The following is a 288,358-nucleotide window of genomic DNA, read 5'->3' as shown; positions in this document are numbered from 1 at the left end:
ACGACAATTGACTGAAAGGGGATTAAGTTACGTTTGTCGGGCTGGGCTCTTTTTTTTTTTTTTTTTTTTCTTTTTCTTTCCAGGGTACCAGAATAGTACAGGTAAAGCTGTACAAACAGCCGGGAGCGAGGAATCGGGGGGTTATGGAGAGGACACGGCCCAGGGCAGAGCTTCGAAGATTATTATTAATTTTTTTTCTTTTTTTTCTTTTTTTTTTTTTTTTTTTTTGCCTGTGTACAGCAACTTGTCCTCTTTCCGAGGGACAGAGACCCGGGGTTGTGAGCCCGTTGCCACCTCCCCGGCTGGGGCAGCCCCTCCCTGGGCACAGAGCCTGCCAGTCCCGGGGACGGCCCCTCCGGGAGGGTGCTGGGCCCTGGTCAGGCTGCTGAGATAATCCCGGGTTAAACAAAGGCGCAGAGAAGAGGGAATATTTTGTTTTCCTCTTTTTTTTCTCCCTCCCTTCATGAATTAGGCAGGAATTACGATCCACTTCCCCAAGGCCACCCCCTCTTTATCATTGAAACGGTAAGCAGCACCCGTCCAACTAGGAACACTAAATTATTATTAATAATGATAATAAAAATAATAATAATAGTTAAAGAGACACTGGCATTTCTGCTTCTCCCCTTTTGCATCCCACATGACTCTCATGAGTCTTCCCTTCCACTTCGAAACCAGCCACATGGGTGGTTATTTTCTATTTTTTAATTTCTCTCGCTGTTTCTCCCTTTTTTTTTTTTTTTTTTTAATATACGTACATATTTCCGTTCTTTTCGAATAATTCAGTTATCTCCCCTTGGTGAAGACCGGGAGGAAACATAAACACGCACACAAAGAAGTGCCGAGCCATGCAAATTCAAAGAGAGAACAAATCATCGGCTGATTACACCGGGTCCAATTTTTTCTCCCTTCGTGCACCACCACCCACCACAGACGCGCACACTTTTTTTTTTTTTTTTTTTTTTTAGCGCAAATGATGCTATTTGATGGAGGGGTGGGAAGAGACGGGGGAAAACCCTGCTCTGCCGTAGAACAGAAATTCGAAGAATTAAAACTGGGAGGAGAGAAACTGGGACTTTTCTTTCCCTCCTCCCCCCCACCTTCTTTGAAGCTGAGAGAAGGGCGACTGCCCCGGGACACTGCAGGAGTTAAAAAAAAAAAAAAAAAAAAGGGTCTGAGAAAGATCAAAAACCGGCTCCGCAAGTCCCAGGGGCGACCTCTCCCCCCGACACATTCCCCAAACCGCGCGGCAGAGGCGCGGAGAGGAGCCGGGCAAAGGGGAGAAGGGGAGAAGGGGAGAAGGGGAGAAGGGAAGAAGGGGAGAAGGGGAGAAGGGGAGAAGGGAAGAACGGGAGAAGGGGAGAAGGGGAGAAGGGGAGAAGGGGAGAAGGGGACTCGTGTCAGCCCTGCTGCCCGTGCCCCGTCCTGCCCCGGCGGCAGCACCCGGCCAGGACCCAGCTCCCTTCCCTCCTTCCTCCCCCAGCTCCGCAGACAGCCCCGCTTCCAGCTCAACCCTGGGAGTCCCTTTTCTCCCTTCCCCCCACCTTTTCCTTTCTCTGACGGCAAAAGTTCGCTTTGGCGAGGGGTTCTCCTTCTCCCTTTTATTCCACCTCCCCATTTTACCCCTTTCTCCCCTTTTATCCTCTCTCCAGGTTGCGGGAGAGGTTCCCGATCCTGCAGCGGATCCCCGGGTGCCCGGCACCGGGCACTGCTATCGCTGCAGGGAGCTGGGCAGCGCTCCCGAAAGGCTTCGACCCCACAAATTAAAAAATAAGAGAAGAAAAAGCCAGCAAATCGCCTGAGCAGCCATTCCAAATTGCGGCGAGGTTAAAGAAGTGCTCAACAGGGGGAAAAAATTAATATATATATATGTATAAATGAGGGAGTCAGGGGAGCCGGTTTGTTTCGGATTTCTCGATTTTGCTTTATCTCTCAGGACCGTTTTGAGCGATAGATTGAAGCATCTCTCGGGCTTTATACCCGGCAAGAGCAGTTTTCCTCGCACCCCACGGAGAAGGTGAAGCTGCCGACGTTTTGAAGGATTATTTTTGTCTATTTTTAAAATTTTTTTCCTTCCCCCTTTTTTTTCTTTTTTTTTTTTCTTTTTTTCTTTTTTTTTTTTTTTCCCGAAAGCAGGAATTACCCCAGGACTTAGATAAAGAAAACAAAAAAAACAAAAAAATCCTGGCGGCTGGCGTGAGAGGAGGCGGCAGAATTATCACCAGCTCCTTGATGAGACGCAGGGACATATCCCCGGATTAAAACCGGAGAGATTTACTCCGGCAGGCGCCCGGCTGCTGTCAGTTTAAAGCCGTCCTTGCACCCCCTGCACCCCCCAAAACAAACCCCCCGTGCCCACAGACCCCAGCGGCTGTAACCCCGCACGACACGGCCGCCCCGCACGGTGACATCCCACTCCGGCAATGTGGGGCTCGCGTTTACCCTCACAGGCTCCAAAATTCAAATAGTACCGAGGGTGTCAGACTGCACACGATTTCTTTTCGCCCTAAAGAGAGGGCTACCGCACCCCAAATTCCTCTGAAGAGCACATACAGGCACGCCGAGATGCTGTCCCGCCCCCGTCCGAGCACAAGGCGATGCCCTCCGCATCCCGGGGCCGAGAGAAGCCCCCGGCAGGGTGCTCCCCCTCCTCCGCATCCCGCTCCCTACCTGCCCCTGCCGGAAAAAACCTCCTGGTCTTATTTTCCCCCTTGAAATGAAAACGCTTCCCTCGGCTCTGTAAAAAGAAATTCACATCCCCGGGAGAAGGAAGCGCTTCGCCCCAGCCGGGAGCAAAATGCCGCGGCGGGGTGGGGGTAGAGCTTCTCTCTCCCCTCCTTCCTTTCCGAGAGCCTGTTTGTCCTTTCCGAGAGCCTGTTTCTCCTTTCCGAGAGCCTGTTTCTCCTTTCCCAGTGCCCTCGGGTTGCCGGGACCCCCTCTGTCCCCCCTGTCTGTCCGGGGACTCATCCCGGTGCAGCCGGGGAGCTGGGAGCGGTGTCCGCCTCAGCAGCCCCTGCCCGCGGCACCGACAGGTCCCGGCTCCCCCGCTCCGCACCTGCGGCCCATAAATAATGGAGAAAACAAGCAGGGCCGGTGGTTATTAATTATCCGGTTTCATTAAAATCCGTCACCCGGAGCCCGGTGCCTGTGTACGGACACGTGAAGGTAAGAGGAGCTGGGATGGATGGATGGATGGATGGATGGATGGATGGATGGATGGATGGATGGATGGATGGATGGATGGATGGATGGATTAATTTTCTCCCCTTTCTGCTTTCAAAACGCTCGATGACAGATAATGTGGATTTTTTGACAGCACAAGTCATTCCCATTGCTCCCTCCGGAAACATCCTCCGCACGGCTTGGAGGGTGCAAAATTCTCCTACAAGGCGGGGAAGGAGGAGAGAGACTTAATGCAGGGATGCCGGGAGAGAGAGGAAACTCTCCTCTCGCCCTTCGGCCCCCAGTCCTGCCGGAGCCCGCGACGGCCCAGCCCGGCCCGGCCCGGCCCGGCCGCGGATCCCCTCAGCGGGACCGGGAGCCACGGGGAAGGTGCGTGTCCGGCCCCGGAGAGGAGCCGTCTCCCTCCTCATCCCCGCCTGCCTTAACCACACACCTCTAGGGTAGCTCTGCTTTGCGTTTCTAAGGTAAAAAAACCCGAGAAATATCTGCTTAAAATCGCCCTGAGTAGATTCTGTTAAAAGCATTAATGTTATGCATTATACACAGATATTTTTAATCTGAAGAGATCGAGTACTACATAGTGCTACATGTACAGGGTATATTTTATATTATACATCACATATCAACCTAAAAGAATCAAATCGAATCGGAATTATTCGTGGGAAGAGCACAAAACAGCAGCCATCGACACACGCCTGCCTGCATGAAAATCGCTGTACACAGAGTGATACACAGAGTATGGGTCCGGATATGCAATATAAATATACACAAATATATATATATATTCATATGCACATAGGTACAAAGCCAGGCACAGAAAGGCCCCGCATATCCCTCAGATATAAATCTATTCCCGTCCTGACATTAATATTTCTCATCCCAACTGTGTCAATGCCGTGTCCCATCTCCCAGCCCCGCCAGCCCAGCCTCACTCCTTCAGCCCCAAGACCCACAGGTACAACATCTTCTTCTTCCCAGCTTCCAAAAATCGTTCCCTTACGGAAGGGGGGCTTTCCCCAAGGTCACTGAGAAAACTCGACTCTCCCCTCCATCCACCCCAAGCAATAAAGGGGGGGGTCGGGCTGAGTTTCAAATCCTTGGAGCCGAGCTTCCCGTTCCAATGCCCTCCACGTGCAGAAAAGGAGGATATATTTTTTAAAAAAGAAAGAAGAAAAAAAAAAAAGGAATAAAAAAAAAAAAAAGGAGAAAAGGAGGAGGGTAGGATAGAGGGACACACAAATCGGTGTTCACTGACCTGGGCAGATGCGTTTGATTTTGTCCGGTTCCGCTGGAGCGCTCAGAGCAGGAGTGCGGGAGGAGCGGAGCCGCTGCTGGCATGTCGCAAGCTCTCACCGAGGGGGAAAACCTGGGGGAGCCGCATCCTCCGAACGCCCACCCTTGCCCTCCTCCTCCTCCTCCTCCGGGCTGGGCTGAAGATCAGAGCTCTTCCGGGTTGGGAAAGGGCAGAGCAGGAGTGAGAGGAATATGATGGGCCATTTCTTTACACACCCATCGATGGGGCGGGGAGGTGGAGGTGGGGGGGACAGGGGCAGGGCCAGGGGGACGCGCCAGGTACCGCGGTGTGAGCGTGATGTAACCCGTCCCGGGAGCAGCTGTCAGTGCCGGGAGCCGGGAACGCCGGGAAGAGAGGGGGAAAATGTAATTAAGCGTATGATCATACAAATAACGCCGGGGCTCGCTCCGCTGCGTCGAAAGCTTTCGAGGAAAAGTGGTGACATTAGCGACAAGGGGCTGGTTCTTCTCCTCCGTACCCCCTTTTCCTACCGGGGGGATTTTTAATGACCTTAATCTCTCTTTTTTTTTTTTTTTTTCTTTTTTTTTTTTTTTTTTTTAATTTTATTTTGCGTATGTGTCTGTGTAAGGCTCCACGATACAGACAGAAAAAAAAATAATGGACACGCATCCCCTGGCGCTTTGAGGACGAGGACTGTTCCTCCTCTCCCACTCCTCCTCGGGACGAGGAAGGCTCCCGGCCGAGGGCGGGAGCGCAGCACCTTTACAGGGAGATCGTAGGGGTCAGCCCCAGCCCTGGGAGTCCCGGGGGTCCCCCTCTCTGTCCCCTCCGACTCGCACGGGATTGAACCCCGGGGCCGATGCGGAGCGAAAGGGAAGGGCCGGGGGGATCTGCAGCCCCCTGCCCGCTTCTCAGCCTCCTTTCCCCGGGTGCACCTGGGGGTTTTCGAGGGCTGGGGGTGGAGGGAAGGTAAACATCCCCCTAAAGTGCTGTAGGGGCAGCAGAGGCCAGGGAGCCGGGCTGTGGCCACGCCGCAGACTCCAGGGGATGTCCCAGATCTTTCAGCGATGAGGAGATGGAGGGGGGAAGGGGCGAGGGGCTCTGATTTTCCACATTTAACCCCCCACTCATGTGACTCCCCCAAACCTAATGCTGCAGCCCCAGTGTTCTCCCCCGTTGGCCTCGATCCACGAGCAGATTCGCTTACAAGAAAACTTCCCCAGGTTTTGGTGATGATATTTTTATTCGCTAGGGCTGGGTGCTCATTTCGGAGTGGGTGGGTGGGTGTGTGTGCTGCCACCAAAACCAGACAAGACGTGGAGGACCAGCCTGGGGCAGCTCGGAGGGGGCTTCTCCACGGCAAACACGTCCGGGAATGGTCACTCTCACCTACCGGCATGGGCAGCCACCTCCGAGTGGGAGAAATGGGGGGTACTCCCCACGCTGCACATCTACCCTTGGTGTGAAGATGCTTCCTCGGGAATAAACCTGGAATAAAGCTTTATTTGCAGGGCTAAACCAGGTGCGTGCGGCAGATCCCAGGCCCCACGGGTGGGAGCCCCAGTGGTGCTGGGGGGATGCAGAGCCGCCCTCCCCGGCCCCGCTCCGTGGGACCCGGCGGAGCCCCCCAGGGCACATCCCGGCAGCGCTGAGCCCCGGCACTTCAGAAAGTGGGGCGAAAATTGGTCACCTAGGGGGAAAAAATAAATATATATGTATATACACACCCTCCTGGTCCTGGAGGGATATTGTTGGGTTTTTCTGCTGACGTTGGGAGTTCGCTATCGCTGCTTCTAGAGTGACTCTCTGTGAGGTGAAAGGTAACGCGATCGCCTCCCAATTCTATCTTTAGAAAACACATTCAATTAAGGTAATAACTTAAAGCTCATTAGAGGCACGAAGGGAACCTTCCCAGCGCCAAACACCGATGGAAACAGCTCGGGTACCCCAACGGCGGGGGGAGGAGGATTGAGCCCATCTACCATCGACAAGAAATGTGCCTTTTGCTAAGGAAAGGCTTCGAAAAAGAGGATTTTAAAGCCACGAGGTTTGTGTGGGTTGGACTGAGCCGTGTGGACGAGCCGGGGATAAATCCTTGCGGGGTATGGGATAAGAAAAAAATAAAGAAGAATACAGCTGAAATCATTCGGGGGGTGTTTTCCCCATCACAGGGCTGGGAAAATCCCTGCGGAATCGTCTGCTCCCCAAAACAGTGCTGCGGGAGGGAGACAAGATCAGCCTGGAAGATGATGCCGGATCCCTCCAAAATTGCCCAGAAAAAGGGGGGGAAAAAAAGAAAAAAAAAAAGAAAAAGAAAAAAAAAAAAGGAGGGAGGGAGCTGAATCCAGGCTGTCTGAGGTCTGAGCACATCGTGGAACTGGGGGGGCGAGGTGGGGAAACGAAAATCAAGGAACCTTCTACAAAACCCGCTTGGGAGGACCTCGGGGATGGAGTCCCCGCACTATTGTCTCTGTTCCTCCGGCTGGGGCTTGATGGGGGGCGGGAGGGGAGAGAAGGAATTTGGGCACAGGCGCAGGCGCGTCCACACTCATTCCCCCTCCCGCATCCACCCCGCACCGCGAAGTTCATTTCCAGCCACGGTGGCCGGTGATTCAAAGGTTAAACATAACTAATGAGGCTTTAAATGGCACCTGGGGTTTATCATAAATATCACAGACCCGCCTCGATGCCTGCAGTTGAGGTCCGAACATACATTCAAAGCAATAGTCAGACACCCGGAGGTCACTTAAATAAATACATACACACACACAAAAAAAAAATGCACATACATATTTTTCCGTGTGTGTGTGTGTATATATATATATATATATATATATATATATGGAATATTAATATGGTGTGCGTGTACATATAGATATATATATACATTCCATATATAAATATATGGAATATTTTTTCCTTGTGTTTTCCAACTTGCTAGGGAAGCCTGTGATTCTCCCACTGCATGTGCTTGACCTCAGCTCTTGCTCTCCTCCTGGCACACATTTGGACGGGTATACACCGAAATAAATACCTACACATACACAGACACACACACACAATCGATTTCGGCTCCGCCTGAACCGAGATTTGCAGTCGAACCCTCCCTAAATAAAATCCATACGTTATTGTTAGGGATAACCGCTCTGCCGGCTGCAGAGAGGAGGCTGGGGATGTTTTATTTGCTGTAATTAAACAGCCTCTCGTGTTCTGGAAAGAAAACCCACCCTCTTTGCCCCCACCGCAGGGAAAAGTTGCCAATAATCAATAATTCCCCCTTCGCCGGCTGTGAAAACACACTCTCGGAGAGGTTATTTTTTAATATCAGTGTTGCAATCTGCGTTTCCAAGGAGGGGAAGAAAGCACCTTCCGTCTTGATCTCCCCAAATCAGGCGCTTTGGCATTGATCCTGCGCTTTGTGTGCGCGGAGTATATTCGCTTTAAAACGATTTCCATTAAACGCGGCCGCCTACATTGGTAGGATCGACCTAATGACTTTGTGGGAGCGCTGGGGAGGGACAGGGGGGCCGGGGGGGACCCTCGGAAATTGAAATAATCGCGCCCCCACTCCCTCTTTCCTCCTTCGTCCACATCTTCCATTCACCCAAATCAGGGATTTAGGAATGAAGTCAAAGCCAGACCCCAACAAATAGCCGCAATTGTAAATTCCCATCCGTTACAACCAAGGTGCAAAATATATTTATAAAAATATATAAAACACGTGGAAGAGGAGAATTTTAATTAAATCTTACTGCGGCTCTAACAACATCGAAGTGATATTTCATTCGGAGCCCGCCTCTTGCTTGTGTTTTATAGCGTTTTCTTGCCTCTGACTTTTTTTTTTTAAATATTAGACGAGGTACAGAATTATAAATGACTCTTTCCTTATCTGTGCTGCTCACATATCCAGGATCAGAGGAGCTGATTAAGAAAGAAGTCAGAGGCAACGTTGGATTCATAATGATTCGGAATAATGAATCCTTATCTCTGCTTTCCAGATTATCACCCTTTCAGCTCCCAATGTTTTGTTACATGGGATAATTTATTGCATCTAATACATCACAATGAATCTGATGGCGGAAAGCGATGGGCAACGTTGGGGGAAAAAATTCGTGGGTCCTTATTTTAGTTTAGTTTCATCCTGGGGGCAGCGAAACTGATTTTTTTTTTCTTTTTTAATTGGGAAAATATAAGGTAAATCTGATAATAATAATAAAAAAGAAGTTGGAGGGGGATGATGAGGAGCTTTAATTAGTGTGTCACTTTCAGACTGAAATTAAGAAAATCGACCGGATCTTCTCCTCTCGGTGGCTTCGAGATCCTAATTTTACATTATTTATTTTTTATTTAAGGGGGAGATAATGCATCATAAACATTGAATAAAGCACGGAGCCGGGTTAAGATAAAATACAATTTGCATCTCTCTTCCCCCCCCCCTTTTTTTTTTTTTCCCTGAAAGGGAGGGCTGCCAATAATGTTCATTTTTATTTTTTTCTCCCCGCCCCGTTGCCAAATAAATACATGCATAGCAAAAAATCGATAAGATTTCTGCGAGGAGTCTCTCCCCTCTCTCTTCCTGTGTCTCTGCCTCCTTTTTTTTTTTTTTTTTTTTTTTTTTTTTTTAAGGCATTTCTCATAAACTGGAGAAACTCCGAGTGTTGCTTTGTATGCAAATGAACACTGAGCTGTGTTTCTGGCTGCTGAAATGAAATAGGGGATGGAGGGCGGGGTGGGGGGAAACATTCACCTGAAATTACTGATATTCGTGTGCCTGAGCAGGGGAAGATCTGCTGATATTTTGCTGGATTTGAATGTATTCGTTTGAATCCTTGAAGGGAAGCAGCAGCCGGGCTCTGCCTCCTCACCTGCGCAGGGAAAAGCTGCATTTCAAACATTTTCCGTGGCGAATAAACCCCCTTTGCTCCATTCCGAAGGATAAGGGGAGGAGGGAAGCATTCCCACAACAGTAACAACTCAGCCCAAAACTTGATCTCCACAAGAATCACCGCAAGGGTCAAACCCGATAAAGGGGTTTGGGATAACCCCCTCAAAACCCTGCGAGGGGCTGGGGGATGCTCCCGACCCGTGCTAGAGCATCCCCGCCTCTGAGAAAATGGTGCCTAAAATCCTCTTCGTGGTCAGTTTGCTGCGTCTCGATTGTTTTTTGGTTTAGGTGGGTTTTTCCTTCTTTTTCTTTTTTTCCCCCCTTTGTGTGCAGCCACTCCTGATGCTAAAATTTCTGGGGACAGGTGCTGGCAGCTCTGTTCTGCCTTGGTTTAAGTTTCCCTTGCTCCTTCTCATCCCTTCCTGGCTCTCATGGCACAGGGACGGTGTTTAATCATTAACCAGGTCTAGCACGGTCCTTTTTTCCAGGAAGTGAGAGCCGCTTCTAAAATGAGGTTGAAAAATAACTTGTTTTTCCCCTTTGCCTAAAGGGAAAAGCTCCTACCTGGGGTCTGGAGTGGGGGGAACCCCACGCCGCCCCCTCCCCGCTACAGAATTCATCGTTTCACATGCGGTGTTTCACAAATCCCATCCAAACGCTAATCTCGGCTTCCTTACTCTTCCTCCTCCGTATATTCTGTGCAATATTTGTCAAGGAATTTCAAGTATCAATTATAACCGCAATTTTTGATATGCCCCCTCCCCCCCAGTCTGAAGTGTAGATGATTTGATAGGAATATACATATATATAATACCGGTTCTCCCTCAGATGAATTTATTGGACCGCGTCCCACCCTTAGCTGAACATTCAATATTCCAGCATTATCTCCACACTTAAACTCGCTTTCTCCATTTCTGTGCCAAGATAAATTTGCATAATATTTGCAGTTGTAATTAGCTGATGAACATCTCCCAGCCTTCCCCTTTGTTTTCCGCGCGTTTGGTCTTCAATTGATGCCACTTTTGATCTTTAATATTACAGGATCCCGATAGAGCATTTTATATCTTATCTGCAGCGCATGAAAGTCGCGCAGAAAGGGAGTGAGAAGGGGGAAAAAATGGGGAGAAAGGAAAGGGAGGAAAAGGCACTGAACGAAGCTGAACTAATCAGAGTTTCGAAAGGTTGTTTCAGATGCCTGAATCCGCAGTTACGGGCCAAATGAGATAAATGGTGAAATTAGAGCCATTTAAAATAACACAGGGCTCGGTCAGGTGAGGTACCGCCAGCATCTCCAGCATCTCCGCATCACCCGAGAAGGGCGCCGGGGGCTCCGGCGGCGGAGCCGGGCTGGGGACACGGGGTGCCGGGGTGGGGGTGGCAGCGTGTGCGTGTCCCCCTCCAGGCTTGGGGACCGCGGGGGGAGGAGCCCTGACGACTTTTAGGGACGCGAGAACCAAAGTTGAGGTGTTTTTTTTTGTTTTGTTTTGTTTTGGTTTGGTTTTTTTTGTGGTTTTTTTTTTTTTTTTTTTTTTTTTTTTTTTTTTTTTTTTGGCGTGGAGGGGGGAAGGTGTGGGGAAGATGCTTTTCCTCACCCAACAGCTGGGTCGGGAGTAGCCGGTATCCCCCGACCCCCGCCCCCCGGAGCACCTTGAGTGAGCAGCCCACCCTCAGGGTCACCTCCGCTCGCAGAGCCGGGAGTAAAGGATGTTATCACATCGGGAGGGTTATTAAACCGCTAATGAATGAGTGTCTGTGAGACTCTGGACGGGCTGGAGAGACTGCGGGAGGGGGGTCGGGGAGAGAGGAGGCAGAAAGGCTCGATCTTCATGCCAATCTCTGGAACAAATAGCTAACATTTAACGTTTACACCCTGCTTGGCGACGAACTGGCGCTCCACGGACCCCTGATCCAGGCTAAAATGTCCAGAAAGCCTTTGGAGAGAACAAGTTCCTAGCTATCAGGTTCTTCTGATCTCTCTCCTCCTTTCATAGGGCTTTGGTTTCAGGCTGGACTTGTCCAATGTCTGCTTTACCGCTGCGCGCTCCTAAATGAGTGTCAAGGAGGCGAATATCAAATAGCAGAGAGGTCAAGGCGATTTGGTTAACCGTTGGCTGGGCTGATGGCTTTAAACTTGTGTGGGAGGCTGGGGACGTGGCAGGGGGGAGGGAAGGGAAGGGGGGAAGGAGTGGGAGAGGAGGGGAAATAAACCCGAGAGAAGTGAAAGCAAGGAGGGGGAAGGAAGAGCGTGGTGGCTTAGAGAGCCCCCAAAGAAGCCATGGTCAAGGGTTTCACCCTGGTGGAGGGCTGTGGAAACCTTGGGTAGAGAGTTTAGTGGTGGCCCTGGCTACTGTGGGGTGTCCCTGTCCATCAGAGGGGAGTGTGTGTGTTTGGGAGCATTTTGGGAGCATTTAGGTGATGGATGAGTGTTGATGGCTTTCACGTTCGGGCTTGTGCGGGCTGGATCCTGGGTGTTTTCTGTGGGAAGCTGCAGGGTGTGGGTGGGTGCACCCCAGATGAGTGGGTGCAGCCACAGGGGGTGGGAAACATGGGGGATTTTGTAGTGTGTGGTTGGGGGAGGTCACACTGAGTTTGTGCTGGGGGAAAACCCACAGGTGCCTCTGAGAAGGTGCCCTTGTGCAAAGGGTGCGGGAGGGAAGGGCTGAGCCTGGGTGGGGTTTGTGGTCCTGGGGGTGATGCTGGGCACGAGGGCTCTGTGGGCAGGTAGGACAATGCCCAGGTAGGACAACACCATCAGTGTGTTAGGAAAAAGAGGGATGTACAGAAGTATGTTCCTATCATGATGGAATGGCAGGACAAGGCAGGAGAAGAGTCCATGCACGGATGGAACATAAAGGGATGGCTGTAAAGTGACTGTGGCTCTCGCTGTGGAGTGTGGGATGAGCTGTGGGTGTGGGATGAGCAGTGCAGGGATGCAGGATCAATGTGAGGGGCCAGGTGTGAGAGGGACATGCTGGGTGATGGGCACAGGGTAAACCTGGGGCTCTCAAGAGCTGGGTGGCTCAGCAATGTTTTCAGGGGGCAAATCCCTTCCCTGAGTGCTCTTGCACTGCCCAGCACGAGGGCACAGCAAGCAGTGAAGAAACCAAAGCAAAATTCTACTTTGCCTGCAATAAGAATCTACTCAAAATTTAAAAAACAAAACAAAACAAAACAAAAAAAGAGAAATAATTTCCTGGAAGAAAAATTTTCTATTACCGAAGTGGCCAATGAACAGAAGAAATACCCAAGGCCTTTTCCAGCCACATTCCTCAGCTCTGAGGCCACACGAGTCCTCCCTTCCCAGCAACCACATTTTGCTCCTGACATTAGCAGAAAACTCACTCTGGTCCCAGGTAATGTAAAGCTCGTCAGCTGAACCAAGGCAAACAATTGCCATAGGAAATGTGTGCACAGCCACACACGGCTGAGCAGCAGCAGCCCTTGGAACCAGCCGAGAGTTTGCAGTAGCTAAAACCAAGAGGGCTTAGATCCCATGCCCTTGAGTGCACCCCTGGAGGAAGAAATAGAGGTGAAGCCACTGGGGCTCTCAGGATAAAGCTGGAGTCTTTATATTGCCCTGGGTTTTGCATTTTGAATGTGTTATAAGGGAAACTCTTTCCCTGTTGCTCTCCCTTTTGGAGGTAGAGGAGAGACTTCAGGGGGTTCAGTCCCCTACAAGAAAGGGGTGCTATGACAGGCATTTCAATGAAGCCTGGTAAGGGCAGGAGAGAGGATGAGAAAATTTCAGGATCAAATATGCATTTTGGATTATTTAAAAAAAAAAAAAAAAAAAAGAAGAAAAGAAATTTGTTATGGGTTTCATTGACTTGGCTGCTTGGGGCAGCGTGAAGCCCAGCAAGTGTGGGCATCACAAAAGTGTGTCCCAACAGAAAGGTGCCTCATGTGTGTGTTTGGACACAAATGTACAGGGAATGTGTGTGCAAGGGCGGGCTTGTGCACGTGCACACCAGTGATCTCAGATATACTGTGTTTTATAGATATATTTATGTATTCCATAGGAGGCTGAGAGCCCTAGGTCTCTCCACCGTGCCTGCATGCATCCACATACATACACCCACCGAGGCTGCGTTTCCGGAGACATTCTCAAATAGAGCAGTGTAATTTCTCCGCTGATTTTGATTGACATGCTGTCCCTGGGATCATGTGTTAATCCCTTCTTCACTCAAGCCTTTTCATAACTCATTTCTCTCTGCTAGATGGAGACTCTGATGGTTACCGAGGCAACGATGATAGCACTAAGCCATTTCCCTCTCTGCACGGAGACCATTATTCCGCATGCATAGGCCATTTGCAACAAAGGTCGCCACAAAGTCATCCACAACACAGCACACGTTTATTAAACTTTTATTCTTTTTTTTTTTTCCCTCCCCCTAACAGAGAAACTAGCCAGCATATGTACAATATCTCTCACTTTTTTTTTTTTTTTTTTTTTTGAGATCTTTGTAATATAGGTAATAATAACCGCAGCAGATATTATTGTACCCAAAGTCTGTATCACACAGATCAGGGGCTTAGAGTTCCTGGTCTAGAAAGATCATGCTTAGATGGTGAGGTTTTGAACCAATGATTCCTATTTGTCTTTTATTCTCCTATCAAATAGCAACTTTAATAGCAGTTGGAGAACAAAACAGCCGACAGCAATGATATGAGAGAGGTGTGAGGTGAATATTTGAATGTAAAACCCACACAGAGCTTTGCCCTGCACAACCAAGCACCTTCCAAAACCGAATAACCATCAGCAATGACAACCTCTTTTAATTTAATTTCTACCTGGCTCCTTACCTGGGCTTCCTGGCTCTGGGCAAAAGTTGAAGGGGGTCTGTCTTGTGGAGCTGGTCCAGGGTATTAAAAGCTAGCTCTGGCTCTATGAGAACAGAGTTTAAGTGCTGCTGGAAAGGCCCCCTGCTAACCTGAGGTGTCCCTCCCCACCAGTGAGGCTTTGCCCATATGGGGCCACGCTGCTGGATTTTATTTCAGCCCCATCCTTCTCCTCTGGAGACCGAACGCGATGCGACGCTTTGGGACGGCTTTTAGCGAGCAGCCCTTTCCCACCGGGAACACCACGGATGGAGGCACAAATGCCTCTAGGTGGATTCATGGATTTAGCATCGGAGTCAACCTCAGCAATGTTACAGATCCCTGGAGTCTGTGTTTCCCCAGCCCCACCCCCTGCTCTGGTGGGTCTTGCAGCCTGATGGCAGCGGGGCAGGCGAGGGCTGGGCGGCTGCTCGGACAGTCCTGCGGCACCAGGGCTGCTGCGGATGTGAAAGAGGAGGAGAAGATGGCCCACGGTGATAAGCTCCCAGGAAATTTCTATGGTGCCTCCTACTCTTCCCTGTCCAGACAGCTCCAGCTCCGCTCTGGGCTCTTATCTCTCTGTATTGCTGCACCTCTCTGGCCTCCCTCCTACAGAGTCCTGCTCAGCTTGGTGCAAACACACTCCTAATTGCACTGACCTGCCCCAAAGCCCTGATCCCATCTGCCCTCTCTGACTCCCATCACTGGCTTCACTGGTTTTAACACCTATTTCATTTAAATGCTCCATGCCGCCTCTTCAAAGCCCAGCCCTGGCTATTCCACTGCTCCTCCCTTTATCTTCAATTTGGAAATTAAAAAAAAAATATAAATTGACAACCTTTAAACGTTCAGTTTACTTTCCTGGATACATGGAGATGCTTAAATGACTGGGAAGTCCACAAGAGCCCAACCTCTGCAAGCGCACGAAGTAAGTCCTGTGTTTGGAGATGCATCTAAAGGAAAACACCTTCAGTGAGTAACCATCACTTGGAGGCAGCCACAGTGGTTTCCAAACCAGCCCCTGTGCTTGCTTACAAAGTGTCTGTTTTGCAAGACATTCAAGTAGTCAGAGACAAACAGGAGCTGGGGTTAAACCTCCCAATTTGCCATTTATCTGGAGAATCACTTTCCCACTGAGGTACAACCACCACAGAGGGGGGTGAAACACCACTGCTCCAGCTGGCACACGGGAGGCTGGCTTATGGTGGGAAGTGGCTCCTCTGCCGAGGGACTGATTTAGCACAGGTGTTTGAAGAAAGCAGCTGCCCTGGATCCACGGGGGTTGGTGTCCAAAGCCTGTCACTTCTACCTTTGTGAGCTGATGTGGAGCCAGAGTGAGAATTGTTCCACTAGTGGGGGAATCTGAGAGGGATTGATCCTGCAGACAAGGTCCTTCTTTCAGGAGGAGGCACTGTCTCATGGCACTTTTCACTGAATTCCCAAACCATATCCAGCCAATCTGAATAAAAGACTGTTACCTGTTAGACCCTTTTCCCCAGCCCCTGCACCATCCAGCACCTTGGCTGCTGTTGCATCACTTCTTTCATGGAAAGTCTCCAGCATATGTGCCTTGATACTTAAAAAATGAGAGAAAAAAAGTATTTCTCATTATTTCTGCTCATAATGAGCTCTCCTGTCTCATTCAGGGATGCTTGAGGCCAGGAATTGCACAAGGATATTCACTTGTGATGCAGCCCTGGGACGGTGCTGGGACTTTTGAGCGAAGCATGGCAGGTATTTCCAAGCCCCCTGCACTAATTGATGGGCTCTCTATATATCATGCCAGATAAAGGGCTCTTGCACAGTAAATGCTGATGTTTAGAACATCCTGATAGTGTTTTGTTAACAAGAAGATAACAGGAGAGCAAGATACGTTTGTTGAGCTGCCTATAGATAAACCAAATAGGGTCTTTGTTAAGTTTTCATGACTGATGGCAGGTACTAAGTGCGATAAATAATACCCCAGGTCCTGATTGGAGCTACTGTAGCACAAATTCCAACCCATGGCACTGACCTGTGAGGGGGAATGGAGGGGTTAAAGGCTACAGGAGTGAAAACCTGGGATTTTTTTTGGGTGTCAACCCTTTTTTTCTGAACTGACAGTGGTCTGCTATGGCTTTTGCAACATCCCAGCAAAGTGGTGCCCACCAGAAAAGCAGGAAATGAAAAAGCTGTTGGTAATAAGGTATTTATGGAAGTAGAAGGGCAGAGAGAATACAAAAATATACAAGGAGAGGGTGCTGCACTGGATGGCAGCAGTCTAAGATCAGTGGTGACCTGTTCTCTGGGGCTCTTCACCAGCTCATCTAGGATGGGTTGCCCCAAGAATCTTTGGAAATGGAGGGTGAGAAAGGCTGTGTTGCAAAATCCCATTGAGCAGATCCCAAGCATCCTTCTCCCCCCACCCCAGGAGGATGCTGAGTCAAGGCAGCACCCACCTCCCTCCCAGGTTTGCCTGCCCAGGGTGCTTATTAGCACTTCTTCCCAACCACCTGCTAATTGCAAGGTGGGTCACTGCCAGCCCTCTTACAAAAGACAGAATTGTTATTGAGAGGTGATGGGGAGGCCCTGAGTCATTGAGAAGAGGAGCCATGGGGTCTGCCCACGATGCTCCCCAGTGGTGTCCCAAAGGTGTCCCCTCAGATGCTCCAACCTGCCAAGGCCAGTGACAGATCCCCAGCAGGGGGAGAGCTGCTCAGCCAGGCTTCCAAAGCCTACAGCTGCAAAACCTGTCCAGGTTTGGAAGCCAGGCCATGAAACACCCCAATGCCTCTCAGGTGTTGAAAAGGATTATAATTACAGTATCTTCAGCACCATCTTCCCTGAGAAGTCAGTAATTTGCTCCCCTTTTGTTTGTTTTCTGCTGCTTGTCTCATGTCTTGTTTCCTTCTTCTCGTGACTTTTAGGAGAGGAGGCTGCAGGAGCTGCACTGGGCTGATGCTAAAAGCACCCATGACCCTTGGGTTGGTGCCTTCCTGGTGCCGCCTGCTAAGGAAGAGGAGGAGGAAGGCTTTAAACTTGACTCCATGGATTAACACCTCTGGGATGCTGTGATTCTCAGCTACTGTTCTGATGGAAGTGAAACAAAAAAGCAGCTGGGGCACCCCCAGGCTGGTGCTGGTTTTGCACAGGAGCTTTGATGCCCAGCTGGGTATCATGTTTTGGCTCCCTAGAAACTGGGAATGAGGAGCTCAGTGTCCTCCTTTTCACTTAAGAATGGGATGGGTCTGTGAGGAGTTTGTACAGTTTGGGTTTTGTTTTTCTATTTGTTTTTAAAACTCTTAAGGAGATGTGAAGGGCTGGAGAAGAAAGCACTGAACTGTGTTTGTGTGGTGTCCCAAATTATTTAAAAAAATACCTGGACTAGCCCTGCTCCTTGCCCAGGGAGAGACCAAGAGCTCCTAATTTCTAGTCCTGCTTCAGAACCAGGGCCATGCCAAACCCAGTCTAAATCCAGAAAAATCTACAGTTCTCCCCAAGCAGAAACACTGAAAGAGGATGGAAGCTTTGCACTCAAGGCTGGACTACACACATTTAAACACTCAAAACCTGGAAATTAATGGATGGGGTGGAAACTCTGCCCCATAACTCATGGGGAAGATCCTAAATTTGCATTTCACAACAACATGCAATGTGGGACTCTGTGCTTCCAAGCCAGTGCTGGGCTTCAGAGCCAGCCCAAAGCGATGGAGAGATGTAAATGAAAAGCTAGTGGATCTTCCTGAGACAACTTTGAACAGGCATCCAAAAAAATGAATGTGTTTTCTTCTAATTAGGAGTGTTCGTTATATCACATTGTGATCTACAAAACAAGCCACATGCCAGTTATTGCTGGTACAAGCACAACAGTTCTGACTGTGGGAAAAAAGTATTTCCAGGCATGTAGGACACAAAACGTACTAAAGGCATTTTAATGACACTTTAATTAATCTCTAGGCATAGGTTAAATAGAGAATATCTAAAAAGGTGTGTATGTGTGTGGGGGGTAATAACGAAAGTTAGGACTCAAATCAAAAGATGCTTTAGTACCTGCATATGTTATTAAATATAATTATATTCATTTAAAATATCCCCACACACAAAAAATGGTAAACTGGAATGAAGGTTGCAAGCAAATCTCAGTAAATCAAGGCTGACAAAAAAATGTATCAAAAGAATGCTATGATTATCATATGAACAAAAACAAACCTGAATAAATTTAGAGTTAAGGTGAGACTTAAGAAAAGAAATCCCAAGGTGCTAGGTATGGAAAATTACCCAGTGAAGGCAGCTAAACCACTTCAACTCAGAGATGGGTTACAACAGCCTAAAGAAAAAGCAAGTGTGGATTTAGAAACACATTATCCTCAACCAGGACCACAGAAATGGAAATGCCTTTCTCAGATATCTACTGACTGATAGAGTTTATTGCAATGATTTGGGAGACTCTCACTTCCAGGTTGCTCACCAGACCACAGTCCTGTCTGTGCAAACACTCGTGACAAATCAACTGGGCTGTCTGCAGAGGTGCATCTTTTGGTTCAGGAAGAAATAAACCTGATTTTACCCCAGATCACCACTTCCTGCCCAATTCTTGCAAGGGCTTTTCTGAGCTCTACTTGCAGCGTATCCCAGCTGTGGTTAGAGGTGCGTCAGGCAGCCTCGGGGGGAGCCCATGCACAGACATCTCCCCGTGCCTTTGGTTTGGAAGGACCTTGCAGAGGGATCCAGACTTTTGCATGTCTGTTACAGGGAGATCTTGGCTGCTGAGCTCTATTTTTGGGATAAAAACTCAACGTAAACTTGTGCACCCAGTGACATGTTCATATAAAGGTGCCTGGAAAAGGACCTGGACAGGTACCCAAGAATGAAAGAGCCTCAAAGGTGTATTCTGCAAGAAATGTCACTATTAAAGCAAGGATTAGCTGCTAGAGGGGACATCAGGCTTAGAAAGCAGAAGAAAATTTCCCTTCTCGTACCATCAGGTGACCCCTCTGCAGACACTGACCCTCTTGGCCTCAGACAGCTCCGGCACCAGTCGTCAGCTTGGCGTCGATGGGAGCTCAGAGGTGCCTGTTCCCATCCTGGCTGTGCCCCCGACGTGCTCTGTGACCTGGCACAAATCACGTCACCGCCCTGCTTTGGTTTCGCTGCTCGTAACGCCAGCAGAAAACAAATCAGTCCTTGTTCACGGAAAGTGAGGGATGCTCGCCCGGCCCCAGGATTTCTCCAGGCACATCTGATGGGAACTGCCACAGCTTTTGAGTCCCTAAGCCATTAAACAAATACCAACGCTGAATAGTTACCTGGTTTTATTGCCGTCTCCCAGCAATCACCGGGGACACCCAGCTGCCTTGCCCAAATGCATGTATGGGAATGGCAAGGTGGGATGTGCTGCACCAGGATGGGACATTTGACTGGATATGTCAGGTAACAGAAGCATAAAATGGTTTGGGTTGGAAGAGACTTTGAAGATCAACCTGTTCCAACCCTCCTGCCATGGGCAGGGATACCTTCCACTAAACCGGGTTGCTCCAAGCCCCATCCAACCTGGCCTTGGACACGTCCAGGGACGGGTCATCAACTGCTACTCTGGGCAACCTCCCAGTGCCTCATCAGCCTCACAGTCAAGAATAATATCCTCATATCCAACCTAAATCTACTCTCTTTCAGGATAGAAAGTTTGGAAGATCCACCTCCAGAAAAGGTTAACAGGCAGTTGTCTTGCACAGAGGGGAAATGTGGTGTCAGACAAGTGAAAGTGAGGGACCCATTGCAAGCAGCAGGACACTTCTGATTGAGAGAAGGATAACCCAAAATGGAAGTAAACAGCTAAATTACTATGTTGTTGCAGAAAATCAGTGTACCTTGGGGGAGGCAATGCCAAGAGCGTGTTCAGCTCTGAAACTATTTTGCAACGTGTGCATCCAAGGATGGATTCATATCAGAGGCCTGAGCAATGTGATTTGGCAAGTGTTAACTCCATGACCAGTGCATGCCATCCAGAAGCCAGAAGAAAAACAAAGATGTGATGCAGCTCTGCAGCCATTTAAGCATGGCTTTAGTAAACAGAGCGGGTTTAACACTCACCAGAGCCTCAGGCACGGGCTAAGGCACTGGCTCCTCCCTCCACCCACCTGCACACTCAGTGACTTGTACAAAACTTGGCCTAGTCAGAGTTCTGGAAATTAATCTGGTCCCCCCTGTGTCTCTGCACCACCCTCCTTCCCTGACACCAAACCAGCACGCTTGGTTCTGCTCATAAACACCACCAGACCACCAACCAAGACCAACTGAAAACAAGGAGCCAGGCGGGTATCCCAAGATCTGTACCCTGTTAAAATCCCGAGGAATGCTTTCCAGAGAGCTGGTACAGCACACCTTTGCCAACACGGGCACCTGGGTGTGGGAAGAATGCTGGCAGGGCGATGAACTCATTAAGGTGGAGCTCTGTCACCACCTCCTGCAGGAATCCGAGATGAGTCCATCGCTGCGCCGTATCCTTGTGCAAGTGGGTGTAGGAAGGATCAGTCACTGGAGCTCCGCGCTCTCCGTCTCTACGCGCCGGAGTCAACGCCACCAGGAGAAATAGGAGCCCTTTCCATGTAAGCGAACTGATCCGGCTGATATCAAGTGACTCATTAAGGGCTTACAAAACTTAAGTAGACCATAGTGTTGCTCTCTAGTAGTGGGAACTTCTTGGCTTGAGAGGAGGATTTGATACCAGCCAAAAGCTCACCTTGGGCCTTGCCGGCATTAGCAGCAGCGGATCTGCCCTGGGAGGTGCCTGCAGGAAGTTGCAAACTGCTCCTGTTTTTACTCTAAAGAATTAAGTTTTCCAAAGATGCTGGGCAGGAAGGTCTGGCCCTGCACTTGCAAATGATGAACACCAAAGCCTGAAATGGAGGTGAAGAGAAGTGAAGGTGGAATCCAGCTGGACAAATACATCTACTCTGTGTTTTCTCAGTAGCTTAAAACATTTCACCCTCTGCTCTCCCCTTCATCCTACTCCCATCCAAGCTCTCTGAAAGAATTAAAATATCCTATGTTGATTAGATTAATTAGAGACAAATGTACACACAGATAGTGATTGGACATGGCTTTAAACTAAGAGAGGAGAGACTTAGATTAGTTGTTAGGAAGAAAATTCTTGATTGTGAGTGTGCTGAGGCCCTGGCACAGGTTGCCTAGAGAAGCTGTGGCTGCCCCCTGGAAGAGTTCAAGGTCAGGTTGGATGGGGCTTGGAGCAACCTGGGATAGTGGAATGTGTCCCTGCCCATGGCAGGGGGGTTAGAACGAGTTGATTTTTAAGGCCCCTTCCAACCCAAACTATTCTATGATTCTGTGATTCTATGATTTTCCAAATAGCTAAATAGAAATCTTAAACACATCTGAATTGGAATCACTGTGACTTGGGTGCACAGGTCAAAACCAGCCCATCCTTATGGTTTCCACAGAAGTGTTTTTGTAGCCAAAATTTGCAGACAAGAGAAACCACAGACACAGACAATCAAATGGAGTAGGATCTGCTTCTAAAGAGGTTGGTAGGCAGATGTTTTTCCCAAGTCTAAGGGATACAAGGGTTTTGCAAAATAGATCCTTGTGATCTGATTAACGTAAGTAAGTGACGTCCAATAAAGGTTAAGTGGGTGCACAACAATGGCTGCTTGAGCTTTGCCATGTTTGCTACGAAACCTCCAGGCAGACTTAAAAATCACCCCAGACAGGATGGGCTTGTGGCACATGAATGTTTACATTCAGTGAATTTGGAAGACACTTCTCCATTGCAAGCTTCCCCAAATTCAAGCATTTTCATCTGACTCTCTCACTGGCTCAGCTCAAGTCATCACACAGGTCATGGTTATATTCCCTAAACATCATCTCATGTATTAGAGAGCTACAGCTCCTTCAGTGGAGTCCTCAGCATGAAATCGATGAACATCCTTGCTTTGGGAAACCTTTTTTTTTTGGTCAGCAATCCTGAAAACAAAAAATGCAGCATTTAGCCAGACAAGACTGTGAGGGCTGGAGGGATGTGGTTTCTCCTGAGCCGTGGCACTGCAAATCCAGCCTTTTAGAGAGTAGGTGGCACTGAGAGCCAATGGTTGGGTCAGGTTATTAGATATCAAGGCAAAGTCCTGGATTTTGGGCTTGACTGATCATCTGTCTTTGCAGAAAATACAGAGAACAACAGCATCACTTCATCTGCAGCACCTTAATACATGCCAGCTCCAAGCACCAACGCAGACATTTCACAGCCCACAAGGCTCAGAGAAGGCAGCTATTGTACGAATTATGAGAGGCGTTTTTTGACGTCCCCGAAGTAATTTTAAGCAAGAAGCTGCTTCTCAGATAAACTCCACCAGATATCCCTGGAAGCAAAGAAGAGCTAGTAGGAGAATAAGGTCTTAATGTGAGCTCAGCTCGGCTCCTTTCACAAAAAAGCTCGAAATCAGTGGACGAAAAGAGAGTTGGTTTCATGTTGGAAAAGTTATTGGAAGAGGGTCAGGTAAAGCCTGAAAAGCTAAAGGATCTCTTTGGTTCTGGAGGGTTGTAGATGGTTTCCAGCTCCCAACCTCAATAAAAACACATTTTCAGCCGAGGAGCAGGTTCAAGGACAGTTCTGTCACTGGGGAAGCTCCCAATGGCTCCATAGTTTTATCCAGCCCTTGTGAAGGGTGTTATTGTTATTTAACCCATGGGAATATCTGGGCTTCACAGAGCAGGAAACGTTATCCTCCTCCTGTGGATGGAAACTGGGACACGCTCTGATCCTGCACCTAAACACACCACGGCAGAACTGAGAACTGTGCCCAGCTTTCTTGGTAGCAAGACCAAGTTTGTCCCTTTGAATCTATGCAGTGGTGACCATGTAAACAAGAAAATCTTACAAGCAGATGTATATCCCTAAAAAGACAATTCTTACAGCATTTATGAAAAAGTGCTGTAAATTACAACTCAATTAAAAATAAGCAACTGCACACTATCTCCTGTCCATAATTCCTAATCAATTTATGTAAAAGGAAAATAAAAATTCTATTTTTTTTTCCAGATCTGGATGCCAAATAAAAAAAAAAAAATCCACTGCAAACAGTGCCCAGTCCCACACCTGGGGAGGGATCACCTTGAAGGAAGAAGCATGAAGGTCACCTGCACACAATTAAGTAGCAGTGGCATTGGAGGCCCCAGGTGACACCAGGGCTGGTGACATGCCATCAGACTTGTCATTAGTCCCACAGTAAGCAAATGACAGGCACAGTGAGATGCTGGCTTAGGGAGGAATTGACAGGAAAGACTTTGGAATTTGTAAACCAAATTCCTGCTCATGATAGCTGATGAAACCTAAATTTTTGTAAATGTGTTCCAAGTCTACTTCTCTGTCATCCCCTCGTTTAGGCAATAAAATAAATTATTTTCTGTTTGGTTTTGTAAAGCTGTTTTGTAGTCATTATGGGAGCATTCATATTGAAAACAGGGAGTTGTGTTCACATGAAATGATTTTCTCATTGTGTTTTACAAATATTGCACCAAACCTCAACTGTGAGCACGTTTGGTGTCACCATGCTGGAATGGAGTCCCCGCTTCCTCAAGGCACCCAGCAGCTGTCGATCTGTGTTGGCTTTGGCACGGGCCACCAGACACCTGAGTTAAGGGGCCGGGACTCTGGAGCAGACAAGAACTAGAAGGAAAATTTAAAGGGTGCTGCCAAGGGGGAACAGATGGTCTGGAAGCCCTCAGCTCTCCTCTCTCTCTGTGAGGAGTATCACAGGATTTAGAGTCCTGGTGCAAAAGGTCACCACATAAGCATCTTACAACCATAGAACCCTAGGATGGCTTAGGTTGGAAAGGACCTTAAAGATCATCTGATTCCATCCCCTCTGCCATGTGCAGGGACACCTTCCACTAGACCAGACTGCTCCAAGCCCTGTCCAACTTTGACATGGAAAGTTCCCAAGGATGGGGCATCTACCATCCCTCTGGGTAACCTGTTACAGTGTTTCACCACTGTCATCATAAAAACACTTTTCCTTGCACTCACTCTGAATGAACCCTCCTTTTGTTTTGTCTTACCACCACAGACCCTGTTAAATAAAAAGTCTGACCCCCTTCCTTCATCCACTGCAAACCTGGAAGAGGCTGAAGCAGCACCTTGGAGGGAAAGCACCCTTGGCTCAGCTGCCACAGCTCACGATTAAAGGTTTCTGCTCACAAGAGCCAGGTATGAGCTGTTTGCTGGCTGTAAATCTCCCGTTACAGCCTCTTCTGCCATACAGCACACATGGATTAATAGCAGCTTTCTACTTTTGAGGTTACAGCTGATCCAAAAGTCCCCAGAAGAAAGGGTGAGTTTCCTAAGCAGCATGACTGACAAGACGGCGAAGAGGGAGTTTATTCAGAGCATTATCTAATTCATTCCCCAGTGAAGGAAACTCATCTACTTTTGAGACTTAAAACTTCTAAAGAAAACTGCTATGATCTAAAGAGATTGGCCATAAAACTATTTGTATTGAAAACTTAGCCAGCATGCCTTTAGTGAACTTCATTCATTAACATTCTTCCTGGCAAGGTTTCCATATCTCAGCGTTCATTTTATACTTTAATTTGGTTAGTAGGTCTTTGTTTAATCGTCCTATTGAAAGGAGAACAAAGAAGGTTTAGGTGATACAGTGAAGTAATACACTATATTTTATCTCTGTAAAGCCCAGACAAAGTCAGCAGGCTCTGATACCCTCCGATTTGTTTTTTTTTTTTTTTTTTTTTTTAATTCCCTTTTCTTCCAGGACATTTGGAATCACAAATCAGTTGCAGAGCATAAAGATCCTCACTGTACTTAGCTGTGGACACCTTCAGAAGAGAAACACCTTGTCAAGCAGAGAAATGATGCTCTGAGCACAACATATAGCCCCAGAGGAAGATTATCTTGGGAAAAGGGCACTCCCATTACTTCAGGGATGGATGCTCTGCCTTTATATCTATGTCTTCCAATAAAAATCAGTAGCCAAGATAGTTTCTTCCATTTCTGACCACTGTGCTTACTGTCTCAATATCAACTCCATGTTTTTTTCTGGATGCAAAGCTCATTACCAAGCTGCAATTTTGCCTAATGACTAACCTGCTTCACAGCCAGCACCCAGCACAGCGACCCACAGGCACAGGCTACCCTGGATAAAAAGGATAAAAACGATTAAAAACTCTCCAAACGGAGCTGCTCCCCAGCCCCAACACCGGCCATGTGAGTGGGGAGCTCCTGGGCTGCTGTAAACTGACACAGCTCCAACTGACTCCCAGCTGACTCCAGATAAAAATCTGGCCCCAGAGTAATGGCAGGATTCAACAAGCTTTTCTCATGGAATAGTTTTTGTGCTCTTTTCTTGAATATTTACGACCCATCCTCACTGTCCTCCTTAAATCCACTACACACAGTGCATCCATAAAGGAGGAAAATTGTACCTGTCTACTCTTTATAGTGCAGCAGATGGTGAGTTGTCTCCTCACTGAAAAATCTTTAATTCTTTACTTTCTAAACTCTACACCAGTTCTACTCCAACCACCCAGCTGCAGTGCCCTATACTGACACTTCTCTTGATGAAGCTGCATTTCAAGGCAGGAAAACCATTCAGAGACTTGGTGGTGGCTCTCCCATGACATGCAGTGAGCAAACCAACCTCCAGCCCACCCACCGTGCCCCCTTCTCATGGATGGTGGTGTCCAAAACACAAATCATAAAAGGACTCATATCCCAACCCCAAAATCAAGCAGTGGCTCTAGGGAGCAGCCCCAACTGCTCCCTCACTTTCCATACACCAAGTTTATGGAGGAGACACCCAACCTGTGAAGTTGCCAGTGGCAAATACAAAGGTCTTGGGAAGGAGCTGGGCTTGCTCAGTGCTGGGTGGGGCCAGGGGCTGTAAAGAAGGCCCAAGCCACATTGCTGCTCAGGGATAACCATTTCTGGAATGATTATTCATTAAAACAACTGATTCCTGGCCCCCAGCAGCATAAGTGAAAGGGAGGCAGGCTCAGCACCAAGCGTGGCTTCAAACTGATGACCCAGAGGTGAAGGGCCCCTTCTCCCGTTACTAATCCCCTCAGCCACACAAGCCTCCTGAAAATGATGCTTTGGTTTTATTGCCACGGGGGTCATTTATAAAATCATAAAAGCCAGGTTAGGAAATCAACCCAGCAGCAGCAAGGCCAAGCATGCAGAGAAAGAGCTGAACAGCCATCGAACAGGGTAAGTTCAGCCCTCCCATGGCATCCTGAGTAATTCAGCTGATTAAATGTGAGAAGTTCTGACTCATGGAGAGGAGGAGGAAATGCATGAACAACTTATCAAAAGCTAACTTCTTTATTATTGCAACCAGAAATGACCAAAGATGGTGTATTTTGTATGTCTGCACATTACATGTGGAAAAAAACAAAAATCAGCATTGCAACATCCAACAATTCAAAATAAAATAGAATAAAAACTCAAACCCAAGAACTTTCTTGACTGGTAATTAACAGGGACGGAATATAAACGAGATGGCATTGAACAAAGCAGGTAACAGTGCACTTTTAATAAACCAATTTCATCCATATCTCCACTGATTTGCAATTTAACAGTTCTATCAGCAAAGCCTCATTTCCCTAACTAGACTGGTACTTTTAAAAACATGACTAATTCACTCTCATTAATATCAATTTGGAGGCATTTAAAAAATAACTCTTAATATCTGCACAACAGGCTAAAGGGTCATATTTCTCCAACATCAGACGTTCTCACTGCATTGGTTTAAAATACAAATATCCCCAAATTAACCAATGCAATCCAAAATTGATTAGAAAACAAAAGGCATAAATTGTTTTCAAGATTTATTCTTACTTAGCTCTGAGACCCATTGCACTACAATATCTAACACTGACTTTGAGTTTCTTTGCACCTTCCCCCCACATTTTCAACGGGGAATGTGACTGGGATCCAGTTTACTGGTCTTTCCAAGGGGATGCACAAAGCAGAGGAACACACCTGCATCTCCTCTACCTAAATACAATGCTTTTGGCAAACTCACTAACCACTTGTTTAAAAAAAAAAAAGGAGAAAAAGGAAAAAAAAAAAGTCCGTTCCAGCTACAGATTAAAATGCTGTAGCTGCCACCAGAAGTGCAGAGCCCCCCTGGCCTAAGCTCCCAATTCAGAAGGCATTTAAGCACATGTATAACCAAGTGTGGGAACAGGCTCCTTGAAGGCAATAGGATTACTCACTTCTTAAGAAGTTACCACATGTTTAAGTATCTGAATCAAGGCCTAATTACGGTGCTGGCCACCTCCTCGTGCACGCACAGCTGGGGCAGAGCTCACCAATCCCTCACAGCCATGAGGACAGGCGTTTGTCACACGGGCTTTTAGTAGCTGCTAGGTTTGTACTCTCGGGCAAACGACAACAAAAATCCTCAAGCCCTAAAAAATAATTAAAAAAAATTACTTTATAAATATCAGCTATTTACACGTGTGAAAATCTTTTAATGGGAAGTGTTTTTACACACTGATGAAATGTACAAGCAATGAAAAAGTTACGTTGACAAAGACTTTAAAAAAAAAAAATAAACAAACCAAAAATCAAAGTATAAAATATATTACAGGTCCACTAAAAGAAATTCACACGGAAGAAAAAAATTGACACAATAGAAACTTTTTTTTTAAAAAATAGAAGATATATCACAAAAGCTTGAACATGTTTATTTTATGTTAGTACTAAAAATCAAGGAAAAAAGCTTCATATATTCTCATCACAAAAATATTTACCAGCCACTTTTTATTTCCACATTATGATTATCTGGCTCAGCAAGAGTCGAGGCTGAACTGTATCCAGACTACAGAAATCATTCCAGAAGGTTGTCTCGGTTTACAACTTACTGCAATTTACATTTTCTCCTCCTCTCAGCACCTTACTGCAAAGGTTCAAGAGGGATTAATAACAAATCGAGAAGGAATAGGACAGATATCTGTATTTACAACATTCATCCGTGTTGCTGCCGAGCCACAGGAGCGGGAGCGGTCCCAGGAACCAGCGAAGCCTTCGCGGCGCTCTGTGCAAACTCCCCGTGCCAGAGGAAGGAAACAGCATCAGAATGGACCAAAATCCAACGCCCTGCGCTCGGACGGTCTGAGAAACCCAACAGCCCCCGACCAAGGGCATCCCCTCGGCCCTGGTTCCCTGCAGACACACAAACGGCCCTGGCAGCCGCGGGGGACGCGGGCAGGGTGGATCCCTCCCGCAGCCGAGTCGGGGCAGGAGGCGCCGCGGTGACCGCACGATTTCAGTCCCCTGCCAAGCCTTCAGTGTGCCCTGTGCTTCCTCTTCTTGTGTTTTTTATCCTTCCTTTTGTTGGCACACTTGGAGCAGAACCACTGCATCTCTTCTGGGGGTGCAGCCGTAAGCCCAACGCAAGGCCTGTGAAGGACAGGAAAATATCACATCATCTCAGTGGAGTAACAATGCTTTTGTTTCTTACTCCAAAAAATGCAACTTTCCAGTGGGAGACGGGATCTGGCCTTTGAATTAATACAGCAATTATCAGTATCTTAACAAATATAATGATCAAAACCTCAGATACCTAAAAAACAATGATTGAAACCTAAGAACTCTTGCTTTGAAACAAAAGAGAAATATCAAAAGGATACTCAAATAAAAAGTGTTACTTTAGTAGAAAATATGAGTGCACTTTCAGGTGTAATAGACTAGATTTAAAATAATTTCAAATGCTTCTTTAACACATCTGCAAAAACCCTTATGATTTTATGTAGCTTTAAAAAAATTGCCTAAAAAGTGATTAATTTCCCCTAACCTTTTTTGTAAGAGTTGACATTTATATTACTGTTCATACAATGCTTCATAATTTGAACTGTCTATCTGTATACACTGTGCTCATAATCCTGTAGTTCTCACAAAATTACCGGAATCAGCAATATTTCCCAGCAGTTTCAAAAACAACCGTTATCACCAATGCCCATTAATTAAAAAGTAACTCTCCTTCACAGCTTAAAATCTGCCTTTTCAAATTTCAGAGCAACAGAGATAAAAATATCTTCCAGATTATTAAATTGGACACAGTAAAGCTATTTAAATATTCCCAACGTCATGAACTATTAGAAAAAAAAAAAAAGGTTTTTTAATAATATAGCCCCAATCTGCCAGGCACTGGCAGAGCAGGATGGATGAGAGGAACTTACCAGTGATACCAATCATCGCAGTCATCACAACCTATCATTGGACTGCCATCATCTGGCTTGTTACAGCCAGGACAGATCCAGATCTGGTTACCCCACTCGTCTCGGATCTGGTGCAAAGAAAAGCAAAGTTAGCTGGTTTTCAGGGCTAAGCAGGCAGGAAAATTGACATTAAAAAAAAAAAAACAACAACAACAACAAAAAAGAGGTTTCTTGCTTATCTGGCTAAGCCATTCAGCAGCCCCTGTTGTTATGTGTGAATTCTCTGATCATGAGAGCTCAGTGTTACGTCTTAATTGATTTTCCTGCGCTGCTCATGATGACAAAATCATGTATTTTCCTGCACTGTCCTGTAAACCAGTAAAGCCAGTTACACCACCCAACCTAAGCACAGGCATTCACACACAGAGCCAGGGCTTAAGGACACAATTCCCTCTCTGTCTATACTTTTAAAATTGGACCCTGTTAATGGCAAGCAGGAGCCACGGCAGCCTCCCGCGTAAGATAACAGTTCTTATGTGCATGTAAAATATACAGCGCCGTGTGTATATATTGCTGCATTACTTATTAGCCAAAGTCTTCAACTCCAACGAGCTGATAAGATCAGGATATAAAAAAAGTTGTTACTGAGTAACTTTCCATTCCCCTTATGACATTTATGTCGCAGTACAATTTACTAAAGGGTAAATGAAACAAGAAAGGCAGATCATTTACAGTACTGGGCAGCTGCTCACCGGGTTCATCATATGCATTTTTTTAATGTTTATATCCTGCTTGACCCATTGTTTGTATTTTTAGATTTCCAGTGGTTCTTGAACAGCTCTTTGCTAAAAACATACACGCAAAATGTCACAGAATCCACCTAAAGGAGCGCAATTAACAATACAAAGTACAAAACGTCTGGGGCATTACCCTGACTCCATCACTGCTTTATGAAGATTTGCACATTATCGCTGAATCTCAAAAGCAGAAACTGTTCTGTTCTCAGCTTTTGTGCATTTACACATGTCTCAGACAATAACTTTTCGCTATCTGTACAGCTTACAAACACAATATTAGAAAGTAGCAGATGAAAAGCCCCAAATGTTCTTAGTAAAAAAAAAAAAAAAAACAACAAAAAAAAAAGCCACTACAACACGGTGGTCTGTACATCTTACACCACTTCCTGAAAAATCAATAGGAATGTACCAGAGCTGCAACCAACACATCACTCTTCCCTGATTCTTCCTAAAGCCTTGAATGTTTTTGTGGTTTAAAACTCAAAAATACAAGTCCCAGGAATATTTCCCTTCCCAACAGAAATACAGAGCAGGCACTATCATAAAATTAACTCAATTTCCAAGCTGATTGATTGCAATAATCATTCCTATCTACCATCTAATCTCACATCTGCAAAGTCACTTTAAGTTGCTAGACAAGCATCTGCTCCCCAGGTGAAATGTCTGGGCTCAGAGGGAAGAGGTGCAGAGGCATTTTGGTGGGATAACCCTGCTGGGGAGAGAGGGGATGCTGTGCAATGGTGCTGCGGAGAAGGGATGCTGTGGGATGTTGGGCTGAGGGCTATAAAACCTGCCTGAACACCTGGCTGCACCTTGATCATCCCCCAAGCACAGGCACCTCATTTCTGGTGCTGCCTGTTTTGGGCACTGGCCCTGCCAGGTGTAGGCAGCACTGCCAGATGTTGTCCCATCAGAAAATAGACACCATAACTTTTCCAAACTTAGTTTTTTAGGTATTTTTTTCCCCTGCAGAATGCCTGCCTCAGGCTCTCAGGGGCTGGAGAGGGGCAGGGTGGTCTATAATCAAAGCAACCTCTGCCTGTTTGTTAAACAAGAACTTGGGCTGCTGAATAAGGATATTAAAAGTATTGCATAACTTCTCATTCCTCAATGAGCCAAGGGTCATGCAAGGAGGGACAGAGTGGGATTGCTGATTGCTGTGTTAGTAGAAACCACTGAGAGCTAATGAGCAGAGTACATGGACTGAGATGCTATCCAACAGGGAGATGTGTATCCTTTCTTTTTTGAGCTATAAAATCACTCTCCTCTCCTCCCCTGCAAAAGGGAGTTGGGCACCTCTGTCACACTGGCTCCACTCTTATCTCTAGAACAGCTTTCCCATGTGATCTGAGGAAAATTATTTTGTTTCCTGGATTGCCTTCATACAAGAGGCTAATAGTTATTAATCATTTTCTTCTCCCCCAACCTCTCTCTGAGCATTTTGATTTATAAATCTGTCACATCAGGTGTCTCCCTGCATGGGCACATAGCTGGGTCCTAATGCAATAGAACCTTGGTTTCAACTATAATGTTGTAAAACATCATTTTCACAAGGGCCTGGAGTGATAGGACAAGAGGGAATGGTCTTAAGTTGAAGGGAGGTAGGTTTGGATTGCGTATTAGGAAAAAAATATTTACAATAAGGGTGGTGAGACACTGTACAGGTTGTCCAGGGAGGTGCTGTTCTTCCTGTCCTTGGAACTGTTCAATGCCAGATTGGATGGAGCTCTGAATAACCTGGATGAGTAGAAGGTCCCTGCCTGTGGCAGAGGGGCTGGATCAAGATGGTCTTTAAGGTTCCTTCCAACCCAAACTATTCTGTGATCATCTATGATTCTTTGAAAAGCAAAAATGACCTGGAGCCTCCATATCCTCTGAATTCTCCATAAAGGTGCTAAGTGTGTTACCACTGGAAGTATCTAGGCAAAGTGCTAGGTTTTTCTTTTTAAAACTAACATAACCTCTCAATTATTTATTTTCATAATTACAGAAAAAAAAAAAAGGATGTAGTAGACCATTTAGGAAATGATTCTCCCTTAAAGTAAACTTTGAAACCTTTGGGTACTACTGTAATAATAACAATGACAATAATGCTAGTGCCTGTAATAATAAGAGTGACTGTGGGTTTACACCTGTGATACCAAAGGTGAGGCTGTGTCCTGCACCCTAAAGATATGCAGAGCCTGTGTGACGTTGTCCAGTGCTGTAACTAACTCAGGAGTGAAATGTAGCAGCTGTTTAAATAGAGACCAGTAACACGATACAGCAGTTTAAGTCCAGCAGGGAAGCACCTTTTCATTAGAAATGCAGGGTGGATTTATATTAGAAATCAATACTAAAACAAGAATCATAAAAATGAAAAAAAAATCATGCATATGTTGCAATTCAAGCATGCCAAACTCAGTAATAAAAGTAAGCTTTAGGTGTTTTAAATGGTGCGATTTTTAAACTGCAGCTAAGCAAGGTGTCACCAATCAAGCTGGAATTTAGCCAGGACAGGGAGGATAACAACACTGCTACCCTTGTGTTGCTTTTCAAGCGTCAGGAATGCTCAGGACTTCATTTCACACAGCATTTAAAGCAGAACTTCTCAGCAGCACAGCAAGCCTTGTCCCACCCAGACATATATCCACATTCTTTTAGGGAATGCAGCTCCCACACCATGCTGCTCAAGAGACTTTTCTAAAAGAACGAAGAATGCTGCCAGACACAGGCCAAGTTCAGAGCACGTGTCAAACACACAAACGAAGTGTAGACTAATGAACAATCTACTGACTTCTGAGATGCACAAACATCTGCAATTTCTGTATGTCGAGGAAACCAGGAAAGAGATTAGTGGACTCTACACATTTCAAATGAGGGCTAAGTCAAGTTCTCAAATGAGGGCTAAGTCAAATTCTTGATGTTGTATGAGGGTTTTGTACTTTACCTGACTGACAGTAAAATCTATGGCGAGTCTGACATTTGAGGTTTCAATTCAGCACTTTTGAAAGCACCTATAAAAAACCTACACCTCCAAAAATAAGTGCTCTAGCTCAGTTAGCAGAAAATATCATATGGGATGTAATTGGACTTGTTAGAAGGAACTTAAATTTGGAACTGGAAACCAAACAAAAATTCAGTCCAAGTTGTAGTGTTTCAATTAAGTTATAAATCCCTGAAAACATGTGTATGGAAACAAGGGCTGGATAAACAGCAGTTTAACAGAGAGCAACATCAGGAATCCAGGAACCATCAGTTTGAGATGATGAGTCACCCAGGAGCTCACCAATTCCAGGGAGAAATGCCCTGGCACTGGGACAGAGCATGGCACGTGTTACTTACCACGTAAGTACTGACGGTCTCGGTCACCACGCTCCGAACCGGAGCTTTGGAGCCTCCAGCTGCTGACACGGCTGGGGAGGGTGGTGGGATCAGGACTGGTGAGATGGTGGCCTGTGGAGGAGGAGGAGCTGGAGCCGGAGGAGGGGTGATGTGAACGGGAGCTGGCACCGGTGACGGCACAGGCGGAGGTGTTTTGGGCCGCGCTGCTGGAGTGGAAGGTTTGGCCTCTGGAGCTGACACCACTTTGCTGATGACTCTGTAGGGCCAACATTGAGAATTGTTAGAGATGATGGGGGAGAAAGCAACAATTGATCACCCATTAGAGAGAAAGAAAATATAGAGCAGCTAATTCACGTCACCCTGGAGTCACCAAAGAGGTTGTTTCAACCCCACAGAAGCACTGTTGTCATTGCTGCACCCATCCATTTACAGGATAAAGCACAGAGCCATTAAAAAGTGAATGCCAGGACACCCTGAGCCAGTCTGTACCTCACTGTCGCATAAATATTCTCGGTGGCTTTACTAAACCTTGTTTCGTTAAGTTTTATTGCATTAGCTCAATTTGTGGGAAATATTAGAAAGGAAAGTTAATCAGCTGTGAACAGCACTGATTTTAATCTTCAAACTGAGAGATGATATCATCCTGTTAAGATCCTACATTAGGGGGTTCTGCAAATATTTGCTAGTTTGGTATTTCTTTCCCCAAATGTTTATGGAATCAGCAGTGGATCTAGTCAGGACAAATAAATGACGCACACTATACACTCAGCAGTTAAAATATTGCTACTTACTCGAGTAGCTGAAGTAGACAGGATGTAGCTCTAGTAAATACACTGTATAGAACAATCTTGCCCAGGAAGGGGGATACATAGAGGACCCAGCCTTTATTAATGACTGTTGATACACAGTGTTATTGATGTGCATGCAATTTCACAGACAAGCCAGAAAAAGCCCTTACTACAAGGCTCTAGGTCAGAAACATAAAGAGAAGGAAAAGGATGTTAAAAAAACAGAAAAACAACCCAAAAAACAACCAAAACCTCAAGCAAAACACAGAATAGGTTGATTTTGGTAAATAATTTAACTAATTTATTTATATTTGAATAGTAACTGTGGGAATGTGATTGAATTGTGATGTGTACAAAGAGGGTGACTGAAAGAAAGGTTAGACATTCCAGGGACAAGGATCATTTAAGAAAGTAAAAAATTGAGACATCAGTAGAGAAATCATGACAAAAATCAAATTGCAACAACTCCTGAGAACCAGGAGTGTGTGGCTCCAGCGTCAATGTGAATTCTAAGTTCAACTTTAGACTTTACTGCAACTCCAACGGCAGTATCACTACGATTGGAGACATTGTCTGAATTTCAAGTCAATAAAATTCCAAGTCATCATTTGAGAAAGGCTTGGAATAATACAGTATGTAATGCCTGGCTGAGATAATGGTGTTTTTTCTCACAAGAAATGCCACTTGCACTACAAAATCAGAACTATGGTGAGTTATAGTAAAAAACATACTTGGTAAAAGGAAACAAGAGCAACGAGTTTGGTAGTCCTGCCTAACCCCCAGCTGCAGCATCACACCTTCTATGAATGAACAGGAGAAGAAAATCAAAGAATGAAATCTAAAGGCTGACAGATGAGTCTTCCATCAGCAACACTGAAGACATTCACACTACATATATCCCAGTGATTGCTTCAGGTACCTAATGTGGGGCTCAGGCTCTGTATACGTGTCAGTAAAGTGCTAGACTGTGAGTCAAAGTGCAGGAGTCTCAATTTATGTTGTCTGTGACTTACAGAAGGAAGGAAGTTCTACTGTCAGGCCATCCTGGGAGCAACCTACGCATCAAAACCAGCCTCCTTCTCTTGTTAGTGGGAACATCCAAAACCCCACTGTTATCTCTCACCAAGGAAGTTTTCTCTTTGGCTCATGATGTGTTTCTGGTTCAGTGAAAGTCTCAGTGTGTGGCTCCTGGGGCTCCTGCCAGACTTGCCATACCCAACTCAGATGCTTCTGCTGTGTCTTCCCCATTCCACAGACAGCCCTGGCTCCAAATGCTGAATGCCTAAGACCTTGGTTGGTGCCAATACTCCCCTGGTTTGCAAAGTTATCCTCATGACTGGAGAGCCATCTCTCAATAAACAAACTCTTAGCTATAATAAAAGCAAGGACAGGGACTGACAGCAAAATATTGGTACAGCAGAAGTCATTTGTATGGTTTCAAACATCATTGCCCCTTGTTTCCATGCCTCCCTCCCTTACCTCCTGCAAGTAAACAAAGTCCTGCTAGGAGCTCTTCAGAGAGTCAACCATCCCCAAGTCTAGACTAGGAGATGTATTAGCTAATAGGGATTTAAACACAACTTTGCACACAGTGTAAACAGTTTGAAAGAGGTATTAGCTAATACAATTTGAATAAGAGTGACCATGCCCAGCTAACACATGAAATTAAATTACGGAGTTTCTTGGTCTAAAGCCAGGTTCTCCTCCTGCACAGGGTCTTCGAAGCCACTCTGCTAATAACTGCAGAAGCAGCAAGGAACACCACATGTGAAATCTTCCAAAACTACAAATATTCATTAGCGAGCGACACACGCTCATCGATTGGCTGGCGTGCCTGAAGTGTGCAATTAGGACATGTTCAGTATATAGGGCAGCTTGTTTATCTTGATTTTAGAGCTCAGTTATCAAAACAGGAGATCGGCATTTCGGAGCACGCATGGGCCTACCACTCCCTTGGGCTAATGGAGTTCAGAGACTTTAGACTCCAGAGTGGAGAAATGAATGGTTTTGTGCTGCACCATTAGAGGTGATGGAGTAATCTCAGCGAGGGTGGTTTAGCCTGTCCTGAAGAAGGGGCTGCACACATGGAATATGGAGGTGGGGAGAAATCAAAGGGAAATAGCAGTCCCACGACTAATAATTACTGTTACTTCAGACTTGGAGAGAAACCTGATATCAAAACAGTATGTAAATGATGGCAAGATTTATGAGCTCTGTTTTATAGACAGGAAAATTGAGGCACAGAGCTCACTGCAAGTAGGCGGCTCTCACTGCAGCAGAGCCTCGACCTGCCTGGTACCTGAGTCCTGCTGGGATTAAAATTCTTCCTTGGGACATCACCATACACCTATTTTTACCTTCTCTCCCAAATGTGTTTTCATGTGTCCAAAATCATCACTTAGTCTGCAAGTACAATACTATATAAAACAAACTTTCACCTCCTTCTCCACACCAATCCAAGAACTCTAAAACTGAGGCTAAAAGAGTATTTTTTGCAGAAATCAAACACAACTGAACATCAACCACCACCACCAACACAATCAGAGTCGTGAGACAAGAACTGAATTTCTCTGCAGGCTGCTTTCCTGGCAATGTACCACAAACAGATTCTACACTGAAAGATAAAAAGTCAATTAAAAGTTGTTTTTGAATCAAAACAGTTTCTCCAGAATAAAGGGGTGTGAGAAAACCTTTGGAATAGATGTGGCAATAAGAGCCTCCATAAATTGTGACTACAAGTTACCACTCCCTTTGAAAAAAACCCTGAATTAATGTAAACACTGTGTATTTCGTTGTGTCCAACCTAAATTCACTTTGGATTTCTTTCTAAATGCCAGCAGGAGCTGTCCTGCTCACAGAACCTCAGGGTATTTATCATTGAACACATGCACTGATTTGTCACCAAGTGCCTGGTAGCAACCAAGAAAAAATATCTAAATGTAATAAAAAGGAGAAATAGCTAAGGGACGTGACATTTCAAGTGGAAGGACAGAAGGACAGAGAAATCCTCAAATACCATGCTTACCAATTATATTTCCATATTGTTTTCTTATGACCCCTTTGCTGAAAGAGCAGAGCATAAAGCTTCCTGACAAAGGCATTTTTAAGTTATTTTTCTTTCTCACAATCTTTTCCAGTGCAAACACCATTTCAACCCAATAGGAGAACTTAATGAGATCTTCTCATTGCCATTTCTGCTCAACTACATCAAGGCTGTGTTGGGGCCAAGACAATAGTGTGTAATAGCTGAATATCAGCTGAGGAGCCAGATCTCATGAAATCGAAGGATGGATGGGGTTGGAAGGGACCTTAATGATCTTCCAGCCCCAACCCCTCTGCCATGGGCAGGGACACCTTCCTCTAGACCAGGTTTTTCAGAGCCCCATCCAACCTGATCTTGAACACTTCCAGGGATAGTGAGTCCACCACCTCCCTGGGTAACCTGTGCCAGTGTCTCTACACCCTTAGAGTAAAGATCCAATGCTCATCTACTGGTTCAAAACTGTGTCCAACACTGCTCCAAGGGGAAGGAGGAAAAGAAAACTTCAGTGAAGTTTTTCTGTTTCTCAGGAGGGCAGAGTGAATGAAAACCCTTTTTAACCATCACTCGGGAGCAATCACCCTGTTCACAGTTATAGTTTGAAACCCAAACAGGATGAACACCAAGTGTCAGCTTGCAGGCAAATGGCAAATTCCACCAATATTTGAAGTGTTGCAACAGGTCAGTTGGTTTCTAATTGGCTCTAAGTGGAAGGAGCTGTAACACGCTACATCTGGAGCAAAATGAAGCTCCAAGGTGTGAAATGGTTTTCTGTTTTTGAAAGTAATTGTTTGATTTCATTCTGATCCTTATGGCTGAAAGCCCCATTGACTGCTTCACCTAAACACAGGGGAAAGATGTGCACCAAAAGGAAATGGCTTTTCAAAAACAGGATATGGGCCACAGGGAGGAATGATTGCTATGGGCAATGAGCTCCAAAAAATGCTGTATCAGTACTTTGAAAGGTCTAGTAAAAAAAAAATCACAGTAATCTTTGTTTCTCAGAGGCAGAAGCTGTTTCTCTGCTCAGAGGAAAAAAGCAACATTTGAAAAGTCCTGATTCTTTTCTGAACCCATGACCCATTTCTAAGCAAGAAGGAGCTAAATGGGTCTCTGTGTCTAGGAAAATTCATGATCAACTGCACTGACATAACTGAAACTGGTGCAATTCACTTGGATTATCAATCATCATATTATCTATTAGCTTTGATATTCCCTTATTGATATAAATTCCTTGATGCTAGAAAGCAATGTAACTATTTTGTTTCTGAAAAATCTCACACCTGGAACTGAGATTGTTACACCAGAAAAAACCTAAACACTCTGAGACCTATGGGTAAGAGTGTCAAAAACACCTAAGGAAATCAGGAAATTTCCATATGGTTTAGATTCTTCAAAGATAAGAGGTGATTCTGAAATTTTATTCCAGCCCTGGAGGAGAATCAGTGTGATTTAAGCTCTGTAATGCAGGCTAATTCCCATATTACTTTTAGAAAAGGAAATTTATTTGCTGTTTCATGCCCTGCTGAATATTTTGTTTTGTGCAAACAAGTCATACTGGCAAACAGAAGCTCCACAAGAACACACTGCAACCAACTTGTGAGTTTGTGGAGTGCCAGAATGCACCAAACCTCCAACGAAGCCCCAAGCAATTTCTGCAAGTGAAAAGACCTCAGCGCTTTTAACATCACCTGCCATGTGGTATTCTTCTCTATCAAAGAAAATGAACTTTGAGCACTAATTCCAAGATAACACCCACTTTTTTGGGTGCCTGACTCTCCCAGGTAAAGCGTGTTGACCTTCAGTGGTGCACACGGAGATCAACAGCTCATTCTCCATTTCAACAGAGCAGGGGAAGGGTCTGGAGCAGAAGGAGCAGCTGAGGGAGCTGCAGGGGCTCAGCCTGGAGAGAAGGAGGCTCAGGGAGGACTTTATCACTTCCCAGAAGTCCCCACCAGGAGGTACAACCAGGTGGGGGTTGGTCTCTTTGGCCAAGTAACAAGTGAAAGGACAAGAGGAAATGGCCTCTAGTTGAGTCCGAGGAGGTTCAGATTGGATATTAGGGAAAATGATTTCATGAAAAGGGATGTGAAGCACTGGAACAAGCTGCCCATGACAGTGGTGGAGTCACCCATCCCTGAAGGTATTTAAAAGACATGTAGATGTGGCAATTGTGTACACAGTTCAGTGATGGACTTTGCAGTGCTGGTTTAATGGTTGGACTTGATGATCTAAGATGTCTTTTACAACCTATATTATTCTATGATTCTACTATTCTAACATTATGGTAAAGCCCCACAAACATCTGGACATTCAGCCCAGCTGACATTTCCAGCTAACTCCTTTGCTTTATGGACACAAGCACTGTTGAAACTGAATTACACGTTTTCTACTGTTTATTTTCCCATTACTTTAAGCGAAACAGAGTTCTGCCCTTGGCCTTCACCCTCTGTATCTGTTACACCCAGAGTATTTCTCCCAACAACCACAAGCACCTTTCAGTTGATGACTCCTAAATCTCCCTCCCATTTTCTCACCGTTCTGACTTACACCTCTGGATGGTTCATTGCCAGTCTGACAAAACAAAACTGAGCTGGTAGCGTGGCGTCTTGGTATCTTTCATCTTATTTTTTCCCTTATCATCAATAACAAACATCTTCAATGTTAAAACCACCTGGCACCAACCCCTTCTGCTGAGTTCTCAAGAGCAAAACCAGAACCTGGTATAACATGTTTATGTCAATGAGCTCTTTTGCAAACTTTCTCTTCTGTGTTCCCAGCAAACTGCCTTTTATTGTCATTTGTTTTGGGAAATGTTATGGGATGCATGATCTAGGAGCTTGCCCATAAACCAGTTCTATATCCACCCTTTTTGGTGGGAACTGGTATAGAACATGAATTGTATTAACTAGCAGAAAGTTGTACCAGTATGGGTTTAGAAAATATTTAAAGCTGTAATTTTCAGCTTGTTACCAAGCTTGTTTTTGAAAGAAACAAATAAGATAGATGGTCCTGGACTTGTAGATTCTGTACAGCTGAAGATCAATTGCTAACAGGACAATTTCACTAAATTCAGGTAGGACCATCTGTTCTTTTGTGGCTATTTCTTTATGGTCTTTTTGTCCACATCCAGCTCCCAGGAACCATCCCACAAATCCTTGGGTCTATGGAGTTTCCTCCCTTTTGTTTAAAAACCTCAGTAAAAGAGTGAGTAAAATAAGCACCTCTGTCAAAGACAAGAACAAATCAGTACCTTTCTCTTGCAGTCATCCTCTATGGAAAGTTTATTTTTGAAACAAATACCCATCTGCCTTTCTAATCTTTCACATATATTTGATCAGTTTCTGTTGTGCTTCATAAGGGCAGCTGCTCATGGACATTTACACAAGCAATTCCCTCATGTGTCTAAACCTGCCAGAGCTTTTTTTTTTTTTTAAATTGTGGTATACAGTATACAAGTTTAGGGGTTTTTTTTTTTTTTTACTCTTGAGCAATAAGCAGCAAAATCAAAGAATCTCACAGTAAGTTGTTTTGTTTTCTAATGACTCAAGCCTTTTTATGGATTCACTTTTGGAGTCATCACCCAATGTGGCCAACAGCAAAATGAAAATAATTTGCCACAGACTGCTGCCTACCATATACAGCATGAATAATTAGTTGGGGTGGCTTCAGTAATTAAATAAAATAGAAGGAAGTAAAAAACTAAGGATGACATCTGAAGTTGTAAATTTAATTCATGCTAAAGGAAGAAAAAGCTGTGCTAAATCACCTCTAGAAATAGAAACAAAAATGATCATTTACTTGGTTTGGTAAAAGGGATGTGGTGCTCTTCACTTTTTTTTTTCATGTAAAAGCTGCAATCCTGCAGCAAGGGAGAGGCTGGGGAACCTCCACCAAAGTGAAAGAGCTTTTTGGATGGATACAGGACCACACATGGGGATTTTACAGCAGGATTTGGGCCAATATGTTACACTAAAAAAGAACAATTGGGAAAGGGATATGAATCATAGCTGAGACAGTATCTTCATTAAAATACATTCAGCATTTCAAAAGACACCAAAAATCAGTCCTCCAGCTCTTATAATTTAAAAAGACCACAGAACAGAGAAATGTGGGTATGTCAGTAAATACACTCACAAAGATTGATGAAAGCTGTAAAGATCACTGGAATTCCTTCAGCACACCTCGGAGAGGAGCAAGATCATTTTTCATTACTCTGCCTCCTCACTTAGGTGGTCTATTGATCATATCAAAAATGATTTCACCATTACATGCTCTTTTACAGCACAAGTTGGATTGACACCCAGAGCAGTAGTTCTGTCAAGGCACAGTTAACATGGCCTTTCCCTGCTCAATTAATTGGGATGCCCATAAGCACTGCAATAAACACAGACTTTTACTGCTTGCGCTCTATTGTTTCATTTTCCCAAACAGTGGTCAGCCCTTCTCCATTTTTCTCCCTGAAGTATCACTTTTTCCCCGCCCCCCCCACCTCTTTAATTCCTCAATAAATTCTCCTCTGGAGCTTTCCCTTGAATAAGCAACGTCTCGCAGGGTAACCAACACCGCCCACAGCTGTGTCCCACAATGGCCCCATGCTGCTGCCACTCCGTCTGTCCAAGGGTTTGGTCACGGTGCCTTAACTGCTCCAAACACTGCCCTTATTCATCAAAACGTGCAGAAGGAGGGGCTTCCAGCAGGATTCCTTTACCTGTTTCCCCACCACAAAACAGTGCAATAAATGGAATGGGTCATGAGCTACTTGGCTGGTAATGCAAACCTAAGGCTTGACAAGTCAATAAAAAGCCAATCCTTCCCTCCCCAGCCACACGTAGGGAGCCAAAGCTGGAGGCAAACAATTTGGATATGCCTGTACAGGGAGCTTAATGAACCCCATCATTCAACATTTGTGGGCAAACACTATGAAGACAATAATGTAAATTATCAAAGTCTGACTAGTGCACCACTAAATAGCACCCAAAGTTCAAAAGTTTCTTCACACCCTCTGATTTATCTGTATGAGAACAACCCTATTAAAAACTGAACCTCCTGAATATACACTAAAGATGATTCTGTAACAATCAGGTGCATTCTTGGAAGCTGCAGAGGGCAGGATTCTAGTTTAACTCAAACTAGCAGCAACGTCTTGGATATCCAGCTTTTTTTTTTCCCACAACTCACATAGAGCTTGAACAGTTTTAAAAGAACATAAATTCATGTTACAGCAGCAACTCAGTGAACTTTGGGGAGCACCAACACAGTCCTTGCCTAATTTCTTTCTTCAGCCAGGTCAATAAGAAGCATATGGACGTATTTGTTAAAACCTTCTTCTTTCTTCTTTCCTTTCTTGGTGCCATGACCTTTTAAAGTCTGATTGTGCATGTGTGCGTGCAGTTTTCCCAAGAAAATTCAATCTCTGGAGAGTTTGCAACTCAACTCTTTTGTAAATTAAGCTTGTTGTAGATAGAAGATCCCTCATTAAGGCATCTCTTTTTGGTGAGCATACACTTGGTAGCACTCTGCATGCTACAGGTGAGATTGTATACTTCTGTGGGATTTCAAAAAGTATGAGTGAAGAACTGATTTACTGCAACTTTGTGTTGCACTTAAAATAACAAATTCTTGAGCAAATAGAACTGAAAGAGGGAAGGGTTAGATTGGATATTGGGAAAAAATTCTTCCCTGTGGGGGTTGTAGAAGTTCTTACATAGATAATCAAGAAACTTGGTGTAATAAACTAGGTTCTCCTGTCCTCCTAGTCCCAAAAATACTTCTTCTGGGTCACTGATGTTACAAAGAGAGGTCACATCTATGATCACAGGATAATTTCTCTATCTTAGCCTTTGGTTTTGAGATCCTCTACACAGGATGTCAGCTGGTTCTGCTCATGGCTTTTGTCATGAGGGTATCGTGCAGCTGAATGAGCCTCCACACAAAAATAAGTTGGCCTTGGACTGATAATATCCTACCAAGTAATAAAGATTTTTAGTGGGGCCAATTAAGTATCTGGGTAACAAATTTTTTTTTCATCCCTTAATCCTTTTAGGATCTTACAATTCACATGTTATTTAATATACATTTTTATAGGCACACACACATACATATCTGAGCATGTGTGTGATTTGTTTTTGGAGAAAATCACGTATCTACTCACTTAAAAAATACAGAACACAAGGGGCAATTTCATTAGAGCAGCAGGTCAGGTTTACCAGTTAAACACTGTTAAAATGCCTGTCTTTCCCCTTCTTCCTGTCTGCTTTCCAGGTTCCCTGCTGATGCCAGAGTTATGATGCAGGTCTGGAGTAGAAGTCTGAAATTAAAGGTAAATTTGGAGACCTGATTTCACAAAAAACATATATCCTGCTTCCAGGGCACAGAAACACTGAAACGGCACTCCATGAGTAGTACTGTGCTTTGTGGTCTGGCATTAGTGTCAGCAGCCATGTGTTTTTCCTTAAAAGCTGTATTTAAATGTAGAATAAATTTATCGGAAGTATCAAACATTACAGCATGTACTTTTGCTGAAGTTTATGTCAGCTGTAGTAGTAGCTGGAATGTCAACACCTTATCAATAGATATGATTTAAAAAAACTTATGTGTATGAAAAATGATAGTGCTTAGGAAAAAAAACAAGACAAAAAGAAGCCATGATGTAATTGAATAAAAGTATTAAACCCTACTCATCATTTGCAGTTCATTTAAAATTTAAAAGTCTGTGTTTTTTGTTTTGCTTGTTTTGTTTTGAAAAACGATAGCATCAGTGGTTCCTTCCTATACTAACTCAGTTAGCAATCTACCTTGATAACACTGGAATGGAAAAAAAAAAGTGAAAAACCCTTCCAACATATCATTCAAATCATATCTAAAAAAGTGGTCATAAATATTTTAGAACCCAAGCAAACCAATAAGAGCAAGGCCCATTAAGGATAAGATCTTTTACAACAAATTAAATAAAACAATTTATTGAAGCCTGGACTTGAGATAAACTAGATTTACTAGCTGACCTTTTATTCATTTAAAGAACAAAATTAGCTCTAATTGCATTAGAATGGAATCCACTAAATTTCTTCTAATGTGGCATCCATGCAAGTATTGCTGTAATTGTTTACAACTAAGATGGAAATGCTTTGATAATAATCTACTTTCTTCTTGTTTTACTGTGCAGTTAAAACACTTGCAAAAAAACTCTTAAGTAGGGCAGTTTTTCAATACTGGTTTGTCCATCCTTCAGCAATAATACATTTTCATGTCTATTAACCCAATGTTGTTAATAGCCAATTCTTTTGAGCTGATGCATGTTGTAAGAACATTTGCACTCCAGACAAGCCTGAATGCAAGTATTACTTTGAATCTGGGATAAAATATGTACTTTTATTCACAAACACAAGAGAAAAGACTTTCCTGCTGCTGCTGTCACTCCTTTGTACACTGGTCCAGGCAGAGGAGTCAAGAAGTAAAATTATAAAATCATAGAATTATTTGGGTTGAAAGGGACCTTAAAGATCATCTGATTCCAAGCCCCTGCCATGGGCAGGGACACCTTCCACTATCCCAGGGTGCTCCAAGCCCTGTCCGATCTGGCTTTGGACACTTCCAAAGGGATGAGGCAGCCACAGCTTCTCTGGGCAACCAGTGCTAGGGCCTCCCCACCCTCACAGGGAAGAATTTCCTCCTCATATCCCATCTAACCCTGCCCTCTGTCAGTTTGAAGCCATTCCCCCTATCCTGCACTCCATGCCTTTGTAGAAAGTCCCTCTTCAGCTTTTTTGGAGCCCCTTAGGCACTGGAAGGGGCTCTAAGGTCTCTCCACTGCCTTCACTTCTCCAGGCTGAAGAGCCCCAACTGCTCACTGCACTGCAAAGGCATTTTGCTCACTACTGCTGTGTCATTCAGCCAACTTGTGCTGAGTTTATGGTGTGATGTGAATCTCCATTCCATGCACCATCAATCTGACACTTTTGCTTCAGACCCCTAAAAGCCCTGTGGCCTCATGAAGATCTGTAAGTGCTTCTATTAAAGATGTTCTATATGAAGCCCCCCCAAACAAATTAACTTCCAACTGAACAGGTACTTGAGCACTTCCAAAAGCCTCCAAACAGCTCTTCTCTCTAACAGAGAAACTGAAATAACCAATTTCTCCATCTAGTTTCCACTCATATCAAATTCTAAGAATCCCTAAATTTTTCCTTGCACCTTTCCATGGAGAGTCACGGTATCCTCAAACAATCCCATGCCAGTTATTCCAGAGACAGACTAATTGAAACACAACATTTTTATATAACCATCGCCAGATATTTAGAACCTCATTACCAACACAGATGAAACACAAGTTTACCTTTCCCTTACTATAACACATTAAAAAGCATTTCTTTCTGCCTGTTACGAGATCCTCAGATGGGGGCCAAGGTGCCAGTAAAGATGCAAAAATTAATCTGGAATAAAAGTGAGTTTCCCAAAAGCCCATTAAACAAGATGTCAAACCCACTAAGGGCTGGCAGGGATAACAATGATGCACCCACATGATTTTTAGCAAACAGATGGAGTCTGAAGTCCCCTTTCAAAATGTGTGTGGGTATGAGAAACACTGAGGTGAGGTAAGGTTGGAAGATAACTGGTGCTAAAATATGGCTTGAGAACTTTAATTCTGAAGTTGGAAATATGAGTCAATTTCCTCCATATAAACACTCTACAGTCCTTGAAAAAGCAGAATTTAAAAGTACCCATGTCTCCTCAAGGAGGAAAATGGATCTGTGGGCTTTCAAGGGACAGCATGTCCAGCCATGCACATTCAAATCACGCTCAGCAGGACAGGCAATTATTCTGAAAGAGCTGGAAATTTGTACAGCAACCTGAGGCACAGAAATTTTAGATCTCACTCAAATACTGTGAAAGGAAGAAAGCAAAAATGGTTAATTGGGGTGCAGGTGTCCCTTAGAAACCAAGGAATGACGCAAGTCCCTTAGCAGCTTCAAACCAATAAAAGCTAGATTTACCTACTTGGGAGAAGTAGGACAGCAGAGAAAAAGAAAATAATCATCAAAATCCCATTTAACTTCTAGAGCAGAAATTTAGTGGTTAGGGGGTTTAGTTCATAATGGCTCTATAAAAGAAACAACTACATTAGCACTACTTAATGTGAGGAATGGAAATGAAAGATCTGTGTGATGCTGTTTTTTATGTGATGTTTACCATTGGACATGAAAGTGTGCTTTGTGCCATGAAATCAACACGAAAAACCTGATTAAAAGAAACCCTTCACATACAACACAGGACCAGCCTAAGAAGCCTGGTGAGGCATGGTTTCCCCGGCCTCTCCAGTCTCCTGTTTATGCTGGATGATCTCAGGATAGGGATCACCCTATTTATGCTCATCCAGTACAAAGTAACTATTATTTGTACAACAGCACCCAATAATTAGGGAGCTAATGAAGCAGCACTTGAAATGCGTTAGGTACACTCATGAATAATCATCAACAGTTATAATAAAACAGATGTGTATAAAGGAATTCCAACTGTTATGTTTTAAAGCATAAAACAACTGTTAGCTGGGGGAGTGTTGTGAAATTTAGCTGTAGGTTACACTCAGGATAAGCATCCATTACAGAAACCTCACTAAATGTCACTGGAGGCATCATACCAGCCTAGATGGAGTCCTGTAATCCATGCCCTAGAAAGACATGGAATGGGACACACATGAGGATGGATGGAAGGTGATGGGTCTCACTTGGAGAATACACTTTGCTGTATAAATGCAATTTGCCACCAATTTTTAAGCTTTTCCCACTGAAAAGAAGAGCTCCCACAAGTGCCAGAGGATGGACTGTGGTGAGCATACACCTCACAGATGGATTTATTTGTACTTACATCTTGTCTTGGCCTGCACCCACTCTTAAAGTCAGCCGAGGAATAACCGGTGACGGAGCTGGAACAACTGGTTCCACCTTTATCTGTACAGGGGAACACAATCATCAATCAAAGACTGCAAGCAGACTCCCAAAATATATTAATTACATGAAAGCACTGATGGAGTTAACCAGAGTATATCAACTTAATGAGACAAACTACGACAGACTAATCACTGTTCTCGCACACTTCGTCCCATGGCGTGGATGGGTCTCAGTCTGCAGGGAGTCCCAGCTGCAGCAATTCACAAAAACAAACTCTAAGCTAAAAAAATCAACTTGAAATTGTGCTGCATTTGTACCTCCTGATACAATTTATTAGCAAATCTTCCTGATTAAGTACTTTTCTAGACACGAAACTTCCCAGTTTGTTTCTAAACAATGACATGAAATGCTTTGATCTTAGTACTCAAACTTGTCAGGCACCCATTGGTGTTTGCACATTTTTCTGAGATTTAAATTAAATTATTTCCCAGGTTCATCACATAAATGTACCATGACTCTCTTGAATCAAAAGGAGAGACACAGGAAGCAAATAAACTCCAAGCTGAATTCACCAACACTGAATACTTTATGAAAGTTCTTATCCACACAGGCATAACAGCCATTGCATTTTACTGCAATTAGGCTGAGGTTTTTAATGACTATTTTTCAAGTGGCCTAGGATTCCAATCTTGGTATCTGGTGGAGTTTACACCACTTGAATATGCCCTTGAACTTATGGAACCAGTATATGCCAAAATTACCAACTCCCATTGAGCTACTGGTTTGCAAAACCTGTACAGAACGACCACAGATGCTACAGCTGACACTCTAATGATTCTCCAGGCATTCATTACTCAACTTATATCCATATATGACAAGTACATATACATTATATATAGAGAGAGAGATACATATAAAAAGAGAGATGGAGACTGATCTCATTTTGAGCATGTGTGTCACCATATTTAATAAAACAATCACTTGGCTGAATCTGCTCCAGGAACTTAAGAGACAAAACTAATATGCATACATGAAATGGAAACCCGATCAAATCTCCAGTTTCTTAAAGCTTTCACAGAAAATGGGAGGGCAAACAATCAATGCAAAGTACAGAATGCAGTGTGGGAGAGAGCAGGCCAGAGTGGGAAGGCTCAAGTGGGACTTATTTTGAGAAAGGTAATAACAAAATCTTGTGCCATGCATTTTGGCAAAAGAACTGGAGCTGCTCTCCAGGAGATGTCTAGGCCAGAGAGAGAAAGAGAGCACCCTGAGTGGTATTCCTGCTCTGACACAGTGAACTGTGCTTTGCAATACAGCTCTCCATGGATAAGGATTAGCTGATTTCACAGGCCTCTCTGCACTCTTTGTTTATGTAGAACCATTTTTTGTTACATCATTCCCCTGGAGTGCTGCAAGAGCTTTTTTCCTCTGAAGCTTCTAATGCCTGCAACAATTTCACTGCCATCTTCCATAGGTGAGTCTTCTCTGTTTTCCCAGCATCTTAACCTGTAACATCACCCACTGCTTAGAGACTGAAACTGAACCCTGGTACTGCAGGCTCAGGACTATGGCTTTGCACAGCCTATCTTGCCTCTTTTCTTGCAGGTTTCTCCTCCTTCTTTAGTGCCTGTTTTGAATACAAAACGTCTCAGGACCAGCACTGCTGCTGCAGCTTCCAGCACACAGCACAGAGAGATGCCCACGCCATTTATAAAGGTCCTTGGTCCCTTCTAAACAAGGGTGGTGTGGGCTCACGGGGCAGAAGAAAAGCACACTTCATTATGCTCAGATACCAACATCACAGTCTGCTAGGAGAGGAAAACAGGGCTCCGCCCGAATGCTAAATTTTATCCTTTGATACAAGAGGACAGGAAGCATCTTTCTACAACGTGGGTTTGTGTGTAGGGTTTGCATCATTAGACCAGGGATAAAACTAAGGAGCATACACAGTTACATTCTGCAGAGCTTCGTCTTCCTCTGCATTATGACAGGATTTTGATACAAGAGCAAGGGCAGCTTACTTTGGGACAGCTCTGGCAAGCCCTGCCCTGATGCAAGGATGGCTCCATTTCTCATGAAACAGTTCCTCAACTACTTTAGTTTCCAGCTCAGCTTATTAAGGTTAGCTGAAACTGGGTCAGCAGCTGCTCCCTGAGCTGCTCAGTCACTCCTACAGCATGCCTGGTAATCTCTGGAGTACAAATGGGGTGTAACTGCTCCAAGTGTTTGCTTTTCAGTTGATGGAGCTCGCAAGGCAGTGCCCCAGATCTGCGTTTCTGGCTCCGTGGGCAGCACCCAACACCACTGCAGGGCACGGAGCTGCAGGCAAGCCCTGAGACAAAGCTTCTCCTCCTCGGTGCCACCACCAAACACTCCCAGCACGAAGCCTTCAGCTTCTGTTTTCTGCCATTTATGCAGTGTTCTGTTTGCTGCCCTGTATCTTTCAGCAGCCTGGGGCAAAATTCCAGGAAAAACTTGATAAAAAGCCTCAATTACCCAACAGGATGGGATGTGCGCAAAGGTAATAACTACGAGGCTCAAAAATGGGAATATTACAGCTGAGTCAGTTTTTGTTTAACTACAGCAACATTAGAAATGGGACTCTGGTGTTTTCTCCTGGCCATCAGGAGCTGAAACTGCAGCGAGCCCACAAACTCATCTCCCAGGTTGTGCTCACACCTCCGAGGCGGACGCGCTGTGGCAGATTAAATATCTGAGCCGTAACTTGATCATTTGCTCTTGCAGCACAACTGCTGGCTAAATAAGTCATTGTGTGATCTAAAAGCTAAATTAAGGAAACATGTACTTTTAGGGGTTAAAACGAAAGAGCAGCATTCTGGAGTAATACTGGGAATTGGGGCCAGCAGAAGAGCATTTACAGTGGATTACTAAGCTTCCCAAATCACCAAAGAGGTAAAGTCCAGCAATATAAGACTCCTTTGTAGCTAACTAAAAATACATTGTCAGTGGATTTGTCCAGTTTTATGTATAAGCAATACTTCTTTCACCTGAACTAATACTAGTAGTCATATAAGCCCCTTATTGCCATGTGCTGCATTTTTTTTGCTAATCTTCAAGGATTTAGCTTCTTTGCCACATACCTCAGGGCACCAACTGATAAAGCTCTAACTCTCCATTTTTCCAGGACACCAGCAGTGCGGCCTTGCAAAAAATGAAAATCGCTCAAGAGATTTAAAGGGGAAATTTATTTTTAAAATCCTGACTTGCAGCAAAGAGGTGGATTTAAAAAAAGCTTATCTCTCAAGAATCAGTTTAAATTTTAATTCTATCTGGGGACTCTTTCATGCATTCTAGCTTTAAAGTTTATCTTTTGACAGGGACTTTTTGCCAAGGTAATGGGCAGCTTTGTCAATTTAATTTGTCCAAGTTTTTATTAGTGTTGAACTCCTTTTCCTAATATATACATATATATGTATATGTATATATATGGTGATTCTATACTGAAGCTTTACCAGTCTGCGTTTGTTTATGTGTCCATTTATCACTCTAAAAGCAAACCTGACACAGACAACTGCAGGAGAAATGCAAAACCAAAAATATGGAAAACAAGCCACTCATTGCCTCTATTTTACATACACCCATATTTAACTTCAAAAAGAAATCTCAGCAGAAATTCTCAACGAAATACTGCCAAAACTGCTCAGGCACAAGGGGCAGACAGATAAAATGGGGAATCTGTGTCTAAAATGCAGAATCTGTATCTAAAACCAGACACGAAATTATCATGGACAACTGGGCCACCACCCTGTTGATCACCAACTCATCCACAGCAGACAAATGTGAGTTCTCCACATCACCCAGATTCGGCGTGGAAAAACCATGTGTAAACTTAAAAAACACATCAAGTTTGAAATCAGCACTTTGTTGCAAGTCCAGCAGGTAACATAAGAGTGGCAACAAAAAGGAGAGTGAGGAATGTCCCAAATCTGAGCTTGTACAAACTGAGTATTACACTCAAAGCAGGATGTAAAGAGCATCTTGGTAAAACTGGAACTCACACAGTGCTTCCTAAGGCTAAGGATAGAGATTTAGGAACTCCTGAATCCAAGGTTATCGCACAGGAAGACAATCTTCCTTCTTTTCTTCTTTCTCTTCAATATTAACAATTTAATGCGTATTATAAGGTGAAGTGACAAAAAAAATTAGAGCAAATCCTGAATTAGGGGAGCTGCTTCTAATGGGATTTCAAATCTGATAACATGCAAATATGCTGGTTTCATTTCTTAAATATTAAATATATTCTCAAGATTAGGTGATATTGGAAAGAAGAAATTATCTTTGGCTGATGTAAATCAGTAAGAGTTACAGGAATGGAAGGAGCTCAAACCCCTTGAAAATTAGCTCTCCCCTTCTGTCTCTCAAGCATAAGACTCGAAACGAAAGGTGACATTTGAACACTGAGACCATAATTTGATAATAATTTTCTTACTTCAAACAAATTGGAGCAACAAGGGGGCAGATTTGCTAAGAGAAGACTCAGCAACTCTTTTGAGCATGCGAGATAACATTTATTTGAAGGCAGTCTGCTTCTCATTTCTGTCCACCTGGGAATTTCCAGGCTTCTACAAACTTTGAAACAGCGGACTTTTAGAAACAAAATTTAAAGTTTATATGGAAGGTACAGGGCTGCTGTTCTTCTAGTAGAAACCTACAGAACAAACTTTCTGCATCACAACACTGTTTCCTTTTGCTGTGTGTGTTGTTGTTGCATCTGAGCCTCAGCTTTTTCAAGTGAAAAGGTTGAGAAAAGCCAAGAAAATCCCACATTTCAAATTCACAGAACTAGAATTCCACTGTTTTGTTTTCCAAAGATGTGGGACAATCTCTGAAGCTCTTGGTGGACACCTTCCTTGGAGCTGTTATTATTAAGAAACACCAAACCTGTAACCACACTTCTCCTCAAAGCTATTAGACAATGCTCAGCAGCAAACACAGGAATCCATGTGGATTCTTCAAGCAAGTGTGCCATCTCATCTCATCCAACCAGCTTACCTTTTCATGTTTGTGTTTCTCCTTTTCTTTCTCTTTCTTTTCTCTTTCTTTCCTCTCCTTTTCCTTCTCCTTCTTTTCCTTTTCTTTGTCCTTCTCCCTTTCTTTCTTTTTCTTCTTCTCTTTTTTGTCCTTCTTCTTCTCTTTCGGTTTCTCTTTGTCCTCAAATAGTTTTTCAGGTAGCATGGGAGACAAGGAAGGTAACATACTGGGAAGCCTCATGGCAGATGGTGTGCTGAACAAGGGCATAGACATTTCTTTGGGAGGTAACACAAGAGGTGCTGATGGCACCTTTATCTTATCTTCCTTACCCTTATCTTTGAGTTTCTCTTTGTCTTTTTTATCCTTGTCCTTTTTGCCTTTCTCCTTCTCTTTCTTTTTATCTTTATGTTTTTCTCTCTCTTTTTTGGTATTGCCATCTTTCAACTTTACTTTTGTGTCAGCATCCTCAAAGTCCTTTAGTTTGAATTTATACGGATCAGGATCATCCTCTTTGAGTAGTTCCTTCCACTGAAACTTTGCTTCCTTGTTTCCTTCCTTGTCTTTATCTTTCTCCTTGTTCTTTTCCTTGTCCTTATTTTTCTCCTTGTTCTTCTCTTTATCTTTTTCTTTTTGTTTTTCTTTCTTCTTCATTTTAGTTTTCAGCTCTTTTTTCAATTTCTTTTTCACTTCTGTCGATGAAGCCAACTTGGTTTTCTCCTCATAGACTTTGAGAAGAGGCTCTGGAGTTGGAGGTGAAGCAGAAGGAGAGGAGAAATAAGTGAAGTTGGTAGGTGGATGAGAAGGTGTCCCCATGTTTGCCTTCCGAATGACCTCATCAATTGAGTCATCCATTGTCCATGAAATGTCTGAACTTGAAGTCCCACCTGAGGCAGGTATTGGAGTTGCTCCCGCCTTATTTGCATTATTGACAGGAACAGAAGGTTTAGGAGTTGTAGACTCTGAAATAGAAAGTCTTTTAGGACTGGTAAAAATTTCCCCTTCGGATTCAGACCCAGAGGAAAACTCGAAGGGATCCGGCTCTCGCTCTGCACACGCACGAGCTATCACAGCATCGATGGAATCATCAATGGTCTTGTCCATGACTGGGACTTTCTTCACCTGGTTGTCCATATTTGGCTTGGGGGCAGGCTCAGGTGGTGTCTGTCCCTGTTTCACTTGGATATTTTCCTTTCCTATCTTCTCACTCAATGCAGCCAGAGGGGTTCTACTCGGTGTTTCAGGCTTCACAGGTGGCTGCGGAACATGAGCAGGAACCTTTGGGCTTTTGGGACTTTTTGGGCTCTTGGCGCGTCCTGGTGACTTTTTTTCTTTGGATCCAGTTTTTGGTGAACGAATGGGACTCCCAGCTACCACTGGTGAAGGTGTAGTTTTCGGTGATTTTGCTTTTTGTCCTGGAGAACTTGTTTTTGACTTTGTTTTGGGTACGAACGGCTTTGCCTCTAAAGTTTTGGGGGTCGGCACTTGGGATTTTGCAATGGGAGCCAACATCGGTGGTTCTGGTGAAGGGGGGGCTAAGTCTGTACTGTCCTGAACATGAACTGGAGAAAGCATTGGTGGTACTTTTTGTGTATTTATTGAGCTAAGAGGCTCACGTGGTTCCACAGTTCCATCCAAGGTGTCGCCTTTGGAAACAGACAGTTTTGGCCTTTTCACAGGTGGGAATTCCTCAGCATCAGGACTTTCTAAGGGTCTCTTGCTCAAGTAGTTCTCATCATTAATTGCCTCATCCTCTTCCATATCTCCTTCTTCTTCCAGTGGGACCTGCATGGCCTCTGCAGATGTACCTCCATCGGTAGGAACCTGCTCCTCTTCCTCTTCTGCAACAGAGAACATTTAGAAAAGCATTAGGATAATTGAAATGTGTTTTACAGAAACAAACAAGCACCAGAGCAAATATTCACGTGCAGCTCAGCCCAGAAGAGACAACTGGCCACCTAAGGGCTTCTTACTGGTCTGCTTGAGGAACATGTGGCACCTCCTGTGTCACAGCAGCTACCACTGGAACTGGCAGGTGCCCTCACTGCAGTGTAACTCTGAACCCATGAGCAAAGGAGAGGAGGGTAGAGCTCACCAATGGTAGAGCAGGCCCAAAGCATCAGTTCTACCCAAAACCACCCTAATAACTTCTTCATTCATTTTTAAATTAAGGGAAAGAGGTTGAAGCATTTTTTTGCTGTAATACAGTGTCAAAGCAAAGTGCCAAAGTAAAATTAACCAGAAGTGTCTTTCTTGCCTATATATCACACAAGCTTGACTGCAGATTAACTACTGGGAAAACATCTTCCTAAACCTAGTTTATTCTTCCTGAAGCAGCACAGTCTGAAGGTTAAAGCAGAGGACTAAGCCCCATTCAACCTGCCAGGTTCTGTCTGTGATACCATCTTAAGAGCTGCTGCAGGTGGACATTATCTGTTATGACTTTATGGGAAAGCCCCAGCATCGTGTGTGTGTGTTGGTTCAGATCAGGAACATGCCTTTGAAATGCATTTTCCTATTATCTCCCTTACTGCTGTTTTGTTTGCATAGTGGGACAATCCTGGAGTGCATATGCCAGCTTCCTGCAGCAGTGAAACCAAAATGAAGGAGGAATTCACCTAGCACACTTCAGAGCAAGTGGGCACTTGGGCTTTGAGATCAAAAAACAGCTTTCAAAAACAAGATAAACCTGAAATCTACACAGTGTAGACATCAGACTTCAACTATTCCAAACCAGTGTGGGTATCACCTGTGTGACTGTTCTGTATTTCGTTTAATAACAATTATTTTTTTCCCTACATGCAACACCATCTTCAGACCCACATATGACATTATGGTGCAGAGAAAGGAGAAAATCCACTTGAGATCTCCCAACAAATCCACAGTAGATTTAAAAAGAGAACCTCTGATCTCCACAACCACAGCCAAGCACTTTATCCTCTTTGATACACTTCCTCACTTTCAAAATGGAATTATCCAAGCAGGAAAAAGGATTCTTAGTCCTGAATAAGAATGTCCAACAGGCATTAACCTGACACATTTGTATTTGGAGTAATTACATCATTACACCTCTGCTGGTTAACATTTCTACACAGACAACCTCATTTCACTTTACCCCAAGTTTCTGTTTACCCACCTGCAAAAACTCATGGCATTTTGTCTAGCAGGGTTTCTGAGGAAAGCTATCCAGTGCTCCAAGATTCTCATATGAAATATGCAGTAAAAAACATTTATGAGGACAGTGGCTAAAACCCAACTTCCTAATGAGCAGGTGGCTTTAACGAAGAAAGCACCAAGAAACTTGAAACTTTCCACTAAATGCTATTTAAAATTCAGTAAGACAGCATCTTTCTGAAATATCTCTTTTCAAGGAGTTTATTTTCAGGTCTTCTGCGCTGGTGTTTCTCTACTGTAATGTGTCAATGCTCTGATTTAGGAGAGTTGAGTCAAGAGCCCTGGGCTGCAGCACAAATCTTGCCAGCATCACAAATTAAGTAAAATGAGCTAGCAAGTCTGGCTTTTGCCAGGGCCCAGAGGATTTACAGCAGCCAGCCCAGAGAGAAGACTTTGCCTGAGGATAAAGTCTTAGCCTTCCGTGAAAAACAGAAATGTTAGGGAGTTAGGTTTTGCCTGGCTGGGCACTGACATTAAATTTTTTAAACTGCAAAGTTAGAGTATAACTGAGAAATCACTGTGGACTGAGCCTGCACCTGCTATGGGGGAAAAAAAAATCTGCTTCCCCATCATGGAAGCAATTTCAATCTCTGTTTAAGCTGCTGCAGAAATCAGCTGCTTTCACCCACTCAGAAGGTTTTGGGGATGAAGAATCAGCATTCATCAGATGTCACACAGCACTGGCTGCTACTGAGCAATTCCCTCCCAACTCCATTCCACCTACTTCAGCACTGAGAGTTTGTTTTCATTTAAAAGTAGGAGATAAAATTTAAAACAAACATCATAACTTAAAATTGAGATTTAAAGAAATCTTCTGCCTCAGCCACAAGATGAAAAGTTTAGCCAAATTAAAATATTAGGAAAGATAGGGTTTGATGATACAGACTTTAGAATAGAATAGGAACATTAGAAAAAAGATAGGAATATTAACCATTTTAATACAAGAAACATGGAGATAAAAAGGGTCAATAAAATGGAAAATAAACTACTGCACCAGTAAAAAATATACATTTACTAGAAAAATCAGAACATTTATTTGCTAAAGATTTCTGCCCAGTGTCCACTTAAAACAGCTCCTCTCTTACACTGTATCTCATAGAAGGGCACTGCAATGTTTCATATTTTTATAATTCCTTCCCATCCCAAGGTGCTTCTCATGTTTTACCTACTCAGGACTGCAGAATACCAGCAGCTGCTGGATCAAAGGCAAAAAAACAATTTCAGAGGAGCTTTGGAGAACAGGGACTGGAGTTCTGTACAATAAAAAAAGAGCAATGCTTATTTTTTTTTTAATAAGGCCAAGTAAAGTTTGCAGCGGGTCCATGAAGTTTCTGTGATCTTGTGTGGAGGTGCCAGGGAAGGGCAGAAAGGTTAAAGTGCAGTTTGTAGAGGTGAGACAAGAAATCGGGGTGTCTTGGCTCCAGCTTTCATGCACATTCCTGCAAGCCACAAAGACAACTTAGTAAGGAAGCAGAAGCATTACCATCCCTTTTATATGGACTTGGATTCCCCAAAACATCTGGAAAAAATTGCCTGGGTCAGTCCTGAACAATCCAGGGACTAAGGAAGTTCATGAGCACTTAACTACTGACACACATTCACCACTTTTCAGACATGCTCAGATGACAATCTGGAATCCTATCGTGGTCAAATGAAATCCAAATTTCTCTTGGAACAAGGCCACAGTCTGATCCTTAGCAAGGACTGGTTTTCAGCCAGGCAGCAGCTTTCAAACCTGAGCCACCACAGCTGTGGCAGAAAACAATGGAGCACTTTTTTTTTTTGGTTTTTTTTGGTGGTGGGGTGGGTTAGTTAATTAGAGAAAGTGAAATTTCTATCTTGAGTTCAAGACCTACGACTCTTTTTCCTTCCAAAGGATTCACACCAGAGCAGGAAGTAAATATGGAAAAACATCAGCTTTTAAGTGTTTGCTGCCTGACTTGGTGATGAGCATTTACAACCACGTGGCCACTTCCTCACCTCTGTCCATCTCATTTGCCACCCGGCACTTCTGGACGCGCCATCCTTTGTGCACAAGATTGCTTTTTAACTCTCTTTACTGCCATTTCTCCCCATCTCCAGCCACCTTATTAATGATCCAGCCCGAGTTAGCATCTATAGGTCAAATGGATATCACCTCAACCATCTGCCCTCATAACTCTCCCCTGTAATGAAAGGAGACTGGAGCTGTTTGGGAGGTTTCTCAAGATAACAGATACATTTTTTTTTTGGTCGTTAGAGAAGCTGGATCAATATTAATGCTCACATTACTAAAGCTATAGAAAGCAATTGTTTATTATGTCAGTGGGCCCCCTGTGCAGAGCCTGGGTTACAGGAGGGATGAGTTCTGCCACTGCAGCACTGAATTTGTCCATCACTGAAATAAAACAAGCTGAGAGCTGTCAGCATGCTGCCTATGAGAAATCTAGTTAGAAAGGCAGCATTTCTTTCTTGAGAATATTAGGCTGTGCCGGGGAAGTGGTGGAATCACCGTCCCTGGAATTGTTCAAAAAACATGTGGATGTGTCACTTGGGGACATGGATTTGGTGGTGACTTGGCAGTGTTGGGTAAATGGGCTTGATGATCTCAGAGGGCTTTTCCAACCTAAATGATTCAATGGGTAACAACATCACCTGGGTCTGTATCAGAAGGCAAATTCACTTTTATGAAAGGATGATTTCGAAGTTGGGGGGGAAAGGAAATCACTCCTCTCTTGACACAGGTGTGCAGGGTGATCTGGGGCAGGTCACTCCACATCCTGCTACCTTCCCATCTGACAAATGATCTTAATTCCATCTCAAGAAGTGCTGTAAAAGCTGAACTTGATAAATATGCAGCATCTGAACAGAAAGCATCAGAATCCCAAATGCAAACCATGGGGATCTGTCACCACTTCAAATGCTGGAAAACTTCTTAAGCTGAACAGTTCAGGCAAGAAACTGAAACTCCTGTACCTTTTTTAAGGAAAAACCACTAAAGAAGCTCAAACTCTATTTCTTGGTACATCATGTCCCTGTAACACAGCAGGGAACCCAGACCAAAGGGTTATTGAATATATACCTTCTTAATTTAGCCACAGCTCAGTTTCAGGACAGCAATCCTCAACACTTCAGTAATGAATTTCCAGGTTTATGAAAACTGAGGGACTATTTGTCCCTAAAACTGACATGAGGGTACAAGGGAACAGAAATTCTGCCTTTCTGCAGAAAAAGAAGAGCAATCACATGTACCACATTATCATGCTCACCTGGCTGCCTTGTCAGAGGATGCAGCACAACTGCATAAAAGTGAAGGCAGGAAAAACAGATGCGAAACTCATCTGATTGAGTAGAAATGCACCTATGTATGGGGATTCTTCAAGCAAGAAAACCTATCATATATAAACATGTCTATAAAATGAAAATGGTCATCATCTTGGTCGTTACCAGACTTTTTATTTGGTAGCTTCAGTGAGAAAACACAAGCACTGACAGCTAGATGGGTGTCCTAGAGAACATGGCACAGACTGGGACAGACAAAATCTCTGATCAGCTCCTGACCCTGCCAAAAACTTGCCCTGTCTGTTGGCTGGCATTTAATTTAAGTAAAGTTCCAGTCTCTCTTCTGAAAACTGGGTTAACATTTCACTCTGTCACAGGGTGGTGACAGGATAAAACCATCTGGGTAAGACATGCAGATTTACAAATAAACAAATATTTCTTATGTACAAGATGAAGCAGAGTCAGACATGCTGGCCTAAAGCTGGACACCACTTGCTGAAGAAAGAGTAACTTGATTTTAGTAGCAGCAGCTCTTACCTCCAATGCTCCATCTAATGTATTAATTGCACAAAGCTCTGGGAGGTAACAGTTCCTGTGGAAGCCAACTCTTGTTATTATAATAAAGTAAGATTTAGGCATTTGGCATTTGATATTAACTGCAGTATGGCAGATAAACAGGATCAGCTATCAGAGCAAACCCATAAAGGATACAATTCTCAAAAGCAGATGTTTCCATCTAACTCACACACGCCTATTTTCAACTATTAAATTTCTTCCATAATCCTTTTCTTTTTAAACAGAACTTGAACATTTTCTTTTCTAAGAGAATGCAAAATGACCAAGTAAGATCAGCAGATCACAGAATTATTTCACACATAGTTCTGTTCAGATCAGCCTCTCTGCTCCTCTGCACTGCATGGTACCAAGTACCTGAGATTGGGAGTTGGAAGCATCAGGGTTTTTAAGGAAAATTAGGATTTGGGAAAGGAAGTGACCTGGCAGTGCCTGCACTGAAATCTTCAATCCATCTTCATTTCCAAGCATATCCTCCTTAGGACCACATGGATATCAAGGCTGATGGCTTTATACACAGCCAGCTCAGCCTCTCAAATGTAAGGAAGGAAGGGATTGTTCCCACCCAACATATGAAACGTTTTAGTGAGAAAAAAATAGGAAAAAACTTCCTGCAGCCTTCCAGAATAATTTTCCTATTGTCTAGTAAAAGCATGAGATGAAGCCAAAGATAAGTTTTTGGAAATTTTAAGTCATTAAGTCAAGAGCTTACATCCCTATCATATCCTAATAAGCATGAGCTTTTGATTTCTCTTAAAATTGAAATCTTTTTCTTGTGCCATGATATGTTTTATCTCTTTAACTTGTAATAACAATGGCCTTCTCCCAAAACAAACAGAAAGTGTGCTTGTAGTCCATAAAGGAAATTAATGGAAGAGGGACAAAATTCAATCCTGATATCCTACAGGCCAATATCCTGATACCTTAATGCAAAATGAACACACTGAGATACGTGTGACACATGTGGGGCTTAGAATACTGGATTTTATATAGATACTCGTGTATATATTACACATATATATTCATAATTGCATATATAATTTCTCTGCTGTATGAGCACAACTGATCACTGATGCGACCTGTTTACCAAACAGACAATTAAACAACAGATTTCTCCTTTATTTTATAAAGACCATCCAATCTATTACCAAACCCTGACATTTTCCAGCTGATACTTTCTATGGGAAGAGAGCTGGAAGAGAGCACCACCAAGGAGCTCATCTTCCATGTGTCTCAGATTTTTCCCCTGACATTGTCAGCAAGTTCATTGCAGTGCCTTCTCAGCATGTTACCAAATGCAAAAACCACCAATACATTAAAAAAAAAAAAAAGAAAAGAAAGAAAAAGAGCTTTCAGGTATGGCAAGTGATTTTGCATGAATAACTAAAATACTGTAAGGAAGAAGTGAAAGGTGCTTGAAGTTAAACATCTCAACTTGTTAATCACACTGGAAAATCCTGCCCTAAATGGCTGGGTGGTGCCTTCAGTCCTTAGCATTAGCCAGCATTGAGCTTTGAGGTGTTCAGCAGGACTGAGACTTGGTGTATACATTTATCAATCACTCCAGAAGCCCTTATTAACCTGTCCAAGAAGGTACAAGAGGTCAACAAAACACCCCTCCATCTCTGATGATATAATACACCCAACCATCTGGAAATATGCATGATAGTAATAATCAGGTTCTGGACTCAAAAGTTTCCAGATTGATTCAGTTACTTCTCCATCCTCCCCATATTGGTATGAAATCATTGGAGATGAACTACTGAGGACCAGTATGAGAAGAGAGTATTGACAGTTTTCCAGAAACAAACCGTAACTCCTAAACCTGTAGTTCTACATTTAAATGGAAACTGTCTCCTCCTTTCTTTTGTCCTGGTTCAAGCATTTGTGCAGGAGAATGAGGAAATAATCGAGGCTAAAATAAGGAAGATTATCTGCTAGTTTGGGCTAGAAGTGAACTAATGGGATAACTCAAATGGAAATATATCTGAGGGTGGAAAGAAAAAAAGCAAAGATAAAGTATTTTTATGTCCAGCTGGCAAAGTAAAAAACCCACCTCAGGATCACACAGGCATAAGGAAGTGAAAAAAAAAGGGGGGAGTTGTGAGGAGCATCACTCTGGGCATCAGATCTTGGTTTAGGATATAATGTGAGATTTTGGCTTCCAATGCTGCTTTAGGATACCAAATGTAATGAGAATAACACTTCTAAGTAGTTACTAGTGGCTGCCCTCATTCAGATTTTTAAAAATATGGAATTTTTTGAAGCCAAATTACACAGGATTCTTAAAATGACACAGCTAGTTCCCTGCTGAAGACAGAAAAACAGAGTTGGCAGATTGTTATCTGCTACACCCGCAATCTCTGTCTGACCTGACAAAATATTAGTCCAGAATTTGTGCTGCTACAGCAAGCAAAAACATGTTTCTGTCTAAATACAACAAGGGAGACTTTATTTTTGCTTTGACTTTTAAGCAGCAGCTCAACATTTTTTGTAGCTCATGCACAAATACATGAACACACAGCAGTGCTGGGCTAATGGTCTGGAGAGTAGAAACAACCCCAGAAGCATCTTTAGGAAGTGTTGGAATGAGAAATGTGTGGGATCCAGCCAGCTCCCTGTCAGCAGGGCAGCCTTGGCTCAGTCACTTTGGTGTTGCTCTGAATTACTTGGGATTGAGTCTCTCCCCTGAACTCTGCAGAGTGTAATGTGAAAACCGCTGCAGTTAGATCAAAACATAGAGCCAGGGACAGAAAACCTCTACAACAAAATTTGGCTTTGTCTCCATGCTTTTTATTTCACTTTTTACTCCCTCTGGGATGTATGATCCTTAACACAACCAAGAACTTGTCCCAGAGTATGTGTGCAGGCGCAGAGGTTTTCTCTTTAAAGGAACATTTTGACTTCTAAAAAAATAAAATTATTAGCAAAGACAAGGTAATTAGGCAATGACAATTCATAGAGTACAACCAATCAATAACACAGTACATTAGCAAGACTGACAGAGGTGTGAAGCTGATACATTATAAATGGCTCTATACTGACCTGTAAAAATGCAGCGTTTCCCTAACATTTGGCACAATAAAAAAACTAAAATGCTATATAAGCAAGCCAACCTGAAATGACACCTAGTATTATAAATGGCCTAATCTATATGTTAATACTGTTGTATCACATAACTGCAGCAAGACTAAGATAACAATATGACTTTGGGGTTTCTATGGCTACATCCTGGGCTAACGTGCCTGAAAGGGCTTGCTGCTGACACCACACAAGCTTTCTGAGTGCTTCCCTTTGGTTATTTATGATATGATTTATGATAACGACAACATCTCCTATTTTCTCCCCTCGTCAGATACAATAAATTGCCATCGTTAATCACCGTTCTTGCTTTAGCTATGATTACAATAGTATAATAGGGCCCAGCTATGGTAATACTGTGTATTAAGGTGTTTTTTCCACCCCTTTAAAGAAATATGCACAAGTAGATCTTTGTAGCCAATGTCAGTACCTGTAGTATTTTAATAATCTTCCCAGGAGTATTCCTGGATGAGAATTTCTGTTAGAACTGAGATTCAGCACCACTCCTCTTGCAAAGATCAAATTTACCATCTAAAGACTCAAAATCCGCATTGTATTATCTGTATGTAATAATTCTCAGATATAATAAGAGGGGTTTATATTATTTTTTCTTAAGAAAAAGAAAGCAGACCATCAGTCTTTTCACTTTGCACCTCAGTATCTAATCTTTCTGGCTGAGCTTTCCGAACCAGCTTTTCAAGTATCACAAATCTTACTAAAAACAAAACCACTGAACCTATATAAACATCTGGAAGGATTTTTTACACTTCTTTCCCTTTTTTATACTATGGTCTTGTATAAGAAAACATACTGTTCTACCTTCAATAAAATCCTAGGTTGAAAATCCCTAGGCTTTTACAAATATTTTAGGAAGCAACTATTTGTACCTTCTGGCAAAGGAACAGACTAGGTATTTATTGCACTGGGGTACCTGCATTTTTTCCATATTAATAATTTTTACCTGGCATTGCAGAATTTTAGTCCTTCACAGATTTGCAACCTACATGTATATTTGGGTACTTGGATTCTGCAGTGGGAAAATACTGTGATTATTTAATGTCTTATTTTGCAAGTGAGTTAAAGAAATCCAGAAACAAGAAGGTGTAACCGTCCCATACACATCACATATTTCTTTCACTATATTACTTCAGATCCCACTCTTTCTCCCCAGAAGTTCAAAATTTTACCCCAAAGAGTTTAGGGTTTTTTGTGTAATGCACCTGTGGAGCAGAAATGTGGTTTAAGGCCCTTAGAACTGAAGAGTCACATTTCTCATCCTGAGGAGTTTCAGTGACAACAAGTAAGAGGCAGACATGATGCCATGATGGGCTATTTTAGATTGTACTAACAAGCAAATTTGTGCTTATATTGCTGCCAAAAATAGCTAAGGTGTCCTTCAGCCCAGAGTGACTCGTTAGTGGTTTTGTGGCCATGGTAAAGGAGATGGGAGGGGAGATCATAGCAATTCTGATCAGCACAGGGAAGATGTCTGGCATGGAAGAAATGGCAACATGAAGACAGTGGTCTCCTATTAAATCATGAGCTCATCTCCAAATTAACAGGATAAATACAGACACTGCCAGGTGGGGCACAAAATCCACATGGAGAAAGAATTCCTCTGGCAGACAAGGTGTGTGATCAGCTGCAATTACCTGTGTCTGCCTTCGACTCCTTTACTCCCTCAAAAGTAGACCTGGGCTATTTTGGGTCTTAATCTCCCATATTCTTATTCACATGAGGGAGCTTCTGCAAAAATGCATTCCCAGAAGGAAGTCCTGGCTCAACTCAGCTTAAAGACCATCATCACTCTGGCTATGCAGGACAAAGATGCAATTCTGCTGTCATAAAAAAGGCTCTGAGCATTTAAATCACCTTCAAGTAACTTTTTAGTTCAACAACTCATTTGGCCATTAATTGCCTTTCCTCTCCTCCTCCTCTTGTGCATCACTTGCAATTGCAAGGGCATGTTTGAATCCCAGTGATAAGCTGCTCAGGGCAAGAACTGTATCTGTGTTTTCCAAAGTGCTTTGCTTACTTCTGGCACTATAAGAAAAACAAACACAGCACGTATTTAAGAGACTCCTCCATCCACCCTTTTTCTTCATTGGGTAAGAAAGGGAAATTCAGTATTTTCTCAACAATTCAAAAATATTTTCTAAAAAAGAGAAAGATTGGGATAGAGAGAAGTTTATTTTCAACAGATTAATTGAGAGGTATAGAAAAAGCTAACCAGGGCCTGTGCTCTAGAATAAATTGGAAAAGCTCTGTCTATTCTGTTAGGTGAAATCCTGATCTGTGGTATTGATCCACAGTGTCACAGATTAAAAGAAGTCACAGAAATTTAATTAAAAATAAATAAAAAAGCTCTGCAATCGACTGGAAAACTCTCACTAATGTAAACGGAATTACTTAAGAGTAAAAAAAAAGGCACGTGTTCACCCTCTCCCTTAATAAACGTATACACACCATGCCCCAAAGTGTTTACCAAACATTCCAGCTATTGGCAATGGGTTGGGAATATTTCAGATGTTGGGATCCCATTTCTTTAATGATACCAGCAGCAATCATGAATGCTTTTGCCCTGCAGAGCAATGAGTTTATATTCACAACCACTAACTCAGAAACACAACTGCAGTTACAGCTTCCAACTCTGTCTAAACAGCACCCAAAGCCTTCAGGAAGATGCACTGACCACACTTATCCCGGGACTTCAGTGCTCTCAGCTGGCACTGGTGTGTCCTGGTACATCTGTGAACCCCCCATTCCTTTGCTGGGATGAATTCTGAGCCACAATACGAATCCCAGAACAAATACAATCTTCTTGATCTAGCAGAGAAGGAAATCACTGATGATAAGGTTTTAATAAAGCCTGACAAGCCTCAAAATTAAATTTGCTGGGAAGGGTTCACCCCCGAAACAGATACTTTCAAGCGGTCTTCACGAAAGAAGCCATGGAGACTTAAAGAGAGGAAAATGTTTACTTTAAGAGTTTTTTTTCTTACAGCTACAAATCCAATTAGTGACTTTCTTTGTCTTCCAGCCTCTCTGCTTTATTCCGTATGGGAGCACATGTGTGTCCAGGCTCTCCCTGTTACCCTGCCCTGCAAAAGGTGCCCATAGGCAGAGAGAAAACTAATCAGGGCAGTGTGATCACCTACCCAGCAGCACTCCCCCGGCGACACTCCACAGCCATCTGAAACCAGATCGGGCGGCCCGACGCCACCGAGGGTTCAAAATGCTGCTGTCAGCACCGCTGGAGAAAAAGTGCTCTGAGAGCACGGGGTGACTGTGCTGAGCAATAATTCTGTGGGCAGCTTCCCACTCCGCCAAGGAGCCCGATTCAGGAGGCCGCAGGAAAATTTAAACCACATCCAATTTAAAACCTCTGCTTTTTTTTTTTTTCTGGTGACCTTATAATTTTTCAGGGGACAGCTGCTAAAATCTATTGCTTCTTTCCGCAGGACCTCATGGATCACAGCAACATCTTCAAATAAATCTCACTTTCAAGGGAGCTCAGAGGCTGAAAACACAGCACAGGGGTCAGTTAGATGCTCTCACTACACAAGAGCTTTTTGGGGAGACAACTGGAAAGACCTCATGGGCTTTTACAAGGCAACAGCCACTAAACAATCCTGTGCTTCTGAGGTTGCTGCAAGACTCTGTAGGACAATTAAGCTAAGCAAAAAGCAGTGAAAAATATCAGAGCAAAAAATAAAAGGGAGATTCAGAGATATCAGAGTCCTGCATTTGCAGAAGTAGAGCTGAGCACGGATGTGAAATGATTGTGATACATTTCTCATGGTGTCACTTGCCAAGGACACAGTAAGAGAGGATACCCTTTTACAAGAGTGTGTAGTGACAGAACAAGGGGGAAAGACTTCAAACTGACAGAGAGGAGGTTTGGATTGGATATTGGGTAGAAAATGTTTACTGTGAGGATGGGGTGGCTCTGGCACAGGGTGCTCAGAGAAGCTGGAGCTGCCCCATCCCTGGAAGTGTCCAAGGCCAGGCTGGATGGGTCTTGGAGTAACCTCAGATAGTGGAAGGTGCCCCTGTCCATAACAGCAGAGTGGCACAAGACGAGCTTCAGGATGCCTTCCAACCCAAATAATTCTCTGAGTCTATGACTTTTGTGGAAGCATTAAGCAAGTTTTATAATATTGCCTCTGTTTCGAAACATTCCAACTCATTTTTAAAATAAAAACTCACGGCTCTGACAAGGACCTCAAGGCCCACATTGTGTGATGCTGCACTTTAGATTCAACTCCCTCTTTATGCTGCAGCCTTCATTTGGATGCAAGGGCTGCCCCTATGCTACCAATGACCTTGGCAAAACTCTTAAAAACAAAACAAAAACAAAACAGAAAAAAACCACACTAAAAAACCTTCAGGACCTCAGGCTCTAAAGCTATTTTAGAATTAGCTTTGAATAATTGTCCCACAATAGGAGTTTTCTTGATTAATTGCTTAAGATAAGGCCTCCTTTTCCTTGCTGGCCTCCAGTGACTCCCTCCACTTCCCATAATCACTTTTGTCTCAGTCTCCTGTTTACTGGGAACTGCTAAGAGAAAAATCAGAGATACACCAACTCCATTACCTGAGGATTAGCCAGAAGATAACCCTATGTATTCCATTACTGACCATTATTTGAGTAATTATTCAATCAAGTTTAGACCATGTGAAAGATGCACTAATTGTTTTGCAGAGCTTGCCCAAGCTGTTTATCTAAGGGATGCAACTTGTGTCCTTTAACAAAACAAAAATGATGTGCCGATTACAAAGGGAAATGACAAGTGGCTTTGTATTAAACTCTGTATCCTAATTAGGCTTAACCAGGAGTTAAGGATCTATTTTGATCAAGTTTCCACATGAGCTGGATTGGGTAATACTCGATTACAGAAATTCTGCAGGATATTGCTTTTCCATCTAAATTATTTAAAAAATGGTACATTTTTCTATTATTTCTATTCCATTATTTTTCTAGTTTATGAGATAAGCATCCTGAATATAGGGAAAGCAGGGATAGTGGAGAATCAAACAAGCCAGTAACCAGCAGGCCTAATTTAAACAAGAAACTTGTGCACACATCAGTACTAGAGTCAGAAAGCTTGATACTCTGATTTAAACTGAATTAATGCCTTTTTAGCTAAGTAATATTTTTCTTGGACACATGGAAGGAATGAAAAAAATCCAACGAAAACAAATTTAGTGAAGGAATTGGCTTCAGTAGGCAGTTTTACGTAACACTAACTTTCCACTCAGACATAAAAAAATATAACACCCCTTCATTTCAGAGTTGTCGGATTCCCCTGTAACCTGCCCCGCTTCATGGACCTCAGGCTGGTTCACTACCAGGTGACTCCCTGCTGAGAAGGAACTGCAATTCCCCGGGACATCAGCTGATGATCCACAAAGACCCCAAAGAAGGCACCGACTGAAGACAACTTCTTCATCTCGAGATACAAAACTTCCCTTACTCGTGAAACCTTGCAAAAGCATTTGCAGCCGATGCAGCTCATCCGTAACTTTATTTGCTCTGCTGCTTGTTGCCACTCTTTCTAACCCCCTCTTCCTTAAACTCAGGCCTTTACCACCTCTGCCTTCATGAGTTTTGGAGGGTGGAGGGGAGATTTATCTTCAGGAGTGAGCATAAACTGTTGGTATTCTTGGGATTGAGGCAGAACGAAGTGCGCTCAGCCGCGGCAATGGAGCTCCTTCCAAGCAAGGATTAAAGCCAGTGGTGGGGAAGCTCGAGTTTTAATGGATAAATTGTTGCAGAATACGCTCAGCCAAACATCTCTGCTGATGAAGGGGACTCGGAATTGGGTGGGGAGGGGATTATCGTCTTGCTGTGCCATGTCATTTTTGAGAACACCCTCCTCTTAATTTAGTTCCGTGCCAAACAGGGAGCAGCAGTTTGACCCAAATCCTATTAGCAACAACAATCTGTCGTTCCCTCCTCTCCCCAAAATGGAATATGCTCTAGGATGCGTTCCAGAGAAATAAATTGAAATGAGGGAGGTTTTCCCCATTAATTTCTCCCACTTCCCAATTCAAGTTGTAAGTTCATGGGACAGGGACCTGAATTAGATTTGTAAAGCAAGGACTTTATGCACACTGCTGCCTGGATAAATTGGGAACAGAAAAATACTGAAGATTTTCCTTCACTTTTTTTTTTTCCTTTTTGTTCTGATTTTCTGTTTTCTTTCACTGTTGTATTTTTCTTTTTTCCACCTCTTCACTGCAGGTGTCCCTGCCTGTGGCAGAGGTTTGGAACTAGACAATCTTTAAAATCCCTTCCAAACCATTCCAGGATTCTGTGATTTTACAATTCCTTAACTGCTCCTTTCACAACCCAGAAAATCACAGATTTTCTGCATTACAGAATTTTTCTGCTTTTTCCTCTCTCTTAGTCTGAATTTTCCTGGGCTTTCTCTTTGTATAGCATTTAGCATGAAGATAAAAACTAGAAGAGGAAAGAACACATTTGCTTTTCGTGTCACTCAGGATATTTTCTTGGAGGACCCTGGTGGCCAAAGGCCAGACTGAAGCAAAAGGTAAAGGACAAAACACTCAAAAAGCCCATGAAATATGGAACTATAAGAAGTAGTAAGAAGAGGAAGAGGAGGTAAAGAGGAATACACTAAATAAATATTTCCAGACCGAAACAAGGAAGATGGGACAAGTACGTATGCTGTGGACACATGCTCAAAGTGGCTGTGGGACAAGCCAGAATGGAAATGGGCAGCAATTGTTTGCTGGTTTGCTTTTTCCCATCACATGATGCTAAATGCTGCAAGTTTTGGTCCTCAGGGTCTTGTTTAGGCAGAGTCTCTTCAGTCCTGAGTTCTTCCATCTCACACCTGTCACTGTAGTTACTGGGGCTTCATTTCTTGTGCACATCCAGAAAAATAAAATAAATGCCTGTGGATACTTCTAGATAAAAAGTTGCTCAGATGTGACATAGCTCAGCAATTATTAAGAAGTAGATTTATTTACATCTCTGAATACTAACTTTGCAATGTGGCAGAGGATTCTTTTTCCAGTTGGGGTAGGATATATGTTTATTTCTCTTATGTGGCATCTCTGACTCAGCAGAGATCGTTCCTCAATTCACCTTCTAAATTTTTTCTTGTCTTCTCTTCAGGAGTTGGACTTTGATGCTCATTATGGGTCCCTTCCAACTCAGAATATCTTATGACACAATGATTATTTTTACACCATATTATTCCCTAATAAAGTGGGAAATGGCAAACCTTTCCTCTCTATCCCCCCACCACAAACTGTCACTGCTCCCAGTGGCAAGAAAGACAGCAGAGCTTCAGATAATGCCTAGAAATCTCTCTCAAATATGAAATATCACTGAAATGTACAAAAAAAAGATCTGCCATCACTTCTTCTGCAAGGAGCTAAAGAGCCTTTTATAAGGAATTTCAAATCCAGAAACAGATCTGAATTTGTTTCAAGCTCTAAATAAGACTCTGGCAGACATCAGATTCTTGTATTTTGGAGCTGCTCCCCCTTCTCCACCATTTCTGGGCTAGAGAAATACAGCCAAAAGGTTGGTATGCTCTGGGTACACCCGGGAACGCATTAAGTTCAACTAAAATGACATCCAGAACCGTGGGATGAAGTAACAAGAAAAATTAAGCAGGAGGAATTTTAACATGGTAACAAGTTGTTTCCTTTTGCCACAATCAGCAACCTCAGGATAAGTATCTTGTACCCTGGCTAAAAAAGGTTTCCTACAAAAATTTAAGATTTACTAAGATTTCCTACTCAAATCTAAGATTTTACTTATCTCCACAGAAAGCTGTTTAAAAAACCTAGATGCCTTACAAGGAGAAAGAAATAGAACCATAACAAGCATAAACATGGACACTGTCTTAATCTTCTAAGTAAGAAGGGTATGTTGTCAGGACTTGCATCTCTGCCTTCTGCAAATTAAAAAGGAAAAAAAAAAAGTCTGTGATAGTCAAAAGCACAAGGATCTGGGAGGAGAAAAGACAAGTTACAATTTTAGTCAGGATACCTGAGAAACTGTAAAGATATTATTTCCATTTTCAATATGCTACAGCACCACAAGAGAATATTACCTTTGACATACACCAGACATGCTGAATGACTGACTGGCCAAAAATATCATTTATCATAAGCAATATGATTAACAAGCTCTCAAGAATAGCAGGTATTTAGGGACGCAAGATATCCAATTCAGAATAAAAGTTTAAATTCATTCATACTCAGGAGTAAATTGTTCGCCAAATCACTGTCTGGGGAATTTTCTATTACTGAGACCAGGGATTTCAGGACAACTTGCTCAGGGCATGGCCACATATTTTTACAGACTCTTCATCCACAGATGGGAAAGAATTTGCACAGACAACCAAAATCATTGAATCATAGATTGGTTTGGGTTGGAAGGGACCTTGAAGATCTACAGAGGAAAAAACAAGCAGGGCTCAGAAATGATAAGCTATTGATGCATGGTCGTTGTCACACAAAATACTGATGGCAAGGATGAAAATTCAAAGTCTAGGATGTTTGGAAATCAAATTCTAAAACTACCAGCTCGCCTTTTACTTTAGAAAAGGTGTAATCTGGCTAATCAGGTATTTTCAATACGGTCGGAAGAGGAAAGAGTCCATGTCTCTTGCTGCCTGGATTAGGGGAGACACCTTGTTCATCTGCATTACAATCCTGCATCTCTCCTGAAGAGAGGGATGCTTCTCCTGTCACTGAAACTGTTGGTTTCTCCTGGCAGAAAGAGTAGTTTAATTCCATATAATGCACTTATGGCTGATTTGGGAATGACCATCACTTTATGGCTGATGCCCATCCAGAAAAGGTGTAATTTTTAATTTCAAAATAAATCACAAAAGGACTGTGAGATTTTAACCTTTGGTTTTTGCACCACATCCTTCTCCTTGCCTCCATCCCCGCTCAGTGCGGATTAGGATGGGGAGAGGGATGAATTATCTCTGGAGAACTATAAAAGATAGAATTGATTTTTGGTAAGAACTCCAAGGAAGTTCTTAATACCTGCTTATCTTTGTGAGTAATACAGCAATGTTCCTTCGCTGAGTGAGCGCCTATCTTCGGAGCTATCCTTGCCAATGTTATCTCTACAGAAAAGCAGCTTTGAAGGACAGAAAATAATATGTGTTCCCCATTGGTTGCAAAGGAGTTGTGTCAAAACTTGTAATACACAGTTTAGGTTCTACACCAGGTATATCCATAACTTAAGGGAATTCAACAAGTTTGCTGCTGTGATGCCAGCATGAGGCAGAGATAAGATTTGCCCATCTCGCATTGTGAAATTTAATAACTGGGAAGCACTTCAGAGCACCTGCACAAACCTAACAAAGTGGCACTGCCCAAATTCACTGTCTTGCATGTTAATATTTCTATTACAGTGTGATTTTGTGAAACTTCTTTAAATAAATTTTAAAAATCCATCGTATTAAGTGTGTCTTGAAGAAAGGCAGAAAATTCTAGGTTTATAAGGGGAAGCAATTTCCTCTTAAGACTCGAAAGGAGGGATGGAAAAATCAGACATTGTTTTGGATGCACAAACTATTTGCCAGGACAGGGGCTCATGTACTGCTGCTTTTTTCCTGACCAGAATAACTTGTTTAAGAGGAGATCCTACCTCCTCTTACAAACTATCTGATCCTGGCTGCAACATTAACAACACAAATATTGGACTGTTCCACCCCTGATAATTTTGGGTAGTCCCCTACAACTTCTGAGCTTTTAGGTCAAATGGTTGATTTTCTGAGAAAGTGAAGCCTTTGATTCAAAAGTTCCTGTTTCTAAGAGAGATTAATTTAAATGTGGATGGATCTCTGCACGTCACCCCTTCGTCAGTCCAGGGTTATACCTATGTATAATAATTTCCTTTTTATTTTCAGCCCTTGACAACTAGCAAGGAGAACACATACAGAAAGTGTCTTGCAGCTCCTCTAAAAACAATCCTCTACTGCAGCTGAACAGCCTCTCCTGAGAAAAAGAACTTTTTGGTCATCTACCGAAGCCAGTAATTCTGTTCTTCGGACTCCCAGGACTTCTGCTATCTGATGGAATATTTAAGCGGAGACTTCATTCCCCCGGCGGAGTGCTGACGGCTCAGCCACTCCACTCCGGTGTTCAATGAGCTCTTGTGTTCTATTACAGAATAAATGTGATTTTCTGCCCAGCTGGAAAATGATACTTCTTCCTAGTGCAGAGATTTGTACCCCACTCTAACCCGTCTAAATAGGTCACAGCCACATTTTCACAATACTACCAATATATCCCTTGACAAAATGCAAAAGCTTGGTGCACCCAGGGCAAAGACTATCTAATGTTGTGTACTGCAGACTCTCTCCTTAGCAAAGAAAAATAAATCAAACTAAGGAATGCATTAGATCTCTCTACAAACCCTCTCCTTGACTTGGAGGGTTGGAGGAGCCCTCCCATATCTCTGTGTCTCATCAACTTTCCTATTTCAAGCAGATTTGAAGGTCCTGTTCTGCCAATGACCAGCTTGGCAGTGCTTGACAAGACAGAGCTCCGTGCCTCACTCCCACCCTCTATCAAATGGGGATTACTGATATTTTCTCCAAGTGCCTAGAGCTCTCCGAGTGTACCAAGAAATCTTATTTATTCATTTGCCTGCTCCAAATAAAACAGGCTCTGTCAATCCTACCACTACTCTACATGGTGCAAGTTTCCCAAAATATGGAGTCTGAGGTCTAGTGAGATGATTTGAGAAAGCAGGACATGTGATTTGTTGCTTAGTTTCTTCTTCAGCTGCCTCCTCTGCATGCTTTGCTTAGGCTGTTTTACCAGTCAAATGACAGTGGGATGTGATGATCTTAAAGGTTTTTTCCAACCTTAGCAACTATATGGTTCTATAAAGTAATTAAGCACTATGAATGTGCCCTTCAAAATCCCATGTTGTTTTCAGCCACTGTGGTATAACCCTGGAGTAAGCTCAAAAAAAGCCAGGAGAGTTAAAACCCCTGCATGTGGGCAGACTGAAACTTCAGTGTCAAAATACATTTGAGGTAAAATGAATCAAAATGTGGAGAAAGGAGATGCTCAGAATTGATTTTTCCAACAAGGCATTTACAGGCACTCCAAACACGATCTCCACTTCAAACATAAAATAGTCATTGTGCTGATTTGTTACAGTATGACTTGCTAACGTATTTGATTCCACATTATCTGAAACTCTGAGTTATCCAAGGTCTCATCTTCTTAATGGAAGGGAATGTACAAAAGCAGAGCACTCACTTGAACACACAATATATTATCCATACAAATTGGGACTCATTCAACAGACAAACTTAAAAACCAAATTATGTTTGACTATCAATTTGATACTCTGCAGGAGAAAGCACCACTTAGAGCCTGATGGTTTATAAAGCCTTTTAGCTACACATCTTGGCATTACAAAACATCAGATCTTGACCATGTCCTAGAACTCACTAGAAAGCTCCCATAAGAAGAAAATTTTTGTTAGTTGATTGTTGCGGCTGAGACCTTACCAAATATTAAACAAATGCAGTGCTGTGGGCTAAGATATCAATATTCAAAAAATGTCTCTTGGCAGAATACCCCACTGCTGTGTCAAAAGCAGATTCCTGCTGAAGCAACAGGCTGGGTATCCCAAAAGAAATTTTGGAAGCAAAAAACTCAGGAATCCTGCCTGAGACACTGATCCAGGAGACAGTGAATTTCAGCTTTTATCTTTGCTTCACTACAGCTGCCTCTAAACTAAGTCATCGACAAAATAAATTCAGATCCTTGCCGCAATTTCCCCACTTTTAGTGGCTGGAGAAGCTGCTTAAGAATGGTGAATTCAAAGTCAAACACAGAAACATAATTTGCCAAATACACATGCAGAAATTCAAACTGCTTTTCCATTCAAAGTCAAATGCTAGAGATGTCACTTTTTATTGAGATGCTTCTTTGTTGCAATAAATAATACTTTCTAAAGCACAGGGAATTTTTGCCATCAGCACAGATATTTTTGAACTCATACTTTCATTGGCACTTCATAGGATCTTTAAAGTGACCTTAAAGATCATCCAGTTGCAATCCTCCTGCCATGGCCAGGGACACCTCCCATTAGATCAGACTGCCCAAAGCCCCATCCAGCCTGGCCTTGACCACTTCCAGGGATGATATCCAAAGCCTTCTTGGGCAAGCTGTGCCAGGGCCTGACCACCCTCACAGTAAAGAATTTCTTCCTCATATCCAATCTAATCCTACCCTCCTGGAGGCATTCCCCATGTCCTATCATTCCATGCCCCTGTGAAAAGTCCCCCTCCAGCCTTCTTGTAAACCCCCTTTATGTACATTTTGTGATATTTTAGAAAAAAGCCCAACAAACATCAGTAAATTAAGACTATGTATCCCAACATTTTTCAGCAGAAATATTATTTTTTACTCAGAAAAAACCTTAATTTGTCAACTCCTTTAATTAAAAATTATTAAAAGCTCTAAGTTGCAATCAGAATTCTGTAACAAAAATAGTAACCCCCACATCTCATTCTGCAGGTTTTCATCAGGGTACGAGCCAGACTTCAGCTGTATAGCAGCAGACACGCTATGAACAACAGCACAGTACAGTTCACCAAATAAAAATTCAGTCCACAGTGCAGTGACAGATACTTGGATGCTACTGGGCAGTTCATGTTATAAACAGAGGCATTTCTCTTGAAAGTTCAATAAGGTTGAAAGCCAAAACAGTGATACGGCATCAGGGATTTATCATCTAATAATAAAAGAGTGTTTGTTCCTCCGGATCTGCTTCGAACAAGTGGAGTCTCATGCTGAAAGAGCAGGTTCAGTAAGCATGCAGCTCTTCAGTTGCACTCCTTATTGTATGCTTTATATTAAAGAAAGCAATTTAACTTTTGAGGACAAGAAAATTATCTTGAAACTGAAGTCCTGCCTAAGCTCAAGGCCAAGCTAGTAAAGAACATATAAATTTATTAAAAGGTCTTCAATTATTAAGATAGCTGGAACACTTGCAACAGCTGTAATTCAGGGTGCCTACACATTTTAATTATATCCCCCAGTGTCAGCAGGTTATAGCTTTCCCTCTCTATCATGCTAAAATTTATCAGGCCTGGCCTGTCATAACCTTTAGGGAAAAAAAAGTTTAGGCCACATTGCTCACTCCTGCTCAAATTATGGGAAAGCAGAACAAAAGTGGAAGTAGCTGCAGTTTTGCTGCCCCACTGGTGATGAAGCAGAGATAAAAAACACTTGAGCACCTTCTCTTAATTGTGCTTTGTAGACTTTTGGTGAAAACCAGGTATGGTGTCACTGAATCCACTCATGTTATTTGATAAAATATAAAATAATGTGAGAATTTACATGACTGTCAAAGCAATGTGAAACAGAGAGGCACCATTGTCCAAGAATCCTGGAAAGGTTTGGGATGGAAGGGACATTAAAGATCATCTCATTCCGGCCCCTGGCATGGGCAGGGACGCCTTCCACTGGACCAGGCTGCTCGGAGCCCCATCCAGCCTGGCCCTGCCTGAAGTTGTGCTGTACCAGGTATAGATGTAAATTAATTGGCCCCACTTCCATAAACAAACAAGGTTTCCCACTTCAAAAAGTCAATGCTTTGGGATCTGTGCCTTGCTCCTTATCAAGCACAAGTGAACACAACATGACTCTGCAGAAATGATCTGGGGCAGCATTTTCTGGACCTCAAATTCCCACTCGTGGTCTTTGCTACAGTAGTAAATGGCTTCCCCGCCCATGCAAGCTTTGATGCAAGACACAACTCTGGCCAGGTACAGAAGACAATCTGCTGGTGTGCAGCTAAAATTAATTCTCTCTATATATATTTCTTTTAAACTTTCAACAAATTCAAAGCTAAAGCATCCCAAGACAGTGACAGGGATGTCTGCTAACTCTTGAAAGACTGGCGGAGCTTTGACAGTGGACTGTAAAGTAAAATGTAAATGTACATGTAAAGTACAATATCAGAAGTGAGTAAAATTCAAGGAGACAAAAATCTCTTATATGCACAAGTACCCACAAAACTACGCCACGGACTAAAGTAGATATTAGGATGTAAATACCAAGCAAAACTAATACACTGTAGTTTTGTAGATCCAGATTTGCCAAAGCAAGCTCCAGCAAATCACTGCTCTGAATGCAGAACTTCATTCACCATCATTTCCTGTTTGCAGAGTTAGGATAAATCAAATATTAATGACACAGTGCACTAGAAAAAATAAATTGTGATGGCAACACCATCATGCAATGACATTTTAGGATTCTATGTCCAGCCTCACCTGAACATTTTGGAGTTCAACAAGTGCAACTTCATATGTGTCAATGTTCAGAAGATGGATGTAACATAGTAGTATGACTGAATTTATGATGGCTTTTATTAAAGAGGCATCTTGGAAACCACAGCTAACAACAGAACTCCGTTGTGGTAGATGCTGTCCAGACTTGAACTGAAAAGCCCTCAGTTAGAACAGTTTACAAATCAAATATGGAAGACATACCTAAGCTGAAGGACAGGAAATATTACTGTAATAATACTGATTTATGGAGGAACTGACCTAGCTAAGGTCACAAAGCAAGTGTGACCCCATGTCCCAAATCTCAGTCCATTAACTGCAAACTGTTCTTTGTCTTCCTCCTGAGGTGAGGAGTTGGCACAGCAAGGAAAACACAGCTCCAACAGTCTGTGCAGGACCTCAAAGGACTTTTTAAATGAGGTACATTTTCCTTCATGGTGGATTAAAAAGGTTTATTCTCACACAATACTTAAGAACACAACTGTACTGTCCCTTCTACACCGTGTTCAAAAAATTTAGCATATACCATTGTTCTACCACCCAACAGCAAATTCTCTCTACATAATATTCTATTAATTTGCAGGATATACTGGTGTACTAAGAACATTTTTAAAGTATTACATCACATTGGCTGCTAAAACACCCATTTCACAGGTGAACAAACTGAGATTAAATGATACAAGAAGCATGTTTGCTGGATCAGCCGAAGGCTTGACACAAATTCAAGGAGCTCTTGAAGTAAGATTCTATTCACAATAATAAACTTGCAAGATGCGCAGAGAAACCTGTTTAAAATTCATTTAACAGATTCTGCACAACAGAAAACAGTCACTGCAAAGCTAACTGTTCCAAGACCTTCAACTTACACTGGCTGAAGCTGCAAAGAAGCTGCAATGAAGAACAGCAAAACAGATAATTTCTAGGCTAGTGCAAAAGCAGCTACCCCTTCAGTGGCTCTAAACTCTCCTGGATGCTGAGTAGAGTTTTCTAATGTTTTAAATACAACATTTGTATTTAAAATACACAATTCCAAGATACTCTAGGTCAGTCCCAGGAATTTAGGTAGAAGTTTAGTTATGGTTTTACTGGGAATTAAGCTGCTAGTGTAAATCATCATTATGGATGGTTAAACCATAAGCATCACAACACCACTTCACCAGACAGAGTTGGAAAACACCCAGAGCCTGGAAGATGACAGGTGTCCTTGTTCACTTATTTTTGTCTCAATCTCCCTGAAAGAAAGCAAAAACCCATTTTGGGTTAGCACAGGACCAATTAAGAACCTCTATTAATTGGGTGGAAGTCAAGCTTTCCTCCAGGGCTATGAGCCTTGTATTCACTGACCAGAGGGATTTCTCCCTTGTGTGACTCTTCAGGAAAGTTTCCTTGTGTGCACACAGGACCTGGAGAGGCTCAGATGTCAAACTTTAATTGCTGGGCCACGTTGTTCTTTAAGATGATTTTAGGTACCTTTAAACTTCTAATTTAAAGCACTAAAACCAAATAAAAGGTCAACTCTTCAAACACGGCCCATGTTAAACAAGAGCATTTATAGGGTTACAACTAAGGAAACAAGTGCATTTATAAGGCTGCAAGAGAAAAGCAACTTGAGCTTCTGCTAGAGGTGAAAGGGGTGGGAGGGAAGGGAACATAAAGAAAGTTTCTGGCAGTTTTTGCCTGACCTGTGTGTTTTGATTTCTGATTTTTCTGCCTATCAAACAGTCACACATACAGACTCAACAAGTCTCAACAGGGATTGAAATCTCTGCAGGAAAAAAAGTCGTCAAAGTGCAGGCTTGTCATCTTGTGTCAGAGCAGCTCGACTAGAAGATGCTGATGGTGAGGGAGAAGGACAGACCAGCAGGGTTAGGAAGCCACAACAGGTAATGCCTCAACCTCCACTTCAGCTGCAGCTGCTCTGCAAGCCCCGCACTTCCCTAAACCAGGAAAGCACCAGGATATCCTTCGTGTTACCTGGAATAAACCCCATTTCATCCAGGCCTATTACGGAACAAAACAAGGTAAAATCTACAAAAGCAGATGCATTGTTCCTGTAAAATCCACGAGGAGGAGTTTTTTTTTTCTCTCCTGTGCCTGCAGCCTGGCGCCAGGGAACAAAACCCAGGTCCCAAGGACGGATGCTGTCAGAGACGATCCCATTGACGACACACAGCCATGAATGCCTTCTCCTCTTACTGTAAGGAATGAGGGGCGGGTGGGTGGTGTTATTGTTTTCCCCCAACTCCATCCTCGAGCCTGTCATCGGGTACAGAAGCAGCCTTTATGCTGCAGTTGTACCGTCCCGTTTCCTGGCTTCTGTCAAGCTTAACAAAACCCAAGCACTAAACACTTTTTATGCCTTGGAGTATCAAATGTTCTTTGCTATCAGTCGAAATGGAGCTCTGTTAATTTTTATTATTACTTCATATGAAAATGTTAGCTCTATTCATATTCCATATTCAAGATGTTTAACCTGGGTTCACTGTATGAAAAGTCAATCATGTGTGCATAAATTCAATATATTTTCCCCATTTACTGCAGTACAATGAATATCTTACAAAGAGTGATGTTTGTGTCCTGATTCAAAAATATTATCTCTTTCTTTTGCCCAATTTATTTTGTATTTATTTGAGGTGAGACAGGTATACTTGGGTTAAATAAGCTTTATCATAGCTCAGGGTTTATTATGTTTAGCACAAGAAAGAAACGCGGTGTAAGAGAAGGAAATAAAAAATCCATCTTCGAAGTCATGCCAGCAAGTGAGAAGAAACACTTTTGCTGATAAACAGGAAATCTTTTATTTCTAAAGTTAACATTCCTAAGTAAAAAAAACAAACACTTCAGCTAAATTTGTGGGTTTTAAAACAAACTGTGGCAAACATTAAGGGAACTAAATAGAAACCATCTTTCAAGATGATAAAACTAGGACAACTGCAAACAGGAGGTATTAAACAAGCCACGACAACCAACACACACAGCAGCCAATTTTAACACCAGTTAAACATATCTGTGATCAAAACCTGGAAAAAACAAACTTAGAGAAATGCCAACCAAATAATTATGTAATAATATAAAGTCTGTATTATTATTTATATTCCAGGAAGTCACACATGCTCCAACCAGTGTCCAGTACCCTACAATCTCCTCAATGTACCCTACAACCTCCAAGAAAGATAAATGAAGAGAGTCCTTGCTCCAGAAAATGTGGGACACAGTCCATGAGTACAGAAAGTGAGGGTAGAAGGGTGAAAGAACAAATATTTGATGCAGCTCATCCTGGAAAACCAGCCAATATCGGCAACGTTTTGGCAGGGTTCTACTCTACCTCTGCAAAAGCACCAGTTTTGTCCTGCTCATGGGAATTTTTACATGCTTCCCTAAATTAAAATAAAAAAAGTAAAAGCTTTAAAATCAGTGTTTGACTTTCTCCCTCTTCCCCTTTCCTTTCTGCAAGTTTTCTCAATAATTTAAATGAGAGATCTAAAGGGAGTTTTGCATCTCTGTGCTCTGTGCTGAAAGTGAAAGCTGGATTTCAGATGCTTTAATAACAGAACTGTAAAGTTTCCTTCCAAAACAAAAAGGCAACTTTGATGTATTTTTTTGGAACAAAAAAAAGAATCAACTACACACAGAGTTTCCTTTCATCAGTCTGTCTACTCTCTCAAGTTTTTTACCTGTTGGGAAAGCAGACTGAGCCCAATTAGTAGATTAAAACACAACATGCGGTGACAGCAAGGACTGCCCATATCAGGCACAGGTTTCTTATGGGCAAACATGCTTTTTTCTGCAGGTAAAAATAAGATTTTTATAGTTAGTGAAATATAACACGTGCTAGGGGATAATTAGCACTGCTGACTAATGTCCACCAGGCTGCTACCCACCTGTGCACCCACCCTGGGCACGCTGTACAGCAGTGAGTACTGGGCAGACTGGGACACTGGGGAGATCAGTTAATGTGTGGAAAGTGCTTTGAAGCTGAAAAGCAAGAAGTGCTAAGTATTATATCTTACTTCAGCAGCTGATCAAGCTTATGATAAATGCAATGTATCTTAAAAAAAAAAAAAAAGCACACAGGTAAGGAAAATGTAGAAATTCAGCTGCAATATTTCTACCTGTAAAATACTCCACATGGTGACACATGTAAACAACTCCTACTGTACAGAAGGAATGCAAGCACCCAAAGAAGAATAAAACTTTCCTTCAAAATGCCAGGGTTGACACAGCAGCCGTGTGTTTCCCTTAAGCATGGAGCATTTAAAGGAACTTAATATTCCTGCAAAGAGGCGATCTGGAGGAAGCCCTGCTCTAATTTCTCTCTTCTATTCAGATTCATAAACCAACGCCAATATTGGGCTATCAAATTATTTACCTTTGGTGGGGGGAGATAAAGAGTTTTAACGGAGTGAAAGCAAGGAAGAAAAACTCGACTTCAAAGCAAAAACTAATTATGTGTTTTACTAATTACATTTTACAAAGATACACAGGGCATTACCAACGAACCCTGCAAAACTGAAAACACAACTGTGTCTCAGGCTGCCTTGGCCTGGAAAAGAGCTCCTGAGAATTACCAAGGGATTCCTGCTTCCCGCAAACACAGCGCCACTAATATTCTCCAGATTTGCTGGCCCTGCTACGAACCATCTCAAGAAAATGTTTACATTAAAGTCGGGTTCAGCGAGGAGGTCAGCTAACTTTAAGGCTTTAAGAAATCAGCAGCCGTCTTGTCTCCTGAGCAGTGCAAGGGGGATGGGGAAACTATTTTTTTAAAAAGAAAATCATTAACTTGCTACATGGACAAAACCTCAGTTTTTCAGTCTCTTTCATTTGCTGTCAGTGATGTGAAAGTTTTGGGGATTTGCTTGGTTTTTTTCCCCTCCATCTTTAGGTGTCCATCAATAAACTGTCAGACACATGGTGTGATTGTTGGGGCTGTCCTGTGCAGGGCCAGGAGTTGAACTCTTATGTTTCTTGTGGGTCCCTTCCAACTCAGGACTATGATTCTATGATTTCCAAAGTTTCTGTGTGCTCTGAAGCTGCTTTTAGCCCAAGCCACACCTCACATTTTAGACCCCTAATGAAAATAATCGGTACTATCTCACGCAATTAGGCACAATTTTTATCAGGCTTCTGACTTCCAAACTGCACATGTACATCACATAAAGAAGATAAGGAGTTTACACTGTATGTATTCAGCTTTTATTCTTTAAAAATTGCTTTGGTGAGCACCGATTTGCTGTCAGATGGTTTTCCATTTCATTCTGTACCACACAAGAATCAATACAATCCGGTTTTATTTGAGCCAGGCTCCTACGCTTACGTCTTATTTGCATCTCGCTACTGATAAATGATAGCAATAAAAGTGTGGCATTCCATAGGAAGAAAGTGAGATTACACTTCATCTAATTGTTTAAAGTAGGAGAAACAGTATTCCCACTCAGAAAGAAATGCCTTAAAGACTTCCACTGGTGTAATTATACTGCAAAGGTCTAACAGCTCTACGCTGAGCGAGAATGGCTACAAATACAACAATAAAAAGTCAGCTTTTCCTGTTCTTTATTGTTTTATAGCTATGTATACATGTAAACACATCAGAAATACACTGTCTTGGTTAGAGGTTCTTATAAATAATCAAAACCCCTTGATGGTGGTTCTGCATAGGAGACTTTGTGTGTGCTGTTAAATGAAATCAGCTGCGCCTCGGCCAAGAGCACAAAGGCAACTGGTGATATTTGCTTCTCCCACAAAACATGTTTAGCAGATCAGGGTTATACAGAGAGTACAAAAATCCCAGAACCAGTTCCTAACAGCACACAAACACAGGGAAGGTAAATACCTGTGCCGTGTTCCGGTTCTGTCTCATTAACTTTAATTTATCGGTGTACTAAATGCAACTACTTTACCAAGTTAAAAAGCACAAGCATGCATGTGAGAGCTACACAGGGAAAAAGTGAGGTAGAAACAGATAAGTAAAACCCAAATCAGAAATAACTGGTTACAGAAATTATTTGATTAAGTTAAAAGTTTGAGTTAGCACTGGGAATGGATGCAGAAAACTTTCAGAAGGGAATTGCTGCTGTCCATTTTTAACTTGGGAAGCCAGCCTTTCTGCAGGGTCTGCCTCTTTCAAGCAACTCCTTTTCCTGCTCAGTGAATCCCAAAATGATTTCCAAAGCCTTCACTCATTCTGACACAAAGGATACAGGAGACTGTTTAGACTCCTAATAAGCCCGGAGCCGTTAAAGTTGCACAGTCCTGTTAAACACGGGATGGCGGCAGCCAAGAAAACAATTCCTTGGAGAGGAAAACAGCCAGCATGTGCCCTCATGTAAAAATCACATTCCAGAGGAAAAGAACTTACTTTGGGCTGGCGTGTGACGTGACTTTAAGATGCTTATTGTGCACGAAGGGGCTCCATTTCCCTGGAAAAGGGACATTTAGTTCACCCACCCAACCTGGTCATCGTCACCTGCTGAAGAGCTCAGCGCTTGGCAAGCGCTGGTATTGCTGTCATCTGGCAACTGGTAATAGATGTTAGGGATATATTAACATGGAATCTTCTGTGGTAATAGATGTTAGGGATATATTAACATGGAATCTTCTGAAAGTTAGGCAGGAAGTTTTTGAAATTCTAGAAGAAATGTTCCTTTTCTGGTTTTTTCTCTTCTACCAGAAAATGCTGGATACCCCTTACGAGCTCCTCAGAGGTAAATACAAAAATGTAAAATTACACTCATGTGAAGTCCAGTAATCTCAAACTATGCCATAACAAGGGAAAGAGCACAACTCAGTAATTAACACATCACCACATATTTCTTCCAATTCAGCAAATTTACAGCTGAAAACAATTCCGCAGAACCCAATTTAATTACATTAAAAATTATGCAACTTATTTTATTAAAAGGGGATTGATTGCTCTACAAAGAATTTAGATCCAACAATGACCTTCTGTGCTACTGTAAAAGGTGTTCAGAACCCAATGAACATACAATAAGGCTCTAAAGCAGAAACTAATTAGCTCACACACAAAGTATTAAATCTGTTTCACAAATTATGTAAATCATATAAAAAATGAGGTATAATACCAATGGCAAACTTTATAGTGCCAAAATGGAATAAGCTGTATGTATACCTGCCTTCAAATTAACTAAAGCAATTATACTGTAAAATCATTAGCCCAAGACATAGTTTAAAGTCAAGCTTTAATAACTTAATGCTACATGTATTTTCTAACCACAGAAAAAGCATTACATACATTTACACTTCCCACTAAATTTAGAGGAGGTTATGCTGCATTAAACCAAGCAGGAAAAACAAAGTATTTAAAAAAAGACAAAAGAAAAAAAAAAAAAAGGAATACCAGAAATGTTTACTGCAGAAAATATGCACAAAATCAAACTATCATTTCCTCTGGAGCTTTGTTTCCACATATAAACAATATATTATTATGTTTTTTGTAACACTAGCACATTTATTCTAAATGTTACCACCAAAAAAAATATTTAAATTTATAACTCTTCTGAACGATGAGAAAATAAAGCACCATTTTATATGATCCTGGCAATACTTTCAAATGCCAGTTATCTGGTCTCATGGTTCTGCATTTCCTATGGCCAAAAAAATCTCTTACTACTTCACTTCAGAGTAGGTGGGAGAGCCGCTCACGGTCCAAGCATCTCTCTCAATCCCAAGGGTTGAGTTGAAATGTTTAATTTTTTTTTGCTGCTGAGGAGTGCTTAGAGACCCTCATGTGGAATCCTAACGGGATTTCCAACCTGCTTTTCACCCTCAAGATAACTGCCCTAGGGCTTGATGCATCTATGTAGGAGTGAAGGAACTGCAAATAAGGCATAAACAAACAAGTTTTCTCATTCTGCTCAAAATATTGCCATTTTCACAGCACTGGGGTGTGTAAGAGAAAGCTCTTCGTGCCATTGTGCAGGAGGACAGAGTTTAGCAAAGGGCTGTGAATCATCTACCTGTTCTTTTCATGCTGGTGGCTCTGCTGTTTCTACATGTAACCTCCTCAGGTGAGACTTTCCAGGTGCTTTGGGATTCCCTCAGCATAAAACCAAGGTACTCTGTGCACGACTTATGTCTGCAAATGTGCACATAAAAACCACCTGTGTAACAGTTCTCCTGGCCTGGTGTGAGATGAATGCATTTTTTTGGGGGTGAAATTAAAAGCTGAAGCACAACTGAGATGCCGTGTGTGTGTTTAGAAGTAAAGATTATATTTCAGCTTTAACAAATAAAGATTCAGACCATTTCAAATCATTCACAGCCAAATGTCACTGTCAAACTTTTGACAGAAACACTTTTTGCATTGCTACAATTTATTTTTTTAAATTATAATTTAAAGGACAACAGGGTTTTTTTGTGTATCAGTGTTGCTTGATACATCATGAACTACACAAGCTCAAACGTGGCGCTTCATACTCCTTCCAAATAATGTCCTGTCAGAATACACACAAAGCCTAAACACTGCTATAGGAATGAACATGATTTTGTTGTATCAGAGAGGAGGAACTGCAGAAGATCTTTCAAAAATCAAGTGAGAAAGGTAAGAAATTTTCCTGTTTCCTGAATAACGAGCAATTAAAACTCAACTTTCTGAATTTGTACAGAACTTTTAAATACTGCAAATCCAATGGGAGACTGATCAGCAGCGAGGTCGAGTGGCCAGAGATGTACAACAACTATTTTTATGTTTCTGCATAACTGCTATCACTAATCCCATGTAACCAATACACACAGACTCCACATTTACTAGGGGCTGCTACAATATTGTTTTAATATCACTTTCCTACACACAGTACAGGTGTATCCAGGGAAGAATTACTTGGGATGAAGGAGGGAATGGAAAGAATCACAGAGGGTAGAAACTGGGAAAATCTGGGCCATATCTGTGCTAACCTGTGGTGAAAACCAGTAACATCAAAGCAGCCAAGTGAGAAAGGAGGACTGCAAGGCAGGATCGAGGACTGAATCTTCTAATAAAATGCATTTGACTGGAAAAAGAATTTTCTTGCTTCAGAGTCATATTCCCACGGTGATCACGCTATGATAGAAATTGTCTCCTAAACATCAGCTGCCTCTTGATGTTTGCTGCATGACCACCTCCCTCCCCTCTCCCAGACAGAATGTAACCACTGTGGTAATTACAGTGACTGATGACATGTAAATATTTAATACAGTTTAGGTTTTGTCTTTAAAATGCCTTTTCGAAAGCAAAGTCCATCAGTCCTCAGATCTGACTCCGGAACTTATTTGTGGAAAATAAGCATTGAAAAGGAGACAGTCGAGGAAAGTCAATCTGTCTGCCTGAGACTCTAAATTTAATGGGAAAAAATTTTGCTGCATTTCTAGTTCGTAAAAATAATTCAAAATTAGATCTTCATCATGAAAACAGATGCAACAAAGCCAGATCCCTGACAGTATTTAATCTGTGCCTTTCTGACTTACTGCTCGAGTCCCCACATGCGCCAAGCCACAGCACTTGTGAATCACTTAATCTGCTGCCTTTGAAACCCATCATCAAATGCCCATTTCTGCACAGTTAAAGGCAGGGCCTTTGTAACCTTCATTCTTTTTTAAATGTAAATCCTGTGTCTTGGGAAGGTTGGGTTTTTTTGGTTCAATTTGATTGTTTGGTTTTTTTTTTAACACAAACCTATGAAGTCTTGTTCCATGCTTTTAAGCAGCAATGCTAAGTATAACACGTTAAATGGAAAAGATGTAATGGATTTGAAAATTCCTTAGTGTCATATTACCTCTTTTACACACCTGTAATATGTTTTTAATTATTTTAAAATATTTTTAAAAGAACAAAATTCTATTTCTGATATTTCTACCTGTTGTTTCAGCCGCACTAAACTCCTTTTTATTGTCAGCTTTGCGAAATTCATATTTTTAAGGAAAAACAGAGACAGAGAATGAACGAATGAATAGCTCATGAAATATCCTAAAAACAAACAGCAAGAAAAACATAATTTCAACTGCATTACAGCTCCAATTACTACTTACACCCCACTTTCCTGGGTTAGACTGTATCTCGATCAATGATATTCCAGCTGGTTTTAGTTGAAAAAGTTTCCATTTCTATCTCTACTAATGGTGCCGCTGATAAAGAAGGAGAAATCCATCGCGTCTGCCGCAGAACTGAAACTCCATCGAGGGATATATATTCATTAACACATGCAGGAACTGAAACCGTCAGGGAACATATATATTTATGAACCCTTGTCCGTCCACATAACACTTCAGCAGTATAGAAATCCAAACGGGGAAGTGGAGAGCAAGAAGCATACCGGTATTAAAAAATACGCCAGGGAAAGGACAGCAGATCTGCCATCTCTAAACGCTGAATAAAAGATCAGAGGGAAGCGAAGTTGCAAGAGAAACTCTCAGCTTTGCCCTATCACCCTGTACTACCATATTTAATTCCCACTTTTAATTTTATTAAGAGCACGCTGGCTGCAGCTACAGATACACCAGTTAGACCAAAAGAAAATAAAATTTGCAAGGTTAAGCACCCTCAGAAGTTGCTGCTGTAGCTCAGCTGAACCTTGCACTGCTCCTTCCCCTTGTTTTATTGCTTTTCCGATTTACGCTGACACGCAGGTTTAAAAACGCCCTCGGAAAGGTGGCAGGAGGATATTCTCACTCCCTGCTTCTGGAAAACTTCGGCAGAGAACGAAGGCACAGCATGAAATGAAAACAATGAAAATCATGGCAGCCTCTTTTAAACAACCAGCTCCCTCTTCTACACAAGCTGAGAGCACAACTGAGCCGATTTCTGCTGTGCCTGGGGGACTGAAAGCCCAGCCAGGGACCTGCAGGCCAACGCTGTGAGTCCCAGCATCCCATCCCCATCCCCATTCCCATCCCCATCCCCATCCCCATCCCCATCCCCATCCCCATCCCCATCCGTGAGCCCACAGGGAGCTCAGCACAATTCCCCGCAGGCTGATCCAGCTGGAAATTAGCTACAAGATTGTCATGTGAAAAAAGAAAAAAAAAAAAACTTTAATGAAAACTCATCCCAATTTTGCTCATTTTGCTTCCCCCTCTGCTTGTATGGGAGGGTTTTGTTCCCTTGTTTTGGGGAGGGGGCACAGGGGAAGGCTTGAAAATGGTACATAAACCACAAAACATATCCCATCACATGCACTAAGGCTGCAAACCTTTTGTTTTCTTACATGTTGCTCCTTCATGCTTAAAAGACAAAACAGAGGAGCATGAAGCAAAGCTTTGGCTAAAAGGAGTAACTGTAAAGTCCAATTCCTTTGACAGGGTCCTTTACAAATTCCCATTCATCTTCCAAGGAAAGCCAGTCTGGCATCAAGGATTCAACAAGTTATATTGTAACAGAGTCCTTGTGTGTTCTTAAAATAAACATTTCATCTCTTTGCGTGGAAATGGCATCTCTTTCAATTTACATCTTTGGAAACAAAAGGGCCTGAAAAAGTATACAGAAAAAGCTGGAAAAACCCCATCCTAGTTTGCAAAACCGAAGTAAGATATACAAAGGAAATGAACCTGTGATACTATTGCTGTAACACAAACACTCGCTGGCCACCACCACCATTTAATTCACATTACGTGCTTTTTTTTAATCCTGGGTTCTTCAATTCAGCAATGATGAACCACATTAAAAACAAAAACTGAAATAATTGCATTTCTGTAGATTGGGCAGTGTTTAATGCCAAAACCATCTGCAAAACTAAGTAGGAAAAAGCCCTTTTTTTAAACTAATGGATTAGTATAAATGTCTGTTGGAAGAACAGGGTGGAGAAGTAATGAGGGGAGAATCCAAGGTATTTATATAATTTTCTTTAGGCATCCAGTTTAGATATCCAGCATTTTGAATCATTTTCACTGAGGTGTCTGTTCAATGGATTTATAGGGATCTTTGATTCCTATTTGTAATGACTTGCCAAACAACTTCAGTATCTGTGTTAGCCAGTGTAAACATTCCCATACATGCTTGAAGTGGCTCCTGAACCAAACCCCTCCATTTTGATTCAATTTTTTTAATATTTAGTCATAAAAGTCAGAGCTTAAGTCTGCCTCCATGTTTAATTTTAAAAGTTAATGAGATTATAGCCAAGAAACCATACCAAGGCCTGAAAATACACTTTGTAGCAGAAATTTCTTTGTACTGGGTTAGTTTTTGAGTACAATTGCAACATGAACTCTCCTGTACTGACAGCACAGCCCCATCTATCCATTCCCAATATTTTGTGCTCTGTGCCTGGCTCTTCCACAAACAAAACCAGATTTCCAGAGTTTGGTGTACCAAAATCCATATTCATGCTACAACCAAAGCACACAATTTAACTTGTGGGCATTTTATGAACTATGGAGCCAAATGAAAAGAGCTACCAAAAACCCAAGCCTGATTTCCTGCCTTTTCTGTCCCTGTATTTCTACTGCACCATGTTAATAACCAATTTTCCCATTGGATTTCCTCCTGTCTAAGTAAGGGACTGACCTCCTACTGATCAGCTCTTCAGACATAATTTATTTGAATGGGCAACATGAAATTGGCATGGAGGCACAGGCTCTGTCTGAATGTCTTCACACAGTGCAATAAACACAGATGGGGAAAATTTTGGTGTGCTGAGCACTCCAAAACCACGCTCCCATTACACTGGAGGGGAAGATCTGGAAGGCTACATGAAAAGCTATTGCTTAGTGAGGAGGGAAATAGGCACAATGAGCAGCCTGTATACACACGGTTTAGAATTAGTGAAAAACTGGCTAAAAATTGGGAAAAGCCACTTTTTAGAGCCAGAAAGAATAAACCATGCCATCAAAATGCTCACGGAGAGGAGACTTTGAGGTTAATAATAAGGAAGTGCATTCCAAGTGTTCTCCTTCCGCCCTACAAATAAAGTCTTGTTGTCTTAAAAATACATTGCAAAACAGGGCTCCTCCACCACAGTGACAGAGCTACATTGCTTTGGCACAAGCCAAACAAACACAGGGATAATGTAATAAAAAAATACCTCACTTGGAATTATCCCCAACTCCAAACTTCTGGGAATTGATGGACACCTTGTACTGCTACTGAAAAAAACCCCAAACACACAGACATATACCTCTCACCATTTAAAGTACCATGAAAATGCAATTTTATGGTGGGTGTGTAGCTAAGATATTTTTCCCATCTCCATTCCCAGGCAGGATGCAGCTCCAAACTGGCTGATGTGGAGAGCAGGCACACACCAGAGCCACTGGAGGGGAATCTGTGGCAGCCCCTTGCTATAGCAGCTGCCAATATCACGGAACACCACCAAAGCTGGTTCATCTATTTTAACATGGATTTTGCTTGTTTGGGCTAGAAGGTCTGACCAGATGACTGCCAAAATGAAAAAATACACAATTTAGATATTCTTTTTTATTAAAACCCCCAAGAAAACACCAATTATTGTGCTCTTTAAGGTCAGGTGAGAGGAAAGGAATGAAGTCCATGCAGAGAACCCAGGTGGGGAAGAGAAGGCACAGGAGCTGACCCAGTAATATCACAGCAGCATTTCCAAATGGAAACTGGTTTCTCCTGTGAAAAGCTTTTGTTGTATCAATGTTTGGCAAAACTCACAATTTCCTGGAAAAAGCCGATATAATTTCCTCCCGCTTCCCCTCCTCTCACCCCACATGTTTTTAAACGTTTTAGGTTGCTGCTGCAAGTGGGAGCAACAAGCACAGCTTCAGAGAGGAGGAAGGAAAGCACTGAAGCAGCTAAAGCTCTCACTAGCAACCCTGGAGGCAAAAATACCCTGGTATATATATTTTATTTCGTTTTCTTCCTCTTCTGGGGTATGGAGAGAGGATAAAACAGCAAGGACCTTTTCTAGCTTTCAATAAACCTCACATAATGGTGATAGTTTAGCATTTCGTTTCCTTAGGAGTGATGAGAAAAAACCTCTAAGTGGTCTTTGCTATCTCTGCATTTTAAAGTCCAGAAAAGGTCAGAAAATGGTTTTATGCAAAACCTCTTCCCTATAAGGAGAAAAAAAAAGTTTTCTGGTCTACCACAAAAAGGCAGTTTTCTACAGACAGGAAAAGCTGTTTCAAGGAAAGTATTAGTGCAATTGAGAACTTCATTTTCTGTTCAAGAACAGACTAAAACTTTTTAACCAGCTGTTACAGTTAAAACTGTTCAGAATTGGCCATTGTTTACTGCATTATCAAATCCAACATCTGATGCCCCAAGACTGAGGCTTTCAGGGCAAAACCTGCCCTTTTCTGTGCACAAAGCACCCAGCAAACACTGCTGGAGCATTAAGTTAGGGAACTAATGAAGTTATGGAAATATGAAGATAATGAATTCTTTCAAGTGCTATTTTAATTTTTTTCTTCCATACAAAACATCTATTTATGTTCTAAAACTCTACCACCTATAACTCTAAGCCAAAATATTCAAGTGTTAACACTTTGTCTATAATAGAAGTCAGTTGCCTGTAATGAAAAATACACAGAATAGTCACATTTACAGTAAGAGTCTTCAAATCCTCACTGAAAGCTTCACCCTCTGAAGAAACACCTTCTGAAATGCCAGTACAGAACATTAGTTTCTATTTTACTGACATGCCATGAAAAATACCCACAGAGTGTAATCTGATGCATTATCACCTCAGAAGCTAAATGTGGTGTCAAGTTTACTGGGCCAATTTCAATCTGCAGGAAACTGGAACTCCATCATCATCATTATTATTACTTCATTTTGGTGCAAGTTTTGAGCTCTGTGGTGTATTTAAGGTCCCTTCATACAGATCAACAGCAAATCCTTTAGAAAGGAGTCAATGACAGAGAGAAGGTAGCATTGATTCCCAGGATATGCAAAGAGAAATGGTTTAAACTCAATGGAGTGCTGATTTCTTTGCTGAAACACCTTTGCTTCCCTCTTCCCACACCTCCTCTGAGACACATGGCTCCATTTGGCTACCACTGCTGTTGTCTGGGAAAATCAAGGGACATGCCAGCATGGAGAGAAACATGATTTCATTAGTGGCAGCATTAACTTTACACCTGGATCTTCAGACATGGATAAAGGAGGTGCATCGATTTACTGTCTAACCTTTTCTCCCCCTGGGAAATCTTCCCTGTGCCTTTGAAGGGAGCAGAGCAGAGGACCCCATGTCCATGCTTAGGTCGCTCCTTCAAAAAGCTTCTTCTGTAAAATAAACAGTTATCAAATGCAACTCCAACACATCTCAAGCTGAGAAAATAATTAGTTCATGCTACAATTGCTACAAAAATGAAGAGGGAATAAATGACCGAACACAGCTCTGCACATGCACTGCTCCAACAACTGCAATCATGAAAAATATTCCTCACACTCCTTAGTCCAGCATTAACCAGCAGCAGAAGAGGTAAAATGACAAATACTTCAAGAAAATATATACACTGAGGAAACAGGCTTCACTTACAGTGCTGAGGTGTTCTTATATGAATTTGATTATGTCTCTTTTTATTTGGAGTATGGGACTCTGGTCCCACTGCCAGAGGATCATTTAAATGTCAAATGGAAACAAAACAGCCATGAGATGGTCTCATCTTGGTAACATAGGGATGTTACATGTGGTTATATATATACACGTGTGTGTGTATTTCTGTAACCACATGTTTTATTTTTCCATGAAAGACTGGTTACACTGTCAGCCCATCTGGGGAAAGATCTAGTTCAAGTCACTCAAACTTCACATTTGGTATCTCAGCTCCCCTGCAAACACAGCAGGGCACGGTACGGCCTCGGTGCTGCCTGCAGCCCTGGCCACTGCTCTGCTGTTGTTTTTTAGGAAAGTAAAACAACTGGAAAGTTGTTAATTCTCTTCCAATTCATTTTTAAACACCCATGAGGCCAAAGGCCTCTAAACACTAATGCAAAACACAAAACATATCAAAGCAAAACCAAGGGGAGTTTGACTCAGACTCTTCTGCAGACTTTTACTCAAGTAAACATCCAATGAGCAGTTTAGTCCTTGAGGTGAGACTTCTGTGACACCACAGCAGAGTGGTTTTAGCAGCTCAGGATCAGAGGCTGCTTGGAAACTTAGCTGGGAAATGAGATAGAGAGCGGAATCCCGACTGCAGGTCCGAACAGCGGAGCTGCGGCAGAGCAGGGAGCAGCTCCCACCTGCACAGCTCCATTTCACCCAGCTGAGGAGAGAACACGGTGCTGCACTATATGGACCAGCTTTTTGGAGCTAAAAGGCCAAATCTTGATCCAAAATATAATTATCAAAGAGCAGGGGAATGAAGAATGCTGTGTATGGGTAAGAGGGGGGTGCAGGAGTTGGTGTATTTGAGCAAACTCATGGACCCAAGGAATGGTGCTGGCGAGCTCCCTGCTCCCTGAAGCAGCCTGGTGTCGCTTTCAGGCTTGGAGCAGGGACACAACACAAAGGTGGAAAGGACCAGGAGGGGGCGAGGAGCCTTGAAGTCAGAAGAAATGAGCAAAAAATGAGAAAAAGCCAAAACGCGTGAGGAGTCAACGACGGAGTCACTGAAGTGGCTTCAGTGGAAGGTGGCTTCACCTTCTCCCAGCAGCACCTTTAATCATCCTTGATGCAATTTCACTAAAGCAAATTCTATTTAATTTCATTGTGCCTGACCAAGCAGTGCAATTCCTACTAGCTGGACACTTTCTAGCCTTCATCAGGCTTTTGCAATAGCACTCATTCCCTTGAATTTATCAGTGCATTTATCACAGCAGTTCCAAAAGCGCCAGCTCCATGAGGCAGAACCTGGTGCTCAATACTTTATTTGTATTCAGCAGATCGACCTTTGCATTCTGTCCTAGTACGCTGATAATTTCCCCTGTTTCCAAGAGAACTCCTACTGCCCTGCCACACAATCACTCCCTCGTTTGACGAGCAGAGCACTTTCCCTCACATCAGCTTTGGCCCCCGCATATTTATACATCATTTAGCAGCTCAACCAACTAAGTTTAACCCACAGATATTTAATTTTGTTCTGCTACAAGAACAACAAAACTCAGCTATTTAGTTGAATTACAAATTTCACAATGTTAGTGATCCTTTTGAGAAAAAAATAATTTTACGTACAGAAAATAAAGATCAATTTGAGAATCTTTACATATCGGATGCACTTGAAAAAAATTAATATGCAAATTTACCTTGTAGCAGCTTGATTTTTATTGCTCATCTAAAGAACATCACACACACAATAAAAATCCCAGAGAATCTTTTCCTTCCAATTGTTTCAGTACATAATCACTTGCTAGTAAAGCAGCAGGAGATTAATGATGAAATGGGATTATAAATTATATCAATGTACACAGAAATAGGTAAAAGTTCTACAAAAACACAGTTATTCAAGTTCTTCTCATGCATTATTCTTAAAATATATTCGTCATCATGTCAGCCCTTCCTTCAGAAGTCAACATTTCTTAAAGTTTGGGGTTTACACTTGTACTGTTGGATATTTTAACAGAAGAAAATGTGATCTATGTGGCATAATTCATCTTTGGCTTGGACTGGATCCAGGTCAAAGAGCTCCATATTTTCAGCCCATTAGTCATGGGAATTACAAGTATTATACAGTTGCTTTTAATTGGTAGTTCATGCTCAACCACTGCGAACCAGTCTATGATTGCAAAACTAGCTAAATTATATTCTCAATAAAACATCATCCAGCCTGCAAAAAAAAAAAAAAAAAAAAAAAAAAAAAAAACAAAAAAAACCAAACCAAAACCAACCCTGTCCCAAAGCAAATTACATCTCATATGCATAAGTAAATTATAACTAGCTCCACACTCAGTGATCATGGGAAAAATGTTGATGACCAGCCCCGACTGGCCAGCGGAGCAGAGCTCCAGCCCAATGCCACGTTCCACCCCAGCTCCCTCTCAAAGGAAAGTCGTTCTCAATGCTCGAGTGGTCAAACACAACATTAAGTAGCAAGCACTAAAAAGTTAATTGAATGTTTGCCAGGAGACGTATGTCCCATTTTTATACTGGATAATTAATTTCTTTGTTTTTATAAGAATTTTAAAGAGTGACCAACATGCACCCTGAGGGTAATGATCTTCATTCAAGGGAGACTTCTGACTCTTTGTGGCACAGGACCTATTTGTAACTGGAAACACTCCAAGATTGTTCTCCTGTAGGTGCCCACTTTTAACATTACACAAACTCTTGCATCTGTTTTATCTTAAGCAACTGGTATCTTTGCACACCTCTCCTAAGAGATGATAATTTTAATTCAAGGATCCCAAAAATAAATTTGTTCTTAACATTTTTTAGAAGCAAGGTGAGAGAGGCACAAGTGAAGCACCTTGGGCTGGAGGGTCAGTGGAAGGGACTATCTGTACTTCTAGTCATGTATTTTCAAATTCCAAGACCTGTCCTTTCTCATCATGATAGTCTCTAAACCCTATTACACACAGTAACAGGGCTTTGCTGTTGACAGTGTGAGCTACTCATTAAGATAAACTGCAGTTTTGGGGTTTAAAAATGTTTTTCTTAAGTTACTATCAACCCTGTCAGGATTAATCACTTTACAGTATACTTAAACTGTCAAAACAGTTCCATATTTAGAGCCAGAAAGGAAATATTGACTATTAGCATCTCACAACACAAGCCAAAGCTTCAACTTACCTACAGACTTCTGGTCTACTACTGTTTTGGAATAAAATTCCAGAATTATTTTTACCACAATTATACTTTTGCTCTTTACAATGAATGTTGCTGTAAGTTAAAACTTTAATCGTTCCCATGCTGTTGCCATCTGTGAGCAACTTTTATTGCTGTTGTAAACAAGGTCTTTAAACAGTCAGCCCCCTATACTAAAGAAAATACTGACAAGTAAACAAGCAATATTGTGCCTCTCTCTTCAAACCCTGCCTGTGACAACTGCAGGAACTACTGCTGATTATAGCTGTCAGAAAATGTACTGCCTACATATGTGGCATTTAAGTTCCTTGGGCCTTGCCATTAAACATGACCAACTATAAGAATGACCACAGAAACACCAAACTCCTGAAAAAGTGAGCTCTAAAATTTCTTAAAGCTTTCATCTGTTTGTATGGTTTTCGGACTGTGATTTTTGACTGTCATTCCAACTGCTGTGTCATCTAAAATTATCTGAGTTAACATAAAGAGATGTTTTTTATTACCAATAAAAACAGGAGTGTGAAAGAGTGACAGGGCGATTACATGGTTTAGCTGCTCACCTGGCTGGCTCCTGCAGGTCTGAGCACGTTTCCACTCCAAAGGAATCAACAGGCATTCACTCTGCACAGCCACCTCCAAGCTCCTCACTGCTATCACTACTATAAGATCTTTAAAGAAGCTTTTTCACTGCCTAAATATCCGTATAAGAGCAAATTTTTAAGTTATCTGCATCATAAAAGACAACCTGGTGTAAAGGTGAAGCATCTTTCTACTGCCACCTGGACCTTCTTCGAACTCTCATCTGAACTGTTGGCAACAGTAGAGTGCCAGGAAAACACGCTCTGCCATCCACCTCCCTTCAGTCTGCTCACTGTGCAGGTTACCCACGTGCTGGCGTGGGGTACAAAAACTCACACTGTCAGCTCACCTTTCAGTTTGACTCCTGGATTGCAGTTTTCATCCACTTCAAACCCTGTTCCATGGGTAGGGACACCTTCCACTAGACCAGGTTGTTTAGAGCCCCATCCAACCTGGCCTTGGACACTTCCAGGAATGGGGCAGCCACAGTTTCTCTGGGCAACCTGTGCCAGGGCCTTGCCACTGTCACAGTAAAAAATTTCTTCCTTGTATCTAATTACCCTCAACCTGGACACTGCAGCTCCAAGTAAGCTCCACTGGTAAGACTCAGGTGAAGAGCACAAAGGCTGGTGTGGCTATTCCAATAAGGAAAACTTATCTTTGTGACCTCCTTTGCATCTGGAAATGTACTCCACAGTTTTATGTGTTGAGAGTTTAGGGCTTCTGCCCAGTCAGCAAACTCAGCTGAGGGGAACTTGTCTGTCCTCCAGGGAGAGCAGTGGGGAGACACTGGAGCATCACCAGCACATGGACTGATGCCTGCAGCTCATGGACATGTCCACACTTCCCAGCTGGAGTGAAGGCAGCACCTGCCCCTATGCAGAGCAGCCTAGTCCAGGGTAAAAGCACCAACAGATCAGACCTGCAGGTCTTCTGCAGGTGGATGGCAGCAGATTTCACCTCTGACCCAAGTAATGCAAACGAGAAGGAATATCTCCTCTCTTCACACTACCAAAATAACAGAGAAGATGTAAAGTGAGTGCTCTTTTTGCAGAGCAAGAAAAACCTGTACTCTGCACTCTCCCAGATCTTTGTTGACATGATGACAAATAAAAAAGAAAACCTATTCTTTCTTGTGTAAGTGAAAATATGTTTAACAGCATGTGCACACACAAATATTTAGGAGGAGACAAAGCTGCAGTGATGATGAGGGGCTTGCCATGCCCCAGCAGCAGGCCGCAGCAATAATTCACTTCACTGTAACAGATCAACTGGAAAGGCTGGAGAAGCTCTTAGGACCTGAGAGGATGGCATGGAGATGTGTCAGGGGAGATTCAGGTTGGATACTATGAGAAAGATTCTTTCCCCTGAGGGTGGTTGGGCACTCGAAGAGGCTCCCCAGGGAAGCGGTCAGAGAACCAAGCCTGACAGAGCTCAAGAAGCTTTTGGACAATGCTCTCAGGCACAGAGTGGAATTCCTGGGGCTGTCCTGTCCAGGACCAGCAATTGGACACAATGATCCATGGACTCCATGATCCCACCCAACTCAGGATATTCTATGATTTTAAGCTAGTGGGCTGGTGCTGTCTTCTGCCTGAGGTTGTAATAAGCTAAGTTTATACCTCTCTTCTGTTCTAAAATAAAGCACACACATTTATTGATCAAATATTAATTAAATGCAAATGATTTCACAGCTGTAGCCTTCCCAGACCATGTACCGCCATGTTACAACAGTGCCATAGTTGAGTTAAAGCCAATATTCCACTCACACTGGCAATTTTCCACTAACAACAAACCCAAGTCTAGTAGATGCAACATTTCAAAACGCATGTAAACTATTTAGATGAATTCTTTTTATTGACAATCCCAGGGGAATGGAGAGAAAATGATTTGTTTTACCCTCAGAGCTCAAAGCTCTCTTGGGAGGTAATTCAATTGAAATTTCACATTCAGTCTAGCCAGGCAGTGATAAACAGATGCTTAAATTAGCTGCATTACACCATAATCAAATATCTTAAGACAGGGGAAAAGTTTCCAATAAACAACGGGGGTGGAGGGAGCTTCCCAGTATTTTTAGAAGGAATGTTTTTCATACCTCTCTGAAGCTCCTGCAGCAGCCCCACTCCTACAGCCGCAGAGGCATCTGACAATGCAGGGAATAAATACAAAAACACAAACCAAAACACAACTGGCATTGCTCCGACATCTCTGGCAGATTAGGTGACCTGCACCCCCAGCACTTCCTTTACCTACTACACTTAGAAATTTCTGGTCTGATGTCCTGCTACACAGCACTACCCCTTCTCCAGCTTTACAAAATGCTGCTCTTGTTTTCATTTAAACAAACTGTTGCATAAACCACGCTCGCACAAGAGAGGCAGAAGTAACCAGACCGGTGCTGCCGTTGAGCATTTGCAGCTCAGATCCAAACCCTCCCCGGAACCACACTGAGTATCTCCAGCCCCTGTTCCCAACACCTGAGCTGCTTCCCCTCCCTCTCCTTCTTGGTCCCTCCCTACACTGCTGAGCAAAAAGGCAGCAAGAGGCAGAGGATCTGTGTTTTTTTCCTGCTCCAGTAGTTGGAAAGGAGAAATTTCTCCAAAAATAACTAAATGCCTTGTCCACCCAGGACAGCTGGGTTGCCCACCCAGGAGGGTGGTTATTCCTGAGAAATCCCTGGAAGGGTGTGAATGGTGGTGGAATGGTCCTTGGAGGTGTTTAAGGAAAGACTGGACGTGGCAGTCAGTACTGGGGTCAGTTTGATCAATCATATGTTGGACTTGATGCTCTCAGAGGTCTTTTCCAACCTAATTCATTCTCTGATTCTGTTAGAATATTACAAATACAAGTCACATATATAGTTGTCCCAACCAAATTTCCTAATTCCAGAAGTTAAGGGAAATAACAGATGGAAAAAAAACAACAAAAAAACACAGAAGGCATTTTCTCACTTTCTTTTTCTAAAAAGGGGTATTTTGCATTTCTCTCTAGACTTTCTGTGCAGGTCTGTGACACTGAATGAGTGATGCTGGCTGTCAATGCACTTCCCAGTTCTCATAGTTATCAATGTAATGTACTTTAAGCACATCAAGAAGTTTCAAAAAGCAAGACAAACAAAATAATCAAGACATTCCCCAATAATCAAGACTTAATCCCTGAGAAGTTTTCAGTTATGGGGTTTGGTGCTCGCTCAGTGTTGCTGCAGACCTACAGCCACCCCTTGGCATCCCAAACAAAATGTCCTGAAACAGAGGGTCAGGTTAGCAGAGGTCAGGCTTCCAAACATTGTGTGTTTTAGGGGTTGATGTTTGGTTTCTTTTGAAGTTCACTGCCACTTTCCTCATCAGTAAGTGCTCCTCAGCCTGCCCTGCCAGGGAAAGCATTTGCCTGCTGCAAGAGGTTCACACAGGCAATACTAGAGGGGAAAATAAGATTTAAAATTCCAGACATCCTGGACTCCATAAAAAGCAAGCTTATGAAAAAACTACAGCCTGTAATACTGAAAGCTGAAACAAATGTCATAATGATTCCTCTGGTTCAAAAAAACAACCCCATGGTACCAATTGCAGGATAAGTCTGATTGAACCACCCTGTGCATTATCACAACTGTAAAATCCGAAGTGTAAATGCCTCCTTGGGTTTGTAATGCTCAAAATCCAAAGCTCATATTTCACAAAAAATTTATTTTTTTATTGGTCTTCTTTTCTAATTTAAGTTTTAAGTAAACCCAAATAGCAACACTGGGAGAAATTTTTAAAAAGACAATTTGTCTGTCCTCCAGGCCAGCTACCACCCAAGTTTTTCAAGTAACTTTTTGAACCAAGGATGTGCTTACTAAATGGATGCTGTAAAATAGCTGCTCCTGCAAAGACTAGATTGTATTTTAAAGCAGTATGGAGCACCACAATCAGAACAATGAGGCTAAGAGCAGACAGTTACTTAGAGAAAGCTGATTTGAACACTAAGTGAGCATCAAAAATGTGTTTGCTGGATCAAATAAAATGTGAAATGTTGCATCTAGTTATTTAGTCTGTGATAAAAACAGGCTATGACATTAGACACCAGCAACTCCTATTGTAACATATACCTGGCATGTCTAAACATCTCTGCCTTTAAATGGCATTACTTCCATCACAACAGCTCAGGAAAAGTTGTCAGCAGTGTGAAACAAGAAGGTAAAAGCTCCTTCTGCCCAGAGAAGGCAAATCCAGCGGGTGATGAGTTTCCCTCTTCTCTTCTGTGCCAAACACACCAGGAAGGAGCTGTTTGGAAAACTCAGCAGCAGCAGCACAGGAGCCCCAGGCAGCAGCTTGGGGAGCACCAGCTCACAGGAAAAGCTTGATGGGCTTCACAACAGCCCTAATGCTGCAGTTCCAGTTTGCCTGACCCCCAGGTTACCACCACACTGCAGGTGATGCTGGAGGCTCTCTCGCTGAAACCCAAGGCATCAAAGTTGCTGGATTTTTTTTTTTTTTTCTTTTTAGGGGATAGTTGAGTTTCCAACTTGTTTTTACTTACAGGGTTAAGAATGTACAGTAAGTGCAGCAGATTAAAAAGCAGTTAGGAAAGGATCTTGAATCTGTCTTTCATGACTTACATCTTTGCTTTCATAAACTAGACAGACTTATCTCCTAAAAAACCCAGTAGTAAAATACCCTAAACCCACAGCTTTCAGGCACCCAATGCTTTCTAGTGCTAATATTTCCAAAGAGAATTCATGGCTTTAAAGGCTCCGTGAATTAGAATAATGCCATGAAATCAGTAATTTAAACAAAGTAATATTTTAATTGATTCTGACGTTCAGAGACATTTCTTAGCATTTCCACCTCTTTCCGACCTTTCACCCCAAGTGGGTTTCACTCCAATGATGGGGACCAGAGGTTTATTGTTGCCTTTGAAGTTATAAATGCACAGTAGCAAGATCTGCCCCCAAAGAAATAAGGGGGACATTTCCTACTGATCTTACAGAAAACAAGATTTGACCATGAGAAGTGTCATAAAAATTACTCAAAAATACTAAAGTAATATATCAAACACACCCAGGGAAAGGGCTGCAGAATCACAGGACACTTCAATTATTGTAGTTTCTCTTTAAAGGAGGGTCAGGAAAAAAAAATAATAGGTGACTGTTACACAACAGTAGAAAACAGAGCAAATAAAACAGGTTCTCTTACATGCTCACTTAAAAAAAAAAAAGGACAAAAAAGGAGCTGTATAGGTACAGAGAAGATAAAGCAAAATTAGGCATTTAATTTCCAAAGACAAAAATATAAAAATGCATCTTTAATTCCCCCCATCCCAAAAGCATACTACTAAATGCAGGAAATGCATTGCCAAAAACCTCTAAAGTTCATTGACAACTTGAACACAATTTCAGATATTTAGTAAGATCAGCCAAAGCTCTAAAAAAAGAAAATTTCTAGGTCCTTATGATCTAGCAAGCCTTACAGAGGAAACACTAGTACTTTGGGGGGTAGACTCCTCTACAGTTGCCTTCCAAAGGACATTTCATAGTGTTCTGTGATAAATCTGGAATTTACCCATCACACAGAAAGTAACACAACAAATCCTCTATGAGGATACAGACCCAACATTACAACACCTGGATTTCTGCATTCTTAAAAGCAGTTAGAGATTTCTGTCATTCCAGCTCCTGATGACTCCTATTTTCACTTATGCTAATTACCAAATTCTGAAGAACTTTGTTGGCTTCTGACTCATCCTTCACATCCTACCCCCCCTCCTCCTCCATCCTTCATGCAACACACCTTCTTTAGCTTTGTCTAATGATTTATCATTTTTCTGATCAGCTCTCTGGAAAGCACAGAACTATCTATAATCACACACAGCAGTATGAACATTTTCATTTAATAGCCTGTATGTACAAGATTTCCAATGGTTCGGGTCATAACACAGTACCACCTTCAGCAGATTATTCCTAGAGCAAAATAACCTAACAGACAAATAATGTTCCCATTTTTTCCCAGAGTGAATGCACAAATATTTCCTGAGTGCAGTGCATTATTGGGAAATCGGACAACAGGGGCAAAAATTCAAGCAACATGTATGAGAGTGTGAAGAATATGAAGGTCTGTCTGACAAAACCATGAAAGCACAAGAATATGTGAAATGTGAGAAGCTCCATGCAAAGCTTCACAATCCTCCTTTGCTCTCACTTAAAAATACCAATTATTTTGAAAACTTTGGGTTTTTGTACTATCTGTTGTTTGTATGATCGGTTGTTTATTTAAGCAACAGCAAATTATAATCCTAAATCATAAAACTTATGATTTATTAACTTATTATTATTTACAGTCCTACTTGGTTTTCTTAAACTTCATTTTCCAAAGCTTTGCAACATACATTTTAAATCAAGCACACTTAGTGTGATGTCGATTAAATATAAGCAGTCCTGAAATGAATAGCTGAGCACAGAAACCCTTTTACTCCTACCACACTATGACTGATGTAACCACTGCTGAATGAAGAAGAAAGTTGCTCACCCCATCATATTTCTACCCTGTTTCTCCATGTTTTTTAAGAGTATCACAAGTTGTCCTGTCTATTCAAGCAATATCAACACATTCATTTCCACAAATTTGTGACCCAAACAAGCACTTGAACAATTCTACTTTATATTTCTTTTACCCAAAACTGCTACCAGCACACTTTTGAAACACAGGATTAAAAACAACCGTAAAAGAGAAAAAAAATACAATAAAATTTATTTGTATATCCCATCCGCATGACAACGTACCTCCTTTGTCTAATTGACTCCCGGGGAAAAAAACAGGAGGTCAGGAGGTGAGATCTGAAGAGAGGATGGAGCTCAGTGGGACAGAGGAGAGCAGAAAGCTCCCCAGACCCAGGCAACACAAGTGAGATTCTGTGGAACCACAGGAAGGGGAAAAGGAGAGAGTAGAGGTCAGATCCTGGTGGTTTTGCACATCAAACTCAGCCAAGGCTGGTATTTTGTGCTACCAGTGTCAGGCTGCAATCCCAGGACACCGGAGTCGAGGCTGGGATTTGAACAAGGCACTGGGCTGTGTTAGGGGAGCCGAGTATCTCGGGGGCTGCCCGAGCCTGGCCTGAAAAGGGTCGGCAGCCAGGACACAAAAAATCGACAAGAAATCAAACAAGGACGAGAATGGAGAAAACGAAACACAAGAGCAGTTTGGCTCTTGCTTTCTGGCCTCATAAATCCTTAGTTGCAGAAGAGAAGCCAGATGGAACAAAGCATAAATAAAGTAGGAGGTGAGTTTTAACCATTTTTCAGGGCAGGGAGAAGGAAAACTAAATAGACTGCACCTCTACGCTCTCATTGAGATGCAAACCACACAAAGGCAAAAAACTCATCTTGATGCACTGGTAGTTACGCATGTAAATTCCAGCGCAGGGAGCAAGATAAGCCCAAAGAATGCAGTTTCTCTCACCAGAAAGATTCAGCTTTGTGTATAATGCTGTAGTCTAACTACTGTAACCACCAGGATAACTCTGTTTAATATCAATAAAGTGAGCAATGTGTTCGCCTCATGCTAAACGAGCTGAAAACCTGGAGCAACCAATTCCCACAACCTAGAAACACCCATACGTGAAACAGCATCCAACTTTGCTTTGATACAAAAAAACCCTTCTTTCCACTTCAGGCTCTTCTTTCTTAACCGGAGCAGAGTGGCAGAGAGGAGTCTGAAATGAGAGCCCACCTGTGCAGCGCAATGTGAACCTCAGTCTCCTCTCCTAGTGGAAAATAAAGTTTTATTTTAATAAGACAGGTCTGTGACATGCCCTCGTAGGAGCCCTGTATGGCAACACTGACAAAACGACTTGGCAACCTCTTTTTCTTTCCTCTCCTTCATCTCTAGCTAATTTTTTTTAAAATTTCAGTTATTTTTGCAGCTGCAGAACACACAAATCTGCACACTGCAGAACACTAGTTTAGTTATCTAGATGCATAATTTTTTTTTTATTTTAATCATTAATAGCAATTATGAAGCGTTGCTTTTGAAAGGCCATAATTAGGGATGACAGACGAACAGTGGATGTGGCAGGAAAAGATAGTACCAGTTCTTTGATAGTACAAAGCAAACCACCAAGGCAGCGTGATAGTACTAGTTTCATTCCTTTTGGAGTTCATCAGTTGCGAGCGATTGAATTCTGCCTTGTGACTGATAAATGCATATTTTGATTTGTTTCCCCTTGAAAGCCAAGTACTCTTTTATTGGCAGGCTGATTAAAGTGGAATTAAAATGTTCTCTGAGGAAAGAGGTGAAAACTTGTCACCTTTTCTGCAGTGCTCTTTTTTCCCCCCTTAGTAGATAAGGGTTTTTCAGAGTCACAGACACCGGATACGTGGGGGTAAATTAACCAAACTAGTCATGTTTTAAAAGGACAATTGTTCTATTTTTAAAGCTGTCATTTTCTGAATATTTGATTAGGGCTGCGTTACAAAAGATAACTTTTGCAAACAGTCTGCTCTCCCCAACCCCCCCTTATTAATTTTACATTAGAGTTCCACTCTGTTCCAGCAAAGCCCGTGGTGACTCCCTGCTCCGTTGAGGCTTCCTTCCTACAGTGATCTCTGCAGGATTTTGGCATGGCAGAGTTCAGCTACATCAGCAAACAGGCAGCCAGGAACCTCAGGCCCTGAGCTGAAGTGCAGCTAAGCTTGAAAGAAATACAAATATTTAAAGACAGTGCAGAGAACCAATAAAAAGAAGAAAAGAAATATTCTGCAAAGCATTTACACGACATAAAGCTACTAGACCAAAATAAATGTGACCCCAGTGAATTTGCTATACCAGAAGTTTATGCTTCCCTCAATTTAAAATTTTCAAATAAAGAGACTAAATACAAAGCCCTGGAGAGAAAAATAGTAGAAAGTAATACAGTTATGAGAGCAACAGCAGCCATTGCAAGTGATATTGTTATTCTCTATCAAGGAAGCAATAACTTTGATGAATAATCCCCTTAATGAACACCAAGATGGGGTTCTGCCTTCCTAATTAAATTAAATTAAAAGTGTCAGGTATCAAACCTCCGCGGTAAAGACGAAGAGAAGCTACACAGCAGCTTCCCAACATGGTATTATCAATCCTGATTTTGAATCTCAAAGTACTAACAATAAAAATAAGAAGTAGTCTCTGGTGCTCTGGAGACAGGAGGGGTTGAAAACAGACCTATGAAAGATGACAGATTAATAAAAGACCCAAAAGTAGGTGGCTGTTATAAAGGTGGAAACTTTCTCCTTAACTTAGCCCTTACCATGGTTGTGTCGTGTGGCTTAAAAGATCAACTACAGAAAGCAGAGAAAGCAAAATGAGTTCAAGCAAGCCATGAAGTCTTATCAACAAATTATCTTTACCAGATAGAAGGCAGATCTTCATTATTACTTTAGCAGGATTTTTTGTGGGTTAATTTTCTTACTCTCTATCTGATGCAACAGAAAAATACAAAGCCTGAAGGAAAATAATCCCTATAATTTGCATTTTTAAATGCCCCTACATAAAATACATATTTAAGCAGATGCATCATAATGGCTAGAATTATTAAGTTACATAAGTATTTAGAGAGATTATGAAATACTTATTGATTTAACTGCATAAACATGTGCCTAGGGAAATTTATATCACAAATGAAACTGGCCAAAGCCACTCTGTCAAAGCCAAAACAGAGACAATTATCTTGTCAATAAAAAATTGACGGCAAAATTAAAAAAAAAACCTATTAGTGTGCTAAAAATAGAGCAATTCTATAATCAAAATAAGTAAGTAGAGGACAAGCCTCATAAATCCCTATAAAGACACCCAAGTGAATGGAAAGTAAATACTTATTTTGATGGTGTTCTAAGAATCTGTTAGGATTTAAGTGAGGAGGAGCATAAAGCTTTACCTTGTCAAAAAACATGAAGTTGTACAATTTTTTATTTTCAGAAAGCATTTAATTATATAGGTCCTGTTATAAACAAACATTTAGGGCATCCTGACTCCACTGACAGTCTTCCAAGCTTTAAAAATTCATTAGGATCTTGGCAATAAATATTGCCAATGTATTTTACTGTAACTGTATTGATCCTAATGCACTTGACTTATCTATAGAGATAAAACTTATCTTGACCTTGTTGAATACAAACAGTCTGGACTAAAAACCTGCGATAGCCTCTCGTGGGGAAAACACACAGCAGATAACAGCTACAGGGATGATACAGGAGCAGAACATCAGTATTAATGTTTCAGACAAAACAGAAATTTGCCTGAATATTACCCTCCCAAGCTCATGCAAGGAGACACTAATAGGAAACGATATGAAACAAGGTTGTAAAAAACAAATATGTAGATTTAATTAGAGTATTCTTGGGCACTGTATTATTCCCCTAAGAAAATACACGACAGAGGTGGCTACAAACCGCCGCATGGCAATATTACTAAGTGTGCTTTTTTTTTTTTTTGAGGCAACCACCTCTCTTTTTGAAAGTTAAAACCAGCTGTCTTGTGCTGCACTAAGAAGTAACCCAACCAACTTTTGCCTTTGTTATTTAAAGTTGCTGTTTCCAGCTGCAATCCCAGCGGTGACTGCAGACAGCGGCATTGGCCTTGAGACATGAATCCCACTGCAGGCAGGGACAGACCCTGCACTGCCATCCCTATGGATCCTACCAGCAAGGCACAGAGCCCGCAGCAGGATCAGGATCAGGATCAGGATCAGGATCAGGATCAGGACGGGGCTGCAGCCCTGGGATTTCCCCTGGAAGCCAAGAGCCGTACGGACCCACACCGAACGCTTTCATTTCAAACTCTTTGGTGCTCCTTCCCTTGCAATCTGCCTGCCTTCAGCTGCCGATAACTTAATTAACATTTTCAAGAAGGGGAAAAAAAAATCTCTGCTATTTCTAAGGCAACAGCATTTTTTGGAGAAGATGTCTTCTGTGGTTGATTTTGAAATTAATGCAAGAGTGTCCTGCCAGTCAGCAGCAGAGCGTATCCCTCGATCCTTAACGCAAACTTCTCCAGGTTGTTCGTGTAACTCAACCAGTTACGGACAAAGAGGCACTTTCTGAAAGAAACCTACAATGTGTTTTTTGCAATTAATGCTCTGTCTATTTGCCAATTTAAGAGCCAAACACATCAGACTTCCATCTTCCAAATATCTCTCCTTTACAAGCAGTAAGAGAAGTCTAATGTAATGTCAGTGTTAAGTACTCTAACACCTCAGAAAATTATTTCTTTTTGACACAATGTTTTGTAGCTGGTCCTCATAAACTATAAAAAAATTAGGACGTTTACAGGAATTTGGACAAGAAAACTATTTCTAGGTCACAGCAATTACTTTGCATCTGCAATTAATGAAAAAATATTTATGCCTGATCACTCTAATTAATATTTCAATACGCTGAACAGCACCAATACAAGACAAGTTCTTGCCAAGATCCAGAGGAAAACAAACTAAAGAAGAAAAAAAACCTGCCAAATAAAATCAATAGGTTTCACACAGAGTTAAATATTACATGTTTCATATAAATATTCATGTTTTATATATTTTTGACAAACTGCAAGTAGTGACAATTCAAAAATACTATAATACACAGTCGGATACAAATGTAAAATTATTGTGGCGCATTAACTCTGCCCCTTCCCAGACAATGAACAAGAATTTTAAAGGTTTCCTATTTACTCTGAGCAACTAAATGAAAGCAACTCCATAGTTTTCTATTTCTACCTTTAAATATTGTTTAGCTTTGGGAGACAGCAATAAAACTTTCTACCTTTTCATAGGCAACAGTATTTTGCATTGACTGAGGGCAAATAGAGACAAAAATAATACCATCCACAGCAGTGGCACAAAGAATAAGGCTCCATTGCTAATTATACAGGGAACTGAATTTAATTACATGGAGAACATTAAACACTTTCCAAACAGGAAAAAAAAAATCAAGACAAGCTGGAGATGAGCCTTTCGAGTGCCTTTAATGCTCCAACAGTGCCCTCTGCTGAGGCTCCCAAATTGTGCTGGATTAGTGCTCCAGCACCAAACACACACACAAGCAGGCATCGCTAGTTTGGGATCGTTTCTGCCTAAAATTCAGCACCTCACAAAACCCAATTCAGCCAGCTTCCTGCAGGATGAATATGTCCCAGGGGCAGTGCAGCACGGCACTCAGGGTGCATTTTGCAGTGAGATGGCAACTAATAATTTCAAAGCCTGCTGTAGTTGTTTAAACATATCCAAAACGCAGCATCTGAGGTCTGAAACGCTTTGGTCTCACTCACAAGATCCATCTAACGAGGATATATTCCCAAAGATTAATCTGTTTAGGATTCAATAATAAAGCACTGCTATTCTTACAATCCAACTCAGTTTGCTTTTGCATTGTGACAGATACGACTGGGTGATACCAGAAACACCTCTGAAAGTAAACAGGCTCTGAAATAATCTAAAGCAAATAACAAAAAATCTGTTTTGTTACTCAATACATTTTAGTATGAATTTTTTCAGATGGTAACTATATCCCAAAATATTGCTGTCTGGCTCCTGAAAACAAAGCAGTGAATTAAATGCCGTCCTAGGCACCGAGGAAAGACTGGACGACGTGTTTCAAAACTCCAGTTTCAGGTGGCCAAGTGAAAAAGGGAAAGGGGAAAGAAAACAGGAGGCAAAGGATCTTAGCACAACTGAAAAGCATAGCATAGAAATTCCTGACAGCTCCCTCACCCTTCTTTTTTTCTAAAGAAAACACAGTTGTTTTTTTCTTAAGTCACCCCTTGGCTTTCCTACCTTAACCTGGGAGAATAAAAATAGCAAAGAGTTATTTATTTCCACTTTAATATGTTTTCTTTTTTTTCTTTGACCAAATTTTTAGAATTTCCACTAATACAAATGAACCACACTTTTGAAAGTCTGAGCTTTGCCTTTTCCCCAAATTCACAAGTTATTCTATAGCTCTAATGATTAACTGGCAAATAGTTCATCACCCGAACAAAACTGCAGCCACAAGCGCCTAGATATTTCAGATTAGATTGCAGCCGTAGAATTTGGATCATTTTCTGGCTGCAGGAAGAAGACGATGCCAAAACGGCCATGAATTGTATAAGCCTGCTTCACACCAGCAGCTCCCTAAAACTCGGCTCCTCGGAGCAGCACTCTGCACTCACCAGGTGCTCAGAGAAGCAAGGGGCAAAGAGACTCTGTTAAAACTCACATCTTTCTACCTCAGTGACACCTTTTAGAAATCTGGAGGGTATCTTCCTTTCATTTTAAAATTAGAAATTCAGAGAACTCCCCTATTCTTGAGGAATCTTAAATTGATGTGGTTTAAAATAACAGGGAGTGCTCAGTGTAAAAACCAAACGCAGGCGGGCAGTCCTGAGGTGAGGTTTTTTAGCACATCCTGAAGGGTACAGCAACTTTTTCCACCACCTCACAAGTCCCCTGGGAAGTGGCAAACTATCAGAGACTCATCCCGCTGGTGATGCTGGAGAATGGGAGCGGGAGGCTCGCTCAGCTGTTCACACAGACACCGATTTCCCCAACATTTATTGAGCACAGCGGCTCGAAATCAGGCTGCTAAAACTAGGTGCAGACATCCAGGGCTGAGAGTACCTAAAGGTGCTGCTAATTTTAAAGAAATAAGGGACTTAGCAATCCAAACAGCCTTTTTATTTACTACACACTGTGACAAACCCTGGGCTTCCTCCATCCAGCTCTGCCTCTGTTTGGCCTCTGTTTTATTTCAGCAAATCTGGAATATTTTGTTTAACTGTGTTGAAAAATCAGCTGTTTAAACACAGTAGTATAGAAAAGGCTGAGATGAAAAGAAAGTCTTTTTCAGGAGCCTGGCACCTCTCCTCACACACCACTTCAATTTCAAATCTGTGTTATGAACCTAATTTTTATAAATCTCTCCACCCTCCTCAAGAGAGATGACTGCACAGATGTTGCAGGTGAGTCTCCACTCACTTCATATATTTAAGTATATATAAGAATACATATATTTTTATATATATATACATATATATATACACTCACATGTATCAGTATATATACTTAAGAGTAATACACACCAAAGGTTACATGGAGGTGATAAAATTACTTCAAGCCACATCAGTGCAGTAACAACAATAAAAAAGCACATATTAATAAAGCAATATCAAAGATATGTAATATTACCCTAAGTTCAAGCTAGACAAAAACATTTAACAACTTGCTTACTCAAAATACAATGCAAATTATGGCAGATTTACTGCTGCTGTTGGATCCTAAAGGTCCATTTTCTGCCTGTTTAAATCTGTAGCCTTAAAGAAATATCCTGCTTGTAGGGGGCTTGGTTTTGGCTTTCTAAAAGGAATGTTAATTTTGCAGGACAGTTGTACAATCTAAAATCTCAATCCATTGCCTTCCAGATGTTTTAGACAGGTAACGCCAGGAGTGATTAACTGCATTAAGTTATTCATTTTCATTCCCCAAAGGGAGACTTTTAAATTCAGTATGTATTTCTAAGAAAACCCAACACATTGTGATTCACAGAAGTTCTCTGGCATAAACTCATCTCCTTGTCAACAAATCTTCAGAGATGACTGTTTAATCTTCTGAATAATCACAATAATGAAGACAGCTCAAGATGCAAAATACAGAGATGCAGCAGGCAATAAAGGCAAAATCCATTGTCTTCCACTTGGGGTTAAATTAGGAATTTTTTAAGCAACACGGTAGCTAAAAGTGGGAAGATCTGTCCACCCTTTGTTCCCATGGAGAGTTTAAGCAGGTTAGTGTAATCAAAACAGTGAACAAATAATCAATTTACTACACATCTATCCATTCACTAATCTGAAAATCCAGATTTTCAGGAATTTTCAATTCAGATGCCACAGAAGGACATTCCCTGAACTTTTGAGATCCATCTCGGGAGACACCAGGCTCTCTCCCTTCCTCAATACAATGAGGAGGAAAGGAATTCTGGAGGCAGCAGAGGGGAGGAAAGGGGAAGGAGAATGAGGCAGGAGTGCCTGGCATCCCCCAAATGATCAGTGCTACCCAAAAAAACCTGCAGTTATCTGCAAATTTAAGTCATTTCTAGAACACAGGAGCCCATTTCAGGAACTCTTTTTTTTCTTTTTCCCCTAACGAACACAACTTTTTTTTTTTTTTTTTTAATATCAGGGGAAAAATGAAACCGCATTTTACTCAGAAGCAATCTGTCCACAGACTCCTGTGAAAAGGCAGAGAGGATGTACAGATGTCAAAGCCAGCTAAAATTGGGGAGTACAAATCCACCTTTCCCTGAGAGCCCCACACTGCTGCACCTACAGCACACAAAAGGCACTTTGCAAAGTAGTTTTCTCCCATCTCAAAAATCCTGGCCTCTGCCCTAGAAGCGTTTTTTTTTAGCGTTTAGTCAAGATATTTAGCTCTCTGATCAATGAAAATGAGAAAATGCCTTAATTTCTGTGTGTAAGCTATCCCAATAAACAACAAGTTGCCAACAGCTGGGATGTACATGGTAGTTTTTTGTGATAAATATTTACTGGGATGAAAAAATCAGGCTTAAAAATGAAAAGCAGGATTTTTTCCACAAGTAAATTTAGGTTTTTACCAGAGATTCATGCATTGCCTCAAACTGATTTTTTAGTTGCATTTTCTACAACATGAAAATCAGTATTAGATCTGATCTTCCAGAAACGATTTTGCACATTCAGTAAAGGAATATAGTAAACTTCTCCCAAAACAGTGCATCTATCACTAACAAGCACTAAAAGGAGAACTTTTTTACCCACAGACTGTGCCTGTAAAAGGTAATGGAGTCAGCACATTTAAACTTTGGTCATTAAAGGAAACAAAGTTTTCTCTATGTATGTAATATTTTAGCCCAAAAAAGATGCTCTAATTTGGGTGATTTAAAAAGTATTGAAATGCACTGAAATTTCACCTCTCATCCCTCCAAAAAAACTCAGCCTAAACCAGGACACCTAATAAAAAGGAACTAGAACAGCTTATTATTTTCAAATTAAATTCTTAGCCAAACTCAGAAAATAATGTAACTCCAAAAAATGCTCATTTCAGAGTATAAATAACTTGCATATATAGGTAGAAGACTCTTGCCAAATAGTGACAGCTATCAAACTGATCTAAACTGCATCAGTATTCTGTGAAAGATTTCTGCAAGATTCAGAAAAAAATCCAAAAGCTGATAAAACAGTGAAGAATCATCACAAATATAAAAAAAGTAACCGGAAGAGGAAAAACTAATTGTGACTGTGAGAACTTTAAGAGGCACTTACTGGGAACATTTTGCCTTTTTGGTACCTTAGTATTATATCTGTCCTTTTAGATTTACACACAGCAGTAACAAATGCTGTTAACAACAGTCTGCTCATCAGAGCAAACCACTCTCAGCACTGCAGATGCAGAGAGAAGAGCAAGAAAAGATGCTCAGGGAAGATCATGAGCATCAGGGTGAAATCAATCTTTGCAGGACACATCCAGCTTTTTGCATTCTTAGTATCCAAGTATCAGAAAGCTCATCTAGGACCTGATCGAGGTGATTAAATAGGCTGCTGCACTGGCAAAGTCATCACATTTTTCTTCCCTTCTACCCATCTGCACGGAAGTTGTTAATAAAAATTAAGCCAATGTTCATTTAAAATAACCAAACCAAAACAACAAGGAAACAACAAAACCATCTGCTGCTGTAGCATTTTATTTCCAGCAAAAATGACATTTCAGCATTTTCAGCTATTCTTCCTTGTTAGTTTTGTTCCTTGTGTCCTCAAAATCTCACATCAGGCTTTACTAAGGAAACTGATGAATCTTACTGAAAGGATAAGGGATATGTAAGCCAAGATAAGTGCATTTAATAGGGGAAAATAATAGGATATAATAATAAATCTGTTATTTGATTTTTAAAAAATGCAGTTAGCACCGATGCAAGTGTCAACATCCATGTCAAAACTTTATTCATGTTAAGGAAACATAAACATTCAAACTTCTCAGACCTGGGCCACAGCAGCCATCAAGTCTGGGTATAAAACCAGACAGAAAAATTAACAGCCAAAGACTCCTGCTCTGTCCAGCTCTGCAAGAAAACCCTTTTTGCTCAGACAAACACAAACTAGGGAAATAAAATGAAATGCTAATGAAAATAGACTGAAAATTATTTTCTTTTTATTCTTTAGCAAAAACTTTAGAGAAAAATATTTCCATGTAAGGGCAGCCATGGGTTACAGCCACACACAGCTGGTCCCAAGTACAAAGCCAGGGTAAGCTTCCCCAACAGCAAACAGGGATAGAAATACAAACTGCAAACACTTGAAGCCTCCTTCTTTCTCTCTTATGCTGACTTTTCGGAACTTCAACAGTTTCCCTTTTCGGGACAAAACTGCTTCTGTTCATTTATTAATACCTTTACCTTTCTGTAACAAAACTTGTAGAGAAGAGAAGCTTTTTTAGTGATAGAAAACCAACATATCTTATTTTTGTTTCACCTTTTATTCACTCTCAGTAGCTGTAGATTTTAACCATTGCTACCAAATTTTAGAATGATGAACAGTTGGTATCACATGTGTGTATCCCAAACCCAAGAAATATGCACATAGCATGAAACATTCCTTTAATACTGAAACAAAGAGCATCTGAATCATTTTGTCTTTCTGTTTGAGACAATTCATGTCTCAAACTATTGTGCTGTCTCTACCAGGGGTTCACTAATTACTAAAGCTACTTGTTATTACATGTATCTAATTACTACTATCAGTAAGTCCAGAATATAGTCACACTTCAAAAGAATGACCCTAACAACTACCACTTCTACCCACAACAGATTAGGATGTATTAAGGAAAAAAACCCACTACAAGATTAGACAAGAAAAAAAAAAGACAGCTTGATCAATTTTCAGATTGTTCTGAAAGAACTACAAAAAATAATAGATAACTGGAAACCATAATAGAAGCTTTAAAGTTCGACATCTGACAGTATCACAAAATCTTACTTGAAAAGTCTTGGACAAAAAATTAAATATGCTGAAAGAAAGCAGGCAAGTGGTAATGAACAAGTGGGGAGAGCTAGGAAGGAACTGAAAGAATATCATTTAGTCATGGTTTTATTGTGGCATATTCCAAAAATAAGGGTGATCCCACTTAATGGAAGTTCAAATGTGGCACAAATGTTCACAGAAAATGACAGCTCTGAGAAACAGATGCATAAATAAACTACCATGCTTAGAACAATGTAAGCTGATCTTGGCATGCAGGAAAAAGATATTTAGTGTATTTCAAGAAACTTGTTTATTAGGAATAGAATCATGGAATACTTAGGAGTGAAAACTACTGGTACAAGGCTCTGGCAGAGAAAAGGCAGAGCACATTTGACCATATCATTTAGGTCAGTCCTAGTATTAGAAGATTCACAACAGAGCACAGAAACAGCATGGAACTGTTTGTTAAAACCAGGCTCCAACTGGGAAAATGGCATACAAACTGGAAGGGGCTCAGGAAAATTAAAAATTCCAGAATGATGGAAAGACTGAACTCTAAGGGAGAAAAAAAAAAAGCCCCTAAACATGCCAGCTGCACAAAGTAATCCATGAGATGGGGGAAAGAACACATGAGGTTTGCAAAAACATAGGTTAATAAAGAAACCAAAACTCACTGAGCACCAACAGCATTTAGTCTCTTTAGTCCATGGCATTAATATCACAGGCACATATATAGTGCTCTCTCTGCACTAGGAGTAAAGCACATTTCAACAGAAAGGCTGTGAGATCCTATCTGATAGCTCCACTGAATCTATTTCATCTCCTTGAATGGTTTAACTCTACCAAATTATACAGTGACACAACAGTGAAGGCTCAGATGCTATTTCCATTTTAAGTCATGCTTTAAACATTTGTATTTCCCAGAGGAAAAACCCAAGCACAACTGTATCTATTAGAAATACAACATCTTAGGGCTGGATTCCACCTAGAAGCTGAATTTCTGCGAGAAAGTCACCATAAAGATTTAAGCTATTCGAGCTCACAAAATATTTCCTCGACATTCTTTTTTTTAAATTATCAGAATGCAGCTAAAATATAAAAAATGTCTTAAATCAAAGTTTATTGAATATGTCATTGTGCATAATAACCAGGCCTTTTGTTGCACGTGAAGAAGGGTTTAAAAATAGCAGAACTTGCAGCTGTCTGAAAATTCCATGTCCAATAGCCTTAAGTCATTAACTTCTCTCAACTTGAGGCTTGGAACGATGCTGTAAAATTTTTGCACGTGTGGTATCTGAAGGGAGAAGAGTGATAGAAACCTTTTGGGCTTTTACACCTTGGGATTTTCTAGCTCATAAAAAGCTCACCGCACTTTCAACTTGGAAAGTCCTCTGAAAATAGAGTGCAACCTTACACCTTTCTGCAGTGATTTGTAAAATACTACTGTTAAAACACTGATGTTAAAACTCAGTGTATAAGAATGAACAAATATGATTGCTGAATTTGCATTAAGCGGCAAATCAGATATAATAACTAGGGTGAAAAAACCACAGCTGTGTTTTTGGAAAACACCTAATCTCATCTGATTGAGTTTTAAGAGGGAAGAGGAAAACATCTAATTTTCCAGGATTTCTAAAAGATCGATGAAGAGAAAAAATAGTGGAACATATATTTTCTGTACAACAGGCTCATGAACAGACTCCTAACACTGACCAAATCCCTTGTTTTGCAGGGAGAAAGGACATCTGCAAACCCATTTAAACTGAGTGGTGTCCCAGTATCCTGAATTCTTGTTCCGCTAGCAGCCCTTTAACATGACACTCCACCTGGACTGATGTGTTCTGCTTCTCAGTAGAGATTCCTGCTCTTCCTCAGGGGATCCAGATAGGAAAACTGAGCAATAAATGTGGATGTAGCCTCTGAATAACGAGGTCCAAGCAGACATCCTTACATGCACTACTGTAACAAGTTTGTGGGAAGAGCTTGGCTCTCTCCAAGGCTCTCTCATCTCTTGTCACCCAGCATCACTGCGTCCTTGGCACCCTAAATTTATTAGGGTGCAGATGGGGACAGATCGTGGTGCTGTGCTCTTCCCAGAGCTGCAAGAGGAAGGGCACTGACACTGTCCTGATGGCTCTGGTTCAACTCCACAGTGTGCATTAGTGCTCTAGTTACTTTCCTTTTCCCCAAACTCTAGCTCCTGCTGAAGCCCCTTTGTGGCTCCACTCTTGTGTCTCTGGTTTTTTTGTCTCCCAAGGACTGCCAGGAGCAAACCCCTGGACCTCGTGCTCCAAACTGTGCCACGTACATCACACACTTGTTCTTCAGTAGTGATCACTGCAGAGGAACTACTAATTCCACCTCCAAGAAGAGACATCACGACTGTAGTTATCTGATCTCCACTGCTCAGACTGTCCTGAAACATTTAATTTTCCTTTCATGTGCTCATCTGGCTCCTCTCAGCTTCCCTCCTGAAGTTTCCATTCTGAGAGCAAGTAATCCCTCCCTCTGGATATACGCTCCTTTGTTTTCTTTTTGAGTGCTAGTAAGCAATTTTAAATAAACTTAGAAACGAACATATTTAATTAATTTTAATTATAATTAATTAAACATTACTAATCTTTTAGTGCTTCTAAGTATTAAAAAAAGGCTAATAATTTATTAATTGTATATATATATAGTAATTTAAAATATTCCACTTGTGCAGTGCAATTTATAGCCACATAACATATAGCAATATAAGATGCCACATGGACTCAGACTAGGGAAAGCCTAGATTTTTCATTTGCATTATTTCCTTTGCCATATGTAACCAGATTATGCTGTTGTTATCTAAAGAACACATATTTTGCTGTAAATGAGACATGAACGTAAAAGGCAAAATAAAAACTGGAGAGGAATTACTTGGGTTTTGCAGAATAAAAGTTGCAGCTTTGATACAGCACAGTGAAGGTAGGTAGGTGGCTCAATACCAAGAGCTAACATTAAAGAAATATAAATTCTCGAGAAGTATAGCAATAATATGCTCTCCAATAGAAGTGTGAGGGGAAAAAAAATCTTGAAAATCTCCACTTATATCTCTAACTTCCCTTATAATACATGAGAAGTTGTGATGGCAGGACAGCTCAGGTGCCTTACTCTGCAGCAGGAGGCAATGAGGCTGAATATTGCTCTGGATTTTTGCTAAATGTCATTCTTTGTCAGCTCCGTGGTAATTAGGAATCTGTCTCTTTGCAAGAGGAAGCAAGTCTCCTCACAGACTTTCTTACAGACACTGAACTGCCTTAGATATGTTCATGTACCTTGTACCTCTGACCAGGAAGGATTCCAGGTTTAACAAAGCTTTGGCTCATTAAAATGACAAGGTTACAGTTCGTTCCTAATGCCACAAAAAGGAATGACCTACCCTTCACAGAGAGAATGGCACTAATGCAGCTCTTCAAAAAGCAACCCTGACTTCTGCAGAATGATGGGACAACAAATGCAGGGAAGGAAACAAAGTCATCTAATTCTGGAGAATAGTGTTTAGGTGTTACCTGATCACTGTCCTGTTCTCTCCCTGTTAAACTGATACTAAGTGGACACAACTTATTGCTGGGATCTCTCCCTCTGGAGCTCGCTTGCTCCCTCATCTCACTTGTCCTTTCAGAAAAGATTATCTGGGAAAGCCAAACTTACACCAATTAAGGCAGAAAAGAAATTGCAAAACTGGACATGCAGAGGCTGCAGTAACTTCGAGGAGTGTGAGCTACAGTTAGCTTGAGACAAGCAAAAAAGCAAGCAGGTTTTTAATCCACATCTAAGCTTTTCCTCAGAAAACCAGTATCTAGAGTCTTCCCCTTGAGACACTACCAGTACATTTAATTTCTTCCAAATGTTATTAAAAGGTAATAACAACTTAATGCAAAAATGTGCTGCACTGAGAAACAGATCTAAGACAATGAGACTGTAGCAGAAAGCTCCTCCGCCACTTAACAATAGAGAGTGAGAATACTTTCATTTATTTTCACTTAAAAAGGAAGTCAGAATCCTGTGACTGCATTGATAGGAATGATGTACACATACTTCTTTGCCTTGAACTAAGGAAAAAGGAGCTGGTTCTTTCAGATGGAGTGGCAGTGCACAGAAGTCTTCAGCTCTGCCTCCCTTTGCTCCCGATAAAAGCTTGGAGGAATGAACTCTCAGGAGATTAGCGCACACACACGCCACTCCAAAAACTTTAGGCAGCATACATGTTCCTTTGAGTCTTGTACATGTGTTGTGTATAATGTGCTCTTTTTGATATTAAAAAGTGGCTAAGTTGTTCTCAAGCTGGAAAGGGTTTTCCATTCAGATAAGGCCAAAGCTACTGCACAGCACAAGCACATGGGTAACACTGGAGTCTGAAAGCAGCAACACAAGCGTTGGCCGCTCCACCAGGGGCTGATAAGAATGATTCCATTTTACACAAATCCTGCTGGAAGTTATATAACCCCAACATGAATTCTTCTGCTGGCACTCAGCATCACCTTCTCAGATCCCACACCTTTCTTTCACAGCAGATTGTAACCAGTTGTCCTGTCCCTCTGCTTGGCTCTTTGCAATTAATGAGTCCACACCTTTTCTATACATTGGCTGCTAAAAATACCACACGGACATTACTCTCTGTATTATGCACAGAATCAGCCCTTATATATATGAGAAAGAAAGAAGAAAAATTATTGAGATTAAAAAAATAAACATTTTTATTTGCCTCAGTTTCTTCACTGTCATGGCAGCAACTTTGGATCAAACGTGGTTCTCTCCTCTGCAAACACAGATTTGACACCAGGATGGGCTCTACTCCCTGTTGTTAAAGAACATAACAACCTTGCACTTATTTATCTTCATTCACACATACAGGTCTAACACCAAGTTAGAAAACACATATGCAGTGCTGGATTTACCCTGAAAGAAATAAACAGAGGCTTGCTGGATGCTTTCAGTGAATGGGACTGCCTTTAGCACAACATCCCTTCAATTGCTGCTGAAACACAGGAATTGTGGTGGGAGGATGTGGCGGCTACTTGGCGGCACAGAACAGCACTGAGCTGTTTCTCCTCCACGAATTTGAAACTGCTTGGGGCATTTAGGTTGGCAGAACTCTATAACCCAACTGGAACCATGCCAGCAGGGTTCACATGCTGCTCTTGAAAAGTGAGCCACCGAGGCTTTAATCACCACAAGTGCAAGGACTTAATTTTTCATCTCATTTGAAATATGCCAGGCTTGACAGCAGACCGAGCCTCTTATAGACTACCATCTATTAATCAACAGTTTCCTGCTTCTCAGGATTGCTTTGGGTGTCTCCTGTTAGGAGTCCTGCAGTAGCCCCGCTCAGCTTAGCCTGTGACCTAGGAAAATCTTAGCCCACAACAGCAGGGCACAGGAGATATCCCACACACAGGTCGTATGGATCATCGATACTGCAAAATTCAACCTCCAGTTTCATCTGACATTCTCCACTTTCCACAGCAGGGGGAATGTTTTGCCTTTGGCCAGGCAGCAGGGCTAGATTTTAGGACCACAGCTGTACCCAGGCATCCCATCTGTGTGATATTCCACCAGGGGATCTAGGAGATGTGACGGGAGCTTTGTCTCAACAGAGATGGTCCAAACATACCTGCAAGGAGCTCAGCTGGGTGAGCTCACGTCAGAAGAATATCTGTGTGAAGGAAAAACTCCCTAAATAGATGTGCTCCTTGTAAAACTGAGGTTTTGAGGAAATTCAGTGTTTCAGCCTGAATAACTGGAAATTTTAAACAGATACTAAGCATAAACTGCACTCTGTGAAAATCAGCTCATCTAAGGGAAGTTTGTTGTTTGCAATATCAGCATTAAGATACTTATCACTTTTTAATTCACGCAAAGGTTACTTTCCCAAGAGTCCTAAAAAAAAACCTGAATTGTGTCAATAAATGCAATACTGTGACAAACTCTTTACATGCTGGAGTTTTTAAGTTTAACTGAACTACACAGCAACACCATGACAATAAAATTCCACCTTGTTTTTTCAGCTCATCACAACCAGTTTGATTTAACATAATGATTTTAAGGACTTTGGAAGGAAAAGCTAAGGCCTAATGCTACAGGAGGATAAACAGATGGCTAAATCTCACCAAAATCCAAAAAAATTTTCACTTGTAATTCTAAAGCTTCTTAAAATCCCCCCCCAAAATACCCCAACTCAAGATCCCTGCCCAAGGATATTCGATTTAACTGTACCTTTTATATTAAAAGACCCCAAAGAACAAATGCACACGTTTTGATCATGCCAAAAATATTTGTAGAATATTTCATACACACCCCAATAAAAAGTAATTGAATGTTAACTTTGCTTTTCTGAACATGGTAAAGCCTGTAATACAGAAAAGTAAAATGCTATGGTAATAAATCATCGTTTTTCTCTAAAACAGCAAAAGAAACAAGTTATTTCTGAAAGACTAGAGATGAGCTATCACCTCCAGCAGTACTGTGATTTAAAATACTCGGAGCGGAGAGAAAGCCTTGTGAGTGATTGTGTTAAAAAGTTTCCCATGCAAAACCCAACGCATCCTTGTTTCATATTTAATTTGCAATAGGATCCCCAGCAGCTGAGCTGTGAGAGCTCTCCTGGCTGGTGCCCTGCTGCCTGCTGAGACGGGCTCCACACGAAGGGAGCGCGCGATTGAAGCCTAAATCCTGAGAGCTGCACCTCAGCTCCCTTTAAAGTTAATCTGCACACACTGGACTCCAAAGGAAATGAGAAGTGAGTTTCTCTCCCTTCCTATGGCACCAGGACTTCCTGTGTTTTAGCGATTGGTCAAGAACTATTATTTCCTCCATGCTATTCCCAGTTGTGACTGTCAGACGTAATTAGCGTTGTCCGCACGCCACTGCAAAATATTTGTTTAAATAAGCCTGGAACCCTAGTCCCACATGCACAGAAACCCAGAGAAATGTGGAGAAACTCAGAGAATATTAAGATTCAAATATGCTGTGCCTGAACGAACATGCTGCTCTAAATATTTAGAAATGCAAAGTTCATTTGCTGAGATGAATATCCATAAAAATCTATGCAAGATAAGGGGTATTAAAATTATTCACTCTCCAGTTCAGGATGGATTATTTGGCCAATCTGTTAAGCTGCACTGCTCAGACACCCAGAATCTGTACCATCCTCCTCCCCTCAGGGAAAAGAGCTCATAACGTTTGAAGAAAAGTATGCTCCATCCCAACTGTAGGAATACACATGAAACACAGAGTCTTCCTTTAACACAGCCTTTTGGAATGGGAAAGCAGCAGACATCAACAGTGAGAATGCAGAGGGCAAACAAGTTCACCAAAGAAAATAAATTAAGCTGAATGCTGCAGATTGAAAAGTGGCCAGAAGAAAGGCCATTTAAGTTGTTATCGACCTCTTTCAAACACACACACGCAGAGCTGAACTTCAGTTTATCTCTTCATATAAAATACCACCCCTGGCAGCGTGGCGTCATCGCTTATAACCATCACCAAAAAATTAATCTCAAACCAAGTCAGAGAAATTTGTGACTTACTGTGTTACCACCTGAAGACCCACTGTTTTCCAGCCTTGGGCTAAGTACAAGCCAGATCCAGCCCTGCTCAAGTTTAACACTGCTCCTCAAAAACACAGGTATGCTATGGTAGGCTTTGCTTAACCGACCCAAACAATGCACACTTATACACAACATGCACACAGGGTTACATTTTACCCAGTCACGCTGTTCAAAGAAACAGAATCCAAACTAGAGAAATACAGAAAAATACTGTCTTGTCAAGTCATCAGAAAACCATTAATGTTTCTAATGAGTGCAATTACAAAAATGAAAGATTCCAAAAAAACAGAGCTAAAGATGAACTTTAATTATCCAAGCATCTGGCTGCATGAACCAGGGTCATGTCTCCAAATGCCTTCGCATTTGAACTCTCCGTTACCCATTCAACTTTGCATTTCTCCAAGCCCCACAGAATTTACTGGAATTGCCTACACACAAAAAATGACTTATCCCTTCCTAATGACTTACCCAGTCACTAGCATTCTCTTTAGCTGACAGCTGGAGGAAACAGGAGCATGTACCAAAGGTGAAGACTGGAAGAAGATGATCTCTAAGGTCCCTTCCAACCCTAATTCTAAGAAGACACTGAAGTCAAGAGCTGTATGGTAAAGTTAAAGTGCTTATCTGTGTGTGGCAAAAGACAAATAATTCAAATGAGCTTTCTTAGTCATAATTTTAAAAATTAGAAGGCAGAATTCCTTAGACTTAACCTGGACTGTACCACATGCAGAAGTTTATAATGAGTCATTCCCCTGATTAATGCAAGAGAGATAGAGGGTCCTGTAATCCACTCGTGATCTTTGTCTAGACAATGTTTTTTTCTGATGCTGAGATCAAGGTTAGGCTCAGCTATACTTGAAAATGTGCACAAAACACCAAGCAGTATCTGTTCCCAAGCTCCAAGCATGGACATTTTTTGCAGGAGGTCAGAAACATTTCAGATACTTGAGGTGTTAAACCGAGAAAAGTGACTCTGCAAGTAACAGTTTTCTGAGCAGTTGTGTTATTCAGAACGACTACCTGGAGGGCCGGCTCCTGAATTCCAGGTGTGAACCATTCCCTGTGTCCATGTAAATGCCACTGTTGCTAATAAGCAGCAGGAGGATGCTGGCATTGCTTAAGGCCACATCTCAAAATCAGACACACGTAGGTCTCAATCAACATATTCTACTTCTACATCCTAGTACAAAATTAAGGCTTGCATGGACTGAGACGATTCTCCAGAAGTTTGGCACAAATTCCCATGCAGGGAGGTAAAAATCAAATATGTGGCTTTGCTCCCAGTAGCTAAAATGATTCTTATTTGTTTTTTAAGTGCCAGGAATTGTTAGCAATCACTAACATGTTCATTAAGTTAAAGCATCCTTGGTGGCAGAAGACAGAGAAAGAAAGAAAAACATTTGATTTAAGAAAAATAGGAAACATTCCTGCATGAAGTGAAAACACTGAAAAATAATAAAGTTACACGGTCAGCCCTTAAAATAGGCCAGTTGTGCTTCTCTTTTATCCTGCTTAAAGAATCAGGCAGACTTTCCATTTCCCACTCTCTTCCCTCAAGTTCCCAGAAATACTCAGAGCAGTTAGGGGAAGTCTGAAAGGCCCAAGAACAGTAACACCCAGCTATCAGACGATAACCTAATTTGAAACTTATGCTTCCAAAGGCACAAAGGTGTCTGAGGATCCAGCTGAAATAAAATCCTCAAGCATAGCTGCAGTAGACAGTGCAGGAAGCAACACAGGCACTAAACAAAGTCACACATTGTCAGAAGAGGGAAAAAACTGATCTGACGTGACGAGTCAAGACAAGTGACAAAAGTTTTGCTGAAAAAGGATCAGTAGGAAATTAAAATCATGACAGCATTTCTGTTCAAAATACACAAGACAATAGAATCCTTTTATCACAAAGTCCCATTTTCTCCTCCAGTTTTATTCGAACCAAAATTGCAATTTGCACATCACAATGCAGTGAAAGGATCCATGACTTTCATTCCCATTCCATGTAAATAATTTACTGCAAAAGGCTGGCTTTTATCAGGCAACTTCTGTGTTTTGTAGTTTTTATTTTTGAATCCTTAAGAATCACTAACTTGCAAGTTATCTAAACAGGTCTGAAAAACAGAAAAATCTTTGTGAGAAGGTTTTAAAAGGATGATATCCCCTTGAAGTCACATTAGCTTCATTTCAATTGCTATATGCAGCAAAGAAAACTAGATAGCTTAAGAAACTAAACAAATAAATTTTCACAAAGCTGAATTTTTGTGGTTAGTTTTACTAACTCCTTGCTATTACTTGTAAAAAAATGGAGACAGCATCTTTACAAAATTTATTTTCTGATTTGCTTCTTCATGTATAGTCATGTTCCACCTGGTTTATTTATTTTCAAGGATAAAACACTTAAAAGACCCCAACAAACAAAAACATGAAAATTCATCACAAGCCTCTTCTACAATTAAAAAAAAACCATTTTTAATCCGTGTCCTCCATTCCCCACTTCTAGCTGCCATTATGTTTCTTAAAAAATAGCAAGAGTTTTGGGCCTTTTTTCCAAAGACATGAATTATTAGAAGTTAGGTACTAGTCTCCTAGACAATATAAAATAGTGCATGTGTCTGTCTCCACAGTCTACAGATCCCAGCTATGTGAGTTAGTTCCTGCCACAGAAAAAGTTTCACTATGGCACTTATTACATTGAGGTATTTTTTCCTTTAAGTGCTGCAAAGTAAAGAAGCTCTCCTGTAAAAATTTAACTCCACATTAAAAAAAAAAAAAACAAACTTCATTAAATCCTTTTTTACAGGATTTCACTGGGAATTATGCTTTCAATTATGATACAACTTCTTAAGAATAGGCAGAGATACAGTTGTCCTCCCAACTACAGCTCTATCAGCACACCTTGCAGAAAAATTATATTTCTGTTAAATGGCAAGATTTAAACCAGGCATGTCTTCCGTACACTTTTTTTTTTTTTTGCTCCTGACTTGTATTTTCCTTTTTTCCTTTGAAACCTGCCTCTCCTATTGGCTCCTTCTCAGTGCCTTTCTTCTGGCTGCATCTCCAGCTCGACTGCTTTTCTCATTTTGTCTTTTTCTCCTGTTGCTCCTTCCTTGTTGGGCTGCTGCAGACATGAGGATCCCTCCTCACAAAAGCAATCAGAGTCTGACTCTCAGGGCATTGCACACATAGGTAAAGGATGCCTGTGACTATCAGCAACCAGACACAGGGAGCAGCCAGGAGCAAAATCTTCACATTCTGGTATGGCTTTAACTCTTCAGACTGCTTGAATACACAGGATCTGTTTGTCGAAGACTGGTGGTTTCCTAACCAACTGTACTGGAAAAGATCTGTTGAAAAGATCACTGCTGCTTTAGAATCATTGGTGCAGCTGCTAGAATAAGGGAGAGTTAGTCTGTGGGGTTAAACTAGAGCTGGGGAAAGGCAGAAAGGTGAAAAAATGACAACAGCGAGACCTGTGCTACCAAAGTGGCAAAGTGGATACCCCAGGATCCCTTTAAAAGCCCGTCATATTCTGATTTACAAAGAGGGATTGTCTTTGTTTAACCCTTGGAGAAACCAGAGATTGAAACCACCCCGGTGTGAGATCCACGATTTGCTACATTCCCTTCTGGACCATGGCCACAGAAAGCACTGCCAGCCTGAAGGGCTGTTTTTAAGTGACACTTTTTAAGTTCAGATCAATTTCCCACTGGAGCTCGACATTAATGCTTTTTGTCACCCTGATGCTTAATGCTTTATACAATTCTAGCACTGGCAGAACCTAAACACAAAAATGTGTTCTTTTGATTAGCACCTTGCTTCACCAGCACCCCCAATTCTCATCAATTCAAACGAGATTTGCAGCAGCTAACACGGCATGAAAAAAACCTACAGATGTGCTGAGATGAGCTGCAGTTTGACAGCTGGGTTTCCACACTTCCAGGTGGCTGGAAGCATCAGGTTTTGGTAGGTAACAGGTCCTAGTATCACATCAGCAGCAAAAAGGGGAAAAGAAGATCAGCAATTTTAGGCTTTGATCTGACAGGGAAATAAAATGCTCTGACAGAAAAGGCTACAAATAAATCTGAATTTGTAAACTGTGCCAAGAACTTGTTCTGACTCAATGATCAGAAATACAATGCCACTCTTGAGCACACATTACCAGGAATGGAAGACAAAATTTAATGCCTGGTAAAAATTACATTTGTTCCCAGATAGTTTTCAAGGGAAAGGAGCTGAACCTCGAAGAGTGGGAGTGAAGGGGTATGAAGCAGAGGACAGAAAAAAATGCAGCTGGAACTGCAGAGAAAATCTGACTCTCTAAAAGCTACCCTTCTCTCCACAAAATATCTAAACTAGTGGGAAGAGACTCTTGTGTCTTCTCCCTCATATCCTGCTTACATGCACCAGCACAACCAGTGTAAGAGAGGAACAGGGGTCTAATGCAAATACCACAGACTATGAACAGCACTGCACACACAAAAACAATGTGTTTTCTTCAATTTTCCAGACAGAGAAGCAGGCATGGAAGCCTGGGACTTCAAAAAGTCACAAAAAGAGAGCAGTTGACATAAAGTGGTTATTTAAAAAAAAAAAAAAATTTAAATGAAGTGATAAAGAGGCAGCAAGCGCAGGTAAAGATTAATTCCAGGAAGCTTAAAAATAAGGATCCCGTGGCACGTGCAGGATTCACATCTCACTTTCCTTTGTTTTAATCATGGAGAATGGTGCATGTTCTTACAACACCAGGACTCAGGCCTCGCAACATTATCATAAAATGTAACAGTGATTATTATTAGCTGTGGAGAAGTATCTGGGCTTTCTCAGCTGGCCTAGTTTCAGCACATACTGTTTTGCTTCAAATGCAATCAACAATTTCTATGAACTTGATTTATTATTGCAAAATGTATGTTCTCTTGCATTAAAGCACAAGAAATAAAGCATGACCATCATGTTTTGTAACTAATTTATTTCTTTCTCCTTTTTTAATCTGTCTTACAAGTTTACCATGACATTTTAGTGACAACAGTGCTAAACTAACTCAAAAACAAAAAGGAGACTAATTAAAAATAGGCAGACAGTGAACATCATGATACATTGGCATAAAATTATCCCTTCAGTGTCCTTTGTAAAAATACTGCTAAAAATCCAACATTTTCCATGGCAATACTGAGTCAGATTGTTTTATAATATATAGAATTATATATGCAGATCCTCACAGCTCAAGCATTTGGTTAGAGCTTGCACTCCATATTTAAGGCAAGAAAACATCTTCTGCTTTCTTGGAACAAAACTTGTATCACTGAACTGAACTTCTGACTGACACAACTTACAGATCTCGAAAACTTATTTGCCTTCCTCCCTTTCCCCCACAGCTTCAGGAATCACTCAGAGTTCTTTCAGAATTTCTTACTGCTGAGCACAATGAAGGAGATGGCTCCTCTCAGGTTGGAAGGGCTTTCTGCTCTTATGGACTTCTCTGGCAATGATAACTAAGACATCTCTTGAGCTGCTGGGCAACCTCTGCACAGCCTGAACCACCACCAATTCTGGAGTAAGTGGAAATAAGAATTTGGTTACATGTGCAGAACTAAAGGACTTTTGGGAAGGAGGGCAGCAACACCTACTGGTCGTGATGCAGACTGAACACTGCCTTGGTTTTTAAATTAACAGTACTGAAAAAAGAGTTTTTTCTTACTAAAAGGCATGGCTACATTATTGCTAAAATATACCAGCACTTGTAATTTCTGACCCCAACAGTAAATAAATATTCACACCTGAGTTGAGCTCTGGGCTTTGATATAAACGGGACATAAGGAGTCCTGCTGATGATTCCTTAAAGTCACTGTAAGATTTACATCACACATTCTAATGTGCACAAAGCCTTTCTCCATTTCTAATCATTGTCTATTCAAAGCAACTCAAATATTTTGGACTGAACAATCTGAGCAGCCTCATTTTTTTTTCTATACTATAAAATATTGCAAAGTATTTAAATGGCTTCTGCAATTCTTCAGTATTTTTACCATGCATTCCTTTAATCTCCAAAAGTAAGTTTTTCTTCCAAATTTTACTTGGAATAATATACAACAAAACATATACAGAAGTTTTATGATCCACCTCATCCTTTTCAAAAATAAACCACAGAGTACAAACACCATTTTCAGAAAACACTTAATTCAAATTAAAATGTTCTCAACTGTAAATATTTTAAATCAACTATAACAAAGCTGCATTCAGCAACTGTATTTAATGCTTCCTTTAAATTTCCATTAAAAAATATTTTATTCATTTTTTCAAGTTGTGTGTGTCTATAGGTCCTCTGATACACTACCCTTAGGCATCAGAAGTTTTCCTGGTTCTCATCCAACTTTGGAAATAATATCTTCTTGCTTCAGGTGTTAAAAGGATTCATACATTATTTATAAGGCCTGCTAAAATCTAACTCCTGGATCTAACTTGCAAGAGAAAGAGTATAAAAAGTTACATATAGAAAAAAAAGAAAAAGCACAACTGTCCCCATTTCAATTTTTAGCCTCTCTGTTAGTCGTGTATTGCCAGGCTGAGTCTGTAACTCTCCTCTCTCCCTCCCCACACTCAGATATTTGTCTGCAGCTGCTTTGAGCCTCGCTGGATTTGACTTTTCTTGCATATTTTAAAACATGATTTTCCCAGGGAAAAAAACCCAGAGCAACTGCAACACTGCTGGGCAACCTATTACACTTCAAAGACGCCAGATTTCTCTGACAGAATGGTGTTTGTTTACCTCCTGAAGAATCAGGCTAAAGCAAGCAGCCAGAACAGGGGAGCTAAAATCCCCATTCACTTCCCAAAGTCTTCTTCCTCAGCACTCTTCTTTTATATATGCTGTCTACACATATGATATTTACATTTTGTTTGCCTCTTCCTGGTTTGAGAGAGTTCATTGTTAGATTTTTTAACAAACTTCACAAGGGTGAGACTTCAGGATCTCCTTAGCAATTTAAGAAAGTATTTCTGTTTTGAACAGCAGTTTCATTTCCTGGCTTGTATTAAAGCAAGAAACACTGAAATGCTATTGATCTATAAAACACAACTAAAGGAAACAGAAAATTAAAAGTCTACAGAGCCTCAAAAATACTCACCAGGATGAGTAAGTCCTTACCTTATTACTGGAATGAGCATATTTGTGTTCAGAACACACCAAACCCAGTACCTGCTCCTCAGATACCTGTTCCTGACCACAATTTCACTTGCTGTAACTGGAGTACACAGCAACTGCACCTTTAGCTGAACATGATGTAGGAAAGCCTGGACATACACTTCCTACAGCTTGCTAAATCACTGGAATACTGCCCCATGCCATGCTTGTAGCAGCAATGGATTTCTTTGCCCAACAAGGTGATGTTGCTTATGTTCATCCTCACATAGGCAGAGTTTTTACACCTATTTCAACACGCAGACTTCGAGCCCTTACTTCTTAAAAAAGGAGCATGATAACCCTTCTGTCCCCACAAAATTCTAAATTAAGTTATCTTGTGCAGATTGCACCTGTTCATTACACTCTTTTGGAAAATTAAGTTCTTCTGTCTGGAATTTTTATACCCACAACCTTACATATATTTATTTCCACACAAAGTACAGCTGTGTGCTGTTCGCTATTCAAAGGGCAAGTCAGATTAGGTCATGTTTCTTAAAGGTTTATCTTATAAGCAATCATGTCTCACATAGCTGAAAAATAGAGAAAACAAGTATGCTTTTTCCACTGCCACAGTTAAAATTCTCAGGTCACTTGCATCTCATAGCACTTGTATAGCTGGTTTCACTGTTTCCTCAACCCTTGACTCTGTGGGACAAGAAAGGGAAGGAGCAGCTGGAACAGTGATGATGAAACCCTAATCAATGTTAGCAAAGAGACTTAAAAGCTAGTACAATGCCTCTAAAATAATCTTACTTCCTATATCTTAAAGCAGAATTCATTTTAATTGGAAAATTAGGTTTTTCTGTTTGGTTGGGTCTAGGTTTTTTGGTGAAATTTGCCACAAGTAAGGAGAAACAGCTATCAGGAGCAGGAAATGCTGTGCCAGTCTCACCAGTCTTCCTTCTTCTACCTTTACCAAATTACAGAAGCTCTTGCAGGATGCATAAGGGGTAGGCTAACACATAAAAGGTAATGCTAAGCACTTATTCCTATTGTCATCTGAAAACTTAAAATTTAGAATGCATTACCGAAATATTGCGTAACATGGTGAATTTTTGGCACGAGTTAATCTGGAAGGAAAGCAAAAACAGTGGAGAACAAACCTGCCACAGCACTGCTACCTGTTTTGCAACCCTGCTTGGGTAAGACCCACAGTCCCTTCCCGAGCCATTGCCACAGGGCAGCAGAGCTTGAGCTGCTGGGGGATGCCCACAAATACCCAAATACACCAAAAGTGAAAGCAAAGGATTGATTTCGCACCTTCTTGAGAGGAGACAATAGGTGGCAGGTAATCAGGGATGTACTCCTTCCTCTCTTCTGCATCCTTACTTCCCAGCTGGGGGAACTGGAGGACATTGTTCTTGCTGACAGGGAACGAAGGGATTTGATGTGCAAAAGTGACAGGTTCAATATTGTGTATGTAATCTTCCAGCTCGTGCAGGTTAACCCCCATAAGCTTGAAGGCATCGCCTACGTCATCCAAAATTGGATCTGTGCGGCCATCTGGAACAAAAAAAAACAACAGAAGAACAATATTTTCACAGAAATCCAGGTCAAAAGCCTGAAGATGCTTTGAGATTACAGCCCCCCAGCTCACCACCAGTAAGAGAGGTGGATTTACTGCCCCACAGTTCTACCAGGTTTACTTTCAGAAGGGTTTTGTTTTGAGCCATCACTTTGTTTCAAATCCTACCACTGAAGAACTGCACTCCAGGAAGCAAATCAAGCCCAAACGAGGGAGCAACAGGCAGCTTTACCTGGCAACAGTCAATTAACACCACACGACCCCATATGCAGAAAGTGCTCTTTATCAGTTGGAACAGATGAAACATTATTTCTCAACCTAGAAAAGGAACAATTTCATTTTTTTGAACTGACTGTTGTTTACAGAGAGAAAAGAAAAAAAAGTCTCTTGATATAAAAAACCTTCACAAACTATCTTTCCACCAGATGAAATCTACAGGCTTCATAAACTATGAGCCACTTCATCTACTGGTTAGCTACACCTCCTGGATAAAAGAGAGGAATATTAAGTAGTGGTCTGATGAGGAGAGACTATTTTATACTATACTTCAGGGGCTGATTTCCTGGGGGGCAACTTAAGTTTGATTCTACAGCAAAAATATTACTTTCTTCACAAAAAAGCACAGTGAAACATCACTGGCCAGGCAGTTGGGATCTTTATTTAATAGTATTTCCAAGAAAATAGTCCAACAGAGGATGCAGTTTGTGCTATACAATTAATTTGGCTCAAAGCTTTAAATTACACTTGCAGAAGTCCAAGTACCTCAGTTTCCCTGACTTGACAGAGGAAAATCCCTCGAAAGGCCTCCGGAGGGAGAACTGGGCACCTGGCTTTGGCAGCCAAGGCAACACTTCGAATCTCTTCCTGACTTTTCATAACAATAATATCCCAAAACCAATGCTGTAAACTCCAAACATGATTTTTAATTCAATAAAATGATACACAAATCATTACAATTCTGTAGAATTGGCTTATGAAGATATTACATCCCTATACGATGATAAGCTGTGATTTACTTTAAAAAGTCATTATGGAAAAGCAGCCTGTGCTTATTGAAGGAACACAATGACTATTGTGGAGGCCTGGCTCCAGAGAATGGGGGGATGCTCTTTTGTTTGTCCTTTAACCTAATCTCTTCTTGGTTTATCTTGAAGCCACGGCAGCTGAGCGGGCTGGTTCTCACATCACTGCATGAATTCCAACCCCCAGCCAACTCCCGCCTGCAGGTAAGCTTAGAAAATGAGAATTTTGTTCTAGAATTTCCCTTCTTAAGTCTTGTGGTGAAGATAAGGATAATACTCAGATTATGGGGTTGATTCTCAGCTCTCCAACACTGGCCTCTTGTGTGACTCTGGGCAAGACTCGCTTGTGTTTTAATTCTTTCCACAGCTAAAAGGGAGATCAGACCAAGTTACTGCCAGTTTTACCCTCCTGTATTTGGAATGTGAACTCTGCAGGGTGAGAAGCAGCTCGCAGTTTGTGTTTGTGTAATACCTGTGTTTGTATAAGTGCAATACCAGTCTGCTTTGCAAAATCCAGGCTTGCATGCACATAATTACATGAGGATATCACCACTTCAAAGTAGTTATGAAAGCTTTATACTTAGGGGGGAAAAAGTGCGCTTTATGCTTAAAAAATTAAATTCAGGTAATTGACACCACTAAAATTTTGTGTTGCTGCTTTTAGTTGCTCTGCAGGCTATGAAGGTACCTGTGAGCTCACTGAAGCATTTTCTAAGCTGTCAAGATTTAACAGGTACAAGTTTGACAGCTGAAAAGAAAAACTTGGGGAAAACTTTTCAAAAGTCTTTTCCTAGATCTCCACATGATCTTTTTAATCTCCAGGAAAGTGTGCTGACATGATTAGCAAGTGATAAATGCTAAAATGGAATTATTTCTACACGCGCTTTTTAAGAACACGTGGCAGAGAAGCAGCTACTAAGTGTAACTGAAGCATGGAAATATTTAACAACTGTATCATAAAACAATTATGTGTATTAGAAAGTGGGCTGAACAGGTAACTAAAACAACCCCAAAGAAGATTCAATTTTCCCAGAGCTTTGACATTTGCCTCCAAAGAGACAATGCCAAGTTTAAAGTTTGATTGAAAGCTAAAAATAATGTTTAAACCTGCAACTGTCAGAGGGATGAAAGGACAGAGCCATTAACCCTTCTTTTCAAGAGAGTGTCCTCAGTGATAAAAGTGTTTGAAAAAACTTTCAGGTCTGTATTCATATCTGTATTTAAAATCAAACCAGTTATCAACTGGAAATTATCACAGCATAAAAATACATTAAATGTATTTCCAGGTTATTCATCAAATAAAGACTTTACATTTTTATTTCAACAGTTTAGCATTTCTCTTCCTTCTCTGGCTTAATTAAAAAAATCAGTAAAATAGCAGAAGCCAGACACATGAAAGTGAATGCTGACAAACATGTAACACACTCTCTCCTGGTGTTTCATGTAGTCTTTTTTCTGTGAGCAAATGATGCCAAGAAAAGAAGTTTAATCTGTGCATACTGAACTTATCTCAATATTCTTCACATATCTGTGCTATCCTCAGTTTAAAAATTCAGATGTTGAAGCCTCCCAGTGAAATAATTAATCTAATGTCACATGGCAAGTCAGTGCCAGATACAGACACTTCAGAGCTTTGGTTTCCAGTCTCTTGCTGTTCTTTATACCACAACATTTTAAATACTATCATTGTTCAGGGAATGAGAGGGAAGGAGGTGGAAATAGTTTATCCAGCAAGTTACAACTCTCCTCCTTATGCCCCATGAACAGTGAACTAGGAAAATACCTTTCTCACAAGGTTTTAAGCTTCACTATCTCCCTGAATGGGAACTGTGCTCCAAAAGGGGTAAAGCTGTGCCAGCAGCAGAGCTAAATTAAGACCATTTGGTCTCAAAACAGCTCACCAGAAACCTGTGGGAATGCCCGTGCAGCTAAAATACTCTCAGCTTCCCTGGGCATGAGAATGAGCACCAGGTAAGGAGGAATCTGCACATTGAATTGCATCCCTAAAAAGTACTGGACAGAAGTGATGGGCAAGGAGAATCCAGGCAGAGCAGAGTATTTGTGTGGAAAGTTATCCAGCCCTCAGTCCCACTGCTCAGCATCACCAACCCATCCACAAGGAAAACCTAATCAAACAGAGTAAGGATGGAGCACTGAACTCCCCTACAAACAAGGGTTTGGGCTGTGGGGAAAAGGAATTTTTAGAAGCTCCTAAAGCTGAGTTATTTTTGCAAAAGTCACAAGAATTCCTCCAGCAAACAAGCCAGCAAGTGCTCATGTCATCCAAAGGCACTGTGAGGGGCTCTGTGGGAGTTAGGGAACTGTCTTGCCTTAAATTCTGTCTCAGGAATAGCTGATTTCCTTTTGTCAAACTCACCCCCTCCATCTCCTCCTTCCTGGCCCAAAGTTTGTATGAATGAGTGAAAATTTAACAGGCAAGTAAGTACAGAACAGAAGAGCTTTTAGTTTCATGCCAGGTTTCTTAAAGGAAGCAACTACAGTTCTGTAATAATTTCTGAGAAAAATTAATGAGTCACCACCCATGCAACATGCACACGTGTTATAAATAGCTCAGCATTCTCCCTCATGGCTGCTGTAAAAGAGGTTTTTTTTAGATTTTATTTTAACCAGCAAATTATTAGGTATAGCTCCTTGGTATTTTAATTACAGGCTCTATCACAGTCTCCTTGTGCTCCAGCACGTCACACAAAGTTACTTCTGGATAACTGTTTCACGGAGACAACACAGCTTCTATCCAGCAAAGTCATAAGCATGCACAATAGGTTATTTAATAAGTTTAGATGCCTTACTTAAATGCACTTAAGTGGGGGGAAAAGGGTCCAATAAATGTAGTTACCAGTCAGGCAAAAGCATCTTTATGCTATTGGTGCTCAGTCTGCTCCTTCTCCCAGTAACTTCAGAAACATCAAGCAAAAAACCCACATTGTCATTCTTTATATTAGTAGCCAGTAAGAAGTTAATTAGCATCAATAAAAGCATCAATACTTAAGGTCATCAGGACATAAAATGCACACTTATAATGAATGTTACAGGCCCAGGATAGATCCTTGTTACAAAATCCTTCAAGGACCAACAGAGAGAATCATCTCATTTAAACTGATCACCAACAATCTAATCCTTTGATAGAGATTATTACTGTATAGTGTTAAGAATGAAGTAACTAAAAAAAAGAACAAAACCAAAGAAAACATACGAGGTAAATTTGACATTATATAAAGAAATAAAAAATTGGCTTATGCCAGGTGAATTCTCTCCTCTGTGGTAATTACCAACAAAAATATTGGTCTGCTGTTTGCATGCTGCCTTTGTCATAATGAAGTTTACAGGAGACGGTGCAGACCTTGGAGCAATTTTGGAGCCAGTTCTGCCTTGCAAAACATTTTGCAATATCAGCAATTTTTCCTTCTGGTTATAATACTGTGCTCCCCAGATGAGAACCTGCCTTTCAACAAAAATGCAGCTGCATTAATAATACCAATTTCAATATAGTTATTAATATTTTTATATGTATATATAATTAGTATGTAGTCCTGCAAGGAATAGGGACTTGGACTCAACGATCCATGTGGGTCCCTTCCAACTTGAGATATTCTACAATTCTGTATTTGCATAAAAATAATCTTCAAAAAAGTAGTCAAACAATATGAAACTAAATACCAACTTTTAAACTTTATTTCCTGTTAGCAAATTTCGGGAGGAAAAAAAATCACAGTATATAAGCTCAACACTGAAAATTGAAGGAAAGCAAAGGAAAATCCGCCTCTAAATTCAAAAAGTTAATTATCCAGCTTGCTACACTTCTAGTTGTAGCAGCACATAATCTGAATTTGCCCTGTCGAAATATGCCCAGATACCCTCAGTGACAGAAGTTAAGTAGCTTCTATCTGACTGGTTTTTAGAGCAATGTACCACAAAAAAGAGACTTTAGGAGCTGTGAGGAACAGCTCTCCTCCTCATCCCTCCCATGAACTGCACCACTCACATAAACAGACTGGAAACTGAACTCTCTCACTGGATGTGTTAAGAGGTAAAACATGACATATTCTGCATGTCTATAACCCACTGCTCAAGCTACATTGGCTAAATTCATGGCAAACAAAGCAGATTCCCATCTGTCCTCCTGGACAGCTCATCAGTATAAAAAAACCCAACCTATACAATCCAGAGCAGATAAGTCAAAGCACCAGCTCTGCCACCCCTCTATCAAACCACGTGAAACAGGAGTGTAAAACAAAGTGGCAAATATCTTCCAGGAAGCCTTTCCCTTTTCACCTCTGCTTAAAACCAACAACAACGCAGAACTCTGCTCTCAGAAACCACTCCACATCAGTTTGTTTTGTAGCCTGATACCTTAATTACATACTCCAACACTGGTTTTCAAATATTTAATTTAAATTTTAGGATAAAATAGCTCATAGCACATTGAATGGTGTTCCTTTGACAAGCTTTCCACAAATTTGAGCAGCGTAATATGGTGTACTTTAAGAGGAAAACCCTGATTTTCTCCCTGTAAGTTCAGCCTCTCCTCCACCCCCCAACACAGCATTCAGAAGCATTTCACGGCATCAAACACATCTCAAACCCGCTTTGCAAATCCTTTTGCGTTCTCTTTGCAGCCACAGAAGCTCCCATCAACTACAGCTACTGCAAATGCAAAGAAACAACAGCAGAAAAGTAATGAAAATCTTGAATGTAGCTCTCGTAATGGGATGTAACAACTGGAACAAAGATCTAACCCAGCTGGGAGAGCCATCATTTTCTTCTGCAAGTGAGAGGACACGTGAGCAGCGATGACAGGCTTTTCACAGCGATAGCACGGCGTCTCAACTACGTCAGAGTAAATCCATTCAGTTTGGAACACAAAGATTATGTCCCTCAGCTGACAGCCCTGCTAACTCAAACCCCACTGGTCTGACTCCGAGATAACGCCCTGACAATGAAGATGCTACAATTGGAATTTAATTAATGCTACTTATGCAAAACCATGGCAGAATTAAGCTCATTCATCCAGAACTGGGTTTATACAGTAACTTATTTCAGGAGCAGAAGGAAACAATTCTGAAATTGCAGGGAGATGTCAGCTCAGTATTAAGATGTCCTTTTACAAAACTTTATAAAGAAAGAAATACAGGGATCATTTTAAGAAGCATTATACAAAAAATAGCACATCACTGGCACAAACACAGCACATTCCCCTTCTCCTCAAAGAAAAAAAAAAAACAATAAAAACCGAACAAAAAGACTGTGATGCTTGTGGTGCTTCCTTCCCCATTCATAGAGGGGACAAATGCCTTTTGCCACTTTCAGTAAGCAAACCCAAAGCAAGAGAGGTATGGCTGAGCTCTACAAACTCCAATCCTCAGCACAAAAAAAAAAATTTATTTGCATCATCTCTGTGTCTTTTCCTCCCAGTCTTAGAAACACTGCAGCACAAGCATCTTCCCCAGAATTTGTAACAACCCTATGAAAGGACAGCACAGGCCAAACATAGGTGAGCTTCTTTTTCACCTCATAACTCCATCTTCCTAAACCCTCTCTGCTGTCTCCTTTAATCACTTTAAAGATAATTTCTGTGTGGATAGGGATACAAACTTCAGAGCTGCACTTGTGCTGCTGGGATGTAGGGGTCAATATTGCACAGTCCCATTTCTAGACTAACTTGCTCTCAAACTTGGGGAAAGTTGTACAAGTAAACCTATTCAACCTTAGAAATCCATTTTGCAGCACGCAGCTGTTCCTAAGCTTGGTTACACTGGCACTGTCAGACTTGATCTCAATTATTCCATAATGATGAAGCAGAGCCAGGACCAGGTACACTCAGCTCATCACTTTACTTCATGGGGGATCCCTGCAGCAATGAGAACTTCTCTTTCCTTCTTCAGAGAAGGAGCACAACCTCCAGCAGCAGCACTTCCAGGTTGTCGTTGCTCCTCTCCTGACCAAGCCACTCACAGCGTGCTTCCCAGCTCTGCACACTCTCCAAATTCACCCCTGCAGAGGAACCCAACACACCCAGCCCTCACAGTTCCTTGGATATTAATGCTGCATCCAATCCAGCACCAGCTGACAGCAACATGCCTCTGAAGTTCCTCTCACCTGTGGCTGACACCTCATTAGCACAGTTCCCACAGCATGGACACAAGTACTGGCAAACATTCCCAGTGGTGCATTTCAGGGCTCCCACCCCTGTTACCTCTCCAGCAGCCTCCTGCAGGTCCCAGCATATTCTCTGAACTGGTGGTGGCTACAGTAGCCCTCAAATACACCATCAGTCACCTTCTCCCTACCCTGGACTTCAGGCAATCAATTATCCATCCCAGCTCCAACCCCTGCCAGACCCAACTGCTCTGACCCCTGCCCCAGGGGCCCTCCAGGACTTCCCCATCACACATGGAGCAGCAGCTGCCTACAATGCCACAGCTCTCCAGCATGCCAGAGGAAGGGGGAACATGTCCCTCCCGGCACAGGAGGCACAAGCAGCCCTGTTTTCCCAGGCATACAGCCTACATCCACCTCTCCAGAGTACCCCTGCTCCCCAAAGTCCCTCCACTATGGAGATCCCCCTTCATTTCCTTCCTATTACTCACAGATGCAGCAGGAGCACTGACAGCCCCATCTCTGCACACAAATCTCTGCCACATGACACCCTCCCTGCCCCACATGTAGGGCAGCAAAGGCCTCCACACACAGACCCATGACCCTCTAACCACACCCACAGCCTGAGCCTTGCTCCTCATTCCCCACATTTCCTGTGTTCAGAGCTGGCAGTGACCCTGACAGCCTCCCTCTCCCTGCAGATTGTCACCTCCCCACCCCTTCCTGACCCACCAGCACCCTTTCCTGACATTCCCAGATCCAGCACACGCCTACCACCCTCTCAGCCCCACTGGCAGCATTACTGACCAAGCAAGCAACTGGACATCCCACCCTCCAACCCCCCACGCCCTGCAGGTACCAGCAGGACATCCAACCCCTCAGCAGCTCCACTGCAGGCTCTGCAGGGACACTCACAATCCCAAGGGACACACAACTGCATCCTCTACCACACACCCAGACCCAGCAGTGGTGCTCCCTTCCCAATCCCATCAACACCCACATTCCACACTCCTGTGTGACCCAGCCAGCAGTCCTTGGCACTGATTCCCAGGCCTCTCCTCTTTCTCTTCTCCCACTTGCTGTAAACTCACCCCTTCCATGCTTCCACCCCAACACCACCTCACCTCAAATCCAGTGAGGCCCTGGGCACCCTGCTCCCCCACCATCACTTCCAGCTCCTTCTGTACAACCTGAATGGCAGCATTGGCTACATCCAGTCCCCCCACATCCAGCCAAATCTCTTCCTCTGCCTCCACATGAGGACACTCATACCTCATGCCATGTGCACTAAATTATCCCCAGCCCCAATCCACCCCTTCTGCACTCCACAATTCCCATGTGCAGCCCTGCCACACTCCCTGTGCACTACAGCTCCCCTCCCCCAAAACACGTGAGGGCATCCCTGCCTTCCCACATTCCCCATACACATGTTCCCAGTCCCACAGTACCACTGCTTCCCCCCTCTACACAAACACTCCCAGAGCACCCCAGCAACAGGACTTCCAGGCACACAGCTCCCTCCTCATGCAGGAAGGAGTCCAAGCCTTGCACCCTCCATCCTCAGCACTTCCCCTTGGCCCGGAATAGGAAACCCCACACACATCTCCACCTGCAGTGGGCCCCTACAGTCCCCTCGGCACTGGCCCCAGGCACAAAAGATGACCCAAAGATGAGCCATGAGAACACAGCACCAAATCCTCCCATGTACACATCCCACCAGGAAAAGAGGCTGGCTGCCCCTTCTCCCCCTCCCCAGCACCTTGGATGCTGTAGCCAGAGAGAGTGGGACAGCACCCCCATGTCCCCACATTCCAGACCCACTGCCACAGAGTCTCCTTTTCTTCAACTCCAGTCCCACAGTCCCAACTCCTCACCCATACCCAGACCCACTGCCCCACAGTCCTCCCTGGCACCAGAACCCCCCTGCCCCAGCGCTGCCCCACAGCTTCCCTCCCCATCCTCCCAGTCCTGTGCACTGCCCCAGGACCCAGCTCCCCTTCCCCAGAGCCCCCAGCCCATGGGCTGATCTTCCCAAACCCACACCTCGCACTCACTGACCCAAGAGCCCAGCACTGCCCAAATCCCACCTCCCCGCACTCTTCTGCCCTGCCCAAATGACCCTGCCCTGCCCATGACCCTCCTCTGCCAAGCATCCCCAGCTCCTGGCACTGCCTGACAAGCAGCAGCTTCCAGCTGCCCTCCCCGCACCTCCACAATGCTGCCCCACAGCCTTGCCACACACCCAGGGCCCCCAGTGCTGCCCAAACCCACCCCCTGTGCCATCCTGCCTTATCCCCAGACCCTGCCCAAACCCACCCCCTGTGCCCTCCTGCCCTGTTCCCCAGACCCTGCCCAAACCCACCCCCTGTGCCCTCCTGCCCTGTTCCCCAGACCCTGCCCAAACCCACCCCCTGTGCCCTCCTGCCCTGCCCAAACCCACCCCCTGTGCCCTCCTGCCCTGCCCAAACCCACCACCCTGTGCCCTCCTGCCCTGTCCCCAGACCCTGCCCAAACCCACCCCCTGCGCCATCCTGCCCTGTCCCCAGACCCTGCCCAAACCCACCCAGACCCTGCCCAAACCCACCCCCTGTGCCCTCCTGCCCTGTCCCCAGACCCTGCCCAAACCCACCCCCTGCGCCATCCTGCCCTGTCCCCAGACCCCTCCGCAAATCACACCCGTGTCCTCCTGCCCTCCCCAAATCACACCTCCCCATACTCTCCTGCACTGCCACCCAGACCCTAGCACTACCCAAATCCCACCTCTCCGTGCCCTCCTGCCCTGCCCAGATCCCACCTCTCCGTGCCCTCCTGCCCTGCCCAGATCCCACCTCTCCGTGCCCTCCTGCCCTGCCCAAATCCCACCTCTCCGTGCCCTCCTGCCCTGCCCAGATCCCACCTCTCCGTGCCCTCCTGCCCTGCCCAAATCCCACCTCTCTGTGCCCTCCTGCCCTGCCCAAATCCCACCTCTCCGTGCCCTCCTGCCCTGCCCAGATCCCACCTCTCCGTGCCCTCCTGCCCTGCCCCAGCAGTGCCCAGCGCTCTTTCCTTGGCGGGATGGCCGGGACTGGCAGGGCTCACGGAGCTCACTCAGCCCGGACCCTGCTCAAGCAGGGCCACTCACAGTGGCCTCCGAGCACCGTGTCCAGCCGCATTCCCCCCGGCCCAGCCCCGGCCCGCACTCACAGAGCTCGCAGTAGCGGTGGCAGCCCCGGCCCAGCCCCTGCAGGTACCGCTGCAGCACGTCGGTGAGCAGGTCGCAGGCCGAGACCTGCACGGAGTCCCAGCCGAGGGCCTGGCAGATCTGCGCCACCGACACCCGCAGCAGCCAGCGGGAGTAGGTCTCGCACATCCCGCCGGGGCCGGGGGGCCGCGGGAGCTCTCACGCACCGCCCGCCACCGCCGCCATCGCCGCCGCCATCTTGGCGCCGCCCCGCCCCCGGCAGGCAGCGCCGCTCCAGCGCCGAGCGCATCGAGCGGGGCGGGGCGCGGGAACGCCGCCCACAGAGCCCGAGGGCCGCGGGCCGCGGCGGGGACGGGAGGAAAACGTGTCAGCGTCGGCACCGCTAAATGCCCCCACCGCCCGAAGGGTGCGACAAGGCTCTTTACAAGGACAGGTAGTGACAGGACGAGGCGGAACGCCTTCAAACTGAGGGGAGTTTTTGATGGGATACGGGGAAGAAATTCTGCACGGTGGGAGCGATGAAAGGCTGACACAGGGTGCCCAGCGTGCACGCCCCGCTCGTGGTGGTGTGCAAAGTCAGGTGGGACGGGGCTCTGAGCAGCCTGGGACAATGAAAAGTGTCCTGCCCATCGTAGTAAGTGCAACAAGGTGATCTTTAAGGTCCCCTGTAACCCAAACCATCCTCTGATTCTGTGATCTCTATAAATCATCTCAGTATCTCTAAATAAATATAAAAATCTCCATGTATCTCAGAGACAGCTGTCAAGAGGATGGTGCCAGACTCTTCTAAGTGATGTCCAGTGACAGGATAAGGAGCAATGGCTATAAACAAAACCAAATCACAAGGAATTTCACCTCATCAAGTTGAAGAACTTCCTTACGCACAGGGTGGCAGAGCACTGGAACAGGCTGCCCAGGAAGATTATTTTCATCTTTTTATTTTCCTTTCCAGCTGGATGGAACACCAAATTGGCAGCAATGAGGAAAAAGTTTCTGGGTGAGTTGTTTAATTGGGAAAAAAAAAAAATAAACCAAGTAGGAAAAGGGTGGAACTCCAGTGGCAAAAAGGATCCAGAAACAAAATTTACAGTAACTGAGTGGTGTAGGAGGTGCAGGGAGGAGCAGCACAGCTCTTACTCAGTGGTGGCTGTGGAGATACACAAGAGCTAAACTGTACCTCAGAAACTGCATGAAACTAATCAGAGCATGGAAGACAGAACTGTAAATAACAGAACTCTATTATATTATTACTCTAGTATAAAAACCTAATTATTTCACAAATTAGCACTTTGGTTTCTGAGTACTCTGTTGTATCAGTCACACACCTCTCACATCTGCAGCCTGAAGAGCAGGGCCTGGACCCTGAACATAGTCCTGAAGCTCCTGCTTTGGTTAACAGCTCAAGGTCCTGAGGGTGGTGCCCCTCAGGGCTCCATACTGGGATGAGTATGAGCTTCTCTGGGCAACCTGTGCCAGGATCTCACCCCTTCACAGTACAGAATTTCTTCCCAGTATCCAATCTATCCCTGCCTTCCATCAGTTTAAAGCCACTGCCCCTTGTCCTGCTGCTCCATGTCCTTATCCAAAGTCGCCTTCCAGCTCCCCTGGAGCCCCTTCAGATGCTGAAAGGTCTCCCTGGGACCTTCTCTTCTCCAGGCTGAACAAAACTCTCAGGGTCTGAGAACAAACTCTCCACAGCAGAGGTGCCCCAGCCCTCTGACATTTACAGTTCTATACACACACTGGCAATGCTATAAACTGGGCATTCTAAATAACCTCTGTAGTGACTCACCCAGTCACATCAGTTAATTTAAAAAATTCAACATCTGCAAACAGCAGCAATACAAAATTCAAATAAGAGAGATCAGTACTCTAGCTGTGTGATACAGAGGTTATTCCAGTCTCCTCCTTCAGCCCACAATACAATGTACCTCTCAAAGTACATCACTTCATTTTCAAAGACAGGGTGAAGTCAGAAAATCTCTTCCACTCTTCAAAAGAAACATCCACTTACATGTTTCACACGGCAAATAAATTAGAAGTGTAGAGCACAGACTTTTAAAAAATAAAGTTTCAAAGCACACCCAAGCCCAACCCAGATATTTGGACCCCAAGAGCATTTGCTCCACAGACAAGCAAAAGGATCTGTTTCATGGAGGAGGTTTATTGTAAGAATTTACAGATTTCTGGGGCTTTTCCACTTCTTCACAAGATAACAGAGCAGTCTTGTTAACACAGACACAGGCAGGCTAAACCACATATGCTCAGAAGAGCTCCTCTTCACCTGTAAATAAAATTGAAACAAATTAAAACCCTTTCATCTATTTATGTATTTATTTTAAACTGCTATCTTCTCCAATTTGAATACTTCATTAATATTCCTCACCACCCCCCAACTATTCATCAAATCTATTTTTTCTCACATTTTAAATTTTGAAATTTCCCTACATTTTAGATTTTGAATATGTTCATGTTAATACAGAAACCTATTTAGGTATGTCTTACACACAGACACCTTTAAGCAATTGCATAAAGTCAGGCCACTATGCAAAAATTCAAACAGCAATTGCAAATGAATCCCACAATACAGAAAAAAAAAAAACCATAGAAAATTATAACTCATCTGGGATTATGCTACCATGAACATATTTTCCTTAAAATTACTGAAAATTAGGAACTCTCTGAACAAATTCAAACTAAAAATGCCCAATTTCACAGCTCTTTAGGAAGAAAAGCTTCTGTCTGACCAAGACCACTCAATTCTGACTTCCTCATCTGACTTTGTATTTTCTGTGTTAATTCATTTTAAAACACAATCCAGTTTCCATGACATAACTTTACCTCTTGGATTTGGCTGAACCGCTTTTTCCGATTAATCCCTGGTTATGGTATTATGAGAAAAAACAAAACAAGCAGGTTAGGAAGCAACTCATGCAAATTCAGGCAAAACTCTGCACGGATTTATGACCACAAATGTATTGTGAGGAGCACAATACAGCACCAAAATGATATAAAGTACATATTCCAGGCATTCTGTAAATACACAGCATATGAACACATGTATTTCCATACAGAGAACAAATTTTTAACTGTTACAGTAATACATATGAGCTACATGCAGTTACAAATTGTGGTCTAAAGCCACACCTTTGTAACCTGCAGCACACACCTGCACAAAGCCTCATCCTCAGGCAAACAAGCAAAATACTGAACTTCAGGTTAAATACATATTCCATACGAAAAGATTCTGGAAATTCCCTCCTTGCAAACCCAGCCCCAAACTCTCATCTTCTGAACACTTGATTTTATCCAAAAGCATTTCAGTCACGCCATTTGCTCTCCCCCACTCAACACTACTGGGCTATTTGACCAGGCAAAGTAGGAAATGTCCAGGTAAAAAGGGAGGAGAGGGGAAATCCACCAAAGGGCACGAGGAAAACCCTCACCTCTCCAGGCAAGGATGCCTGGTGAGGCTGAAGATCTATTTTACCAGCTTTTAAACTGTATTTGAGAAGAAAAAAACTGCCAAACTTCGCTCTGGTTAGTAGAACTGCGCAAGCTGAAAAGCTTGGGAGCCGTGCCAGGGACTGCCTTCCCTCTGGTTTTAGGGCCTACAATCCCAAAGTTTGCCTGTTACCCTGGCACACAAGCAGCACATGACTGCAGCAGCTCTGACGGCACGTTCATACAAATACTCACAGAGCAGCAGCACCAGAGATGATCTCAATGAGCTCCTTGGTGATGACGGCTTGACGGGTGCGGTTGAACGTCAAGGTCAGCTTGTCAATCATCTCGGCTGGAATAAGGCAAGGTTGGAGTTTAAACACAAAATGAGTGTATAAATGCAGATACAGAGAAGCTGTACGAGCACCATATCCAAGTGTCTTGTAAACCACTGCAAATACCAAGAGGCTTAGTGCACCTGACATTTTTTTCCCCACAGGTAATATTACCAGTAAACAATCTAGAAACCTGAGAATTCAGCTTGTCAGTTAAACATCTGCAGCACAGCTGGCAGACTGTAAATACCAGGCACGACATAGCTTATTGTAACATAACACAAGCAGGCACCATTAGTTTTGAAAGTAGATTTCACTGTCAATTAACTGCATTGTTATTTCCTTCAAGTTGTGGCAAAAGGAGACAGATTCTTCTCAATTATTTTTTTCTCAATTATTTCCAAACACAGCAGGTATCACCTCTTTCTCTCGCGCTGGTCATCAGAGCCATGCCTACCATTGCAGGCAGCCCAATTGCACATCACATCAGCTTCACACAATCACCAGTATCCTTCCAAGGAATACTCATATATTCTCTACTTGCTCCATGACAGGTGGCATTTAACTACTGTTTAAGTTTCCCCACCTTTAAGTTGCACTGCACTAATTATATTTGGTGAACAAGTACAGATTTATAAAAATTCAGGAAATCCTCAGAGCAGCCACATGAGAGGAGCATAGAGAATACTGAGCCATTACAAGATTAGTTTAGTATTTCATATGCCTTTTAAATAATCTGTTATTTCACTTCCAGTCCTAGGCTTGTTTCTTGACAGCAATCCCTCTTTCCAGGGACTACCTACAGTTCATGTTTGAAACAGAATCTCAATTGAACTGGCTCAAAAAAACCACTCCAAGTGGAATTAAGATAGGAAATAGCTGGGATAGGATTTTTGAAGCAAAGGATTACACAAAGGGAGGTCAACACTTTCTTGCTGAACAACTGAAGTCCTGGAGAACCCAGGGAGTAGCTTACAAGCATTCTTGCTAGCGTTGTCCATGGCAGTCATCCTGGCGCTCTGCTCGCTGGTGGTGGATTCTTTCAGGGAGTAGTACAGAATGTTTGCTAGCGTGAACTCCTGGTAGTTCCTCAGCACGTCAGCATCAATATCATCATAGATACTTAGGCTTTCTGCAAAACATGAAGGAGCAAACTTAGACACATCCAAGATTTACTACTTCCAGCAAAATACAATGACACAGAGAAGATTACTTGTCTGGGCTGTTTCAGTCCTTAAGGCAGCACAGAGGAATTTCCTGAACAAATTATGTGTACCTTCAGAATCTCTATGCTAGTTATAATTCTGTTAACTGTTTTATGTGTTTTAATTCAATTTAATATCAGGAAAGTCAGACCAAAGCAAAATACATTATTGCCATATTATGTTTAACCTTCCCATAAAATGCTGCAGAAACATTCTGGGGTATTTTTACTCACTACTCAGGCTGTTCAGTGCTGAAAATTTTGGAACTGACAGAATTTACATATGCACAAATCTTGTTTCAGACAGAATCTCAAACCAGAATTAGCATTACCTTTCCTTGCCCCAGAGCACCTTTGTGAGCCAGCCTCGGACTGATCTTGGCCAAGACAAAACCATCTGTTAAACTATGATACAAGCACCATAATAAGATGTTTTAATTTCCCATTCCCATTTTCAGAGTACTTTTCTTGTGATTTATCACTGCATGTAACGGGTGGTTTCTAGCTCCCTACTTACCAGAGCCAGCCACAGTTTCAAAGGAGAAGATTGGTTTTTCATCAGTCTTGTAAGAGATGACAGACCTGTACAAAAAGAGCAAAACAGGCTCTTCAGTTCAACTGAACTGACTCTAAACAAAATGGTTCAAATCAGATTAGAATAGACAACTTCTGGCTTTGCAATGCCACAAAGTTTTGTGATAACCCTAATGAAAAGATCTTGGGCACCACATGGATATAATGATATAATAACTGTAAATAGAACAGTGTTCACTACACACAAGTCAAAAGGCAGTTCCAACCACAGCTACTAGAAAAAATAGCCCAGTTCTTGACACACAACAAAATCTAGAAGTGAATATGCCATATTCACTTTCAGTTTTCAGTTATATTCAGTTTTCATACAACTTCAATAGGCCAATATACTCCTTGAAGCATTCTGCCAAGTATTTTTCCAGTGAAGTTTCAGTTCAACCTTACCTGAACCGATTGTAGATGACAGATCCTTCATCAAATTCGTACCCGGAGTTTAACAGCTCTAAAGCAATGGCTGAAGCATCTCCAAAGCTCGGAGGCCTCCGTCCCACCTCTTTGAATGTCAGCAGGAAATAGTTGCCATGTGTCCTGCAGCAACAACAAACCTGTGTTAGAACCAAGTGGATGCTCTAAAATACAATGAGCAGCAAGACTTACTAGAAGTAACTGATTGTAACTGAGGAGTGTTCAGAATGAAACATTTTACTGAATTAGAGTCTGAAAGAAATTTGCCTTTAGTTAAATTACAATAGCTTCACAATACACACATGTGTAACAGCACCAGTTGACAGCTTTCAGACTTTTATTTCAAGAATATAATAGTGCTGTGCAGCAGTCTCTCAAATTGTGAGATTATCAAAACCAGTTTTAAGAAGGCATTTGCAGATTTTTTTTTACAGGAACTTGAATTTAACACAGTTCCATTAAATGTAATTTCCTGCCAATGGCACACAATCTTACAGTCTTGAAATTTCTAACAGAGAAAACAAAACTCCAAACTCAACTTTTGGGCCCCATCCTTCTTACCTTTGAAGCAGGCCTCTGATCTTGTCACCTACTCCAACCACCATAACCTCCTTCCCTGCATTTGAGAGGTTGGTAATCTCGTTCTTCAAGGTTTTAGCAATAGATGTATGGATAGCACCACACAGGCCTCGGTCAGAGGACACACCAATAAGGAGGTGCTTCTTCTTGTCCTCAGGTGCCTTTATTTCTGCTTTCTCATAAAGAGCTGAAAAAAAAAAGATCATTATGTTTTTCAAGGGTGCCAAAACTGCAAGTAAGTAATAAGAAATGCTCTGAATTATTCTAACTAAAACCAATACCAAAGGGGCTCCAGATCTCAGCCAGATTAATTTTATCTCCTTTGCAATTGTTCCAAGTTTGCACACGGTCAGACCAGATGTGAGCAAGAAACAATTCAAAGCCAGTCACAGCTCTGATCAGATGACACTCAGGGAAGTTCACTGTGCAAATTCTTTTGGAAACAGACTACTGGAAGGTTAAAAAGCCTTGGCATTTTATCACCACTATGAAAACCTCCTCTTCTGCTCCCCCATCACTAAGTGCAAGATCTTTCTCTCACACAGAGCTCCCGTTCCATAGACCCTCGCAGGCTTCAGCTCCCTCTCAGCTCTTGCGTATTTGGCTGCAGAAACCATCTTCATGGACTTGGTGATCTTCTGGATGTTCTTGATGGACTTCAAACGCCTGGTGACTGCAAGGTTAACAGTTGAAGGTCATGGGCTGTACTGGGCATAATGACTCAAACCCAGACAACAAAATGCCAGCAAGAGCCATCCATAAATGTTTTGCTATGTTCCTCAAAGAAGAAGAAATAAATAAACAAACAGCACACAAATAAACCTCATACAAACCTCAGTATTTGCAGTAAGAGCAAGAACGTAGCTAACACAAATTCATCTTTACAATAGGGATGTTATTTCCTTCAGACATAACATTCATTTAATATTTATCCCAACATGAAGTCTATTTACTATTCTCTTTGCTTCCACATCTACCTGTTTCACAAATATATTATTTGAGATATAATGTCATTTTCACAGGTGACAAGCAGAGGAAACAAACAAACAAAAAAGTCCCCATAGTGTGAAGACAGAATCAATTTCCTCCTCTGTTTAGACTGTGGTAAAATGAGATCTATAAAAACACTAATAGAAAAAGTAACCAAAACAGGTATCCCACTGACAAGCACAATTCCAGGGCAATATCCCTATATAAGAACTACGAGGGATGGCTTAAGGAAGCATTATCACACTAAAACAAATCAGTCAGTCCTTTTTCCCCCCAAATGCTGTATAAAAGCACAAGGAAATAAACATAAGAGAAACTAAGTTAACTCTTATAGGTGAGCAGAAATCTGGTTTAGCACATACAATAAAAATATTTTCAAAATCTATTTGAGTAAAACTATAAAAAGACATCTAAATTACTGCCAAAGCCACTTCTAGCAACTCCTTTTCTGAAGGACACTTGTTTAATGTAATTAGCACTGCTGGCCTATATATCATTGTTATATATCACAATCATTTTACCCAACAGAGGCTAAATAGAATTATGTTTATCATATGGTTTTCCTGCAACATTTTTCCTCTCTCAAGTGCAGACAAAACCTTTACTTACTGTCTTTTAGCGTTGCCATATTCCTGACTTGGCCCCTGAAAAGGAATGCAGGAGAAATTAGGATAATTCACTAACTCTCCAGCAAACCAACACCTGCCAAGGGCAAATCCCTTTCAGAGTGATGAAGATTTGCTGTTTCTTAAAAAACATCTGTGGCAGAGACAAGCCACTCTGACCTGTGGCTTGTATGCACACCTTCATCCTTCCCTACCTTATATCATTTCACAGAATCAATTAGGTTGGAAAAGACCTCTGAGATCATCAAGTCCAACCTATGACTGAACACCACCTTATCAACTAAACCACGGGCACTGAGTGCCACATCCAGTCTTTCTTCAGATACCTCCAGGGACAGTGACTCCACAAGGTCCCTGGGCAGCTCACTCCAATGCCTAATCACGCTTTCTATGAAGAAATGGCTCCTAATAAACCTGTGTTCTCATGTCGCTGGGTGCCTGGCAGAAGAGGCCAACTCCCACCTGACTGCACTGTGCTGTCAGGGAGCTGTAGAGTGATAAGGTCACCCCGAGCCTCTTTTTCTCCCAGCTGCTCTTCAGAGGACTTGGGCTCCAGACCCTTCCCCAGTTCCAGCGCCCTTCTCCGGCCTCGCTCCAGCACCTCAAAGTCCTTCCTGAGCCGAGGGGCCCGAACCGGCCCCAGGACCCGAGGCGGCGCCTCAGCAGTGCCGAGTACGGAGAAAGGTTTAACGCGTTACCCACCGCCTTGGGTAATGGCACGGGGCAAACGAGGGCATTAGAAGGGCAAATTAGAAATAAAAAAAAAATAAAAATTAAACGAAGCTCCATACACTGCGATTTGTTTCTAAAGGCTATTAAAACGAAGCAGAGGTGGCCGCACCATTTCCTGGCGAGAGCGGGGTCTCCTGCCATGTACAAACGTGTCCTTTAACCCTTGCCTGTCCCATTCACCCACCGAGGACGGACCCTCCATCCCCGCGGGTCCCCGCTGCCGTCATCTCCCGGTACCCGCTCCGCCGCCACCCCTCAGAGCCCACACCCCTCACGGGCCGCCCGCGGCCGCGACCCCCGCCGCCCCCAGGCGCCGCACGGCCAAGGGAAGCCATCCCCCCCTCACCCCGCAGAGCCGCCCCGGCCACCGGGACGCGTTCCCCCGTCCCCAGAGCGCCCGTCCCAGCCCGTGCCGGTACCATTGCGGCTGGACCAGCGCGACCGCGGCGCCCCGGGCGAACATGGCGGCGCCTCCACCACAGCCCCGCTGAAGGTCAGCACGCCCGCACCGCGCCTGCGCCGCCCCGCCGGGATCCGCTTCCAGGGCGCCGCCGCCATTTCCGGAGGGGGCGGGATCCGGAGCGGGATCGGACCGGCGTCGGCGGCGGGGTCGGACCAGCGTCATGGGGAAGTCGGATTTCCTCAGCCCCAAGGCCATCGCCAACCGCATCAAGTCCAAGGGGCTGCAGAAGCTGCGCTGGTACTGCCAGATGTGCCAGAAGCAGTGCCGCGATGAGGTAACTGGGGGCGCTGGGGGGGTCCCCGCGCCTTCGGGCGGCTCCGATCTCCGTAAGGAGTCCCGGTTCTCCTGGGGCCAGGTCCCCTTGGCTGGGATCAGCTCTTGTGGCAGCTCCGATCTCATGGAATCACAGGATGGTTTGGTTTGGCTTGGTTTGGTTTGCTTTGGTTTGCTTTGGTTTGGGAGGACCTTAAAGATCATCCACTTCCACCCCTCTGCCATGTGCAGGGACAGGTTCCACCATCCCAGGATGCTCCAAGCCCCGTCCAGCCTGGCCTGGAACACTTCCAGAGATGGGGCAGGCACAGCTGCTCGGGGCACCCTGTGCCAGGGCCTTGCCACCCTCACAGGGAAGAATTTCTTCCCAATATCCCATCTAACCCTGCCCTCTATCAGTTTAAAGCCATTGTCCCTCGTTCTATCAATTTCCCTTGTAAATGTCCCCAGTGCTATCGAGGGACATTGTGGGAGCTGCGATCACACCTGTAGGATTTTAGTACTCTCTTCATCTGTGAGTGTTGCAAATTGAGACAAAGACAAGCCAAGTATTTATTTCTGCTTTATAGAATGGCTTCAAGTGTCACTGCATGTCTGAGTCCCACCAGAGGCAGTTGCTGCTGGCTTCTGAAAATCCTCAGCAATTCATGGATTACTTCTCTGAGTAAGTTTTCTGTATATTCTTACCCAGATCTTCATGCCTGTATCAGGTCTGCACAGCCATACCCCTAAGGCCCAATAATGTCCCATTGAAGACACTTTATTGTGATACATGTTAGTGTCAGCTCTTCTTGTAATTGAAAATTACAATGCCACCTTTAAACTTTAGGTAAGAGATTTTATGATTTTATTCAGTTCTGTCTCGTGTTTTAATCCTGTTTAAAGTTGCTCTGTGTTAAAAATGCATCACTTTTCTGTCCCTGCTGTGTGACTGCCACACACACACGAGCTAAAAAAGCCATAACAAGTCAGGGGAGGGACTGACATCCCTCAGCTTCTCGCAGGCCTTTGTCCAGCTGACCGGCATGACAGCTGGGATGACTGGAGCTGTCCTCAGCACGAGTTTGAAGCGAGGCTTTATGCTGCAGCCCTGGAATTAGCAGGGAGATGAGTGATCCGTCTGCTCCATCCACTCCTCTGCCCTTTGTCCTGCCCTGCTCTGTGTCAGTCAGCCTGGGAAGACACCTGGTAACCAAATGCCAGCAATTAGTGGGAAGTGTTGAGATTCCTTTGCTCCATTTTATCCCTTTGAGAGGCTGTTACTGTCTTGGACATTTAAGGTGTGTGCATGTATCATATTGTGTTTCATCCTGTGTTTAATCCTGGTCTGCTGGAAAAGGGAAATGTGTCTGAATATCATCACGCTCAGCTCAAAAGAATAATCAGATGTTTAATTGTTAATGACAACAGAAACTTGCTTCTTAGTTGTTAAAGTTTGCTAAAATACTTTTTTTTTTATTTCCTAAGGGAATTCCGAAATGATTTCCTAGAATTGCTCAGGAGGCGATTCGGTAAATATTTTGCTGTTTGTTTGTTTGGTTTTTGTGTCTTTTGTTGGTTCAGTGCAAGCCACATAATAGTAATAATAATTCTTTATTTTAGGAACAAAGAGAGTCCACAATAATATTGTGTACAATGAATACATCAGCCATCGAGAGCACATCCACATGAATGCCACACAATGGGAGACACTGACTGATTTTACAAAATGGCTGGGGAGAGAAGGTGAGTGTACCTGCTCAGGGTTGGGAAGTCTTAAAATTATTGGGTAATTGAATTCTTGGTAGTTGATCAGTAAATATTTATGTTAGTTCTCTTTCTTTCTTCCCCTCTCCTCCTGTATATACATGAAAAGATTTCCAAACATATTTCTGTGCTATCCGTTAGGAGTTTGCTTATGGAAAATGTGAGGAGTCTGGGATGAGTACATCAGTTGTGAGCCTTTCCTTGTTTCATCTGCTGGTCTGTATTTACTGGATACATTACTAAATTCTAAATCAACTTCTAACAGTTGCCATTTAAAAATTACAGATTCTTTCCACGTCTGAGGTGACAAGCAAGCAGTCACTTTCATTCCTGGCCTAGTGGAAGGGTTAGAGCTGGAGATCTGCAGTTCTGTGTTTAATGGGAGGAAGAGAGATTAAATGGCACTGTGGTGTGACAGAAAGTTTACTTTGGCTCTGGATGCCCTTGTTCTGCAGGATACATCCAGCAGTTACAAAGTGTTTGGAAAGGCACTCTAGCCAGTCAGTAACAATAGCACAGTGCTGCAATATTTCCTTTAGTATGATACTGTGAGTGTGTATCATTTATACATGTTAGATTTCTGTCTCCTTCCTTGTTAAAACAGTGGGAAGGAAACATTTTCTTCAATAAGGAAAGTATTGTAAAACACTTCATGCACTTTGTGGTGTACACTGGCCTGGGTCCAAACATGTCTGGGTAGCTGAGGGCAGAAACACATAGTACAGATAATTCAAAGTCAGTTTTACCAGCCCACTTGTCTCTGGTGAAGTATCTGCATTGCTGCAGTGAACATGGACTAAAAATGGTCTTGATATTGTTAATATTAATTTTATTTTGTTTTGCCTTGACTTCTTAGGTCTTTGCAAAGTTGATGAGACTCCTAAAGGGTGGTACATTCAGTACATCGACAGGGACCCGGAGACCATTCGCAGGCAGCAAGAGCAAGAGAGGAAGAAGAAACAGGACCTTGATGATGAGGAAAAAACTGCTAAATTCATTGAGCAACAAGTTAGAAGAGGTTTGGAGGGGAAAGAACTGGTGAGAAAAATTGCACTGTGTGTGAACCTTCAGCTCAAAGCTCCTTGTAGTTAAGTCAGTGGGGAATTTGATGCTGCTGGAAGCCTTGCACTGGTATTTCCTTTGCTTCCTAACTTGGAGTTCCATTGTACCCAGCTTGCAGTAGTACTAAGGAAGTAATAATTGGTGCTCTTCTAGTGATTAGTGATTTAAAAATCCCTCTTGAATTTATGAAGGGGGAGCAAACAATCCATTAAGCTGCATGATGTCTTCATTTATGGTATTTCAGAGCTATATAGGGCTGCAGATAACAAGTACCTGGTGCACTGAGGAGGCTAAGATAAATAACCAGGGGGGTCTGGCATAATCAAGTTCACATAATGGAAAGTTCTACTTTGGTGGTGCTGGTGAGGTTATTTGGGATCTGTTTACTTGGCATCATGCCATGACCCCCATACACGTTGCTAGGGCTGAAAGCTCCCATTTGATCCTGGGTATTGATGGGTACATTTAAATGATGTTGTAAACAATTACCTGCTTCTTAATTTAAAACTAATTGAAACTTAAATGATCTGAGCCTTTGGTGCTGAAAATTGGAAAGATACCAGAATTTCCTTCGTTGAGTTATCATTCTGTCCAGAAACCAATCAGATCATGCTGGTTCAGATAGAGGAAACTGATGCAGCAAGGCCACTTGCCTTTTATGCTGGAATTGAGCGAGTTTAGGCAGCATCTCTATTAACTGGAGAGTTTTGCACAGGAGCCTGTAATGAGATGATATTTTCAGTTTTAGTCTTTTACGAATCAAGCCAGGTTGAGTATTACAGTTGCTGTCTGTAAAACTGAGCTAATCAATGATTATGATCCCTTGACTCAGTTTTCTGTTTGATTCTTTAAATGTGCTTTGTGTTTTTTGGCAGGAAATGCCAGTCTATACTGAACTGAATAGAGAAAATGAAGAAGAAAAAGGTAACTAGATGTAATTTTCTAGAACCTAGTGGAGCTGATTTTGTGATTCAGATGAAATGAGCATTGAAGCCTGCTTGGTGCTTCATAAAGTGCTTTGAGATCAGTTATAAAGAGCATTGGAATGTGGAAATGCAGAGTATTCTGTATTACAAAGTTTAATTTACTTTGAAAGCTAAACCAAAGTATAGATCAGTAAATATTTTCAAATTTATGATTCTTTTCTATTTGCAGATTTAAAAAAATGTTAACATCCTTCAATGCAGTTATTTTTAAAGATAGAAATAGAGTAATGTCTCTTTATTTTTTAGTTACATTTAATTTAAACAAAGGAGCAAGTACTTCAGTCGCAGCATCTTCTAAAACAAGGTGAGAAAAGAATTTAAGGCCAACCTTTACTGCTACAAAGCACTTCTGTGACAATGGTATTTGTATGATCAGGAAGGTTTGTCTTGTCCCTATATATTTGGAGTCTAATCTCTCATCCTCTCTTGGTATTCAGAAGGGTGACTAGGTGACTTCATGTTTGGTTTTGTAATTAAAATGGGTGAGTGGGTGTATCTTAACTGTGAGCTGTGAGGAGCCTTCTTGAATACTCTGTGCTTCATGGCAGATGCCCATAAAGTAATAGGCAGTCACAGGTTCCTCCATGGAGGGTGGGAAACGGATCCAGCCAAAGCATCTGCAGTGATGCCATCTAGTCCCATCTGCCTTCTATGAATGGATATTCCTGACTTGTTAATTTTGGTTCCTGAAAGGTTTGATTGCCTTGTCTAATTGGAGACAATGCGTTCTTTGGTCATCGTTTAAGCAGCTAAATCTACCTGAAATAAATCTTCCCAGAGCTCTGGAATTTAATTGTCATCGTGTAACCACAAGCAATGCAGGACAAAAGGGATCAATAATGCAAATAATACTGACTTACAGCAGTCTGGGGAACTGTTTGATGAGCAGTACATCTTCTCATGTGAGGCAATATTGTAATTAAATGTATTCCAGGTAAAAAGAAAGCTTTTCCCTCATCTCACTCAGCTCTTAGATAAGGTATCTGATGGGATATATGCCAGGCAGAAAATGAGACAGTAAAGCAGTTCTTTGCAATAATAGAGACAGATTGCAGGCTTTAAGGAAAACTTGTAAATTATCCCTAAGCATTGAGTTGTGCTTAAGATGATTCTGAAACTTAATTCAGGCTCTCACTTGAATAGTTTCAGTGAGGAATAGGTCAGGTCCTTGCTAAAATTTGGCCAAATGTGAAATCATATATCAAGTAGTCTAATTTCTTCACAGCATATACTAAATACTTATCTGTAAACTTTGAAATGGTAGTGCAGTAAGTTCACAGCTAGATATGTTTGTCTTCTTAAATATGGACACTGCAGTTGTTAAGTTTCAATTGTATGTTGCCCTTTATGAGATTTTTTTTAAGTACTTGCTATTTGATTTGTGATTTAATGTACAGTTTTTTCTCAAACTCTATGATTATTCAGATTTCCTCTGAAATATAGTTCTTCTCTTAAAGTTGCTTCTACTGCAATTCCTGTATCTTCATTCCTGTGGGGTATCTTCCCTGTGGGAGTGTATCCAACATCCTCACCCCAGGCAGAACATGCAATTTGTCCTAAGGCCATATTAATTATTGCATCACTGTTCACCTCAGAACAGCTGCCTTCATCTCTTGGGTTGAAACAATACCTAAATTTTTTTACTGTGTTCAAATGTCTGTTATAAAAGTGGCTGAACTGAAGCTGCCCGTGGGTAGTTCTCACTTCACCTAGATATTCCCTCATCTGAGATGAAACTTTTTCTGCTAATTGCTCTTTATGTTTCACAATTCTTAGGCTGTTTTCCTATTTTGAATATGGTTGTGAAGGTGACATTTGTTTGCTGAGCGTGGAGCTTTTCTCTACAGGTTCCAGGGTGTTTTCTCCCATTGCCAGACAGGCTCAATATCTCTGTGTGGAAGGAATTCTAAGATATCTGCCATGTCTGAGAGTTCCTCTGTCCATGTGGCTTCTCTAAAGTTTGTCCTTTCAATTTTGAAAACCGTATTTGCAGACCAGCTTTTGTCTTCTTTTGAACTGGTCATTGGGCTGTGTCCATTCTGCTGGACTGCCAGCAGTGATCCTCAGTGGACATGGAGTTTGCACCCCAAGGAGACCAGTTCTAGAGGAGGAGCTGTGTAGGGTCTGCAAGGGGACTGAGACAACTGAAATCAAGTGGACCAGCACAGCCAGTTCTTCAAATGCATCTTGGTAGTGGAAAAAAATGTAAGATCTGCTGTGAAAACACCATCTTAACTTTTGCAGCAGTGTGCTTGGACAGAATGCGCTGAAGATGGTGGAGGGGGCAGTTAAAAGAAAAGAAGCAGCTCATAGCTCTGGTCAGTCCAAAGAGAAAAAGAAGAAATCTGCACTGGATGAGATCATGGAGGTAATAATCATACAGGATCTGTTTCTGTGTGCCCTTGTACCTGGGACAATGTCCACTTCACCAGGGCATCCGTTTGAAGTGACTTCAGACCTTCAGTTCATATGGAATTTCAACTTTCACATCTTAGCAGGCAAAATAATTTCATTTCCCCATAAAACTGGTTTCATTTCTTCATAAAACTGGCTGCTCAACTCTGCCTATTCCCCAGATGACTGAGGTGTTGAGAAGTAAAGGAGTACAGATTTTGCAAGAGAAGAAAATATCTAGAAACACTTCCCAAAAAAAAAATACAAATCACCATCATTTTATCATAAGTTCCTGGATTCATCAAATCGATTTATGAGGCAAGACCATACTGACTTACCCTTATTTAGGGTTTGGGGATTGTTTTTGTTCCCCACATGACATGGGGCTGGTGAATTGGTTCAAAGCTGTTCAAAGGCGTGGGAAAGCTGCAGTGGAAGGAGTAAGTAAATGGTGATTATTTGTTCTTGTTCTTTAGCTTGAAGAGGAGAAGAAAAGAACATCTCGAAGAGACTACTGGTTACAGCCTGTAAGTGATTTAAAAATTATTATTATACCAAGTACAGCCAATTCTGCATTTCTGAAGCCATTGTTGATTAATGTAAAGATCCAAAAGCAGATCGCAAACTTAATTCACAGTTATTTTCCCTTTCCTGCTCTTGACCCATTGTGGGCTGTCACATTAGATCGTGAATTCAAGTGTAACTGTATTTGTCAAAGAAACCCAAAAAAGTCTTGAGAGATGCCACTTTGAGCCAGTAATTTGACAATATACACAAATTCCTGAAAGCCACATCTTTACTATTGTTGCTTCCTGCACTGTGCTGTACTGTTAATTTAGATTGTAGAGTTGTTTGCATGTTTTGGCACTTTATTTTATTTTTTCTCTCCTTTCAAATCTCCCAGGAAATTATTGTAAAAATTGTAACAAAAAAGCTTGGAGAGAAATACCACAAGAAGAAGGCAGTTGTTAAGGTAAGGTGGACCATGGGGAACATTGGTTTGGCTTTTCTGGAATTAGGTGACTTAGGAAGATTTGTTTCATTGCACAGGTTGTTCAGCCTTAAGACAATACTGTTGGGGACTGAAATGTCACCTTACCTGTATTGGGAGTTATTCTGGACAGGCAGTGAATTGGTTTCATGTCATTTATGAAACCTCTGAATTGGGTGCATGTCATTTATTCAGTGATGCTTTCTTAAGCACGGTTTTGTCCTGTGTAATTTGTCCCTATTAATACATCCATTTTGAGGAATAATCCCTGTGTCCATGGGATGTGATCAACACCAATGCAGTTGGATTTTAACCCAAGACTGGTCAGTTCTACACTGATATTTTAAACTGCAGGATCTCATTTGCACACAAAATCTCCAGGCTGAAGCCCTTGCATTTTGCTGGTTTTGAAAATGCAGAATTGCAGAGTCACAATGCCAAAGTTGTTAACTTGGAAATGTAAATTTAGAGAAAAGTGTTTGGTATTTCTGATTGACCTCTGCCTTTCAAAACAGGAAGTGATTGACAAATACACAGCAGTTGTGAAGGTGATTGACTCTGGGGACAAGCTGAAGCTTGATCAGACACATCTAGAAACTGTAATACCAGCACCAGGTACAGCCGTTTCCTTCTCTTTTCAGCTTCTGCCACTGCAAAACTTATATTTAAGTTCTTTTAAACTATAATTCATCCACTTGAAAGTACCATAACCTCTCCTGAGAAGACAGGCTGAGAGAGTTGGGGTTGTTCAGCCTAGAAAAGGGAAGGTGCTGTGAAGACATTAGAGCACCTTCAAATACTTAAAGGGGGTTTATAAGAAAGATGGGGAAAAACTTCTCAGCAGAAGTTTGGAACCCTGTTGTGTAACTCTTCTCCTATTTTTATTTCAGGCAAGAAAGTGATGGTATTAAATGGTGGGTACAGGGGAAATGAAGGCATTTTGGAATCCATCAATGAGAAGAGGTTTTCAGTGACAATAACCATTGACTCAGTAAGTATCAAACATTGCAAGCTCTTGTTTGCAGAGAGCTTTCCATCTGTACATGAAGAGCTTTCACAAAGAACTGTGTTATGCTTAATGCTGCCTTACAGGTGGGATTTGTGGTGTGCAGAGTTCTGTGGACACCCCCCACCTATCAACAGCCACATATTCCCCCCTATCACAGGTTTAGTCTTTGCCATTTGCAGAGACTCTTCAAAAATATGCTAGGGTGAGGAATTTAGCAGGTTTTGAAATTGAAGGAGATTTTGTGTGTTTGTGAACTTGAAAATACTTTGTGTGTTTGAGCATGGCTGTTGTGGTACTGTTTTGTGGGAAGGTAAAAATGCAAAATATGCAAAGATGTGAATTTTCTCCTGCCTTTTCCAGATGGAATGTGGGGCTTTACATGCTCATTTGTTGTCTTGTTTATGGTTAACAGTTATGGTTAACAATCAGTCCATGCCATGTGTCTGTGTGGCTCTTTCTTTGTTCTGCTTTGCAAAACCAGTCTTTAAACTGATGGATAAAACACAGAGGATATTGACTGAAAGTCAAACTTCTTAAACACAGCTTGCAATCCAAAGAAGGGCTGCACATACTCACCCCAGGTTGGATTCTGGAGTATTTGGGAAGAGACTGTGCAGATGCCCTGATGAGAGGAGGAGCTTTGGTACTAAAAGCAAACTGAAAGTGAAAGGATTTCTGGGATGGTGTGGAGGCCCTGTCACATTCTCTGGTCAGGCTGAAAATTGTGAATCAAGGAACATTGTATCATTAACAAATCCCCCTTACCTCTCCTACTGTAATCTCCCCGTTGGGAATTCAAGAAACAAACAATTTTATGTTGTGGTGTTGGTTTTTTTTCTGTCATTCTTCAGGGACCTTTAAAAGGGCGCAGAGTCGAAGATATCCAGTATGAAGATGTTTCCAAACTTGCCTGAGGTGCTAAATTGTGCATCAGAGAAGATTTTGGTTCTCAAAACCTTTCTGACATCTTTCAGGCAGACACAAGACTCTACCATGTCAGAGTTTTAATTGTGTGTATATGTGTTTATAATGTATATAGACATTAAAAACAACAAACTTGATTTATTTAAAGATAGCCATCAATTTGTTACATAAAATATTTATGGAAATACTATCAGTGAAATTTTTTCATCTGATTTTATATCAAAGTTACAATATTTGCTTTAATTTCCTTTCGTAAAATGTAGCAGAGAGCTCCAAATTGGAGTATGCGGGCAGGTCCTGAAGAGAGAATTACCTACAGGGAGGCAGTGTGTGTTGGAGCCAGTGGAGTTTAAACAACACACTTCTCAATCCAGAGCCAAAATGGACTTCTGGGTGCATGAACAAGGCAAGGGATGAATGGGATAGCAGGGAGATACCAGTGCTGCATATCTCCTGGATGCTGTAAGCATGGTCTGGTTTATTATGTGCAGTCACCAGTTTATTTTTGATCAGCACATCAGTGATGGTAGAATACAAGTCGTTACTCCTCCAGCAGTTTTGTCAGGGCTCCTGATAATACTGATAGGGAATTTATCTTCATATGGACTCCATATGGATGTTAATTGTGAAGTGTCTTGGAATGCCAGCTGAAGTTTTTGCAGCTATGAACTGGGGGTTGCTCCTTTGGTTTTCCAAAGCCTTTTCCTTTCTTCCATTGTTGCTCTGCTACATGTGTAATATTACTTGTGCTAAATTTTGTAGCATTACTTGCTTTATTTTTTTTTAAGTGTCACATTTTGTACAATGTTTAATTTCTACAGCACTTCAGGAATAAACAGAAACCTTTCTTAGGCCAATGTGTTTTTTACCAACCTTTCCAATTTGTGAGGCAGGTGCTGATTTAAGTCCACCAAAGAGCACAGTGAAGTGCTGGGTTCGTGCACCACATTAGTTGGGTAAAAAAAATCCAAACATTTGGGTGATCCTGGGCAAAATAAAACCCATCACCTGAAGGTTGTGTGTCTCTGGAACCTTCTCCCTTCCCTCAAAAGGTCTTGTTGATTTGTGATTTCCAGGGGAAGCCTGCACAAAACTGGAAGTCTCCAGAGGTTTAATGAAACAGCTGCTGTCTGAGGTAGTCTGGAATAACCTCACAGAGGATGTCAGCTGTCTTCTCAAGCATAAATAGAGGAGACTTATGAGAACTGGCAGCAAAGAACACTTGTCTGTAAATCCAGGCTCTTTGTGCAACCTGGGCTGTGTTAACAGCACTGCCCTCTCCCAGAGAACAGGTAGTGAGAGAGGAGGTTTATGGGAGGGTAATGAGGGCAAGTGACAGAATAGATCAGCCTCTGTATCACTGAAAATAATTACACTTGACATTCTGCAACCTGATGAATTAGAGTAAATATAGCAGACAAGTTATAAGTTGTGTAGGGAAGACCAGAGAATGGCATCTACCTGAAGTGCCTGCTGCAGAATGTTGTGGAGTCCAGAACTGAGGGGTGAATTGAAAGAAGCAAGAAATAATCTGTAGGAAGTCGCTGGCACTTCTAAGAGGAACTTTGAAGGGACATTTCAAAACCACATTGATCTGACACAGCTGTAAGAAAGATGCTGTACCAGCTTTTAGTGCCTAAGTGAAGGAGACCAAAGTTGGGAAGGGCAAGGGGACTGCTTGAGTTCCTTTCCTAAATTAGGGCTGCTGAAAAGGGTCAGGCCAATGCGTTTTAATAAAGTGTTCAAAAAGCAGAGCTTTAAATCCAGCTTTTGGTACACACACAGGTATGTTTATTTCACTACTGCTCTCATTCATTGCTGAATGCTTCTGAAAAGTAAGTGATCTTTTGGGAGCTAAGCCCCCTGGAAGGGAAACTTTTAGTACTGATGATTATTTCTATACAGTGTGAATGTTTCCTGCTTTCAAAGATTTGTGTGTGAAGCCCCATTCTGATGTTGAATTTTCACAAAAAGGCTGGAGGCTGTCTGAGACTCATCAAATTAATTTCTTGCCAATATCGTAGCAACAATTATTTCAAGGACCCTCCTCACAACTGGTTAATCCATCTGTAAGGGAGACTGCTCATGACACTCATTCCAGACCCATGTTCCTTTTCTCTTATATTTTCTTAATGCACATCCTTCTTTTTGCCCAGTCCAACATTGTATGAACTTATATTTTCCCAGCAGTCTGGAAACATAAAGGTGTAAGTATTAAATACATATTAAATCTGGTCATGTGTGTTACCCACACTGCAGGAGCCACAACAATCTTAACACCTCTGCTGTGAAATGGATATGAAAAAATAGTAGAAATTTTTAATGGAGTTTACAGCCCATTAAATCAAGCAAGAGGAAGACACCTCCTCCAACCCAGCATGTCACTTTATTACAGATTTATTTTCTCAGCAGAAAAGGGAGTTTACATGTCTTTGAAACACTGATAAAATAAACAGTGATGGGTTAGCCTGGTGTGACAGCTGCTGCTCACAGGAGTTGTTTGGGCATGAAAGAGCAGATGGGAATTTCTTGTACTAAACTGGAGCATTCAGGGTTTTTTCATGAAGCTGTAGAGGTGGGGGACCAGGTAATCCCTGTAGTGGCCATCTATGAAGCCTTTGCCGCTGTTGTGCACAAACCAGCACAGCACGTCAGTCCCCAGCACACGGTCTGTCCTGTAGTCCTTCTGCACGCCCCTGCAGGGAGAGGACACCCAAAGGAGGGTCACAACGTGGCAAACAGACACAGAGACATCCTGCTCAATATTGCTGCTGTTCTTCCAAGGTGGGGAGATGTGTCTTCCACCAGCAGGAAGTGGCAATAACCACAAAATGCAATTAATTTTACAGTTCTGTGACCTCGTGGGCCTATTCTGGGGGGTTCCAGGCAGCTCCAAGGAGAGAACTGATTTAGAAAGAGAGCAATAAAGCACATGATTCCTACCTGGTAACAGTGAACTTGTTGCCCTTAACTTCCATGATGGCTTGTGGTTTCTCTGGAGCTTGCCCAGGTGTTAGGTGGTGGATTGACACTTCTGGTTCAGACGCAAACTGACCTGGTCAGGGAGAGTTTAAAGCTGTTTGTGTGGCCTGACCTTTGAAGCTCCATGTCAGCTGCTGCCAGGCACTTTTGGAAAATCAAACTAGCTCCAGCAGACAAACCAATCCTGCATGGACCACAGGGTCTCTCACAAATCAGGAAAACAACCTCTGCTCCTCAAAAGGAGTTCTGCATGGGTCCTGGACTCAGAAGGTTGATTTACCTTATGAACTGAGGCCTTGCTTTTGTTTTATACCACTGCCAGAAAGGACTGTCATTTAGGGAAGAGATGATTACAGATGTTTGCACAGAAATCTCCCCAGAAAGTTTTGAGGGGTTTGTTTTGAGGAGCTTGTTTCTGTCTTTTTATTTTCCACATGCAGCAGTTTAGCCAAGCAGGGAAAGTCCTGTCTCAGTGTCACCAAGTCTACTCAGGTCTGTTTTGAAAACACCCAGCTGGAATAAGGAATAATCTCCTGGTCCCTGATATTCCACTATGTCCTTGGGGCTTCCAGGACATTACAGAAATTTCTGTGTTCTCTTTTTGAATAATTTCCACAGCTTTTCCATCAGGACACAATCACCAACAAATTGAGAGCATGAAGATGTGCCAGGAGATGTTTAGGCTGGATATTAGGAAAAGGTTCTTCGCTCAGGGGGTGGTCGGACACTGGAAGAGGCTCCCCAGGAAGTGGTCACAGCACTAAACAAGAGTTAAGGAGCATTTGCAAAATGCTGTCAGGCACTTGGTGGGATTCTTGGGTGTGTCCTGTGCAAGAGCTGGACTCCTTGTGGGTCCCTTCCACCTCAGGATATTTTAAGTCTATGATTCTGTAAAATTCCCTCCAAGATCTAGCAAAATCCCTTCCTAGTGTCCCACCATTCCCACTGCCCGGCCCCCAGCCCTTACCTATCAGCCCATGGGCTGCAGGAGAGAACTGGTTTTCTGGGGGAATGTAGATTCCCAGGAAGTCAACGTTCACTGGGTGTTTCTTCCACACGCGGTGCAGCAAAACCATGAAGGACATCTCCTCCCCCACAGTGATGGTAACGTTGCTTTCTTTCTTCACAGATATAAGGAGCCTGTCAGAGAGGGACCAAAAGGGCAGGGTCAGTTCATCTGCCCACACCACAGCTCTCAGCCCCTTGAGATTCACTCAGGCATCCAGAACAATCCCACAGGGATGGCAGGTATGTCGGAGGATCCATTAAAAACCCTGAGCTTGGGAGTGGTACCCAGAGTTCTGGCAGGACAGTGCCTAATAAACAGACACTTCACCCCCTTGTTGAGGCAACCTAATTTCCCCTACAAATTCAAGCTCTTTCTACAGTGAATACAGATTTTGGATGTGACCCTGTTGCCTAAACAGTGCTGTAGGGTGTCCAGCATGGCTGACAGCTGTTAACCTGCAGGGGAAGCTCTCCTGGATGATGTGAGTCAAGGCATGGCAGGAACCCTGAGGGTATCTCAAATAGAATTAGGTGGGAGCAGGTGAAAAATGATCAACTCACTGTTTGCGAATGATGTGCCCTGTGTCAGCCCAGGTCAGTGTGATGGCATACGAGCCATCTTTCAGCGTGATCGTTTCCGTGGTTATCTCCACTTTCAGGCCTTTCTTTTTGAAATAAAACCCAATTTTGCCAAAGTATGTGTTGAGTTTCTTATTCTCTGCTTTCTTGGCCCCGACGAGCTGCCCATTGACCACAACTCCTGTGAAGAGCAGAGAAGGAAATATTGCCTCACTCTTGGAGCACTGCCTGGAGACTTGGAGTTCTGATCTCAACAGGGAGCACCATGGGATCAACAGAAACAGGAACCCTTCTGTTTTTCTCATTTTTCCAGCCAAGAGAAAAGAATAATTTATTAAATTGCCTCCTTATGCTACTGTTCACCCCTTAGCACAATAATCTGGTGGGAATTGCTGTTAGATCTTGCTGGGCGTAGGAGCAAAACCCCTTCAGGTGTAGTGTAAGGGATGCACAGGACAAGAGGAAGTGGCCTCAGGTTGTGCCATGAGAGGTTTAGATTGGATATTAGGGAAAGGTTCTTCACTGAAAAGGTGGTCATTGGAACAGGCTGCCCAGGGAAATGGTGGAGTCACCAACCCTGAAAATGTTCAAAAAACCTGTGGATGTGATACTTGGGGACATGATTTCGTGGTGGGGTTGGCAGTGCTGGGTTAAAATTTGGACTTGATAATCTTTATGGTCTTTGCCAACTTCAACTGTCCTGTTATTCCATATCTTGGCTCCTTTCCCTGTGTTTGGCCATCCTCCCAGTGAAAGTAGTAGCAGTTCACTTCTACTCTGAGTTTCACCTCATTTCTGTAACCTCTTGTCCCTTAGCTGTGCACCTTGGAGATGTGCAAGGCTTCACCTTCACCTTCTGATCACGTAGTTGAGAACAGCTACAAGATCCACCATGGATCCACCACCTCTTTTCTAAAGCTTGACCAAAGCCAGCTGTCTCAGCCCCTCCCTCTGTGTCCTCTGCTCCAGCCTCAAAATCATCTTGATGGCCACCACTGAATTCAGTCCAGTTTGTCAACATCTCTCTTGTACTGGCAAGGCCCAAACTGGACAGGATACTCCAGATGTGGAGGGAAACAACCATTTTCCTCAGCTTGCTGCTTACACTTCTGCCAGCACACAGTCCCTCCTGTAGGCAATTCCCCTGGTCCTTCCAAACACCTTTCAGATCCAAGAGGAAAAATTTGTGCTGTAAAATTAGCCATGATTTACTCGCTTACCAGTGCCAGGATCAGAAACCAAGTTTAGGATCTTCCCAGGCTCCGAGTTGATATTAAAGCAGATGTTCCTTTGGCTCTTGGGCAGGTGTATGATGAAATGTGGGTCATTGTCCACTGAAACACGGAAACAAACAAGTGAGAGAAGCAGGTCAGCACCTGTCCTAGAGGGGAGAGACACGAAAGCTTTTCAAAAAGATTTTTAAGCACTTTTTGGGATTCCTCATAGTAAAATGAGGGCCCTTTCCACCCTAAAGTAGTTAAAAAAGTTCTCAGCTGTTTCTCACAAAAGCCCCTCAGATGCTTCCTCCTCATACAATTCCCTGGTTTAAGGGGAGGAAGTGACATTCCTGGTTTGAGAGCTGCCAAATGCAGTGAACCATACTGATGCCAGGTAAAGACACACCCTGCCTACTAATCCTGCTGAGGAATACAATCCAGGACTGGTTCTCATAGTATATTTAACAACCTGACAAGATTGGGCCTCTCAGAAATTCATATATCCTTTAAAATTTGCCTCAGATGCCTGAGACAAATAACTGCACCCAACACTGAAGGCAGCTGCTTCCAGTCTTGTCTTGCAGTGCAGAGCTCTGCTCAGCTCCTGCTGGGCTGGTGGTGTCTGGCATTTCCTTGTGCTGAGAAGGAGTTTGAGAGCTCTTTGTGTAATCACTACATAAATACACACATCTCACAGAGAGTTTTTGTAGTAACACCCTGTTTATGGGCAGTGGTTCTCACAGCTGGCTTGCTCAAATAAACTGCCACTAAATTGTGGCAAAGGCCCAAGAGTTAACAGGATCCATCAGTCACCAGTGCACTCAGAGATTTTTATCTACCACAGAACATTTATCTGCCATTTACAACAGCAGTAACTCTACAATAGCTTTCATCTGTCATTTACAATGAAGGTAACTTCGCTACTGCAGAGAAGCTAAAGTTAAGCTCAGCAAACAGCCCCAGCCTCAGGGAAGCACACAGCAGCTTATGAGGTCACTTAGCTACTTTAGATCCTATTAGGATCCAAACTAGTTTCATCCTTGCAGCTTACAGCATATTTTTACAGGTTCATCCATTCAAAATCTAAATTACTCCATGATTTATAAAGAAAAAGCTTGGGTTGGAAGGGACCTTAAAGAGGATCTTGTTCCAAGCCCCCTGCCAGGGGTAGGGACACCTTCCCCTAGACCAGGTTGCTCAAATGCCCATCCAGCCTGGCCTTGAACACTTCTAGAGATGGTGGTGAGTCATTAGGTGATGAGTGTTGGTGTGTCTGGTGTTCTTGGCAGAGAAATGCTGTAGGTTTTACCTCTGTTGATGCTCAGGGAGGACACGGGTGGGCTCCTTTGCTCAGGCATGAAGCTGACTGGCACAGCTGTGACATTGGCCCAGGCTGGGATCCCTTTGTTGTTATTGGGTGCATTTGGGGTTAATCCCAGAGTACCTGTTAGGACATATTTTACAGTGTAATTTTTAGAGGTCTTCAGTAGATCAAAGCCTGATGTTGCTATACCAATATAAAGCAGGTGCAACACCATTTACAATTGATTTGTATAATGGCATAAGGTTGGATTTGCTCCAGTGTCTTCACCAATGAAATATGAGGGTGGATAGCTCACCACAAGTTATTAGTGAAAAAATGGAGCCTGGCTTTTTATCTCTCATTCATGAGAGCAGCTCCCACTTTAGCAAAACCTCCAATGTAAGGGCTGAAGTATTTTGGCAAGAAAAAAGCTAACTTTTAAAAACTCAGCATATGGTAAAAGCCTTGCTGACTTGGATCCTGAGTTTGGAGTGCCTTAGAAAAGGCAGGACTCTTTCTGCATGCTCTGGGATCACCCATGTGAATAAAGGTTTCAGAGAAGTGCAATAATTTAGTATCTGTGATCATGTTCCTCTGGACTAGAGCTCTCTCTGCCTTTTGCCATGTTGGAGACAGGACAAAGTAACTTGTCCTGTCTCTTTCCCATTCAGTTCATAAAACAACATGATCTTAAGCAATCCGTGAAACTTGGATTGTTTAATGTGCTGGGCTGACATTCACATCTGCTGACCCTGCTCTGAAGAGGAGTAAGGGGCAACAGGAGCTGGGGAGAACAGCATGGCTGAAGATTGCACAGGTCACATCTCTGTCAGTATCTTCATCCTTGTGTCTCTAATTCAGACCAGAGGCTGTTTTCACGCAAGACACAGTAATTGGCAGAGTGAGACACTGACCTGGGCAGCAGCCCTTCCTGGGGTCTTTGGGCTGGTCTGCCAGCATTATCTCATCCTTTTCAGCATTCTCTATCAGCATGGCCGTGAAGGGGGTGACGATGTGATGGTCCAGAGACATCTGCAGGATGGATTTGGTGATGTTCCTCTTCAAAGCTGCGGTAGGGGCTGCGTTTCTGGGTGGAATCAGAAGCAGAACTCCTGGTTAACAGCTCTACAGGGCAGCTGCCATGGCAATTCTGTCATGGAGGGGTCACAGAGCCAAGTGGTGTTGCAAGAGGAAAGGCTGAGGGAATTAATCCTGAGCTGTTCCATGGCTCTCACTCAGGCTCCATAAGGTAAATCTCCATCATTTCATTCCCTCAGCCCCACAGCCAGGCCTGTTTGAGCACATTTCTCCTCACCTCTCTGCCATCATCTGGTTCACAGTCAGATAGGCCCACAGCTTCCTGGTGAAGTCAGGATCTGCATATTTGTCCTTCTTCATGAATCCATCCAGCTCTTCAACATCTCTCAGGGTTTCCATGACAAGCTCTGCATTTGCCTGTGCAGTCAGAGAGAGAAAAAGATGAGGGATGGGAGCCAGGAGAATGAGGTGCCTTGAATTCCCCTCTCAGTTGGTGTTAAGGACCCACTCTGGCTCTGTCCTTGGTCACTTCTAGATCAGAAAGTCCCAGCACCGTTGGCCTGACTGCAATGGAGAGGGAAGATGTAGCAGGAGGTCCTTCTGTTAAAGACACTTCTGTGGCAGTGGATTAAAGTAGTTCAAGGAGCTGTTACCAGTAGCCCAAGAAGTGCTACCTCATGCCAAAAGAAGAGGCTCTTGACAGAGCTCTGTAATCCTTCCCTCAGGCTTATTCACATCCAATTCCACTGAAGAGCACAGACCAAATTCTACTTTCTCACACAGACCCTTGGACTGCACTGTGCTTTGGCAGGAAAAAAATACTGAAGATGTTTGGTTTTTTCCAACAACTGACAAATGATAACTCCTAAGCCCTGTAAGAGTACAGATAATTCTGTTCCTCCTCAGAAAGAAGGGTCTTGATGTATTCTTCCCATCCCACCACACTCCACCTGGAAGAACAACCCTGGAAAACATGGGAAAGGCTCATCACACATAAAAGGGCAGTGCTAGGACTTGATATGCTCTAGATCTACCAGCTGGAACTCCCTGATGGTGGGAAGTTCAGTCATGAAAGGAATTACCTTAGGGGATCACTCCTGCATCTCCACAAAGCATGAAGGAAAATCTGTACTTTTGTCCAGATTTTAACTTTTTGGTACATTTATTAGCAGGAAGTTCCTCTGGCAGGCTTCAGGGTGCAAGGAGTGCTTATTCCTGGCTGTACTTGAAGCTGTTGTGAAACACTCTTGGAGAAATATCCCCATGAGCATCCCCATGTTCCCACCCAGAACCCACAAGGACAAAACCCTCCACTGGCATTAACCTTCAGCAGGGAGACTGTACACAGGAGGGAATGGACCAGCTGAAATCCCCCGAGCAGGTGTCCCAGGGACACCTTCACTCACCGCAGTCGCTGTGACGACGCTCTCCAAGTGCTGCAGGTTTTCTGTGTCCACCTTCCCCGCCACTACTATCTCTGAGCCACCAAAGTAGTTGTGGAAGCTGCTCTGGGTGACGTCTGACACTGACTCCTGGGGGTAGTTGAACTGAATCTTCTTCAGGAGCGGGGTGGAGACCTGGTTGTAGAAATTCTGAGAGGGAAGGAGGCAGAGAAGTGAGTTTGTTGTGCATGAAGTGACTCTCTTGCACAGGCCACTCTTACTGAAAGGACAGTGAGTCACAAAACCTGAAGCCCTAATGAGCAAGAGGGAATTTCCTCATCTCATCAAATGCAGACTTCTTCATACTTGGCACACTTTTAAGGGGGTACAGCAAGAATATGTGGTCCAATTCTTGTCAAAGGATGGTCAGAAATCCATGGGCTATGGACTTCATCCAGGCCTTTGTTCCCAGACCTAAAAGTCTTGAGCACAGATGTATGTGGGCCTCAATCCCTCCTCAGGATGGTCAGCTCTGGGCTACTGTGTAAGACACACAGCTACTCCCCAATTAAATTCTTGTATAGATGATGAAATCAGGGAGCAGTAACAGTATAAGGATGTCAGAGTTTATCAGCAACAATTCCTGCTCACTGATTTGGAGCCAGAGCTAGACCTGCACTTTTTCTTACATTGGCTACATCTGGATTATCCTTTATCACTTATATCTAGAGATTTTGTTAGTGATGAAATGGCCTAAAGTAACATCCAGACCTTAATTCAGACTTTAATTCCGAAAATCTTTTTTATAGTCAAGGCTGTTTTATTGAATATTAATCCTACACAGAAAAGTAAAGTGTGGGTTATAGATATTATTAAAATTGTAACTAGGACCACTTAAACTGAAATTATTGATATTTTGCAGGACTCTCCAGAAGAAATGATGGGTTTTGAGAATTTCTTGCTAGTGGAGTTACAGCTGTGAACAGAACAGGAGAGTTTCAGAGGCAATGAGGCAGAAACTCACCTTCATTTGGAGAGAAGTCTCCTGGTTTCCAAAAATCCTCTGGGCCATGCCACGGTTGTCGGTTGCGATCCTCTGCAGGAAATCGTAATCTACATCAAACCCAATCCCGAGGCAGAAGAGAGAGAATTCATCCTTTATGCTCTGCTTCACGTTCTTCTGGATTGTTGTCAGCTTCAGCTCACCTTGGAGACACAGAAAGGGTGACATTCACCTGAGCAACAGGAAAGTCTCCATCGAGGTGAGCACATTCCTGCTCTCCCCGTGTCTCTGGTTGTCTCTGGATATTAGGGAAATCCAGACAGCAAGCTCAATGCCAGATTTCCATTGCCTACAGCAACGTTTGAGCTTCTCCTGGATAGAGATTAACAAAGTACACTGAAGAAGATCCTTTTGGACACCTTTTTTGGTATCTGATGTGTTTTCATTGTATATCCAGGGCTCTTAGTAACTTCCTAGGGGGATTAGAAATTCTAGCACATCTAGAGTTCTCCCAGAATTAGTGATTCAAGCTCTTTGCAGATTAAGTCATCTCCATGAAGACTTTACTTTGTTTCTCATACTTAAGATGTTCTCTGTCATCACTGGGACTGTTGTTTTTTTTTTTCAGGCTTATTTTTAATGGCAGAACTTTTGGACCTGACATCTTCAAGTCAGCAATTGCTTTGACCTGTACCAAATTCAATCCAAATTAATTTGCTTTCCACTCTATTTTCCTGCTTTTGGTGTTATGCTTGTGACTGCATATCTGTGTGGGCTAAGTTCATAGGAAGAGGAAATTTTTGTACAATCATAGGATCATAGAATGGTTTGTGTTGAAAGGAACTTCAAAGATCATCCAGTTCCAGCCCCCCTGCTGTGGGCAGGGACACTTTCCACTAGACAAAGTTGCTCAAAAGCCCAATTTCTCTAAGGTTGTTTTGATTACCTGTCATACAGGACTCGTGCACTTCTGTAAATTGAAAAAAAAATCATAACCTGCATAACAAGCTGCTCATATTTCAAAAGTTTCTGTGCAAAGCCCCGTGGCACTTCTAGCACTTGGCAAAAGGGCAGCAGAAGGGATTGGAAGAAAGATGATTGGAATTTTTTAAACTTATTGCCAAATTGTCTGCTTGTTGCTTTTTTCAGGCTTAACCCACCAGCCTTTCTTCTCACCCAAAGCAGGATCCTTACCTACTGTTGGGTCTCCATCAGATACCAATACAATCATGGAAACTGAGTTTGGGTCCAACATGCCTAAACTTTTGGCTTCGTTCAGGATGAAAGTGGCTCGGAGAAGAGCTTCATTGATATTTGTGCCTGTCAAAGACACAATGAAAAAAACACGTTTTTTATTCTCGTTGACTCCAGATCAGTTCTAAGATTCTAGTGGAATTAAGAGGGACAAGAGCTGAGATCAAGGCAGCAAAACCTCTCCTCTCTGATGTTTAGGTACACCTTTCTGCATTCTGGTTCCCTTTTTCATCCCAGGCTGTCATCTTCATGAGGCTCCTCCACTCCCCCTCACTAATTCCAGTGTGACCATTTGTGGTGTTGGGAACTACTTGGTATGGGAAGAATTACTGGGTTTGCAGGCAGGTGATTGAATGAGAGCGTGAAAAAACTTCCTGTTCTGGCTATCAGCCCATTCCTTGGAAAAGAAGAGGTATATGTTTGCTGAGCTTATCTAAGGTTTGATTTGTGACACAGAAGGAGCAGAGTAAGAAATCAGGATAAGAGGAACAGAAACCTGAAGGCTGAGCAGTCAGAAAATAGGTTTTTTTTTTTTTTTTTTGGTCAAGAAAAAAAAATCAGCAGCTCCAGAGACAAGATAATAAAATGCTGCATTTAAACTGGCTTTGCTGGATGGGATCTCTAAGTTTATCTGTCAGTTCTTTTGAGGTAACAAAGTCAGTCACTCATATATCCAGCTTGGTTTCCTATTTCCAACACACTGATGATTTTGGTCAAGTCTGTAACTTCATGTTCATTGTAGTAAAATCTTCTGAAGATGAAGGTGCCACAGCAACAGAAGGCTCTGATGTTAGGGAGAGTCTCTCTACACTATTGATGCAGAAATAACTGAATAACAAATCCAGAACTGCACTTCAGAGAGTGGCAGATTAAAATCATCGTAAGCCCCTTCCAAAGACCTGTGCAGCTGAAAAAGGCATCTGTCCTTGTTTATCAGACAGGGAATGAAGGCACAAAAAGGATAAACATTTTGCCCACATGGCATTTAGTAGCTCATAGAATCATTGAATCATTAATGTTCAAAACGACCTCTAAGATTGAGTCCAACCATTAACCCCAGTCCAACACTAAACCATGTCCTTAAATTCCTGCAGCTGTTTTTTGTAGGACTTGTGGTCCAGCCCTTTCCCCAGCTCTGTTGACCCTCTCTGGACATGCTCCAGCCTTTCAATGTCTTTCCTGTTGAGAGGGCACCAAAACTGAACATGGGACTGGAGGTGTGGCCTCACCAGTGCCCAGCACAGGGGATGGTCACTGGCCTGGTCCTGCTGGCCACACAAGTGCTGATCCAAGCCAGGACACCATTGGCTTTCCTGGCCTCCTGGGCACACTGCTGGCTCGTGTTTAGCTGGCTGCCAGCCCAGGGCAAATGATTGTGATTCTCTGCTTAGGGAATATTTCATCTGCCTGTTCATCCAGGCCTATGAGATGGACCTCAGAGATCTCATATTTGGGATCTCTGAGGTAGGAGGTAAAATGGATTAAAGGCAGCTCTTCTGTGGTCTGTGTTCTATCTGTCACAGAAGGAAATGTTATCCCACCCCCTAATACAATAAACTGCAATTCTTGCTCCTCTTTTAGGCATGCTTTTTCTATTTTGGGAATCAGACTCTTTTTTTAGGAATACTCTGACAGTCTGAAGGCTGTCTGAGGCACCCGTTCCTGTGAGAAGCAACTTCTGTGAGCACCCTGCAATCAAAACCTCATACCCCCGTTGGGATGGATTGTCTGGATGTACTTCTTAGCATCTTCCACCTGCGATGGGGTGGCTGAGACCAGATTATCTCTCCAGCACCGGACGTTGTGGTTGAAGTCGATCAGGGAGAACTGGTCAGCAGCACGGAGCTCACTCAATATTGCCTTCATGGCCTCGATGGTCTGAGGAGAAGTTTAAGAGAAGACCGGTTTATGCTTCATGCTTATAAAAGCCTCTTCTTAACTTGTGACCACAGGAAAATATTAGCCTTTGAGGAATAAGCATATGAGCACTGAAATCCAAATGAGAATCTCCCGTCCAAATCTCTCTCTTGTTTGGTTTTTTCCTTTTTTTTTTTTAGCACTTCTTGCATAATGTTGACATTTTCACCAAAAAAACAGAAAAATTGCAATTAGGAAGGATAAATTCATGTGGCTCAACTTGCTTAACTCCTGCTAACACAGAGTGAAGTGAAAGGGAGAAACATTTGTGGTTTAGGAGAGAGCAACTGCTCGGATCAGCTCAGGAGATTAATTCTGTCTGCAACGCAGTCATTTCAGGCTGGGTAACATCTCTTTGAAGATGTGTGATTTAAACAAGTGACAATTAACCTGTATCCCAGTTTTGCAGCACTGATTTCCCCAAGGAAGCAATCTGCCAAGCCTTACTATTGTGCTCTGAAGGAAATTCAAATACACCTGGATGATCCTCAGCAAATGTTTGTCTAGTCAGTTCTGAAAACCCTTCAGTGACACATGATATACAATCTCCCAAGCTCCTCATTCAGACCTACAGGGTTTCCCTAATATATAACTTAAATCTCTCCTGTTGCAAATCCATCTGATTCCATCTTATTCTACCCTGTCTGGGCATGAAAGTCAGTTGATGAGTTTCCCTTTCAGAAAAATTGTTTGCATATTTGGAGGCTGATTATCTTTCTTGAAGCATTTTCTCTTGCAGACTAAAATATCTTATTTTAACATTTTTTCCCCTTTATGGGTTATGTTGTCTAAACAATCCTTAGTGGTTTTCAGAGTGCTGTCAACAATTCCTCCATGTTTGGAAAGCAGGGATGTAGTATCCCCATTGAGACTTTCCCAGGATTCAGTATAGAGCATTAGAGAAAAAGGGGGTCAGAACCTTTGCAAAATATTTTGTGATCTGTCCATTAAAATTTAAATTTAGAGTTAAAATCTGGCACCACCTCTTCCTTAAAGCATGGAAGAAGCATTATAAATAATGGGGTGAAATCATTAAGTCTTTGGTTCCAAATATTCTCCAAATTAAGCTGCTAATTTTACATGCCAGTGTGCTACAGAACTGCATGGTAAAGCACATGGGGAAAGTTGGCAGTACGTTCATTTTACAGCAGAGGTCAAACACTTACTTGTTTCATTTTTAGTCCCCACATCGAGCCACTGACATCTATAACAAATAAAATGTTTTTGGGCAGTGGATCAAGATTTTCCGGAGCAAAGAAGTGAATAAAATAGCCATTAAAAATCTGTAAAATAAAGTAAAAAAGTCCCAGTGAAATGAGCTATAGCAAAGATTACAGAAAATTCAAGACAGCAACAGAGCAGAAAATTCTTATTTTCTTAATGAGCTAATTATTTTTCCCTATTGTCTTTTTCTTTTCTTTATTGGCCAGTTCTAACTTTCAGCTTTGCATGTCTCTGTAGCCTTACACCATTTTTACTCAATAAAAGCAGAGCCTGGTTCTCAGACAACTTCCATGATGTAGCATAGGGAGAAATGAAAAATGCTTTGAAAAAGACTGTTCTGCCTGTAATAATTCAACCTCATAACTCAGCTTCATGTTAACATAAAAATAGTGATGTTCTGGTTGTCTCCTTGTGATGTATTGGTGCTACATCCAATGACTCTATCCTCTGATTCTACATTAAATCACCAGAGTGCTGCCAGGTATAAAGACATTGGCTTTTGGACATGACAGGAATCTTCTCCTACTATATGTAAGCCCATGTCTTAGTCATAAATTAAATAAATCCATTCTGCCCACTTAAAATCCCTCTGTTCTTTCAATTGGATACAGAGCTTGTCCTCATGCTTATTTCCCTGAAGGATGAAGTTTAGTACAGTTTGCTGAAGGACAGCAATTCCTTTATTCGGAGCTCTCTGGTCCCAGCTGAGCAGCCACACTTACTTCCAGTTCTCCCCCCGTGGTTTCTCTGTTCACATCGTACTGCACCACAAAATTTCCATCCACGGCCGTGGACGAGCACTTGGGGCATTTTCGTTGTTGATCCATTGTTGGCTTGAAAGAAACGTGAGCCTTGAAATGAGGAGAGATCATCAGTCAGCCAGCTGTTGTGTGAGAGGGGGTGATTGACACAAAGAGACTCCACACCTTCATGGAATGTCTGATTTCACTGAACACTTTCCTGCTTTCATTATTTGTGGAAAATGGACTTTGTAACTTCAGAAGAAGAACAGCACCAAGGTTTGCCTGGATATGTTGATTCAGTAGTAGCGACTGTGACACAAATCACATGAGCCATCTACAGCACCAAATATTTCAACTAGAGCTGTGCAAACCATTTCTATTAAGCAACACATTGGGTTTTATTAACATTTTCCTAGTTGAAGCTATCCATAATTTTATCAACATTTTTAATAGGTTTCTAATTGACTTTCCCCCCCCCCAAAAAGAGCATTGCCATTTGTCTGTGAATTGTGTAGTAGGAAACATTTTCATTGGTCATGTGATGATTGATTATGCAGACTTTATGGCATTTTTTTCTGTTTTAACTGGATAACTTGAAATTGCCTGAGAAGATAAGACTTAATATAGACACATAGTACCTCTGAAATAATTTGCTAAACTAGGAATGAGGGTGAATTTGAATATCAGGAAACAATACTGCCTCTCATATTACTGTGGAATTATAGACAGATTTTGCTGCATTTTTGCATGCTTCCAGCAGGTACAAAAAATTTCCAGGACTGTGTAGAGTAAGCATGAAAGCAGAAGATTTTGTGCTATTTCCAGTCTGTGACTGGTTACCTTTTTCTCTCCCTTGGAGATGGTGGTGATTCCATTGAAATGATCTCCGAGGGAATTAGGAACGTGCACGTAGCGCAGTCCCTGCGGCTCAATGATGCGGACATCCACCTAAAGGCAGGAAGGGAGGACATTTATTGTGGAGAGCTGCCCCATCCCTGGAAGTGCTCAAGGCCGGGTTGGACCGGGTTTGGAGCAACCTGGTCTAGAGAGGAACAAATGTGTCCTGCCCCCACTCGTAAACACAGATGAGAATCTCCTGAATTGTGACTGACTCACGTCAGAACCACTCGGCCGAACAAGCTATGACATTTTTATACTCTTGCGTAAACTTGACTGAAGGAAAACAAACAGTACTTGCTATTTGGAGCAGTGCTTTTCACAAAAACCCCAACTTCATGAGGTAGTCTCCTGTGAGAGCTGATGATCTCTGGTTGTTCCTCCAGAACCATGATTTGTCTTAGAATCACAGAGTGGTTTGGGATGGAAAGGATCCTAAAGTTCAACCAGTTCCAAGCCCCCTGCCATGGGAAGGAACACCTCCCTGAAAACCATGGGTACTTTCTCAGCAAGGATTCACCTGTGGAGTTCTTTCTACCCACCCCAGCTCTGCTTTACCTCCATGTGCTTGGCCAGGCGTCCTGGCTTCACAGAGATGACGTGCTCGTAGGAGCTCAGCTTCCTTCGGATCATTTCATGGTAGTGGAGCTGGAACTGGATCCTCATTCCTGGGGGCACATTCACTTCGGTTTGGAAGTTTTCCATGTCCAAGGCATTGCTCCTGAAAAATCACCTATGGGGTTATTTTGAGAAAATACAAGGAGAAGGAAAAGCTTCTTTGAACTTTGGTTTAGATTGAGGCTTTTGATTCCAACTGTGGCCTCTGTCAGGGAGCTGCAGTTGTCTGCTAGCACAGGGTGTTTTAGCAAGCTGAAAGCTGAAACACAGTTTAAGTCCACGACAGTTAAATAGCAGAGCTGCTGTAAATAAGCATTTTTCTTTCCAGGATTCCCCCTCATCTATCTCCTCCTGGGATGGGTCATCTCAGTTGTCCTGTGAGTGAGTTCAGGACAAACCCCATATGCCAGAGTGTTTATACCTGACTATTCCAGCAGCTTTGCCTTTGGCTTTTGCTTGAGCGTACATTTTTCTGGCTTCAGATTTTTCCCGAATATGGCTGGTAAATGTGATACCATTGATATCCCTAGGAAAGAGAAACACAGTCAGCTTGCAAAAGAAACAACTTTACAATCGAGGACTGTTTCTTCAGTTTACATCAGTGAAATCTAAGCCGGTGGGAAATGAAATAACAAGGTTCTTGTTTAACCCCAAAGTAATGAATTCTGATTTTCACTAGAGCTCTATCTTTTTCCCTACCTAATTTTTATTTCAAGTAGACAGCACCACTGTGCTCTGAGGAGGATCTGCTCTCCTCCAGCTCCTTCCCACTTTCCCCATGCTTTGGGCAGGGAAGGTAGTTCCTGATGTCATGGCTGGTTTGGAACATGGATCAGGACATTTCCTGACCAGCAACCTGGCTGCTGCCTCTCAGAACCAGGCCAGTTTCTGTTCAGTGAGGGCTCTGATTTGAGTCTCTCTCCTTTGATCTGGCAATGTAGGGGCTTAGTCTGTTTGAGACTTTTGTCCATTTTTGTTGATATTGACCAACAGCTCAATAATTACTGGAGAGGAGGACCTGGATGGACAGACAGACAGACTGATGACATGAACCTCTTTAGAAAGCCTGCAAAAATTACACTGAACCTGGAAAATAATAAGAGCTTTTTGTGTTTAAAAATACTTCCTTCCCAGCCCATTGAATGCTTCCCAAAGACAAGGCTGATACCGTGTCGATTTTAGTTGGGCCTTGGGTCTTCAAAGAGACACAAGTAGTTGTTAGTTGTTATAAAGTTGTTTATTGTATAAATATATTAGTTTCAAAGGTAAAGAGTTCAAGGTATTAAAGTCTGTGTTAAAAAATTTCTGGTATAGAGTTCTAAGGTTCCATGTAGGAATAGTGGCAGTAGTAGTGATAGCTGTTCTCTGATACAGTCTGGTATTTTTAGTAGTAGTAGGAAATATAGTTTTTTTCTTTTTGTTTCTTCTCTTTTTCTTCTTATTGTTCTTTTTTCTAATACAGGGGGATTTTTATACATAAAATCACTAATTAGCTAAAAGCACGATGCTAAAAACATTCTTTCTAAACTAATCTAATCTTAATTTTAATGCGTGAAAGTAGTGCTAGTTTTTACTTTAAAACCTATGTATATAATATTATTTATTTATGCAATTACATCATTTGTTTTCTTACTTAAAATTTACGTATATACGTTTATTTATTTATGTGAATAGTTCTATTTATTTATGCATATAGTTCTATCTATTTTAGAGATGCAAGTAAAGTTCTGTTATGCTTTTGTTATGTTTGGAGTTAGGTTATTGAACTTTTAAACTTAGCCTTAGGGCCTTTACTAGTTAACACAGTTTTTAAAGGTACTTAAAATGTACTTCTACTTATTTAAAATCATAATTTATACTTCTATTTACTTTAAATGTGAACTTTTACTTCATATTTATGTGGTTTAATATCTCTTAATTTTTTTAATGGCTTTAATTTTACTTTTGTATTCATCTGGGGAACTCAGAGAGGCTTGTATTCTGACATCACCTGACCACTACTTACATGGTAAAGTTGTCAATGAAAGCTCCTTTGGGGACTTGCACGTCAAACACGATGGGCTGGGGCCGCCTGGCGTTGTTCACCATCTTGGCTTGGATCATTGTGTTGGCCAGCCGAGATGTGATGGTGGATTGCACCTTGTAGCTGTAAAGACCTATCTTGTCATCATCCTCCACCTGCATTTGACAAAACCGCTCTATAAATTTAGGGCGCCGCTGGAAAACAATGCCCTAGAGGACATTATCAATCCTTTTTGTAGTCTCAGTGCTACTTTTTAATTGCTGCTCCTTACAATATGGCAGCTAGAGGGGGCATGAGCTAAAGTTCAGGACATCTCCATATTTTACCTGGAAATTGTGGCAGGGTAGTCACATGAATATAGTTCATTATAACATTTCAGCTGAAAGAGGGCATTTTTTAAGCTGGAAGGTTTTCCTTGCTTTTCACTATGTAACCAGTCCTTGGAATGACTCAATGAGTGCAATCCAGCATGGAAAGCTACACAGTAATCCTGAATGTCATATAATGAGGAGAGAGCTAACATTTTCATTTTCCCAAAATTTAGGACTTTCAATAGAAGTCCTAAATAGAGGAGACCTGAAGCGCTGGTTACTCACCTGGTGTTGTATGTGGTTAAACCACAGCAGGGGGATAACAGCATTTAAGTGTTTTATTAAGACATTGTCTTTTTCTAATCACTTTTGATGCTTATTTCTTCATATTTACCATACCTTTCTCCCTCCAAAAGCAGATGTATCAATAGTATTGTGCAAACAGCACTCTGTTTAAAGAAAATAGGTTAATACCCAACCGGCAGTAAAAACAAGGAACTAAGCAAACAGAGGGATTGATTTCCAAAAAATGGTTAACTAGAAAATCACTTTGTTCAGTATTACTTACCACAGAGGAAGAAAAATACTCACCAGATCTCCAGCGTACCCCCAGTCAGATGTGCTCCGCTGGAAAACAAAAATATGGAGGGGATATTTCAGCAAAGCTAAGAGCACTGACTGGCTGTTTCAAGGCAGGGATCAGTGTCTAAAAGTAGTTTTCAAAGATTATGAATCATATAATCATAGGGAATCACAGAACCATTAAGTTTGGAAAAGACATCTAAGATCAAGTCCAACCATTAAGCCAACACTGCCAGGGTCACTAAACATTTACATGTTTTTTTGAATACTTCCATCAGTAGTGACTCCAACACTTCCATGGGAAACCTGTTTCAATTCTTGACAATCCTTTCATTGAAGAACTGTTCCCTAATATCCAACCTAAAGCTCTCCTGGCACAACTTGAGGCCATTTCTTCTTGTTCTGTCCCTTGTACCCCGGGAGCAGAGCCTAACCCCCACCTGATTGCCCCCTCCTGTCAGGAGTTGTGCAGAGCCACGAGGTCCCTCCTGAGCCTCCTTTTCTCCAGGTTGAGTCCCTTTCCCAGCTCCCTCAGCTGCTCCTCCTCAGACTTGTGCTCCAGACCCTTACCCAGCTCCATTGCCCTTCTCTGGACATGAATGAGAATTAATTTGAGCTCCCAAAGTGTAAATATTCCTTTTGTCTTATTTTGTGTATTTCTACATGAGATATTAGAGCATGTGATCTCCCAGCTGTGCCTCAGAACCTGTCATAAACAGGACAGCTTTCTTCCTCTGTCTTTTATTTTATTTTTAAAGAAAACATTCTCTTCTAGAAAAACATTCTTCCTGAAAGCAAATAACGCTGCCAGAAAGTCATCCTCAGACACCCTTGTTTTTAACAGAAAAGTTCTCTTTGTTTTTCCATGAAAAGTGAAGTATCCTATACCCCAGACTCCTTTAGCTCACTTTGTTGCCATTTATGTTAGAAAATATTTATGTATTATATGTAATATGTATAAATTTAAAAGCCCATTGTGTAATCGATATTACATTTACATGCTTGTGCCTATGAGAATTAGTGATGCATGGATTACTTAGACAAAATTGCTCATTAATGGTGGTGGTTTTCCCCCTGCCCTATGAATTGTCCATTTGGAAATATCTATGGCAAGATGCTGACATCTTGTGGCCATTCAAATAATTCTCTTTAATTCCCCAAAAAATTTCCCACACATAAGGAATGTTTCTATTAATCCCCTGAAAGGGAATTTGGCTCACCTAGATGCAACCTTGTAATGCAGAGATCTACTTTCATGTTATCATCACACCTAGACCAGCTCAGCTCTCCAGGGTCAAGAGGACCCAAAACCACAGAAGATGCTCATGAAAACAGCTTTAATCCCACGGTGCAGTGGAAGATTGCTCTGCAATTGTTAAGTTCATTTGAAGCTAATTAATATACTGTTCTAGGGAAATCTTGTGCTGCATAAGAGATGATGATATCATAGCAAGTTCATGTTAAAGACATGATTTTAAGGACCCTTTAAGGGCAGATGGAGAGGATTTCTCCCTGCCTGCGAACAGATGCAGGTTTTAATTTTCTAGCTCTAAAGTCTCTACCTAAACCATTCAGATTGGGATTTCAGGATATGGAAGTTTATGGCTCTCTAGAGACCCTCTGCAGACAGATCCTGTCACACCCCCCAGTCTTCATTGTACAGTGGACTGGACTTTCACACCCGATAAAGGACCAGATCATGAGGAATGATTTTTGGCCTCACACATACCCTTGGCACAGGGGACATCACCAGCTTAAATACAAATTAAGATTAAACCAACATTAACTGAAACAAATTTAATTTTGGAAAGATGAAGACCAAGACCTTAGAACACAGGGGTTTTGTTTTACTGGGGGTACTTTTCTGGTTCTCAGTTTAGGGCTCCTGACCCACTTTGGAAATGGTGGTTAAAGATTTCAGGATGCCCAGGTTTCCCTCCTGATAGTTCTTGGTGGAGAAGAGGGGAGCTTATCACTGGCACATGTAGTGACTGCCATGGCTTTTGTTAGAGATCAGACATGGGCTGGGTCAGCCATACCCCTGGGAACTCAGAGGTTGCAAAGGGAAGCCACTGCAACAGGCCAGGAGGACAGAGCTGTACCTTTATCTTCAGGCAACTGAACCCCAGAATCATGGAAACACAGAATCACAGGTTTGGGTTGGAAGGAACCCTAAAGATTATCTAGTTCCACCTCCCTTGCTTTGGGCAGGGACACTTTCCACTAAATCAGGTTACTCCAAGCCCCATCCAACCTGGCCTTGAAGATCCTACTTCAGGTCTGAGTGCTGAAGGGATTGTTGAGAACAGGGACTTCTGTGGTACCTGAGACTATTTCCAGCATGAGGATTCATGGCAGATCCTGGCTTTTAAACCACATCCAGACCTGCTGATCACTGCACAAAAACAGGATCTTGAGCCATATCTCATGTGTGCCAAATTGCTAATCAGAATGAAGACAACATGTGCCTCAGGAACTGTTTGAAGCACAGATGCTGAGCTCTGTCTTCAGATACTGAGATGCATCTTCTCCTGAAACCTGTGCAGGCCATGGATATTTAACCCTTCACAGTGATCTTCGTTCAAATCACTGTGCATGGATGGACATTGCAGCTATTTTGTAACATAAGGAGAGCAGAATCACAGATGTTCTGCATTTGACAGATTTTTTTTCTACTGGGGCATGACAAATGGTGAAAAGCAGATGCTCCATAGAAGGAACCAGAAAGAAGATGTGATCTTCAAGTGTTCAAGGCCAGGTTGAACAGGGCTTGGAGCAACCTGGTCTACTGGAAGGTGTCCCTGCCCATGGCAGGAGGTTGGAATTAGATGATCTTTCAGGTCCCTTCCTATTGTAATACCAGGGTTCCAACACTTTCCAACCCAAACCATTCCATATTTCTGTGATTCTATGATCTACCTGGAATACCCTTCCAGTTCTTTGAGGGGCTGTTCCCTCATAATTCACTTATTTTCCTGTTATTTCCTAAGCAGGTTTTAACACACTCCAAATCCATTGCAGCCTTTTCACACTCCTTTCATGGGATCCTCACTGTGAGATGCAAGAAGAGGAATTTCAGATCTAAGATAGTTTGTCTTCCCAGTGCTGCAGATGGATCATTGTCTGTTTGGTTACATTTACACCCTGGCAGCTGGGGGAGTCTCCAACCAGCTGATGTAGGAAGAAATTCTCAGTGTGAGGGTGATGAAGTCCTGGCAGAGGATGTCCAGAGAAGCTGTGGCTGCCCCATCCCTGGAAGTGTTCAAAGCCATGTTGGGTGAGGCTTGGAGCACCCTGGTCTAGTGGAAGGTGTGGAAGGTGTTCCTGCCCAAGGCAGAGAGGTTGGAATGAGATGAGCTTTAAACTCCCTTCCAACCCAAACCAGACCACGATTCTATCATTCCACCCTATCTCTTTCCATATATCCTTCCTGTGCTGCTTCTCTTGGAGGGGAAACCAGGCAGGCAGAAAAGGAAAAAGGAGTGATCTCACTCACCTCTGCACAGCCAGAGATCAGGACCCAGATCTGGGAATGTGTTGCAGAACATCCCACCTCACAGGGTGCCTCACAGGTCTAGACACTTTATCTATCTCCCAAAGAGAGATAAAAGCTGTGCACCACCATACAGAGGTTCACAAGGTCACCTGCATTCCAGCCCATGGAATACTCTGCTGCTGTGGTCACGAGGACCATGCACACACCTGAGGCACAGCATTTTGAGAATTACTTACAAGCAAAATAGCAGAATATCTTATCTGTACCTAGAAAACTATCCTCTGTGTTTAGAGCCAATCAATAGGGTCTGCAGGGAGCTCTGTTGCCTTGTTGCCAATGGGCTAATGAGCTCTTTGCAGGAAAGCACAGTGCTGAAAAAATAATTTGGGAGACAGCCTTCCTGCAGTGATGAACAGGAAATAACTGTGTGCCTGCTGCTGGCCAAGAGCTGCTGTCTCAAGATGACTTGTACAGTTCAGTTTAATTTATTACATTTTATTGTGACTCAATTAATATGAGTAGCTGAGATCTTTGTTCCACTGGTTTGCAAAGATTTCTTTGATAGGTAAAGGATGGGAAATAATGTATGGGAATAAAAGCAATAAATGGTATAATGAAATCAGTGGTAGAATTGTAAATTACTGCATGCATTTGTCTGTGCCTCTATGTACCCAGAAATTTTGGGAAGAGAGGCAACATAATAAATATGGCACTGATACAGACATATTGGAAGGAAATGATGCCCTGAAGAAGCGCAGCTAGAAGGGATTTCTGTTTGGATCATGATTCAATTATTTAAATACTGGACTGGCAAGTGTGAGAAGGCTTGATTCATACTCATGCTAAAATCTACCATTTTCTTCCACTGTTATGCAGGATTTAGGTATCAATAAGTTGCATCCAAAGCCTTAGGATAAAGGATAATCAGGTTTGCCTGTGTATGATTTCAAAGACTCTGGGAAATCCAACATTACTCAAGAGGATCTTTTATTTTCACTACATAGAACAAGCTCAAGAAAAGTGGCACCAGAGATTGGTGCAGGACAAGGTCCACTCTGATCATCATTTCTTTCATACAATGTAATGAAAAATGAATACATTCAAACAACTGATTTCATGAGTATTATCATTAATTGCTACCGTGTGAAACAGAAAAACTCTTGCCATGCTGCTCTAAATGTTTCTGTCTCCCAATCCAACAGAATAAAATAATCTGCAACCTATCAGTGTGCTGGAAACAAATTTTCTTCCCAGGTCTCAGATAGTACCAGCTCATCACTGAGTGTCACTCTCTGACCAGAGTTAAATATGAATGCATGGACTGAATGTTTACAGCCTGCACTTGCCAGTGTCTGAAGTCCTTTTTCACTTTCTCATGGAAAAACCTCACCTGTTTCAATGAGATTTTCCCCAGACATGAAGTTAGACAAGGATCTCAATTTTTTATCACCTGAGGAGCACAGATACAGAACAAAACCTTGTTGTGCTTAAAGGAGAGCAGCAGTTCTTGTCCCAGCCAGAGGTATGGAAGTCTCAATGCCTATAAAAACCAGCTGGTGCCACATGTTTGTACACTCATGACCCTGGACAAGGAAAAAGACACCTGGAGAGAGCTCCCAGGCATTCTGGCTTCCCTCCTCTTTGAAGCATTTCTGAGTACTGTACCTGGTACCTGCCATTTCTCGCCTTGGAGCTTGTGGGAAATCCATCAATTTCCAGATCAATCAGGTTTTCCACTTCCTAGAGGAGGGAGAAGAAGAAAGAGTTGCTGCTGCCTTGCTGTTTGATTTATCACTTGATTTATTATTGATTAGCAATTTACAGGAGAGTTCCAAAGGGGATTTACCTCCCCTGGATGCTAATGGGGAGCACAAACCATCTCTGAACAAAATCCTCACACATTCAGTTTCCCTAAGTGGGCAGCCAGCTCTATAAACCCCTGTAAAATCATGACCTTTACCATCACTTTACAGCCTTTCCTTCTGAAACAAGGAGTAATATTTAACGTAAAATGACCACAAAGAGCAAGAGGCAGATGATTATCATCAGGATGGGTCAAGCTATGGAAACTACAGCATTTCAGACAGTGATCTCACTCAAAGCAAGTACAGAGAATTTCTCCTCAAACCCGTAGAAATTGTCTCTGGTTTTACACCAATATACCTGAGATCTAAATTTCCCCCAATGACAGCAGAATAACATCACGTCTTTTCCAAGTGCAAAGCTGCACTGATTCATTCAGAAGTGTGGGTCATACCACAGCAACACTCTTAATTAAATTTTGTTATGAGTTTATTTTATGGCAATAAAGAAGTTTAAGTGCATGAGTTCTTTTCCAGTGTATGTGATAGCATACCCACAAAGGTTTGCACAAAATTAATTTAAATTGTTTAAGCACAGTTATGTTAAATTGATAAGGCATCTACAATTAGAAAGAACCACAGAACTGGAATATTTTTCCTGGGAATTACAAACTCAGTTTTAAAATCTCATTGAGTCAAGAAAATGGCTATAAAAATAAAGAAAAATAGGATATCCCAGCTCAATGAAGATTTTTATTGATCCTGGAAAGGAAAAGAAAGCCTCATATCATCTCTGCTGACTTCACAGAAATATTTCAAAACTACAACGTCGAAATGGGTGTAGACACCAAATCTAAGTTCACATGAGCCTGGGGCTTAAAATTTAGACTCAGCTTCAGAGTCAAAGCTATAACTATACTTCTTTTCATCATAGCATTATCCCAAGAAATGATGGTCACTTTTATAAATTCTGTCATCCCTCTGCTGAGGAATGTAAAGTCAGTAGGATATTCACTCTATATTTGAATTCCTGTTAATAAAAAACTAATTCCATACAAAGCTTTGCTGAAGTTCACAGTGTTCCACACAGGAGGCTACATTCACAAAGATGTCTAGGTACCCCGCTTCTGCTTATTGCAGGGAAACAGGGCATAAAATATGCTGAAGATCTGAGTATAGAAGCCCACTTAAATGTTTGAAGGTTAAAAAAACCACACCAGAAAAGGCAAAACTGAAGTAAGAATATGAAACTGCTTGGAATGAAATTCGGACGTATGCTCACACTCTCCCTTTAATAATATTAAATAGCAATAATAAAAAGCTTTAATAATATATTAAAAAAAACCAAACCAACATTACAAATGACAAATGAAGACCAATTATCAGAGATATTTACAGCTAAAAGTAGAAGAGAATTGTGAAGCAGTGACCCAATTCTGCTCCCACTGCTCTTTCCACCCAAGAGTTCAGCAAGGAAGGGAGACCTGGGCCCTGCCTCCAAATACTCACATCTGGGATGTCGTCGATAACCAGATCAAAGCCCTCGACTCCAGAAATGAGGAACAAAACCAGGAAGCTGCTCAGATACTTCATTTTCTTCCCGCTTGTTTCCTCCTGAGAACAGCTCACACAGGTACAGACACAAGTTCTTCCCTTCTCTGAGACAAGTTCAAGGAAACAGCCCAGGTTTGTGCAGCATTTTGAGCAAAGTTCTGAAATGCTGACTTTGTTTAGGCCATAGGTAAATATTAGCCTTGCAACACAAGCCTGAGCTGTGGTGCCTGAGCAAGGGTTATCCAAATAGTGTCTTCATTCGCCTCTGCCCTCGATAACAGCCCTGGCTTGGATGGGCTCACTCCTTGCTTTTGTAGCTTCCCGTGATGTTTGACTAATTTCCTGCTAGGCACAGAGCTTGCAGTATCCAAAAACTTCAAAAGATCTCAGCAAGAACTCCAGCTTGCCTGTTTATAGCAAACGAGGCGAAGTCTGGTTCTCAGCGTGATGGAGGCAGCAGTGCTGGGCTCCTCCAAGGGCTCTCCCACCCAGCCAACCCACAGGGGCTGGCTGAGACCTTGGAGTCGGATCCTGACCCACACAAATACCCTTTTTTCCATTCTCCTGGGAAAAAAAAATCATAGCTGATGGTGTGATAGTTCCAATTGTCCAAAATCAGTCACATAAGAACATCTGATGATATTTTCAGGGGCACGTTCTGTGGCTCCTGGGTGCTTTTGAAGGTTTTTTGCCTCCCTGGTTCTTTGGGTGCTTAAAGTGCTGAGATAATGGGAGCAAAGCAAAAGGGGGAAAGAAGGGACGAAGACACATTTTGGAAAAAGTGGTTGGGGTGTCCCTTCCACTCTTCCACAAAGAAAGGATTGTTGGAGACACCTGAGCAGCTTCAATGCAAATGACAGAATTGCTGTGTGAACTCTGGGAAAAAACAGCAGTCAAATATATATATATATATATATATATATATATATATATATATAAATATTATATTATATTATATTATATTATATTATATTATATTATATTATTAATTATATTATATTATATTATTATATTCCATTACAGTACATTACATTTTCTTGTATACAATAATGTGCTATATGATATGCACTATATAATACTAATAATATTCTGTTATCTTCCCTTATGTTATGTTACCCGTTGATGTTTCAGTAAAAGATTTCTGTGGCACAAGTCTGCTGTTACTCATCCTTTCTTTTCCACTGATTGTTTCTCAGTCTGAGCCCCGAGCTAACCTCCAGAAGTTCACAAGGAATGCCAGCAGAGTCTTCCAGCTCTCTGCCAGGTAAGAGAGGTGGGAGAAGTGATGTGTTTGGAAGAGGAGAGTGTACAGGAGAGGAATAGAGGGTGTGGGAGCAGGGTTTTTCAATAATCATAGAATCATTTAGGTTGGAACAGACCTTCAAGACCCTCTGGTCCAACCATTAACTCAGCACTGCCATGTCCACCACAGCGATCCCTAACTTCCACATCCACGCATTTTTTTAATATTTCCAGGGATGGTGGTTCCACCACTGCCCTGATCTGCCTGCTCCAGTGGTTGACACCACTTTCGGTGAAGAAATTTTCCTTAATGTACAACCTGGATATCCTCTGGTGCAACTTGAGGCCATTTCCTCTCATCCTGGTTACCCAGGAGAAGAGATTGACCCTTGCCTGGCTGCACCCTCCTGTCAGGGAGCTGTAGAGAGTGAGAACTTCACCCCTGAGCCTCCTTTACTCCATGCTGAGCTCCTCCAACTCCCTTATGGTGCTCCAGACCCTTCCCCAGCTCAGTTCCCTTCTCTGGACACACTCCAGCACTCCAATTTCCTTCTTGTAATGAGTGGCCCAAAACTGAACCCAGGATACAAGTTGTGGCCTCACCACTGACAAATTCAGGGGGGCAGTCACTGCCCTGTCCTGCTGACCCCACTATTTGTGGTGCATTGTGGCAGTATTTAAGTTAACTACCTCAAAGTTAGCTTAGAAAAACCCCCAATGAGTGCAGCTGACAGGGCTTCTCCAGAGCTGCAAGAGCAGCAGGACAGGGCAGCCAGACTTTGCTGTGTTGATGGTACCTACTTTAGCTTGAATTTTGTATATAAACTGATTTTTGTTCACATGTGTGCCCCTAGTTTAGGGTGACCAGTCTTGTTTCATCAGAAACTTAAAGCTGTTCTGGAATCATCTGAGCATTTGTACCAGGAAGCAAATCACTGCTGCTCTGAAGAGATTAAAAATCCCTTTAGAACAAAGTTCATTTTCAAAAACAAGTTTCCAACCCCTTATTTCAGTCATCTCACAACCCCTAAATGTGGTTTAATTTTTTTTGGGGGTAAAAATATCAAGCTTGGGGAATTAGTTTGACCACTAGATGGCACAAACTGCTCAAATATACTGCCCGAAATAGCCGAAAAATCCGAAACCTCTCAGACAATGCACGGGAGAAACAAGTGCTGAGGATGCTCAGAGCCCTGCCATCAGGTTAGGTGAACCTCCTCATGAGAAATTTCATGAGGAGGACAGGATCTCAGTAGGATGATTTGTCCTATGTGTCCATTGGGCTGTTCCATGAGTTGTCCTCTCATGGTTGGGATTCCTCTGGAAGGAAATTTTAATGCACTGTCTGCCCTGAACTACCTGAATTAGTGTTGTGCAGAGCCTGTCCCTCAGAATAATTAAATTTTGTTAGCTTGGCTTGCACCTGGGGAGAAATGTCACGATTTCTGTGTCTGATGAGATAGTCAGCATTCTCTTCTCATATTGCATTTCATATCTGGGAATTTCCAGTGATCCAGGTAAGAACAGGGTGTACCTGCAAGGAACAGACTTGGTGTGACTACCCTGACATTAATCCCATCACACACCAGCCATTCTGGGAAATTATAGATATGAATGTACAGCAGTGCCCCAGACACAGTCAGACACCCCCAGAATCAAGGCCCTTTTGCAGAGGCTTTGGGCAATTTTCACCAGAATAATAGCAGATTTGGAAGCTTTGAAATGCTCTGCTGGGCCATGATGCACACAGCTAATGGCAGCAGGAAGATCAGCAGACACTGGGACCCCAGAAAATACCTTTCTACTCATCTCTGTCCTCAGGGAACCCTGCCTGGAGGGCTTCATCCAGGATTGGAGCCTTCAACATGACAAAAATGTGTTGGTGCAGGTCCAGAGAAGGCCACAAAGGTGCTCTGGGGGCTGGAGAACCTCTGCTATGGAGACAGGCTGGGAGAGCTGGGGGTGTTCGGCCTGGAGAAGAAAAGGCTCTGGAGACACTTTATTGCAGCCTTTCAGTACTTACAGGGAGCTTATAAAACTGACTTTTTACCTGGATATTTAGTGACAGGACAAGGGGGAACAGTTTTAAACTAAAAGAGGAGATGTTTCAATTAGATATTAGAAAGAAATTCTTTTTGCAGACAATGGTGAGGCACTGAACAGGTTGCCCAGAGAAGATGTGGGTGCCCCATCCCTGGAAGTGTGCAAGTCCAGGCTGGAGCAAGCTGGTGGCATTCCTGCTTATGGAAGGGGGGTTGGAACCAGATGATTTTTATGCTCCCTTCCAACCCAAACCATTCTGTGATTCTTTCAGGAACGCAGGCACCTCTCAATACTGTCAGAATTGGAGACCAGCAGATCACATCCAGATGTTTCAGAGGAGATTGCTTAGATTAAGACCTGAAGGAAAATACGGAATTCAATTCATTGAACGTCATGGTAACTAATTTTACCTCTGGACATTTCTCTGTGACTACACCTGTGTAACCCTTTGGGACTCCTGCCAATTTCTTGATCCATTTGCTGGCTTTGAATGCCACTAAAGTGTACAGTTTGTTGGTGCTTTGGGTGCATTTAGCTGCTGTTTCAGACACTTCTGGTTGGGCATTTAACCCTGCATGAGGTCACCAAGGTGCTCGTGTTTGTGTGTCAACATAGAGAAACTTCCTTGATATAAACCAATCTGTTCCAGGTGAAATGTGTGTGAAAGCTCAGCTGTTGGATCATGCCCCTCTCTCTGCTGTCTCTGCTCATGCTGGCTGCAGGCACATCAGGAAATTTAATTTGCTGAGCCCCCATCCAAAGAACAGCTGCTCATCTTGCTAAGTCTGCAAAAGTCAGCATTGAACATGTCTGATGTGAACACACCTGAGTAACTGCTTGTCTTGGACTCCAGCAGCATCCCCAGAACAGTGCCTGCCATGTTCACACCCCAAACCAGGAGAATGTATTCCAAGGAGGAGGAAGAGGGGATAATGTGAACAATCAAGACCCCAGGCTCAGTGTTCACTCAGCAAACCTAACTGCATCCAAACCACATTAAAACACACCCTGCTCTTACCCACGTGCTGTGTCCTTACGTGCCCTTGCTGAGGGCAGCATAAGCAGAACTGGCTGCTCCTAATCCCTTTAGGAAGGGCAGTGCTTTTCTCAGCTCACTCTGTCATGCCCGTTGGTTATCCTGTACCTGCTGGAGGATCCTGTTCTGGCTTGAATACCCTCTTTTCGCCAGGTGTGCTTAGGCTCAGCTTTATTGCAGCATCTTTGCAGTGTCTCTCCGTTCTGATACACCTCAGATCCCCACGTGGGCAGTGGGAGATGCAGAGTGGCCAAATGCTGCAGCTGGTGTGTCACCAGAGGACACAAGGGAAAAATGACGCACCATAGCTTTGGTCACCATGAAGAGACTAATTTATTTTTTCTGACTCTAATCATTTATAGTTCTCAAAAGGTGCCAGTGGATTGGAAGGTGAACGTGCCACCTCTCCAACGACACTGGACAAACTACCAGTACATCAAATTTCTCTGCCTCTATGAAAGAATGTAAAACAATAGGTTGTTTACAGAAAGTTGCGTGAGAAAGTTCTCTACAAGAATGTAAATTCAGAAGACTTTAGAAAATCCTAAGAAATCAGGGCGACACTGGTGAGATTTGGATGGTATTCCAAATGCCTCCTGAATGTGCAATGGCCATTTCAAACTGGCAAACATCTCCCCTTCTTGACCAGAAACTACTGTCACCCCTAGGGTTAGCAGGCTGCTTTTGGCTTGCATTTACAGGGGTGTTTTGATTCCCATTAGGTTTTCAAGAACAGGAGGGAAATCATGCTGTATGTATCGTTTGGATGCCTGTTTTCAGCATTTCCACCACTGCAGGACTTTTACACATCTGTGTCCCCAGGGTAGTGAAACACAGAGCAGGTTGAGAGCATCCTAATATCAGTAGTAAGGGCACAAGAGGCTGCAGTCCTATTTCCCACACTGCTCCCATGCACTTCTCTGAGCTAGGCAAGACATGTGGGAGCTGAAACTAACTAGAAACAGATGAAAGATACTTAAAGGCATCCTGCTGGTGTGTTCTTAAACCAGGTCTCAGCCTGAACCATCGCAGTGTCTTCACTGATTCCCAAATGGGTGGTTGAGACCTCTTCCACTGCACTTTGAAATGGTGAGGAGCTGAAGAAAATGCTCCAACTGTCTTCTGGCAGGGATCAAATCAGTAGAGGAACCACTTGGGATGTCTCTGGGGGCCTCAAGCATCCTGTCCCAGTCTCCTTCCAGCTTTCTACCAGCATCTTCTCTTCTCCATCCACATCAGCCTTCCATCATTCCCTGCAGTGCTGCCCAGTTCTGCAGCCCCCATTGAGAGTGTGGCCACTACAGAAGCCTTTGTAGCTGACAGTGGTCCCAGTGGGAAAAGGACTGGGCAGGTTTTTGATTCCTTCTCTCCTGCTGGCAATGCCAGCAGGGCCTCATGTGCGAACATGGTGTCACCTCAGCCTCAGTGACACCATCCATTTGCTAGTAAGTGAGTTCCAAAGATGAGCTTCTCTTTGCTCCATCTCCAGCTGTCCTCTTCCCTTCTGAAAGGAGAGCATCTCAAAAACACTTGTGAGATTTGGAGGACACAAAGCTTCAGAAAGGCCAGAGAGACACTGAGCCACTCACTGGACTGTTACTGCCATGGATGGGAGATGAACCACAACAGCTCCAGTCCCTGGTGGCCCAGAGCTGGAAAGGAAAAAGAAGATACAGTGGTTTGTATCATGTCAGGTTTGTGTGTGCAGCACAGGGAAGAGAAGAGAAGAGAAGAGAAGAGAAGAGAAGAGAAGAGAAGAGAAGAGAAGAGAAGAGAAGAGAAGAGAAGAGAAGAGAAGGAGAAGAACAAACACAAACAAAAAACCACAACAAATCAAGAAGAGGAAGTTTGTGTCTACTAGATTTGAGAAGTTACTGCTGTCATAGAAGAACAAAGTAGCAAATACGCCTGATTTGGGGCGAGGTGAGCGCTGCAGATACAAGCTCCCAAACGCCTGGAGGTAAGAGCTGCCAGGTCGGTGCCAGCTGGCATTGTCATGCCCCAGGAATGTCCCTGGCAGCTGCCAGCAGAATCCAGCCTGTCTCACAAGTGTCCACCTTCACCCGGGGCCTTTGGGAAATTGAAGGAAGGGCAGGAGGTCACTCCAGCTTTGTCCGGCTGAGAGGCACAGTCTGGATGGCAAGAGGGAGGTGGAATTACGTATCTTGGCCACCTTCTCGGTCGGACGGCTGCCAAGGTGAGCTGCCCTGGGGGCATCTTTCCTAAACCAGCCAGGGCTCTCCAGATGGGCTGTAAGAGAAGCTTTCCCTTCACAGAGGGTGGAACCAGAGGATTTTCCCATCCTTTAGGAAAGCCCCAACCTTGAAGCATCTCCTGGGCTTGCGCTCCCCAAGGGCGTGGGTAGGAGACACTGGCACTGGGGCACCATCCTGGCCCTTCCTCGCACCCAGCCAGCTGTAGGAACTGTCCCCTCAGCATTCCCCTCGCTGAGAGGGGCTGTAGGTGCCGAAATGACAAGTGGCAACACCTCGGGGCCCCCCAGCACCGCCGCTGTCCTGCAGGGGACGAGAGGGGGCTGAGGAAGAGCGCGGAGTCCTGAGGAAGGGCACGGCTCCTGCTGCGGGACCCCCGGCTGGGGATGCGGACCCTGCAGGGATTCCCTGCAGCACAGGAGGCCGCCCTGCGCGGAAAAGGGGCCGGTCCCGAGCTGGGGAGGAGGAGGAGGAGGAGGAGGAGGAGGAGGAGAGGGTGGGTCGCTGTGTCTCCTGTCAGGCTCCCGCAGCCGGGCCGGCAGCGCGGGCGGCAGCGGGGCTGGCTGTGCGCTCACCGCGGGGCAGCAGCCCCGGCGCTCCGCTCCACCATGATCCTCTGGCTGTGCCTCTGCTGGGGCTTCTCCCCCTCGGCGGGACAGCCCGACTCGGAGCTGATGGCCAGGTACCTGGAGGAGCAGCTGCTGGCGGACTACAGCATCGTGGAGCAGGTAGGATTTGAGGCGCAGCTCGTTCGGGAGCATCAGGTGGCCGCGGCTGGCTCGTCCCCTCTTCAGCAGCAGTATTGGCAAGCGGGGCAGTGTGATAAAAACGCATTTATTCCACCTGTCCGTGCAGCTGAGCTCCGTGGGAGGTGCTAGAGCAGCACGGGGCTGTGCTGGAGGTGCTGAGCCAGGAGATCAGCCTGCCGTGCTGTGGTGCTGCTGCCCCGGGACGGTTCGGTGTGGCACCCATCCCCACGGCTGGGCTAACGAGGCGTTCCACAGGCACGGGCGAGCTAACGCCGTGTCCTGGCCACACTCCAGTCTGACTCATTCCGAGTATTTCAAGCTCGGGGAATAGTTTTTTCTGCCTGTGGTCTTACTGTACTTGATTTTTAACTCGTGCTGGCTGACACAAACCACATGAATTTCAGCTTCTAAAACGCTTCTTGACAATGAAAGAAAAAAAAGAAATCTGCAAGTGAGGGCTATTATGTTGTGTTATTGTGCGGCTTAGATTTTCTAAGGAAATGGGGTTGAAAGAGCAATGAACTTTTTGCAAGAGTTTGGGTGGTGGTTTGGGAGGCTGTGATCTATTTCAAGTGGAAAGTGTCCCTGCACATGGCAGAGGGGCTGGAACTAGATGATCTTTAAGGTTCCTTCCAATCCAAACCACTCGGATTCTATAAAAGAGGGCTTCAGATCTGTGCTCACATCTATCGGGTCCATAAGAGATACCTACCACATGTGACTTTGGATCACTTAGGGCATCAGTAATTTATCTAAATCTGATCAGATCTGAGAGGCTCGGTAGCACCTGAGGCACCCATGTGGGCCTAAGATACAATGCAGGAACTGTGGAATACCTGTGCCTTGCTGGAGGTCAGGTGGGAAAATCCAGTTTGTCTAAAATGTCAGTACTTGTCTGTATTTGGCATCTTCTGCCATGCAGCAGGTGGGAAGAGTGAGACTCCTCACGTGTGTCTGTATCTATCCCACCTAGAACAGAAGGAATCTCTCTCCAGAAGCATCCACATCTCTCCCCTATGGGCACACCAAAACCTTTGTTTTCAATCCTGATTACTATGGATGGATATTCCTTTTGGGGAAATTCAGCCACAAACCAACACTGTTTTACAAACCCAAGTTTGTAATTGTACAAATCCAAGTGGGAGAGAGTGTCTCCAACACTGCCAGTGGAGTGGTATCTGGGATCACTCACCTGCTTTAGGGAGAAAATCAGTTGCAAAGCTGAAAGAAGTGGCTCGCAGTGCTGGAGTAACCTGGTTGACGTTGCTTGAGGTACATGAGGGTGTTTTCACAGGAGCTGTGCTGCTGGCAGGTCAGTGGCAGCAGTCACTTCCACCAGAAAAGCAGTGATGTGTAAATAGGTGTGGTGACCTGGTGCCCTGGGACAGCCAGGTCTAGAAGAGGACTTCTGTCTGTCCTCACTGAACACCTGAGCCAGGATGAGAACAGGCAGGTGCTCCCCTAGATTGAGATCCTGCACAAGAAACAAATCCACTGCACAGTTTATATCCCATCCACCATGCTGGGACTAACAGCTAGCAGTAACTTAGGGGGTCACTACTAGCAATTATCTGGCTTTAATGAATGTGCTGGAAAGCTTTAAAGCTAAGAGTTGATGCTAATTTGGAAATTGTTCCATTAGATGATGCCAGTGAAGCTGCTTGATTGGAACAGTCAAATGGACTGATAACAAACCCTGCAGCAGTGTTTTGGCAGTAGTCATGAAGTCCTAGAAAATGAGATACTGCTATCTGGTGATCCTTAGCTCCTCACTGATGTCCACTGGGTATCCCCAAGGCTTTAGAAGGTGGTTCTTGAAGTCACACAGAGCCTTCTTATGCAATTCAGAATGCAAACAAAATGGGTTTTGGTGGGGAAAGATAAAAATAGGAACCAAGTTTCCAGTTCCACTGATTAGTCTTTAAAAACCCCTGTGATCAGAACAACAGGTGGATTTATTCCAAAAGGTAAACCTTCAGTAAAAAAAATACTGAGGGTTACTGATCTCTCGTCCCTGCCTCTGGTCCAAGCAGAGCCAACTTCACAGACATTCATCTGTCTTGTTCTGAAGAACCTGCAGTGATGGAGACTCTGCAGCCTCTCACAGTAGGCTCCTGAGGGGCTTTATTTGTCTGAGATAACAGACCCAGACAGAAAGTTTCTTCCAAATCTTAAGATGCAAACATCCTCTCCTCTCCTCTCCTCTCCTCTCCTCTCCTCTCCTCTCCTCTCCTCTCCTCTCCTCTCCTCTCCTCTCCTCTCCTCTCCTCTCCTCTCCTCTCCTCTCCTCTCCTCTCCTCTCCTCTCCTCTCCTCTCCTCTCCTCTCCTCTCCTCTCCTCTCCTCTCCTCTCCCCCAAGGGAGCTATTTTCCCTTGGTTCTAATTTCACAAGATGATGGCTAAAATGATGCAGAAGGAAATAGTAAAGATTCTCGTGCATGAAACTTTAATTTCCCTGTTGGGCATCCCTGAGCTTTCAGTGCACAATATAAATAGACATAAAGTCATCTCTTTGGCAAGGGCTGCTGCTATTTCAGAGTAAATCAACTGAAAGGGCAAACCAGGTAAAAACATTTTGTTGCATTCTTCTGCTCTCTGGGGTTCTGCTGACATTTTAAGATGGCACTTGGCTTCCCTCATTGACAAAATACTTGCTTTGGGGAGGGACTTGATTTGGAGATGTTGAGCTGGGTCTCACACCATGTGAGAAAAAGTCAGAGGAGCTGATGAGAAGAGTGAGACAGTGAGTACAATTGCACTGTCATAGGTGAAGCACTTTGTTTCATAATGAGGTCTGTGGCTGAATTTAAATATCTTTATTCCTGTTTTGCACATAACTAGTGCTTTTCTGTCACCGCACAATAAATACACAGTACCTGTGGAGAGTATTTAGGCAACAGATCTGCTCTTGAGCTAATATTTATACAGCTGAAGCTGTAGGATTAATTTAAACAAGTTATAGAACCACAGAATTATTTGGGTTGGAGGGGACTTTAAAGAGCATCCAGTTCCATACCCTTGCTGTGAGCAGGGACATCTTCCACTAGACCAGGCTGCTCAAAACCCCATCCAGCCTGGCCTTCAATACTTCCAGGGATGTTCTTAGCATCCAGGGCCAGGGGTAAAGGCTGACCTTCCTGCCATCATCTAGAGGGTCCCTTGCCAAGCACCATTTGCCAAACAGCCAGCACCTCCTCACCTGAGACAGCCACATTCCACTGCTGAGCTTTGATCAGTGGGTCTGATAACACAGAAGAGACTCAGGTTTTAATTTTTAACCAGAGGAACATTTGAACCTGGCCATGGGTGATCAGTCACACAGCCCCGTGTCTGGGATTAAACAAGTGACATGTCTGCTGGAAGCTGAACAGAACCCACTCACTCTCTTTTAACTCTTTGCAGGTTGCTCGCCGTGTTCCAAGACAGGCCAAATTCCTGCAGAGGCTGGTACGTATCACACCCTTTGTTTTACCTCACGGGAACTACACTTTCCCTGGATGCGTGTGTTTGTGTGCATCCTGGTGCCCAAGAATGAACTATTTGATGGAAGACTGAGATTCTGGGTAAAGAAAAAAAAAAGAAATCTTCATTTTGATCAATGCAACAGGTACAGGTTCTTCTATATTTCCCAATCCATCTTCTCAAGCCCAGATTTGGAGGAAGAACATCTAATGTTACCAACCTTAACAACGCAGTGAACATTAGCCTGATGAAATCTCATTGAGTTTGAAGAGAAAGGGAGTTTGCTTTGGAATTTGAAGATCTCTGTCATTCTCTGACAAAATCTCCTGGAGAAAGAAAGAAAACAAGGAAGCCAATATCCTTCTTCAGCACAGAAATAGAAAACTTAGATGTAGAGAGGCGGCCAGTAGAATTGCTGATCGTGGCCAGTTATTTTTCTGGCTTTTCTGGGGGACTTCCCAGTTGAGAACTGGTGGAACTCATTTCACACCTGAGCAGCCATCACCTTAGCAGCTTCTCATCCCCTTCATCTTTGACAATTTGGAATCAGCAGCCTAGAGAGAAACTCTCAGGCTTATTACCAGTTTATTGCTTCTAATCTGAGAGACAGTCAATTTGTTTTGATGAAAGTAACTGATAAAGGCAAAAATATTGAATGGATTTCACATATTCAGCTCTTATTCTGTTCTTCTAAATATTTCATGTAAATGAGCATAACATAATTTGTTTGGTGAGAAAATCTCAGCTGCCAGTTCATCATTATAACTGGGACACCTCCACAAAGCATCCAGCCAACATGCCTCATGGCAGTGTGCTAATCTGCTGCCTTGGCATTCCCTCACTTAATTTTTAATAGGGATAGTAAGTCATGGTAATAATAACATTAAACAAATGGTTTGTTTTGCTTTTTTTTTTTTTTTCCCTTTGAGCTGCCTCTTATCTTCTGAAGGTTGTCTTGGTTTGAACAGACAGGTGTCTGCTAAGGAAGACAGGAGCCTTCCTTGAAATGGAAAATGTAAACCCCCTCCATCTGAATTATTATAATTTTGAAATTAAGGGGCTCTCAGGCAAAGATATGGGAGTAGGAATAACAGTTCTTTACTAGGAAAATTAAAAATACAAATGCAATAGTACAAAACAGAAAACAAACCACTGCCAGAGTCAGAACAGAGCTGACCCCCTGTGGGTCAGGGAGGTGGCAGCAGTCCCGTCCCATGGTGGCTCAGCCCTCCTGCAGTGCCAGCTGTGCTTCTGCTGGAGCAGGGATCCTGCACAAGGCTGGAGTTTTCCTCTGAAGCTCCAGGGCTGCTGGAGATGGGCCTGGGCTCCCTCTGGGAATGCAGTGGAGAAGAAAGCTGCTCCTCTGGCAATGCAGTGGGCAAAGGCTGCTGTGGTGTTGCAGGAGTCAGATTGGATCCAGGTAGGAATGCTTGGCTCCTCCCCTGGGCGGAGCATCTCCCCAGGGGATGATGGAATTTTCTCAGCCCTGCAGGGCCACGCAGTGGCCATGAAGAGAAGAGATCTCCTGGAGGGAGGATTGGGTGTGGGAGAGATAAAGAAAACACTGCCCCATGAACAGCAGAAAACTGCCCCACCTCTGACAGAAGGGAAATAGAATACACACCCCCATTTCCAACCTAAGACAAAGCCTCAATAAAAAGTGCAGAAAACAAACGGGCGTTTGTGCAGCTGTAAGTCAGAGCACCAGGCACTGATGGATTGTGCAAGAGCTCCAGGGAATGCAGCACAGGAATCACAGAGTGGAACTCGGGCTGCCTGCCCAGCCTGACTGAGCAACCTGTTTGGAAATGCCTGTGCCCCCACCATTTATCTTTTCTATATATAGGGAATAGCAGATCCCTTCCAGGGATGGGAAGGTGAACCAATTCTTTCAACCTCAGCTCTATGTGATGCCCTTATTCAGTGTTTGATTTTCCCGACAGCAAATCACATCCACCAGGAAGGGGGAGGGATGTTGAATGTCTTTTTTTGTTGTGTTTTTTTGCCATTCCTCAGATTGTAAGGATATCAGAACTGGAGCTTTTTCAGTGGGATAGAGATATTTTCCCCATCCCTGGAAGTGTCCAAGGCCAGGTTGGACAAGGCTTGGAGTAACCTGGTCTAGTGGAAGGTGTTCCTGCCCATGACAGGGGTTAGAACTAGATGGGCTTTAAGGTCCTTGCAACCCAGTTCATTCTGTGATTCTAAAACGAGATCAGCTGAAGCCAGCAGAGAGTGGATTTAGCAAAAAAACCCTAAGTGACTTTTTTTTGCATATAAAATACCATTAAGCTGTGGAACTTGCAGCAGGATGTTGTGGATGCTAAAAGTTTACATGGATTCAAAAAGCAGCTGTGTAAAGTAATAGAAAAAAAATCCACAGAATACAAATATACCACAAAAATACCACCCTTGACTCTGGAGTTACTTCAGACAGAAATTACTGAAAACTGAGAGAATATTTCAGGGTAGTATCAGTGCAGGTTGGACTGATTTTCCACTCTCCTCAAAGCATGTGCTGTTGGTCTCTGCCAGTGACAGGCTACGGGGTTAGAATGGCTTTTTTCTCACCCAACACAACCATTCTCCTGTTGTTGTCATAACAACAGCAAGTTCATGCTCTTTGTCACGTTTGAAAGACTTCCCGAGTTCCTGTGAATCCATCAGTGCATGCACAGTGTCACACAGGTCACTGCAGAGCCACTTGTATCTCAAGTGAAAGGCAAAGGGCTTGATCCTCTTTTACTGATCATCTGTCAGCTACATATAAACTCACAGTTTTTTATGAACTGCAGCACATGGGGTGAATGCAGAAGGTCTGACACCAAAGAATGTGCTTTAGTGTCCGATTCTTTCTGTTATTAAATCCTCTGTGAACCTTGCTATGCCACAGGCAATTAGTGGCATGGACACTGAATGAAGCATCAGCTCATTATATCTGAAAACATTCTACAACCCTATTTCAATCAAAACTCCCCATCTTCTCCACCTTCAGGATAATGAGACTGGGAAGCCATGCCTATGCATCAGGGAAGGTCCTGAGAACAGCAGGATCTAGTTCTAATTAACAGCAGTTAATTAAGCAGTGGTCTGAGGGTGGGACATTAAATCTGTGCAGAGGTGTTCTAGCCTAGATCCACAGATCCATTGCACTGGTCTGCCTAAAATCAGTGAGATGAATCCTACCCTAGAAGTTCTAATCTCTTGCCATTGTGCTCCACATGAGCTGAGCAGGATCCTGGACACAGAGCACATTCCCCAGCTGAAGACATCTATCACAACCAGGTTCATCTGAGACACATTATCAGTCTTTCCAAGCATTGCAAGTGTAAGCAGGCAGGGCTTTATGCCAAGTCTGTTGGTAGATCTGTGTTTCCAGTGGATCCTCATTCTTCCATTTGCCTGGAATTCACTAGCCCAGCAGCTTGTTTAGTTGGATTCTCAGTTACTTCTGGATTCTCAGTTACTTCTGGTGCCATCAGCTACTGCAGAAATGTTCTTGTTTTCTACTCAGACAGACACTTGCTCCCTTTCTTAAGCTGTTTGCCAGAATTATTTTTGTTCTGAAAGAAAGCCTGGACATGCAGCTGAAGAGCCTGTTCTTGTCCTCACAACTCTTACGTGACTGTGAGTTTTTACCAACCTCAGTAGGAAGAGTCTTGCTGTATTTGGCTTAGTGGTGTTGCTCTGTATTTACAGTGCATTTTACCCTATATCTCCCTTCTGATTTTGAGGGTTTGGTCTTTGACTGTGTAAGTCGATGCACAGCTTTTTCTTTTTCAAGGGCTGCTTACAGTTAAGTATACTGAAGTATTCCAGGAAGAAAACATTTGAGCTCCATGGAGATGGTGCTGTCAAAAAACACATTAGTCTGGAGAAATGCTCCAACTCAGGACTTGTGCACGAAAACACATTCCCAAGAAGCAGAAATTGGCTTTCAGCTTCCAGTGCTACATCATGTGTCATTCACTGCTGTCTCTGCTGCTTCTCTGCTGGAAGGAGTCCAGTGTGGGCTAAAAAGCTTAAAATATTTTGCTTGAGATGTCACAGTGTCAGTGTTTTTTATAAAGTGTCTTCATCTATTGGTGCAGAGTTCCAGGATGGATTCTCAGCAGAGGAGGACTCAGTTGACTCCATTGACAGCAGTTTCTCTGTTTACATAACTGAGGGATCTGACTGGATGAATGTGGAGGTGCTTCTTTATAAATGGTGATGTCAGTCTTTCAAGTCTTCCATCTGCTCCTGTGCACAGTGCACAAAGCAGGGTCTGTGACACAGTTCTGGACCCCATGGGGGATGTATTTTGGGCTTTTCTTCCCAGGCCACAAGGGAATAATCCTGATCCTCTCACACAGTCAGAGTTGAAGGCTTCATTTTAGGACACAGATGGATTTTGTCAGGGTGTTTCACAACTTAAAGGCTGGCATAAGCAGAGCTCTCAGAACTTTCCCAAGCACTGGACAAAGTTTGTGGCCCCTGTGCATGAACAAAGGCAGTACCACGTTCCTGATTTACTGTTTGCAGCTCACCTGAAATTTTGAGGACAAGCCCACTTTTGCCTGTTGCTGTCAGGAGGTCTAATACTCTATGCATGGGAGTTTGCTAGTCCATATTAAATATTGAATCCATTGAAACACTGAAGGGGTCGCTTATCCAGCTGCCTGTTTAGGGGTGACCTTTTTGATTCCCATAGGAAACCAGGCCTCGGATGTCTGAGTTCCACGTGAGATCCACGATCATTTCCCGGTATGCTTTCACCACCGTGTCCTGCAACATGGTGAACAGCGGCTCCGAGGCACGGGAAGCCGTGTTTGAGATGCAGATCCCAGCTGCAGCTTTCATCTCCAACTTTACCATGTAAGTAAGTAATGCACAGACCAAGTCTATGGATGCCACGATAATAAATTCAAATCCTCAGTGGAAACAGGGAGGAAACTATTCTATTTCCCCTTTGAGTGTCTTTCAACCACTTCCTTCTCCTCCTCTCTCTGATTTGAATGAGAAAACTCTCTTCAAGACGTTAAAGACCTTTCCAGAGAAAGTTTCAGCAACACTGGTAGATATATTTATCTCACCTGACTGACTGTAGTACCTAAGAAGATTGTTATTTCATGTTCTCCACATTGTCAATGGAGCAGAAGTCAATTCCAACGAGCAGATAGGTTCAGTGGCTGCTAGAGTTGTGAATGATAAACCAAATAGAAAGAAACCTCATACTGAAATGACCAATAAATTAAACTCTTGGTCTCAAACATATTTGGTTTGATCATGCTCAGAATCCTCTCTACAGATATTGGGGCCACAGCTTCAGACTCGACCAAAGGGGATAGGGGACCCACTCTTTAAGAAATATTTCCATTTAGAGTGAATAGGAAGAATAAGAGATTTTTGCCTTTGTACTGGGTGGGTATTTCCAGCCAGGGAACTTCTGAGTTGGCTTCTATCCCAGAGACTTGGGTGGACTCAGGAGAGTGACACCAGCAGCACTCTGAGATTCTTCTCACGTCAAAGTCTGTGAATGCACCTGCAGCAAATGTACACCTGTCACTGTGCTTGGGTGCAGAGTGACCATGCTGACATCTCTGATCTCTCCAGGAGCATTGGCAACACGACTTATTATGGAGAGGTCACTGGGAAAGAAAAGAAAAATCACACTGATGACAAAGAAAGGCACAAGAAACCTCCAAGCCCCACAGAAGGAAGGTAAGTGTTGTGCATTTGGCTGTGTTCTGGGAAGTGATGCATTCTCCTGCCATCTTTATCTTGGCTGCCTTGGCATGCCCATCCATGGATTTACAGGAAGGAGCAAAACTAAACTGAATATTATCTGCACTGCCTGGTGTCATTCCTATACTCCAAGCCAAGAAAAATTGCGTGTGGCCTTTTCTAACCCTGTCACACAACTTTTTAAATTCCAAGATGCTCCAGAATACATTACTGGGGTCATTCTTGTTACTTCCTGAATAAGAGAAAAGAAATTAAGGGTGCTGTCATGAACAGAGTCATCCACTTCACACAAGAGGGAAGCAAGAATATCCTTTATTTATATAAAGCAGTAAATCAACAAAATTCAATGGTAAATGCAACAGGAGTTCAACAAGATTCAATGGGAAGGTTCAGTTGATTATTTACAGGGAACAGGGTCAGGCAAAACTATGGCGGGGAGGCAAAGGAGGTAACGTGTGATGTGCATCGGATGTGAAGCTGCCTTTGGATTTTCCTTCCAGGGAGAATGGCTATGAGACATTCAAGGCCTCTGTCTTCATTCCTCGCAAGATGCAGGCCAGGTTCATTTTGCATTACGAAGAACTTCTGCAGAGGCGACTGGGGAAATACGAATACACCGTCAGCATCCGGCCCCAGCAGCTGGTGGGGCGGCTGCGGGTGGAGGTGAACATCCTGGAGAACTCAGGAATAGTGTCCCTGGAGGTGCCTCCCCTTCGGAACAGCAAGCAGAAGGGCAACGGGAAAGCTGAAGGTAAGGAGAGATTTTACGACCCGTGGTTGTGTTATCTGTGGGGCCTTGATCGCTTCTCAAGAAGTGGCCTGGCAGCGCTGGATCTGTTTTCTCTGGATGACTGTGTCTGTGTGGTATCTGTGCCTCAGCCTGTGAGGACTTTGAAGCTTAATGAATACAGGGCTGATCCCATTCATCTCAATAGGGTTTTTTTCTTTGCTATTGTCTTTAAGAGCTTTGAACTGGGCCTTCAGGCCTTGTGCTCAGCACTGGAGCAGGCTCTTCCCTGGCCTCTGTGTCTCCTGGGAACTGTTTATTTTAAGTGAATTGTTTTTTCCATCCATCCATGCCAAGGAAGATAGGAAATCCTGCACTTCAGAACATGGGAAATTCCAAGAGGAAAATCCATATTTTGCCAAAGCACTAAGTGCTGTCTGAGCATCAGCTCTTACCCCTAACCATCCTTGCTCACTGTTCAGACAGTGTAAATGCAATTTTTTTCTGCCATTAACCAACAGCTCAGGATACTGTGGTTGCTGCATGTTGTCAAAAAACACCAAAAAAGAAGGACGGAATGAGGATGCAGAGTCTTTTGGGACTTGACCCTCAGCCACTCCAAGTGACACAGTGCCAGCAAAATCAGTGGAGCTGTTCGTATCTGCCATGGAAAGACCCTAATGCATGTGAACTGGAGTTAAACTGATTGCTCAGTGGGATCCTACTGTTTTCATCCAAATCACATTAAATCAAGGCTCTCAGTGACTTGGGCTATCTTCAGGTCAAGCCTCATTAGTCTCTGTGGCATACATCCACGTGCCAAGTGATAAATGTGCTCTGCTCCTCATCAGGAGAGGCAGGAAGCCTTTTTCACCTATCAGGGAATATCACAGTGCATTGTTGGCATGTGGTTTCCTGCAAGACATCTGGCATTGATCAAGGGTAGAGACAGACTAAGCAGAGCAGACACACTGTTGGTCCAGCACAGTATGGAAATTCCTATATGTAAATGACATACAGGGAGAACTCATGTAACTCACTGTCCAGATGGCAGTCTGGGAGCACTGACACTCTTGGCATCATGCTTCAGATTTCAAAGAGCTCATATAAAAATGGGCCTGAGCTGTTGGATTCTATAATCCTCCCTAGCCAGTAAAATGTATATAAAATAGGTGTTCCATTGTAGGATGGGTAACATAACTGAAGCTCAGATTCCCTGTGCTTTATCTGTGTTCAGAATTCAATTTCAGACCCTTTTTGTCTGGAATCATCCCATGTGGTCGTCCACTATATTCCAGCTGACTGTCACCTCTCAAGATGGATCCAAAACCAAACCATCAGAGCCATTAGGTGCTCCCTGTGAAGCCTTCTTGCTCATATGACATCCAAAAAGCGTGGGATTTGCACATCCAGTGAGACCTCCAGGGAAGGCTGTGAATTTTTAAGTGAAAGGCAGGTGAATTGTGAATTTCACATTTCAAGAGGAGCTGCTTTGAAGACAGTCTGTATACAGGGAGTAAACCAGAAAAAAAAGTGTCTGCTCTCTCTTGGATTCCCATGGCTTAAAGCTCTTCAGTAGCACTTGGTTGGACATTGGAACATTGGAAAATGGTACTGCCTGACTGGTTTGAGGTTGAATATGTCATGAAAACTCTCTTCCTCTATTTCCTATATCTAAACCATTTCACAGTTAATGATACAATATGAGATTTTGATAAGTGTTAATAAATTACCTTGAGGGTAGTGGAAGAAAAATGTATTGTGCCATCAAGTTGTTACAACCCACCCAAAAGGTGAGGGTAACCCAAGTTCTGGAAACAACACTCATTCATCAGTGTTTGTAAATGCACACATGTAGTTTTATTTTATTTATTGTCCTGGTTGCACAGGAAAACACGTATGTCTTGATTCTTATTATCTACAGTAATATGACAATATAAAACCATAAATATATCACCACCATAAAGATCTCATCGACCTGAAAGACTTGTGATGAGACTTGGTTGTTGCAATTTCAATGCCTGTTGGTCAAAGGGGTGATCATAGGCTAGATCCATCATGTGGTGAGGAAAATCCTAGGGAATCCCACAGAATGCACAATCTGTTGGGTTTATATTCACTCAGGTTCAGGTGGGAATGCCCAGGTACCTGCCCAGGGTTGGGGAGCTTGTAATGGTTGTTGGAATGCTGTGGGTCAAGGACACCTGGATGATGGAATGTTGTGGATCAGGGGACACTTGGGGTGTCTTTTACACCTTCTCACAAGATACAGCTGCCTGATAAATTAGCACTGTTGCCAATTATGTCCCATCGTGGCTCTGTGTGAATGTCCTGGCACTGCCCTGGACAGGGCAGTTACCACAGCTGAGTCCACTTGATAAGGACAAAGCTCCCACCTGCCAGGGTTCATCTCTTTCCTTATCTGGTCCAACACCAGCTGCAGCCTGAACTGGGCTGTGCTTGCCCCTGGCACCTGGGTGGGAGCTTTGCCCATGGCAGCTTCTACTGAGTGTTTGAGCCACCAGCATCCCAGTGTCTCTTCCAGTCTAACTTGTGGATATGTCCTTTTCTTGCCTCTCAGAAAGTCCTGCATCCATCCTCTCTGAATGGGGAGCAGAGACAATGTGATGACAGGTCTTTCTAGGATATTTCCTTGCACAGTAACTCCTGTGCACGTGGTTCCATCTGGGAGTTGTATTTTTCCCAAAGGAAGGCATTAGGCATGTGAGTTTTGGAAAATGATCATTTGGCATGTGCAGGTGTTGTCTTCTGTCACATACAAACCCCAAAACAGGAGGCATTGAGGCCAATGATCCTGACCTTCTCTGGCGACCTCAGAATGGAGCCACTTTCTGAATGATGCTTTCCTCATCTTGCTCCTCCAGTGTAGCTGTGTGAGAACTAGCCATGGGCTTGGGTAGGCGACACTAGGCTGCTCAAGGGTGACTGTTTCTTTCTGAAGTCAAAGGTTTCAGAAAGCTTTTTATTTCTTGTACAGCTGTCTGGAAGTTTCCACATGTTAGCAGAGGACGAACTTTGCATTTGAGCTCTAATCCTGAATCTGCCAGACTCCAAAATAATTTAGGTTTAACTGTTCCTCTTGTGAGTACGACAATTTCATCTGGAAAATGCTTTTTCCTGCTCTGTTTACTTCTTCAGCTGAATTTAGTGGAAAGTTTGTCTGAAGGTTCTACTAACTCTCTCAGTGTGAGCACAAACCAGCCTAAGCATTTGGAGCTCATCCATGCTCTGGACTCTGAAATATCTCATAGATTTTTCTCTCTCTGCCATTTGTTTAAAAAGAACAAGGCCAATAAACAGAGAAGAGTAATTGTGATCCAGATATTAAGTGCTGCCTAAAAAAGAAACCTGAAGGAAGACATAGGAACTGTGTTCAAGAATATAAAAGGCTGCTGCAAGAAGCAAAAGGATACTGTGGCTTCTGTGTCAATAACCAAAAAAACAAGAAGTCATGGGTTTATAATCCACAAGGAAAAATGTAAATTAGACATTGAAAATGTTCAACAGTGAAAAAAGTGAAGTTCTGGAAAGGACTGGCAAGTGTAGGCACTGAATTTCCATTACTGGAGGTCTGGAGTGTTTCCTGATTGTATCAAAAAACTAAGTAGGAAGGGATTCGATCTGGGAACAGGGGATGAATTAGATAAATTACCTTCCAGACCTGATTTTTATTATTCTAGGGGGAAAAAAAAGTTTTCTTGGACCCTTTCTATCAGACCATTTTTTGGTTTCTAACTTCTGTCCCAGGGATGGAGATGAGAAGCTATGAAGAGGATGGGAAACATTCCTCAGCAATTCTTGTCACTTAAAATGGCTGCGTGAGACAGCCTTGGAAACTTCCTCTCTAGAGATCCCTAAAGCACTGTCTGTGTTAGAAAGGATGACATTTATCACCTCCAGAGTGTTCTGAGGAGCAATAGAGGGAGGAAATGTGATCCACCTAGACTCCACATTGCTTTTAAAAACAATTACGGGTTACATGTGATTATGCTCATTTAAGAGGTGGGGAAACTGAGGCATGGAGTTGCTACCTAAATCAGCTGATTTCCAATGGTCCAGAGAAGTGTTAAGACCGGAGTTGGTGCTGTTGTGGCATGGCATCTTGTCCTCACCCATCACTGTATTTATGGCAGAGAAACATGGAAGTGCTGCCCAAAGGCCGCAGATGCGGACGTGCAGGAGGAATAAGGAGGGAGCTTCTGACTGATTCCCACTGACCCTGGTGTGATATGGCCAGGCAGCCTAACCCACAGCAGGCTGTCCTTTCAGCAGTTGAGGAGAAGTAATGTGAAACCCTGAGATCAGAAATGATACATGAACTTTGAAGCCATTTCTATGTATTTTAGGCTTTTCCCACATACTGGCAGTTAAATGGGATTTCTGGAAGCAATAGAAGACAGATGGAAAATTCAAGAAGGCAGATACAAGCAAATCTGGTGCATTTTGTATTAAAAACATATTGTATCTGTTGATTCATCAGATCAAAGGGCAGCTATAAAAATAAAAAACAGATCAAGACTGAGGTAAAATCTTATAGTGATGTTGATTTATAACTTTTCTTTGCCAGGAGAAATCTGAACTGTACATGGATTTTAGAAAAAATGTCAAAGCTGTGGGTAATCATTTTATAAGCCCCCTCTAAGATACAAAACTAGTGTTCTTATGTGATTTCAGTGTATTGGCCGGGACCTCCCTCTCTGTTTCCATCAGGATGAATGGATAGGAGCTCCCACAGAGAAGCTGTGATGCAGAATCAGTTCTTGATTTTACCGAAATTGAATGATCTCTGTCACAGTCTCCTTGGGCAAGGCTTTTGCTGAGGAGTTTGTTTCACAGTCCAGGTGCTCTGACTATAATTTGCTTGTGTAAAATTGGGCCTGTGATAAAACCCTTCCCCATCTCAGTAGAACAGTCTTGTGCCCTGTCTTTTCAAATGCACTCACAGGACAGCTGTGAAAATAAAACAAAATCATCCTAGAGTGCTATTGATTTATGAATCTTACTCTCATTCGTTTGCCTAGAGGAACCTAGATTGTACATGGCACTTCAGAGTAAAAGTTACAGATTTGTCTAATCATTTCATAAACCCACCAGGACCCTAATCCTGGCATTTCTATGGACTTCCACCTGTGGGAAGTCAGGTATCACCCCATGCCTCCATTTTCCTACTTGTTAAATGGACATAATCACATATTTCTGGTTTTGTAAATCACTGTGGGGTCTGGATGTGAGGCTGTGTTCATTGTTGCTCACTGATATCATATTGCCTTTCCCTAATGCTGCTCAAAGCCCTTTATAAAGGTGAAGTGCCACTGCTCATTACATAAACAGAGTTATGGGACCCCTGGAATGGAGCTTTCCCAGACCACCTGCACCTTGTCATTTGGATCACTATTGTTAATTTATTGTTAATTGAAATTATCCTAAAGCAGATGTCTGTCTGGCCAGATGTATCATAACCTAATCTCTGATACTCTTGACCTGATCTCTGCTTGCATAGTGGAGCCTAGAAAATAAACTTGTACGTAGGTGTTTGCATTGTGTACACCTGAACTGGAACTGAACCTCTCCCATCCCTAATCTCCCTGTCACACCACAGATTCTTTGGGCATTTTTGGCAAAGATTTGAGATTTCCCCTCACAGTATAATCAAGCAGCCGATTCGTACCAATTCTAACCAGCCCAGGAGCAGACATAATAGAACTTCTGTGCCTCAGAGGATTGACAATATATTTTTGTGTTTTCAAAAGCCAGTTAGGAAAAGGGTGAAAGCCCTCAAAATCTGGAGAAGCTCAGGGGCCAAATCCATCTCATGTAAGGGTCCCAATGGAGTTCAGAAGGAAACAGCTGGCAAACCAAAAGAGGGTAAGGTGGGATTTTGTTTACATAGAGAGGCAACAGGGAACTTCCACATCCCTCTACTTTTTGAGAATGAGGACAGACAACAATACAAGGAGAGTTTCCTGCAGGGTGACTCAGACCTAAATAATTGTCTTTATCTGAGGTGCCCTCTGCCAGGCACATCCCTCTTTATTGATTCAGGCAAGATTTTCAGAATTTAGGATGAGTTACATCTTACGGATGCAATTTGTGTGACTGCACTGGCAGTGTTGGATTTTGTCTGAATTAGACTGAAATTGCAGTGGCTATAGTGATAACTTTTGCTGAACATAAAGGCAGCTAAGGTGACTTGTTAAAATGTAGACATTACACATAAGACACTTGTCAGGTCAAGGGATCAGTCACTCAGATCAGTCCCACCCCACATGCTTGCAGTATGTCTGAACATGCCACCTCAAGAATTCCTTATAATCAATAAGGAAAAACCTGCAGTGTGATTCATCTAATCCTGGAAGAAATGTTCAAACCGGTCAAATGAATTATGCCTGCATTGATTGTCAGGATTTCAGGTGTAGGATTTGTGTCCTGGATGTCTAGAGGTGGCTGGAGCAAACAGCACGTGCATGTCTGAGGTTGTGTGTTTGGCCAAACAGAACTGAATACAGGAATTTTCTACAAACATTTATATCCCTGAGAGCACTGCAAGATGGGTTTCAGTTTAAAGTTTGAGGAGATGGGTTAATTTTTTTTTTTTAATCTCTCTTTTTTTATCATTGGAGAGCTGAATCTTCAATCAGAGTAAGTCACTCTGCTGGCTGACTTGGCTCCATGGCAACACCACCTGTGCTGTGCTTTGACATTTGTAAGGCAATGGGAAAAACCTGTAATATTGTGGTTTTATCTCAACAGGTGACGTGTCTCCTCCTCCCTCTACTGTCATTGGGCACACCAAAACCTTAGCTAAGGTTACATTCAACCCCAGTGTTGTTGAGCAAGCCAAGATTGCCCGAAATGGAATTTTGGGAGACTTCATAATTAGATATGATGTCAGCAGGGAGCTGAGTGTTGGGGATGTTCAGGTACTGTACACATGATTCATCTTTTCTGTTTTATTAACTGTACCTGAGATGGTTCAATTGTTTTGCCTGCTCCAAATTCCTAGAAAATGCTTTCCAAGTGAAGGCTACTCCTCCATCTTGTATGAACTATCTAAAATAAAACCAATCACTTAGCAGCCACAAGAGGTACTTAAATCCCATCTTCATTGAGCTTCTTTTTTGTGTCTGCTTTTCAGTTTCTCAGTATACTGGCTGTACGTATCTGGATACAAGGCCAGTTCCTCAAGGGAATGTTGTGGTTCTGATCTGTGGGCACATGGCACATATGTTACTCATTGCTGCATTTGGAAGGGAACCCTGATGTCAGCCATGGAAGGAGATGTGGAGAGCTCCAGCTGGCTCATCCCATGTGGATAAACTGAATTAAGGGGGGTTCCCAAGGGTATCTGGGAACAGAATTAAGAGGGATTCCAAGGAGCATTTATCCTCCAGTGTAGACAGAGCCACTGAAAGCATCCAAATGTCCCATAATGATGTATGTAGAACTAGAACATTGCACCATGATCTGCCTTTGATTCCTGTCTCCCTTGCTCTTCCACAGATCCTCAATGGATATTTCGTGCACTACTTTGCCCCCACAGACCTTCCTCCCTTGCCAAAGAACGTGGTGTTCGTGCTGGACAGCAGCGCTTCCATGGTGGGCACCAAGCTGAAGCAGGTGAGCTCCTCATGTCTGTCCTGGGCTGCTCAGCTCTGAGGTGGCAAAGCTTGGTTCAGATTTGTCAAATCTTGGTTCAGATTTTCACCATTTCTCTCCTGCAAAATGTTTGCTGTGTCTGAGGTGGGAGGTGGCTCTGAAGACACCTCAAGGCGAGGTGATCTACCTGCAATGAGAAATGATCGTGTCAGTGGGAATGGGATGGGAACAAGGAATGTGGAAGGATTCATCACTCTGTAAAGGTCTGTGCTGCCAAAGTTGAGCATAGGATGGTCCGGGGCACTTCTGTTCTGAGCAGTTTGAGGAGAGGCAGATCAGGCAGAATTCCCAGCAAAGTGCATTCTTTGTATCCAGTGTAACAGCACAGAGAAGACACTGCTGCCTTTAAATTACCTTGGCAAAACACTTAGTGAAGTATAACTCAAGAGGTTCTGCTGAAAGAAAAGTAATTTTGTCCTTTTTGGGAATCTGAGTCTTTCAGAACAAATCTCAGATGTTTTTCTAGGACACAGACCTTAATGTGAGCCACCATACCAAGCTGAAGGGCACATCAAACATGAATGGAATATGGATTCTATGGATCCAAATTTGTCTTCCCCAGTGACTGGGGAAGAAGGTGACTCATCAAGAGAGTTGTTAACAAGCAATCCTAGTCCTATCCTGAATGAGGTCTCAAATCAAGATGCCTTTGCATCTGTAAAAAGCCCTGTGGCTCTTGGCTTTCTGTTATCCTCCTGCTGAAAAATGACCACCCTGCCTCTCAGAATAAACAATTCTGGCACAAATGCCCTCAGTCCTCCTGGCTGGAAGCAGACAGCCAGTGACCAAGTGCTGAACCAGGGAGATTAAACCTCCAAAGGGCTTTGGTGCTTTTGTGAGCTGCACAAGTAGTCAGCAGATTAACCTTGCACTATGGGAGCTTTTATTCTCCTCCTGAGTATCAGAGTTTCTTTTCATTACACCTACTAAAAACAACACAGTCATTAACCCCTAAAGTTTTAATTCATAGCAGTTTGTGCTGCTAGACATGGATCTCAGGCAAATTAGCTACAGAGAGGTTCCTCTTGAGCCTGAAGTGAGAGAAGTGTCCATCCAGAACCTTTGTTGAGGCTGTACCCAGCTTTTTGTCTGTTATCCCAGTATATTTTTTATAATAGAAAACCACTGGTACATTATGGAGGAGTGCTATGGGATGGAAGCACTTACCTTCCTTTGATTCCAGCTGCTCCAAAAAATAGAACTTTATGGAGTTAAGATCAAAATCAAAAACCCCCTCCCACAGACTAATCAAGAAAAGACCAAAATCTAGGACGGGCTGAAAAATAAACCTCTCTTGGTTCTCGAGGAAAGTGTGATCAGTTACAGCCATGTTTGCTCAGTGTCCTTTTTACCAGTTGTTGATGTCATTAAGATGCTTATTAAATTACAAACAGATTCCCTGGTGGCAGGATACATCTGAGCAGAGGAAATGTCTCCTTTTTGTCTTTTCTCTTGGACTCTCACAGCTGTGGTGATCTGTGAGTATGTGTAGAGAGCTGGGAAATCCCATGGGACAGTCTTTCCTCATTTCTCTCTAAGTCACATGTAAGGTCAGCTAAAAATACAGTCAGCAATTGTAAAGAGTGCTCCTGTGGGTCAGCTGCAGTGACTATGGCAAAGGACAATTTTTAGGATTGTATAAGCAAGGATGGGAAACATCAGCTGTGCACCTTTTTCTGCAGCAACTGGAGGAGATTTTGGACTCTTCAGTCACCTGCCTTCACAAAGTAAATGGCAGAGTGACTCAAGTGGGGTCAGGATTTCATGCCTCCTACAGTTCCCACAACCCACTTGTGAGTCATTTATCGTTCCCTCTCCCAAGGTTTTCCTTTTCCAACATGAATTTTTATCCGCTGGTGCCATCCCTTTTTTCCTAAGATATCTCAGTCTTTGAAGCAACAAATGTCCAGTTGCAAACACTTAGAGTGAGACTGGTTGATCAGCTTCAATCAGATCATTGGATGTGTTCCAAAAGCATGTGGATGTGGCACTTGGAGACATGGTTTAGTGGTGAACACAGTGGTGCTGTGTTAATAATTGGACTTCATGACCTTAGAGGTCTTTTCCAGCTTTAACAGCTCTTTGGTTTTGTGATTAAGACCCTTGAAACATTCCCCTCACGTCACTAAGAGATGTATTAGCTTTGAGGGGAAGATATTTCTCCTCAGTTTTCACAGCCTCTGAGCCCTGGTGATGTCCAGCAGACTCAGATGTGTTGCAGCAGTCAGACTCCTCTGAGAATCTGATCCTTTGCTACAGTCTCCTTTTAGCACTGGCAGGATCATGAATAGAAAATTCTTGAGCATGATGACATAAAAATATTCACGTGGTCAAGGCTTTGCACATCATTACTGCTGTCCCACTGGCAAGGAAAATCCCCGTGAACTTTGTTCCTTCGTTTGCAAAGAGACAGCAAGTTCTGTGTGCAATAGTTGCTTTTAACAGCCAGGAGAGCCTGGGGAAGAGGTTATATCTGCAGTATTTACTGGGAAGAAAAATGATTTGCCCTTTGAGCAGTCTACCCTGCCAATTTTATGGTATCTTTGGTTAGGTAGGAGGGGATATAGCAGCTTTACATTGGTCTAACCAGGAGAAAAAGGGGCCAGTTTTAAGTTCACCACCTTGTGATTACCATCATTGCACCCAGATTCACTGAACGTGGTGAGAAAGGTTCTTGTTACAGAACAAGAACCTTGCCAGCTGTGAATATGTCCACAAGAGGATGAATTTGCAGGTATTTTTCAGAGGTATGGAAAGATAGAGTTGTTTCAACCACGGATTCGTTTCACCTTACCTTTCCCACAGGCAATAAATGCCACACACTCAGTTAAGCAGTTGGCTTCACCACAAGCCTGGCAACTTGTCAATGGTGGCGTGCCAGACTGTAATTTTCTCTGAGGTTAATTGCTCCAGGAGGAACCCAGCTGAAACTGGGACCTGCTGGGGATTTGCAAGGGCTTCAGTTCATTTGCCTGTGCCTGTCCAAGGGACACTGTTGGTACTCTTGAGTCACCCACACTGCTGGAGCCCATCTGAGGGCCCTGTGTGCCCAACCCCTCACCCTCTGTGCCTCAGCACAGACACCCCCGAGGAGTTTCAGGGGGGTGAAAGAGCAGACAAGCACCTGAGCACTCAATGTTCTCCCTCCAAACTCCTCTGACTTCTGCTGGTGGCTGCAGAACTGGCTGTGAGCCTGTTGTCTGTTAGTCCAAATAACAGCTGCTGCCCAGGAGAACATCTTAAATCGTCAATGAACTTTGGAAAAATGCTAATTCCAATTACAACCTTCAGAGCATTCAAAGCTACTGTGACGAGGAAAGTTTTGTCAGGTTTTCCATTTTTGCTGGAAAGAAACAACCCCAGAGAACACAGAAGAGCTGTCTCCAGCACCAGCAACCCCATGCAGCTGCCTTCTGCTCAGGAATACACCACAGCAGTGTTACCTCTGTCCTCTCTGGAGGTGTCAAGATGGGATATAAGGAATACTACAGTAAATAAGACATCCGATCTATGTAGACTTTATTTGTTCAAAGAAAATAAAATTTCTCCTCCAAGAGAAATGCAAATACTTGTCACAAAGCAAAATAATCTGCCTAACCCTAAAACTACTGAATAATGATGGGGTCATACAGAGAAACAAATAACCTTCAGAGCAAGGTGCTCTCAAGTATCCAGGACACAGAGCATCTGCTTCTGGTCTTAAGACTCACAGCCGATTTTACTTCATGCTGAGGCAGTGGAAGCAGAGACAAAATTTCCCAGGAAGATCCCAGACCACCTATAAAGTGCAAGTGCTGTAATTAAGTTTGGAGTAAATAGGAGGCAAAGGTGAGGGCAGAGTTTGCATGGGAATTCTGCTGAGGCTTGAACTGAAAACTCATGAAGATGCTGAGAGCTCTCCCAAACAATTTCAATTGGACCATCACTGAGTTCATCAAAGGATGAACTGGAAACAGGTGCTGCTGATGTGCCAGACACAGCCCAGCGACCACCAGACAAAGCTGTGGTGAAATGGAAATGGCTAAATGAAGCTGGGAAGTCAGTCCTTGGATTGGGGTCATTGAGGTTTATGTAGCAGAGCTACACGCAGCACAGGTCTGGGTCTGAGACTGGGATGAGGGCCCAGGCTGGTGCTTAAATGAGCAGGAGAGTGGGTGGAGGCCCCAGCTGGGGCTGGGCAGAGCCATTAAAGCCTCTTGGTATCCTCAAGGCTCTGGCAAATGCATAAAAGTCAGTGAAGCGAAAAATCTTTCTTTAGTAGTCCTTTCCAAACTGGAATTAAAGGGTTTTTTTTTCCAGCTGCTGGAGCAACACCTGGAAGCCAGACCTGGCTTCTATATGTGTTTTCATCATGGATCTGTTATGTGAATTTAGGTAGGTTATTTTATTTGCCTGTGCTTGTCTCTTTGCAGAGTCTTGTCTCTTTATCTGGCAAACCCATGCCTGGATTATGGCTGTACAAAGATCTCCCGAGCCTAAAAGACACCAGACCTCTGTCAGGACTGAAGTTATTAGATTAGCACTGTTTGCAGTAACACTGCTGTTTCCAAGCAAATACCCATTCACCCTAAATCAGGGCGTGTCCCACACATTGCTCAACTGGGACCAGTTTTGTTTCTGGCTGTGGAGAGCAGCTGAAGCTCAGAAGTGCTTGTGGCACCTCTCGCTGGAGTGAGGTCTTCCATGCTGTAGTACTGTCACCAAACAGTGGTCACAGGCAGCTCTGAGGTCCACAGGATGTAATTTGAAGTCCCTTAGGAATGAGGGATTTGATGCTGTGTCATGAGGAGAGAGCTCTTGCTTGGATAGTTACCCCTGATGCAGTGACATAATCTTCTCCAAAACATCTGCTCTGTTCTCTGCAGAGTTTTGGGTGAAGAACTGGCTTCTCATGTCTGAGGCAGTGGCTTAGGATGGAGATGGGCAGGGGAAGGGCTGGAGGCAGAAATGTGTAGGAGGGAGTGGGGATCCTGCAGCTGGAGGTGCTGAGGGGGTTTGGAAATGGTGAAAATTGGATGAGGGCAGGTGTTGGAGGACTGTGAGGGCCCTGTGGCACACTCTTAGATGGGAAAACTGGCAAATTTGCTTCTTTAAGGAACTATTTAGTGCTCTTGCATTGCTTAATGCTAACCCTGAGCAAAAGTGCTGGGGCTTTGATTCAATGAACAAACCAGTGTCACCATCCATCACTCACTGGAGATCAGAGAATCCCAGAATGGTGTGGATTGCAAAGGACCTTAAAGATCATCCGGTTCCAAAACCCTGCCATGGGCAGGGACATCTTCCACTACATCAGGTTGCTACAAGCCCTGTCCAGCCTTGCCATGGACATTTCCAGAGATGGGGCAGCCACAGCTTCTGTGGGCAGCCTGTGCCAGGGCCTCACCACCCTCACAGAGAAGAATTTCTTCCCAATATCCAACCTAAATCTCTCCTCTTTAGTTTAAAGCCATTCCCTCTTGTCCTATTACTAGGATCCACTTGTAAGGTCCCTACTGCATGTCCTGTAGAAAGAAATGAAAATGGGGAAGTCCCAAGGGAGGAGCAGCACATCTCTCCTAGGTCATACCCGTGGATGGGATGTTCTGAGTAGGGGCTAGAAAGCTTCAAACCTGGCAGGCTTCTAGCTGCTGAGACACCCACTCTGTGAGAGTGGCTGCATGATGAAGGATGATTGTAATCAGTATAAAGAGCATGATGAGCTGTGTCTCAGCTCAGTTCCTGCTCTGTAACACAGCAGTTGATGATTGCTGAAATTGAGGGGATGTGTTGTAGACAGCTTTTGGGCACGTCAGCTCTTCCAAGTGTTGTGTTGGGACTGATCTTTGTGACAGAAGATTACAGTACCCAATTATTGGAACAGTTTTTGTGCCCTGGGATGAACTCCATCTTCTGAGGATGGGCAGAGGGAGAGATGTCAAGCTCTGCATCGAGGGCATGGGGCATTTTTCCCTTGGTGCTGACCTTTTTGCTGCTCTCTCCATGGAAATTTTTCGTCATGCTGACAGGGTGGGGGTTTGACTGTCTGATAGGCATGTTATGGGATCTGATTCCACTTAAAATGAGCTAAGCACAAGAGAAGAATGTGGCCTTCAGACACTGCTGTGTCAGTCTGGCTGTGTGCCCACGCAGCCCCGTTGTTTCCAGTGGGGTTATTTCAGTGTAGCACTGTGGGACAGCCCTTAAGCTTTTCCCTTTGCCTTATTTACTGTACGGAATTGTTTAGTGCTCCTACTGTAATCCATTCTGAACTGGGATAAGGGCTTCAAGTAACAATGCTTGGTGCTGATTAGAACTTGTCTCCTTAAATCTTCACACTGGCATTTATCCACATCCTCAGTGCTGCAGTGAGATTGCAAAAACTGAGCATCCAAACCCATGGAACTCCAGTTCCTGAGAAATCAGATCAGCTTTTGATCATCAGATTAGTTTTTCATGTATTTATCCTCACCATGCTTACTAGACAAGTGAGTTGCCCTAACTGATCACAAGCTTGAAGACAGTTTTATCATCTACTGAGCAAAAATTCAGGGTTTAAGTGTCCTGGATGGATGTGGAGCTAAGTGTTTTACTCAATGTTAAATGGAAAACCTTTTTCAGAAAAGGCAATAGGAACAAATATTTGTTCTAAAGGATGGTTGTTTTTCAGCCTGGGAAACTACAAAGCAACTTTTTTTAAGGCCATATAGGGAGTCAGCAATGTTCAAGTGACCAGCAAAGGACCTGGGATGCTCAGGAGGAGGAAACTGGACCATGGACTGGAGACAGACCTTTATTGTCCATATTCAAACTCCCTCCCATCACAGGCCTGTGTCAGTATTGAACAAAATGCTTGTTGTCCAGAATTGCGAAGGAGTTTTCCCTGGTTACGCCGTTCTTGTCTGCCAGGAAGAAAGGAACAAAGATACATTGACAGGGAGAGGGGCAGTTACAGTTCCTCAGCTGCAGGACATTCCCTGTGGAGGCAGAAAGGGCCAGTTGTCCTCTCTGAGAGTGGGATGCAGGAAGGTAAAACAATCCAAGGATACACTTCTGGGTTAACCCTGGTTTTGGTACACAAGTCCCTGTTGCTGGCAGGTGACATGTGACCAGCATTATGTGGGCAGAAAGGACACTGGGACACAGAGGAAAACAAAACTCATGTGATGTGGCTTCCAACCTCAGCAGGAACAACACTGCCCAAACCTTTGCTCTCTCTGGGCTCCCTGTAATGTGGCAATGGTGCTCCCACTGCATTCCCCTTGGCTCTGGACCCAAACCAAACCTACGGCAGCACCTTGTCTGACCATGTTTGCACCATTTCAGGTGTGACTTTGATGCCAGCCTTTCCTTATGTCATAGTACTAATTAATCCTTCTGACAGACCATGGGGACATTGATGGGTTTTGGTTGTTGCTGTTTGAAAAACCCAGCTCTGGACCTTTTTATCAGCTGCCTCTGCATGTTTGGAAAGGGAAAGAGAAGAACCAAAGCACAGAGGGTATTGAAGGGGAAGAAGGAGCTCTTTTTGTTTTTCTCCCTGTGTTTCCTTGTAATCTTTTGCCAAACAATATATTCACTTGTACTTTTCTCCTTTTTGCGGTAGGAGATCTCCTTTTTGAGACCTTCCCTGCACTGCTGCACCCTCAGACACATTACTGGACAGAGCTATGGCTTCCTAATTCCCTCTGAGCCTACATCTTGTGCCTTAGCTCCTTTCTTGTCAAATTTGGTTTCTCACAAGGAATCTGGAAGGACAAAGGGTGCTGAAATTTTGTCTTCAGTTGTGGGATCTTTTAGCACATGGATGCAGATGGCACCAGGTCTGCTCTCTGCAGGCTGTTCTTGTGCATCTCCTCCTGTCAGTGGGTGCTGTTTTCCAAAGGCTGTGGTTGGGAATGCTTTCCTCTCTGCTAGCAGTGCTCTTAGACTGGCTGATCCCAAGCCCAAGCAGCTCCCTGGTGCTGGCTGAGCTGGAAGAGGCTGTGCCACTGGTGATGAAGTCCCTGCTGCCCAGCTGTTGCGAGGGTGGCTGGATGAAGCACTCAGAAGTGCTCCTAAGGCAGTGGAAAGTGTGAATACGTGGGCTTGGGATATGCATTTTAATGAGGTGCTTGAATTCTCCCCTTGCTGCCTGGCAGGGCCAATGTCTGGCAGTGCCACAGCTCCTAACAACCACATACTGTGTCCCTGTGAGCTGCACAGCTCTCAGGGTAGCCAGGCCTCACCCTCGCCCTGCTCCCCAGACAAACAAGGGACTGTGAAAGAAATGTCAGATTCCTCCTAAAAGGTGCCCAGATGGTCTGACATCATCCCAGATGTCTCTGAGGCAGATCTTTGACCCAAAAAAAGGCCGAAGGCTCTCAGCTTTCTCTTAAGAGTGTGTATCTTCCCATGCTTTGCTCCACCAGTGTTTAAGCAAGATGAGGTCTGTCAGAGCTAATTCCAAGGGCTGGGTACAAGGGTGACAAATCACAGCCAAACTGAGGGAGTTCTGCTCTTCCTGCTGTTGCTGGGGCTGGTACAGCTCTGAATCACCTTGGCTGTGATGCAGGGCCTGCAGCAAGCAAGAAGCAGACAGGCAGCAGCTGTGTTGCATGTGCAGGTGTCAGTGTAGAGGTGACAAGGAAGGTCGGAGTGGTGGCTGGGAGCTGGCTTGTCTCTGGCCTCGTAGGCTTGAGCAGACATTGTTTGCACATCAGTCATTTAGTTTCTCTCGTCTCTCATCCTTCGTGAAGCACAGACATAAGAAAACTGTGGTCACTCCCTGGCAGTCATGGTCACATCACCCAGCTATAGACCAGGGTTATACTGCTCCAGGTTTGGGGGTGACATTTTCTAGCCCTAGAGGTGGCTGGTTCAGTCCCAAGGTTCCAGCTGTGTTGACAGCTCATTCACCAGCACAATTCCTCATCTCAAATGCAGTGGCAATTCAGTCTCCACCTCTCACCTCAATTTTGTCTGTGCTAATTTGAGGGAAACAGAGGAATCTTCCTCCACCAAGTTATCCTCTTTTAAATCCTAATTTAAAACCTGACTCTGACACGTACAAACCATTCCCAAATGGTAAAAAATGATTTTTATTCAGCTGTTCTGTATTGTTACTTCCTGCCATCCTCTGCTTTAATCCTTGCTCCAAGTGCATCTCCCCAGGCAAACATGTTGGGAAAAGTATTTCACTTTGCACCACCTGGCACAGAGGCACTGGATCCCTAAACTCTTTTCCCGCAGTGTGAGTGGGTCCAGCTTATCTCCAAAATGAACCAGTGTCATGTGCACAGCCATGGAGGAACGACCTGGCCATCAGCAGGGTAGAAATGGTTAATTTTCTGCCTCTTTGGCAGCAGTTTCAGTGGAATCACTCACTGGGGCCAGGTGGGAGTGGAACTGCAAGGACCCCATTGGCAGCAGAGCGGTTTGGGAATCCCATGGCAGCCACAGTCCTTGGCTCCTTGGAGCCAGGAGAAGTTCCAGCTGTGGCCTTGCAAGGACAGAAGCAGAAACCTGCTGCTGTATCCCAGCTGAAGCTGCAGCCAGAAGAGCTTTGGAAAGCTTTGCCTGGGGTCTGGTGGAGATGGGACGAGAGGGCTGGGCACCAACTGCACTTGGTCATGGCTGAGTCCTTCAGGATTTCAAGCAGTGCACTTTTATCAAGATATTCTCCCTATTGAAAGCTGGTTTTGCCTGCAAGCTGCTGAATCATATCCAGCACTCTGAGGGGAGTCACATCTCTCTCATAAAGCATTAGTGGGCCAGGAAGGCTGGTAGATAGAAAAGCGTGTTTTTCCACCCCATGAGGAGTGTGGTCTTTAGGACATACCTGGGAGTCCTCATGAGCTGTGAAGAGAGATGGAAATAGGAAGAGACGGGATTCAGAGCACTCTGGGAGAGGTGGAGAGACAGTTCTGATCCTTTTGACTCCAGCAAGAATCAGAATGCTCAGGATGGGGCAGGATTAGTTCTGGAGGTGAGTCCCACCTTCTCTGCTTGAAGGCAATGCCTGGAGACAGGCACTTCCAGACTGTGACTCAGCCCATCCTAAAACCTGTCCAAAACAGATGGCATGGATTATTCCCTGGAGGTGGCTTCCCCTGCCTCGAGCAGGATTAGATGTGATGCCCAGCTTTCTGATGACTTGAGTTGGCAAAGCTGAATCCCACCCTTTATTTTTGCTGTGAATGGAGTGAAAGCTGCAGGAGAATGAACCATATGTCCTCCCTCACTCTGTTTGCTTTGGAGCAAAACCATGAGCACACACGCACACTTGTACATATGTTTGTGTGCATGTCACATAAATTCAAAAGGTTTTAATTTAAGCTGCAGAGGCAAGCACAGGATACAGATGCCAGAATCCAGGCTGTCAGTGCATATCCATTAAATCATGGCAGAAGTTTTTTTCCTGGGAAAAATTGACTCAAACTCCATGGAGTGACGAAAATGAGACAAAAAAGCAAAGAGGAAATGAAAGAAGGGGAGAGAGAGATGGTCCCAGCCCCACATTTGGCCCCTGTATGAGGGTGTGGAGAAGTGCTGGGTTTCCTGGGAATGTGTGTTTCAGTTCCCTCCTGATCCTCTCTGCAATTCTAGCTTGGATGCCGTGTGCACCATGCTACTTCTGCTTTGTGTTGTTTTACTTTTTCCTTTCCTTTTCTTTTGGCTGAACACAGGCAAGAACGTCAAAAGGAATTTGTGAGCACAAGGGAAGTGAGATGCAGCCTCTCTGCAAGTAGGCCAAAGCAAGATTATTTCTCCTCTTGCCTTGTTCTCAGAAACAGCAGAGCTTATTTGGGCCCAATAAATCCTCTGAGAAAAGTGCAGTTTCACAGAATTGGAAAAAAAATGAAGAGAGGGGTTTTGTAAAGAGAGAGGTCAAGCAATGTTAATTATAATCAGTGCTGTAATATAGATAATCAGATTTGGGGAGTTTTTCTTTAAATCATTGCCTCTAGAAACCTCTGTTTCTCTCCTTTGTGGGAGTAGAGGGGGGATGTGTATGTAGGGAGTTGTGGTCTTGTTGTTCCTTGCTTTAACATGCTGCCCAAATTTCCGCCAGCAGGGCTTGGCATGGAGGCCTGCTCACACTCAGGATAGAAGGTTCTCCATTTTCACTTTCTGCTTACTTTGATCCATTTTTTGAGGGACAAATACTTGGGCCAACCTTGTTATCATGGAATAAATCCAAGAGTCCTTTTCTCCGCTGTGTGACTGCTGCCTGTGCACATGTGGGATGGTTTGGCTGACTGAACTGAGGGCTGGGAACCCCAAGTTTTGGGAACCTCTCACTTTCTGACCTTGACATAATTAAAAAAGTAGCCTGGTTTTCCTCTCTGTAAAATGGGATGTTGATGGAGGGTGTCTCTGAAGGCTGATGTCATGAATTATCTGAAGCATTTTTACAATACAATGGGTGCTGTAAAAGAGCAGATGAGAGAGAGTAAAACCTTCTCTTCTTTTTCAAATAGCTGATTATTTTGTCCAACTTTTCCATTTTCTGTGGACTGCTAGACTGGAGGCAGCCTCCATGTTTGGGGCAGGAATTCACCTCTGTGAAGGTTTGCTTGGTGCACACCATGATGTGAACCTCGTGGGGTTCTCCCCTTCCCTTTGAAAGAATCTCTTCCACCAGCATTTGCTTTCTTATTCTTGTCTGTGAAACAGTGGTGGGACGTGGAGGAATGTTCCAGCTAAGCAAGTGGAGGGATTAAGCCTGAGATCCCTGCAGAGCAAAATTATTTGTACGGAGGATAGAAACAGGCAGGGAGAGTCTCCAGACCTGGCTCCAGAATGTTTGAAGCTATGGGAAATATTCCCCTTAATTTCAGGTGGACTGGGAGCCAAGGCACCAGCTGTGAGGATTAGATTTGTTTGCATCATTGCATCATCATCTGCCATGCACAATCCAGGGGGATATTGATGACACATCTTGATCAGTCCTTTGAGCCCTTTTCCAAACTGTCTTTACACAGCAACATCAGGCCTAGGCTTATGTGGTTTCCAGCACTGCTGATTACTTCTACATTTCTTCTGGACAAGCCCTTCATGTATTTTTCTGACAGGCATGAGAGGAACCTTTAAATGCTGGTGAGCCCACAATATAGTTTCTTGCATATCTTTCCTTGGAATTTGAAGGCTTAATGGTGGCCAAGAAGGGGCTGAGCTGAGAATCTGCTGATTCCTTTGCCTAGATATTGCCTCATAGTCCTCCCATGTGTTTTGCATCCAAATATAGGGTATGTTTGCATGGACAGAGGCTGCTTTTGGGCAACTTCTCTGCGTCTTACTCAGCTGAAGTCTGTCTCCATGTGAACACAGCTGCATGGCTGCTAAATCCAAGCTGGTCTCACCAAGGGGAGCTGGACAGTCTGCAGTCTTCCTCTTGCCTTTTCCTCAGTGGTCTGGCTTGCCCAGAACCCAGGATCCTTAACCTCCTTTGCTAAGAACTCATCTTGGGACCAGCTTTTGTCACTCTGCTGCCTGTGTTTACACAGGATGATGAACAGTTGGTGTATTGATGAAAAATGATATAACTGGGACAAAACTGACTGGCAGGTAGAATCTGCAATGACTAGTCAGGACTTCTTTTTATGTTTAGTTAAAATAATATATTAACCTAAACATTTATTAATTGCTGAAAGTTTTCATTAGAGTGTATATGTAGCGAATAGTATCCTAATTATGAACAGAGAATGTGCATATTTTGGCATGTTTGGAGGTTTTTAAACTTATGAGTCACCTATTTTAAATATATGCCACTTGCAGCTTACTGCCAGTCCAGAAGGCGTTAGACAAACTCTAAGAGTTTGTTATTAGTCATTATTATTCACTATCCCTTAATTCAGAACATGGTTCTCCCAGTCCCTGGGAGCTTTTATCCTAATTGTGGTGTCTGATTTTAAACTTAGTTAGGTTTAGATGTGCCTCACAAGACGTTTTGAGTTGTTTTTCATCTCATATTTGCCCTGGCACCACATAGATCAGGCCTTGAGACAGGCAAGGACAACCCAATTTTTTTTTCATCAGCCAAACTGACAGTGTAGAAATAGCTAAAAGATCAGTAAACAGCTTAAAACGAAATTCTTGCCCACTACAACACTGACAGCTGTGTCTGCTGCTCTCTTTTCTCTTTCTAGACCAAAGAAGCTCTCTTCACAATTCTCCAGGACCTAAGGCCTGAAGACCACTTCAATATCATTGGCTTTTCCAACCGAATAAAGGTCTGGCAGCAGGACCGGCTGGTGCCAGTTACTCCAAATAACATCAGGGATGCCAAAAAGTACATCCACAACATGTCACCCACTGGAGGTATGACCAGAGATACAGATGGCATTAACTGTGTTGTCCAATTAACTACAACAGAACGAAGAGTGGTGAATGTGGTCCTGGAGCATATAGAATAAAAAGACATTGAGATTTAGGTCATGGGACAAGGGGGTCCCTTCACCTCCACTCAGGGTTATGTGTTCTTTATTAACATACATGATGGGTTTCCTCAGGGAAATCTTCCTTTCCCATTGCAGGAGGTTTGGACAAGATGGCCTTTAAATGTTCCTTCCAACCAAAATGAGTCTGTGATTCCATACACTCATTAAAACAAATTGGATTCCATTCTCTCGCTTATCTGGTGACACCCTCGGAATGGGAGAGCTTCCAAGGTTATTTCTTGAGGACGCAGATGAAAACATACCCTGGCAAAGGACACACAGTGCCAGTATTGTGTAGTTTCCGAAAGGCTCTGTGAAAGCAGGCTCATGATTTTGTATGGGCTGGAAACCCCAGGGATGGAGCACACGATGTGAGATGTGGGATTGCCTTCTCACCTAGTACTGCCCTCTTGTCTCTACCAAGAAGCACCCAAAATGATATTTAAGAATTTCTAAGCTCTTCTTGCTTGTGCCTTGTTGCCTGGAGCAAAGCAGGCAGAGAAAACCCTAAAATGGTGGCAGAGTGCAGGTGTGAGTTTTAATTTGATTCATAGGTCTCCTGTGAGGCTATGGACAGTAGTATAAAAAATCTCCAACTACAAATCTCCTCACTACAGTGAGGTTTGCAATCAATCATATTCCAGTGGCTGTGCCCAGAGAGCTGCAAAATGACCTATTCAAACCCTTCCCCATGGAAGTGGTCACAGATGGTTGAAGGTCAGGGAGGGCCTTCCCATGGCTGCCCCTGAGCAGTGACCACTCCTAGCAGAGGAAACCCTCTGATGGAAAAACACAGCAAACAGGATGGTTGGCTGTGCTGTTTGTGTTGTGCGAGGAATTGCTTAGGAAGTGGTTAAGGGACCTGCCCAGTTAAACAATTACCAATCGTGGGACTAAACTCAAAGAACAAAGCCTTTTACTCCTGAAGTGCCACGAGAGCTGTGCAGGAACCAGCTGGGTTTGCCCATGAACCTGCCAGAGAACAAAAGAAAAAGGAAATTATTGACTGTTGTTCAATAGGAAGGTGCAGTGATTCTCCACCACAGGTGCTTCAGGCTTTTTCCAGGTTTGGCTAACTCTGTGTTTTCCCTACAAAGGTGCTATTCCTTGAGTATCTTCCACTGAACATGAACACACACAAAGAACATGGTTTGGTTACACCTCTGTGTTGTACTTACACACCAAAGAAGTGGGAGAAAAATCTTGCTGCTAAATATCTGAACACATGGCAAAAGGCAGTTTTCAGTGCTTGGTAGTTCTATGATATAACTGAGTATAAAATTACACACTCTGCTACATGACATGGTTTTCTTCTGGTTTTGGGGAAAAAGTTCTTTCTGAAATTTTGGATCTGCCTGGAGATTGAGAGAGTTAGAATATGTGGGTACAGGTTTTTTGGTTGAGAACCATTTTGCAGAAGACAGAGTCAGGATTTTGAGGACTTTTCAGGAGCCTTTGCTGCTTTCTTGTTCCTTGTCTTGCTGCAGTCACTGGAGCTGTGCACACTGAGTTTCTAGGTACATGCTGTATGAGCTGACTTTCTGTCACATCCTGTTGATAACCTTCCTAGATCTCCCTTTCTGGACCCCCAGGAGTCAGCTGTGTGTAGCTCTTAACCCATTTCACCTGCTTTGTTTTCTAAGAGCTGTTTTTAACCCTGATGTGCTGATTTTGCAAAGGTCCCACAGCCAATCCCTCTGTGCTTTGACTAGAAATACATGGAGAAAGGGAATACTTGTACTCATTTTCCTGTTTTCCTTTTTTTTTTTTTTTTTTTTTTTTTTTAACACACAGTGGGCTTGGATCCTTTTCATGCTTATTCTAATGTACATCTGCTCCCTCGTTTACTTTGTTTTCTCCCTCCCACCCCACTTCAGGCAGTTCTGTTCTTCACTAGCCAGTTGTTTTGTGCAAACACACTCCTCAGCTAACCAAGCTCTTCCCTTTAAGCTTTGTATCCCCTGGGGTGTGAAGAAGGAACCCATCCACTTGTTTTCCCATTTGAAGGCTTTTTTCCTGACTCCAAGTATTGTGCCCTTCAGGAAAAAAAAAATAAAAAAAGCAAGCAGAACTTTTCCAAGTTCAGATATCATCTGGGAGAGTCCCATAATTAAGTTTAACAATTTTTGTTTGTACCAGCCATATATAGTATGACTGTTTACCAGGCTGATTGTTGTACATTGAGACATTCAACAGCAATTTCACATGACGAACTGAAATTCATAATTTAATTCATAAGACCATAAACAAACTTGTGCTAAGTAACAGAGCTGAACTGAATTCAAGGGCTAGAACAACTTCATGTGGAGAAAAGGGACATCCTGATGTCCAGAGAAGCTGTCACCTCACTAAAGGGAGCTCAGGGAAATTATTCACACCACTCTTAGAAGGAGAAATGATCTCTGATCATTCTGCTACCTTCCCAGGGACTAATATTAACGGGGCTCTGCAGACCGGGGCAAAGCTGCTGAATGATTACATTGCTCAGAACGACATCGATGCCAGGAGTGTGTCCCTGATCATCTTCCTCACGGATGGGAGGCCGACTGTCGGGGAAACACAGTCATCCAAAATCCTCAGCAACACCAAGGATGCCATCCGGGATAAATTCTGCCTCTTCACCATCGGCATTGGCAACGACGTGGACCACAAGCTGCTGGAGAGGATGGCGCTGGAGAACTGCGGCATGACGAGGCTTTTCCAGGAGGATGAGGATGCAGCCAGCCACCTCAAGGGGTTTGTTCTGCTTTTTTTGTTCTTTGGGTTCTCTGGGAAAGTATTTTGCGATGGAAAATCCTTTAATGAGATATGCCAAGAACTTGGAGTTTCCCTGAGGCTCAGCTCTGGTTGGGAGAGGCGGAGTATGATCAGATACTCTGAATGGCTACCCAGAAATTTCCTTTTTCTTAGCAGACCCCCTGAGATGTACTGGAGCTTCCCAGCCCATCAGAACAAGGCATTTGTTTCCCTAATTCAGATCATTGTTTTGGACATGTAAACCCAGAGAGCTGAGGGTCACAGGTCCCAACTCCTCACAGGGAGATGGTAGGAGGAGAGGATGCATTTCATACATCAAATCAACAACATAAACAGTGTGGAGGGGATCAGGAATGAAGATTCCAATTTGGAGCAAAAAAAAAAAATTCTTTATTTTTTGGAAATTACAATATTTTGCCCAATATCCAAAATATTTGACTTGGAAAAACACAAATAAGATCATTCTTGGGATAACCATATAGTCACCTAATTTCCTCATTCTTTGTAACTCAGACTCCTCATAAATTTCCTAAAATCCTCATCCTTCAGTAGGACCAGAGATTATGTTCCTCTTTTCTGATAAGGGAGCTGTAGTTCAAGGGGAGACTCTGGTAATGACCAGCAGAAAGGTGTGTTGCCACATCTCTGACCAAAATGTTTGGCAATGTGTCAATGTTTCCAAATAAAAATGTTTGGCTTTCTCTCCCAATATGTTAGTGTTTTAACCACAGAAACCAAAAAGAGAAGGTTATTAAGTACTGACCTCTCTCCTGGCTCATGCCCAACTCCTCTGGAACAATAAATCCAAGCACTTTCCACCAGAGCTTTGCCTTCTGTGGCAGTAATGCATGGACAACAATTCCTTCAAAACTAAATTCTCTACATCCATCTGTCACTCCACCCACACCATTTCTTCCTCAGGACATGTATTTTGGATAGCAAGTGGCATTCCCTGGCAGATAGAGGATGTTCTGATTGATTGGGCTGCAGGAGCCCAGTGCTGCAAGTACTTGTTCAAACGCCTCTCTCTGATGAACAGCTCACTGTTTATCAAGCTCAGTCATGGCAAACCCATCTGGCACCTGGTGCCAAATTTATACAGAAAAGCACAATCACTGCTGAGGCCAATTCAAACCTCAGTTGGAGGGAAAACCTAAATGGGTGCCAATGTAATTTTTTTTTATGCTCCGCGGGTTGTATTTTTATACAGATACTTCCTTGAATTGTACCCTAAGACAGGTTGTGTATCTCCACCGTTTGTTACAACTCAGAAGTTAATTTACAGAGAGTACTCAAGTTTAATTTAGTCATGTTTTTAAATCTAGTGAGGTGTCTGCATGAAAGACAATGAGCGCTCAGACAGACTTTAAAAGAAAGTCAACCAATTCAGGCTTTGGGTTCCCTTGGAGAGAGAATAAAGCAGAAAGTGTGACTTTAGCTTCCAGACAGTCTGTTTAACCAGATGTGTCAAATAAATGCAGCTTGAACTAAAAAAAAGGGCTGAGGCCAATTCTTTGTTTATTTACCAAATTAAACTCAAATGATTTGCCAAGAGATGAGCAGTTTGGCATTTGAATGGGAAATATGGTATTCTTGGAGCAGCTTGGGAGGAACCTTCAAAAGCACATTGCTGTGGGGAAAACACAGTATTGTAAGCTGGGGCTTTGAGCCCTGTGAAGGTTTGCTTGGCTGTACAGTGCGAGGTGTTCTCACAAGTGTGGTTGGTCATGTTAACAAGGCATTAAAGTGTTAACCTCCCTGGTTCCAGGAAAGCCATGCCTTGACCAACAGAAAATCAGCCAAAAAGAAATGAGTTCTCTTGTGCCAGGGTGCCTGTATTTAGCAGCTAGGATTCCTCCATTCCTCGGAGTTGTCCTCATTTATGGGGGGCATGGTGAGATTCTTTCTTGAGTTTCTTTCTCTGTTGGCTCTCAGAAAACTGTATTCCTGCCTGTCCTACACTGACCAACCCAATCTAGGAGTCTTTCAGAATTCAGAAGCTTTGGTTTGGAATCTTTTCAGCTTTGGTGGACCTAACATTTTGGCCTTACAGTTTCTGGCTCTGGGATACTGTATGTAACACCACTAGAAACCTGTGGGTAACAGCATCTCGTCTAAGTACTTTTTTAAATAACTGGGGTGCTTTCTGTGAATCTCGGAAGCCAATAATTTACTTTTAAGTGGTCACAAATATCTCTGCAGAGATCTGGAACCATAGTGGAAGTGACTCCCAGGCCATGCTGGGATGGTTCTGAACATACTTAAGAGACTCTGTTTAGATGCCTAAGGAGCAGGCATCTAAACATCTAAAATCTAAATGAGGCAGAGAATAACTGGTTGACAGGGACCTCTGGAGAGCCTGTAATTCAACCTCCTGCTCTGAGAAGAGCTAACTTCAAGTTTAGGTGAGGATTCTTAGGGCTTTGTAAAGCCCTAAGGGCAGAGACCTTGAAAAAAGCCCTAAGGGCAGAACCCCACCCTGTTTTTCTAGGCCAAGTTAGAGTGGATGTGGTAGTTAAATTTGCTTTCTGATGGCTCAGACTGCCCCTGAATGACTTATAAGCCATTTTAGATAACCTGACTGTGTCCTTGTCAGTGTACAAGTGCAAGAGTGTGTTCACACAGTGCTAACAGTGAAAAATGTGTCTTGCTTTAAGGTTCTATGATGAAATAGGGACACCCCTTCTCTCTGACATCCGTGTTGATTACCCTGAAGACGATGTGGAGCAGGTCACCCAGAACTTCTTCCCCAACTATTTCAATGGCTCTGAAATTATCATAGCCGGAAAACTCATCAACCGCACCTCGGACAAACTCCACGTGGAGGTGACTGCCAGCAATTCCAAGAAGTACATCCTCCTCAAAACAGATGTGGCTATTGACCTGCCGAGCAGAAATGACATCAGAGGTGTTCCCGGCCTGGAGGATGGCAAAGGTGACAATAACTACATTGAGAGGGCGTGGAGTTACCTCACCATCAAGGAATTGCTCAACTCTCGGCTGAAGAGTGATGACATTCAGGAAAAGGACAAATTGATGGAAAAAGCCAAGTCGATGGCCCTAGCTTACAATTTTGTTACCCCCTTCACTGTTCTGAAGATGAAAGAGGCTGGACTCCACTCAGAGCCACCTCAGGAGGAGTTTATCAGCCCTTCTACTGATGGCATCGGGGAAAAGGTGCAGAGCCTGCAGGGGCACAAGGCCCCCCCAGGTATGAGAGAAAAATAACCTCGTTCTGGTAGAAAAATCTTCTTTCATGGGTAATGTCTCATGGCCGACTTTGGCACAGGGGTGATCTAAACAGTGAACTGAGGAGTAAAGCTGAGATTTTCATACCAGTTTTGCTAATTGTGGACTGGGTAACCTTTAGCAAACCTTTTAGGCCCCTCACTCACCCCCTTGAAGCACTTACTGCTCTGTAGAAACTATTGGAGAAAAATTGGTGTTCTACATGAAACTTAAAGTGGCTGCAGGAATAGATCACATAATATCTCTGAATAATATTTGGGGAACATTATTGTAATATATCTCTTTCTGCTGCTCAGTAAGTAATTGTAACAGCCTTCCTTCCCCACTTCTAGGTATACGCAGAGGGCGAGATAAACAGAGAATTAAAATCTCCAAAACTTCAGGTCAGTGCCTGTTTTCATGCCTTTCATAATGCAAAATAATAGTGACTGATTTATGGAAACCTCAGATGCATATCACTGTGGTATAACCATCCAAGTGACCAGCCAAAATCCTGTTTGTCAGACCTACAGAGTAGGGAGGAAAATGAAAACAAAACCAAAATACAGAGAGGATCAGTAATGAGAAAGAATGTGACCGAGGCAGATATTCCATAACTCTTGATCCTCTTGTTTGTGACTTCTGCAGGTTAGGGGAGAACAGAAACACATTCTCTCTGTGCTAGAAATAGTGAAAAAACCTTTTAAAAATAATAATGCTGAAATGTAAAAAAAGTTGTTGAAGATGGAAAAAAGAGAAAATTCAATAGTATTTTACACTTTTCCTGTTCATCCTGTACCTTTACTTATCTTTTCATACATTAAATGCTGAAGGATAAGTCCAGATCAAGAACTCTGACTTGAATTTCTCTTTATAGGGTCAATTTTACCTTAGAAATTAGCATTTTTTCTTGCCTTATAAATGGCAGCTGTCTGATAGCTGATGATAGGTCAAGGATTGTTGAAAAATTAAGACTGTGGGATCAACAGCTGCTGTTGACTGCTCCAATCTCATACTGAGGGCCAGGAGGGGTCAGTGTGAGGTGGAGCCATGCAGCAGCCCTTGGTCAGAATGTACAGTTCTGTGTGCTGTGGGGGATGTAGCTTGCCAAGAAAGAATTGGAGGAGTTCAAAACACCTACATGATAATTCCCATAAATCACCCAAATTATATTCCGGGAAGAAAATATCCTGGTTTTCATCTAGACTGTTTTGGGTTTCGAGTTGTCATTGAAAACCCAACCTCTTCTGTGAGAAAAACAAAACAATCTTTGTGAAAAACAAAGCAAAACTTGGCATTTCCTGGCAAACTCCATCTGACCCTCTAAAAACAACAAAGCAGGAGGACTTAGAAAAAACAGGGACAAACACACTTCAAACAGCAGTTTTGTTGCAATCTTGGACACTGCAGTTTTGTGTGAGCGTCTCCCATTTACCTCTTTTTCCGTGTCTTCTCAGCGGATGGGGACCCTCACTTCGTCATTGATTTTCCCTCCAGCAAGTTCTCTGTCTGCTTCAATATTGATGGAGAACCAGGAGACATTCTCCGGCTCGTCTCTGATCACAAGGAATCTGGTGAGCAGCCAAGTCAAGCAGTTTCTTGTGGAGGAAAATCAAAGTGTAAGGCCAGCCCTGTAGCAGACCAGGCACCAAGGTGGTGCTTCACAGGCAAGAAAGTGATAGGAAATTAGAAGAAGTTTCTTCTGTGGTTCAACTTCACCCAGCTATAAAGTCACAGCTTGCAAATAAAAGTTTTGGACTCGCCAAAATTGCTCTGCTGTGGGTATTTCCCTCTTTACTCACAGCACTATTTGGTTTAGGACAGAGCAAAGTCAGGCTCACCAAACACCATGGCTCTTTTAGCAGAGAAACCATCAAACTGGATAGAGAGTCATGACAGTCTTGAGAAAACCCACATGATTCAGGATCTGCTTTACCCAAGCCAATCTGAGCCAAAGTGCGGTCTGATCCCATCTGGAATTCTAAGCAGGGCAGCTAATAAGCAGATTATGTCCTGCTCAGGGCAACAGTGGGAGAAAGGGGTGTAAAAACCAGAGACAATTCACAGGCTTGTTTTACAAGACCCCACAAAAAAGTTGTAAGGATTCTTCTCTGTGTGGCAGTGGTCTAGCCCCCATATTTCTGTGTTCATGTCTGCCTTAGTAAAATACAGCTCCAGGCAATGTTTCCCTTCAACTTCTTTCACAGATTGTTTGTGCTACTGCTTGAATGATTTTGTGGCTCAAATGCAGAATGAGCTTGAGGAAAACAGACTATGTAGCACGAGAACCTTGAATCTTTGAAGACAGAAATGAGAGATCCCATCAGGAAAAATGGGATATGGAGGCCTTTCATCTCAGTGTTAATGGCTTGGGCTAGCAACAGGCCTCCTCCTTAATTGTCACTCTTCAGTGGGTCTTCAGAGGCTTGTGGGAAGTGAGTCACTGTCTTATGGACAATAGATCACAACAAATATTAAAATGACTGGGAATCTTACTGTGGACATTTAGGCTTTAATTGACTCAGGAGGATCTGCACCTTAGAATATTCAAAAGTGGTTCTTTTTGTGGCACTGTGTACACTGTGATTAATGGGACTGGGGGCACCTGCCTGCAGAGAAGGCCAGTATTTCTGAGCTTGGGTAAATTTATGTGCTCTGTATGAGGTCATAATTCCGTAACAGACTGATTATACTCGTTTGATTACTGGTAAGTGAAATAATTGAGCACGAGGTGGCGAGCCTGCATGTCTGCAGTCACAAGGCTTGTGTCACTGAGGCAATAGACCTGTTCCTGCTGGGCCCCTTCCAGCTCAGACTGTTCTGTGATCCTGTGATCCTGGGCTCCAGCTTTCATTTACTGATTGTTTTCCTGCAAGGTGTAACCGTGAACGGGCAATTAATTGGAGCTCCCGCACCACCCAACGGCCACAAGAAGCATCGGACTTACTTCAGCACCATCACCATCCTCAGCAATAAGCCAGAGAGGTCTTATCTGGAGATCACACCCAAGAGGGTCATCCTGGATGATGGGGAAAGGCTTGTCCTGTCCTGTGGTCGGAGTGCTGTCGTGAGGAGCAGGAGCCTGGAGGTGTCCATCTCTGCTTACTCCAACATCACCGTGACCATCCGGGACTCCATCAGCTTCGTCATCCTCATCCACCACTACAAGAAGCCAGCCCCATACCAGAGGAATCACCTGGGGTTCTACATCTCCAACAGTAAAGGCCTCTCTTCAGACTCCCATGGGCTGCTGGGTAGGTGGCAGGTTCTCAGGTTCAGAGCTGTAGATCAGACAAAAATGGTATTTCTGAGCAGAGACAGGAGGGAAGGAGGAAGGCAGGTGGGGATTAAGCTCCCAGGTGAGACTTTTCACATCCTCTCTCAAACAACTTTTTTCTTTCTAGTACTTCCAACTCCTCTCTTGTCTTTTCCTGTAGGAGCTATCTCTCCCTATCCCAGCTGTACCTGGTGTTCACATTTCCACTCTTTTAATGATTGTTCAATACAGTTACTATTAGAATACACGTGCTTGATGCTCCCAAGTACAGAGACAGAAACCAAACCTTCCACAAGAACTTTTTGTGGCCCCTTTCTTTCAAACGTGAAATGAAAGAAGAGCCACCCCTGCCTTTTGAAGGAACTAGGCTTTAGGTAGGATCAGCTGATGGCCAGATGGTTGTGTTCTTTCAGCCAATGAGAAGTATTGATGTTTTTGATCATGTACAGGTGCAGAACTCTAAAAGTTCTGCCATAGTTTCTGTGCCACTCAGACACCCCCAGTTGAAACAGGAGATGATCCCGTAGGAGTGGGGTTTTGGACTCAGGCCACTCTCACGGACAAACCTCTAAATCCAGACTTAGGTTTGGCCTAGAAGAACTTTCTCCCAAGAAGGCAAGGGAACAGAACTTGAATCTTCAGGCCTAGGACTTTTTGCTTGCGGATGGACATTGTGTGGGTTATTAACCTCTAGTAACCATGTCCCACAGAAGGGAACTTACTACTGGCAGCTAAAAAACATCTTTAACTCTTTAGTGACCCATGGGAAAAAAAATGGGTTTTGTTCTAACCTCTGTGTTTGCAGGATTTAGAAATGAATCACAGGAAGAAGATTCATCCTGCTCTTGCAAAGAAGCCCTTTACAGATCCATAAGCTGAGAATCCTCAAATGCATCCTACCAAAAAGCCCAAACAAACCACAAGAATTTATAAACAGGCACAAATCAGCCAGTCATAGACTCTTATTTTATCTTGCCTTTTAGGTCAGTTCTTGAAGGATGAAGTTAAGCTCCTTCAGGAATCCCTGAACACAAGTCATCGGGAGGTTGGGCAGAACCAAACGGAGGCGTTGAAGGCAAACCCTACAAACACCCTGAAGGTGAAGGGGCGGCTGGTTCCTGTCGTGTGGAAGCAGAGGAGGATCTACAACGGCCAGCAGGAAGTCGACTGCTGGTTTGCCAAAAACAACGCGGACAAACTGATTGATGGGAGCTATAAGGACTATCTGGCTTCTCATCCCTTCGACACAGGGACCAGCTTTGGGACAATTAACAGCCTTTAAGACTGGTCACAGCAATGCATTGCAGCAGCACATGTGACAGCAGGTCCCTTCTGAAGCCTTTACTAGGCAACTTATGAGTATTTCCTTACTTTTTGGTGCCAAAGAAACTAAGGATTTTGTCCTTGGAAATCAGCTGTCTCTCTCTCATGCTAAATGAATGTTCATCAAATTCCTGAAGAAAAAGAAGGCTGGGGGAAAAGACGTGGTTAAAGGCATGATTGATGCTCTCTCAGTTGTAAGGGAGGGAGAAATAAGCCAGTGAACAGTGCAGAGGCTGCTGGCCTTAAAATAAACCCATGCAGGGATCTGTGCAATATCCCCTGGGGCTGGTGAGTCACCCCATGAAAGGCAGATCATACAGAACAGTGCCTGTTGAGGTGATAGGCTTTGCAAAGAAGTGACTTGGAGCACCTGCTCCAACCCTGGTCCATGGGGAAAGGAGAGGACAAAAAGAGAGAGGAGATGTGGGTGGATATTTATCTGCAGTGATCCATTAGCATCAAACAAAATCAAAACTTTAAATCAACAGGTCACAGGAGGTATTGCTTTCCTGGTTAGTGGGATGAGGTCTGGATTTGCTACTAAACATGATGTTCCCTGAATCACTATAAACCCTTAAAACAGTGGTGAAAACCTTGATGGGGTTCATTGCTGTCTTGGTGCACAGCCTGTGTGCTTAAAAAGCACCTCTGGTCCTCAGCAGCAACAGGAGTGGTGCAGGCTCCCATTCCATGGAGCAATTAATTCAACACAAGTCAATTTAAATAACATTAGTGATTTTTTGAGTCTTGATTCCCTCAGGAAGAAACAAAGTTCCACCGTGAGCTTCCAACAGACCTGCCGTGTCCTTGAGGATCACACCCCTTCTGCACAGCAAAGATTAAAATTTCCTGAGGGATGACAAACCAGAACCCACAACAGCTTGTGAGCCTACAAAGAAGCCTCTTGAATTTTGACTAGATGACTCTAGCTGCTTTTGTAATCAGGGAGGAAGTCTTTATTTATTCCAAATTGTCAAAAAACTTTCATCCTGATTTCCCCTGGCTTCTTCTCCTTCCTTACACTGCAGGAATTTGTGCGCAGCAGGAATTTGGCAGCAGGAGGTTACAGAAGGGTCTGTCAGCCACCCCCACTGCAGGTGGTGCTCCAAACCCAGAACTGCAAGGCTGTGGTGTGTTTTAAAGTGAGGCATCACTGAGCAATGCTATAGATCAGCCACAGGGGAGTTTTAGCAAAGAACTTGTCCAAAGGGGACTTGACAACCACAAAGACATTTACATGGCAAGGCCAAACTGAGCTTATGAATACTCTGCCTTTACAGAATTGAAAAGGAGGGAGGCTGGGTGTGGAAGCATCTCCAGGAATTAAATTATATCCATGTGTTAGGAGAAAACATTTGCCAGGGACCTACAGAAATAGGTTCAATCTTGCCTGATTTTTTTTTTCATACTTAACAATTAAATCATATTGTTGCTGTTGGAGCTCCAGCTGCTGGGGGTGGGGTGGTGATTTTCCAGTTGCTTGATCAGCTCGTTAGTGCTGCAAGCAGCATGGCAGCAGAGCAGGTGGCAAGCATGGTTTCTTTAACTCACACCATGTGCTGCCTGGAAGAGGGAAACAGCCAAAAGCAACCAGGAAGATTTAACTGCACTCTGGAAGATCCTTACAGAGAGCTCAGTTAGCACAAAACTCATGCCAAGGCTCGTACTTTGGAACAGAACATAAAGAAGAAACTACTGCTTTGGGCCCTGCTATCTTGAGAAATAGCTCTCCTGTGAGGGAGGGCTGAAGGCAAGACCTTCAGCACGTTCCTGAGTGTGGAATATCACAGAGGTTTAATGCTCTTCAGTTTGCTTGTGGGCCAGAAAGAGATGAGGAAGAGCAGCTGTGAAGTTGACTTCTCTGCCCAAGAAGAGAGTAGGAAGATCACCCACAGCCCACATCCAAACAAGCTCCCCTTTCACTAGCAGGGAGCAAACAGGAAAGTGGCAGGGGATTTGTGGACACCCCAGGGTTTGGCAGGTGTTTCCAAACTGTCCTTACTGAAACCTCCCCTCTCCTCCCACACTGTGCTGCCCACGTGTATTGCTAAGGGGAGGGACTGGCTTAGGCTCTCCCCTCATCTCCTCTGTATATAGATATGTATATAATATATATAAACACACACCTACTGCTAATAATTCAGGTGCATCATTGCTCATCTTTCTCCTCCTCCAGCCAAGGAAACACATTTCTTTCAGGGCCTGAAGATAACAAGGATCAAGTCCAATGAAGCACCTGGAGCGATATACTCAAGGTCTCCTTAAGGCTCCAGTTATCCATTTCACAATAAATATTTTACAGTGAACACTGCAGTGAAGCTTTCATTTGGCAAAGATAAAACAAGCTTTGAAGCTAAGGTTGTGTGTGTTTTATGCTGCTGTACAGGCTCACATTACCAGATGACTGAAAGAACCACTCACAAGTTAACAGTAAGTTGGGAACCAAAGGAATTTCAGTGGGAAATTAAAGGTCATTGATGTCCTTTAGTCTCTATGCACTTGGTAGGAGGCAAGAACAGACCCTAGGGTTCTACTCCCACATTGAAATGAGAGTTTAACCACAGACTTTAAATACAGTAGAACAGGACATGGGAAAACAGTTTGTGCTCCTGCTGTCCCAAGAGCAAAGGCAGGTCATGGACTGTAAATTTCAATTTTTTTCAGCTCCAAAGTGGGTATCACAACACTTCCCTCTCTCACGAGGGGGAATAAGTGCAGGCTTGATCCTCACAGCCCTTCATGGTGTCCCAGAGAGCTCCCAGACCTCTACGCAGTTATTGCAGTGAAGATGCATTTGTTCTCATCTCCAAGAGTGTCACAGAGCACTTGGATTCACGGAGATGTGTCTAGTGATTGCACATTGCTCAGACAGCTCAGGAATGAGGCTGAGCACTCACTCTGGAGTGCAGTGGAAACAATTGCATGGCACCATTTCAGAGATGGGAAGGCAACAGGGCTGCTGAAACAGCACTGGCTACACAAGGATTGAGAGGGAGAACCTTCCCCCTCATTTTACTTCTCCTGCTATTGCCAGTTGTGAACCTTCTCTTTGCCTCAGCTGAGAGCCAAAATGAAGATCACATCACTCACAGTCCAGTTTAGAACAAGGAGATTGCTTTGGCCAAATGTGCACTCTTCACCCACTGCAGGATGGCACTGTGCAGCCCATAGCAAGAACAAAAGTCCAAAACACCAGTATTCCTCAAAACAGGGAGCAAGTTTCTAAGAGGGGAGCTCTTTTAATCTATTTCCAGTCAAAACCTTGCACAGCACAGGACTTATTCCAACTCTTACCAGTGCAGAACCCCCCAGACAAGCTGAAGTTGTGTAGTGAAACCGACTGCACTGAGCAATATAAATAATCTATTCAGAGCGCTGTGTGCCATGTGTTCCAAAAGGCTTTTGATGTGCCAGCAGAAGTAGGATTTTGACCCTTCATTAAGGAAGAAAAACAAAAAAGGACTTAATTTCCAGAAAAACAGTTTAAAGCTGCACAGCTGCAAGTGTAGCCAAGCGTGTCTAGTTCACTGAGGGGCATCCGAGACTTTGATTTGCATCTAAGGCTTCAAACCACTTTGAAGTCAGGAGAAAAACAACAAACCAAACCCCCCCCCCAAAAAAAAAAAAAACACCAAATTTCTTCACATGCTCCTAGCTCAGCCTTTGCATCTAAATTAGAAAATCCAAATCCTTTAATTTTTGCTCCTTAATAAGGGCTGTTTTCTTGGGAAAAATACAAGGGAAAAAGGAAAAGTAAAAGATCATTCCCATCCATCACTTAAAGGGGAGCTGTCTTGCAAGAAGCAAAGCCTGGCTATGGCTCCACTAGGGATAGCAGCCCAGTGGATCCTGGATCCCTGCTCCAAGGACTATCCCCCCCATTTGGACTCTGGCTGGGTCTCTCCACAGCTGTGTCCCTGCATCCAGCCTGGGAGTGGGGTGGTGCAGCTGCTCTGTGCTCACTCTCTCCCCAGGACAGCTGCAAAGTGTTTTGCATTTTTGTGTTTATAGACAAATACAGGGTGCTAAGAGGAAAGCAAACAGGGCAAAGCCCTGCACTTCACACTTGGAGCAAGACAGTGCCAGGCCTGGGGTAACTCAGAGTCTTTTCCAGCAGCAGTACTACCCCAGGTCCTTCCTTACCCCCAAAACAGGGCTAGCTAATGGGGCTTTCAGATACAGTTTGAATCAGTTCCTGCAGACATTTCAGTTGTTTGTTTTAAACTAAGTAAAAGGCGAGCTGTCAACTTCCAGTAAACACTCCCTTGTAAGGTGCTGACTGGGATCCATCTCTGAGTCTGTTCTGGAGCCCAGCACAGGCTGATGTTGCAGCATCAGGGCTTTGCACCGAAGCAGCTCCTACAACTCGACCACAGAAACCAAGCTCTGTGGCTCAAGCTCTTCATCTTTAGGTTTACCAGAACAGCCCTGCTGCAGAAACACAATCTTCCCCGGTCAGGAAAGATTTCAACAGCTCCCCTTCCTCCCTTTCACAGCGTTAGGGTCGTGCAGAACATTAAGCACATGAAGGCACTTAATCTATGAAGCAATTTTAGGTCACATATTTATTGTATTCCTTATAAAACAGTAAAAAGAATCAGATCCACTGGGACAAGCTTCCCAATTCAAGACATTTAAATACATACTGCAAACCATTTCTTTTGAGCATTGTGCATATAAAAGTGTCACAGTTCAGGTAGTACAGAATAGAGCCTTTTTTTTTTTTTTTTTCTTTTTCTATTAAAAAACCAGACAATATTTTCATTTCAGTCTCTAGCCCTGACAAAAGGAAAAAAAGTCACACCCAGTTGTCCAGCCAGGGAAAAAAAATCCCTGTATCCCCAACCTCAACGTGCCTGCATGTGGGGCAGACAGGTAAAGCAGATACTGCTCAAGCCTGTACAGGATGCACAGACAGCATCCACAGGACAACTGCAGGATAGGTCTAAGATGAGGCAGGCAAAAAGGTCTCTGTAGATCCACAAGGGTCACTCAGTATTCCCCACCCTGCCTTTCCTTGGCCAGCTCAAGGATCACAGTGCTGCTCCTTCCTCCACCTCCCTTCTCCCGCTGTTGTCAGATGACCACTTGATAGCTGGGCTGCTTCATCTTCTGGTTGGTTCCCCAGAGTCCTGAAGTATCCTGGTCGCTTTCAGACTGATCAAAATCCATGTCTGGAGAGAGCAATACCTAGAAAGGGGAACAGACAGATGCTGATGGAGTCAAAGGTCTCAGAGCTTCTCAATACTGCTTGCTGAACGAGTCAAGCATTCCCGTAGAGGGGTCTGCTGCCAGATCCAATCCTCTCTGGCAGATGGGTATGGCTTCAAGGTCATCCAGACCTTGAACAGCCAAGCAGATTTAGGCACAGGCACCCTGACCATCTGGTGTCCCAGTGCCCTTCCTTGAGAGCAGAACAGGCAGCTGAAGGCTCTGGTCCCCATGGGACAGAACTCACACATGGATGTCCAGGCCTGGCTGAAGCCTCAGTGGACATGTACAGAAACAAGGCCACATATTTTGTGAACAGCTGTACCACATGTAGACCTTTTCCCAGGCCCTCATCTGCTTGTCACCTCCACAGCTGAGCCAGAAGGGCAAGCAGGGCTACAGGCTCAGCTTCAGCCACGGAGCCAGCTCAGGAGCGGTGTCCTAGCCTGGCAGCACCTCGTTTCTGCCTGACACTGCAGCTCCTGGCTCAGTCTGAGCTGTGGGAGCCAAAGCAGAGCACTGACACCTCTCACTGGTGTTTGAGGTAAAAAAACACTTTTTTTTTTCTTGCTGGAGGACCCAAAGGAACCCCTACACACTCAGTAGTTAACTCCACACCTGAGGATACCATGAGCTGCTCTAAACTGACTGCCATCAGCCTGGAGTATCTGCAAGATGCAGATGGAGCCACATGTGGGCATTTTTCAGCCACATCCTCTGGAAGAGGAAAAAGGCTGGATTTTATCCAGGAGATGGCTGCAGTGACTGCAGAAGAGCTGAAACCCAATGCCAGCCAGCCAGCAGTGTGCATGGATAATATTAATGGCAGGACAGGTTAGAATCACTGAATCCTCAAGGTTGGAAAGACCTCCTAGGCTGAGTCCAGCCATTAACTCAGCACTGCCAGGTTCACCACTAAACCTAAACGTCCCTGAGCACCGCATCTACATGTTTTTTCAACACTTTCAGGGATGGTGATTCCACCATTTCTCTGGGCAGCCTGTGCCAGTGCCTGAACACCCTTTCAGTAAATAAATTTTCTTTAATATCCAATCTAAACCTTCTCTGGTGCAACTTGGGGCCATTCCCTCTTGTCCTGTTCTTGTTAACTGGGAGAAGAGACTGATCCCCACCTGGCTACGACCTCCTTTCAGGGAGTTGTAGAGAGGAATAAAGTCACACCTGAGCCTCCTTTTCTCCTGCATTCCCAGTTCCCTCAGCTGCTCCTCATCAGAGCTGTGCTCCAGACCAGGCTGTTTGCTCCACCTTATCCTACCCCCATGTCCTCAAACACCCACATCTGGGCAAGAGAAGCTGCACTGTCACTGTGAAGCCTCCCTGTGCCCGACTCAGCAGCCTTCCAGCTCAAAGGGATGGTTCCTGGACTTTCAGCCCAATGCTCACACACAGAACATTCCCAGCATTCCAGAGCTCAAGATTCCTTGGGCAAAACCAGGAGCAGGGGGAATTGCTCCTATCTCTATCTCCACACACAGCTGTGAATTAACATGCCCTCCACTTGTCAGCACTCAGGCAGCACCACAGGGCCAGTCACCACAGCAACAAAACCACTGATCAGGAAAAACACGACTCCAGTGAGTCAGTGACTTCAAAGCAGCAGAAGAGCCACAGGGGAAGATTTCCTGCTCCCCACCCTCACACACACCCCAGCCCTCCATCCAGGGCTGTTCTCTTCACAGTCATTCACCCAAAGGACAGCAGCAGAACAGATTAAGCTCTCTTGTCCCCATCATTGGTGTCACAGATTTTTTTTTTTTCTTTTGGTTCAGGACACACATTGGAAAGTTTCCATCTCTCTCACGTGAAGATTTCCTCTGTTTATCACATTGGTATTGTGATGCTCTTGGACCTGAAGAAATGTGTAATTACTCACAGGCAGCATTGTGAACTCACTGAGCTCTGACAGGCTGCAACAGACTGGTTGTGGGGCCTGTTGAACTGGTGATTTGGGTGGCTTTCAGCTGAAAACTCAAAACCCCTTGCAGCCAAGCAGGGGTGGTGACACAGTGTTGTGCATCCAGACCCATCCAGGCTGCTACCTGCCCACCACACACGTCACAGAATTCACAGAATGACTAGGTTGGAAGAGACCTTCAAGATCATCAGGTCCAACCCATGCCCCAACACCTCACTTACGGGAAGCTCCATGAACAACAGTCCCCCAGTAACCTTTCCACAATTCCCCAGGAAGCAGCACCAAGAGAGAGCACCTCGTTGCCATGACAGCCACAGCACACACCCTCAGGTATCATTTGCAAGCCCCACTCTAATTTGGGAGTTTTCAGAACAACTTGGACAAGGCTCTTTCCCTGGAGATGCATCCAGGTCGGGATCACAGCGGGCTGGTGGCACAGCTGGGAGTGGGACATGGTTTCCCAGCCCTGGGACAATGTGCTGCTGTCTCACTCAGCAGTCCTCAAACACCTCACATCCCACATCATGATTTGCCACAAGTCAGAAGGACTGTGAGGTGGGACAGCTTCCTTCCCAAAGCACCTCTATGTCCACCTTCATTTATCTTGCCTGTAAGGACCTGGCAGCTGAGTTCACCATGAGTTTGAGCTAATTAAAAATCAAAAATAAAATTGTTTCTCAGCAAATCCAACTTGCTCTTGGATTTTCTAAGTGTTTCAACACTTACAAGTAAGCAGCACTGTATTGGTGTCTGTCAGCATCTTCAACTAATGAATGCCAAAATACAGAGTTCCTTATGAAGGGAATTTGGACAGGTGCTGAACTCCATCCTGACCAAAGGCAGGCCCTCATGCAGTATATTAACTTTCCTTCCAGCCTCACAGTAGCCTCTAATTTCACCTTAATTTTTCTCACAAGTACCACTGCTACTGGACTTTTGCTTTAAGGGTTGTCTCTAAAAATTTAAGCCTTCAGGAAAGGAACAGAAACTCATCCACTTCCCTGGGGAAAAAAAAAAAAAAACCTGAAAAAAGATCAAATAAAACATTATTAAAACTGACTTGTTTTCTTGAGTGGAGGAAACAAAGAAATCACTGATAAGATCTGAAGTTCATTGGGAGTTACAAGGGCAAAGGAAAAGAGCCTTGGGTCAAGGACAGGACACATACAAAGCAAAAATAAGGGCCTTGCAGATGAATTAATTTCCCCAGGCTGAACAGCACTGGATGCAAACTGGCATTCAAGAGATCCTTTTCTGTCCCACAAGAGGGGAAAAATATTACTCCATGAACATTTACAAGGCAGGGCAGGAGACTGAAACAACGCAAAGCTTAAGGCTGACATGGAAGGAAAGAAGGGTGAAATTCTTCCAGCCAATAAGAGGGAGTTTGTCCCTTTCAGGGATTCAGTGTAAAAGAAGTAGTAAGAGCTCATCCTCTGGCTCACCAAAGGAGATTTAAAGCCCACAAGAGGCTGCCACTTCCTTGGCTGCAGGCACAGAGTCAGTAAGTGACACCAGCAGCAGGATTGCTGTTGCTGGGTTTCTTCTTGCTGCCCAGCTGCTCTTCCAAGCCAAGGGCAGAGCTGAGGTTTCCTGCTGCCCCTGGAGAAGGCACAGAGCGTGGCCTTGTAACAGGTTAACTCCAGCCCACTCTTTCCATCCTCCTTCCTATCGCTCCCCCTCCTTTTCCAAACACAAACTGCTGGTTCATGTGAAAATAATGACACTCCATTGGTGAGACAGGCAGAGGGTTGAAATTCAAGTCGGCAGTGGGATGGGGAGCTGGTGGCGCCTGCAGCGAGACAGCCCTGATGAACCCTGATAAACCTGTGGGACACATTAGCTCTGCCCTGCACTCCTCAGCCCCCCTTCCTCCTCCACTGGGCAGCAGGGAAACATGAAATTCCCTCACTTGAACAGGTGATTAGCAGCAACAAGCCCAGCAAATGCTCATTTTCTGCTTTTGAGACTAAATTCCAGTCAATCCAGCTGTAGGGCTCAGCCAGTCAACATGATCTTTAGCTCACAGCTTAAGAAGCTGACACCTGAAGCAGGAGCTAAAGGCTATTCCTGAAGGCCCAGTGCCAAGAAAGAGTTGGAAAACAGGTCACCCACTTCTGTATTTCCTCATAAGCTTCCTTCTCTGCCCAAAATATTTGTCAGGCCAGAGGCACAGCAACATGTTTGAGCATAAAGCAGGCAATCCCTGCAGCCTGCTCGGAGAAACCAGTCCCCTTGGTAGCTCCACTGCAGTGATGGATCAGAGGGTTTCAGGATGAAGAGATGACCTTCATATTGTTGAATTTTTGCTGAAGTCTTCAGAGAAAAGCAGTCAGGTACTTGGAAGGAGAGAAACCTTTGACAGAAAGTGGCAGGTTGTGGGAAATGTTTCCACCACTTGAAACTCCCTGTCTGTTGACCTGCCAGAAGAGGCTTTCTTAGCATCTGGAAATTAGCAGGTATTGTTCCTTCAGATTATCCAAAAGTGAGCTAGAGCTCACAAAACACTTGCAGTGCTCCAGTGGAACTAGGCAGAGGTGCAGCTCCATCTCCATGGAGGAGCAGTGCCTGTGACACCAGCTGTGACACTTCCATGGCAGCCACCACCTGTGAGCCTGGATGCTGCAAGGTTTGGTTCCAAAAGCTGTGAAGGAGATCCTTATCTCAAACAGAGATGTCACCTCCTCAGCTCTGCCTTTGAGCTGGTGTAATTCTAACTGAGCTTGGGCCTTCAGGAACACATCCAGTGAGCAGGGCAGGGCTTGAACACCAGTGACCTCACCAGAGCTGCTTACCCAGAGGGAGGACCAGCAGGACTGTCCCTGTTGTCTCAGCAGCTGCTCCCATCTGCCTGCCCTCCCTACCAGAGCCAGGATTCCTCTGACACTTCTCCACTGCACCCCTGGGACACAGAAGCCTTGGCTGCTGTGCAGGCTGCCAAGCACACACTGTTAAAACATTACCACCTCTTGTGCACGCTGCGATGTCACCAGTGATGGGCCATCCATCTATCAGCACAAGAGCTGAGTTACTCCTTATGAAAGAACTCTCAGAGAGCAAGAGCTATTTCTGTTCATCCTGAATTCCTCAGCAGAAGCTCCTCCAGGAGCCAGGCTGTGATTGCCAGAAATTATCTTATCTTGATAAGTCTCACCAGTGAGCTGCAGGATATCAGCAGTTGTACACAGAACACACTAAAACCAGGCCTGGGTGCCAGCAGAAGTAAGGGAATTCCTCCCAGGGACCAGGACTGTGGACTCTGCCCAAAGGTCAGTGAGAAGCAGACACCACCTACCCAACAAAGCACACATGATTAAGGAGAACAAAGTCTGCTGGAACTGCAGCATTTCCTCCCCCACCATAACTTTTAGTCTGTCGGGCTCAGACTACACAAAACACAGCCTCCTCCAGCTAAGGGACAATAATCTGGTTGAAAAAATACCAAATGCTGACAAAAATAGGATTCCCAGCTAAGCCTTGTCCTCTAAAAGGGATGCTAACAATTACAGAGAGGAAAGTAAGCTCTACCCAGCCAAAATTAATTACAATTAAATACAGCAAAGCTCAGAGGGGCAGTTTTAGCCTGCACACACAGATCAGTGCAGAAGTCAGCTCATCCCCCCAAGATATTGTCATCATTCAGGGCAGTATTTCAGCAACACTTCCTGGGCTGTGACACTGCTCGTGGTTAGAGTGAGCTTGACTTTGCAGGGTGATCACCCACATTCATGAAGCACCACCCCAGGTCCAGGCAATGTGATGTTCTGTTACAGGGCTGTGGTAAAACACACAGACCATGCCACAAATTTGCATCTTGGTCTGAAACACAGGTTTGCATTCCTGGTCTTACCTGAGATTCCTCAGTCCTCCTGGCCCGAGGAGTTTCTGTGGATCCATTGATGTCTAGGGTATCCTTCTGCTTGTATTTCCTCATGATCAAGCTGTCCACAACCCAGAACATAATGGCCTTGGGGAGAAAGAAGTTACATCAACAGATTGCAGAGACCAAAATGCAGAGTTATTCAATCACAGATATTTCTTCTCCTCTTGGTTTCTCCAGACATCAGCCCTGCATCAATTGTGTCCATGGGGATTGGATGAGTCAAATTCCTTAAGTCCCTTCTTACACAAGTCCTATTGTTTCCAGAGTTGTTGAAGATCCAGATTAAGTAAGACCACAATAGGCCAAGTTTCCACCAGAACATAACCACTGAACCAAGCTCCATCCAAAGTGTAGCTGCCTGAACCAGTCCCTGGTCAGTTCTTTGAGGACCAGAATCATCTTTCCAATGTGGAAGTGCAGCCTGGGAAGGTGGAGAGAGGCAGATCAAGCCAACTTTGCCAGTGCTGCATCCATTGAAATGTGCATGGGATGAGCTGAAAGCGAGTTCAACTCCCTGCTTGTCCAGGGAGCATCTGAGTGTTAACACCTTGTTCCCACTTCCCACCTTAGCAGGAACTGAGCAGCAGCTCGAAAGAGCTGAGCTTTCAAGAGGTTTTGTCAAACTAGTTTTGAGAAGAATGACAGTTCTGGGTAACCTTGAGCACCTTGTCTTGCTGTAATTTAATCTGACATCCAGCCAAATGACTGGATTGTCAAGGTCACAAGCCATCCTATAGGACATTAAAGCGTTTTGGGCATCCCCATGCTGTTGAGATGAGCTCTCACCTAAGGAGACCCAGCTTTATTCCAAGGGGTGAAGAGTCAGCCCCACAGCAGCTCAGAGAAAGGGATGGGAATTGGGAACAGAGACTGTGGCAGTGACAGATTTGTGACAAGATAGATTTCTTCACACACCTCTCCACCCTGTCCCAGGCATTTCAAGGCTGCCCCCAGCCAGTCCCTGGGCACACTCCCATGAGGCTGTACTGTAATCTCCAAACCAGCCCACCCAGCACCCGCAGAGGTACCACTTACATTGACTATGAAAGGCACAACAAACATCACCAGGACGAGCTCCAGCTGAGGGTTTGGGATGTAGCCCAGGAGGATCTGCTGAAGCTGCAGAGGAGAAAACATTTAGAACACTTAACATCATTTAGAACACTTTAGCATTATTTGAACAGCTCTTTTGCAAGATCCTTGATGAAATCTGCTTGTCTTTTTACATGAGCAGCCAGAGCTCTGCAGCCTGTGCTTCAACCCAGCCCTTAAAAGATTACACAGGATATTCCTTTAGCCCAGCTGCCAAACACAAGATTTTGTACAGAAACAAGTCTTGCAGTGTAACTATCCATGACAACAGCTGGTGGGACTTCCCTTGGCTCCCTGGAGCTCATCTGCAGAACAAGGACACCAGCCACGAACAGTAATCATGGAGAGGAATCCAGCAGCATATCTGGATCTGGATTTGTGCTGCTGAAGAAGTTCACATCCCAGTGTCAGCACTGTGGGCTACTGGGTTTGAAGGACAACCCTTGAAGAGATAAGTGCTCCCAGACTGCTGGAGAGAACTCCTCAGTTACACGCAGTGCCTGGTACCTCAGAGCCTGCTGAAAGAGGACTCCAAGCTGGAGTTACTCCTGATTCTCAGGATTAGGTTTTTACACCCATCACACCTACCTGCCAACAGGTAAGTGTCTAAAACCCCACAGGTTATTATTTTTATGTTTTTAAAGATAAACTTCTGATCAACACAATTAGCATTGCTGGCATACAGAAGCAGCTGAGCAGGAAAAGACAACACATTACTCGTATAGCACTTCCCAAATTAATCTCTAATCCCCTGGTTTAAGCACAGGATCACGAAACACCAACATGGACTGACTTGACAGAATAACACAGAAATCCTCTGGCAGAACTGAAGGAACTCAGCTGCCAGCCCAGCCCATTTTAGTCTTCCAAGAACAGGAAAGAAAATTAAAGGATCATCTTATTCCATTAGCTTTTGATTAGCAAGATAATGCACCAAAAGCCAAACCATTATGAAATTCATGTTTCCCAAAATTTAAGTAATAGCTAATGATTACAGAGTGATGTCAGTAAGTGTGAGGATTAAAGGCCCTCAATAATGAGAACCATGAATCAGGCAAAGCTGACAAAAGGAAACCACAACAGCTACAGCTAGAGAAATACTGCTTACCTTTGTCCAACCAGGGATAAGCAGGACAAGGCTAATCACAGTCTTCTCAAAAACCATTATCAGCAAGTAGAGGATACACTGGCCAATCCAGGCAGCAGCTTGTGGAGGGTCACCTGGAAAAACAGAATATTAAATCTGGGACAGAGGACAGGAGGCCTTGCAGAAAAGTTGTCTCATGCTTGATACTGACCCTCCTCTCTACAAGGACCTGCACACTCTTCTATAAAATAAATGCAAATAAATCATTAAAAATATAATCTGCAATGTGCTCCCTGCCAAGCCTTACCAACACAGTTACCAGGAACAGTTTGAGAATTTCAAGTCACCATTTTCACTACACTCAGTGTAACTTGTCAGGCCTGAACAGAATTATTTCATTGTGCTGATGAAGTGGAGGGCTGGTTATGTGATACTGTCTGAGCAAGAGACAGGGGCTCCATCACCCCAGGTTTTAAAGCAATTCACTCAAAAAGAATCAATGCTAATTAAATATGAATGTTTCCAAGGGGGTGCTCACCAAGAAATAAGGAAAAGCATATTTGTATTGTTAACAACAATAATGGTTCTGTATCTATTACATGTGCTTACTTCAGCCCTCTGTGAGCTCCCTGCCAGCTGGTTATCACCTCCCCTGGCTCACCAGAATATCTCAGGTCTGCAATACTCAGCTACTGTATCTGGCTCAGGAAAGCTGCAGCATTTCCTCTTACTACTTAAAGACAAAGATAACCTCTGGCAACACTTGTTCCCAGCATAATCTGCCCGGAATTTGGAATTCCATCCATGCAAGGGAACCTGTGCAGCTGGCACTGACAGATGCCAACCCTCAATGTGGTCAGATGGCAGCAGGCTGGGAGCCTTGCTTCACTTTTGTCCACTTTTCCCCACTTTTCAGCACAATTCTGTCGAGATGTGGCAGGAGAAGACAACACCAGCAGTCTGCAAAGGCACATTTATCCACACCAATAAAAACCTCTCGCAGCAAAAACCAGCAGCACATACTGGGATTTGGTAAGAGCTGGTGTCCAACCAAGCCCTAGCTCTGTGGGGACTGGCTTCCCAGCAAGTGCAAATCAGGTTTTCAGGTACATTTGTCCTTATTCTGTCATTTGTTAGCAACATACCAAAACACCTGCCTCGTTCCAAAGCTACAGCTAAAACGTAGAGGCATCCTGGTAGTGTCCAAGGTAGGATCACCTCATGTCCCAAATTCTTAATTGCTCAAACCATGACTGAGAAGGAAGCAAAGAACAGGAGAGGGAAGGACCGGGAGGCTGAGGGTGCAGGGATGAGGAGAGCAAGCAGAGAGAGCCAAACCAGCAGGAACTGCATGGAGGGAGGGCAGGAAGAGGGAGCCAGAAAGGTTATGTGGAAGCACACCCAGCAGAGCCTGTGGAGGATTTTGGAGAGAGGAATCTCTGCTCCCTGGCAGGCAACAGCTTAATGGGTGGTCTGTGAGGAGATGGGAGCAGTGTTAGAGGCAGCTGGAAGCCACAGGCTGGTGTCAGAGAGGCTTTGATCCTCCTAAAAGCCTCTCCCAATAGATTAGGATGCCTGGCTGCCTTTGGCACACAAGTTGGGTCTATTTTGCCCCGTACCCCAAAACAAACCAATTCTCCCAGAAACCCCCACATTATCACCACCCATCAGAGCTCTGAGTACAAACAACACAGGAAAACAAACACATCCGTTGTATCCTTCCTGCATTTGAACTCTTTCCCTTCTGCTCTGTGTTGTCAGCTGTGCTCTGTCCCCCGTGGAGGGACAGGACTAAAGCCACAGCACCCTTTGTGAATCGGCTCTCTGTGACAGCACTTCCCTCTGTCACCTCAGCTTGCCCAAAAAGCAGCAGCAGGTTTGAGATCTCTCCCAAACACCTGGCCCCTTGCAGGGACAGGTCATTACCATTCACCACCACAACCATGGCCTGTGGCACTTCGTTCTGCATTCTGTGCGCTGCACGGCTCGAGGCAGGTTTTGGCTCACCAGGCCAAAGAAGAGAAAGGAGAAATTAATATTCTCCTTCACCCCAAAGCATGCACCCACTGAATTTTGACTGCCCTCCTCCAGCAGCATTCCTAGTGCTCCCCATCACCAGCAAAACTTCCTTGGGACAGCCCAAGAACTGTGGCAACCACACACAGACCCAAGGAAAGACAACCTGCTTCTTAACCCACCCTAGGCATGGGCTTGCCTGGCTATTCAGGACTTAACTTCCTCACCCAGCAGGGAGATCAGAGGGTGTTTCTACTGTTATTTTTTACTGCATCCTGATCTCCCAAGGACAGGAGGCTGCTCTGTAACAAAATGATTCAAGACAAAGGTAAAAACAAAAGAGCAGCATGGCCTTAAGGGCTGCAAAGGTGACTTGGAGACAGCAGCTCATTTCCACTTCACCAAGGAATGCAGCTCTCTGCTTCTCACCTCAGCAGGTGTGGAGTCATCCAAGGACCACTGATCCACCCCCAGGGTCCATCATCCACCACCTAACACCACTAATTCACCTAACTCTGACCAACACCAGGAAGCTTCAAGTCATCATCTTCTGGAACCTCATCAGGGAAGCTTTATGGTCCCTAGATAAAAATTTGCCCTTCCACAGTAGGGAAAGGCTGGAATACTGGAGCTGAGCTCATGTAAGTGCTGCTTTCCTACAGAAAGCTGGTCAGAGGCATCCTCAGATTCAGCCTGATGTCTTTGGTGGATCAAGAGCTGCCCTGCTCTGTGGATGGGGAAGGATTCTTCTTACAGGAAGCGTTTTCTATACATAAATCTTGAGGAGAGCCCACAAGACTTTCAGCCACACCACACTGCCAGCCAGCAAAAACTAATCTGCTACCTGGAGGCTAAAAAATAATTAGAATAAAATAGAGGTTCTCCTCTTCCCTACAAGGAAAGGAAAACTCTGAACACAGCAGGGTGGGGAATTGGTCTGAATGGCCTTTGCAGCCTCCACATCACACCTGTTGGGTGATTATATGTATCACACTCCCTCTGAACCCTTCCAGTTGCTTGTCCCTGGTTCTAGCTGGGAGGTAACCCATGATACCTCAGCTCTACCACACTGAGCCTACCACAAACCTCTAGCTTAGAGAACAGCCTCTGCTAAAACCTTCCTGCAGCCATCTCCCATCCTCATAGAAATTAATATCCTCCTTCACCCCGAAGGATGCAGCCACTGAATTATGACTGCTCTCCTCCAGCAGCATTCCTAGTGCTCCCCACCACCAGCAAAACTTCCTTGGAGCAGCCCAAGAACCACTGGAGCCCGTGGCAACCTCACACAAACGTGTCTCATGTTCCACTGGTGCGTGGGAGCCCAGCTGCTGGGGAGCCAGAGCAGCAGTGCCTGAGGTATTTGAGCTGTTACCACACAACAGGATTAGTTTTAATCCAGGCTGCCTAATGCACCAAGCTGTCAGCACAGCCCACATGTTACAGCTTTATTTACAGCCTTCTCGGGACTTGTGCGCACAGAGCAGGTAGGAAAAAAAGCTCAATCACAGCCAAAGTGGAGGGTTCAGGGGGTTTGGGGAAAGGCAAGTATTTGAAAGCACTGGAAGTTGTACTGGGCGACAAGGTGGGGGTAGAAAAAGTCAATAAAAACTTCTTAGGAGACACACAAATGGTACCTCCAAAACCAAGGGATCTAATTACCTGTGCCAAATACAGAGGGTAGGAAATAGCAGTAAACTCTGAATTGAGTGAAATGCTCACTTGAAAGGCAAAACCAGGTTTCTAGAGATGGGAATGCAATGCATCAGAGCAGCCAGATGGGTCCAGTGGACACCCCAGACCCTCTCTGGCATTTTCTGCACTTGAACTAAAATGATTGAATTATAGAATGGTGTGGGCTGGAAGGGATCCCATGAACAGGGACACCTCCCAATAGACCAGGCTGTTCAAAACCCATCCAACCTGGCCTTGAACACTTCCAGGGATTACTCCCCTGGACAACCTGTCACACTCCTGAACCACAGAAAAGTGAGTGCACAGTAGGAATCTGTCCCCAGCGTGCAATGTCACACCACTGCTCTGGATCTTTGGTCCCTGTGGATATTCAAACTGCAGGGAATAGTGTTGCTGTCATCCAAATTCAGGAGGCCCAGAGGTTGCAACCCTGCTCCGAGCAAGGGAACCAACCACACACTCAGTCCCTGAGCAGGACCTTCAGCCCTCTCCTCACTTTTCCCCCCTGGCCCTAGGGGTGGAAAAGCCCAGCAGGCTGAGGACAGGAGAGCCCCCCAGGTTAGAGCTATTTCCAGCAGTATTTCCTCAAGCATTAGCAGCCGGTTCCCTTGACTGCTCCAGGATGTGGGAATATTTGTTACGGAAATTTTGTACAGCATCACCACGGGGCCAAAAGCAGCCTACACAGGTCCTCAGTTAAACTCAGCAGCTGGCACAGAGCATATTCTCTTAGAACTAAATTTGACCAGCAGAGTTCAACAGGCCACTAAACAGACTTTGAAGGCCTCCAAGCAAGATGCCTTTCCATTTCCAGACACTGAACAAGCACAAAGCATCAGGCTTAGATAGCCAGTGACCACAGCTAGAAGTCAACATCCAGACGGGCAGCCAGAGGGACATTTTCCACTGAGAACACTTTTCCTCCCCCTCATTTCTTAATGCTCCTCCAGAAAAATTTACTTGCACATTGCATAAAATCTCTCTCTCAATGCAAATTCATCGCATTTGCTTACTTAAAAGAAAATACTGGGGTATTTCTAAAGTAATCCTGGAGAATTACTGAACACAATCAAAATGTCAGGGCACTGCAGCCATACAAAGGTGTTCTCTAGGGAGCTGCTCATTGCCATGGGGAGGGAGAAGAGAGCTGGACCAGTTTGGAGATGAGGCACAAAGTTCAGTCAGGCTTTGATCTGCACACCCTGACTGGAGCCAGCACGTCCCCTGCTCAGTCTGTCCCAGCCCAACAGCACCTCCAAGAACTTGGGTATCCATCTCCCACATCTTTTGAAGCTTCAACTCTGCTTTGTTCTCCTCCCTACATGGACAGCTCCTGTAACCATGACTTGCTACAGCAATGGTGTGGTTGTGGAATTTCACAGAATCATCGCAGAATGGTTTGGGTTGGAACGGACCTTAAAAATATCACCTAGTTACAAACCCCCTGCCACGGGAGTTTCTCAGGGTCCCATTCAACCTGGCTTTCAACACCTCCAGGGGTAGGAGTTTGTTAGCTCTGAGTAGGTGTAAGGCACCCCTCATTCCCCAAAGCCCACCTGTGCCAAGAACACGCTTCCCCAGTCTTTGATCTTAGGAGCCAGGCATCCTGAGAAGAGACAGCTCTTTCCAAAATGCAGTTTCCTGTGCTTAGAGGAAATTCAGAGAGTAATCAAGAGCTTTTGGGCAAAAGATGGAGGAACATAAGCAAACGGGAGCCTTTGATTCCTCACTAGCTGTAAAACAGGTCATTCCTGGCTGCAGCAGGGTTTGGCCACGAGCTCAGGCACAAGAGAGGCTGATCTCAGAATGCTTGTTCCTGGGTTTTTGGAAATATGGGAATAATTGATTCTTCTAAACAATTCTGGACAGCTGGATGCTTAAAATAGCAGCATAGATTTAAGGGCTTTCCCTCCCCTTTACTTTACTTCCCCATTAATGCAGCTATTGCAGCTGCTCAGGGGGAGCCAGCCAGGGCTGTGGAGGCAGGAGAAGCAACCACAGAACAGGAGGAACTGCTGCAGCCCACACCAAAGGACAACTGCAGTGCTTTGCATCAGCTGCAGGGCTGCTGGAAGGACACAGCTGTGACAGATTTATATTTTTTTCCCCTCCAAGTTGGTGCAGGAAGATGGGTACTGACTCTACTGGACAAAACCACAACTCTTCTGTTCTGATGGCTGGAGCAATGGTATTGACTGCTGTTTGACTGCTGCAGCATGGATTTTGTGCTCCCCTGGTTTTCCCCTCTGCAGGACTTATGTTGCTTCCCTCAATTCTCCTGAGGAGCAAAAGTCTGGTACAGCAATTAGCCCAGAAAATGAATCATATTCCTGGAGCCTGCATCAAACTGTACAAAGTTTACAAGCATCTTCCCAACTGTTTTGGAAGTTACTTAACACCAGAGATGAGGATAGGAGTGTTTTCCTTCCCCAGCCCTGCCACAGGATTGCCTTGGACATGTCACTTGGCTCCCACCTGTATTTTCCACTGGGGTCACTCTGGCCAGAGACCAGCACCAGAAACTGTACTTGATGGATGAGATATTTAACCCCCAGTCCAAGAACCAAATTCAAGCAACAGCACAAACTTGTTTTTTACTAATAAAAGCAAGATTTTCTCAAAGGAGTGAGCTGTTTCTGTGGTCTAAGCCAGCCCTAATGAGGGGCCAGCTACAGCTCAACAGAAGTTCATCACTGCTCTGCCAACAGACTTTTCATGTTTTTTGCTTCTGCTCAACTGCAGACGTGGCACATGAAGCTGAATCTGTGTCCTGAGGTGGTTGGGCTTCCAGTCCTTGTTGCTGCAAAGGGGAAAAACTCCAGTTCCTGATCTTAGAATATCTGGATTCTTCTGCTGTCTCATCTAAGTTAAGAGATCTATTATAAAGGAGGAGCTATTAGGGAAAATACAAAAGGTATTTCCCCCACCAAATGCCTGCTGTCAGGATGCTGAAACTGCTCTGGAGATCAGCCTTGAAAGCCACTCTCAGGTCTGAGGAGAGCCAGCCCTGCCACATCACATCATCTCATTCCCAGTCTGTAGCTGCTTCTGCTGCCTCACAAACCCAGCCAGGCCCTTCACCCTCTGCATGACCCATCTGCACAGCCTGAGTAAATTCACAAGGCACTGGGGTCTCCAAAATACCCCCAGTTGAGTCCAAATTTCACCAGCTCAGATGCCACACCAGCTACTAAAAACACAAAGAAACCAGACTACCTTCAGAACATACTTAATGATTAACATCTTAATGGCAAGACTGCAATTTTTATGAATAAGATGTATTTTCTGAAATAGCACTGAATTCATCTGTACATTAGATGCAATGTAAAATAGGCAAAGCATTAATTTTTCCCTTTCCTGCAGCTTCTCCAGCAAGCTGGCTCTGCTCTTTTGGAAGGGAACTGCTACCCTCTAGTGGGGCTGGCTGAGAGCAGCTTTTTGGAAACGTTTTCTCCATCTCAAGGCACGAATTTAAAGAGAAAGAGGCCACATTTGAGAACTCAAGTTTTGGGGTCACATTGTGCCTGGCTGATCCCTACAACAGCTCAAGGCAAATGCAAGAACAACTCCATATTCTGAATGGAGATGATAGGGAAACACCCACGAAGAACCCCAAAAAAGAACCCTACACACCTTAATTTACCATACCAGTGTCCTGGGGTATATTCTACAAACAAGGAAATGTTCAGCTTTTCATCACCAGTGGTTCCAGCATTTAACTCACCCTCCTCAGCTCCTTGAAGAAGGGATAACAGCTGCTCACATTTCAGCCCCAGACTGTAGTTCCTGGCATTTTCTTGTCCCCATTCCCAGCTTGGAGCACACCAACCCCCTCTGGGCAGAGCAGGTGACACCTACCATACTCCCCAAAGACCAGGTATGTGTATTTCTTGTGCTGCACGATCCAGGAGACAACTTTCACACCCAGCCAGATCAGCAGCATCCCCAGCGTGGCATCCAGGATGAAGTTAATAAGGTAGCTAAGAGCAGAGGAAAAGTCAGGTTTCAGCTGTGTTCTTAAGTATTATTCAAAATCTTTAGTTTCATAATGGAAATGAATTTTAAAACCCCAGGATTTTAAATAAGCCTGCTTAACAATCCAAACTCGCTTCCTTTCTCTTTTATGGCATTTTCCTAAGCCTTACCAGCAATTTCTTAGTTTAAAAGCTTCTTCAGGAGAGAAGGGACAGGCTCCACCAACTCCCTGGCACTGCTAATTTCTTCATATAGCAATAAATATTCTTAAAAGTTACCCCCCAAAAAGGAGACTTTCCACTTGCAGCATCTTTTTTTTTTTCTAATTAAAAAGAATGAAATCTCAAGTTTCAGAGGAAACAGAACCAAACTGTTCCCAGAATTTCACACAAGAAAATGGCAGCTTTTTGGGCACCACAGCTGCTCTACAAACTGGGCAGCAGAAGAGGCAAAAAGTCCATTTTTCTGAGCAGCTGCAAGAGGCTCCCAAAAAGACAGACAGAGAGGCAGGTTTTGGGAGAGGGGATGGGTCCTGGCTCAGCAGCAAGAGCCCCGAGGTCCCAATAATCTCAAATTCGGGTCCCTCTGCAGATCCAGGAGCTGAACCCATCCCTGCCAGGAGATTTTGGCTCAATGGATTTGAGTTCTGCAGCTCTGGATGTTGAAGTGTCACTGGGCAGAGTGCTAGAGGCAGGAGACCTGCAGGGACCTTCTGGGGATTGCAGGGTCCAAGCTCTAATCCAGGGCTTGGTATTTTAATGAATTCCCCCCCAAAAAAAATCACATAGACTAATGTGGGTTTTTATGCAGTTTTCCATTATTGCAATATTTTCTGCCAGATTTCTACAGCATGAAGAAAATGCCAAGCACAAGGCTACAGCAGTGAACATTTCCTTTTCCAGAACTCGCCTCTGAACCAAGAAATTGAAAACAACAATCTGCTTTTGATAGCCACTTTGAAAGCATAACATTCAGTTTTTCTACATCCAAAAACTCAGACTGGCTTTTTACAGTTTCCAGCTGCTGAAAATCAGAGCATTCCATACAAACATGGAGCTCTGGTGGTTTATTCCGGGCAGGATACAGAGTATGAGCCTCAAAGCCCAGGGACAGGGCTGGAGGGTTTTAAGCTGCCTGGTTCAGGATGACAAGTCAGGCAGTGCAGGGAAACATAAAACACACATCAAAAATAAACAACACACCCAAAGGGCACAGCATAAGCATGAAAGGGTTTATTTTAAAACCCCATCTGTTTAAAAAAACAACAATACATCATTTGAGAGGTTATGTACAGCCCCAGCTGAACTTGTGTCTGCTTAAAGAAACATATCAAGGTGCAGAACTTTAATATAAAAAAAAAGGAGATGGGCCAGAAGGTTTTAAGGAGCATTTTGAAGCCTAAAGGAGTTTCTCAAAACGAGATGAGGTTAATGCTGAAAGGAAATTTTTATCTGCAAAGTGTCTGAAGTAAAGGTGGCACTTCTACATTCAGTCTGAAGTTTAGTTTAGAAATTCCTCAAACAGGACCAGCAAGGAAGACAACAGAGACCACAAAAACAAGCTCAGCAGGGTTTATCCCCATGCAGTGCTTCAAATGGATCCATTCCCACTGTTCATGACCCTTCCCAACACAATTCTCCCTTTGACAGATGTAGGGCATGAATGCAAGTGCCTTGTGTACTTACAGAGAACAAGGGTCCTCCTCAGTGAGATCAGACAGAAAAACATTGGCAAAGTGGATGAAAAGGGCACCTATGGCTTGCTTGGAGGTATCATAAAACCTGGAGGAAAAAACAAGATTTTCTGAAGGAGTTATGCAGGGAATTTTATTTCTAAGGAACATCAGCTACTTTGTGGAGGTTTCCTTGGGAAGCTGCAGCACATTTCATGTAACAATTAAATGTCATACAGGATACACAGGGGGCCTAGGAGATTGTTAGCATAAGAGAAAAAAAGATACTATAAACAGTTTTTTCAAGTTTCAAATGAAAAATCTTACCATATCCTCCAGGGACGCCTCTCTGCCTTTGGTTCCTTAAATCGTTTTACTGCAAAGAAAATTAGAGAGGTGACATTACCCAGATGAAGCCCTCCACGTGTGCAGCCTGCACCCACCTGCACTGCAAAAGCAGTCAAAAAATCCTGCAGGACCCTCAGCATTTGCAAGTTTAAAGCTGAGCAAAGCCAAAGGACCTCCTCAGGGCAGTGGTGGGATCACTGTCCCTGGAAGTGTGCAGAAGACACAGATGTTGAGCTTAGGGACACAGGTTAGGGCAGTGCTGGGTTAATGGTTGGACTTGATGTTCCTGGATGGCTTTTCCAGCCATAATGATTCCATGATTCTGTTCTCTGGCCTGGAGCAAACCAGCCAGAGGCAAGGCCTGCAGCCAGGGGTCAGCAGGATGGACAGCAGAGGTGTTTGGAGAGAGGTGTGTGCTCCTGGCATCCCTCAGCAACAGCATTCCTGTGCCATGGGACTTAGGGAATGCTGAGGGAGGGGTCACCACCACCTACCAGCCCTAATAATCCTTCCAGGCAACCTGGAAATTACAGTGACAGTGAAGGAACTCTTCACTCCTTCAAACACACGAGGTCAGGCAACTGCTCTGTTCTCTCCAGCTGTATTTGAGCACTCAGGCTGCTCTCAAAGGGCAGCCTGGGCTCCTTCCCCTGGGAAATGCCTTCCTGATGCAACATGGAAGGATGCAGGGACTTCCCTGGCAGGAGCATTGACATTTCATAAGTGCAGCTTTGTACTGCAAGGTGACAGGGCAATAGATGAAAAGACAAGGGTGAAAGGACAATGAGGAACTTTTTACAACTAAAAGAAGAGATATTTAGATTGGATATTGGGGACAAATTCTTGGCTGTGAGGATGGGGAGGCACTGGAACAGGTTGCCCAGAGAAGCTGTGGCTGCCCCATCCCTGGAAGTGTCCAAGGACAGGTTGGATGGGGCTGGGAGCCACCTGGGATAGTGGAAGGTGTCCCTGCCCATGGCAGGGGGTGGAACAAGGTGGTCTGTAAGGTTCCTTCCACCCCAAACCATCTTCCAACCCTGTGATCTCCCCTAATCCCAGGATTTAGTCAGGCACATGCAGGGATTTGGTGCCAGTCTCAAATCCACAGAAAACCAGCACAACAACCTGATCCATTATTGCCAGTGATGAGTAACAATCAAGTTGCACCAGACATTGCTGCAGCAACTTGTCCTACCCCTGTCCAGAAAAAACCACGTTTCCCCTCATCCAGCTGAATCCCACCATGAGATATTCCTGCAGCAATGACTGCCATCAGCACAGACAAGATCTATCACCACTGATGCCCTTCAAAAGCCAATTTTCATTTCACCTACCCACGAACATCAGAGCCATGGACCAACCAAGTGGCCAGAAGTGTTTAAAGCAACCCTCAGCAAAGAGCACGATGCTGCAGAGAAGCTGTTGGAGGGGTCTTCAAGCCACCAGGCCAGCCAGCTGACCACTAGCCCAACCACAGGAGCACCAGGGGTGATTTTCATTATTTTCTTAATGAGAAGTGGCGTGTTATACATCCACAGCCACTGAGGCTAGAAATACAGTAATTCAGTGTGATAAGATGACAAGTAAGAGGTAAGAAGTTAATGGTGTGGTGCCTTGTTGAACACAGCTTGTCATGCCTCATTAGATTTAAGAGAGTTATCTGAGACTGTGTAATTATCAGAGACAGTAAAACTGTTGTATTAAAGATAAAAGCTAGTATTATAGAGAAATAATTAACTGCTTAATAGGGCATTTACTGTGCAGAGCTGCAGCAGGCTGTCTCCAAATTAAACCAGAAATCCAGCCAAGATTACCAGAGCTTAAACAGGGAGCAGAGTTGTTTGGTAGCTGTGACCCGGGCTTGAGGGGGGATGTTAAATCCACAGGAGCAGAACCACACCTCTGAAGGCTCCAGGAGATGATGGAGCCCTCCACGAAGCAGCACTTTGTGCTCAGTGAGCACAGCAGGGCTCTGGAGAATGAGCAGCAACTGCAAAGCTTCCCTCCCCTCTTCCCAATGCTACAGAGAGCCAAGCCATGGCATGCACAGGCACAGCTGGATCAAGCTGGGGAAAGGCTAAAATCTCCTCTGTTCTTCTCAAAATGTGTTTCCAATCACTGCAGTCCACTCAGTGTTCCACCAGCTGTAGGTGGGTTTGCTACCCTGGCTCAGACAGATCAGTCCATCTTTAATATTTACTTCAAGGAAAGTTGTGCATGCATCAAAGCAAACAAAAAAAAGTGATAATTGAGTTCTAGCATCTACGACCAAATTAAACTCCATAAAAACGCCTGAAACAAATTAAAAATGTGGTTTACTGCACACAGAGTTGCACAAGATGGAAGAGAACCCCCATTCAATTAGATTGAACATGAGGCTGGAATGTAGCTGGTCTATATCAGAAGGCATCAGGAATTTGTCCTCCCAACAGTGTTCCCAACCACAGTATTGAATATTTTAATGCTGCTTCCCTTCTCAGCTTTGTCCATGTGCAAAGCAAGCTGCCTTGTGCAAGGAAGCAATGTTATGGCACATCTTGGAAAGAAATTCTACCCTGTGAGGGTGGGGAGGCCCTGGCACAGGTGCCCAGAGCAGCTGTGGCTGCCCCTGGATCCCTGGCAGTGTCCAAGGCCAGGCTGGACAGGGCTTGGAGCACCCTGGGATAGTGGGAGGTGTCCCTGGCATGGCAGGAGGTGGAACTGGATGATCTCTGTGGTTCTGAGATTCTGTAAGAGCCTGGAGAAGGGGACCCAGGTCTATCCCATGAAACACAAGCAGAGCACCACTGGGATGGTGCCTGCCTGCTGCAGGGTCTGCCCTCACAAGCTCCCACTCTGCCCCTGCTTGGCTCCAGCTGCTGCAGACAAAAAGCTGTGAAGCTGAACCAAAAGGGAAGGATGATGAGTGACAATTTGAAAGATCCCCTGACCACAGCAGAGAGAGGGTAGGACAGGAAACAAAATACTTCCCAGCCCTTCCTCTTCAGTCAAGGACAATACAGATCATACATGCTTGAAACTCCCTCAAAACCACCAGGCTGGGTGGAAGCTGGCATCTGAATGAGAACCTGTGAAAAGTTAGCAGAAAAAAAAATAAAAAAATAAAAATTTGCTGGAGTCTTTCAATACAGATCTGGAAATAGTCAAAAAGCTACAAGATAAAAGCACAATGACAGCTGTCCTCACTCTTTTTCCAGGGTAATATGGAGGTTAATATTCATTATGGTGTTCTCTTGATGCAGTAGAAAGGGGACAGACAGATTTGCTGCCCTATACAAAGACAAGTGCTGTGAAGCTACCAGAGCTTGTCACAGTCAATGTCTCACAGCCTACTTCTGCTTTTAAACAAATTCTCTGATTCTAATAATTGATTAAGACAAGGACAGTAGTAACAACAGCCCTATTCCCTTGTGCTGTTCCTCACCCATGCTGGAACAGCCTCCCTGCATCCCCCGTGGACCCCACACTGCATTCAGGCAGATCTGCTGCAGATCTGTGCACCAGCACAGGTATACAGCAGAATTAACAGCCCAGATATTTAAACAGAATTAGCTGCAGCATCAACCAGCTGCTGATCAGCAAAACAGGCTACCAAGTCAAGTTTCTACAAAATTATAGGGGGAAACTTATCTCCCTAGGATATGGTTAGACATGCTTGGCTGAGAGCCAGACCACCTCCCTGACAAATCTTACTGCAGCCAACCACAGGATTCTGCAGCTGAGGTTTGGGAGGGAGGTGTTGACTCAACAGACAGAACTTTTGGGATTTGATTTACAGAGATCCAAGCCTGAGCCCTGCTTGAGCTCAGCAGCAGGCCTGGGGGATGGATACTGAAACATGAACCTGATGTGAGAAGTACTTACAGATGCATTGATACACCTAAATTATGAAAGGTCCATCAAAAATAAAGTCAGAAATACCCCAAACTGGTGATACTGCCACCTGCTTTTAAGAGGAGACTAAATTGACTGCCATAAACCCCATATCCAAGGCCACATCCCACTAGCAAGAGGGTCAGGATTTTATTTCTTGCCTGTGCCAAACAGAACTTGGAGCTACTGTACCAGGAAGGAAACAGAAGCTCTTCCCCTGCCCAACCTCTGTGTTATTTTCAGCAGTACAGTCTCCAATAACACATTTCAACCTATTTTGCAGGACACACCCTTTCCCAGGCTCTTTCCAAGCCCCAGGCAGGAAAGAAGCCAACATGCAGGATACAGAGCCAAAACCCTGGGGTCTGCACTATTCTTAGCCTGAGCATGCAGCCACTCAGACAGCTCGACCCCAGACACAATGGGAGGAAGCAGCAGCCACTGTTTGCAGAGAGCAGCCAACATGCTGCTGGACAGAAAAGTGTGAAACTTATATCCCCCATAAATTCAGGGAGCAGCAAAAGTCCTGGTTTTCCTCCTCAAAACAGCTGTCAGCGGTTTGATGGCACAGACTGCTGCTGACTTCCATCCTCAGGTCTGCACTCGGTGTGTTTTGTCATTCCCTCCCTTGTACCAGTGTTAGGAGAATGAAAGCACCTCTAGCAAAACTGGCAGAGGAAGGAACAGAAATTGAGATTGTGTTCATGGAATCACTGAATGGTTTGATGGGAAGGGTCTTTAAAGACATCTCGTTCCAACTCCCTGCCAGTCCCTCCACACCTTCCACCAGACCAGGCTGTTCAGGAGCCTCAGCTGGAACACTTATCCCTCTGGAGACTCCAACTGCCCCAGTGAAGGCCACAGAGGACTCTGGCATGGTTCTCAGCCTTAAGCTCTACCCTTTGTGTCTTATTTTTACAGAGATTTTTAAAGCTGTTATTTTAGCCAAGTGCCACGTGGTCACCAACCAAAGCTGTGAGATACCAACCATCAGTTGTGCTTTGCACATTGAGAACAGAACATATTGCTTGCAGACACAGTAGGTCCTACAGGACACCTGGACTGAGGCTGGGCTCCAAGTCAAATGCAGAGCATCCTGGAGGAGGCAGTTGTGACTCCCTCCATACAAAGCATCACTACATTGCAAGCCAGTCCCTTGAAAAATGGAGTTTAGACACGGAAAGATAAAAGTAAGACCATAAAATCCATGATCACCAAGAGAACACCACCTGAAGAATGAAGTGAAGCACAAGCAGTTATCACAGAATCACTGTTGGTTTGGGTTGGAAGGGACCTTAACCATCATCTACTTTCTACTCCCTTCAGTATTAAAGACAGCTTTTTATCCCAACCTAGCTTTTATCATTAAAGTCTCTCTGCCACACAGTTTTCTTACAAATGCTGTTTTAAAAAACAAGCTGTAAATTTAAGAGACTCCTTAAACCTTTGCATGCTCCACCTCAAAATTAGACTAATTTCCCTGTACAGTTTCTTGTCATGTTAAGTCACCCATAACATCAACAGCTCACCACACATTGCAGAACCAATTCAGCCAGGTGCAAGGTGCTCAGCTGCCCGTGGATCACAGGTAACTTCTCGTGAAGCTCTACTCTACCAGCTCATTTCCCATCTTCCCCCATGTCTTTGTTCTCTCAGAAACCAGGAGCTTCCCAGTCCCCCGCTGGAGGGGTGATGGCCAAGGAGAGGTCAGAGCAATCAGCAGCTGCAATTCAAAAGCTCTGTGGAAAGCTGTGTGCAGCTTAATGAAGCACACTGAGTGCTGCACAGACCTTCCAGCCCACATAGTGCAACACATGTTCTCGAACTCATCCAGTTTTCAGATGTACTGAAGCAGAAGAGAAACGTGCTGAGAGTCCCGCCACGTGCAGCTCGTTGCTTAACCCACAAACCTACATGTAAATCAGCAAGGACCCAAGCTTCACACTGCCAGACACAGTTAACCTCTGTGGCTTTGTTCTTCTCTAGAGGGAAAAGCATTTACAGGGGTGAAGTTGGAATTTACATGCTCTCGTGTGTGAACAATTAAAATCACACACAGTTATGCACTTGTGTGACAGCAAGCAAAGTCAGCAGAGCCTGTCTTGGGCATGCTAAGCCTGCAGTGTTTTTGTGTCTTGGGCAGATGTATTTCAGAACAGAATGGAAGTCTGGACAGATCAAGTGCTCTAGCATTTATTTCTTCTTTTTTCTTGACATAGACTCACACGTCCACCCACCCTTATGAGGTATTTTCCGTGTAAAGTCAAAACACAAACTAGAAAGCACTCGGGATACTTTTGAAGCATTTCACTTCAAACTGTGTGCAACAACCACCCTGAACTTAGGACAGGAGCAGAATCACAGGATGGTTCGGGTTGGAAGGATCCTTTGATGACCACCTCATTCCAACCCCCTGCCATGCACAGGGACACCTTCCACTAGACTAGGTTGGTCAGAGACCCATCCAACCTGACCTGGAATGTTTCCAGGGATAGGGAATCCATCATTCCACTGGGCAACCTGTTTCACTGCTTCAGCACCCTCATTGTAAAAAATTCTTGTATTTAGTCTAAATCTATCCTCTTTCAATTTAAAACCAATGCTCCTTTTCCATTCACTACAGGGCCTAGTAAAAAGCCACAAAAGGTGGGTTAAGTTTGATTTATCTGGTGGAGCTGAGTGCAAGAGCTTCCATGAGTCCCTCTCAAAGCTCAGACACTTCTCAACGTGAGGATGCTCTCTCCCATTTCACCATCCAGGAGAAAATCAACATTGAAAGCTCAGCTGGAAAATCCACAGGGATCAAGAAAACACAGGCCAAAGATCAAGGGGATAGTTCTGATGTTCTTTAACAACTGTTTTCTACCACAGAGACACTATTTCTTTTACAGGAAGTCTGGTATATTCCTATTCTGTGGCTCTGCCTCAGGACAAGCTACTTGGACCAGTGTATAAAAGACCATGCCAGGTGCTAACAGAGCACCTCCAGCACCAAGTCCTGCCTGGGGGCCAGCACCAAGGTCCCTACTGCAAACTGGGCCTTCTTAAGACTAAGCTCAAGGCAAGATGTGCTGGAAGAGCATGTCCAGCAGTGGCATGCAAGAGGAGAGAGGAACACTGCTGTCACATGAGGCAGGATCAAGACATTTTCAAATGTAGAGCTGAAAACCAGATTTCCCACAGGGTTTTGGGAGCTCAGTCCAGTCCAGCTCTCCTTGCCTGGCAGTACGAGTGTTTTCCAAGAGCAACATCTGACTTCATACCAACATCACAAGTGCTACTACACCTCATTCAGCAGCTCAGAGGGCTGCCAAGACAGTTTCAGAAAAAAGCTGGAAGAGAAACAAAGGTTTGCACGTTTCCTCAATGCTGTTTGTGGTAGAGTAGAAAATGACTACACCAGCTCCAGGGAAAACTTTTTCCATTCACAATGGAGACAAAAATTCTTCAACTCCCCCAAATCCGTTTCTCCTGCACTCTAGTTAATTCACAAAGAAGGCTATGGATGTCATTTGTACAAAAGATCTTCCCTCATTTCAAAGAGTTTTGCTGTCCCCTGTGCAAACCTGGGCAACTTTTGCTAGTCTAGAACCCCTTCCTAAAAAAAAAAAAAAAAAAAAAAAATTCAATGAATAGCAGCAACTGCAGGGACTGAGCCCTCAAAAGCACACCCAGCCCTTGCAACTGAGATAACTGCAACGAGCTTTCTCCACTCAGCTGAGTGATGCTCAAGGAAAAGCATTGCAAGCTGATTCAGATGGGATTGCACAATTAACCCACTCCTCAGGGTCATGATTTCCCCAGGGGACTTTCTTGCACAGGAATCCAGATTGCCACACGCACACAGCTGCTGGGCTCCTCTGCCTCTGCCTTCAATGTTTGTGTCTCAGTTCTAGGACTGTCCTTACGGCCAAAGTACCTCCAAAAGCCACCCCAGGCAGGTGGAAAGGGTAACACCTCTTTGCCACTTGTCTCTGAAATGGGGCAAAGCTGCAACGAGAGCAAGCTCTGGTCATACTGGGATTAGGCTTGACTACAACCTTAAAGACCTTGCTGGAAAAGCAAGAGAGTGTTTGTAGGCTGAAATGAACTGTTACCAGTATTGCTCATGGGAGTTGACAGAATAATAAAACCCCACTAAACAGCTGTCCTGACTCCCTGCCAAGGCTGGGCATAATTTACTTCTGGGTCCTGTTTTCACTGCAAAAAGGACCCATTTCACAAAATCCACAGCAATGGGGAGCAACCACCCCACTCAATCATTCTAGACTAATTTCCTCCTCCATTAGGTTTTCCTGCCAGGTTGGCAGGAGAGAACCTTTCCACAGCCCCAAGAAACACAAATTCAATGACATGAATTCCTCTGACAAAAACGGATTTATCCTCCCTGAAATGGCCATGCTTAGGACCCACACTCTGGAGGGATACTCTGAGCACAACCCACACACAAACACCTGCAAAACTTTGCAGAATGCCACATTATTGCTAGCCTGACTTCCTCTACATGTTTTCCAGAGCTCCGAACAGTACCTGCACAATTTGGAAATTGTATCTATCCAAATCCAGGTGTTCCTATAGCTGAGCTGGTACTTTAAAGTAGAAGTAATAGAAAAGGCATTGGTTTGGGTTTGGACAGGAATTCTGTAATGTGGTTTTGGGTCAGAAGGGACCTTAAAGATCATCCAGTTCCAAGCCCCTGCCAAGGGAAGGGACACCTTTCATTATCCAAGGTTGCTCCAAGCCCCATCCAACCTGGCCTTGAACGCTTCCAGGGATCTAGGGACAGCCACAGCTTCTCTGAGCAACCTGTTCCAGGGCCTCCCCGCTCTTGTGGACTTTGTTTCCACTTATTAACCCATGGCCTGCAACATCCCAGCAAAGAAAAAATCACAGTAACAAAACCAATAGGAACACACACCAAGAATATCACAGTACTGAAGGAAAGAAGTATCAAAGGGCTAACTCCAACAACAGCAGCATCCTAAATTCTACATGATGTAAGTCACCCAGTCGGGACTGCCTAGCTGGTAAAATGAAGATGCAACCAAAATTCCCAGGAAGTTTTTTGTCTCAGCTCCAGAGGCTTCCATACCTCCCAGGCACTGGAGCCATCTCCTTCCCAGAAGGTTGCCAGCTGGATGTGCCACAGAAACAACCCAAAAGCTGCAAGCTGCTGCCCAACATGAAACTATTGGTGAGCCCACCACAACCACCGTGGACTAGGAGTCAGCACACAAACAGCCCCTCCAGCAGATCCAAGGAAGCTTCCAGCTGGAAGTGCGTGACTGGGGCACAGGTAAGGACCAGCTGGGGTGGATTAGGGACCACCAGCCCAGCTGCAGCCAGAGGAGGTGCTGTGGGTGGGATCCCAGGGCTCTAAACACATCTGCCCTCGGGGTCCCAGGCAGCAGTTCCTCCACAGCTGAGTCTCAACAAAACCACACAGGATCAGCTTTCGGTTTCTCTTCATTAACCAAGAGGTTGTTAATGTTCACAGAAATATTAGCCCTTGCACCAGCAGTTAGCCCAGAGCTGCTGATTTTCTGGCAGGGGTTATGTAGCCCTATCCACAGAGGTATTCCAACATGATTTACTGAAGCCCTTGATTTTATGGGACACCCCATGGCGTTTATGGGAAAATTAACCCACATGCACACATCACTAGGGGGAACAGGAACAGAAAAAGAAATTACCACTATTCTTACTGAAAATATTTGGTGAAACACAAGCAGTGGCATGTTGCAACTGGGCTGCTCCAGCTGGAAGAAGGTATCAGTTATCCCTGGAAGAACTTGTTGCAATTTTCTCTGGCAGCTTGGCGTTAACCGCGCTGGAGCCTTTGAAAGTGGTTTCCAAAAGGCAGGGGGGGCAAGAGAACCTCAAAATCTGCAGCTACTTAGCCAGAAAACTTGCAAGTTTCGGTTCACTGTCACCACAGGCTTTTAAACAAGGAAAACAGATCGAGTTCTGGCATGTTGATTCAACTTGTGCTAAACCACTTAACCCTGAAGAGCAGCAACACACACATTGCTCTGAGCAAAACACAGCTGCGGCACAGAACAACACTAAATTTTCACGGCTCTTTCAGCCTTGGCGTTCCGCACCTTTTCACAGGATCGCAGAATCACTGAGGTTGGAAAACACTTCTAATATCATCAAGTCCAATCATTAACCCAACACTGCCAAGCCCTCCACTAAACCACGTCCCTAAGTGCCACATCCACACGTCTTTCAAATCCCTCCCGGGACGGAGGCTCCACCACTGCCCTGGGCAGCGTGTTCCAATGCCTTCCCCTTCCGGGGAAGAAAATTTCCCAAATATCCATCTGAACTTTCTACAGTGGAACTTGAGGCCGTTCTCTCTGGACCTGGAAATCACACCCCGGGTGATTTTTCTCACTCCTCAACTGATTTCTGCCACTACCACCCCTTCCCAGTAACCAGAAAAACACATTCCTTCTGTAACCTCCTTCAGCAGCCGCTCAAGCGCTAAAACTTCGCGCAGCTGAAGCGAAAAGCCAACAAAACAGTATCACAGCGCAATTAAATCACCCTCACCACGCAGCGCCGCGTCGGACACCCGCCCCGTTTTTATCAGCTCCTCCCCGGCAACTCGCGGGCTCACACCGATAGTTTTTTTTTGGGTTTGTTTTTTTTTTTTTTTTTACCCTTCATTAAAATTTTCTAAGTGACTGAGCAATGGCTCACAGGAGCGCAGCCAATTTTAACAGATTACAGCCGAGCCTCATTACCATCAGAGTAGGGCTGGGGACGGGAGTTTGGAGGCAGGAGCATCTGGCGCTGCAGCCGCCGCCTCGGGAACATCCACAGCGCGTCCCTTCCTCCCGCATCCAACCGCGGCTCAGCGCAAAACTTGGTGTTTTTTAAGAGAACGGGCACCCACCCCCCGGCGGCGCCGAGGTGCCCCCGGTCCGGTCCCCCCGCGGGCAGGGGTGCCCCGAGCTCCCCGGTACTCACGCATGAGGGTGCTGAAGGCGCAGAGAGCCAGCAGCGCCTGCAGCAGCACCCCGAAGCGCCCCAGCAGCGCTCCGCTGCCGCAGCCGTGCGCCGGGCGGGGGGCGGCCATGGAGCGGCGGGATGCGGCGGGACGGGAAGGCGCGGAGCGGTGCGGGATAACGCGGAACGAAGCGGGGCTGCCGATAGGAATGGGGATGGAACAGCCACGGCCCCGCACAAAGGCGGCCCCGAGCGGCCCCCGCCCCCCGGCCCGCCCCGCCGGCAGCAGCACCCGGGGCGGGGCGGGAGGGGAGGGACGGGGACGGCGGAGGGGATGGAGATAGGGGTAGGGAAAAGGGACATGGATGGGGACAGAGACGGGGATGTGGAAGAAGTTGGAGATGAGGATACAAAGAGGACAGAGACAGAGGGATGAAGATGGAGACGGGGATGGGAATGGAGTTGTGTTGGGGATGAGGATCAGGACGGGGATGGAGAAGGGGACAGGGATGGGGACAGAGGCGGAGATTGGGATGTGGGAGAAGTTGGAGATGAGGATACAAAGGGGACAGAGATAAAGATGGAGACAGATGAAGATGGAGACAAGAATGGAAATGGAGTTGCATTGGGGATGGGAACAGGGACAAAGACAGAGATGAGGATGTGGAAGGGCTTGGAGATGGGGATGCAGTGGAAACAGACATTGAGACAGAGGCAGCCATGGGAATGGGTATGGAGATGGGGACAGGGATGGAAATGGGAATGGAGATGGGGATGAGTGTGGTAGGGAAGGGGACAAGTATGGGAACAGAGATGGAGATGGGGATTCAATGGGAACAGGCAGACAGAGAGAGGCATGGAGTTGAGGATGGAAATTAAGATGGAGGTGTGGATGCAGTGGGGACAAAGATAGAAATGGGGGGGATGAGGATGGGAACAAGATGGAGATGACAATGTGGATGTAGATGAGGCTGGAGATGGGGATGGGGAAGGAGGTGGAGATGAAGAGGGAAATCAGGATGGAGATGCAGGCAGGGACAGTGATGGGGACGGGAGTTATGGACATGGATGAGGACAGAGAGGTGGTGATGATGCTGGAGATGAGGATGTGAGGTCCTGGGGGGAACTGGGGTGCTGGATTGGGTAAATTGTGCTGAGCTTTGGAGATCTGGGTTGGAGGAGTCCTGGTGGGATAGGGGTCCTGTTGGGGTTTGGGATGCTGGACTGAGGGAGCCCCAGAAGTGTTTCAGGTGTCAGGATGTGGAAGCCCCAGCAGGGTTTGGGTTGCCCTGGCTGGAGAGGTCCTTGCAAAGTTTGACTGGGGAGGGTTGGTAGAGTTACTGGTCAAGATTGGGGTGCCAGGTTGAGGGGTTCCAGCAGGGATGGGTGTGCCAGGTTTAGGGGTCACAGCAGGGTTTGGGGTGCAGGGTCTTGGTGGGGTTTGGGGTACCAGGCTGGAGAGGATCCCCTCAGGGTTTAGAGTGCTGGGCCGGGGGTAGCCCTGGTGGGATTTTGGATCTGCTGATGGGGTTGTGTTCTCAAACTGCAGCCTCAAATCTCATTTTTTTGCTCCTCTGCGTAACACTGCTGCTACCCCCCTCTACAGCCTCCTCCCCACAGGGCAGGTTTCACTTTTTCTCTCTTTTCAAAACACTTGAGGCCATCTTTAGGGAGCACTGGGGTCACATGGTGAAATTTCCCTCCCTGATTTTGCAGGGTAGGAGCTTGTGTTTAGTTACAAAACCAGAGAGGCTGCAAATCTTATCCTGTCATATGACTCTGAGGGATGGCCTTAAAAACAGCAGTAAATGTTATGAGAAAAGAAAATCATGGGAGCTGGCCTGCTTCCCAAATAGGTCCAGTTTACAGCACAGGAGGGAATTGTGTTGTTCCTGGGCTCGGGAATCCCCTGTTCTGGGGAGGTCATTAGTGCCAGGCAGTTCAGGCTGGAGCCTTGTCCCTCCTCAACTCAGTCAGCACATCACTGAAATAACAAAAATAGTCCCTCCTCTTCCCCCCCCCCCCCCCCCCCCCCCCCCTCAAAGGGTGAATTGAATCTTGGGTTGATAGCTGTTCACTTAGCTCACTGACTTTAATCATGGTTTAATCACGACTTCAGCCAGGAAGGTGGTAGTTTCATCTCACTAACTCATTTTCAGCTGATTTTGTATGTGCAATTGTTAGTTTCATAAAAAGGTTCATTCCCCTGAGCTGGTAAATCTGATTGTGTTCCGCAGTCAGTTGACTTTATATTAAATTCTAAATCAAATATTAAAGTTGATGCTTTTATATAAGCCAGTTGAACACATGGCATGGGGAAGCATCTATTAAGCAAGTACACACTTTAACAGAGTTTTCTTCAGGCTCTAACTTTTTTTGCGTTTTCTCAGATTTCCTAGGTTGCTGCTATAAAGGCATTTTCAAGAATTGCTGGATGGCAATTTTTCCCCTGGGAGGTGCCTTGGACTCTACTTGCCCAGGTACAGCACAGCAATTGCAGAAAACAAAGCAGGGGAAAAAAGACATTTAACCAAGATGAGTATTTCTTAAACGAAATTTAATTTTCTGTGAATAACCCACAAATTATCTGTGATGTATCAGGGTCTTGCCCAAGGGAACAATTTTTCAAAAGCTCCCCTGGAGCCACTGCTGCCTCCTCCCCTTTCTTCAAGCCCAATTAATGGTGATTTCTCCCAGCTGCTTTATCAGCAGGACAGAGTTGTGCGAGGCCTTATTTCCAGGTGCTGATAGCTTTACAAGAGAGCAGAGTGCCTCCCATGTGTGAAAACACTCAGGCTCCAGGAGGGCAATAAACAGAAAGCCTTGATTTCCCCCCTCCTTGCAGGAAGAGGCAGATATCCTTCAGTGCCTGTTGGTGCTCCACACTCCTCCGTGAAAACACAGCTTTGCTTTATCAAAAGCACCATTTGCACTTCAAAATATTTGTATTTTCTGAACCCATGCAAAAAGTCTTGAAGTTTTGTCTGTATCCCAAGAGGAGTCCAAGAGCTTTGGTTATTAAATTCTAACCCTAGAATTTTGGCAATTAAGATGCCTCACCACTGGCTCCCTACTTTTTTTGGAGACTTTAGGGCCCCTTTCAGTATCTAAACGTGCTCCAAGGGAGCTGGAGAGGGACTTTGGACAAGGGCATAGAGTGATAGGATAAGGGGGAATGGCTTCACAATGCCAGAGGACAGGTTTACATTAGATATTAGGAAGAAATTCTTCCCTGTGAGGGTGGTGAGGCCCTGGCACAAGTTGCCCAGAGAAGCTGTGGCTGCCCCTGAATCCCTGGGAGTGTTCAAGGTCAGGCTGGATGGGGCTTGGAGCACCCTGGGATAATGGAAGATGTCTCTGCCCATGGCAGGGGGGTGGAATGAGATAATCTTCAAGGTCCCATCCAACCCAAACCATTCTATGTTTCTAACACTTGAAAAACACCCAGCAAAAGAAAAAGCAAGTCAAGTAAGCACTTATGCAAGAAGTAGAACTTAATAAAGGAATCATTAAAGAAAAAAAAAAAAAAACACCTAAGAAAAATAAGTTAAAATATTAGGCTATGTGCTTAAGCATAAAATCAGAAACACCAAAGTGATTTCAAGTGATAAAGAATGTAAAAAACTAACACAGGCTATTTATGAAAGTACAAGGAAAAACGAAGGATGGAGGGAATCTGTGAATTCTCTATAAGAACAGTATTCTACTCTGTGATAGAATGGAAACCAAATAATGGAAGCCACAGAATATACCTTAATTTTCCCATCCTTCCAAAAAACGATTAGCAAGTGAAATTAACTTAAAGCAATATGAGCAGTGATAATACAAGACAAGAACAGGTTAAAAGATGAGAGGAATCAAGACCGATGGATTCAAGGGCCTGAAGAAACCTAAGCAAAAGTAGCTGTGAAGTGGGCAGGGTAAAGTCTGGCTCCTCAGGGTTATCACAGGAGAAGGGTAAAAGCTGTGCCTGGCTGTGAGGAGAGGAATGAGAGTGTGAGGAATCAGAGACCCACCAGCTTTATTCCAGTAGCCAGGAAGACACTGGTAAAAATTATCAAATAATCAATTTATAAGCACCTAGCAGATAATAAGGTAATAAAAATCAGCCAATGTGGATTTGACTAGAATAAATCATGTCAAGGGAGTTCTGGTTGTGCTCTGAGAGGACGACTGGGTGTATCTTGGCTTGGGGAAGGTTTGTGTTGCTGCCCCAGTAAAAACCCATGAGCTCTGCAGGAGCACCACCTCTAGGCAAACCCCCAGCAGCTGCTCCAAAAACTGTTTGCTGCGGCATCAGGAGCAGTGTGATGGCTGCAGGTAGGCATCTGAAGCTGGGTAAGGTAAATAAAGCCCTTAGGAAGGGTCAAGGACACCAAACTAGAAGAGTCTGCAACCCTTCATGAGGTCAGGGTGAAAATTAGGAATTATTTTGTTAAACTGAAGGGATGGTTCCAGAGTCAACGGAAGGAAATGCAGTGAGTGGTAGGGAAGGAAGGAAGCAGAAAGTGGCCGGAAAGGGCATCAGGAGATGTAAATATCCTGCAGACAAATGTGAGTGGATAACAAAAAAGGTGTTGCAATGAGGAATGTTGCACCTCCTTGTTTTAGGAGGTGATTTGGAGAGTTTTATAGAAAAATTGGGCAGTTGCTGGTTTCAGCCCAGTTTTGCCATCACACAAAGATGTGCTGGAGTCTGGAGAAAGCAAAGAAGAATGGCGAGCATTTGAGGAAAATAAGAAACAGAAAGGAAATGGGATATTTTCTCCTCCAGAAAAAGTCCTGCAGAAATAATAGGTGTCATTGGAGGAACAGGCTTTGTGGCAAAACTATTCCGGTACAGTTAGAAAAAGTTAATAAAGTTATTGGAATTTTTCTGCCTCAAAAAGACAAGTCCATTATTTTATTTTTTTTTTTCCAAAAAGTAAATTTAAAAAATAAGAAGTGTTTTACAGCACTGGGAAAATTGTCCAGCCCACACCTGACACTCAGCACAGGTACCTGCTCACACTCAGCTGCCTGTGCTGTGGCTGGGACTGGGTTCAAGGCAGACCTGAGAGGAGGACAAGGCTTTTCAAGGCTTCCTCACTTCAAGGGCACTTAACTGTGAAAAGCTGCTGGCTTGGGATTCAGAGGGACACTCTTTTTTTAGGTCTGCTCCTTCTTGTAATATTGCCATGGCCTTGGATGCCCTTAGTGCAGTCCTGGTACGGTCACAGGATGAAAAATCCTACCCCTGTTCTGCACAAGTTACTTTTGGGTGGGATCCACCTTAGCTGGCTTCAGATGTCCCTTTTTAAGACATCTCCTGCCTCCTTTCATAGCCAGTGGAGAGGAATAACCTCTTTCAGGACATCTTCCTTTGGCCATCCTGGTCGGATGAATTAAGTCTGCTCCAGCTCCAGGCAGTTCAGCGATAGCCTCATGTCAGAAAAGAGACACAAAAGCATCAATGTCCATTTTTTATAATAGCAACACAGCAGTGAGTTTTCTTCAACTTGCCCCCAAAACACTCAGGTGTTTTGTACCCCCAGAGTCCCCAGCTTGATGGTGGGGATGAGGAAAAGACAGTGGCAGGTCTGCAAGTGGTTATTGTGGTAAATTGGAGGGGGACACACCAAGCTGCCCTTTCCAGGATGATGCTTATGGAAATTTTTCATCTGGTTTTATTTATCATGTGGTGAAGAAATTACTTCTGAAAACAAGATCTCTTGGGAAAACTTCCTTTAGCTGATACTTGGAACAGACTTTATTCATGCTGCCAGCAGCAGTGATCCCTGCTGATTAAATAGTAGCTAGACCTTATTCTTGCTGAATTACCCATTTTACAAGGCCTAGCACACTGAACAATCAGTTCCAGGTTATATTCATAAGCAAGAGGCCAACACCAATTTTTGTATCAGCCAGGACTTTGTACTGCAGGATACTCCAAGGAGTAATTGTCAAGGTAATTCTTTTCTGTTTTCAATAAGTGCTTTAGCTGTGTTATTATGAGATGTTCAGTGTCTTGCTTGGAATGAATGGGAATAATTTCCCACTTTACAGGGCCTGTGGCATTGTTGGCTGGCTGTGCTTGGCCTGGAGCTGAGGCTCTCCAATATTGCCAGCCTTGCTCACCCAGGCTGTGTAAGCCAGAGGGGCAGGGGACAGTGGCCTGCAGGTCTGTGCCCAACTGTGAAAGGCAGAAAGAGGAAAATTTCACCTTCCCTTTTCCCCTCCCCTCGTTCAGCTCTGCAAACCAGCCCCTGGGCACAGCCCTCTCCTCTGCATGGCCATCCCTTCACCCAGGACAGAGTGGGAGCTCCTACAGCAGCACCAAGGTCCCACCAGCCCTGTGGGATGATGTCCCTGCTTCAGGTTTGACTCTCTTGAGGTCATCTATCACCCACATTCCTGCAGGGGATTGGACTAGATCACCTTGAAGGTCACTTCCAAACCAAACCATTCTATGGTTCTAAGGTGATCCTTAGGTTTGTGACTGTTTGGACAAGGAAAAAACTGCTAGAAAGGCTCGACATTTGCTTTTTCAATCAGTTTCTTTCTTGGAAATTAATCTTGTGTTGTTCTTATGTAAGAATGGCCAGATGCAAGTTCCTTCAAGCTGAAGATACATTTGAATTTATGGCCATTGAGACCTGGGCAAAATTCCCTGGGTCTGAACTGCAACAGAGTGGATTTAGGCTGGCATCAGGACACCTTTTCCAAGACTAAGGCTAGTTAAGAGCTGCAATAAGTTGTTGGGGGTAGAGGGAGAAATTCTGCCATTAAATTTTAAGAATATCCGTCTTTTTAGAATCAGAGAATCATGAAGGTTGAAAAAGACCTCTAAAATCCTCAAGTCCAACTATTAATTGAGTCCCAGCAATAGTCTTCTTTCAGGGAGAGCTGGGTAATTCCTACTTCAGGTGGGAGAATTGGTGAGCTGATCTCCTAAATTCCCCATGAACTGCATTTTCCTGGCTGCCCTGCTTCCTTTTGCCAGCTTCTATCTCCAGCCTGACCTTGTGTTGCGGTGGTTTTTTGGACAGACAAGAAGTGTCCCAATCCTGTGCTTTTGGAGATCTTACTCCTCTCAGCATCCTTCCATTTCAGGGGGATCAGACTCCTCCTCAGGATGAAAAAAAAAAAAAAAAAAAAAAAGGATAAAGAGAAAAAAAAACCAATCAAATATGGTTTTGTTCCTTACAGCTCTTTTGTCTCTCTGGCAGACCGGAGGTTGCCTCAGGAAAGAGGAAGCTTCTTTCTCTGCAGTCGTGGGTTTGGATGAATCCTTTCAGCTCTGGGTGTTGGAATCTGACAGCGTGGGTAACTATGCAAAAAGATCAGTTAGGAAATGGAGACCTTCCCTACTGGAGAAATGTTAAATATTCACAACATTCGTGTAGCGTGAACCAGAGTGGACCTTGGTTATTTTCCCCCGAGTTCTATCACTCATTGAGAGCCTTGAAATAAAAGGCTAATTTGCAAAGACCTGGTGAATATTCCCTGCTCCCAAGCCTTTCTCCATTAGCACTTGAAAACCACAGGTTCCTTCACAAGCCATCCTTGATGTTTTATAAATGTTATAGCTGAGACATCGCTTCTACTCCCTTTAATGCATTTTTTACAGCTGCAGCAGAGATATTATTTCCATTCAGGCTGCAAAGTCATCCTGGAAGGGACCTCAGTTACCTCTTCTGAGGTGTTCCCAAAACAGCACATGCTCCCTAACCTTAAGCTAATAACCTGCTCAAGGACCCTAGTTCACATTTACTGTGCAATACCAGCTGCAGAGCTGCAGGTCAGGAGCCTGATGGATCCTTACAGGTACCAAAAAAAGCTTTCAGAAGAGAGCTCAACCTTGGCTGAATTTCACATGGATGGATTTCCATGAGAAACAACACCTGGATGTGGAAGAAAAGGGGAATTAATAGTGTTTAGATTAGAAATGGTGCAACAAGTATTGCAACAAACAAACCTTCTCAAGGTTCAGGAAGAAGATTGTCTCCAGCCTAGAAACCTCAGTCAAATCTCCCCCTGTGCTACCTACAGTGTTTCTTCCCAGGGATTGCTAAATAAACCTCACCAACTGTCTAAAAACTTGATTTTTACTCACCTAGAGGGTCTCTGATGATAAACATGGATACACAAGCCCATAATGATCCTATTGGATATTAAATGGGAGGAGGAATTAAAGCAAGGAGATGTGTATTACTTTTCTTAGCATCCTTAGGATCCTGCCCAGGAAATCAGTCAGTTTGAGTCCCACCCCAGTTCATTGTCCAACGTGCAAATATTGGGTGTGCGCTGCAGAAGGCACAGAGATCTGCTCAGCTAAGCCAATTCTTCCTGAAGACCTGCTGGAATCTTGATTTTAGGTTTAATCCCTTCTCAGTGACTTCATCTAGTTAAGCAAGGGACAAAAGTCACAAAGAAAACACCAAGGGGAGGATTGCTCATTTCTTCAGTGATGGGTAGCCTCAGGTCTGGTGGGGTTTATTAAAACACTTGGCTCTAAAATATGCATTTCATTTAAAATAATAACTTAGCTGTTATTGGTTTTTTTTTTCTCTATGATACCCAGTGGTTTTCCAAAGCAGTAAGCACAGTGGTGAGGTTGCTTGGGTCAGCCCCGTGTTTTATGAACTCAGGGGGAATCTTTTTTCCTGATTCCAGCTGGCCTTAGATCAGATGTGTAAATCTGACCCTTAGATGAGATCTGATACAGAACAATCTCAGTTGAAAGAATCCGTTCACCAGAGCTGTGTTTTCACATTTTAGTTCCCAAACACTGGACACATGCCACAACGTACACCTTCTTCTCAAGCAGAATTACTGCAGCATTCTGAACTCAGAGCCTCCTTCAGCACTGGAAGGGAGGCTGTAACTGCAGGGAGTTGGGTCTGTTGCTTTTGAGGTCTTTGAGATGTAGCCCTGCAGCCAAAATTGGCTTTCTAGTCTTCCTTAAATCGTGTCTCTTCACCCCATGCCTGAATTTAGCTTCTGGAAGGATCCTTAAAGTTATTTACAGAGAAGTTCCAGTGCTCACATGAGCACAGCTCACAGACAAAGCTTTCTGCGGCTCTGAAGCCCAGCACTGTGTGGATGCAAAGCTGTATAGAATGCCTGGCAGCTGTATCCCAGAGAAGCTGCATCCCAGAGGAGTCATATTTTTACTGCATTTCCATCTTTAGCAGGAGAAGAGAAAAATATTTGAAGGAGCAAGGCAGCAGGTGCTAGAGATGGTCCTACAAATCCATCCCACCCTGCAGCCCTACTCCTGCTTTCTGTAACTGCATGGGCAAGACACACCTTTCCAGTCTGAATGATGCTATGAGTCTATAACACAGCTACAAGTCCTTTTTATAACAACAAAAAAAAAAAATTAGAAAATTGGTTTGCAGAGTGATGCACAAACTCCCAGTCGCTGTTTGTGTCTGACACCAGATCTGCTCTTCAAAAGTTTTTCTGATAGTGAAGGGGTGGAGTTTTACAATCACCTTCTTCAGGTACATGCAATTGAACAAAGGCTTTTAACTGGCCTAAATTTTACTTATTGTGCCAGAATAGTAACTCTATCGGCTGAAAAGCTAATTTTTTCAGGGAGATTTGTGCCTGGTGACTCACATGAGTTTTGCAGAGTTCTTAACTTTTGGCATAGCTCAAAGTGGAGGTCCCAAGCCTGAGACTTTTCCTCTTTGCCTGGGAGGAATAGGTCTGTACCATTCAATGAGAAATTATTTTGAATCCAATACTTATTTCAAACTCAAACAAAACCTTTTTTCTACTTTCTTCTACTGTATTTTTTCTATTTTCAGCCTCACCCTAATCAAGGGCTGCTGTTTTGATGGGTGACCCCTTAGCTTGGTGCTGATGTAGGCCATATGTTCTTTTCCTCCCCATCTCTTCACTTCTGGATGTTACAGTTGAAATACAAACCCCTGAATGCCCAGGGATTTCCAAAGGCCAGAAGACATCTGCTTGCCATCACAGATGTTTGCAAGTTAACACATGGATGAAATAATATTAGTCAGTGAGATTCAGAACTGATTCAGATTTCCACAATTAAGCATAATTGGTGCTTTGATGAAGAACTAAACAGGGATGAAAAGATTGAAACATAGGAATCAGTAAGACAACAGTTGCCAAATAGATTTCCACCCTTCAGACTGGAGTGAAGACACCCAAATCAGCTTGTTACAGGAATCAGTCTTGCTGTAGCAGGAAGAAATGCCTGTGTGGACTCATTTTGCTCTGTTTTCAACAGGGAATGTACCACAGCAGCTTTGTGGTTTCTGGATAAGTGTGTCTGCAGCACGGGTCAAGGCCAGGCTGGATGGGGCTCTGAGCAGCCTGGGGTGAGACACTGAAATGTTTAGAGTTGATGATTCCAACATTTGCCCTTTTTTGCTTTGCTGGTGCCAGATTTGCACCCCAGAGGGGGAGGAAGAGAGTTCCTGGGTGTGTGGTGTGTGTCATTTCCCTCTAACCTGCCCCTTGTTCTATTAACAAGAACCAAGGTGAGTTACTCTCACCTCCTGCAGCAGCTTGTAACACCTGGTCTAGTGGAAATGTCCCTGCCCCTGGCAGGGGGTTGGAACCAGATGGTCTTTAAGGTCCCTTCCAACCCAAACCATTCTGTGAGTCCAGAGTGAATTTGGAACCCATACCAAACCAAAGAGCTGAAGTGGAAAGTGGTGGCTTAGGCTTTACACAATGCATAAAAAGAGAGATGTGCCAGCAGAGATGAGTCCCACAGGGAGATCTGGGTGGGTGTCCTTTTTCCTGGGGAGCCAGCACTGCCACATTCAAGAAAAATGCAAAGTGAGTTTGTGTCTCCAATAAAGCTGGAATTTTCTCTCTCCATAAATATCGTGCTGTTCAATTGCTGTGTCTATACTGATCTCCACAAGAAAACATCCCATTTTTTTTTTCAGTGGGATCCTATTGGCTGAGGCAAAAATAACTCCAGAAATCCTTTATTTCTTCAGAAAGTGTGGGAGTACTCGTCCCTGCTGCTGTCAGTTCCCATCCATCCGTTTTATCAGGCAGTATCAACACACTCTCTTCCAGCGAGGACTGCTCAACGGCACACAATAAAATTGATTCATTACTCATTTTCTCCTTATTTTCTTTCAATTGCTCCAGCTCTTGATACCACTTAAAATGGACATTAGCTCTTTGTAACCAGTTTGTGAATGCTTTTTCTCCAAGCTTTCATTACATCTATTTTCATTTAGTATCATTACACCATGTGTCTTTCTCATGAACTTCTTATAATGCCTTTATACACATTTGTGTATGCTCTGTCATGGTGAAGAGTGAGAACCCAAATGGATTTCTTGGAAAAGCTGCCCCAGGTGCTCTACGGGTGTAAATGAGAAGTATTTAGTGCTGGAAAGTGGTTTTATTTCCAGGAGCTGGATCTTGAGCTCTCCAGAATGAAAAAGCCCAGAATCATTAAGAATGAAACTCAACTTTTGTGCTTATCTTTGCCATGAAAGCAAAACTGATTAAACTCCAGGAGGGACAAGACTTTCTGTTTATAATTAGCCTTGAAATGGAGATGGGAGCTGAGAACTTTGTTTTGGGCTAGGGGGGAGGATGATTTAAACTTCTGTCTGCTTTGGGAAGGATTACAGGGACAGTGAATTTAATGCAGTTTTGCAGAATCTGATTTGTACTCTGGAAGGAAAAAAAATCTTCCCAGTTTCCACACTCATGCAGGGTTTAATTCAAAGAAGTTCAAAACAGTGTAGCTCCAGTGGAGCAAACCTCACAAATACCTGCCAAATTTTGTCATACAAGTACTTGTCCAATGGGGAATCTCTGCTCCCTGCTGGAATCTGTGGGACCAGGGTTTCTTCTTGGCTTTGGGTTGGGTTTGGGACTCTTCTCACCCAAAGGTCCAGACCAAGGTGTCTCACAGGCTGCTTTGGGCCTGGAAACCAATAAACCAATAAAGTTTTGCTTTATTGAGACAGATCGTAGCTAATACTCAAACATGGAATTTGGAAGTCTCAAGCATAGATAAAATATTTGCTATTTACCCTGGAGGGAGATTAATTTCTTTTCCAGGTCCCTGCAGTGATTTCTCCCCCCAGTTACAAAGGGGATTAATACTTCAGCTGCACTTATCTCAATATCTCCTAGCTCAGACAGATGAATACAACCTTCAACATTTCATGGGATCAGATTTCTTTTTAATTAAAGCAGCCCTTTGTTTCACTGTGGCTCTAAAAGTCTTATTTATCATTAAATCCTTTAGAAGTCTCTTAGGAAAATAATTTCCTGCTCTCAGTTTTACTGAGCCTTTGGATCTCCTATCTCTTGTCACCTGTAACAAAGTGCTGCAGGAAGGAGCAGTGCTGTATTGCTTTCATGTTCTCCATCAGCTCTGATATGGATGGTTGTTATAAAGCTTCATACATAATATATACCATGTCTTAAAGCAGCCCTGTAAACGACTGTACAGCTGTAAAGGTTTCTTAACTCAACCAGCCTCCAGCTACCAGCTATAAAAAGGCAGTTAAGCAGATTAGCATTAAAACTACCTGGTGAGATGAAAAATGGCGAGGCAGAACGGCCTAATGATGGATCCTTGGAGTGTGACCAGTCACGTGGGGAAGCCACCTTTCTGTGCCTCCGACCTGCAAGCGCTGGCACTAATCATTTTTGGGATATTTCTGTGTAACTGCGTGGTTTGCTCCCACAAGGGCCACCTCTCTGAGCACACACAGGTGGGATTTTCCAAGCAGTCCAAAGGAAATGTTGACCCTCTCCTACTGGGTCTGAGTTTTCTCGGTCTCCTTTGAGAGTGTTGCCTTTGCTGTGCAAATGCCTTTGAATGACTTTGCATGCTGAGTTTTCTGCCTTTTTTTCTGTGGCAGAGCTGGAGAAAAGCCTTTGGAGTCTGTTCTGCCAGGAAGCGTGGTCCCATTTCTGTCCAAAAAGCTTCTAGTGGCCCCAGTTTTTGAAAAGCTGAGTTGAAAATCAAATGCATTTTAAAACTTGTCATGAGGAAAATCAAAGTCCTTTCCTACCTGGACACCTGTTGTAACTCAGCAGAGGAGGAACAGAATTTATATTCTGTGCCCTGTGCTGTCACATTGATCAGATCTGGGTCAGTCTCCATGGACATTTCTCACTGCTCCCGTCCTACCACGGGGCTGGGCACAAGTCATTGCGTAGGAATAGAGGCACATAAAAGTTCCAGAGTCACAGAATGGTTTGGGTTGGAAGGGACCTCAAAGATCATCTCATTCCAAACCCCTGCCATGGGCAGGGATGCTTTACCCTAGACTAGGTTGCTTAGAGCCCTATCCAACCTGGCCTTGAACCCTTCCAGGGATAGAGCATGGAAATATCCCCAAAATATTGACATTTCCACAGGGAAAAAAACAATTCCATCTTTCAGAATGCAGTATTGGGTACGTCCATTGAGGTATTCTAAATATGAGACAGGGACACTGCACTAGCTGGTTTTAGAAGGCATTTTCACACGAACTTTCATCCCTGACATTGCTTTTCAAACAGAAATCATTCTCCCTGGCCCTGTCTTGTTGGCATCTCTTCCAAAGTCCCCTTTTGCCTTTGCCCCTACTTTTCACTCTTTGTTTATGTTAATAGCTAATGAGCTGCCTTTGTGGATCTTGGATAAATAGGATATTTCACAGACAGTAACATAATCAATTAATTGACTGCAATCATGATTTGTTTACCTAAACAGTACTTTAAATCCAATGCCTGTCAGCAAGCATTTCCTCTTGACAGGACTGTGCAACATCCTTTTGTTTGTAAGGAGGCAATTTAAAGGACATTGAGATGAGGACTAAGAAGATTTGTCAAGGTAAAGCATTCTCTTATTTTACATTATGAAACTGTAGGTGTGAGCAATAAAGCAGAAGTTGTTTGTGCTGAGCAAAAAAAAAATGTGTTTTTTCCTGTGTAAAGAGTTGTGTTCCTTTAGAAAAAAACGTGCTTTTTTCAGAGCACTAAAACGTATTATTTTCTCAACACCATGCCAAGAAGCTTTTACATTTATACCTCACATGTATAATGAGACGTGATCAAAAAGCAAGGAAGGAGAAGAATTTTTTCATGTTAAAATGTTTCAGCTGTTGGAAGCACACCTTCCCCAGTGAAGATCCTGAAAATCCTGTCCAGTGCTAGTGAAATGTTACCTGAATCTACCCTGCTAGTGTTGTTTGCTGTAAGGGCAGATCTCCAGCCTCCAGGACAAATCTTGTCCATCCAGCTCATGGCTGGCCTCTTCCCAAGGCCACTGGCCATGTCCACCTTGGTCTCTTCTGGGATTAATGAGGATCTCTCTATCCCCAAGAAAAAAGGTAATTTGCAGAACAAAAAGACTGAAAATACAGCCCATGAGGGTGGCACTGATGTGGCACATCCCGCCCTTTGGAACCTGGCAGAATCCCCTAAGGGTTCTTGAGGCTGAGGCTTGCTGGGATAGTGTTGGAGAGCCAGGAAGGAAAACTCATCCTCAGTCACATTGTGGACAAAGAGAAATCCTTCAAGTGACCCCTGAATGCACACTGGATTCATCAGGGAACAACCTGGTTCAATCCAAAAGGAAACCTGAAAGATGGTTAATATTTATAATGTGTGACAGGAACAAGCTGAGAAAGGTTGGTTTTTTTTTTTTTTTCCTGTTACAACTGAACACACAGAAAAATAGGGCTGGCATGAATGTCAGAATTTAGGAGATATTTGGAGATGCCCACTGGAAAAGACTCCTGTTCAGACTGTATCTCCTGGCCTGAAGCAGTGCCAGTTTATAAAATCAAAAGGGAATCAGTAATTAGGTAGAATTGCACAAAATCTCTGTCTCATTAAATATCCCCAGCTCTTTCTGAGCACACCCCGTGCTGTGTTTTAGGGTTTCAGATCAGTTCCACCACATAAATCAGAGCGGTTGATTCAGATGACACAGTTGGTGCCTGAGGGCATGTTCTTCTCCTGGCACTGTGGGCTCTGTGTGAGGGTGTCTGCACACAGCCAAAAAACAAGTTTTTTTCCTATGATCCTTCCTGTATGAAAGAGTATGCCTTTATTGTGCCCACTGGGATCCACCAAAACCCAAGTCACTTTTAACTGATGGGATACTCAGGTAAGAGTCCTGAGTTTGGGGGCTGAAGTTGTATCTCATTTCCTTAACAGGAATTTCTGAGCAGCCAGGATGGGTGCTGAGGATTTTCACCCTTTCTACGTGTGGCAGCAGTTGCAATTTTTTTCCAAGCTTGAATTTTTTGGGGGGTTTGGCTGCAAGTTTGTGACAGACGTAGGAGCTGAGTCTCTGCGGGATTTCAGAGCGGGTGTGAATCTCAAACAGAGCAGATGCTGCTCTAGGACCAAATCTTCCTGGGGTTGCTACCAGCCTGGGGTTGCCTGAAGGTAACCAGACATGTCCTGGGCAGGCTTACTGAGAGTCTAAAAGTGGAGAAAAGGGTATCAATGTCATAATAAAAGTAGGGACTTTGAGGAACTGACTTGATCCTGGAGTCATACCCAAAGCTGCTTGCAGCTTTTTGAGTTCCTTAAAAATCTCCCTACATTCCTAAAACCTATTATTTGCAATAGGAAATCCAAGGGGGATTAAAATTATTAAATCTTTTTATGGACCTGGCTTTTAATTTGCCTAGATTTCAATCTCCCATCTGTACAGTGCTTCCAAAGTACAGGATACTTATAAGGTACGGAATATGGCATTATTCAGCAGCAAATTCTTCAAGAGGTTTATAAAACCAGGGCATTATTCTTCTTTTCGTTTTAGGGGTGGGGAAACTGAGGCACAGAGGCTGTCACTTGTCAGGGGTCAGCCAGTCTAGGGTAAAACCGTGGTCACCTGCAGGCAGGACATGAACTACCAAGGGGGCATGGTCTGAAATGAGATCAGAAAATTCACTTCATTTTAAAACCACTCTGTTTCTTTCAAGTCCACAACCATGGCTTACTCGGCAGAGTTCTGGTAAGAAAAGTATTTATACACCTCCCCTCCTGATCCCTGCACTGAGATACTCAGTCCTGAGCTCATTAAGACCTTAAATATGTTACCTATTACCTTTAATGGCATACTGTAGACTCCTCCACTCGTATGCGTCCTTATTAAATGTGCTTAGCAACCTGGCAATGAAGAAGTAGAAGTGTCAGCCTCTTCAAGTTAAAATAAAAAATCAATTATGCTCTTAGGGGCAGATGGAGATTAAGCTGAATACAATGTACAGTTACTCTGTTGTGGAAGCTGGGGCCTTTATGTGCAATTAGTGGCATTTTGTTCTTAATCTTCCTCCTTAATACAGAAGGAGCCATTAAAAGAGCAAAAGCCATCCACAAACCCTTTTCATAGTCAGCTTCAGAGAAACACTTCTAAATGCATAATTTTCATCTTAGTACTGTCAAAAAAATCCCTCAAAGTACTGATACGACCTTTTAATACTTTGCTGTGATTTTGGGGCTGGGGGCTGGAAGGAGGGAGGAGAAGGTCAAATGGGTAATTGCAAGATTAGGTTTTGTTGCACGGTGAGATGTTTGCCAGAGAAATTTTGGGCACAAATGGTGTTGTGGATGGGCTTTTGGGCTGTTATGGGAATGTGCCAGGGCATTTCTGCCCACAGCTGACCAGCTCCTAAATCCTATTAGGTACCAAAACAGTGGAAATGCCTGAGCTGGGTTTTGAGTCCACCATGCAAGGAGGGCACTGAGAGAGCCAGACCAGCTCAATATTTTGCAGACTATGATACAGAATTCATTCCACGTGCAGCAATGACGAGAAATGCAGATGTGATGCATAATTTACACTTTAATGAAACGTGAGCTCCTGGTCATACTTGTCAGTCAGAGATTTTGGTCTTGATCTGCCATTATGGATATTTCTGTATGAAACAGGAGGGAAATGGAGAATTTACTTGTTTGACACCACAGAACTTGGCAGAACCGCCCCTGTTAAGTGAAAGCTGTAACCACAGTGCTGCACCTGAGGTCTAAATCCATTTCCATTGTCACAGCCTTTCCCTGGGACTGCATATCTGTGTGTGAGAGCTCAGCTCCTCCTGCCTCAGTTTCCCCAGCCTCCCTTCCCAACACCAGCTCGTAAAGGCTAAAAACCAGGAGGAGCTTTCCTGCCAAGGCAAAGCCTGTAAATACTAGAAATAAATAAAGAAGCTGTTAGTAAATGGTAGAAATGAGCAAGTTTTTGATAGAAGAGTGGATCTCTCCTGTAGTGCTGGCACAATCAATAGGGCTCATTGCTGTGAGCCTCAGTATCGAACCTCAGCGCTGTGATTTATTTGGTATAACATGTGCTTCCTTTTCATTTACTGCTAAGGTGGGAAAGCTATTCTTTAGCACAGAGGCCACGCTTTCTGGGCATTCCTGAGCTGCAGGCATGAGGTACTGGCTCATATTTTCCAGTTAATATTAAAGCCAGTTATTGCCCCTCTGCTGAATAGCCACAACCCCTACGCAGCGATTTCTAATCAACAGGCAATAAAAATAAATTAAAATTGGTTAAATAAAGTGCTTTGGGTTATGGAGGTGGTGTGTGGGTCTCCACATGGGGTTTGTGTCTGGGGCAGGGTGTGCAGGACAGCTGCTGCTGGAGGCTGTGGGGGTGCCTGGCCCTGAGACCTCCCATTTGAGAGGTGATGATCCCTTTTCCCTGGTATTCCTTGAGTTCCTGCAGGAGAAGGGCTACACCAAGGGACCTTTTACTTCTCCAGGGGATGTGTTGCCTCTGCAATCACTGCACACAGGGCTGGTGCTGCCGAGAGGTGCAAAGCCTGTGAGACATAACCCAATGAATATTTTATGAATCCCGAGCCAGCAATTCCTTTGCTGTTCACAGCATTCAAGAGGCAGGACTTTTACTGTGAAGCATAAAGAGGGAGTTTAAATTTTGGATTAACTTCACTTATGCTAATCTCTTCTTTAGATCATGCCTTAAACACCTGCCTTGAAAGCTTGGCTACATTGAAAAGCAAAAGGTATCATAGAAATTCAGCCTGAATATGATCTCCAGGAGATGGCACTGTGAAACAAGTCTTTCAGCATCCTAATGCCACCTCCCAGAGACCAGCTTCTTTCTGAATTAGGGCTGATGGATAAAAAGAAGACAAAGGTAGAAGTGAAAACCCTGGTCCAGGAGCTGTTATGAAATAAGGGCCTGATGGTGTCTTTAACTCCTGTAAATATTGTGATAAGGTGGGGTGAAAGCTTGGAAGCTGAAGGCCACACTTTGTTGAGAGGAGAGGGAAAATGCAGAGAAGCTTTGCTGTGAACCTAGGAGCAGTCCCAGGAAATGAGTATGGCAGAGGAACTAACAGGAGCTGCACTTGACTGTGGAGGTGGCCCCAGGTGATGTCCTGTGTCTCCTCTCTGACACCAAGCTCCTGTTTGACACTCTCCACCCTTTAGCTCACTCAGGCTGGACACTGTTAACCAGCCCCAAATAATTCCCCAGTGTCAGCTGCACAGCCCTGCCCCTTTTCCAGTGCAGGGCAGCTTGGTGTCAGCATCCCAAAAACAGGCAAATACCTCCAGAAGTGGAGATAACCACATGCTTTGGGTTAAAAGGAAACCTGGCTGCCCACTCTCATGTTTATCACAGATGAAACTCCAGAGCCTCAACTTTGCCATTCTACCTGTAGAAAAGTTGTCTCAGATCCCCCCATTTGCTCTGTCTGCAAGGCTAATGCCATTTACTCGAGAACGCAAATGTCATCTCAGCACCATGTTAAGCTTGTGGGATGCTCTGAGTCCTTCAGGCACCTGCTTAAATTTGGGCCAGAAATGGATAACCAAATACACAGCCACCTACAAACCCCATAATATCCCCCAGAGCATTTCTCTTCCCAAGCCAGGAGAAAAGAGAAAGATTAGGACTGTTAATGGCACATAACATCATTGTTTGTGTGCGTGCTTGTGCCTCCTTGTGTAGGGGATCTTTTTACATCTCCATCTATCCTCTATGAACCTGCTGAAGGCAACAGCTTGGAAAATGGGAAAAATTGTCTGTCTTAGTAATCTTATCCCGCAGATCAGGAACTGCTAATATCTGATCTAAAGTAATGGGAGTGTCTGAATTTCACTGGGTTGGAGAGTTTTCGTGTGTCCAGTTATGGAAAATTTGGAATGTGAACAGTTATGTCATTTGGGAGTGATCATCAGAGGCAACAGCAGATGGATGTTCATTACAACTTGGGCACTTGGTACTCAGGTAAGTTTTTTTTATCAGTGCTACTTGCATAAATGTGCTTTAGTTAAAAACAACAACAAAATGCAGATGTGAAACTTCTATTCACAACTTGAAATATAAGATCAGGGGTCATGGTTGCCAGCAAATGTAGCACTATGGAACATGCACAGCAGAAATTAATGGAGTTGCTTTAGGTCAGTGGAAGATTCATCCCTGAGTGTCACTGAGTCTGAAACTGGAGCTGATCTCAGTGTGGGTTTCTGCCAGGGCTTAAATCCACTTTACATCTTGGGTTACTACACTGGGCACAATTCCCTATTTCTCAAAGCACTTCCTTTTTTTCCCAATGATGCTCTCAAAGCTAGTATTAAAATGAAATCTCTCCGCAATTACTGCAGTTCATGTCCACTAAACCAATTTGTATTCTCAGCAATGAGCAAGATGCAAAGTCTTTGCTGCCAACAGGAGCTGTTATTGTCATCTCCAGCTCAGACCTGGTATAAATCTGCACCTTTTCATTCACATCTGAGAGCTTTGTTGTGGC

General features: G+C 43.6%; 6 protein-coding genes and 2 long non-coding RNA genes across 11 annotated transcripts; 2 read left to right on the top strand and 6 right to left on the bottom strand.

Moving 5' to 3' along the window:
* Positions 1 to 26,450: 26,450 nt before the first annotated feature.
* On the bottom strand, positions 26,451 to 140,589 carry TAF3 (TATA-box binding protein associated factor 3). Its single transcript, XM_068189444.1, has 7 exons — positions 140,329 to 140,589; positions 129,742 to 129,984; positions 52,162 to 53,978; positions 47,126 to 47,208; positions 33,434 to 33,689; positions 29,334 to 29,440; positions 26,451 to 28,554 (listed from the first exon to the last, which is right to left on the bottom strand). The coding sequence occupies exons 1-7, from the start codon at positions 140,492 to 140,494 to the stop codon at positions 28,440 to 28,442; spliced, it is 2,787 nt and encodes a 928-aa protein (XP_068045545.1). The 5' UTR covers positions 140,495 to 140,589; the 3' UTR covers positions 26,451 to 28,439.
* A 1,881-nt stretch (positions 140,590 to 142,470) lies between these two features.
* Positions 142,471 to 149,777, bottom strand: ATP5F1C (ATP synthase F1 subunit gamma). 2 transcript variants are annotated; one of them, XM_068189442.1, is made up of 10 exons: positions 149,655 to 149,777; positions 148,487 to 148,521; positions 147,429 to 147,560; positions 146,870 to 147,074; positions 146,288 to 146,431; positions 145,827 to 145,891; positions 145,082 to 145,237; positions 144,026 to 144,122; positions 143,168 to 143,205; positions 142,471 to 142,610 (listed from the first exon to the last, which is right to left on the bottom strand). In XM_068189442.1, exons 1-9 carry the CDS (start codon positions 149,696 to 149,698, stop codon positions 143,199 to 143,201), a joined length of 885 nt encoding a protein of 294 aa, XP_068045543.1. In that variant the 5' UTR covers positions 149,699 to 149,777; the 3' UTR covers positions 142,471 to 142,610; positions 143,168 to 143,198. The 2 variants fall into 2 exon arrangements, with proteins under 2 accessions (XP_068045543.1, XP_068045544.1); XM_068189443.1 differs by lacking the exon at positions 143,168 to 143,205.
* A 77-nt stretch (positions 149,778 to 149,854) lies between these two features.
* Positions 149,855 to 159,934, top strand: KIN (Kin17 DNA and RNA binding protein). 2 transcript variants are annotated; one of them, XM_068189441.1, is made up of 13 exons: positions 149,855 to 149,972; positions 150,541 to 150,635; positions 151,439 to 151,482; positions 151,574 to 151,696; positions 152,574 to 152,755; positions 153,655 to 153,703; positions 154,012 to 154,069; positions 156,013 to 156,133; positions 156,636 to 156,686; positions 157,064 to 157,132; positions 157,666 to 157,765; positions 158,041 to 158,141; positions 159,011 to 159,934. In XM_068189441.1, exons 1-13 carry the CDS (start codon positions 149,859 to 149,861, stop codon positions 159,071 to 159,073), a joined length of 1,170 nt encoding a protein of 389 aa, XP_068045542.1. In that variant the 5' UTR covers positions 149,855 to 149,858; the 3' UTR covers positions 159,074 to 159,934. The 2 variants fall into 2 exon arrangements, with proteins under 2 accessions (XP_068045542.1, XP_068045540.1); XM_068189439.1 differs by having other exon boundaries at positions 156,010 to 156,133.
* A 1,521-nt stretch (positions 159,935 to 161,455) lies between these two features.
* On the bottom strand, positions 161,456 to 186,428 carry ITIH2 (inter-alpha-trypsin inhibitor heavy chain 2). The gene is made up of 21 exons (XM_068189438.1): positions 185,972 to 186,428; positions 184,326 to 184,400; positions 179,174 to 179,209; positions 178,254 to 178,426; positions 176,670 to 176,774; positions 176,189 to 176,351; positions 175,574 to 175,681; positions 174,713 to 174,841; positions 173,933 to 174,049; positions 172,559 to 172,727; positions 170,790 to 170,915; positions 169,617 to 169,798; positions 168,617 to 168,802; positions 167,488 to 167,627; positions 167,087 to 167,259; positions 166,179 to 166,313; positions 164,873 to 164,986; positions 163,635 to 163,833; positions 163,033 to 163,205; positions 162,027 to 162,138; positions 161,456 to 161,779 (listed from the first exon to the last, which is right to left on the bottom strand). The coding sequence occupies exons 1-21, from the start codon at positions 186,053 to 186,055 to the stop codon at positions 161,632 to 161,634; spliced, it is 2,847 nt and encodes a 948-aa protein (XP_068045539.1). The 5' UTR covers positions 186,056 to 186,428; the 3' UTR covers positions 161,456 to 161,631.
* Positions 186,429 to 193,133: 6,705 nt separating this feature from the next.
* ITIH5 (inter-alpha-trypsin inhibitor heavy chain 5) lies at positions 193,134 to 235,280 on the top strand. The gene is made up of 14 exons (XM_068189435.1): positions 193,134 to 193,278; positions 196,702 to 196,746; positions 201,455 to 201,618; positions 202,357 to 202,464; positions 202,989 to 203,239; positions 209,987 to 210,156; positions 210,737 to 210,853; positions 224,002 to 224,173; positions 226,719 to 227,028; positions 229,707 to 230,260; positions 230,631 to 230,681; positions 231,735 to 231,851; positions 233,154 to 233,531; positions 234,538 to 235,280. Exons 1-14 carry the CDS (start codon positions 193,159 to 193,161, stop codon positions 234,834 to 234,836), a joined length of 2,856 nt encoding a protein of 951 aa, XP_068045536.1. The 5' UTR covers positions 193,134 to 193,158; the 3' UTR covers positions 234,837 to 235,280.
* LOC137473622 (uncharacterized) lies at positions 203,912 to 205,440 on the bottom strand. The gene is made up of 3 exons (XR_010998894.1): positions 205,364 to 205,440; positions 205,194 to 205,290; positions 203,912 to 204,214 (listed from the first exon to the last, which is right to left on the bottom strand). It is a non-coding gene; the product is annotated as an uncharacterized lncRNA (long non-coding RNA).
* LOC137473623 (uncharacterized) lies at positions 233,402 to 238,307 on the bottom strand. The gene is made up of 2 exons (XR_010998895.1): positions 238,172 to 238,307; positions 233,402 to 233,558 (listed from the first exon to the last, which is right to left on the bottom strand). It is a non-coding gene; the product is annotated as an uncharacterized lncRNA (long non-coding RNA).
* Positions 238,308 to 239,417: 1,110 nt separating this feature from the next.
* Positions 239,418 to 268,846, bottom strand: LOC137473621 (store-operated calcium entry regulator STIMATE-like). 2 transcript variants are annotated; one of them, XM_068189436.1, is made up of 8 exons: positions 268,644 to 268,846; positions 257,772 to 257,820; positions 257,458 to 257,553; positions 255,656 to 255,777; positions 248,108 to 248,220; positions 246,943 to 247,026; positions 245,875 to 245,991; positions 239,418 to 240,067 (listed from the first exon to the last, which is right to left on the bottom strand). In XM_068189436.1, exons 1-8 carry the CDS (start codon positions 268,750 to 268,752, stop codon positions 239,954 to 239,956), a joined length of 804 nt encoding a protein of 267 aa, XP_068045537.1. In that variant the 5' UTR covers positions 268,753 to 268,846; the 3' UTR covers positions 239,418 to 239,953. The 2 variants fall into 2 exon arrangements, with proteins under 2 accessions (XP_068045537.1, XP_068045538.1); XM_068189437.1 differs by lacking the exon at positions 268,644 to 268,846 and adding an exon at positions 263,195 to 263,216.
* Between the last annotated feature and the right edge of the window lie 19,512 nt (positions 268,847 to 288,358).

Source organism: Anomalospiza imberbis, chromosome 5, assembly GCF_031753505.1.
Source record: "Anomalospiza imberbis isolate Cuckoo-Finch-1a 21T00152 chromosome 5, ASM3175350v1, whole genome shotgun sequence".
Lineage (NCBI taxonomy): Eukaryota > Metazoa > Chordata > Aves > Passeriformes > Viduidae > Anomalospiza > Anomalospiza imberbis.
The sequence above is the reverse complement of the archived record's forward strand: the minus strand, read 5'-3'. Positions and strand labels throughout refer to the sequence as shown.

Bases quoted from the DNA above. Each gene is read 5' to 3' on its own strand.
- ITIH5 (XM_068189435.1), top strand. From the start codon at position 193,159: ATGATCCTCTGGCTGTGCCTCTGCTGGGGCTTCTCCCCCTCGGCGGGA. The intron at 193,279-196,701 runs GTAGGATTTGAG...AACTCTTTGCAG, and splicing joins ACTACAGCATCGTGGAGCAG to GTTGCTCGCCGTGTTCCAAG. The intron at 210,854-224,001 runs GTGAGCTCCTCA...TTCTCTTTCTAG, and splicing joins TGGGCACCAAGCTGAAGCAG to ACCAAAGAAGCTCTCTTCAC.
- LOC137473621 (XM_068189436.1), bottom strand. From the start codon at position 268,752: ATGGCCGCCCCCCGCCCGGCGCACGGCTGCGGCAGCGGAGCGCTGCTG. The intron at 248,221-255,655 runs GTAGGTGTCACC...CTGTTTTTCCAG, and splicing joins CCTGGTCTTTGGGGAGTATG to GTGACCCTCCACAAGCTGCT. The intron at 240,068-245,874 runs GTAAGACCAGGA...TCCCCTTTCTAG, and splicing joins GGAGGACTGAGGAATCTCAG to GTATTGCTCTCTCCAGACAT.
- ATP5F1C (XM_068189442.1), bottom strand. From the start codon at position 149,698: ATGTTCGCCCGGGGCGCCGCGGTCGCGCTGGTCCAGCCGCAATG. The intron at 147,561-148,486 runs GTAAGTAAAGGT...TTAACCTTGCAG, and splicing joins TATGGCAACGCTAAAAGACA to TCACCAGGCGTTTGAAGTCC. The intron at 145,238-145,826 runs GTAAGTAGGGAG...CATGTTTTGCAG, and splicing joins TGAAACTGTGGCTGGCTCTG to AAAGCCTAAGTATCTATGAT.
- TAF3 (XM_068189444.1), bottom strand. From the start codon at position 140,494: ATGTGCGAGACCTACTCCCGCTGGCTGCTGCGGGTGTCGGTGGCGCAG. The intron at 29,441-33,433 runs GTAAGTAACACG...TCTTTGCACCAG, and splicing joins AGACCGTCAGTACTTACGTG to ATCCGAGACGAGTGGGGTAA. The intron at 28,555-29,333 runs GTAAGTTCCTCT...TGTCCTTCACAG, and splicing joins TGCGATGATTGGTATCACTG to GCCTTGCGTTGGGCTTACGG.
- ITIH2 (XM_068189438.1), bottom strand. From the start codon at position 186,055: ATGAAGTATCTGAGCAGCTTCCTGGTTTTGTTCCTCATTTCTGGAGTC. The intron at 168,803-169,616 runs GTGAGTTTCTGC...CTTCCCTCTCAG, and splicing joins AGACTTCTCTCCAAATGAAG to AATTTCTACAACCAGGTCTC. The intron at 167,260-167,487 runs GTGAGGAGAAAT...GATTCCACCCAG, and splicing joins AACCAGATGATGGCAGAGAG to AAACGCAGCCCCTACCGCAG.
- KIN (XM_068189439.1), top strand. From the start codon at position 149,859: ATGGGGAAGTCGGATTTCCTCAGCCCCAAGGCCATCGCCAACCGCATC. The intron at 152,756-153,654 runs GTGAGAAAAATT...GTTTTTTGGCAG, and splicing joins GTTTGGAGGGGAAAGAACTG to GAAATGCCAGTCTATACTGA. The intron at 156,134-156,635 runs GTAATAATCATA...CTTGTTCTTTAG, and splicing joins CACTGGATGAGATCATGGAG to CTTGAAGAGGAGAAGAAAAG.